We start from the raw sequence: 288,358 nt of genomic DNA on the forward strand, positions 1-288,358 counted from the left end.
TGCAGTTAAAAAAAATGTAAACACAGTGTCAATAGTGAGGTCAGGAGCAGAATATTAACATTAATTGAGTTATTCCAATGTAGAGCGAATGTTATGCAGTATTAGACAAATAGGATAATGCTTGTTGTGTTTCACAATCTTTCATGGTTCCCAATCCATTTGTACATTAAATTACCATATGCCCCTTGGGCATAGCTCCCTTTGACAACTGGTTAAAAATAAAGTAATTAAAACATCCAGATCAAATAGTGTTATTTGACTATGTGCTAGCTGGCAAATAGTAGTGGGAGTATGGGATTCTTTGTAATTCAAAAATACAAAATGTATCCACTCTATAATCATGCAAATGTTTCAGACACAACAGGATGTCCTTTACTGGACTTCCCTATGACGTCCATTATCAGTGTGTGTGCAGGCATCACATCATACTCAACCTCTCACCCCGAGAAGAGATGCACCGATGATGCCGATACCAAGTTCCGATTGATAACAGTGTTTAATTTATAAGCTGCATGCCTCACCATGTGGAGGTGACTGGGATAATTATTGTATGTGTAATGCAGAGAATCAGGCCAAATTAAACTTTCAGAACTCTCTGAAACTAAATGTAACACATAATTATATAGATATGAATGTACTGAATCGTTATCTATTAAAATAATTGTATCTAATACGAGATGGGTCTATTGTCATCGATACCCGATCTAGCTAGTTGAATCAATATCCAATATCGAAACCGGTATTGATATATATATATATTGATATTGGTGTATCTCTAATTTCAAGTGAGCATAGAGAAAATTTCCCCTTTCATAAATCATTCTGCTCATTAAATGGGGGGTGATCAGCTCTAGTCAGATAACATATTTGCAGCCCAGTAACCCCCACGATGGGTTGCGACACGGTCGTTGAGAATCACTACCCTACAGCACACCATCATGCTCTTCATATGCTGGTGATGCCGTCAGCATTGATCAGCACCTCGAAATTACCCTGTGCACTGTTCTACTGTCCCTTTGTCTTTGAAGTATGAGTTAAGATGTGGTATCTCAATTACCTGGTGCAGTATTAACCTTATGCAGGAGGCAGGATCCAGTTAAAAATGCAAAAGACTGTTTTCTAAAGCCCTGACTGTGGAAGAGGCAGCTTACTGACCTTGAGGGTTCATCAGTATGTAGTTTTTCACTTGTAATCGCAGGGGGGTTTCAAGACAGTGACTGTCTGAAGGAGAATATCTTTTCTGCATGGCTACGTACACTGAGACAGTCCCTCATTGGATTCTGTTTGATGTTAGAATAGCAGACTGCTCAGATGGATGTTTGTGTGAGATACATTTTTCTTGCCTTGAAGAGTGTGTGTTGATGTTTTTTGGTTATTTATGAGACTGTTATTAATGAATCCTGCTTTTCTGTTTATAGATGAGCATACATGTGTATCTCTATACATTCATGGATTACACTCTCCTACTAAAGATATAGTCCTGATAGTACAGTGTTGTAAGTAGTCTTCCTCTTTCCCTCCTTTAGCAAGCAGTAATTTACTTTCATAAGGTGTGACCTCATCATCCTGCCTCTATGATACCCCCTCCCCCTGGAGCCCTGTTATATCACACACACACACACACACTAACACTAACAGGGCCACACTGAACAGCAGCAGAGGGGACTGGGCAGGGCTTGGGAGATTTTATTATTTTATTTCATGAGTATATATGTATATTTGTCAGTGTGAGTGTGTGTGTGTGTGTGTGTGTGTGTGTGTGTGTGTGTGTGTGTGTGTGTCTGCAGAAGAGAGACAAGCAGAGGAGAGAGAGAGAAAGCGAAAAACAGGGGAGACGAAGGGGAGGGAGTGTGGATCATGCATGTGCATTAACTCGGCTCCAGCGGCACAGCAGCAGCAGCAAACAGAAACAGCAGCAGCACAGGAGGGAAAGAGTGTGTATGTGTGTGTGAGAGAGAGAGATAGAGAGAGAGAGAGAGAGAGAGAGAGAGAGGGAGAGGGAGAGGGAGAGGGAGAGGGAGAGTTGGAGGGAGGGTAGTAATCTCAGGCACAGGAACAAAAGCTGCGGAGGACTGCTTTCCATCTCCTCTAAAAGAACAACGGAGGAGAAACAGAAGGAGGAGGGGGTGGACATGATAGTAGTGAGACAATAACGGAAGAGAAGAGGCACATTATAGTAAGTGAGGACTGAAATCCAGGCGCTCCTCATCTCTGCTCTCCATGTTTTTGGGGACTCAACGTACCATTGCCTTCGTCTCCAACCCAGAGGAGGATGTCTGTGTCGGGGAAGAAGGAATTTGACGTGAAGCAGATCCTCAGGCTCCGCTGGCGCTGGTTCAGCCATTCATCCCAAGGTTCGGCTGGTGGTGGAGGAGGTGGTGGTGGCGGGGTGGGAGGCTACATCCAGCAGGATGGCCTGGATCACAGAGGAACAGCTGTCCAGGGCCGGCTGAAGAGTCACTCACGGGAAAGAGGTGTTGGAGGACTACGGAAGACTAACAGCCCGGTCCACAGCATCTTGGCCCCGACGCCAGGGCCCACACCTGTTTATGTCAGAGCAGGTCAACAATCATGGCACCATCCGCAGAACACCATTCAGGGTCTCCAGGTCAACCAGGAATCTTCAAAGAGCAGCTCCTCACCCAGCACCCCAAGGAAAGAGGACGCCATTACTGGCCAGGAAGATGTAAAGAACAGCACAGTGGAACCTGCAGAGATGGAGGCAAGAGAGAGGTATGACTGTTAGGAGACATTCTTAGGAAACACAGATTTAATATGTGGTGCCGCAACAGTCACCTTGCCATGCATGCTCAGTTAGCAGAAACCAGACTATGGGATGCTATTTTGGGAAGACATGGTTCCCTCACATTTCACAGTGAAAGTATAGCTTCTCGATCAAATGAATCTAATTGAGCAAGTCTGATGACTGAGGCAACACCTCAGGTTTAAAAAGTAAGACTGTTGTAATCAGAAAAAACAGCTACACTTAAAATTAGTTTTCAACATACGTATATAAAGCATTTATCTACAGTCTTTTAAGTTCAATACCTGCACTTCCGGATCCTCTATTAGGCTTAATTTAAATGATCTACACAGATGTAATGTTCCAGTTTACTGTGGCTCAGCCACCATGGCTCACCTGGGGATGAAACGCTCTCCTTGTCCACAGCATGTTAGGCAGGATAAACCAATAAAGCATCCTTTTAATTATTCATTGGTCCAAAAGCCAAGGCTGTCTCTGCTGCCTTGTGTGTGTTGTATTCCAGATCACATGCATTGTATGACTTTGGCTGATTCCTCCAGAGTATTTATTTTTTACACGTTACACTATTACATTCTTCCATAGAGTTTAAAGTGTATTGCGGGAAGGAGCCATTACATCATACTAGTCCTATAAAAAGAGGAAGAAGCAGTGCAATCACATGAATTATCTAGACTGCCAAGACAACCACTTTATAAGTCAAAAGCTATCATAGCTAGAGGCTAGCACATGCTATTTAATTTATTTTCTACTTCTTTTCAAAAAACCCTGTTGCCAAACTCTTGGGGTCATACATGTTTTTCTAGCTATAAATCCCACCACCTGCATTTCCAGGTTGTTTTTTTTCCCCCACCTTCCCTGTAATGCTACATCTTCTTCCAGGAAGTTAACAGGTTAGATATATGTGTGTATGTATGTGTGTGTGTGTATGTGTGTGTTTGTGTGTGTCTGTGTGTGTGTTTGTGTGTGTGCTGTCTAGCAGAACACTAAAAGCACCTCACATGAAGGATGAAAGGACCAAGTCTCCCTTTTATCTTGTCTGTGACATTCTAAGGTGATTTGTTCTTAAGCATTCCTGCGTGCTTTTGTTCCATGCACCTGGTGATGAAATGAACAATGGAAGTGAACCCGTCCCTTTGTTTTATAAAGCTCACCGTGATGAGACAGGTAATTCTAAATACACACTCTCTGTCTGCAGCCAAAAATTTGTCAATGTGGATTAAATGAATTCCACGGGCAGTGGACTGTCGAGTTCCCTGAACAGAACATGAATTATTCTGAGTTAAGATCCAGATTTGGAATCAGCTCAACGTTCTGCTCTTCGTGTTGGTATAATTGGCAGATGTTCATGTTTTGGGATCCCTGTATGTAAAAAAGTACATGCATAAAAGATGTGCCTCCCAGTTAAAATGTGTAACTCTCCGACTCTCAAGAGGGACCTTGACTTCATGTTGGCCATGTAAACTTATACCCATTATATTTTGACAATGATAGTGAAATATTAAATGGTCTTGCTCTGGTATTATGATATCTACATATATATACTGCCTACAAGTACATGATATCTTTGGTTCAGCTGTACTTGGTTGTTGTGATAGTGATTTGTTTTCAACCCAAACTGTTAACAATGTACAAAGACATTAAATCACCCATTCTTCTAAATATCAGTATATCTCAAAGAATATTGACACTTTTTATGTATGTAAATAAATGTATCTCAATGTCTGCACCTCTTCTCTCTCATCTTGCATCGGCTTAAATAGCAAGCCTGCAGAAATGAGTTTGGCTTGAGATAAATATATTTTGTCTGTGGCATGGTGTCACTTTTCCAATCAAGTTTATGATAATGGATATGTAGTCACTCTATATCTGTGAAGGATTAGTTCCTGGGACGTGCTGCATCTGTACAGTAGTCAGTAGACCAGTGACTGCATGACACATCATGGCTTGCATGTTCTTTGGCGGCTATGCAGATGTGTGGATGTCACTGCGATATGCACATTCATTTACTCCACCAGCTGGGTGGCCCTATTATGTCTCACATCATAAATCCTTGACAAATAATTTGTCACAATCCCTCAGGCTTAATTAGTTCTGCTGGCTGTGAAAAGTACAAACGTTTTAGTCGTTCTTCTGTAGTTGTAAAATAAGTCAATGAAAACAGCTACTCCTGACTTGCAATATGCAATGTGAGCATATATTTAGAATTCTGCTTAAATTATGTTAAATGTTAACATGCTTAAAGATAAATCAAAATGTTCTCATTGGTTCACGGGTATTTATGTGGCATGAATGTTCTTGGAAACATTAACATTGAGCTAATGAAACAGTTTTCTTTTTGTATTTAATGCAGCTAATTAGGTTTTGTAGCACATTCTACAAATCTGCCTGAATGCCATAGATTACTGAAGATAAATAAAAAAGTCAGTGACACATTTATGTTGTGGACTATGCCGGTATAATTATTCTCATTAGAGTTAGAGTTGTTAAATCAAACGTAGTAAAATAATAATATAATACCACCTTGTTTTCAACCTTTGCTCCTAACGCCCTATAGTAATCTGTGTACTATATATTTGTTGTGTCCTCATGACTCTCATCCAAATAACCTTTCCCCATCATTGGCAGAGAATATATGACAGGCATTAACCTGAATGGAATGGAAACCCTGACCTCCCACATGAACACTAACAGAGGCTTGAGTCAGCGGGCTGTTAGTTTGAATGATATCTCAATTCCCTCTCAACCGCCTTGGAGAAGAAATACCACCACCTCTCACCCTGTCAACAGCAGTAATTCAGATATTTGCTGGATGTCTCATAACACCACAAGGCTCATAGGGTCTTGGTCTGGTTGTGACACTTCCAGCGGAGGTGTCTTTAAGAGCCTGTAAATTGCAAAATACAGTATATCTGTTATAATCTCAAAATAACATCCTCAGAGGTGTAAAAGATTTCGTATTTCTCAAATGATTGATTGTGAGCATTCTTTAACTCCGCCACATCAGCATTCTGTACGCAACAAGGCCACCTCTGAGCTTTCGTAGCCTCTTCTTATGCTTTTGCAGGAGGCAGTGAACCGAGATACAGCAGCATTATATGCTGGACACATTCATCATTTCTGTTCAATTTGCGGATCAGTAATTTTTCTCCCCAAATGGACCTAATTAAAAGGAAATAATCCCTGACACAGCTTTCTATGATTTTTACATGGACACTATTAGTAGGGGCCATGACTTCCTTCAACAGTTTCTGAGGCACTCTGTAATTTGCACTGAAAAATAATCACGGAGTCATGGACAACTGTAATCAAGCTGACATGATGAACTACACTAATTTAACTAATTCGCCCTGTTTTAGGGTATCACCAATTAACATACATATTTTATGTTATAGGTTAGAATCTAAAGGTTTAAGCCCACCAAGCTAAATTGCAAATGCACAAAGGATCTAAAGATCTGGATCTATACAAATCTAATATACACAGTAGACCATGTACAACCCAGGACCCACTGCTTTAATTATGTGGAATAATTTGTTTACCCAGTAAAATTAGATGCTGAGAAATTACAGGCAATCCAACAAGGATGACAGTGTCATACACTCTGCGAGTTGACCTGCCATCAGCAAGGCAGTGACGAGCATTCTGCTAAGATCTGCACATCTTTCCCTACAGGGCACTATCACACAAACACACACACACACACACACACACACACACACTCAGTATTGTAATCACAGTTAATCTATGGACAAGGACCAAAAATCGCAATATGGAATTAAGATTTACCATGTCAATACCATTCAAATGTAACTCATATTTTCAAGGCAGTTCCAGTATTAATATGCTGTGCGTATGAACAGGAATTGATATTTTGCAATTCATTCATCTCCTGTACATTATTCCTCAGTGGCTTCAAGCAGATATTTCACTTAAGTGCGCAAGTCAGTTATGGAGATTTTCATTATTAAACAAACAGATATTTTAACTGCTGTTTTTTAAATTTTCCTGTGCATGATTTCTCATCTAGATGCAGTTTCTTAATATTCAAAACAGGAATTGGTATGCCACCTGAGATGTTCATTAGCTGTTCGTAGACATTCTGCTGACATGACTACACTATCACTTCTTCTTTACAAGGTGCACGGTTTTGGAAAAGCTATAAGGAAGCAATTTTTCATTTCTGAATGTGACAAGTTTTCACTGCACTCTCTAACATAGAGAACTTGCTGGCCACATTCAGAGCAGATTTCAAAAGACATGGTTGTGGTATGCGGCTCTATTTCATCCATCATTATCAACATTAAGGATGTCCAGTATAACAATGGTATCAGTAGAAGAATGTCTGCTGCAAAGCCTCGGTGAGAGTAAAGAGCAGAAAGGAAAATCTATTTCTGCACAGAGTTATCATCCCAGCCTCACTGCTGGGATCAAGTTATTACAGTCAGTGTGTATATTTCTCTCTAGACAAAGCGGAATGACAGCAATACCAACTGTCAAACCACAGCGGCATAAAGATCTCATGGAATAGACTTGGCACATGCTGCACGAGGCTTCGGAGGAGTTGTTGGATTCTCAACCCAACTCAAGCTACTCAGCAGCCTTCTGGGGCAAATGGCTGTTATAATCCATTTTGAAAGAGACATTTCCCATTTGGCCCAGGCAGGCACGACTTTCCCATTTGTAGAGGGATGAGTTGACACTAGTTGGAATAAGACTGAGATTCTCAGCAACATGTCTGACTCATAACCTTTATAGCTAGGGGCTAATCCTGGCTGACGAAAGCACATCTTGAATTATCCGACCATTCACTTAGGAAGGCAGTTTCATCACAATGACAAGTCAGACTGATTACAGCGGGCGGAAGGGATATTACATTGGACATGTTAATATTCAAAATAACTCCTCTGTATTATTGTCAATGATTGTCTTCTTTTTGTATCAGCACTGAATCTTGTGCTCAAAATATAGCATATGGAGATTCCATAGCCCAGCCCTGAAACAGGCTCATAACCACACAGTTTCTGCTTTGCCTGAACAGCTTGTTAGCAATTATTCCCATTGTGTTGTGATATCTTTGGGAATCTCTGAATTACTGCTGTTGACAGGGTGAGAGGTGGTGGTATTTCTTCTCCAAGGCGGTTGAGAGAAAAAAATAAAAAGACTTTGCTCACTGAAGTAAACGTCATGTGTATTGTACGATAAGGGGGATTGTTTTCTTTCATTTTACCTTCTCATTGTTCTAGGAATGCAAGTAAGTTCATTGAAATAGTTTGAAGAGCCAAAAAAGAAATATATAGCTTGTTAGAGTCTGTGACTCTTTAAATTGCTTAGTAATATGCAATGTACAGCAATGTCCCGACAGCAGTTTCTCTGGAGCAAGGTGTTCTGGGGCTTTAGTGCCTCAATAAAATTGGGCTATACTTCTGATGATCCAAGCCTCTACTATAAGCGAAATATACCCCACAGAGAAATTTACTGCTCCCTAGAATGTGATACCAAAGCAATTAGTGTCGGAGAGATTGGTAGGCATGAAAAATCCTTACAGCATGCCTTGGAGCCAATACAAAGGCAATGCATCTCAGTTTTACGGCCGTATTGCTTATTCAGTCTTGTTTGGTGTTCCTCTCCAAGACTCCAGAGTCAGTGGGGAATAATCGTGACAGGGCAATAAATTACTCTCACATTAGCATAAAGTCTCCCCATAAAGATTAGACTATAGGATACTGCAGTGACTAGAGGCGAAATAAACAATTCCCAGAAGGAAAATGTTGTTGTTTTGGTAATCTAAAAGGAGAAAGTCAGACACTCTGCTAAAAACTTTTCACTAGTGTTTAATCAGGACATCGATAAGACCCCCTCCTGTGTTATCAATCTTGCTATGTGCCAGTAGTATGCTGCCAAGCATTACAGGTTTTCTGTTCCTTTGTATTGACAAATCTGTAACTTTACCAGTTTATGCAGCTCTTATATATCGTATGTCTGGTAATGAGTGGGGACATAAAGTGTTGACTTAAATAGCTGTGACTTTTTTTTTCTTGAGCACAATCAGTCTTTACACAGCCGCAGGACCGTGAGATGACAGCAAATTCCCGCTGAGAGGAGGCTTGGGTCTGTTTATGTAGCGTAACAAACATCCCTAAATGTCAATGAGTGGACTTTCTCTGTGAAGGGCACAAGATAGTTTGGACTGCATTATTTGCCACGAGTCTGAGGGATTACTTGTGTGCCTGTAGAACAACATGTAATCTAGCAGCCCATGGGGACAGGGACTCAGCCTCACCACAAATTCTGCAAGGAACAGGCTTGTTCACTTGTTAAGTCCCTGTCTTTGGAAAACCCACATGCGCACACAGATTATGCAGATGCAGAAAAGACACAAAGACATACACACATACAGACATGGGGAAATTCTGTCTGGAAAGCTGTTGCATAGATTGTGGTGCTTGCTTGTCCACTTAGACTGCATCACTTAGTTATCGACTTACGTACGGATTTAGTCCATGACAGTTTTAATTTCAGCGTAGAGCTGGCAGAAAAGATGCAGATACACCGCAGGAATAAAGGATTCAGGAGTGCCATGTGTCCGAATAAGCTCTTTTGTGTCCAAATCATTTGTTTTTTATCTCGCTGTGTACAGCATTTACATTTTTTTTTTGTATACTTATGATAGTAGACAGGGAGAGGTACAGTGGGAAAAATCTATTAATTGGCTTAAATAATTAGTTTCCGCTCAATACAATGTCTGTTCATTTAACCTGAAGGTATAATGTTGTTGTTGTTGTTGTTGTTGTTTTTTGTCTGCATTCTGTGAAGTTGCCATGAGGAAAGTTATTTGTTACAGTTCACTTTTTCTTACACATGTCAATAATCCAAAAACAAACAATGACGAAACCTTCACTGGTTATTGAGAGAAGACTTCATGCAATGTTCCAAGGCTCACACGGCTCCAAGGTCACACAGCTCAAGGTCACACAGCTCCAAGGTCACACGGCTCCTAGTACAATAGCCAAATGTTCAGATGTACAGAATGCAAAGATGCTGCAGACACACAGACCGAGTCTATTGCTTTTGTCTATACATCTCTCCTCTCCTCTACAGGTTGGCTCTGAGCACCTTCTCCAGAATGAACACCAACTCCTCTGATGAATTTTTTCCAGGCCACAAATCCATGCGGAACAGACTTTCCGGAAGATGGAGACTTACCTCCAGCACAAGCAGCTGTGTGATGTCCTCTTGATAGCAGGGGATCATAAGATACCCGCCTCACAGGTTGGTATTTGTGTCCTCCTTGATTCCATTAATTACACCTGCATTGGTTTGATTTAAGAGATACAGAAGCTCATCCAGATTCCCTTCATTAAGTTATCGATGCAAGTGTTTCAGGCTCTGGTCAAGACCACAGTTCACTTATTAAATACATTGTTGTCAGTCGCAATGCATCTGAGGAATAATCAAATATCGTTGAAATGTAAAGCAAGATTGTTCTGATTTTCAGGTGACAGAAAAAGATATGCGAACTCCATCTTCACTGGTTTGCAACTACTGTAAATAATGCACATTGCTGTTATCTAATTACACCTCTGCCCTTCCTCATTTCCACATTACATTTTCAACGAGGAAGAGCACAGTGATCCAATACCTGGTGGTGTCAATATTTGGGCATCCAGCCCTCGGCTTAATGGCATGACATGAAATCTCCTGAATGCAGAGCGTGCTTGTTTATGTCTGCCTGCCAGCATATTTGTTAGTTCAACCAGTCACAAGCTCTTTGACGGCCTGTTTCAATGTGGCTTTCTATTTGTTCATAGAACACAACCAAGTAAATCAGGGACGGTGTGAAAAAAATTAACGAGACACAGGATAATAAGTATATACATCTGAGAATTATGTAAATAAGGGACTAGACTGTTGTGACTGTGTCACTCAATCTCAAATCCTTGTTGTCACCATATGATCTCTCCTTTCCAACATGAATCAAACCCCGGGTTGTGTCAGCTAGACAAATGATCGCACACAAGTACAAGTTCCCGACCAGTGTAGCTCTTCGCAACATGGGGTAATTTAATTTATCATACACTGACAAAGTGGAATGATAACGAATGTGTGGGAACTGTACCTAGATTGGTGTAAAAAGCTTCTGTTAGAAACAATACCATTTAAATTATTACACCGATAGTACAATGTGATACAATATACTGTGAAGATAGGCTCTTTGTTATTATGATGCAAAACTACATTGAGGGAGACACAGACTAAGGATTTATTCACTAAACACTCGAAATAATGAGCATATAGACTTTGCGTAGACATGCAAACTCATGTGTGGTACAAGAGCATTAATTCACTGTGTTTTCTTGATGGCAGACTGGTCCCTGAGTGCCGTGTCGGACTACTTTTGCTGCTATGTTCACCAGCGACGTGAGAGAGGCAAAGCAGGAGGAGATCAAGATGGAGGGAGTCGATCCAGAGGCCCTCAGATCCCTGGTTCATTTCGCCTACACCGGTGAGTGCTCGTAAAGATATTCACTAGCTCTTGTAAGTAGTTTAGAGATTTCTGAAACCAGCATAATTAAAATGAATCAATAAGGCAATACATCACTGGGCTGACTCACTGGGCAACACTTAAACATGCCCGTTGCTTTATTCTGCAACACAAATCCCTTTGAGAAGCGCTGTTGGGAAAATCCATATCCACAGTAAATCACATTTTATAATAGGATCAAATTATGGAATGATGATTATCCAGTTTGTTCGATTGCAATAATTCTTCAGCTCCAGTTGTGACAAAAATATGTTTTGGGTTGTCCTGACATTGCAGGCGTCCTTGAGCTGAAAGAGGAGACCATTGAGAGTTTATTGGCGGCGTGCTTGCCCTCCTCCAGCTTTCACAAGTCATCAGGTTTGCTGTAACTTCCTGATGAAACAGCTGCATCCTTCCAATGGCCTGGGAATACGCTCCTTTGCAGACGCCCAAGGCCTGCGTGGACCTGCTCAATGTGGCCTCATAACTACACCATGGTAGGAGGGCGATTGGAGCTATACCACAATTTACATGGTCGGGGTGGGCTAAATTAATTCACTTTGGAAGAAGGGATCACACTCTCAAGTGACTCTTCCATTGCATGAATACACAAGGGGAGCTGTGTTAATGACACAGTAACAAGAGTATTTTAAAATGTTGTCTAATTAACACTATATGTACTGAAAGGCAGCCCAGTGAATCAAATGTACTCTGCTGCATTTTTTCAGTGCACATCTGATGTGTATTTTTAATATAACATGTTTAATAACCAATGTTTTGGTGAATGCAGTATACTATGCATGCACACACACACACACACACACACACGCACACACACACACACACACACACGCACAACACGCACACGCACACACACTTAGTATACCCTACATTATACATTGAAAGATGTATGGCTGTCCTCTGTTTTGAGGCTATTTAATTTCAATAACCTGTAAAAGGTGTGAAATGTCGGTGTCTTGGTTATTTATATTATCTAATTCAGCAAGAAATGGTGACGTCCTCATTTGAATAGAAATTGAATAGTTTCATGCTCTCACTTTATCTAATTTGGTTTTGTGGCTGTCAGTACGAGATACCACGTTGCTTCACATTGATTAGTGCACTGCCAGACATGTGAAAATGTGGCCTTCTATATATTTCTGGAAGAAATATTTGCATTCGATTAAGATTCATGCACACATTTGTGCGATAACGTCTTGTTTGGTCATGCCAGGAGTGACAGCATGAGGCAGACTTTATCTCCGAGAAGAACATCTGCTTAGTCTGTTTACGTAGATCCATCCAGGGCCAGTAGGCCTAATCTAATCATCAAACTGCACAAGAGGTTCAACTTCCTGGTTCAATCACTCCAGTAATGAGCAGCGAGAGCTGTGGGCTTCCACGAAGTCCATCCTCTGGTTTGTGAGTGGAGCAAGTTGTTGTTTTGATAAGCTTGTTTTCCCCTGTTTGAGCAAGGCCTGAGATCCGCCCCCACATCCTTTTCCTTTATGTTGCCCTCTTTTGTTGCAGTAGATGAAAAAGATGTATTGTTTTCTTGTTTGGGATGACAGCATTCTTTACAGAAATACAACTATATTTTAGTTACAGTATCAATCAGAAATGGCAAAACATAGCACTCTGTCTTTGCCAGCCTCTCCAAATACATGGTAATCAACATGTTCTTAAAAAGTAATTCTCTCAGCTTCACTCCCATTAAACGTCAGTGTTCCTCCTCCTCAGAAACACTGTTATTATGCAATTACTCTTTTGCAGCAGTTAAATCAATTAGTATCCTCTCCTGCTGATCTTGTTTTCCAAGCAGTTTACCCACCAATGAGTTTTGCCAGCATCTAAAAAACCCATCCTTTTAAATGCTTATGAACCAAACTCAGTTGAGCTTTCAATTTTCTTGTGTAATTAACAAATAATTGGCCTAAAGCAACATCAAAGATTTGGATGGCAATTCTCCATCAGTGTTACCACAACAGATCAATAGATGTCCCTCATTTCATTAAGGATGCCTGTGTCAAGCTCTGAAAAACTCACACTCATAATAGATTGGACAGAGACTTGTAATTTGTGGCAAGTTTGATGATCAATAGCCTCCTTGTTTTTCTAATTGTTGAGCAATCCAATCCAGTTATTTAAAGCAGTTAATAATTAATGCTCAGCGGTCTATTTGATGAAGTATTCAGGGCGTGATTATCACCAAGGAGTGCTCCGTATGTCTTTTGTGTGTTTTAATGTTGAATATAATTGACTGTAGAGGCCAGAGGGTGTTTTATACCACCTTGTTTCTAATGGAACAGCCCAGAGACAATGTCCTTCAAGAGGTAGCCATGCAAGCGCTGTAATATCACCTGGGCTTCTGGCCAGTAAATGGAAGATCAATCTTAAGAAAGGTAATAGTGAAATGCTTCCACAAGAACATAGAGCTGGACACTGTATTGGTGTGATGGTATTGTTGGTGTGCAGTGCTTTTCTGTTCCTCATTAGGCATTTTATATTAGTTTAATGGTGTCAAATCAGAAGCAAGAGAGATGCTTTATGCCAGATTGATTTGTAGCCTGCTGTTTCATGCATGTTAAGTGAAACCATTTCATCTGTTCATTCAAAATGTGTGAGAGAGTATTTTTTACCATTAGTTATATCCTACATTGTCAATGAAGACCTCTAAATTGGCATTCTCTATCTATTCGCACTCCTTTTTCTTTACCTCCTTGTGCCATCCTCATAGGTGTAGAAACACAACCACACACACACGCAACGCTGCACCAAGCGTACTCCTCGGCTAATGACTGATGATTATCTGCCTCCTACCCGTCTCCTCTGCGTTCCAGGAACACTTCCTGGAGGTCATTCAGAACCAGGAGTTCATGTTGCTCCCCACGGCTGAGATTGTTAAGTTGCTCTCCAGCGATGAGATCAATGTCCCCGATGAGGAGACCATCTTCAAGGCTTTGATGATGTGGGTGCGGCACGATGTCCAGCACCGACAACAGGACCTTGGGGTGCTTCTCGCCTTCATCCGCCTGCCTCTTCTTCCTCCACAGGTGAGATAGTGGGTGAAGGGGTAGAGATGGTAAGAAAACAGTATGATCAGGATCATATCCTGCGCTTTTGCCTAGTTAAGATTCTGGACATAAAATGCACCTTTTTTTTTTTCTTAAATGTTTTTTTCAAATATTTTTTACAGGTTTTCAGACGTATTATGGTAAAAAGAAATTCCATAATAACTTTTCAGAGCCTAAAATTAAATATTTAAATGCCTTTGTCTTAGTAATAGTTTTAAATTAAAATATAATAAATGTACTACCATAAAAGCAAAAGGAAAGCAGCCATTACTGGAGTCTTAGCGATGACAAGGAATATTTAGCATTTTAGCTTGAAAGACGATCCAATCAATGAATCAACAACATAAGCATATAGTTTCAGCATAAGTACCAGACATTTACTGCAAGAGAACCATCTAGTTCAACCTCAGTCTTTCAATTGAGCACTGAAAGGCGATGAACTACTGCATTGTCAATAATCACTTTGTTTATGCTGAAGAAAAACAATCTCCCATATGAGCGTTAAATCAAACTGAAAGCATGACAGATGCAAATTACTTTTATATCATTGTCAGACTATGCTTGCTTATGTTTGAATTATTATTGTTTAAAATACTGCACTGCAACTCATGTTTTATGAATGCTGTATTTACAACTGTGTGATGTCTACCTACATTACATAACATATCCAGATCAGGCAGATCTAAAGTATGAGAATATCTCTGAGCACCTTCTCATTTACAGCTTACATTTAAGTATAATTCTACATGAGACTAACTTGGCTTTAGATTAACAGCCATTTAATTATATGTCTTTAAAGGTCTTTCTACACATAATATCTTGAATACATTATTTCTTACAATGCAGCCTATTAAAGTGATCTCTTGAAATGCAGCTCCTTGCCGATCTGGAAAACAACAAGATGTTCTCCGATGATCTGGAATGCCAAAAGCTGCTGATGGAGGCCATGAAGTACCATCTTCTGCCTGAGAGACGTCCCATGTTTCAGAGCCCAAGAACCAAACCTAGAAAGTCCACTGTGGGCGCACTTTATGCTGTAGGAGGGATGGATGCTACCAAAGGTTTGGCCCACACGCATATACACAGGTTATTAATTAACTGCAAGACAGTATAATTCAATTGTAACACTTTGTGCGTCTGTGGCTTTAGGCTCCACCACTGTAGAGAAGTACGACCTGCGGACTAACACTTGGGTCCAGGTTGGAGCCATGAACGGACGCCGGCTGCAGTTTGGTGTCGCCGTAATAGACAACAAGCTGTATGTGGTCGGAGGGAGGGATGGACTCAAGACATCCAACATGGTGGAGTGCTATAATCCGATCAATAAAGTGTGGTCGACCATGCCTCCCATGTCTACACACAGACATGGCCTTGGTGAGTGTGTCTCGTGAGGCCAATGCAGCTCCACTTATTTGACGAAAAAGAAGGTTACGCACTTTTTCTTGTAACACGATACCATGTCGATAATATAATAATTACTGACATAAAAACAATGCTTTGATTTTTCCATTCCATATTATCGAAACACTTTTTAAACTCAACATTTCTTTCATTTACAAAGAAATGTGGACATTCTCGAATGACAAATGTCAGGTGGGCTGCAACTTACAATTAGCTAGTCTCCCAATCATTTTCACAATTAACTGAATAATAATAGTGTCTATATAGTGTTACAATTTTTTTTCTTTCTAAAACCCAAAGATATCTTGTTTACTATCATATCGATGGCCAAAATGCAAAAACTCCTATCTGCCAATTGATCCAGGAAAAGTGAGGTGATCCTCCTATCTGCACTTTGTGTATTATTCTTTTTGTATTTTTTTGTATTTTTTATTATGCATTGGGTATCCTTAACAAATATCATTCAGCAAGAAAGTTTTTTTTTGTATTCTCAAAAGTGAATCTTTCAGATAGGAGGTTTCACTCATCATCTCATTTGAGAAACCAGTGGATATTTAGTGTTTCTTCTTGATAAAAGACTGATTAATCAAATTAAAGATGAATCAGTGCCTAATTGTTTTTCACATGTCATCAAGAAAACTACTTCAAAACTTCTCAATCTCATAGTATCTCTGTTCATATTTGATATTTGTTTTAGTAAATTAGTGTTTCTCTCAGGATTTTGTGAGACTATGACCGGTGGACCTCAGACCCTCATGAGGGTTCTGGGAGGCAGGCTCCCCTGGAAGAAAGTTATGTACATTTTAAAGTTAAAGGCAACAATCTTGTGCTTTTTTTTCTAGAAATGGTCAAATGTAACTAATCCCAATTAGGCTACTCAAGTACTGTACTTAAGTACAGTTTGAGGTACTTGTGCTTTACTTGAGTATTTGAATGTTATGTAACTTTGTTTTTCTAGTCCACTTCATCTCAGAGGGAAATATACTTTCAACTTCACTTTCGTGTATTATTTAGGCTACTTTTCAGATTCTAAAATAAAAATTATAAACCAACTTTAAATTATGAATCGTAAAAAGTAGTTCAATTGAGCTCCGCTTCTACCAGCTGCAACATTAAAGTGATGAACACATTAATACATAAACAATTATAACTAATGATATATGCTTTTTAAAGTAACCTTTTAAACACAGGACTTTGCCAGAGTATTATTTAATCTGTGCTCTAGTAAATAATTGCATCATAAACACATTGGTTGTATGAATATGAATGTGATGACAGCACGAAAGTCACACTCCCTAAACATGGTGAATGAGACAGGCGTCAGATTGTGAACTTAAGGCAGTTCGCCCTGGTCAACACGCCGCAGGGAGAGAGGACACAGCGAGCATCGAGTTCACGGTCCCCAGAAGCAGCGAAGTCCAGACGAGGGGTGCTTTAAAGCTGATCCGGAAAGAGCTACTTTGACTTTTTGAGCTAAAATAGAGCCGGCCGCTGCACATCGCTGTGGAGGAAATGCGCCAAGAGAGGGCCAGACGGACAGAATATTTTTGATTAATTATAAAAATGTGGTGGCAGGACAACTGAGACTTTGTCGGGCTGCCACGGCCTCGGTAATTAATGGGAAACACCATACATTCCTTGTACCTTGTATTAACACGATGTCAGTGGATGCGTGAAAACACATTCTAACAACAATTTCAAGGTTTGAGGTTCTAGCTCAGGCTAGCTGGTGGGATGAAACACCAAACACCGCAGGATTCATGCTCAGGAGGGTAACAGCTAAAGTGATGGGAAGAAAAAAATCATACATTTCTTTTTGAGGTATACCTTTGATATTTTCCCATTCCCCTATCAAAGCTCGGCAGGTGGTGCTGGCCCTGCTCTTCCTTACCCTTCCCTGCCCAATAAATCTCATATCAGAAGCATTTTGATTCACTGTTGAAACAGGTCTGAGTAACAGAACCGGGAGATCTTGTCAAAGCGTTCAGCTCGCTCACCCAGTGTGGTCGGAGGAATCAGCCAGCCCAGGAGATCACACTGTACAGATTACCGCTGTTGTCTTTGATCTTTCCTGGAGAAAATATCTCTTGCTGCTGTGGCGTGCATATTTTGAGTCTGAATATATTTGAGCTTAGTGTCTATCAACACCCCTGCCCAACCATTTCCTGCTGCGTGCATTAGGGGTGAAGACAAGAAAAAAAATATTGTTTCACTCCAAAGCCACCAGTCGGTAATAAAAAGAAGTCTCACGACGAGAATTGTTTCTATCGGACGGTGTTTATGTCATTCAAGGTTCTCTGAATGCGATCTCGCCCTCATGTGTCCTCCAAATAATTAAACTCTCACCAAAGGAAACAAGGGTGGTAATATTTGCATCCATTGTGGTAAAAAATCCTCTGCGATGTTGCTAAGGGAAAACTGCTTTCCTCTGTGACTTGGGAATGAGGAAAAACAACGCAGCTTTATAGTCTTCCTGTTTTCTGGATAGATTTGGTCAGCTGTATGACTCACCCTGCCCAGTTCCAGCACGAAAAACATACCTCTGCATCAGCTCTCTCTAAGAACTGTTTCAAGAAAACAAGGGTTTGATTTGGAAATGTCATTCAGTTTCCTTGATGGTTCATGATCCACTTAAACAAATACATAAAAATAATACACAAGTATGAAGCACAGGGACTAATGTCACTGTGCAGGGAGCTGAACAGGCAGGAAGGACCCAAATGCAGATTTGGTGGAATCTAGCCGTGTGTTTGCAGATTGCATCCAGATAAATACCTCCCCGCTCACCTCCTCCCTTTCAAAGCATTGGAGAACTACGGCTGCCGTCAGGTGACCTAAAACGCAAAAGACCATCTTATAGCCAGAGTGTTTGGTGTGTCTGTTCTGGGCTTCTGGAGAAACAGGGCAGTGCAACACAGCGGACTCTGTGAAGAGGACATGCTGCCTATCTAAATACGATGGCCAATAATTACTGCCAATAACTCCCACCTAAATCTCTGGTTTCCATTTGTGTAGGTATTGCTGTGCTGGAGGGCCCAATGTATGCTGTGGGAGGCCACGACGGCTGGAGCTACCTCAACACAGTGGAGCGCTGGGACCCGCAGGCCAGACAGTGGAACTATGTGGCCAGTATGTCGACACCACGGAGCACCATGGGAGTCACAGCACTCAATGGAAAGTAAGTTGCTTTATCTACAGACTTATTGACACTATCATTTTTAGAAGTTGAGGCAAAATATATTGTTGCCCTTTTGCTACTTTGAAATAACATGGAGCCTGAGGTTGAGGACACTGGCTAGAGACGGAGGAGGCAGATACAGGCAGTTTACACTAAAACAAACAATGTAGAAGAGTTGAATATCACAGTGTTAAAATGGCCTTTCAGTACAACAAGTCTTTGCATTGTTGGGCATCAGCCCATCTGTTACAAAACAGAAATAATGTAATATGCAACTTGGAATAGAGCATGCAATAACACAGTTAACTCACAGTGCACAAGTCCGGAAAAGCTGATGTGCAGCATTGGTGCAGTAATAGTTTTACAATGTTATGCTCCTTGAATGCAGAATCAACCGTTGTGGTCTGTGTGAGATAAACTACACGGTGGCTGCTGTAGTCAGCAGCTCAAGGCAAAGGCTGTTCTGATCAGTGTGGTAATTTATTCAGGGCAATTTAGACTCTATAAAAGCAAGACACTTTGTATATTTGTATGTATTAAATGCCTAATACCACTATTTGGTAGTAAATTAAGCAAAAAACAGACTGGCTTTCAGCCTCATTTAAATATGTTTGTGTGCCGAAGGAAGAACAAGCTTGCTGCTTGGCTACTTCCACGATTCAGTGTTAAAGTCAAAAGTTATTTCGGCATCTAGGTCAAAAATAGACAACAAGGAAACTGTTTCCCTTGTAACTACTTTCTGTCGGGCCTGTGAGCTACAAGCATTTAAAACACCAATGTGATTTTTCTGAGAGAGAACGCTCACAAGGTAAGGGCCTTTTAGAAATGCTATCCACTGCTCACTGCTGTATCTTCAAACTCTGTCACATTGTCTCTGTTCTATCATAATTGTTTACAACCATAACTGGTGTGAGCTGCTCCCTCCAGGCCCACTAGCACTGTATGATGTCAGAGATTTTTAACCCATTTTGTTTCTTTTCTTAGACTGTTTGCAGTAGGCGGTCGAGACGGCAGCTCATGTCTGAGGTCAATGGAGTGCTTCGATCCGCACACCAACAAGTGGAGCATGTGTACTCCCATGGCCAAGAGGCGAGGAGGAGTGGGTGTGGCCACGTACAACAACTTCCTGTATGCTGTAGGCGGCCACGATGCCCCAGCATCCAACCACTGTTCTAGACTCTCCGATTGTGTTGAAAGGTCGGTAAAAGCCTCTTCTCTGGATAAACCACACACAATGCTTCATAAGGTGGAGACGAGGCCGTAACAACAAAAGGGAGACAAACTCATGTTCCCCACCCTGTTCCTGCATTTGGAGACATGTCTGCATTGTACCACAATACTTAATTGAAGAGATCATAGTTTCCACAGATGTTTATTATTTCATAGTATCTGGCACCATCTGGTGGCCGTCATGTCCTGAATCTGAATCTGATGTGACTCCCAGTAGAGCATCTCAAGTAATAATTCACTGCTCAGAATACCTTCTGGCTTTATGTTTTTTTTCACAATGTTACGTTTTATTTTAACATCCATTAACTTTTTGTTATCAAATAATAGTAATTATCCTTCAGCATTTAGTCAATGAGACAGAAATAAAGTGATAATAAAAGTTATGAAGGGTTAAGTGTCTTGCTCAAGGACACATCGACTAGGCCGGGGATTGAGCTGCCAACCCCCTGACTGAAAGACGGACATGCTAACCACTGACCCACAGTCTCCCCGATCTGATCTTTAAAACAATGATTTTACTCACAAAAAAATGTTGAATCATTTATATTTAGCATTTCATAGTCAATTATAATAATGGAGCAGTCTCCAATATCAGAGACTATTTCAGTTTTCAAATGATTATTTTTTGAAGTATTTTACACACCGTAAACTTATTTGCTTTTTTAAAACCGCATGAGGCAGCGTAAACATAACATGACCACATGACTAAATTTATGAACATTTAAATGACTTCATTATCCAGAAATCACTGAAAGAAAATCATAAAGTGTGTCTTCATTGTCCTCATCTTAGCGGTCAACATGGTGAAACAAATAAATCAACCACATCTTCCTTCCCTCTCGAGTCCGGCTCTCAGCGGATCCAGGAGCCGCCAGCTGCCGGCCAGGAACAAATTTTTGCTTTTAGTTTCAATCTGGCTCTCTGTGTGCTGAAAGAAGATACCATGCAGACATCTGTGATTAAAGAGGGGAGACATCAGGGTGTCTCATTAAGTTGAGATGGGACACGGCTGTCCTCTCGAGATTCATGTTGATTAAAATGTATTCTAAACATAAAATCCATAATCCGTGAACAGTCCAACTATTGTATTACAGGTATGACCCAAAGACGGACACATGGACCACTGTGTCCTCCCTCAGTGTTCCCCGGGACGCAGTGGGTGTTTGCCTGCTGGGGGACCGGCTTTATGCTGTGGGTGGATACGATGGTCAGTCATATCTGAACACTGTCGAGTCCTACGATGCGCAGAACAATGAGTGGACTGAGGTAATCACATCGACCAATAATTGATCAGAGTGACTATTATCGTTTTTAGATATAAATAAAAAAGGGGAACTTTTGACATTCGTAATGGTTAAACTGTTTAATGGAATTGTAGCTTGTTTTTGCCAAAAACTGGTTTTAACATCAGGGTTAACACCCTTTGGGAGGATAAATCTGCTGAACTCACCCAATCCTATCAATATTTTATTGCTTGCTATGTTTTTTCAATCTTGCCTCTGTAACCCTCTTATCTGCATGAAGTACAATGGGATTCTTTTTGAAGAGAGCCTCAGATGGGAGGCTGCACGTTAACCCCTCTGTCATCCTGCAGGAGGTCCCTCTCAACATTGGCAGGGCAGGCGCCTGCGTGGTGGTGGTGAAATTGCCTTGAGCGCTTTGTCTCACGACAGCGGCGAAGAAGAGCGGACAAACAAAACAACGGATCAAGGACGCATCCTTCGGGAGTCATGTTTTCTTTTTTCGTCTTTAACTCGGCTTTCCATATTTTTTTTCCGAAGGAGACACAGACAGAGCCTTGCCCATAAGCCATTGTTTCTATCATTAGTGGACATGCCTTCCCACTGGGGAGGACTTGCACTGCACATTCTCCACATTCTTAACCGATCAAGAATTTTCATAGACTTGGCTGAGCTGTAGCAAGTGCCGAGCCTTTTGTTGTACCGCTTTTGTTATACTAGTTTTTTGAAAACGTTCTGTGTATGTCTGTAAGATTAAATGTAAAAGCAACATTTCGAGCAAATAAGCCTGCAGGTTAGTTTACATCTATACAGAGACTTTTCTTATCAGTGTCATCACATACAGTACAGTATATTTTGGGGTTTATATTTCACTTTATAGACACTCAAATGAAAGTTATTACGATACATACATGTAACCTTGTTCCTGTGTCTTTTCTTAGTGGGTGGTCTTACAATATTCGTACACTTTAGGGAAGAAGACCATTGTGAACGTGAGTTTGAAGTACAGGAAAGAAATCCAACTTTGTGGCGAATAATATATTTGGACACTTTCTTTTTTTATTGAGCCTGTAGCTACGGAACACCAAAGTAATTTGCTTGTTTTAGAAGTCGTGTTGCACATTATATGAAAGTTTTACAAAATTGTGAATTACAAAAAATATATCATATTGATATTTCATATTGCTGTAGATTTTTGTGAACTTTCCCAAAACTATATTTGTGTTGCTAGAATCATGCCTAAACCAGTGCACCCTGGTGACTACAGTTATTATTTTTATTTTGTCTTTATTTCTGTGCATGCTGACTGAGCGAATGTTTTATTTGATTTATACAATAATATATATCAACATCACTGTCTGTTCTGTATGTTCTAGGATAGGATGCCTTTTGGGTCATGTAGATGATCTTAACATTCACAACACTACCATTAGATTAACACAGCAGCGACACTCGGGTCACCCAAACCAGCATTCTGAGTCGCATGTGCAACATTCGAGAAACTTGATTTCAACAGAACTTCACTAATGTGACTTTGGTTACAATTTTTAGGTTCATAGTTGGTTGTTCTGCCCAAACCAGTTGAAACATTACTAACTTTATCACAATTACAACAATTTGTAATTGTAATTATAACATGTTTTTGGGGCCAAATGTTAGTTTTTATCTTAATTTTGTACAGCATGCAAAACTATAAATAAAATGACTTCAGTCATCTCTGCATGTTCAAATCCATGTGTAGAGCTGAATGTGGTCCCTCAGTTGCCGGGTTTTGATTTCTCTTGTTCTGCTTTGAGTTAACTAAACAGATTTGGAAACCTCTTTGAAGTCGTCATTAACCTCAGTGTTCTTCTTATTGCTGCAGTGACTTTTTAAATCAAGCGCATGTTTGCAGATATCACTCGACAGACTGAGGACCAACTGTCTTTGCTTGCCTTTGTTTTTTCATTGTTTACCCTCAAAATAGTTTCAAGGTCCCCCCAACCTTCTCTCTCTTGTTTGGTATGATTTTGATGTGTACAAAAAACTGGCTTATGTGGTCACGTGAAGAGTTGTAGTTATTTTCAGAATATACAACATATTACTCACCCATTATCTTTTTTATTTGAGGCATATTTATTTTTATGTTGGATTGTGTGAAGATTAATCTCCTTCTCTAACTCTCTGTTTCTGTTTATCTGCCCCTGTCAGATCGTATAATGGAGATCAATAAATGATAATTGCTTTCCCCTTAAGTTCACCTGTTCAGAGTATAATATTACTGAACAACCTAGCACATATAATTTACATACATATCTCACTTTATATCTGTCCTATTAATTCAAAAGCTTAGTTTAATGGCTGTGGAAACATGAGCCAAAGCCATGAATAGTGATACAAATAAGTATTGCCCAATCTTAAACTCTATATCTATATAGTTTAACCACAGTTTAAAAACACAGCGTGATCTAAACACTGGAGCAACTCAATGTCACATGATACGTGCATACAACAAAGCCATAAGGTATCCAAGCCTCATCTGGATGAAAGGGCCAAAGGAAAAGTGCTTTATGTTACCATACAACTTACCAATGGTAAAGGTTACACTACTCACAAGAGTAGTTTGACTAAATAATACAATTCAAGTAAGGTGGAGCAGCACTGACTTCACTCTTTACACTTTTAGGTATTTAACATTACCTAAATATAATAAGACATATCACTTAAAGACAATCTTAATTTCTTCTTTAAATTGAATCCCAAGAAATATGTTAATCTATATTAAAACAGTTTCCTTCTGGGTTTTTGTTTTGTTTTTAAATCACACCAGAAAGAAAAGTGTTAAACCCCTTTTAAACCCAGTCACATTACAAAAGAGGAGATAGAGACAAAGATAAACAGATGATTTAAGATAATGGGTTAATAATGGTGATTGAGATGTGGATATTGTGCATTCAGTACAGCGCAGTACAAAATAACACCGGAAGTGGGAACAGAATAAATTTACATTGTCAACTCATTGTCATGCAGGAATTTAGTAATACAAGTATTTAGATTTGCATTTATCCATTTTGGTTATGTTGGTGAGACCTCAGCTTAGTTAATTTGAGCAGTTTTGAGTTGTCGTATATACTGTATTTCACCAGTATCCCACACTTTAATACAGCATGCTCCTCCATGATGATGTAATCATATCATAAATTATCAAGAGAGGGAGCTGTTGCACTGCAGAGAACACACCAAACCACACTTACCACCGCAAACGGCAAATCAAAGATCTCTAATGCCATTACTGTTCATAATAAATGTCAACCGGCATTAAGAATGCCAAGGACAAATACTTGAGCTAATAACCCTGCATAATTATTGAGACACGATGATGAAATGTTGGGAAATTGGATGTTAAGGCGTCTCCTTCTTTTACTTTCAAATGAGCGTCTTGCTGAGATTTAAGGGAAGCACAGAACCTACGAGGAAGGCCCGACTTGAAAGATGATTGTCAGTTTTGACATTTTGGCGTCACGAAAGTTTGAACAATCTCTCATAATTCTGTGACAAATGATTGTTCTATTTTTGAGCTCTGCGCCTAGTTTTTTGTCTTTTTTTTTGAGGGAGGAAACAGCTCTCCCTCATATTATATTTATTATCCTTTCTTTGTGTGACAGTGAACAGAGATGAGAAGCGATGAGAGAAAGACGCAACAGCACAGTGTAAATTGCAAACAATGTACCATATTGATATTACCATATATACCATATTGATTGGTTTTGATATATACCAAACCAGGTTGCTTTCTTCCATAATATATACTAAATAAAGGTTACAAGTTTAAATCAATTACAAATCATTGCATAGCAAAGATGTTACAGGCACAGATTTTGGGATTCCAGCCAACACATCTTCTTCTGCCAAATAAATGATAACGCTGCATAATAGTTTGCTGTCAAATTACAGTCTGAAATGTCAACGCAGATCAGCTGGCCTAATGCTCACTGAAGAAAGCCTGTAAAAAATGGATTTTGGTGGTTTATTTGTCAAAACACTGAATTGTATGAAAGACTGAGAATTAAAAAAAACAGCATGCGAGGGATAATCTTCACCACGGGGACAAAAGACAAGCTGGATCCCTCTACAAGGGCCACAACAAACTGTCAACTTAGAGTAAGATTGTCTCGTCAAGCCTGCTTAAATAAGCCCTTTAACAGGGCAACTTTTTTTTGCAATGGATTGCCATGTCAGACAAAATGTTGTGTCCTCTCTTCATAGGTGATGGTAATGTTACACTGCAAGTGTGTGTTTTTTTTCTTCAAGCAACTAAATTCAGAGAGTGACGAATATTAAACATATCACGCGGGCAGCAGGACAGTAACCATACCGACGTGTGTTCCTGTTCGGCTAACAATCCGGGTTCGCTTGAGAAATCACTTCCTTGAGGAGCTACAGTGTTTCAGTTCCAGCGATAAAGTAGTTGGCTGCACTTTCACGAGTCCAGCACTGATACAAAGAATGACAGTTGCTTTACTCGTCTGATCAAAGGCTGCAGACAAGTGCTGTAGAATGTGCCCCCCCACCCCCAAACCCTGTCTCTATCTAATGATAGTTGAATACATTGTCATCTCATTATCTTTGAAGAGGGGAAAGATTCCTCCCGTATGAGTGGGCACCGTGTCTCTTGCCATCAGACGGGCACTAAGATTGGTGAAGCGCATTCCCGTCTCATTATGTTGAGTGAGAGATATCAGACATTTCCCATCTGCCTAACGCCTTCCACACACGTGCCGCCATGCTTGAGCCATGCAAGCTGGTGCAGGAAAACTGCGAATAGTTTATCTGTAATTCTATAACTCAGCTATGAGACTTGTATTTTAAGCCGATCCAGACAATGCCATTAATGAAATCACTGCATGGTTAAATATCACTGACAGAATTAGGAGAATTAGAGAAGAGCGTTTCTTTTGTTTCGTGCTCCCGACTCTTTAGACATGTGTCTAGCCTCTACCTTATATCATCATCATCATCATCATCATCATCATCATCATCATCATCATCATCATCAATATTGCAGAGTCATGTCGTTTATTTATTAATGGTTTTAAACTAGTACACAAAACCTCCGGCAACTAGCTGCAAGGATTTTTTTGCTGGTTCCTTCAGACAAATAAAATGAGAACAAAATCTGCAGTCCCACCCAATTTTCCAATTTGCAAACCCTCTTCGGGGCAAAGAAACTGCAGCGATAGGAAGAAAGAAAAGCAGAACACATAACAGAATCAGACAATCTGATACAACGGCCACCATAAATTGCAACCTCAAAAATGATCAAGAATGAATATGATTGGCTTCGTATATATGCTTTTAAATTAACATTTTCAATTTAGACATACAGTGCAATCACATTCAGGAATAGTTTGGGTACTTGTGGGACTATTCTAATAAGAAAGAAAAGTGCTTAAAGCCAAAAGCAAACAATAACTTGTGACAAAAGAGCCAAATTGGTCCCAGTTTCGCTTGACTGGCTTTAACAGATGCCATGGTCCGATTGCCAAAACTTCTTATCGTGGACACAGTACAGTGAAACCACAACACTGATCTACATGATGGATGTCAGATCAAAATGAATCCAGCCGTGGTTTTACCAGCTTTGAATTCATGCATGGGGAAGCCTGTCAGGGGCGAGAGATGATGTGGACACTGGCTCTCACTGTTTGTCAAGATTTTACATCCCTCCCCCTCGCTACTCGTTTGAAGCTAGTCATCTGCTGTCTAGCAGCTTGCTGCCAATACGCCTGAGCATCTAGATTCAACATTTGTGGGCTTCTTACAGGAATGCATGCAATTAGACTGTTTTGTGGGTGTAAAGCGTCCCCTTGCACACGCCATGCAATCTATCATTTTAATGGGCCTCAACTTTCACAGGGACCACACTTTAATTTGGTAACAACACTTGTCTTTTTCTTATTTTACATGTCTAATACTGACAGTAAGCTTTTTCACAGCAGCTTTTTCCCCTTTGAAAGAAACACAGAGCTAAAAGCAGACTTTTGAAAGTTCAGTATCAAATGATGTTTTGACATCAAATGGGATAATGAGGGGCCTCAAAACCAGAAGATCACCTACAGTCCAATGCTTTCAATGAGATGTGTTGTTTGTTTACTGAATGACACGCCATGATGGTAAAGTTTCTCTTGTCCAACTCACTGTCTAAGCCATTGCAGCATCCATAATTCAGAGAGCATCATGTCCACTTCAATAACACAAGGTCTAGCTCCCCTGAAGGACACACACAATATACATTTTACTGCCTCTTTTTTTACTTTTTAGATAAATCTTTGCAATAGGAAGATGAAAAAAAATCTAGTGTTGCTTATGTTCCACCATTGTGTCTGCTACGCCTCTTACCCCATATGATCTTTCTCTTGGCACATTACTGCTGCCCCAGCAACGCCCGCTTATGAATCGCCTCCAGAACTAAATCACTTCCTTTGTCAGACACGACTGCCTTTCTTTCCCAGACCCATTGCTTACTGCTATTGTTAGTGAAGATGAACAGCCCGCGACAATTAAAGGTGTGGACCATTACTTCTCCTGTGAGGTCGGTTAGGCTTCATGCTTTACAGCCGGAGGGAGAACACCGCCGTTTCTAAATCTTTCATCTAGAGCCATAATGGAGAGCCCTGAATGGATGAAGAACCCTCAAATGTCCACCACTCTGCAAGTACTGGGTCAGGTATTCGTAGCCATGTCGGATGTCTGAAGGATGCTTTGAATATTATGGAAACATAGTGAAACTAAGTAAGAGAAAGGAAGCCTACTACAAATACAGAAAACAAATACTGTTGGAATAACATAACATAACTGTGTTAAGTGTAACCACAACAGACCACAATGCATTTGTGATGAACATGACGCTAGACCTTGTTGGGTTGTAGTGGATTTTATATATATTTGCACATGTAGATAAGAGAAGTTTATGTTTTAAAGTAATACATAAAGAAAGATATGATAATTAATTTGGGATATTATGAGGAATATTCTGGAGAAATGTATTATGAAACATAAGAGAGGATCACTGTTTTATTATTCTGAATATTGTTAAACTTTAACTCATTGAATCCTGAATTTCCTGCGGCCACGGGACCCAGAGCTTTGAACACAAATCTTACAACCTATAAGGTGAAGACGTGAAACGTTAAATGCTTCCCCTGCATTTCTGCATCAAAATGATTATATTCTTTGTGCTTGTGATGATGTATGTGTATCTGTGTTGGGATGGAGAAAGGCCAGCAGAGGGCCTTCTTAGTTGAACTATTGATGTAAATCGCCTAAAATAATCACGGTCCTTTTCACTGTTAAGAGAGACAGAAAGTTGAGTAAACACTGTGGCGATAATATGAAAACAAATTTCTGACTGTTTATTTAAAATGTTATGCACAGATCTGCTATGTTGATCAAATACAGTATACACTTTTGTAAACACTACAAACATGCTTTGGTTGCAAATAATATTGTGAATCAGAGTTTTCATGCAAGGCTGGGATATGTGTATATGTGCTGGAAGGACAGACAATTAGGATCTTTGCAGATGATGTGGTTCTGTTCTGCTCCAGCGGACCATGACCTTCAGCACGCACTGGGGCAGGTTTGCAACAGAGTGTGAAAAGGTTGGGATGAGAGACGGTACCTCCAAGTCTGAGGCTATCGTTCTCTGCAGGAAAGCAGTGGATTGCCTCTCGGTTGAGAATGAGCCACTGCCCCAAGTTAGGGAGTTCAAGTAACTCTGGCTCTATTTTTTAATTATGTCTCATACTATTGCACTGCGTTTATTGTCATGCACCATTCACCTCGCGAAATTCAACAGCAAAAAAACATAAGCAGTTCGGATTCACGAGTTCGCGTAAAGTGGAGCGTGAGATGGTCAGGCAGTGCGGCGACAGCAGTGATGCGGCCGTTGTACCGGACCATGACTGGGAGCTGAGCTGGAAGGCAAAGCTATAGATTTACCAGTCCAGCTACGTTCCGACCCTCACCTATGGTCATGAGCTTTGGGTAGTGAATGAAATATATGATATGATTAAAATATGATATCGCAAGCGGCCAACATGAGCTTCCTTCTTACGGTGGCTGGGCAATATAACATTTTTATAGCACAATTATTGACAGAGGAAATATCACGGTTTCACAGTTTTCACATTTATTATTAAGAATATTTCTAATACAGCTAATTAACAAAAATATCTATTATCATCATCAACTATATCCTTCTACTTTAAAGTCATATATAGTGGTTACTTAAAAAAAAAAAAGGGTTGTATTTTCTATCCAATAGAAAATGTTTGCATTGGAAGTTTTGATGATGTATTATAAGCTGCTTAGAGCTATTGTTAGGAAGATAAACGGGTCATCATTTTCCTCGCTAATATCTATTCAATATTGCTGTATAAACTTCTCTGTAAAAAAAATGTATTAATTAAAGTTTATCACCAAAACTATATTTTACATAATTACATTTGAACACATCTTGATAACGATATAATTTACCAGCGTATAATACATATTTTGACTGAATGGGCCATGAACACACCATAATGTTTCCAAATGGTATCTCCATATGATATAACCGCATCTGTTAGATTTTGCTGCCAATGTTACTGGCTCTCCTGCCGAATTCAACACAATGTGGAATTTTCAGGGATCGGGGACTTGAACACTTTAATGCCAATCTCCAGATCACATATCTTTACTGAATTAAGGCATATAGAGATCGGCAGTAAAACTTTAATGCTTGGTTAACATAACTACCTGGTAATTTTCTGTATCCAATAAACTGCCGCACAAGACGAGGATTTCATTGCACACACAAACAACCCGTCATACAAGAAGTGTTTTCACAGGGCAACAACGCAGAAATCAGGACACCGTAGATATTGTTCCTTCTTCAATTCTTACGTTATCCAACCACGGTTATGGCAAAATGGTCTAATTCCGATATCCCAAGGTCAGACAAGGAAGCACAGAGTATGGCTGCTGCTTCTTTCTGTGCAAAGGGGCAAGCTGTGGGGGAATCTGATCATGATGCTTCCTGGACGCCTCCTGGACGCCTCCCTCTAGACATGTTCAGGTCCAATTGGTAAGAGGCCCCGAGGTTGACCCAGAACACGCTGTAGAGATATATATCTCGTACGGCCAGAGATCGCCTATGGGTTCCCCAGGAAGAACTGTAAAACATAGCTTGGGAGAGGGACAACTGGAGTACCCTGCTAAGCCTGCTGCCCCTGCGACCTGGCCCTGGATAACTATACAATGATTGATTGATTAATTGATTGAATGACAGATCTATCCATCAATGATTTGAACCATGCAGCTTTGTCATGGGGATGGAATTTCTAGTGCTGTTAAGCTAGCTGTTGATGATCTGTAAATACCTCCTAACTAGAGATGCACCAATTAATAGATCTAAGCACAAAGCAGCACAGACAGTAATGTCCCAGACACACTCATATAACATTTGTCAGCAAGTGAAGAAGACATAGAGCTCACAATTTGTTGCAACCGCAAGTTCAAAATAAGCAGTGAGGGAACCTTAAAACAACTAACTTAATCAGACACATATTATTTTGTATTTCATAACCTTGTGACCGGATCGTCTGCGGACAGCGGGGTCATATTGACTTGCATTATGGTGCACTTAAGCTCTACTTAGTCAAATTAGTTTAACGCTGTCATGATGTGTCCGAATGAACAATTTATTGTGGCAAATCTTTGTCTTGAAATGTACTGCAGTTTAGTTGCTGTTTTCCTGGCGTTATATTTGCTACAAGCATGTTGTGTTTTGTGCATCACTTCCAAGAGACTCTGCTTTAGATGATGAGATGAGTGTTGCATTAGGTGTAAAATCTGTTGTTGTTTTTGTGTTTTTCTTTCAGCTGAAGTGTCTAAAACTGCTTTTGTGTTACCCGATCCTTTCCACCTTCTGTTTACAGCTAAAAATATTCAAAAAAATGTAATTCATTACTTCCTGTGCATCAAGATAATTTCTCCAGGAAAGTCCTGCTAGACATGAGGGATTAGAGTAACTGAAATGAATTGTATTCATGTAAAAAGTGATTACTTTCATCTTTAAATCCCTTTATAAATCCTTCATATGTAGCTTGCAGTGTGTTCTTAATTCAAAAGCTCAAGGAGAAAGACAGGTTAGGTCAAACCTAGTTTAAATCAGTGAAGACAATACAGTGACACTACACATGGTTGAAATGACAGTTATGTGACCACGACAAGGAAAAAAAAGTTCTGAAGAAATAATAATGGCCAAGTATAATTGTGTGATAAACTGCAAACCGCTTCTTCTACAGTGTTTCAGCTGTAGGCAATAGTCTGTGACTACCTACAGATGGGATCTGAACAGAGGCACACCAGGGTTGATTTAATACATTTTTAGAACATTTTGTTTCTTGCTTAACCCCAGGCAATATGCATCACACAGGCAAAACCCACACGGCAGCCATATTGCCAGGAGGATTGCCCACGGTGGACAAAAGCTGAACCTTTTTTATCCTTCTATAGCCTGGTATCTGAATCCCGTAGCATATGCATGCAGATAACAACTTCAAAAGATTAATTCTCATCTTACTACACATCTTTTTGCAGGAAAATCTCTTGTACCCAAAATCTTTTGTTATATAGCCTTTAGCTTGGTAGAGAACTTTCCCTTTCATTTCATCCTGAGGTTCATGCCCGATACCCCTCTTTGACGTGCAGTGGTGGTAAATAATTTAAGCTAAATCTGTGTTTTGTTATTGAATGGAGTTAGATGGAATACTAAAAGTTTCCAGCTCTGAAGGCTGCTTTGGATCAATTAAACAGAAGATGTCGACCTTGTAAATAGTGGGTTTCTACAACTGATCATTTTATAACATAAGTTTTACCTTAAATTGAGGGAACGCCTCCACACGGCTCTCAACATGGCGACGGCTGAGTCAGTGCATATCAACAAGAACAGTGCAACGTCAACAGTGCTGACCTAGCATAAACAGTGTCAGGACAAATAGTGTACATGACATTTAGATGCATTGAGTATCCACATTCTCTTGCACGGTCCTATAAGCTGTATGTCCTTCACAGCGTAGGAAACCATACATAGTAGCCTGAGGCTTTCCAACATAGTTGCCAGCAGGATGCAACACTGGGAAAGGTGCTGCCTCTTTAAGTCTCCTGTATGGCATGTTAAGCAATGGTAATCTGCCGCAGTGCAGACAATAAATTCCACTGCATAACTAAGCGTGGCCATGACATCGTACCTGGATGGAATATCATATGGGCAGATGAAGGGATAGAAGGAGGCCATGCCCCTTGCAGAATAAATATTTATCACCAATGTTGACACAAAAGGAACAAAATCTGACAACGAGTCGCGGTGTCACAACTTGTCCATGCGCTGTATTAGGAAAAGAAGAAAGAGCACTGTGCATTAATTATTTCCCCTAGCTTAGTGCTTGTTTGGTCAGCATGCGATTCATCTGTTCAGTGCAACAATGGAGCTCAATGCTTTGACAAATCTGAAGGCTTGGGCTGTCTTCCCAGTTCCCAAAAGCTTAATAGTGTGCCATGTGGAATGATGTAATGCTAAAATACTGCAAAACTTGAGGGCTCACCAGCTTTAGTGAGGGCAGGGGAAAGAGGGAGAGACAGCCTGGAGAGAGAGGGAGAGAGACGGAGAGACAGAAGGAGACTCAAAGGGCCTGATTACTGCATATCATCCAGAATACAACTTGTACCACACAAATCTCCAGTGAGATCCCCATACTGTTGGAGTATGATAACAGAAATGAAAGCTAGTTTGTGTTGGGGCTCTCTTAACGCAGTCGCCTCGCAGTGTTGAGTTGAGGAAAGCGATCTTCGAATGTTCACTGCATGACTTAGACAGCAATTCTGCAGTTATTTGACAAACTAAAAATATTTGGAACACCCTGTAGTAAGGACCTATAATCCCCCACAAAGAAATGTTATTATTCACAACAGTGTGAAAAGAGACACACCAAAGCTGCGCTGCACTAAGTGTGGGTTTTGCTACAGGGTTTTGCTATTTTTTTATGAAGGATATTAGACATTTTTCTTCTTCTTCTTCTTTTCACTTCTTTTAACTACAGAAGATTAAAGGATGGTACTCTATAGCAGGCCCAGTAACACTTGATAAAACAGCTCTTTGCATAGATATTGCTTCTTACATAAAAGAAACCAGCCAATGCAATTTTTGCATGTGACAGCATGCTGTCAAATGTAATGAGAAATTCTAAATCAGAGGCAATGAAATATAGATTACTGCTCAATTGTTCTAATCCATTTGTATGATCTTCTTTATAATTGTGAATAACAGACCTCAGCATGCAGTGATAATTATTGTTTTGTTTGATTGTTTAGAGGATACACTACACGAATTGCATGAAAGTATACTTTTTTTGGGACAAACAGTACATTCAAGATATTATAACATAATGAGTTACTGATCTCTGCTTTGAACTTTGAGTTTTGTTGAAATTGAGGCCAAATATCCATATCAGGTTAATGCATTTCTATGAACAATGGTAAGGTATTACAATAATAACATTTTGTCCCAGAAGTTCATGTAACCCACATCACGGTGGCATTTAAATAACTTGAAATGAAAATCTGATATGATTATTTTCATCTACCATTTCAGTCTGTGAGGATTTCTTATCTCACACTGAGCAACAATATGCAGAAGGGATACATATCAGATCTTGATCAGACATTTTTTTTAGATTTACTGTAAACTGCAGTTTTCATTACATTAACAAACAAATTACATTATATCACTAAGCAACATAATAGCATTTTGTATTTTAAATAATTATTTAGAGAAACACATTTGAGCCAAGGTATAATGAGATCTGATTCTTAAAAGGTCTCGTAAGAGTAGTTTCCTAATGGCAAGTCTTTATTATTGTGTGGTACAGAAATCAATTACAGTTTTATAGAGAATCTTGATCCCTTTATGAGGAATTCAGCCAGGAACACTTTGCATTTTTACAAGTCTTCAGGATTTAGACAGCAACGAAATTAGTGTCATGTTCAGGTGTTCTGAAGCCTAATGGATGCTGGCTAAAGTATAGTACCAATAATAATAATAATAATAATAATAATAATACAAACCTACTCTAATTCCTGCTTCAAATCAATAAAAAAATCTTTTTGTGGCTTTTTGGTCACTTTTTGGTCACATAGTATCCTCAGATTCACGATCAATATTCTATTTCAATTCAGATCCCCCCCCCCCCCGCTGAAACACAGTCTTTACTATGCATGGCGTTCTCATACCTTTGGCCATTTTTGAACAAAAGGCAGAGCAAAGAGCCAGGGGCATTTCATTTCATGCTCTGCCACCTCAACCCCAGATGTTCACCTCGAAAACATCTCCGCTGATACAGGTAGAAGCTTAATGGCCTGCAAATTGCCCCGAGCTCAGGTAATGAAATGCAACCTCTGTATAATTCTAATTGAGAACTCTGGATGGAAATCAAATGATAATGTGCTCCATGCATGGAAAGTTTTCAAGTAACAGTGACATTTGTGTCTGCTGTGTAAGTGCAGCTTGGGCTAAGGTAAATGGCATTTTCCTTGTGAGCCTCTCTCTATTTTAATTGTGGATTGCATGGTGTAATAAATGGGTTGGTCATGACTTAGCATCTGGTAAATGAAGCAGAGGATGTACACACCTCTGAATGCAGAATGGTGCTCCATATTTACAATTCAATCCGACAGGGTGCCTATTAGAAGCCATAAAGCTGCTCAACTGTTAGATAAGACACCCTCAATAACCCCACCCTTCCCCCTGGTCACCCACCTCCCCATCTGCACAGACACACACACACACACGCACACACACGTGCACACACACACACACACACGCACACACACGTGCACACACACGCACACACACACACACACACACACACACACACACACACACACACACACACACACACACACACACAGTTCCAGCACTTAACAATGTTCAGTCAATCATCATATTACATGTTATGTTATGTTGGATATTGTTGGTGTCTGCTGTACTTGATAAAGACCTTCACAAAGCAGTGCATGTATTTGTGATCACCTGTTCTTTTTACAACAGGGTTTTGCAAGGATAAAGCTTTTCAGCGTCATTTAATATAACCAAAGACTGTGTGTCCTTGTGTGAGAGCCAATCACTAGCATGTTGGAAGAAGTTCTCAACAATGTTAACTGTTACTTAACCTTGCATTAATCAATATTTATTTTGGCAAACAGTTTCCTATTCACACAGCCAGTTAACACAAAGCATTCATTATTTTTCAGATGACCTGTCCAATATTCTGTTATATTATATTTAGCGGCTGAATGCTTCACTGTGTTCACCAGTTAGTCCCTAACTTTCTCTATCTGGCATCCACTGCTGGGGAGGTAGCATACTACGGGTTTATCACAGCTTTTTCCCGTCGGTGACAATGACATGATTAAAAAAAGTGTGGCTGTTGAGATAGAGCTCAAGTGTTCAAGATACTAGAGAGGCTTGTGAAAAGTTCCCTAAAAAAGCAATTTATATGAAGCAAATAATATGTCTTTTTGACTGTGTCATTTGACACGAGGAGCAGAAGTGACACCTAACTGAAGTGCTGGTTTCATCTCCAGCCACTGCTGCTTATTTGTCACCTGTCTCACTTCTTCCAGATGTTCACGAGAGTCCTAATGACTTGCTCTCTCTCTGTCTTCTCAAGGAAGAGGATGTGTTCAGCCTGAAATTGACTCTCAAGAATGTTGCACATAGACACAAACACACACATACGCATACATAGAGACTGAACTTAGGGCATGGACGGACCATATTTGAAAGACTGCTGTCAGGCAGCAGGTGATGGCGCCAAGGCCAGCTGCTCTTGCCCCACCTCTGCTCAGCTGTCCGAGCCCAGAGCAGCCTTTGAACAGCCTATTACCCCGACACAGCACCGGGGGAAAGCAATCAGCTCCAGAGGTAGACCGCTCTCTCACCAGATGGTGTGGGAGATGAATCGAGCCATTATATTAGTGCTGGATAATTCCTCAAATGAAGCTAATTAAAAAGAAAAATAAGTGTTATCCTCCCTCTTCTTGCCTCCTTTACAATCTGAATGAAAACTCCACTGACACTATTTCTCTTGATGCAAAAAAGAGAGAAATAGACTTTTATCCCCTCCGATTCTTTCCTCCAAACATCAAGAAATGCAAAGTTCCTTTTATCAAATGTAGATTGCAAGCATTTGAAAAACACCTGTTCTTAACAAAAATAATTGACAGCACAATCTGATGCTGTCTTTTCAGATGATAAAGACTGCTGTTGACAAAGTAGACACGCTTTACAGGCTGGAACCTGTGTATTTGAAATTATCATATCTGATGAGATCATCAGTTCATTATTATTTTGTTTACCCAATATGTTTATAACGGTTGGATTTAACACTCTATCTGTATGAGCAGTTACAATATATTGAGACAGTTTAATGAAGATATTAAGCACAATAGGAAATTTGAAAATAGGGCATCTTTTTTTAGCCTCTTAACAGCACGGATTGTACACTTTAAAAAGGTTTTCATCCACACTGAATGTAGAAATCATTCATTGAAGTAAATATGGATCTTTCTTATTCCTTAAATTCACATGACCAGCTGTGAAATTAACTGTGTCCCTGCTATTGTTTGTAGTCGCACCTTTAAAAATGCAGCTGAAAAAGTATGCCAAAGAGCTCTGTAAATATGGTACCCTATTGGCTTAAGCCCGAGCAGACAGAGACAAGCAACACCAGAATGTAAATCTCAGTTAGCTTTAAAGGATTTAGGTAAACTTTGAAACAGTGCTTATTGCTCTCTTATCCCCATTTGTGTTAATGAAAATCATGTCCTGAATCTGTCAAAGGAGATTAGGGGAATATCATTACTATTGTCCTTTTGCCAATGTAGATTCACTGTATCCACAGGGATTATAGTCCAACCCATCCCAACGTGTATTACCTCTCTCTGCCAAGGAAACTTAAGAAAGGTTGAGCTGATGATAAGGACTAGAAATCATGTGTCACAGGGAATTCAAACTGTATCAAATTCTGAGGTGTATCCTGTATTTGACTACACCAAAGCCATTCATTGTCCCCGAATAACGTACTGAACAGAAGGAAGACAGGGCGTTTTGAACACAGCCATCTCTGAAAGTTAGATTTTGAATTAGATTTTTGAATTACATCACAACATCAACCACAGAGAAGCAAAACACACATTTATCATGACTTGAAAACAATAGATAAGTGATCAAAGACAATCGAGCACACGTCTAGACCCCCAATCAGGGCTGTAATCATCAGACCACAAAGCAGATTTCTAAAAAAAATGTCTTTAATTCTAAACTATATTATTTGAGAACACTTTTTCTTCCTTAAGATCATAACTGTTAATGTATATTGTTCAAGCAAAAAGGATCAGAAGTTGATTTAATTTGAAAAACAATAGCATACACTTTCAGATTGATTTTCCCACTCTGGTGCCAGGCATCAGTTCAACAATACTCACTATCTCAGTGTGCTGAAATTCCTTTTGTAAGTCTTTGCTTTAAGATAAATATTTTAATGGCAGCTCCCAAAAATATGAGGCATTTCAAAATTCTGTCTTTCGGCTACTCATGAAGTTCTTCTCTAGCTCTCAGTGGCACCACCAAACAGACTTCCTGTTTTGATGTTTCCTTTAAATGCCACACAATTCCATATCAAGGCAAAATTATTCGTAATCAGAGCCGAGCTGTGATGTAGTTTACCTCTCAACTTGGGCACACCATCAGACAACTTGGGCACACCATCAGAAATAGTTGAACCACTCATCTCTAAATCCTGCCCCATAGCTTTTGAAATCAAGGGCAAAATGCTCTTGGCCTTAATTCCAAGAAAATGTACAGGTTCACCTGCCAAGGCCTGGAGATAGCTCGAGGGTTTTACATTAAAAAATGGCAGCAATGGAATTATTTATTTGAATTAACTAATTAAATCAACTATATTTTTGAATTTAAAATTGACATGAACTTCTTGAGTGAAAGACACATCTTGACTACACATTCAATCCATTTCTGGTTTAATAATGTGATGTGTTTGACAGTGTCCACTACTGAAACATGTTGCAACAATTTCCTTTTGTTAAAGATTCTGATTCTACCCAAATTGAAAGATTGAACTGAATTGAACTGAACTTTATTCACAACGGCAGTAAATTATGGCACGATACATTTAGTTCAGAACTGGTTAATCCCAGTTATCAAAGGTCATATTGCTCAATTGAACACGTCCACTGCAGCCTCTGCAATGTTTAGAGTGGAGAGCGATGTTCTACGCACATGTTCGGCATCTTAAAAGAATCAACAACAAAAAAGAAAACTGAGGATGTCAGCTCAAAATAGAAAAAAGTCGAACACATCCAGAAAATGCAAAGCAGCCAATTATGTAGTCTGTCTAAGTTGGTGTTAGTTCCAAATACATCACAAACAAGCCAGCAGCTGTCTTTGAACTGTTACACCACATACACTTTATTTTAGGCTCACGTGGGGGTGGTCAGCAACAACAAGCATTCAAAAGAAAAGTCTGTTGTTAAAATCTGAAAATCTGAAAAGTTTAAACCTAGAATGTATTACTGTTTACTTCGAATATAAGTAAAATGAATGTAAAAGCAAATCCAGCCCTCTGCTCCTCCATTTTTTGTATTACTGACAGAGGAGCTGGGCCTTCTTTACAGATCCATCACTGGCACTGAAGTATTAGTCTGAACACAGCACAGAGCTGAGGCAATTTAAACGTATTGCTTCGATCTACATAATTTGGCATTTGTTTTAAACCAGAAATTAAGTCAGGAGAAAGCATTTTCTTGTAAAATAACATGTTTAAGAATATGAATGTTGTTTCACATTATAATTCTGACGTAACTGGGTGCACCACCTGCCTTTTCGTCAAGATAAGTTTGGTACTTTAAACTTAGCTCAGAGCATTGAGGAGGACTGAAGGCACAAATGAGATTGTCAGAGCCACGGGTTCCAGGCTATCCCTGAAGCTAAGCTTAAAAATTCATAGAGTATCGATCCTTACACTGGAGCAAAGTAAAATAGCACATATAAAGGTAATATTGATTTATACAGTACTTGAAGTATTATGTTTAAGATTAAGTTCATCTGACCACATATTGTAGGTCCAGGAGAGGAGGTCTGCTTAGGTCTAAGCTATTAGTCATGTGTTATGTAAGTCCTCGAATCTTTGTGTGGCTCTTCAAGACAAAGAACAGAGATGAGGTGCAGTATAAGGGGGAGTTTGAGGAATATTGAAGTGGCTCTCGATAAGAAAAAAACAATAACAACCACAACAACCAAGCCCTTCTGAAGAGGCACAGATATTACAGGTTTAGGCGTTTCCAAAAATACATGTTGTGTTATTAACACATTTTTTTTTTTGTGTTAAAAAGAATCCATCATTCTATTAATTTGCTTCTTTCTGTGCAACTGTAAATCCAGGCCGGTGTTTATCAATAACAGCTAATCATGCAAATGGCATCAAGAGTGCCGCTTTTTCTCACTTCCACAGGTGTGCCCACAAATCACAGGCCTTCACAGAAGCACACACGTCTATATAAAACCAACTCAAGCTTACACTCAAAATACAAACTGCAGACAAAAATGATGACATTTCCATACAGTTGTCGTTAAAAGCAATTCCATCAAGCAAAAGCTGTCGTAGTACACAAGTGGTATACAATCAGTGGCAAAAGTAACCCATAAAATAGGCATGCACTTGTCCAAGGTGTAATTTCCATTTCAAGATGTGATTGCATGCAGTTGCTGAGTGAAATGAATTGGAATACTGTTTATGTCTTTTCTCGATTTTCTTTTCTTATAACAATCTGGATACGGCATGATTTGGAATGTTTTTCTTGCATCTTACCACACAGATTATGGCAAGTTATGGACTGGTTCTGTCACGAATTTACAGCAGTGTTTGTTTATTTCTCAGACTCAAAACAGATTGTATTGCTATTTAATAACCGGGTAATTACATGCCTAAAATCTCAACGCTTTGGATTTGGCCAGAGAACTAAGCAGTCATATAACGATGAATTAAGAACACACAAAAATAGTATATGTAAAATAGATATAAACATGGTGTAAATTTAACCTTGAAATGCTAATATTTTGCAAGTCTCAAGAGTTTCCCTGACAGATACTCTGAATAATAGTTTGATGTTTATGTAAATCATATCTTGCTGACAGATGTAATGCTGTCTTTGGAAGTGCAAACAAAGACAAAGGGAAAGGGAAAGTAAGCACTGAAGAGCATGTCTATTGTTTCGACAGCTTGTGTCCCCAGCATCTGGCATCAAGCAGGAACAGCATGTCAAGATTAATGAAATGTTGCTTTTATTGATCTACAGCATGCAGTATATAAATATATACTTCTTTAGAAACTGCAGGCACTCATATAGTACCCAACAGCGAGTGCAAGCTCAGTTTTGCAAAGTTTCTGAAGTTTTAGTGCTGCAAACTCAAAAGACAAGGTTTCAGCCAAACTGTACCGCAATTTAAAAACAAATGTTCGGTGCAGGGTTTAAGGAATAGATAATCTTAATGTCTTCCTTGCTATATTCCAGGGCTTTAAATTCCAATCAATGAAGTAAAATTAAAGACCATGTGAATGACTTTCAGCGTGAGGCGACCGAGCGGACTTGTTAGTGGGAGCAGGGGCACAGTGACAAGAGCGTGGCAGAGACTGCTCCCTCACTCTCCTCTCCCCATTTAATTTTCCAACCCACTTCCTCCACATAGTTAGGAGAAGTGAGTTTTGTTCTGGTTTGATACACCATCTAATGAGAGCTACTAAGAGCCTGTTGAAATCATTCCCTAATAACACATTCTGAAGGCTGCAAACGCGGAATATTTCCCCTCCATCTCTCCATTCAGAGCTTAATATATTCTCTCACTCACCTCTGTTCCATTTCCCTTCCTCCACTGTTTTTTTCCCACTTTCATTAAATGTATTTCAGGGAGAAAAAAAGATCTCAAACAATCATTACACTTTGATTTAATATGATTTTAACAAGCGCTGCATTTTAGTTTTACAGTATGCGGTCACTGGCGGCTGATATATTCCAAAAAAAAACTAGAAAGACGTCTTTGAAACAGCAGAAGACCACAAAACGAGCAGCAAAGGGATTGATATTTTCTATGCAGAGATTCACAGATACAAGTGTTGATGTGAGCATAACGTCTTATCTCAATAAGCCATAGGCTTTCCCAAGTAACCTTGATTTAAAAAAAAAAATTGGCAGATTGGTAGATACCATACAAATGTGTTATGATCCTGTTTAACAGGCATGCATTTGAGGCATTTGATGCATTCTACCAATAATTCATTATTCAACAATACACAAACAGAAGCCCCCTTGAACTGAATGGTACATGACAGCATAACCTCCCCACTGTTAATCCATTCTATTTGCTTGACACACTCCGGCTGTAACACAACCGAGTGACCTGACCTGTGCTGCTATGCCGTCTGCTTAAAACTCCTGTGTGGTTCAAATGTTATCTGTTCCAAAGATAAAGCCAGCCTCCCCTCCACTTCCTTGGGCTGTGCGTATTAGTTACAGATGAAACACTGGCTGCCATTCAGCTTTGAATCCTGGAATTGTGTCTGCACCTTGACGTTTGATTGGATCTGTGCAAATGCATGTATATGCAAATTTGCCAGATATGGCTTCTTGCTCGGGGTGAAAAAGGAAACAGTGGTTGCATTCCGACGAGCCTCCTGCATGGACCTTCCCTCTCTTTCTCCTTAGAGAGCAGCATGGGGCGGTGATCTATAAATTCCCAGTAAATCTCAAAGCCTGGGTGCCTTCCCTGACATTTCCACGCTCCCACATAGCATATTTTTAAGAAGGTAAAATCCATAATCTGTGTCAATGGTATCACACAGTGTATTTGCAGGGGGCCCTGTATGCACTAAACTGGCCAAGGATGCAGTGCCGAGGCTCAGAGGAGGTAAAAATGTTTGTTCTTACCTCTGTTGTCATTCTCGTGCCTTAGGGCCTACACCAGGGTTACTCATACCTCTGCAGAGACAATCCAATATTATGCTTAGTATTCTGCAAAGACCAAATGTAACCGTATTTATAGAAACTATGCAATTATGTGTACACTGAATAGAAATAGTGCAGTTGCTAATGCTACAGAATAATAACATAAAGGTCAACATATGATACAAATGTAGTACATTATACATTCTTATTTTGAACATTGAGTTACGCACTAAATGTTTAAAATATTAGATGCATTGCGTCTGTGTTGAGTTAAGGCAAAGTGGGCAATCCAGATCCTGGTTTCAAATTCCCTCTATTGCATTTCTTTACATTTCTTACATAAACTATACTATACTTTATGTACCAATTGATGATGCATCACATCACCCACGACCCATGATGTGTGTGCTCCAAAGGGAAGGTATAGTCGTGTATTTCAGTTTGAGTAACTCAGTTGTTTATAAAGAAACACATCCCCTTCAGTGTCCCATTATTTTGTAATGACGGCTCAAAATCTTCATGTTCTAATCATTTGTGGTATTTGGATTTAGATGCGTTGCTACTTTGACATTCATTCTTGCGGAGACGAACAGATAATTGTATATGATGCCCACTAGAAAGCGGTTACTCTGCTGTGTCTGCGCATCTATGCATTCTGACAGTGGTAATCATTAGTCTTTCAGCGGTCTTTGCAATTAATCTATCTTGACATGATAATTTGCGTCAGTTCTATTTGAGGTGTTTTTGTGAACCTTTGCTCGGCAGGGTGGCACGGCGGTGTGCCGGCGTAGAAGAAACGAGAGGCAGATGCATTCAGTGTTCCAGTCTGTCAACACGACACATTAACAGCCCAGATCAGAACAGGCCGACCAGATTTTGTTCATTGTGTCACCAAATTACACATGACAAGTGGAGAGAAAAATTGCTTGATTGATGAACAAAGTCATTCTCTACATGTAATTAATACGCTACTAATGGATATCCATTTGTCTTTCACTCTGCGCTGTAAAACCCAGAGGAAGGCGGGCGAACAGCTTGTAATGGAGGCTCCGAACTGACCGATGTGAGGAGACTGGGTTTCCATTGAGAGATTTTGTTACCTAATGGCTTGTCGGGAAACCGTAGGGACAATGTAATGGAACATGTAATGGATAAAGGATTGTGTCGATGGGCATGTGTTGACTTAACAATATTGATCTGGAGAATTTATATTGATAAATGCAAAAAAAGATTCCAGTGAAACTCTCATGCATTCTTGAATACCAGAAATAGCTCAAAGCTTTTGCGTCCACATTAAGTATTAATCTGCTGACATTTTCATAAAAAACGAATGTGTCGTTGGATACCCGTTATCAGAAAATAGTATTAGATCATGTGAAAGCTTTTACCCGTTCTGTTCTAAACACAATGTCTTCTCCAAGACAAAAAAAAAAGAAGACAAATGGAACAGAAGAAGAACTACATTGCTATAATGAGCGGAGATGCCCACTTGACGTTGAGCAGGCAAAACAAAGAACACCAAATACAGCAACTCTAACTGTAAAAATGGGAAATCAAAGTATAAAGATGTAACATTGCTTAACACAGTGTTTGACTGAGAGGATATCTCTAGGGAGCTTAGTTCAACAACACCACAGCAAAGAGCACTTGGCACCAACGACAGCAGCAAAGTAAAACAACAAAAACAGTTTATGGGCAAAGTCTTTAATTTAAACCTCAACAGGAGTGGGATTACTTCATCAATTAAAAGTTGATAGATGAGACGGTCAGTTTGACAGATAGAGAGCACCTAATCAAACCGTGAGCATGGCGTGGTGGTACGAGGGAGAGAGAGAGAGCGAGAGAGAGAGAGAGAGAGAGAGAGAGAGAGAGAGAGAAAGAAGGGGGGAGGGAAGTAAAAGAAAACGGAAGAGATTGTGATGGATGACAACATCCACCATAGTATCATATCTCTCTGGATTAAATGCTCTGGGAAGCTGGCCCCCGAGTGTGCTTGTGCATATCATTAAGCCCCATGAGGAGGAGGTGGGGGCACGTTGGAGCTGCTGCCAAGCCAAGTGCACTGATAGGCCACGTCTCACAGCTGGTGCTTGCTGGACTCCAACGGCAACAGTTTCGAAGAAGGATTGGGTTTTATAACTTATATATATATATTTTTCACACAATATTGGAGGCGATAAACATTTCATCTGGACAGAGGTATAAACAAATCAAAGTAGCCTTGCAGGACCCAGTGGTTGTGCATGCCCAAGTGTGTGTGTTTTTGTGTCTGCAATGTTTTGCACATGTATGCACATCCTTGTATCCTTGTTCAGCTTGTGTGCGCTTCCAAAGTGTATTTACCTGTGTGCGTTGGTGTGTGTGTGCACGGTGGGGGTCATTCGTCCGGAAGGCGGTTTTAAAACACACTATGTCAGATATTGGATGGCTACTGTATAATTTGACGGGTCTGTGCACAGAGGCCAGCTGTGGTATGAGTCATTGATTACACATCAGCTTAGTATGCTGCAGTGCAGACCCCTACATTGGAGGAGAGGCAACCTGAAGCCCCCAATCAATAGCTGCAGGCCTGTGAAGCTTCCGTTAGGTCTGGAGTGAAGGACTCCCAACCTCTCCTATGGGCCCAGGCCTAACCTTTTCCAAAGAGAGGTGAGGAAGAAGCTCATCATTTCTAATGAGGAATTAGTGATCGGTCCAGAAGAAATGACTGTCAGCACCACATTGAGGATTCAGAAAGGTCCCATAGAATGGGAAGTGCCAAATGGTATTCATTAGGGACCTGGAGATTTTCTTGATTTGCTTTGAGCCACAGACAGCAGGATTTAACGGTCGGGCCGGGAAGTCCAATGATTAGTGATATCTGTGTTCCTGTCCTTACATGTTGTATGAATATTGCGTTAAGATGATGCACTTGTCGCCTCACACGACAAGGAGAACAAAGTGGCTGTAGCTCATGGGGATGAGTGGTTGTCATGAGACCACAAGGTACCCGGTTCGACCCCCGTTCTCCCCATAGTTGCATGTCGAAGGGTCCTTGAGCAAGACACTGAATGGCCAGTTGCTCCCCGGGTGCTTCACTGCAGCCCACTGCTCCTGAGCATGGGTTAAATTCAGAGAACACATTTCACGTGTGTCCTTAAAATATGTAATATGACCAATAAAATCTGGAATGTATTATTTTGTATCAAGACATTTTAGAGCTTTTTTTCAGTGACTTATATTTGTAAGATTCGTGTTCAAAGCTCCGGGTCCCGTGGCCGCAGGAAATTCAGGATTCGAGTTAAAGTTTAACAATATTTAATGGCAAAGATAATACTCATGTAGCGTTCACGATCGTGGGGCCAGAAAGGAGGAATTCTCCACAGACGGAGTGCAGCTCCCAGGGAGCCACAGACCGGGGCTGTCTCGAGTCTCCAGACCAGTAGAACCATGTCCCCAGAACAAATGCTCGGCTATTAGTATGGTCATGCAAATGAATTCACACCTAAAGGTTAGTTCCATTGGTCAGTTCAAAGGATGCCGCCATTCTGTTCGCTACGCCAATTAGTAAACAGGCGAGGTCAAAGCTCACTCTTCCGGTCAAGGACAGGAAGTTCCCCTTCACAATAAAACCCTATTATCCTGCCTTCCGAATAAAAGCAACACATTAGGTTTCAATCGGCATCCATTTTAACTATTGTCTAAACAATAAAACATTCATTCATTCTCATGCATCATACAGTTAATCATTACATTTGTCATTAAAACAGAATAATAAAACAGTGATCCTCTCTTATGTTTCACAATACATTCCTCCAGAATATTCCTCATAATATCCCAAATTAATTATCATATCTTTCTTTATGTATTAATTTAAAACATAAACTTCTCTTATCTACATGTGCAAATATATAAAATCCACTACAACCTAACATATTCTAATGACAGACTTTTTAAACCAAACGACGTACAGTTGTTCTAAAATCAGAACAAATACAACCCTTTCTGAAAACGTGATACATTTCATGTTTAGGAGATGAATCACTCCAACTGACAGAAACATATTCACAGCTAATTAAAAACGTAATTGCGTGCACTTTAGCCATTTAGAGGAAGATGAATGTGAAATCATTAGGCATCCTCAGAAAACCAGATGTTCATTAAATTATGTCTATACAAATGCCATTGTTCAATAGATTGCCAGAATATATGCTTAGAGTAAAATGCTGGATAATTCATCCCTCAAAGCGCTTTAATTGATTTAAGCCTTCAAAAAGACCCCATGACTGCAGCAGAACATTCAAAACCAGAAATCAGCATGATAATTAAATGTTATTTTCTCCCTTTCTTTCTGTTGCTCTATAGCTCATCTATTATTAAGATCCATTTTAGAAACTGAAATGAAATTTAAATGAAAAAGAAGTCTGATTAATCTTAAGAGAGTTATCCAGTTGCCAAGCAATGTTGCTTTATAATAAATACCGTCTATAACCTAGTAATATGTATAAGTGTAATTTTCTTTGGACGCTTGGTAATCAATGCAGAGACAAGGCGACATTCCTGTTCGCCGGGCCTTAGAAAAAAAAACATCTCTAGAGAATGTAACAATAATGCCTCGGTCTCTCTCTCTCAATGCACCCCTGCTGTGCAATTCATTGGGTTTGCTGTAACAGTCGTTTAACAATATTTACCCAGGCTACTCATTACTCAGTTATACAAGATAGTGACCACTTTCTTCATATTTGGGACATATAATATACAGCAAGTGATCCAAATCCAATGGCTCCTGATTATGAATACGAGATACGAAATTATCCAAATTCATTAAAACTATCTCAAAACCGTTTCATTTCTTGTTGAAGCCACCTACATATTACTTATTTCTCTTAGCTCTTGTCAAAATAAGCTCAAATGTTGGCCGAAAAAAAATGAATGATATCTGTTGAAACTGCCAAGTGGCAGTGACAGGCTGGAAACAACAATCCTCACAATGTCTTGCTTGTATTTCTTTTGCATTTTGATTTTCTGGCTTTTTCGAATATAAAAAAAAAGTTGGACTTATGAACTTAGTTTGTACAAAGTGTATATGCACGTTCTGTTCTGAGGCAGGATCTCAAGGCTCTGCTTCAGTGGAGGGGTAACCATTGTTTCAATGGTAGACAAAGAGTCACTGACCTTTCTGATATTATCCCTCTTTTCTGCTCATGTACATTTCCCTCCTTTTTGTCTTTTGACAAGCATTGTGAGACTCCGTCAGGCGCACCAGTGCCAACTCACTGTGGTTTATGTACCTAATAAAAGCTGAGTAATTTCAATTTCTATGAAGCCACTGCCTCTGCCTTTTCCATTAGACAACTCTTCCACTGGCTGTGGATTGGACTAATAGAAAGTGTACTTTTTTCTTTTTCTAAGAAGGATGCGGAGGAAGAAGGATTGAAAAAGTAGGAAGAGAGTGTTAGATGTTGAGTATGACAGATGGGTAGAGTGCAGTTCTAATTGGTGTTAAAACAGCATCTTGTTTATCAAACACAGATTTATGCATCTTTAGCTTACATTACGATTAGTTTCAAATGACGGACACATCTTCCACTTTAACGAAAACAGTTTCCAGTTACATGTTCTTTTACAATATCTAAAATGTCTAACAAGTGAAACACGCCAAGTGAAACATGTGATTCATTAGTGATGTTTTACAAACATACTATACATTTTTTATGTTACCGTTGGCAACAGCCTTAATGTGTTGCCATCAAAAGGGTCTGCTTAGACACCTCGCTCAAAGCAGCTGCATCTGTCAGTCTCTTCTCATGTGGAAACCAGAGGGGGAGCTTTGAAGAGCATTCACTAGGTGGCAGTCTAGCAACATAAAACCTATTGGCTGATATAAGCCTGCACGCATACATTAATACAGAGAGATGAGCCGATAACGTGGATTAACAAGATTTGGCTCTTTATCAGAATATATCATTTGATGCTTGGTTTAAAAAAAAAAAGAGAAACAATTTAAAAAAAGTTTCATACATCAACATTGCTACTGGCTATGGTAATCAATGTTTTTTTTCCTCTTTTCAGTAGATCACTGGGTTTGTCAATGCAGTTGTAAAGGATGGAGCTTGGGCTGCGCTGGGTGGTGGGGGGACGAGGTGGTCTTTTTACTTTAAGGATCTGTAAATTGTCCAAGCTGTGTTCTTTCCTGTGATACCTACCCACCTGGAACTGCTGTTCCTACACTTCACTGAAGCAATTACAGAGAAGGACTTTGACAGATCAATGAAATCCCCTTTAGATGAGAGGAGCCGTATGGGATTTTTGATCAATTCCAGATCAATTCTACTGTTTTTTGCCCAAAACTTGGTCAAATAAAAGTGGAACTTTTGGTTGAGGAGTAGCACTCGCCAATAATGATAACAACCTCTCTGTCGATGGCAGCCTGTATCCGTTTTCTGGCTTCTGTCTGGCTACAGTATATTGTCCACACTGCTAGGCTTAGCACACACCTGCTGGTCTCTCTTTTTCTGTACATCGCTCCATCCCCCCCTTCGAATGTGGAAAAGTGACAGGCGCTTGAATGCAAGTTGAGTTGGCAACTCACATCAAAGCTCTCCGTAAATTCTAAAGAGGAGCTGAGAGTTGTCATTAAAGAGACTCTGCATGGCTAAATCTGACAAGACTAAGTACTGAGTGTAATTGAGATGGCAGGAGATTGAGTGATAGTACGCTGTAATTCTTCTGAAATTCATTGTCACTATGTTCATTGTCAAAAAATGGTCAGTAGAGTTTTTATGGATTGTCATGATGCAACTCAATGGTCTTGATTTATGGTGCCAAATGTCCATTGTAAGAGTAAAAGCTTCACTCTATTTCTCGATGGCTCCTGATTGCAGCTGTTGATAAAGTTCCTTTCCAAAATCTGTAAAATGACATCAGTAAACCACAAAAAGATGTTTATCAATACACTAGCTTTATAGAATAGACACACAAAGAGAAACAAGGATATACTGTTAGCTAGTCTATCTTTCTCTGCACAGAGGTATGGTTACTAAGAAATATTGACAACAGCATCAGAATTTCATCTGAGCAAATATAGGCCGAATAGATGTATTTTCAATTAGTAAGGGAAGGATCTGTCTTCACTAATGCAGCCTCACTTTGTGATGAGCATGATAGAATGAGTATCTCTTTACAGAAAGAAATGCATTATGCAGCATCAAAAATATCGACAATTAGTGCAGGACATTTTTAGCCATCGAAAAGCTGCTTTGTTGACTGGCAAAATGTATTAGTTCAATTCTCATTTCACTACTATTGTTAGACGTATATTTTTTCAACGTTCCCTTATATTTTAACCCTCTGGTCATACGAAGCTCTGTACAGAGTTAACATTACAAGTGCGAATGATGATTTCATACTCTTGAAATGTAAACTCTGCTCTGATCACCACACAGACACACAAGCTTCGCCTCTTCTCCTGTATACACGGGGAGCACAGGCAATATTTGTAGAGTCAAGCATACTCATCCTGTACTTTGCACCAGAGCAAGTTAGGAGCTGTTAATACATTTCGGTGCGGCTCCAGCTCTCCACAGCTTCATGATAATATATTTCCATCAGCTGAAAACAAGAAAAACACATCTGAGGCCTTTAATAATGTAGACAAGAGAGCCACTTTGCCCCACCCGCACAATGCATCCAAAAATTAGTGTCAAACGCATGCATCTTCTGAAATAGCTTGGCAGCCAAAGCAGACTGAAAAATAAATATGTCAAATGTATTGGCGTACTGTATGAATAATGGATATTCTAATACATCAGTGCGTTGTATTGTATTGCAAAAGAGCCATATGAAATATACATCATCTAATTAGACGATGTTCTCGGACGTGGCGCAGCCTGTTTTTGATCAATATGTAATAAGATCTAGTATCAATTAGTGATGGTTGAGGGTAGAGATTTAGCAGCAGAAAAGTGGCAACTCTAAAAGTAAGTCAATTACAGTAAAATCATTGCAACAGCAGGGATAAACAAATCACACAATAAGGGTTTAAAAGTTCCATTTTGAAAGCAGAATATTGGAATATCTAGATGTACTGCATCATTATGCTGTGGCACAGCTATAAGCACTCTATTGATCAAAGGAATTATGTCTGACGGGTTTTCTACAGTGCATCAAGACTTGTCCATCTCTGAAAAGGTGACAAAATAATTGTTGGCACAGCAATACATCCAGTAATTATAATTATTGGGTTTATTCACAGTCGTGTGAGTTTTGCGTGCACAAACAGTGTTTTTTGATAGGAAACAAGGTGTCACTGGACAACAAAATGATCATCTCGGGAGGAATTGGAACACCACTAAATGTACAGTGTTATGGGTTATATACTCAATCAATTTATTGAAGTCAATATTCTGCCTTGTACTCAAACCAAGAGATTAGTCCTGAGTTATATGCACATCGATCACTCATAACTGCAAGTCAGCCTCGCACAAGGAACCTAAACAGGGAGGGATAGTAAAGGAAGATTGTGATCTGACCTGTTCTCCAACCTGGTGGTGGCATGCAGCCTATCTATAACACATGGGCAGTGTGTGTGTGTGTGCCAGTGTGCCTGTGTGTGTGTTGCGGGAAGTCACTGAAGCAAAGACAGAGCATGCACTTGAATGATTGAGGTTACACCGGTGACCTCATAAACCAAAACCCGTGGCAGTCTCCCAAGGTGAAAGCTGAATTATGCTGTCATTAAAGGACAGGCCCAGTCGCCAAGGTTAGTATGTAAAGTATAATCATCTTCCTCCCCCTTCTTCCAGTCACTCATTAGTCCACTCATGGGCCAACAGAGATTATACCTTGAACTTGCTTGACTATCGCATTCTGCCCGCTGGGAATGGATCCGCTATGGGCCATTTATATCCCCTCCCACTATCACCGGCTAGCTCGGCCTAGAATTCTGCAGGTGTAGTGTCTTTTTGTGCCTGAGAGAGTCGGAGTGTACTTGCATGCATGCATGCGTGCGTGTGTGTGTGTGTGTGTGTGTGTGTGTGTGTGTCTTCTAGCCCACACTTGGCACATACAGATCATCGAGTTTGTCCCATAATAAATGTGGGGTGCTTTGACTTACTGCCGCATTATGTCCCAATTTATAAAAGAACCGCTGGGAAGAAGCCCACTGGCGTTGCAACAATTTGTTAGAATTAAGACCATTTGTTTTGTTTCCCTAGGCACTCTGTGCTGAATCAAATCCTTTGCATCCAAAATGGCCTCAGTACCAGTGTAAGTGCAAACATCACATAAATATGTGTCAAACAAAACTCCACTCTTCAATTGTAAAAGACTATCTGTTGAGGATAATGACAATCAAAATACATATTGCAATCAAGCCTGGACACTTAAAAGCACTTCATCACATTAGTATGGATACAGGTCAGACAAGTTTAATCAAATCCTGGAGAGCAACCAAAGGTTTCGTTTTGAGAGGATGTTGTGTGCTGCGAAAACTAACCATTAATTTCCTTTTTGTTTAACTAACATTTCCCACTCTGAAACAAGTGACATTCAAAGTCACAGCAATAGCGAGAAAGAACACTTTGATTTAAACTATTAAGTGTTGTTTTGTCTGGTGGTGCCTCTTTTGAATTTCAAAAGGTATTACTTAGAGGTGAGCTGTAATCTTGTTAAATATTTTATCAGTAATGTGAACAGACTGTTTATGTTTGTATAAAGTGATAAATAATGTTTATCCACTTTCTGATTTACTCTCGCCAATTGCCTGCTAATGTTGGTATCGGACACGGAGAGGGTATTCATTTCAGAATTGGCAGCGACACTAAGCACACTTCAAGCTACAAGTGTTTCTAGTTGGATGTACAGCTGCTAAAACGTAACACATTCTGACTCAATTGATGTGTCTCCTTTGAGTTAGGCTTACGTTGCCATTCCATTTAGTGAGAATCATTTCCGCCGCTTTGTGTGAATGGTTTTACAACAATAGAGCTTGTGCATCAGGTAACCATTATATTGGAGGTTTATAGCATCAGAGTCACTGACGGCGCATCTCAATCCCCTTAAGAGAATAAAACAGTGCTTTGTTCTGAAAAGTTCAGAAAAAGAGAGTATGATCAAGTTAACTGAGTTTTTGCTGGACAATGATAGAGAACTAAAAGGGAAGAAAGGGTACGGTGCGTCACACACTTTAAAGAATACAAAGCTTCATTATCATAAAGTAGACTTTGTATTGGCAACTAAAGCTTTCTTCGTGCCTTTAGAAAAATACTGTCTAGTGATGTACAATTCTTTCAAATGCATTAAAGCCAACTGACATGCGCTGTAAGGCAGAGACTAGCCTTTTTAAGGTTCCAACAGGCTTTGATGTACCCACGTTGAATGTATTGTACAGTAGTAGACAAATATATACAGCACTACAGTATGTGGTCCTGAGGAGAGATCATCAGGATGCAACAGATAACTTTTTCTTCATCAGCTTTCCCAGTTTTATATAATGACAGAAACATGACACATTTGCACTTCAATGATTGTAATGATTTGTACTTTAAAAGTACTAATACCACATTATATAAATACTCTGTTACAAGTAAAAGTCCTGCATTGAGAATTTCACTTCAAAAACTTAAATCAAAATTATGGATGTATGATGAGGAAAATATACCTAAAGTATTAAGAATAAATGTTCTTAATGCCCAAAAGTGGCCCCATGTGCATGTTACACTATTCATATACAGTATGATATCAATATATTTTTGCATGCATTACTGAAAAAGCAAATGTTTACTGTTGTTGTAGGTTGAGATGAGGCTATTTTTTTTTACTATTACTATATACTATATCAGGTTGAAATCATTATTATTCATTATGGATTGATGTGAAGATTATTTCTGATTAATACATTTTATCATTTTAGCTGTATTTGTGTATACAAAATCTTATTTTTTGTTATAACTTTATACATTTTTAACTGAACCATAATACATTGGAGTCATACAACCTTGGGATGAGTCTCATATTGAAACAACGTCAACTTGAATGCATATGTCTTTGTCCCAATGCACCCAGACAAAATATGTGTCCGTTTGCTTTTTGGAAGCGCTACTGGGTCTTTGTGGTAATCACATACAGGTGCTCTTTGAATATGTGTCCGATGGTTCATTTGTGGCTTTGAATTAACTTTATATCAAATTGAGAAAGAAACTTTGCATTCTGTCTGAACACATCTTTAAAACTTTAGCCTCTAATAAGACCAAGTCAACCTATCCAATCCTGTCAACGTGCATCAAATCCTGATTGACACTTGGTTGGCCAGTAATGATGTGTCACACCTACCCTATCCTCAGCAGAAGGTGGACAACAACAACAACAACAACACCCTATACTGAACACACAGTTCACTGCACTGAACTCAACAACACGTTGAGCTCTTAAAAGTGTATTAGCGCTGCATTGCTCTCACACTAGCGTCTCACTCAAGCCTTTGATTCTAAGCACAGCTCTGAAGAAATACCCCAATACATCCAGCAGGTATACATCTGATTAATGTACAGGGGAATTAGCTACAAATCTCCACATAATTTGTACTGAACAGGGCTTGATGCCTGAACATTTTTTGAGGAGTGCGCACAAACCATCCCACTTTGGTATGCCATTTTTCTCTGACAAATTATGCAACCTCTCTCTCACTGTCCATGTCATCCTTACGGGTGGGAGGATTGAGTGCATTGTGCTGATGTGTTAAAGCTAAATGTTCTCAGACAAGAAGGATGGAGTCTGTTTGACTCACAACTCAGAGCTGCTCTTTTAAATGTACAGCTCAGGCAGGGCCTCAGACTAACTCTTCTAATGGTAGCTTCTCAGTTGGTCGCACCAGCGCATGATTTGGTCACACCCCTTTTAATGTGACGGCATGGTATTAAATAGGGCTGTGTATTGGCAAGCACTTCACGATACAATATGTATCACAATACACGTTTCACAATTATGACATATTGCGATACGATACGATACAAACTCACCCGGTCTCTCATAACATGTTGTTCCTAACATGCTACATGTTTGTACACAACGTAAAAAGTCAAATTATTAAATAAAAAAACTTAGTTAAAATGCTTTGTGTTTGAGTAGTTAGAGGAGGGCCACAACAACGCAACAGTGGGTGCATCCCAAGTCTCTCAATTGAATCCCTGTTTCCCTCACTTTTCCTTGTGTCTTATTCCCTCCCACCAGGGATGCATGGAGAGACGCAAGGAAACCATGCAAGGAGAGAGGAAACGAGGAAATATGTTTTAAGAAAAATGATGTGTCCTTTCCTCAAAAGCGTCACTTAAAGCGACGTTGGTTTCTGATGAATGTGGCCGCTGATCACAGCTGGATCAGCTGTCAGTCGGCTTTAACAACTGGAGAGACTTATGACGGAGTTTGTGTCTGAACACATGATCAGTATAACAGACTTGTTTCCTGGTCCGGACAGTTTTTTAGCAAACATTCTAATAAAAATCCACTTACAATATTGATACAAATTGTCGTATAATGTTTTTAGTTGAATTAATGGTGTTCAGTTTCAGTTCATTTCAGTTTATTTTGTATAGCCCAATATCACAAATTACAAATTTGCCTCAGAGCGCTTTACAATCTGTACACATACGACATCCCTGTCCCAGGACCTCACATCGGATCAGGAAAAAGGAGGATCCCTCTCCCCGGATGGACAGACGCAATAGATGAATTAACAACATTACAGAGTTACATAAACACATGAATAGGACAATGTATGAATGGACCTCCAATCCATGAAACAGAAGGAGGTAGAGAGGAGGGGGGGCAGGGCATCAGCAGGGCCAATGCGGGAGGCCGGCTCACCAGGCATCAGACATCTCCAGGTCCAATGGACCCTATGAGACGTGAAGTCACAAAGACTCCGGGGAGGAAGCAGAGTTAATAAGGTGCAATGGAGAGACGTCAATTCATCCATAAGGAGAGAGAGAAGAGGAGATAGGTGCTCAGTGTATCCTAAAACATCCCCCAGCAGCCTATAAGCCTATAGCAGCATATCAAGGGGCTCGACCAGGGCAAACCTGATTCAGCCCTAACTATAAGCACTATTAAAGAGGAAAGTCTTAAGTCTACTCTTAAATGAGGTGACTGCCGGGGATTATCAATACTCCAATAATTTAGTACCCAGGCCCATTTAATACTGGGTTTCGGAACGCATCCCTAGCTTCAGTTAACCTAAAACATGAATGGCTCTCTCCAGAGCCAGGGTCCGTTCTGGAATATGGCCGTGCAAGAGGGCGAACTCTGTGGGAGAGGGAGACGACCAACTCCCTCAGTAGATATAAATGTCTTTCTCTAAGCTAACAAAAACACAACCTAAAATAGAGTTATGAATAATACAATAATAATAATAATAATAATGCATTTAATTTATATAGCGCTTTTCATAATACTCAAAAAGACTTCACATAATTAAAACATCCTAAAAGCTAAAAATAAATAAATAAGAATAGCTAAAATACAGGTAAAACAAATAAAACAAATAAATAGGGACTTTGAGTCGCTCGGACCCTGATAAGAAAACAAAAACAAAAAACAAACAATCACACATTAAAAGCAGTTCTGAACAGGTGGGTTTTGATTTGCGATTTGAATGAGGAAAGATCAGTGCAGTCTCGGATGAGTTTGGGGAGAGAGTTCCAGAGGGAGGGGGCAGATATGGAGAAGGCTCTGTCACCCCACGTCCGGTGCTTGGTCCTATGTGGGATGGACAGGAGATTGGCATCAGAGGAGCGGAGCTGACGGGATGGAGTGTGGTGGTGGAGCAGGTCGGTGAGGTAGGAGGGGGCCTGATTATGGAGGGCTTTGTGAGTGAGGAGAAGGATTTTGTATTGGATCCGTTGTGGGACGGGGAGCCAGTGGAGGTTCTGGAGAACAGGGGTGATGTGATCACGGAAACGGGAGTGGGTGAGCAGGCGAGCAGCAGAGTTCTGGATGTATTGGAGTTTGTTTAGGATTTTGGAAGATGGAGACAATGCACTTTTCTTTTGTCCTTCACAAACAACAATATAACCTTTCCTAATAAGAAGTAAGAGAGTGCTGCTCACACCCTCATGCTCCACGGTTCAGTATAGCTGGGTGTGGATTTACCACAGAAAAAGCTCTGCTTGCTGGGCCAAGCTCAGTAGCCGGTTCTTTCCTGCTCAGCAGCTTAACCATAAGAGCAATGGGAATAGGTTTACTGTGAAAGGTCACTGCACCATAGGCCAATGGAGAGAAATCTAAGAAGGGCACTTAACCCACTGCTCATGTTTTGACATGAGAAACAGAGGAAGATGTGCAATATTTTAAGGGTTATTTCAGTTGTTTGTGTTTCCAGAGATATCATCTCATCATCAGCAGAGCTCAGCTGTCAGTGTACTGTCACAGCGTAGCTTGATCCATGTTCTTTTTTTTGGCATAGGATGCTCGACTGAGGTTTGGCCATGAAGACAAAGTTATGGCATGTGCTGAACAGCAGTCCCATAGGTCCTTCCTGATTGAATCAGCACACATTAAAATTTAAGCAAGCAGTGATGAGTGGGTAGGTCTACCAGAAGGCAGGAGCCCATTTTACATTTAATTAGGCCCCCTACAATGTCCTCAATATAATAAAAGAGATGCTAAGCCCCCCAGAAAGGGCGCTGGGCTTCAAGGCAAATTTGCCGTAGTAAACTGTATCATTACAACTTCCAGGTGCGTCATATGATGCCATTGGGCCCAATAAGACTTCCCATATAATAGACTTTCATCGTGAAAGAGCCATCTGTAAATCAGCGAATACATTTACAAATACTTAAATAGCCCTTATTTAAGATCATTACGTCTCAAAAGTTATAAAGATACAAATCCAGAGTTCTTTTTCTAGACATATTGAATGCGCTGACAAGTGTGGATTTGTTTACATTTATGTGTGGAGTTTTGAGACTATTCTATATTCATTGTGTGCTTGTCATGTGGTTGAAAACATTTCAATCCATTAAAGCAGAACTCCAGAACTGCATCAGGTGTACAGTGCACTGGACTGTCAGGTTTAGAGATAAAGAGAATAGGTTTTATATGCTGTCAGACACTGACTCATCCTAACATCTAATGTTGTTTTTTAACAATATTTCATTAATAACCTCTAATGAGCAGTTTTAATTGTTATGCCTATACTCAAGTTGGCAGGTATTTTTATGAATAAATAACATAAAAGATAGAACATAGCCTATTTAAAAATTGGTTGGATATTTATATATCTTGATTTTATTTGTGTATCACACCCTCCCTCCCTCCCTCCTTCTCTCTCTCTCTCTCTCTCTCTCTCTCTCTCTCTCTCTCTCGCTCACGACCAAGAGTTCAAGTATTGACCACAAAGGTATTAGAATTCAACATTTTTGCGTTGACTGTTAGCTGACTGATGGCATTATTTTATTAATGATTTAGTACTGAACTTTGCATTGTGCTGACACCAGAGATTGGGTAGCTAAGCTGTGAATTAAGCCCCAAATCCCTTCGATTCCCCATGGCTGGCAGTCTGCTCATCACCATTACTCATTCACCAGAAATAAAAAAAGGGACTTCCAGTGTGGTAGCAGCCCTCTACATACACTATATCCTCCAAGTCCTACCTGCCTGTTATAATCCTGCATAATGGAAAAGTGGAATGTCACCTTGTGTGAGAGGCAGCTGATATCTCTCAGCGAGCAGGAAAAAAAAGTATTTTAGCACAAGTGCAGATCACATTTAATTAGACGAGAGGATTTAAATTGCCATGCATCAAACACTGTGGATGACCAAAACGGAAAGAACTTGGGCCCCGGGCCAGATTCCATGAGCTCTTCCATAACCCATCAAAATCCCTTGAGCTACGGGGGTCAATAAGTCAGAACACAGCCGCCTTAATTAACGATGACCATAGCTGGGAGGTGCCCAGAATTTCAATGCCTGCCACCTGCATTCCGGTTTTTGCAAATGAGCAACTTTAGTTACAAAATTGCCATTATTGTTTTATTCAGTGCAAGACTTATTTTGAATATCTGTCCAGGAATGTTCCATTAAAAATCCTCCTGCATGGGCAAGATCACCCAGTGGATTATACGACAGTAACTCATTACATGTGCCAGATAGGTATCTCCATGAAGCGTCTCTGAAAAATAATAGTTTGATGTTTCTAGTTCACTAATTACTCTAGACTAGCTATGGCGGGGTCAATTTGTTATACATGTTAACCTGTCAGAGTGGGCGAATATTTCCACTATTTAGCTGCTACCTATTGTTGAGGAATGATTTCACTTTCATTATGCTTCGCAGGGATATACATAATAGCCACACAGCTGTCAGAGTCCATTAAGACACATCTACATAAGGATGGGAGCAAAATATTCATAGGCATTTCAGTTTTCTGGGAGAAGCTTGGTGAGATGGATGGGAATGACACAAAGATGAACTCCCTTTGAATCCATTGAGAGACGAGAACTGCCACATTGGCTGAAGGTAAAATATCACCCACACATGCACACACATTAAATGGCACACACACGATTCACAATACACATTCTATAGAGACGCATTTCTATACTTCATGGGGCAGCCTTGCTTTTACAGTTATTGTCTACGCACTTACGTATCTTTCAAATACGCCATGACAGAGAAACTTCACAGGCTGAACATATGAATTCACTGATTATGTATGCTTATCCTTTATTAAACTTAAATATTTTTAGCGACATTTAAAGAAAAGAAAATGAGCATACATATTTAGCTGGTGAACTGTACACAAATATGAAATTCCAAACTGACCAATATCAGATGATGAAATGAATAATAATTGAATGAATACAGTACAAAATGTAACTCAACAGGTCAATTGTACATCTTTTTACTCAGCAGGCACAGCAACTGCCAGTTCACTCCAGCAACAAAAGGAGAGACACCAATATTTTTGGCTCAGGTAAATCCATAAAGAGGTGAGTCTTTTACCTTACAGGAAACATATCTGACCACACCAACGCCATTCTGAATTTACCGGCAATTGCCGCTGTTAGCTCCGCTCTGACAAAACATCTAAAGTCACACACTTAGCTAGCTAGCTGTTTATGATAGGGTAGCATCTCCAAAACTATGTGAGCTAAATGAAACAAGATAGTACTTATATATGTGCACTAGCTTAATTTGGAGCAGTGGCTAGTTATGTATAAATCATACACATATCTGGCTAATTTATCATTTATTTGGCATTGCTAGTTTAGTTATTTGCATTTTCTAGTCGGTCATCAACATTGTTGTGAGAGTACTAGTCCCAATGAAAAAATACTAATATGCATTTAAAAAGGAAAAAAGGAAAACTGACTCATGCAATTGCAACTCAAGTACAAATCAAGCCTTTTTCATCAGGAGTAAAACACTTTGTACAAATAACAACTTGTGTCTTTATTCTTGATTCACAAGTGTAACATACAGAGCTAAACGGCCAAAACATCACCTTGATAGATTTATCGACCGTAGCAGTCTCCACATAGCCAGAACAATATGATTAATGGTCTAATGATTACTGAATATTGCACTGTAAGCCTATGTGTAGGTCGACATGCGTTGTTCTTACATTAAAATTCAATGGCCTACTGCTCTTGTCTGACGTCAGCAAATACAAAATAAAAAAAGAACAAGAAATTAATGCCCCGCTCGAGTATTGCACAACTCCCAAATGGAGCAGTATTGTTACAATGACCAAATATCCCAGCCCACATCCAGGTGTCCCTGGAAGCACCGATGTTGACCATCACAACAGTGCCGCAGTGAGAACAAGCTTCCCTAGAGGGCCAAGATGAGTAAGGAGCTGTCAAGCTCGGCTCCCCTAAGCGTTAATAGACCCCCTGCCTGCACTTATCTCCTGGTCTGCATCTAGTCTTCAGCTGAGTTCTTCAAAGCTCTAGCTGTGGAAACGTGTTTATATATCTACATCTCATAAATGAAGACATGGATGAAGTTACCACACAGAAGATAGAGTGGATGGCAACATTTAAGCAGCTGTAACAGAATCACATTATTATTATTAGGAATTAGCAGCAAGCCAGTTAAAAAGTCTAAAAGACTATAATAGACTAAATTTGACCTTCAGCACTGCATAATAAAGTTGTGTTGAAACTGAAAGGGAAAAGTTTGAAGTTAAAATCTTATTTCTAAAGATCCTTGGAATAAAAGTATTTTGTGAGATTTACTATTATATATAAGCATTTGAATAGTGTTATAGGAGCATTGTCTATTACTTTTATTTCTGATATGTCCTGACCTGGTTTATCACTTTAGTTCGATGTTAGCCGACCATTATTTTCATCTTACAGTTTTTCACAATGTGTTTTCAGTTCATGACAGTTAACGATAACCTTTAGTTACCTAAACAAATCTTTTTTCGTTTTTTACCCGCTGTGTCACTTCGGGTTGCAAAAAGCCAAGATGGCCCAAAACCAGATTAAAACCGGCAAGGTGACATCACTCTGATTACATTCACTTCTTATATAGTCTATGATTCCAGAATAACAATCCGTTTATTGTTTCTGACGTTCAGTCCATTTTTCAGTTTATATTAACGCAACTTGCAGAATGAGGGTCTAAAACCCTTTGCACTTCCATGGTACCTGACAACAACAGTGACTATCCTCGGACTCACAAGTGTTTGAGGGCTCTCTTGTAGACATTTTGAGCCCTTAATGAACACTTTTCATAATCCGCATTTCTGCAGACTTTGGCTCAGGGAATTACCCACAATTCATAGCAAAGTGATGTTTAACATGGGGTTACCAGTGGAAGCCGGAGACATAAGAAAAAAAAAGGTAAACAAATAGAACGGTACATAGGGATCTGGCATGTTACATTTACTCAAAAACATTAAAGATTAAAGATGTATATTAATGCGTGGAGAGACTTTAGATTAAATAGAGTAAGTAGATTATTTGACAAATAACGCATCTCGTGAGGCAAAAGCCTGGAAGTCAAAGTATAAAATAAATACTCACAATTGTTCATAACATTTTATGACGTTGTCATGGTAATGTGATATGTCTCAGCAAAGTGCCGTCCCATTCTTATTTAAACCATTTCAAGCCCTTACAGTCACTTTCACTCAACTATCTAACACGTGAGGTCAGATAAATCCCTGAGGGTTCAAGGTTTAAGGCTTAAGAGGGGACATTGGGATTGAGCCTCTGATCCTACCTATATATCTGAGCCCTAGATGGTAGCACAGCGATACCCAATGTACGCGCAGTAAATGACAATTACATTCTGGTCATTATGACAACATAGCTCTTACATTCAGCTCATGCACTTCTTAAACCGAAAAACAATTATGCCGCGCCGCTATTTGCAAAGTGCCATAAACCATCAATCACACCCACACATAATACAATACACAGCAACCGTGAGTGTGCTCACATTGACCCTACAAATAACGCACCAAAAAGGTCTGCATAATAATTCCTATAACCTGTTTTCAAATTGTTTACACCAGAGTCACGATAACATCATGTATTTTCTAAATAATCCAATTTCAGATCCTCAAAATAATAATAAATATTACCAGTGCAAATACACCACTGCAGTAACTTAAATGACAAAGTCTGACACCTGGCATTCCCAAACGCCTATTTCTAACAATTCAACATTTGGAACGCTGCAACTCGCATAGCATGTCATGTGACCAGGAACTAGCTTTTCTTTCTTTCTTCTGTAATTATCAGTTTACAGTAAATATATGGAAAAGTTTATAATTTTCGTGCAGGGCTACACAGAGCTTTAAAATGACAGACTGACAGTGTGCATGTTTTGGCTGTTTAGTGAAGGCAAGCGGTGCCACAGGAGCGCAACATCCCAAGAATTTGGGTTGAAAGGAAGAAAGCAGCACGGCTGGTGTTTTCCACACAAATTTGGAGATTGGAATCAGTTTCTTTGTTCAATGAAGAAACCCATTGTATGGTGTAGTATGGTTGATGTTGAGATGAAGTTAAGCACTTTTAGTAAGTAAGTTAGGTCTGAGACTCGGTTTCTCATCCAGAGATTCAGGCTTTTCATCCTTAAACACTCTTCATTCTTTAATTCTTGTCCTTGACTTCCTTTCCCTGCCATGCCCTAATTTTATCTTCCCTAAATCCAGATATCACTTTAAACAAGGGATTGCAGCTCTGATTGGGAGGACAGTAATTATTGAGGCCTCTGAACTGTGAAAATCGTACAATTCCACTGCATATTTTCTGCAAACTAATTTGACATCCACATTAATATGAGCACACCCAAATTGCCTTTTTGAGTTGATCAAGAGGTGACAAGTCCTTTGAGAGCTTGTAGGCTAAAGTGTCTGCCCATCATTTGTATTAATTGTCAAACAGAGTTGAAAGCTGCAACTTCCTATTGAAATGTTGATTCTCAGTGGAAAAAGGCGCAGCAGCCATGTCACGTGATTTTGTGTTCACTGATGCATTTCATTTTTTCTTAATGTGGCTTTAAGGCACAATGGAATTATAGATATGATCATTGGAATCGTTTGGAAAAAATCAGATCCACGTCTGTAAGAGCTCTCTAATAAATTCTTTCAATGTCTAAACCTGACAGATTTGTACATTCAGGACTATCACATGTGTAAATGTTTCATCTCTGTTGATCCAAACTCTACACATTTGGTGATGGCAGTCAATGGCTTGGGGATGTTTTGTATTTGGCCCTTATTTCATCAATGTAATCATTTCTCAAAGCAATTAATTGTATCATACAATCATTGTGAGATATTGGCTCAGAGCATGCCGTAAATCATGATAAGAGCTTATTGCAACAAATATTTCATACTTGGTATATTTATCTGTTGCCTAAATTATTGTAAAAATGTTCTTTTAAAGTTGAGAGTTGTTATTGTTTCTTTCTTAGATAGATAGATAAATGCAGACACACGCACACCGATACTTCCAAATTTGATGGCCAATTTTCAACAAAACAATGAGTCACTCAGTAATCATCTTGAAAAGTTCTGCTGAAAGGGGCTAAATGATACCCTTCCCTGTTGTCTCTGTGATTGAGAAGCATGTCACAATGATTGACAAATGCTGACGTTTAAGAGCTATACAAATAATATACAGTAAATAGATAGAATATTATAGAACATCATAAAAAAAAGCACAATGGATCAATTTTTCTGTCCTATGCCTATAGGTTCTGTTTGTGCATGTGTGTATTTCGGGGTATCTGTGTGTATGTGTATGTAAATAACAACAGAGTGAAAAATAATTGATTGAATGAGTGAATTTTTCTTTTTCTCGATAAGGAATTCAAAAAAGTATGCTTTCTTCTTTTTCATGTCCTTCTCCTTCTTCTTCTTCTTCTTCTTCTTCTTCTTCTTCTTCTTCTTCTTCTTCTTCTTCTTCTTCTTCTTCTTCTTCTTCTCACACCACCGCCCAGTTTAACAAAAGAAGCTCTATTCAATCAAATTAAACCAAATTAAGTTAAATTAAAATGTAAACTGTATATACTGTGGCGTGCATGAGTGGAGAATGTGTATGCACAGGTGTTGTAAAGGTGCAAACAAGTTCAAAAAACAAAACCATTATTACTTACAAATCATAGCAAATGGGAGATTAAAGCTGCAGCAAACACAGCAGAGTGGAGAGTCAGCCAGAGCAATGCTGCTGCTGAAACCACTTCAATAACCTTGGAACACCTATTGCTTCAACGATCACCTGCAGAGAGCACACAGACAGGTAAATCATGAGCAAACTACATGACACCAGAGGGGCCGTCACATACCATAATGTGAGAGCGGCCAATGTTGTGGGGGATAGAAGTGTGCAAACTGTCCATCGAAAGTTACACGGAGTTCATTGTTATTGCATCCGCAATCTTCATTATTCAAAACAGGAGTTGTGTCACCCATAAACATGATTTATCTTCTGATGAAATGATCAACAAATTGGGACAGGTTCCATTAAACTGCCAATCGTAGCCACTATAGGTCCCAAAGGAGTCTTTTGGAGGGATTTGTGGACAGATTGGAGGTTTATTACAAAGGAAATATTTTTGTCTTTCTGTAATCCAACATCCTTTGAAAGCACTGTCAATACAATCTCTATTTTGACATCATCTGCTGGGTCATTGTCATGTGATTTATAACAACAGGTGTCAGACTCTTCTTGCAGTCATGAGGCACCGCCATGGGAAGCTGGATGGATCTTCTCCTTCAGGCCTTTATCGGTGTGGTCACTGCTCTAACTCATCTAATACAAAGGAGTTTGTGCAACTATGCACATGGGAAGATATTCTAAATCCAGTGGTTTATAAACTGCAGTAGTACTCAAGGTATTCATGTATAGAAATGTCCATGCAGTCTGGTGTATGTTGGCTGCACAAGCCATACATCGTAGAATTGCAGAACATACGGTTGCTATTTGCACAGAGAATGTCGGGAATACTGAGAATACTAATCATGGATCGGCCTTTACCCATATATTCTGGGTTTTGAAAAGATTTCCTCATCCACTAGAGGAGGGGACGTTGTAAACAAACTGTAACACAGAGAAAGCTACTGGATATATATTGTATACGGCGAACACAATTGAGCCATATGTATTAAATGAGGGCAGACATTTTTCTTGTTGTCAAGAATTTTCTGAGAAATAAGTCCATTGTGGGTTTTATGATTGCTCTATCATGTTTCCTTAAAGGTTTGATAGTTTTTTTTGATATTTAGATAGTCTTTTTTATATATGCTGTTCTATAAATATAGCATTAGCTGAACATAAGCAATTTCCAGAGCCTGTCTTATGAGACAGGTGGGCGCATGCGTTTTAAATGTCTACATCACCACTATTATACCTCTGATGAATACATGCATTATGTCGAAACATTAGTTGCTGGTCCTTATTACAAGGTCTTACTATAACCAGATCACATCTCTCCAGATCCAAGTTCTGTTTTCCTGAATGTGTATTCCTTTACGACTATTCTATTGAATTTCCCTTTGAATAAAGGTTTATTTCCCCAAGCCAAAGTCCCACGATGGCTTACTTGACGTGTGTCTCGGAGTTCATTAGCTGATACAACCCTGTTGTAAGTGTCTCATGGTGAATACCATCAGAACCCTGTCTCATTGAGATGGACAAGCACAAAAAACTCAAGTGACAATAGGAAATGTAAAGGGCAAAATGTTTCCATGGCAACAAAGGGAAAGGCTTTGATACCTCTGGGCATGGAATGATGAAGACAGAGAAAGACTGCATGGATTTGTGTCTCAGCCCTGCACCTTGTGAATAGTGTTGCCATTAACATGCTTGTTGTGCCATGAGGAAACTTTCAAACCTATTGAATATAAACTCTAACACTACTTTTCCATCCGTTCAGTTATGTGCAAGTTTATGCTCGAGAGTGGACAGCCCAGTCCCTAGGAACAATGTTGGCATTGTACATTGCTGCAAAGCAAGGATATATAGAATATGGACTCTTTCTTTTTTTTATGTGGACGTTTTTGCATGCGGGCAGGACAAGTAATGCATTACAATGATGAGCAGAGTGACACAGTGTGTGGGCGGCCTGTTATTGAAAGAGCGAGAAGGTTTACAAAGGGCGGGTGATGGGTCAAACAACACATGACTATTACCAAGGGGACCGCTGTTCGTGTTCAATTATAAACCGGAACTAAATGTCCATGTTTGTTATGTATAACATTGTTAAGCTTGTTAAGAAATATTTAGATTTGTGGGAAAGATTTAGATTTGTGGGAAAATAATGACATAAGAACGTAACCTAACACAACAACTACCGCAAATATATTACAACAGCCCTTAGCTGAGTTTTTAATGTAATATTACGTTGTTATGTTATTATTTTCCCACAAATCTAAATATTTCTTTAGAACTTCAACTAAGTATTTATGTTGTCTAAACCTAACCAATCATTTCAAAATGTTAACCACGTCACATTGTTTGTTAAACCATGATGCAAGGCTGATATGACACCAATTCATGAAAATGTGTTTTGGTTTATAATGTCGACATTCAACATATCCCGTAGTTGTAACCTACAATGCCGACATTTCTTCTTGCGTTAGAAAATGGAATGTATGAGCTGCAAAGTCCTGCTGGAGTCTTCACCACTGGCCTTATCTGTAGTGTGAAATCCACTATTGGACCCACGGCGCCTGTGTAGTACTGCAAATAATTATGTCTGATTAACATACTTCTAACATAAAGTAACCGCATGATACTTATTTATTACCAAATAATAATTAATTTAACAGTTAGGTCATGTTATCTGAAGTCAATAAAATCAGCAATTTGTTTCATTTTTGGAAAAAGAAAACATGGTGTGCCACGCTATTATGTAAGTGTCTGCCCCATTTTATAGCCAGCCTGTCACAGTACATACAAGCCTTATTGGTTCCCTGATTTTCATTTAATCTGCCTCCAAGATGCATTATCGCTCACTCTTTATGATCTCATATTGTTTTATTGAACATGCATTGTGCTTCTCTGGTAGTGCTGGCTTTTATGGCAATGCAATAAACTCCACTCTTTTTAGATGAAATCTTGAATTACTTTAAAAAGTTGGTGCTGGGTCGCACAGAGGGCACAGACTGAGTTTGGAAGATACAGTGTGGTGAGGTTTAAGGTCGAGATCACAATAAGAGACAACTGTGTCGGAGAGGAATTTATTGAACTGATTAACTCCTTTAACTTCAAAACAAGATCCAGGCAGCTCAATAATGAAACTGATGCTGATAAAAAGTAGCATTCATTGGTTGCTTTGGCTTGAAACATCCTAGAGCGCTCACACATGAAGTATAAAGGTGACGATGATGTGCCTCAGGATTTAAATGACTGATGAGCGCTGATGACATTTCACCTGATGGTGTCATAAATGGACCCATTGCTAATGATGATGCCAGTTTTATAAAGGACAGCAGTTAATACGTGAGAGGGCATTGGTAACAATGATTATGGGTTTGTATTGGCATCACGTCATGCCTACAGCATCATTAAATTAGCCGTAATTATGAGTTTTACATTGTGCATTAGACACTAAACTGAGAGGTCACATGATAAAAACATTATCACCTCCCGACAAAACGGGAAGAATGTAGCAGCCTGTCTCTATATGAACAATCTCAGGAGAAATATGTATTTGTCCAATTAGGTCATTTGAATGAACATTTCAACTCTGAATATTATTTTGTTAATAATTCAGTAACTGTTTTAGCTATTGTTGCATGCATTCTTTTGTATCTTGTTGCATACTGCTCTCCTTTTACATGGTGGATGATCTTATTTGAATTTAAAAGCATCTAATTGTCCCTGTATGTGTCAACCATGCACTGTGCATTCAACATTTATGTTATTATGTGCAGAACTAAAAACGAGCAATTGCCTGTTAGCTCCAGATAGCATATTTAACAAGGCAGCGGTTTAATCATAGGCTAATTATTTTCTCAACTTCGAACTAGGTCTCACAATACCCATGACAATTTGCACTGTGGCCTGCTTTTACAGTCATTACTGCTTTACACACATTATTCTGTAATATAAAGTATAACATTATTAATAATAGTAAACAGTATTAATTATTATTTCATTGTTTATTAAAATAACTTTTCACTAAAATGGTATTAACTCAGTGAATTAAACCAGTTTATCATGTATTGCTATTGATCTGGCTGCATATTTCCATATCTATCTTTTTTCTTCTGTAACCACCAACCCCTTTTGTTAACCTTGTCTATAGCCATTCATATTATTGCATGCAATGGCAATAAGAAGGGTGCCTCTCACAAATAACTCACAGTTAACACAATGAAATGCATGTACTTGAGAGAAGTCAACTTGCATGTGTTGTCCTGAAATACAGCTGGTGAGTTTGTGTGCATTATTTTAATTTAAAATGTGTTATTTATTTGAAAACTGCTCTATAAGCATTTTCACACATTTGGAATAAAGGAGCATCTTCTGTATCACACCCAAGCCTGAATACAGCCACAGGCAACACCATATTGGTTACATGTCCGGCAAAGAAACTGCCCTTCCCTGATAATGCCAGCATAATGGCTATAAATACATAGCTAATGACTATTATTCAATATAATTATCTATATGTTTTGTGACTTTGATATGTTGGTTCCAAACACATGTTCCAAGGAAAGGCTGGCTTTGAAGGAGGCAGAGCACACATACATAATATACGAGGGGTGCACAAAATATTACTAACAAGCTCCCCGGTTTCCACAAAAATTGGCATGGCAACCAATAAAGCATGGCTAGTTGTGCTTTATGGGAATCATCGGCTCTGTTAGAGCAGATCTTTGACCAAATTACTTGGCTGAAACGACACAATATATAACCGCATATTAACCACAAACTATGAGTCAGCTAAATGTAGGATACATTAAAGTTGAGGCAGGCACTATACTTTAGGAACTATTGGGCAAACATTCCATACTAAACCTTGAACACAGTGTAATTCACATGGCTGGGGGGGGGGGGAATTCATATTTGCTATTCCCAAAAAATACATACATTTAAATATTATTTTTTTAATTATAAAAACAGATTTTCAAAATGTCATGAATCAAATCTTAAATATAAGTTATGGCATTTCCAAATAGAACAGGATGGTAATTCCCTGGATCATGATCAAGATGGGGATGAATGTCTCCTCGTACAGGTTACTGTATGAAGCATGTGTATTTGCCCATGCTCGTCTGGTGGCTTTATTTAACTGAACGTGTAGTGAGATTATTAAGGATGCTTTGGTGCATTTAGGAATGGAGATCAGTGTAAAACTGGGATTAATGCATTCTAAGACATCGTGGAGTTCATCGACATAACACCTACAACAAAGGTGGTTCTGAAATAACTTTACTGGAAGTGCTACAATGTTGTACTGGAATCTTCTGTCAACCTTGAGATGCCTTCTCTAAATGTAAATCTAAGTAATATGCATATGTTTCCATTTCAGAGCCTCTAAAACCCCATAGTTTTCTCTGTATAAACTCATCCATATCTTAATCACTTTTACTTTAGTCTGAAAGAAATATTGAGGTAATGCCTGTGACAGATGTTTTGCAGAGACCTCCTGTTGATATTTACTCGATGTCAGTAAGACATATTCATTGCAACTATTTCTCATACTCAGGAGCTGCATGTAGGGGGTATTCTTCATAGTGAGAATGATATGGAGGTATAAATCAAAAAGTGCATTCTCAACTGATAAAGAGGAAGATAAATAGGCTCAATCCAATACTGCCTCTGGAAGGAGCTGTGGGTTTGATGCATTCAGAAGCAGCCCACCCTCTTCAATAAGCCATGAGAGATGAATGGACTGTTCTCCCATTCCAGGCTGATTGGTGCTGACAAACTATAGATCACCTGTGAGGGAGCAGCACCCTATTTCACCAGGACTTGTCTCACTCTATTCCTCAGCCACTGGAATCACTCTACTCAAGACAAAACAGGACCCAGGACCATTGTGTGATTTCTTTTCACCCACACAGCCAGTTTAGTTCTATGGAACTAGGGATGTTTTTTCTTCTTCTTCTTTTATTTAATACAGCACAGGTATTGGGATCTTGAGTTGGAACATCTCTCCCCCTTCTAGTTAATTGCTAGACATGCTATTCTGCTTTTGCTTCCATAAGTTAGCTTAGCAGATAGCTAACAGCAGATCCATGAAATAAAGGAATCCGGAGTAGAGAGTAGGGTTTTTCGTGCGAATCTTTCTTGATTTTGTAAAACTGTGGAAACATAACATGACATGACCTTACAAACTCTCCACATACATATACATGAATATAAAACTATGATTTAGCATAAAGCCATCATGCCAGAAATGACTAGTATCCATGACTCCCCTGACTAGTTAAGAGTCTAAGCTAATTGTAACATAATGATGAAATGCTAATCGCGATTAGCGTTTATTGCTACAACACAAAGGTCATACTAAAACACTAAATACACAGATAATATATCTTAGTAGATATGTACATGCTACATACATAAATACTTACAGACTTAGACCGTCAAAGGCTTCCAAGCAGTAAAGGGGAAACGTAGCTGCAGCATGTCCTATTTTATTTATACAGCCAGAATTACAAATTTGCCTGAAGAGGATCCAATCTGTAGAGTTTGCGACACCCTTTGTCCTATGATCCTCACTTTGGATAAGGAAAAAACTATCCCTTGCCCTGGATGGGCAGATGCCGTATGTATAGAATATCAAACATAATGAAATTACAGTATAGACAATCCAAATTACAGAAATTATAGGCCTACATTGATTTTTAATATATATGAAGGAAATCTTCCAGGAGGATGTCAAGGAGCTTTTAGGTGTCGCCAAGCAAGAGCCTGAGCCTCACAGGCTCCTCTCCATCAAGTAACCTTGGAAAGAGGACGGGCACGGGAGAAGCAAAACTGAAGCACGTCATTCACACAGGTCGGAGAATGAACCGGGCACACAGAGGAAGAGAGAAACAAGAGGCAAGGCTCAACCATCTGGAGGACCAAGATCCAGATCCAACATGTGGAATGAGGCACCAACAGAGAGAGAAGGAGAGAGGGGTCCCACAACGGCCTCTCCTTATTTGAGAGAAGTTTTATCTGACATCCCTCTTTGTCCGTGCGGGTGATGAAACATCAGATAAAAAAAATCACAAAATGCACAGATTGTAGCCAAATCATGTTCACATACAGTAGGCCTATATATGAGTCCCACGTGTATCATCCAGTTGAGAACACATGAGGAGCCCTTGCACATGTTTTGAAAAACAGCTCATTAGAGACGGAGAAAAGTATATGTTTTTCGTCCTAACAAAGAACAGTTGGTTTAGTAGTTACCGAAGCAGTTTTATTTGTGAATGATGAAAATAGTCTGTGAACTAGAGGCGATGCTGAACTTATCAATTGAATAAATTGCAGGATTTTTATCCTGTTAATATATCCTTCAAACTCATATTTAATAGATCTTTTATCGCCTTGGGCAAAACTCTGTTTCTTTGATCCTCTGCAAGTCTGTGCATAAAGGATCATAAGGAATTGTGCCATTAGGATTAGGGGAACAGCTTCTTTTATCAATTACATCAAAGTTTCAGCTGGTGCCCATTAAATACATGCTCACACAGACACACCAACAGTCAAATACACATGCACACCATTTAATTCTCTGGACATCCAAAATATTGTTGGTAAAAATAAGGAGCACATTTTTGTTCTCGGCTTGACTCGATGTCTGTTTAGTAATCAGCTTGTAAATTTGGGTTGAATCACAAGTCAATCCTCAAAGCATCATGCTTGTTAGACCCGTAGGCTGGAGGCTAGGAGCTTGGAAGAAAGCCAGGGGCATTTAAAAACAGTCTTCTATCCAAAGGGATGAAAGCTGACTTTTAACTCCTGCTCTGTTGACAGTGTTGAAAGTGCACTATTGCTGAGCTCTGTGCAAACATGCTGGAATGTACACCATCTATAAATGACACTAATGATAATAAGCAGCAGGGAATAGTTTGATATCCCCAAACAGTGTTGAGACTTTCTTATTAGAAACAGAAAATACAGCATCTATTTACAGTACAAATGATTTTACCACAAGTAGAGCATTGTTTCTGATCAAGACAGAACATTTACCTTATTTACAGAATTACTGGAAAGCAACCAGTTTGAATTTTGTTGTAGGATGTAAAAAGCAACCCGGACAATGCCCCTGTGAGTCAGTGAATGTGATGATATCCTCCGGGCATTCATTGGATAAAATCCCTCATGACTTGTTATATGACAGCTAAGAGGAGAAGGATCACCCCCTCAAAGCAGCCACACACAAGTCCCTATGAAAACAATGTGATCCTTTAGGACCAACTAAAGCACACACAGAGGCAGACACAAACAAAACACAGACTAACACAAACTAATCTTAATATATTGCATGGTCATGCCCTTTGCTTGTAGGCGACGCAGGCACACACACACACACACACACACACACACACACACACACACACACACACACACATGAATGTACTCCTTTTATATACTTTCATAGCACGCAGACACACACATACAGCCACAGATACACAATGGGATTTTGCTGGCACACAAAAAAGCACAACACCCAAGCTTTATTTGTTTGCGCTTTATCCTCAGAGGCGCTATAGCAGAGCGGACATCACACAGCGAAGAGCTGTCGATAAAACCTGCTCAGCGTGCCCTGTGGTGTTTATTTTAGTATGAAAGGTAAGGTCACACCATTCTTCAGACAGAAAGTTCCTATAGATAAAATAGCATCCTTAACACTGATATCATATATAATTTCGTAGGATGTAACCCAAATTCCTATTCCAAACCAAAGTTTTTATGGATGCGTTTTGTTTGTTTGAAAATGAGGAAAACCAGGAATTTCAAATCATGCATGCATGCTCTAAAAGCTCTGTCAATCGTGTAGCTTCTTCTTAATGAGGAAGCAGCTCATATGGGACCATTTGTATTCCTTTTTGATATCCCTTTTCCGTTTTAGAAATTCAGATGCTTGCATGTTTTGAAAAGTCCCTATTGTCATGGGAATATAAATGGAGTACATACACACAGAAACAAATGTCAACCTGCCTCCCTTGGGTAAATGAATCATATGGCGCTTGGAGACTGAAGAAAGGTGTGTAATAGACCCAAGTTATAAGTTGTTAAAGGCTGGCCTATAAAAATAAAAAGAGTCACACCGTTTTGTCTTGGCGTTCTTTTCGTATTTCCTACAAAAGAAAACTATCTGTCCTAACCTTGGTGTCTCGGCAGCAAATTAATTGAAATTAGGTGAGAAGTGTTTGAACCCACTGGATGAAATCCAACAGACAACTTTTATCTTGCAATCTTAGGTGAAAGTCCATCTGTCCTCAGCAGGAAGGACAATGCTACGAGCTCTGTGTGCAAACTTCCCCATTGTCTCTTTTGTGTGATCTGTAAATGAGAGACAATTTGCATTAAGTGGCATTGGTTAAGGGATTAGGGACATGATTTATGCTCGAAAGACATTTATCGTTCAAAGCAAATGAGTTTCTTTTCTCAGTAGAACAATGGAGGGCTGCCTGACTCCTCCCTTAATCTTTGTGAACAAAAAAGGGCTCACTAAACTGGAACTGAGGGTCCATGTAATTCAGACCCTGATTAAGCCACTTCTCCCTAATTTTACATTAGCCAGGCTTTCTATTCCCCCAGTTATGAGCATTAATCACAGTTACAGAAGCCAATCAGAGGTCAAAACAATCTGATGGGTTGCTTTCCTATTGGTTATTGTTGATGCACACAACCATTGGTTTAAATTAAAGGTCTTTGTGATTAAATTAGTTTTAAAAATTCTGAAAAGCCGAAGTAAAGATAACTTTTTTTGTTTCTTTTGTTCTTTCTTTTTCCTCTTTGTCGGGGGAGCCATTTGTAGACTGTGATCTGAAGGTGCCTTTCATTTTTCTAAAATAGGCAGTTGCACAAAAAAAACTGTTTTCTACTGTCGCTTTTGAAAATGATTTGTCGGAATTGGTCCCTGACAGCTCCGGGATATTTTGTAGTTAACATCCCAGATCCCAAAACATTTTTTTGACCTCCTCCTTCTCCCATTCGCTCTCCAGCACGGCACACTCAGATCCGAAACACACACTGTAACTGCTGTTTGAACCTCGGTCCAGAAATGCCGGGCTAACGGCATTGACTGGAGTGCTTCCTGTTTTTGCTGGATATTATGTGTTCTCCAATGTTATCAGAGGTTTGTCCATAATCACGAAGAGCCCAAGGGGATGTCAGAGTCAAAGGAGTCAATATGATTGGCATGACTTTCAACCTTGGTGTTGGGGCTTGGCAGTGTGTGTGTGTGTGTGGGGGGTGGGGGGGGGTGGGGGGGTGGTGGGGGGGGGGGGGGGGGGGGGTTTGGCTGTTAACACATGGCATGGTACTCTCAGCCAGGGAGATTAATGGTTCTGACTGCATCAGCACAGTGAACAGGATCAGAGGATGTAATTGGGTTGAGCCCAAATATGGGCCTTTTAGACAGCTGCTCATAGCAGGAGCCAATCACAGGCTCCCATCCCTGCCACGCTTCCAGTTGTTCGCCACCTCAGGTCAAGATACTTAAATCTCTTTTGCTCTGGAGAAGCTGCTTTTAGATTTTAATTACTTGTCTGATGTGTGAAGAGATTCTTCACAATATCAAACATTAATTATTTAAGAGACTAAACAGATGAAAAAGAATATGTTATTATTATCCCTCTGAAGATACTTGCAAAATAATATGATTTTATTGAATAGCCATTTTAACATTTTAAATGGTGTTTGTAACATTAATTACATTTTTGTAATTCAAATAGCCATATACTGTATTTTACAGTCTCATCGCCTCCTGATATTTATTACTCATACTGTATGGGAGAAATAAGTGAAGCAGTTTTTATTTTTGTTAAATGTATCAAACAGCTGGGTGCCCTGGGGGTTTAGGATGCATACCATGTATCTGCAATGCTTCTGGTTCTCCTCCCTCTTTCTCCCAAAACTTTCGTACTGTAAAATGATTGCAACGTGTATATTTTTCACTTGAGAAGTACAGTGCATCGAGGTATATGGTATGCTCATGTCTACATATTAACGATTAGATTGTTTTTTAATGTGTACAAATTGTACCTAACTGTATCTAAACGAAGTAATAATCTTTACTTCAAAACTAGCCAACTTGAAACGAGCTGGTCCTGCTCTTTTGACATTGTCACGCTCCCCTAATTCCAGCAAAGTCCCCACTCTGATCCCAGCTGTAGCAGGGAAGAAATCATGTAAATTTATTGGTGACATTGAGATGGTTCTTTGCTATTCAAATGAGGCCGGCCTCGTCAGACGCTAAACGGTACCGCATATTGGCTGGTAGCGGTAACCTCCCCGCAAACAGCTGTGACCCCATGCAGGAAGTCCGACATCCCACTTCCTGTGGCAAGCTGTGCCGCTGGCTCTCTTGGCCGAGGATGGCTTTCTAATTGGTGTCCTCTCACCCCTTTGCTCTGAGATGCTCCTGCCTGACAGGTCTTGGCAGCGGGAGATGTCCTTGGGGAGAAAAAAAAAGTCAGATCTGAGAAAATACCAGAGTACAACATTTTAGAAAACGTCCCTCAAAGTCTTTTCAAAAAGTAAACTGAGGGGGAGTTTTATTAGATAGAAAGAACAATGAAGAAAATAATCCATGTGAGCTGTCATGAGCTGCTGATAAGGGAGAGCAAACTGAACTTCTTCATTGTATCAGCAGAGTGGCTGCTAGAACTGCCATTCAGTCAATCAAATGTTGTCTTTTTATGAGAGGCTGAATAGGTCCGTATGTAATGTCAATTGCTCATTGATAAAACTCATCCAAGGTTTCATCAAGCTGTCCTGAATATCTAAACTAATTTACTGTGATGAAGGTTGAAAATATATTCTCTTTCAGTGCAGTATTGAGTAGCAGTAGTTTTCCAGGCCGATTCAAAATAAAATGCTGAAAAGAATGTACAGCTTTTGTAAAAAAGAACTCAAGGTGTTTTAGTAAACAGGAGAACATACATTGAAGTAAACATTTCTGACGTTACCATTATATCAATACTGATATTTCAAAAGATTTAAGAAAAATACAGCATACTTAGAAATGATAGTTAAGTGAAGCCCGATGCAATACGTTCAGAGCCGTACTCACTGTTCACATGCACAGTGCAATATAATGACAGTATGCTCAAAATATCATTTGCTCTGTAATTGGCTGTTTTTAAATGCGTCTAGCCATTAGATTGCAAATGGATTGCAAAAAGCACACATTACTTACTTCACTACACCAGGGTGCCTTTCCCTCGTAATTCCCACGTTGCACTTTCTACTTCAGGTACAGTTCTGGATCATGCACTCCAATTCTTTCATGATTTCGTTGTAATGGGTGTCTGGTTGAGTAAAGAGAACCATCTGCAGCTAAATGTCAGTAAGATCAAGAGGGCTGGTGGGGAATTTCCTACAGAGCGAGAAGCTACTGACACCTGTCATCATGCGGGGTGAAGAGGTGGAGATGGTGCAGACCTACAAGTACTGCACCTGGGCATGTACATCAATAAGAAATCTGGACAGTCTTGACAACAAATAGACACTGTGCAAGAGAGGGCAGCACAGCATGCTCCTCTAAAGGAGACTTAGGTATAGGCAACAGTCTGCTCTTCATGTTGTTGTTGCTCCTACATCAGAGCTCAGGGCATTGCCGTCTGTGTATGGATATAGAAGTAAGTGTCAAAGGTTTGAATACAGGCTGTACTATTTTGCTTTTATTGCTCTATTGCTTGTATTTTGTGGCACACAGATTCATGCTTATAGTCCTTTAGCTGTACATGTCTATTTTTTCTTTGTGTACGTTTACATACTTTTATTTTGCTCTATCATTTTATATTCTATCCTGAACACATTTTGTTAATTTCTTTCTGTAAATATGTCCTCATGGCATACTATTTACTATTGACAGAACACAATGTTTTCACCTCAAAATATCTGCAATCCATATACAGTAAGTATAATTGTATGGTATAGATGCTGCAGTAAGAGTGAATAGAGTAATTCAGTGCGTGGAACATACTGCATCCTTCATATCCATGGTTCTGATATCGAGTGCACTTGCCGTGCTTTCACACTTTATCTGATGATGCACAGAGGAAAAGAGCACTATCTATATTGTTAAAGCCAAAGCCGGTGGGCATCAAACATCAAAATGTCAGGGTTGGGCCAAATTCAAAGGATAAATTATTCATATGGTCACAGTAAAGGCTGTGTATGAGGTCACCAGCAGCCTCACAAGCAAAGAAGAACTTGACAGGGAGCAGCACACGAAGAGTCTTCCAATCCCTGTTAGGGGGGGGGTCATCACTGAAGCAGCTGTTCAAGCAAGCAGGGAAAGTGACCTGCTCAGTAAACCATAAACAAGTGTGAAGAATATGCAAAAAAGGCTTCTGCGCTGTACACCGAGTTGGATTTGGAAAGATAGCGTGCTCACCTTGGGAAGGTGATGAATGGAGATGAGAGAGGCACGCCAAGTCAAACACACCGATGTCACCACGGATTTTAGAACATGTTTGATCCCGCTGATGTACCCAACATCTTGACAGGAATCTTTGCCATCACCTTTTAGATGACAAGAAACTAATTCTCGGGTCAAATAAAACACAGTTGTTGATTGGGTTGCACTGTGGGTGTGAATGCGTAAAAGAAAACATCACATTTGGTTCTTTTCTCTCAGCTTGATTTAGATAGCACGAAAGCTTCGAGGATTACAGACACATCAGGACAAAAGACAGGTAACAAACAATTTGATCTTACAGTATGTCTGAGGAGGAACTCCAGGTAGCTGATAAAATATTATTTAGACTCAGCCTCGGGGGAAAGACACTTCCTGCTGTTATCCTTATTTGCTGGGACAGTTCAGTCTACATTAGAGACACATTTATATCTCTCACACAGCAAGAGAGGACAGAGTGTTTATCCGCTCCTCAGAATATGGGATCTTGCAGATCATAAATTGAAGTTTTGAAGCTGATGGCTTTGAGTTTTTGAGATAAAAACTTGGTACAAAAATGGCAGTTGACAAATCAATATCCCATTCATTGCAGGAACGCTGTCATGTATTAGATTTCACACATTAGCTAAGAAAGTTTATGAAACGCTGCCGATTGTAAAAAAAAATACTGAGTGGTGGGTTTCTTTCCTTTGTATACAGCAAATTCTTTCTTTCAGTCCACGTGTGTGCATGTGCCGCGGCACACTGTGCGCACATCTGGGACATACTGAAAGCGATGTTGCTCTAAAGAGAAAAGTTGTATTGACCCAATTAATCCCTAAAGACAAAAGCAACCACTTCCCATTTCGCGAGACCTTTTTCTTTCAAAAACACGGATTGCTATATTTCTATTGTGTCTCTCTGTGGCAGTGACAAGGAAACCAATGCTGACCTTCATTTAGACTATAGAATGACAATACCGGAGGGGAATAAGAAAGTGTGGGGGAGGGGGGAAAGGAAAATCAATAGCTCATTTTCTGCTTTTTTGTATAGGGATTCTGATGTTTGCTGAGATAAAGGTCGACAAGCCTGAGAGATCTCTTGCACCGTCTCAACTTGAACAACCCTGAAATTGCTATTGTATCCACGGCAATTTAAAACTGAGGAATCAGGGTTTGCCTATAGACCCTGTTGTGTGCCTTTTTTTCCGCATTGTCTAAATTCACCAGAAAAAATAAATTGTATCACTCCTCAAATGTAGCTTCATTCATACCTAGGAAAACTCAACATTAATCCAGAGGTTAGTCAAAGAATTAAATTCAGCATTGTATACTAATTTTGATGAATTCCAACAGTCATTTGTAAAAGATCAAGAACATTAAAAGATCATGTGTTAATGCCACCCATTTGCATTTTGTAAACACATGAATCACAGCAGCCAATAATAATGTATGGCTGAGAGAAAAACATCCACACAGCTGTCAAGGTGTATAAGCTGTATATTACACATTATACAAGATACTTGAAGATTAACATCAAAAACAACAGATATTGATTTCTGATTTTATGAATTACAATTGATGAGGGGAATTTTTTGAAGTAAAGCTATAGACTAGAGCAATTTGCTTCTCGACTGAAATGTCAGTAAACGATTATAAACAAACACAAATCTAGCCACAGATGTGTCACGTGTCTATACGTGACACAACCATAGCAATTCGTAATCTCATATGGTCAAGGTCTGAAGAACAGACAACTGGGGATGGACACAAATGGAGACAGACAAGGAGAGGAAGAGGATAATTATCAGTGATTTTAATAAGAAACGTCCGAAACAAAGACAAAGAGTCTAAAAGTGAGAAACTGATAAACAAAACAGGCAAAATGATAAACAAAACTGGATTTGGTAAAAATAACAACTGCTCAAGGGATGGATACAAGAAACAAAGCAGATGAACAGGCAAAAGACAAAAGACAAAAGACAGGACTATAAAAACACAAGAAACTAATCGGCCTACAAAACCCAGGTGGACAGACACAAGGCCAGGCCGAAAGCTGATTAGTAGAAGAAACACAAGAAAAAAGGGAACAAGGCTGAGAAGACAAATACAACACAGAAAGAGAAGGGAAGACCAAAAAAGGCAGGAAGTAAAACAAACAGCACACAAGAGGCAGGGAACTTAAAAATGAAACAGAAAAAAACTAAACCAAGATCATGACACATATGGTGGCAGCACAACGTGATAGTAGCTGCCCACTGTTCCTAATACTGATCGGTTAAAAGCAGAGGTTACATTTACTAATATCATAAACTTTTGCTTTACAAATTAATGAAAACTAAGGCAATAAGAAATAACGGAAAATAAACATGAAATATTATTTGAATGTGTTTACCAATTGTACAAGTTACCAAGACAGCTCCTCCTTTATCTTAATCATCAGAGAAAATGTCTAAAAAATCCCATGTAATATGGATGTCAAAATGGATTCCTGCTTCTCATCTCGTCTCTCCCTTATCAGAAGCTCCCTGTTGTGCATTCTCACAATACATTGTAGGTTCTGAAGATGGTGTGATTATGTTCAAAGAAGACTTATCCATCACTTCCATCATTTCTCCCATTTAAAAGGGGACCAGTGTCAAGTTCACAGCCTCTGGTAATTATGATGTCTTCTCTCAGCAGGAGGGATGTGCTGAGATAGGTCCGAAACCACCAAGTGTCAGGGCTACGTTCAACAGAAATAAATGGACAGTATCTTTCACAGAATGAAACAAGAGCCAATAAACATTCAACAGACAGTTTAAAAAAAAATGAAATCTTCTTTTATAACTGTCTGAACGAAAGCTGTTCACTACTCCACAGCAGCGGTCCAACTGAATCATACACATACGTGTTTGTGATGGAGAATAATGGAAAAGAGCTCGTATGATCAGCCAACCCACCCTGTGTATATAAACATCAAATAAATAGCACCATAAACCGCTCTGCTAGCTAGGGTGGGTATGTTGTAGCATGCAGAATTAAACATTATGCGTTCAATCAACACAAGCAAGAGTGCATGTATTGAATTATGCGGTGTAATGAATTATATATTCCGTTTTATTTTTTGAGACAATGTTAAGGATGTGTTGATCCATTTCTTAGGCCATCTGGACTGCTTTTTGCAACTTCAAATTCTAGTTTTTTTTAATGAAAGTGTCCAATCCTATAACCGCAGGTGCGCTTAAATACACCCTCATTGACTTAGATAAACATGAAGGAAATAAGGCAGGCACGATTCTCGGCTCAGTTGGGCACTGTAGTTTATAGCAAATATTACTCAAAATAATTGTAAATAGTCTATTTGTTGGGACCTATTTTTAGCTGCAGAATAATACACATGTGTTACTCCAGTGAAGTCTGTATGTATGACAGCAGGATGGTGTATATTGGACTGAATTTGAAATGAAGAATGCATGTCACAGTGCAACAGTGCAATAGTTTGTGAACAACAAAGGAGCTCTACAGCACAAAGGATTAACATATATCAGGCTTTGGATTGACAGACCATAGTCTACTTATATATAGCATCAATTTATTGTCAGTTTGGGTTTTTCATGGGTTATGTTGGCAAGAAAAATATACAATACATCCAGCCTGATACTTTTAAAGCCTTAAATGACGTGACGTATGATTAACTGGCATGGTCTCCTATAATGATGCATTACTCACTTGTTTGTCAACCTGATGAAGATCCATTGATTGAAACGTCTGTCAATAACAGTTATGGTTGCAAACCATGGGCAGTGTGCTTAGAAATCTATTACGAAATAAACTCAGCTCCAAACTGTAAAACTAAACCCACAAACATTAATACAAATAAAAAATGCACTTTATTCTGAAAATAATCTGATGATGCCCACTTTGTGTATAAATAATTAATAACGCATAATGGAAGGTAATGCAGCAGGCTGGTTGTTAAAGTACCTGTAGCTGTTAAACCACCTGTTGTATGTGATTATTTGTGACATTGATGGCATAAGGAATGTAACCAGATAACAGCTGCTTTCATCTAACCAGTCTGCTGGGCCACTAATGAATCACAAAGCCCTTGAATGCTAAGTGGCATTTGAGAAGTCCCAGAGTGTGCTTGTTTTTGTTTTTTTTAAGTCAGAATGGTTTCCCCGCCTGCACTATGGCAGCGCGATGCCTCTCTTCCAGTACATCATATGGACAGCTTGTCAAGTGTGTGATGAGGGATCGTCCTAATGGGAAGATGTTAACTGTTTAGAAATAGGTTTACGCTAAAGACAAGTAATGTATGCATGGTCATATTTGATTTCCTGTCTATAATGATGCCTACCGATCAGTGTGAGAGTGACTCTTGGCAATGTTACATATCTTTTATCTGAATAAGCATCATCCTTTTGCCCCCTACAATTGACTAGCACACATCAGCTGTTGTCTGCTGTGATCAATTACCTCAGATGAAAGTGACAAGGCTACTGCACCTTTACTGTGCAGCATTCGCTGCACAAGCCTCAGCCGGACGAGTGATGGGATATCTCCGTCAGCAAATCTATCTGTTGAAATGCAGGCCTCTCAGCTGTGACACATGCTCAAACAGCAACAAAGATGTGACTACGGTATGGAAGAGAGGTGTCAGTTATTGAATGACCCCCACATATATTGGTGGAAAAGAATGAGGTGTCAGAACAAAAATGGTAATAGACTGGAATACATTAAATGATGTGGAGTGTCCATTGGACTGGAACCAATTCTGCTCGTTTCTTTAAAGCTCAGTTGCCTGAGAATGAGCAGTGAAGAGTGGACTTGTGTGTGGTTTAGGGGATTATGTGAGGGTTGGGAAATAGAGATGAAAAATGGAATGTAAACAAAGCTGTGTATGCTCAAAACCATCCTTGATTTCCTCTGTATTTGGATGTCGAATGTGGAAAAGTTATTTGTTTTGTGTTTGTGTTTATTTAGTCAAAGATAGTTATTTCAGGAATTATTATTATTATTTTATTTGTTTATAGGGCAAAAAAAGTGACCGAAAAGCAGTGCAATACAAGTGACAAGTGCTAAAACAATCAAATAAAACATATGACACAGTATTAGACAAGCAGGAGAACTAGAGTCAAATTAACAGAAACAAAGCGGCAAGCAACAACAGCAGCAGCAGCAAAAATACCAACAACAACAAGAGTAAAGAAAGCGGAACGTTTGGGCTTAGATTTATTTATTGGACTACACGTTTTGTGTGCGTGTGTATTTGTGTGCGTGTTTATTACTCATGTGGGGCCCCGCCTACCTTTTGGTAGTCCCCATGAAGTATATATTATAACATTTTCAGGTGAAGACTTGGTTTAAGGTTAGGGTAAGATTAGGTTTAGGTTAAAGCAGCTGTGTGTAGGATTTAGTGGCAATTTGTGGCAATTTGCAATTACATCAAACTGAACACCCCTTCCTTTCTAGATGTGTCAGAGATGTACGTTGGCCTTCAGGTAACGTACAAATGGGAAAGGCTGTTAGAGCCAGTGTTTGTCTCCTGTAGAAACATGGCGGTGCAACACTGCAGACTCCGTAGAGAAGAAATAGTTATGAATATTATATTCCATTCCTGACAATAAACCCCCCTACATCCTGCACATTATTTCTCCACCCCTCTATAAGCGGTCTGTTGGTCTGTGTCTGAGGAGCAGCTTTAATAGGAGATGGGCTTCAGAGAGATCTGGTTCTCTGACTTGTCCCAAACAAGTCCGTACCCCCAAAGAATACATAATAAATGCCATTGACAAAATACTTACTTCAAATCCAATTACATATGCACTATTTGCACAATATGTATATGGTTATTTGCTTTTTGAACAGAATTTTAGAACATTAGTTATTTGCTTTGAGTACAAATGTGTTGGTAACTTGCATCAATTCATAAACTTGACACTTCAAAGTGCACTCTGGTGAAGGGGGAAAAAAAAGACTTTCATCCATTTTCTAAGCCTTTCAACATAAAAAAGAAATGTCACCGGTTTATTACCTTAACCATTTGCATGTTGACGCTGCACTTAAGCTTCACCGCATCATCATTATGGAAACATAATGCCTCTTGTGACTCTTATATGTCTGACATTTGAAAATATTTCAAAGTACATCAACTATGTCCCTCCCCTCCCCATCACACACACACACACACACACACACACACACACACACACACACACACACACACACACACACACACCCACACACACACAATCTCCTTTCTAGTCTAGTAAATCTCTTAGCATTGGCTGTGAAGCTGCTGGGATCTGCTATTTTGTTCTCATTGGGATTGCTGCCTCTTCCCACTTGATCCAAACAGTCAGCTTAGGGAGCTTGTAGCACACAGGCGTACACGTTGCCAAGGAGCTGTCACAGAGATGTCCGCACAAAGGATTTCTGTTGCAGACTAGTGGAGTTTGATATACAGAACAGAACTTTCCCTCGGTATTTCAACATACATAGCGGTGGGGGGTGATCCAATTGCAGCCCCAGGAAACGCTGAGTTGTATGCCTCAAACCCAGTTTAGTAACAAAATGACAGCTTGAGAAATAAATGGGTGTTGATGAGGAACAAGATGCAGCTTGACAACGCTTGATGTCTGATGCCATGCAAATGAAAACCAGGCAGAACTAGGGAAGGCAGTTGGGGAAGATAACATGGTTATCATGTATTTTTATATCCGGCGTGCTAGAAAGGGTGATAGTAAGTATATAAAAAGCAAAAAGACAACAACACAGTAAGACAGGATTTGAAAAACACAGAGCGTGTTGTTGTTGTTGCTGTTTTTTTAAAATCTCAATTCAAATAGTTGCCTTCTTTCCTTCTGATTACAAATGATAAGCCTTGATGATTTTTTATATTTTTCCCGTCGGTATGCCCTGATGATCACTGGCAAACCAGTGTCATTCAGTTTGGACAGGTTTGGTCCATCTGTTGAAAAACTCTGGAGTGAATCTTCAGCCGCTGTCCATCTAATGGCATCAGAGGCTGGAGCGAGCCCCCGTACACAGACAGCACTCAATCAGTCTGAGCCTTCAAACTGACCTTGCTCAGCAATCATCTAGCTACAGGGGATTAGGCAATCACTCAAACCACCTGGAAAGGACTGTTTGTTCACATCCAACAACCTCCCATCATATCACAGATATATGTCAAAGTTTATTTTTTTTTTCTTTAAGCCCCAGGATTCATCGATATCGCTCTGATGAGGAAGCAACCCCAGTGTTTCATACAAACTTCACACTGTCAATTGCGGGTTCATCCCTTTCATTTTGTAGATAGAGGCGTGTCTCTTCTAATTGGATATTGTTGCTTGATTATATCTATTATACAATCAGGATAATGAGGGACTGCACAAGTCTGCTTTTAGCAATAACACATACAGAATATCAAGTACGCTCATTACTCTATAAATCTTTACTTTGTTCATAATTATTTGATTTTATAAATGCTGCATTATTCAAAAGCAGTGTTACATTTTGACACTTATTCCCACCAGAATGGGGGTGTCATGGAAGTGTGCCCCGACAGCATCACTAGGTCGCTTTGTGACAACTATTCCCACTTCTCATCCCAACGGCTTTCATAGTTTACAGTTTGCTCTTTAATTGCAAATGAGACGATCAAAGACAAATCATGACATATTGTACTCATGTTGTTCTGTTTTTGTGCCTCTATACTTTTGATTGCTGTCATTTTTGGCCTCATTTCAGTAAAGCCACAGCATGTACAATAGATAAGAAAGTACATCAAAAGTCAGACACAATGATTCCCCTTTACATTTTTTTTAGCTTCCATTTTCCTGAATGTAAATGTTATTTGGAGAGTGAAACAATATTCATGATCACACAGTGTATTAAAATGCTATCTTTCAGTGGAGGCACTCGAGCAATCAGCATTACATTATAACACCAAACACGGTGCGTTATGCTGCGTTCACACCAACACATGTGAAAATATTGTGATTATTCACGTCATTTGCGTCATTCGATTCATTCGCACTAGACGGGCCGGAGAGAAGGAGTGGCTTATATCAATGAAATAAGTTAGCATTTCCGCCGACTTCTACAGGAACTGTTTCCAGCACTAGAGGCTGACCAGCACCCAGTTAGATTTAACAACAGTAGGACGTCAGTGATGACGAGCGTAGCACCTCAACGGCAATTAGCTTTCAGCAACACGTCATGCAAATTTTCCGCGTTGCGTCATTTGCTCAATTCGCGCCATTTGCACCATTCATATGCGTCTGTGCATTGACTTTGTATGTACAAAATGTGCAACGCTTTTGGTGTGAATGCATCATTAGTGCAGCTGTGCCTCTAATTCGTTTCATTACAGCATTTGCTCAGTGGATATAGTGTTAGGCGAGGCGTTGCTGAATAGCTGAATGGAACCACACCTGAGCTAAGCACCATAGCAACGACATCTTGAAGGAGCATCTACAGCAACTGCTTTAGCATTGTGGCATGGACATGAAGGATCTACGCAATATATTCAGAGGTTCCATAGAAAATATTGACTTTTGTTTGTGAAGAGTCAGAATGTATTCACTCAAAACTTTTGTTTGTCAAGCAAAGCCATCACATCGTAACTCTGTGTCCTTGAGAAGATAAAATGAACTCGCAGTTCCAGTCAAAACACTCAATGACAAAAGTACATCATGCCCATTATGTAGAAACATTCAAATATGATGCCAGCTGTTTGAAAGGAGTACATACTCCATACCAAACCTATGTATAAAAGCTAATACCTTTGGAACCTGTGTCTTCATGTGGTACAAATAGAGTAAATTAATAAAATGTGAAAACGCCCGTCCTCGTCTATGTTACAATTTCTGGTTTAAACCTGCTGTCCTAACTTAGTGACATCTGATTAAACAGGAAAATGATTATTTCATGAGGTGTGGGCTCAGCTTAGGAGTGTCTTTTCAACTCCAGACACCAAGCATCAACTCCGCTCATCCGTTGACTTGATGCTAAATGTCAATGTGTTAGTACAAATGAGAAGGATTTGCTGGCAGTCATTTTCAATCATGCTGCAGCATCTCTCTCATCATCACTGTAGTGTTCTCAATAATAGAGCTTTGTTTCAGGAGCAAGAAAGCCCCATCGCATTCTTCCTTTACGTGATACTTCCTGCATCCAAGTACGGGCCACATTAGGGTAATTTTCTCCCAGTGCTGCATTTGCATTCTGTACAAGACAAGAGACAGGGATGCCAGTCATTAATCATGGCCCAATGAGGGCTGTCAGAGCATTGTCATGCTTGTCAAACGTCTGCTAGCTGAACTCACTCCAGTTATCAAATCCAGATCTCTGACCCACCTGTAAAGCTTGACAGAACTGGAGGTGACTGCTTTTGAGCAGGTAAAAGCATGGAGGAGGGGGATGCGTGTGTGTGTGTGTGTGTGTGTGTGTGTGTGTTTGTGTGTGTGTGTGTGAGTGTGTGTGCCTGCACCATCATCTGTCTCCCTGTCCTTCTTTCTCCCGCACCTGCTCTATGTCAATCTCTCTTTGTGTGAGTGCGTGTATGTGTGTGTGTGTGTGTGTGTCTTTTGGTGTCTGAGATCTCAATTAGCTAATCACTGTGTTTGTTGCTTGTGTTTTCAGGGTTTGTGCGGCCGATAAAAACATAATAGCTAACAGCGGTCTAACAGAGGCTGGTGATTGTGTGGGAACATAAAGAAGAACCCAATGATTACATCGTGCTAAACAATGCTAATTCAGCTGTGGCGGTGCAGGAAAACTGCAAAAAAAGCCTGTTGGTTTTCTAGAGCCTGGTGACACTAAATCCATGCCGATAGGGCCAGATGTGAGACAATGAAATGTTTGCACTATTTGAATTGGCTTTATGTCACCTCTTCTTTTCGGTCACTCCAAATAACACCTTGATGTCCATTATCTGCACACATAATTGCTATATTGATTTTCCCTGTTGCTTCTCTCTTTTCATCCCACCATGCCTCCACTTGTTATTGTTCAATAGATGTTCTTGAAAGTAAAGGTTGATTGGGTAGAATAATAATGCTTTAGAAAGGCACACTGATAGTTTCATATCTTTTTTTATTTTGTTTAGGTAACTATTTCTGGTTAGTGTGCATTTCATTACTGCATGGAAATCTGTTTTCTGATATTTAATTAAAGTTGAATTTTAAATTTATGGAAAAGGAATAGAGATCAATGAAAATGTAGGAAATGATGGTAGATAGGTAGATAGATAGATAGATAGATATACAGCATAGTAGGGTATATTAGCACATTCATTATCCATTTAGTAATCTAGCAACAATACAACAACAAATAAAAAAACCCTAACCATGGAAATTGATTATATATTCAAACCACAAACACAACACGCCCTGCGTCAACACTGTTGTTTTGTTTGATCTTCCGGTTTTCAAAGAGGAGGGAGAGGAGTCCTACCATCGAGACTCTGACAATAAACTCCATGGAGGAAGAGCTTCAGGGACTCGGTGCCTTAACTGCAGGAAAGCTGCATGTGTGCTGAACGTGAACAGACTTGTCAGGCACAGGGGCTGCCCTGTGATACTGTCTTTAGATTCGCACAAAGAACTCGCAGTAAAGCAGTTTCTCTGATGTTTACTTCCTTACTGCGAAAGGGGCATGCTATGAACTTAGTTCCTCTCTATCAGGCAAGCCAACAATATACATATATTATCTTTTTATTTTGTACTCAAGCAGGAAAACCCTGAGAGAATTAAAGAGAGTGTTGTTGTTATTGGTGGATTTAAAGTAACCAACCTGCTCAGGTCACCACTTTGGTCCAGGTTGAAATAGCTGGAACACTTTTGGATTAGTTGTCATTAATTTTGATATAGACGTTCATGGTTCTCATGGCATGAATCCTACTGACTAGACATCCCATGACTTTTTATCTAGCGTAACATTTTTGCTTTTGAGTGAAATACCGTAACAACTATTCATGGTTTTGCCATGCAATTTGCTACAGATATTCAAGGTCTCGAGGTTTTTCAACTACTTTAAGGATCCTCAGAACTCTCCCAGTGGGTCAAAAGTTCCCCTGTACCAGTAGTAGACCTTCGAAAAAATCTAGTAAACAAAAAACAAGACATTCCCATCACCCTGAGCTGTACTTTGTTTTTAAAGCTAATAAGCATATACAGCTAAACCTGAAAGGTGATCATATAGTCAAGTGTGTGCTAAACATTAGCATGTCAACAGTGTCACTGAGAGCATGTTAGCATGCGGATGTTGACATTTAGTTCAAAGCACCATTGTTCCAGTACAGCCTTGAAGAGCTGCGATTGTCAAAGTTATTCGCTCTGGGTCTGGTATCATATTCTTGGCTAACAGGAAGTATTTTTAATTTCTGTATGACAAATATTAGTATGAAGTAGACAGAGGACCAAGTTACCATAATGGCTACCAAACTAACAAAAATAGACAGAAAGTGAAACTTCATCTAAAACAAGCCAAGAACAAGACCTCACTGTGGAACGGCAATCCAGAAACATTACAGAAGTATCAATAGAGTGAAAAAAGGAAATCTTTGAAGTACATAATATAAACATGGACATGGCCTTTCATACTTATCTTCTTCTTGAAATAAAGACACATGCAGCTACAGAGATTTTATTTTGCTGTATGCTCTAATGTCTCCTACTTGCTCTCAAATGGCAGCGGGGTATTTTCTGGCACGACTTTGGTTCGCTAATGTCCAAGAGGACAAGGTCAATGTTAATTACTACCAATTATCCAAAATTGTAGCTAATCATTTGGGTCTACTATGATGGCAGTGAAGAGCACTTTCTCTGACCCTCTTTCAAAACCTTCTATAAATACTTAACTGAGATCATACTGAATGAGGCTATTCAGAGGGCCATGCCATATGGTTAACATCATATTAATGGTGCCCAGTCCACTTGTACCTCCATAACAGAGACACTGTCAACTGGGAAGAAGCCAGTCTTGGGAAGAAAAAAAAGAAATATGTTGTGCTCACATTTGCAGCACTGATTTAGCCACATATCACCTAGATGTCTTATCAGGTTAATCTGTTACTTGAGTTCCACACGTTGGTGCAGCTTTGAGGACTGGTTTCCCCACTGTTTATGTATTCATATCTGAGATGTGGAGAACATCTTTCATGGTCCCGGGAGTAATTTCTGCAAAGTGTCCCTGTAGGTTAAACAGAGATGGGAAAGAAACTCTTCCAGACCTCTGCCCTCTCTGTGCAGAATACCCCACAGAAACATTTAAAGCAGGAGGGAGTAGATGCGTAGATAGTGGTTTTTGAAAGTCACCGCAGGAGGATGAATCTGTTGAAATATGTTGCCAATGCTTCGTCTCACTTTCTCTTTTTGCATTTCCTTTTGTCTTTATCTCGTCTCTTTCATGTAACATTAATCATTTCTTCTCCAACAGTTATCCCTATGTTATCCTAAAGATCTTTTTTGACTATCTCAATGGGTTCTCAAATACAGATAAACAAGGATAAATAGAAAATATTATGTATTTTGTTTCTTTATGAAGTTGTTTTTAACATCCTCATGCATGCTACGAGATCTAACTTGAATCAAAATATGGTTTATTTCTTGGTAAATGAGTACAAGGATTTATTTGACATTCAGCAGAGTTGAGTCCAATATAAAGAAGTGTCAACTTGCACAGTCGGATAATATTGCTTCTTAAGCCTCCCTCTGACAAGGCTATCTTCTCTCTCCAAACTCTCTCCAAAATATTTTACATAAACTTTCCATGAGTCAGTCTATTCTCTCGTTGGTAACATTCCTCTTTGTGTCGAGAAAATGTCCGTTTTGTCTTTCAGGGCTTATCACAACCAACTCATTTTTCTCGCACAAAATAAGTTAAATGTTCATCCATCTGCTGACCTCATTTTCGTGGCCAGGCAGAAATCTTTGAGTGGAATTTTCTGTGTGTGTACACTCGGCCGTCCCTTGGATGTCGCTGGCATGTCTCCGAAGCAATTTTCTCAACTATGAATAATTCACAAGATATTATTCCAAAGGTCATCTTATAGTAATTAGTACCCTGCTGTTGACTAAACAGCCGCAAGGTACCTGATGGCCAGTTTAATTACAATTTGAAATGAGTGTACTGTTTGACAATCTCTATATGTTCTCATGACACCAACAGATGACACCTTGAAAACTAAGTAGGTTTACAATAAGTTGGCTTGTTAGCACATGGGGATGGAGGGTGTGTGGGGTGAGAAAAGACACAGGCATTGAGTGCGCTGTTAAGATCACAAAGTTGTTTCTGTTTAAATATGCAGTAATTACTGGAAATGCAGTTGGGCATGTGTTTTGACAGTGTGGACATCTTCTACACTGTCACTGTCTCATTATTAGCCAATTACCATGGAAATGTAATGGGGCAGGTTACAGCCGGGTCTCATGAGGAGATTGGGGACTGAACATATGCTGAAGATGTGGCGAGATGACACAGTCCAGCAAGCCTGTAGCGCGTTACGAGGTAAATGACATGGCTCTTTGTGCTGCGCGAGTTAGGAGTCAGTGCCAGGAGATCCTGTCATGTCCTGTTGTCATGAACATCACCCTCTGCACCAGACTGTAGCAAGCTTGAGGTTTCCTCTCTGAGGGCTTGTATATATTCATAAGATAACTGTGGATAAAGCATTATGGCAGAAGGGCCTCAGGTAGGACATGTAGCCCAAGGGGGTTGTCGAAACTGTTGCAGGGTTTGTCTTTGAGGCATCAAAGCTCATGGATGGATGGATGGATGGATGGACGGACACATGGAGTGATGGATGGGTGGGTTGCATAGATGGATGGATGAATGAAGCTATGGCCAAAAAGGTAAACAAAATAAATAAATGAAAAGCCACATACAAAGCTTTCTATATCTGAGGCCGGATGGCCACATGTAGAGTGGACAGCCTCCAGGTATTACTGACGATGCTGAGAGATGATGATGCACACAGAGTCCAAAGTAAATCAAAGTTGACATTCTTAGCAGCCACAAAGGATGAATGAAAAGATACTTTTTTCTTCTCCTGGCTTGAACTGACATTTACTTATTGGCCCTAGAAAACAAAATGCCAAAGTTTACTGTGTTCTATTGATTTTCCTCTGAAATGTATCAGCTACTGATTAGAGTCTATGATCTACTCTGATATGATAATGGCTGGACTGCCTATCGAGATGCAACCTTGTATATGTATATATACGTATATATATATATATATATATATATATATATACGTATATATATATTCCTAAACAGAAACCCTGAAAAGTGCCCTTTAGATTCTAAAAGTGCCACAAGCTACATTTTAAAGGCCTAATCATTACTTATTTGATCACATATGTACATTTTAGGTATATTTACATAACAGTTGGACTTAGTTTGTGTTTCTTTCTCATCATAACTGCTACAATGTTTGAAACATAACTGAGTTGTCTTAGTCAATAACACATGATGGTATGTAGTGATGGGAACAATATTCGCAATGGATCACATGACTAATTGCATGTGATATGGGTCGAATTCGATCAACCCACAGGAAATCATCATCTGACCTGCAGTTCCTGTCAGCTTCACAGTGCCTTTCAGAGTCTTTCAGTTCATAGTTTGGGTTTTCCTGATCAGGAAATATATATTTAGGTATTTCTCCCATATGTATAACATAGAGGCTAACAGAATTTGTCAACTACTATTTTCATATTCAGAAAACAATACAGAGCAAGGAGATATTCTGTTCAATTTGTTGGATGTGAAAGTAAAACCCCTTTCAGATCCCACTCTCCATGTTGATTGTACTCCTTATCGTGTTTAATAAGGGTTACGTATTTTGTTCTTTTCCTATAAATATACATATATGTCATAGGTTGAGTTGTTTCCCCCGCGGTATTCATTTTCAGAAATGAAGGTGAAATGCCATGTCCAATTTGATGGGTCTTATATCGTGAGCATGTAATTGCCATAATTGGAATACTGTGACAGTCACATCTATCACTGATATGACAATGCTCTCACAACAACCTAATCAAACAACAATGTAAAGTGAAGGACAAGCATGATACGTGCATACTTTGAGGACTCAATATTTAATGGCTTAAGTAAAATTTAATGACAAGAAAAATCATTTCACCATATGGAAGGTCATTTTTTTCATATATTTAAATGGGATATCTTACAAAGGCATGACAACACAGACTGTATAGCTTTAACTGACCAATACAGATTTGCTGGCAAGGATTGAAGCCTTCTCTTAAAGCAAAACTTGACCTGACTCACTGATGACTAATTTACAAGCATATACTTAAGTCTTATATCATATTTTGATACATTTGTATACATAAAATATTCTGGCAAGGTGCATGCCAGTACACACATATGTGCACATACACACGCTCATACATGCAAGGAGACACACACTTTCTCCCTCACACACATACAAGTTCACTTATAAACACATTCAAACACACTCTCACTACTATTATGCATATGTATCCATTTACATTACAAGAGATATTGTCAGCTCATCACTTCTTATGTTTTCCATTTTTCCTTTGAATCAACATAGCGATTTCCAGTATTTAGCCTGTAGCCTTTAGTCTTTACTGTATGTGTCTTTGCCAGTTTGTCATAGTTTAACTGGTTTTTAGGGGTACTGCTATGTACAGTTTAAAATCAAGTTCACCAGACAGAATAGATATTTGTGTGTAGGTAGAGGCAAAAGTGGTACGCACTCTTTACAAAGTTTGAATGTGAACACTGTAACATTTGTTTTGTTCAAAAGACACACAAACAGTTAGAGCAGTAAACACCAATACTGACACTGAATCTAATGATGGATGCATGAACTACATAGTCAAGTGTTGTGGAGGTCCAAACAGTTCATGCAAATTATGACACAAATTGACATGGTAATCATGACACACATTTTGAAAAGAACAATTCAGAAAATAAAAAACAAAGTTTGATCCATACTATCTTCACTTTTAGGGCAGAAATAATTAGGAAAAATAGGAAAATAACAGGAAGAGCAGAATCATGCAAAGTGAGAACCTGCCGTCACCCTACACATTTTGTTTATTTCACTGTGTGTTTTATGAAAGATGACAAAAACAAAAATAAATGCATGTGGTATGCTCTTTGTTTGAGAAATAAAAAAAGTACAAAACCACTACTTTTACCTCTAGAAGGGCAAATGGTAGAACAAAGTGGGACAAGCAGCACACAAAGTCACGTTGGTATCAAAACCAACATCCTACAGATGTACATTCATGCAGTTATTATATTATATCCCCTGTTAAAGTTGTCTTTCAATTAATGTAGCTGCTGCAACATTACATTACACATGAGCTATGTGGGCAGAATAAGTTAACAAAAGTGAGGGTTATAGATAGGTAATATTGTGCTTAATGTACACATGTGATTTGGATAAATTATTTGAAACAATCACAGTTTTACTACAGTGTATTATCCCGTACATATTTCAGGGATATTCTCTCCCTCCATGGTCTGCGGAAGGACACCATTTCCTGTGTCATAACTATAACCACTCCAACAGCAGAATGTATGATCTTATTGTTAGTGAATGGGAACGTTTCTTAAAAACCTAATTGTTTGTTTTTAGAATCTTTTTTTCTTTTAAAAATCCAACCAGGAATTATCTTTGCTCTACTTTTTAAAAATTGTAAACAGATACTGAAAATACCTTTTGGGGCATCAATTGGATAAAAAAAACAATGTTGGATTTGCATTTGTCAGAGTGAAAACATTACATTTTCAGTGACATCAGGATGCATGTTCCCTATGATATGTGGTCATTTTGATTAAGTATGTATTATTTATCCCATTTGGTGATATATGTCTGTACTATAACAATGATTTGAGATTAAAAGCGATAGAGAAAAAAAGAGCAAATAAGATAAAATTGGATCCCCAAACTGGGATATTTTCCTAAAGCAGTGTATAAAGGAGGATTTATTTAAGGTACTTGTTTTGAATTAAACACATTTTTATAATATTGACTGAGTTGAAGTTTAATTGCCCCTTTTCTGTGTCCTTGACACACTGTTCTTCTCAGATAAGTCTTCTTTATAATGATACGAATCCTGACCCGAAGTATGAGAGAGAAAAGGCGTGTTAGCTAAGAGAGCATGCAAACACAATTACACAACTTCTCTTGAGAACGCCCAATTTGCAAGATGGTACGAGAAAATGTATCTCATGAATCATATACCTGATGATGTAGACACCTAGCTTGGATGTTATTAAAAAGAAAAATGGATACCAACAAAGTCACTTATTGCTGTAGCAATATATTATACTGCACTCGGTCTTTTCCAGCAACAAGTTCGTCAGAAGTAGTTATTACTATCAATTTACACACACAGGCAATGATGCAGCGCATGGATGAAGAAACTATGGTGAGGGGCAGGCTTTCAAATGGCGCCAATGCCGATCCTTATGATAACTACAAAAATAGCATTAACATTAATAATTTTGTTAGACTTGTGGTCCAGAGGACATTGTTGCCAACACTGACAATTTGCTGCCGAACTGAGTTGCATAAAAACACATAATGTAATTAATAGCATGAACAAAAGGTGTTATCAACGATAGGGTTGGAAGAGAGGGAGTGTTTAAAGCTGCTATTTCTTAGCGTTCAACACCTTTTCATCGCCTTATGCAGCCCATGTTTATTGCTAGCCAACAATTCCTAACCACAATGAGGGTCGCTGCTGAAATCACACATCAAAGTAATTAGACTGAGAATTTCTAAATTGGCTCCATAGCTGTTATTACTGTATGTGAGTGTTTCTGAGCAAAAAAAATGTGAGAAAAAAAAAACAAGGGAAGGAAATAAAGGGTATTTTTCCAAAGCACTAATATTTCAAGGCTAAGCTGCTGAGATAATTCAAGAAGTGAACATTTTCTTAATGGGGTTGGCAGAGATAGAGCAACCACCATATGGACAACATCTTGGGTAAGTGTGTGCATGTGCAGGAGTTTATTTCTGATATATTTTTTGTGCTGGTCCACAGTGAAAATGTAGGATCCAAAAGTTTGCCTGTGTTGTCTACCATTGGCCTAGTTATGCTTTGTAGACTTTTTTTATCCTTCTGCAGTCCCCTGACCAAAATAGACTTCTGAAACACATTCAGGCAAGACAAAAAAAAAAATCCTCCACCAAAAGAGTTCGTGCTGCGTGTTATACAGAGCAATACTTCACTAGAACTTGAACAGAAACATCATCAACTCAGAGCTCATAATTAACAGTAAGCGCGATTTAGCTCACTCAAGTATTTCTGCGCAAAGAAATGGTCACGCTTCTGAGCCCAGTAAGCTAAGACCGAGGGTCTTGAAGTGTACATTGCTTGTCACAAAGCAAACATCACCGCACTGAAAGCAAAGTTAATTTTTTTGTGATGGAACTACTTTGGTACAGAACTACCTTTATTTATTATACATCAGCCTGCTATGTTAAGACTTATATTACCTTTCAAATACCTTAGCTGTAAGACTGACCCCATATGATTTAGTCTGAACAACATCATCATGATCGAATCCATTCTCAGATGTGTTCATTAGTAAAACTGAGCTGGAGCTAGTCAGTTCAAATGATGCATACCCTCCACACGTACGCATACACACTGATCATAAAGTCAGTGACAACAAGCCGTCTATGGATTGAGTCAAATGTATGTCAGGGGGATGAAGATCTGTCTTTTACTCTTACAACTGGTGCTCATGCAAGAAAGAGCTGCTGCCCCCTCCGGTGGGCGTCTGCTGCCCAGGAGAGGAGAAGCTCGCCAGGGGGATGACCTTGAAGGGGTCCTCTTTCTTACTGCAATGTCTATCCAGGGTGTTGTAGAACTGCGGCCGGTTGATCCCTTTGTCCAGTTCATCTTTTTTGGGCACAGACCTGCCCAGGGTATGGCGGCCATCCATGACCCCCATGCTGACCATGTTAGCTTTGGCTCCCCGGGCGCAGCTCTGCTGGAAGCCAAAAGAGGACATTGTACCGGTGATGGCGGTGGGGATAGGGGTGGAGGTGGGGCTGTTACTGCCAGGACCCTGGAACTGGGCCAGGGCTGGGGGCATCCAGCAGCTGTCGGAGTGGCCCAGTATCAGACACTCCTGGGTGCAGGTCTCAGAGGCCTCAGCCAAGGCTTTCTGAAGGTTCACCTCGATAGCTGTTAAAACATTTTATTTTTTTTTAAAGGAAGAGGAGAAGAAGAAAAGAAAAATTATTAAACGCAGTTAATCCAACAAGTCAGAACATACAGAGAGGGCAGTTGCAATGCAACAATGTTACCATGGTGCTGAGATGCACTGCATGAACTCATGAATCATAATGTAAGTAGAAGAAAGTTGTCATCTTATCAGCAGTTGAACCACAAAATGTCAGCCTTTAAAAGAAATGAAAGTCAGTGATAAATGTTTCATTTCATCTTGTAATGAGAAAAACACCAACAGAGCATTTAATTTCCATTGGTATTCCCATGACTCTGTCTGTTTACCTACAATATGCAAGGAATTCCCTGTAGCTTAATTAGAGTTACAAAAAAATGTCTTGCTGTATGTGTCTTGTATTGGCTTTGCTGTGTTAAATATTTAATGAACACCTTAACAAAGCCTTGTTTATTTTAATCACTGTCAATGTGGCACACCTTAAACCCCTCTGATCTTCCAGAATCCCAAAAAAATCTGGTCAAATAAGAAAACTCATGCAAGGAGAGAATCCCATCACCCCAGGATCCCGTGAGCAACTTGAGCATATTCAGGTACAATTAATATACATGCTTAATGGTGGCAGCATTTAGGTTGCATGCATGGAAGGGAAGACACAAATAAAAAGTGAATGAGGAGGTGACTGAGCAAGGCTAAGCACTCAAATATCTTATCTCATTATCCCGGCACTGACATCACATGTGGAATGAGTCTGGGATGAGGCCTCCGCATTGAGCTTCAGCAATAAAGCCTGTCAAGCCAGATAATTAGAATGTAAAACTGCAGGCACCAAGGCAACCAGGAGCCTGTAGTGTTATGTTTCCTAGGCCATGCAAAAGAGTGAGGGCCCTTCATTCAAACATCGCTCCTCGAGGCCTCCGCTTCAAGCTGTCATATAGAAATTATTTAGTATATTTGCATAAGTAAGGATGCTATAAATAATAAAGTGTTCTTAGACCCCAGTACACAGGGACGGCTATTCCTTTCTGCATGCTCCGTGTAATTCGATTCCACAAACATCTGCAAATCTTCTCGCCACCTTGTTTATTGTTTTATGGCTTTCTACTAAATATAAATGAATATCCTAATTACGTTAGTGATACCAGTTTGGCCTCCCAAAACTATGTTGTATAATGGCCCAGTGCACTATTGCTTCTTCTTTTTTTTTTACACATGGCCGCAGCACAGTGTCAACTTTAATTATAAGAGCAGTGTCTGAAAATGAATCACCTAGTATAAATTGTGAGGATATATTTGGAGTGCTGACATGGAGTCAAATCTGTCCTCTCCATATTGAACTGGAGCCTTGGAGCAGGAGTGTATAAATCCCCTGGGTGGTAAATGTGTCACCTTTCAAAGGGTCACTAACTTCATTAAGGAAAAAATGGATGCTGCCTTCTTATTCTCTGAGCTAGCACAATAGGGCTGAGCCAAGTCTCGGCCGTGCCCTGACTCAATCTCTCTCCGAGTGTTTTCTGCCATTGGTAATGCCTTTTCAGGGTACTGTCATTTTTGATGAGGTAATGCTATTAGCATGAACTTCTTATTCCACAAGCATGCACCCTGACACACCAATAAATGTTCCTTAACAGAAACGCACTAAAGGGCATCTCTGCCAGATGTCCTCCCTCCTCCTCAACTTTAAATGATCAGTGCAGCCAGAGGTGAAGCTGTCTTTAACGTTGCGTACTTTACACATGAAAGGGAAGTCTGTGGATCTGTGACTTCACACAGTTTGAACTCATAGCAGTTCAGTTTCAACAGCCTTCAGTGTCGCCCAATTCTGCATGCAAAATTTCACATCCAGACTTTTAAAAAAAGACATGGGTCTGTACTGTTTTCTATTCCAGCGAGATAGTTTGGATCGGCGGTGGCGGGGTTGGGAGGGTGGGAGCGTGGCGTGAGTGATGTTGCTGACAGCTCTGGCTGCTTTCGTCAGCTAGAGGTATGCCGCAGCCTGCTTGTGATGCCGCTGTCTTTTGTATTCAGGGGAAACAACTGTACCCCGCGGAGCTTTCGGGAGGAATCACACATCACTGACGCCATGGATCCCCTGATGCCGCGAACATTTTTTTCTACATTCCCTTCAAGGAAATTTGAATGGCAGACAAGTGGGGATAATGGCAAACAATTGGTTCTGATAGACGGCATGGCTCGGATCAAACCTACTGTTTTCATTTGAGAAGATTCAGCTTCACAGAGAGGCACTGGTGATATGGTTGGAACACAACTCTGATACCTGTTACTCTACACTAGACTTGACTGAAGATCTAACACAAGTTCACCTGCAATCAACCCGATGAACAGAATGCTGTTGATTCCAGAAATTAAGTGGTATTCAATTCATGTACTGATTTAAAAAAGTCTGCAGGCGAATTACACTGCTCTGTCATAAGGTAAACTATTATAGATGGTCTTGTTGTCTAGATGCCCTACAGTGCCTTTTACAGGCTTTCTTGTTGATCTTGTGGTCATATGCAAGGGCAACACCAGTAGTAGTGTACAGCAGTCTTGTTCTGCAACATCAACACATCCTTTGGCCAGCCACAGCTTGAACACTGCTGCATCCACCTTTAGCTGACCTTCCATCCGTACGGTCAAACATTACAGCTTATATGAACAGTGGACATGCGTAAGAGAGAGGCAGGAGCATGCTGCATAGCATACAAAAGATTACCGGAACATGTTTTTCTGCAGTAAAAGGAAATACACCTTAAAATAGGACTGGACCCAATCTATAATGTGAGCACTCTAATACTAGAGGGTTGGACACACTATTTTAAATGCCTGCAATATTTTGCAATCCGTTTTTTTAGACTTATATTACTTTATTATCTAGTTTAGTTTGTGTTCTTGTAAGCAGGGGGAAAAAAAGAACAGGAGCACAAGTGTGACATAAACCTCTTTCAATCTAATGCAGTCCAGTGCATCACCGCAGCCATGAGCCTACTTAAAGCTGAAGAAAAGCCCTTGTGAACAAGTCTTAACTAAAACTACTCCAAACATCGTACATCTATTGTATTAGCTTATAATATAGTGTACATGTGTTCATATGTTCGTATCCAGCCCCTGTTTAAACACATTTTGTAATAATCCAACCATCTGACGTGCAGGTGTTTCATCAATAATAATGTCCCTTTAAGTGCAGCTCTGATAGTGAACTGTCCCAGAAAACAAATGAATGTTCTAATTTAAAACAATTAACTGCTTTGCACGGCACACCAGCGTCTCAACGACAATATGTTATAACCGTGGTTGTTATAGGATTATTCTGGGAATATTTGCTGTGTGTATGGCCATTCCTGTTTTGGATATTTATGCAGGTTGTAATGCTAAAATAATAAGCAGTACTTCAAATGTTCAGGCCCATGCTGTTGCATGTTATTGAGGTTACTGTACACAGTTGGCAATATAAAGATAAGCGGTTGCTCTTTGGCATCATGGTAATGTAATTATTTGTTTAGCCATGATAAACAGTGTATGGCTCAAACCCATGAGGTTGGTTAGCAACGAGATTTCTGGAATGTTGACATTTTGGTATGCATTATATTTTATATTTTTATTATACTGGTATGCTTTACATCTCACACATGTCTTTCTCTAATGGCCATTAAATCCACGAATGCAAAGACAGGCTCTGATAGGCAGACACACGCACACACACACACACACAGCTAGGATGCACATTGGCCGGCTTTCTAGTATAATAGCATGAGATATTTAACATGACAGCTGATGATATTTACTGACTAAGCTAGTTACATCTTGATGAGCTTCACATTAAGGTCTGCACACATATCACGTTTCGACTTATTATTTCAGCATGCACAAACTCATTATTGCTAATTAAAAGGATAATTGCATGCATCTAGGACATTAAATTCCTCAAACAGCCATCAGGAAGGTGGACTGCGCCTCAGACTCATTCTCTGGTGTTAATTGGTGCAGACTTTTCATTCTTTTAGCCTGAAACTTATATTCATCAAACTCACTCGTATTGTCGAAAAAAAGCTTTATCACATGCGGCAGGCATCCTCCATGTATGCATGTACAGTGCCATATTTAAATTAGATTTGTTTTATGTGTCACGTGTCTGCTACACATTCAAGGATGTTACTATGGCAAGAAAATAAACCTTTCACCACCCAAAGCATCCTCACCTACAGCTCTGCCCCGCTCAGTGTCAATTCAAACAGGTTTAATGGAGCCAGAAAAAAATGTAAAAACAAAGAAGCATATATTCAGCTGAAATAGATATTTTCGAGGGCCAACATGTGTTTCATCAAGAGTAAAATCACCATCCTAGTATACTACAAGTACTGCAGCTATCATGAGTGAAAACATATCATCATTATCATATTATGTGTTGTTATATGATATGGGATAAAATAAGACAGAGAGCGAGGAAACGAGACACAGAGGTGACATGAGCATGTGTCTCATGTCTGGAGGGAGAATAACAGACTGGAAGACAAGAATGTGGAAGATTCCTTCAAACAAATAGAATCACAGTAGAAATAATTGGGTTTGAAATTACAAAGGCTTTATCACTTCAGTCGGCCTTATTCCCACTCCAAACGTACAATCTGGATAAGCAAATGGATGGTCATTAATAATAATAGCACTATTAAAACCTTTTGGTGTTGCATGGAAAGGAGAGATGCCATTACTTTCATCACAGCTCTGGCAATCATCATTTGAAGGAGAGACTAATGTCTCACAGATTTACCAAATACAAAACAGCCAACTTAAATTCAAGATTCTATTCAAGATGGAGTCTGCTTTCTGAAGGAATGAAAACTATATGAAATACTTAGAAGTCCTGCTTATGCATTACTATGAAGTATGACATGAGAAAATACATACTCGTGGAGAAGGTACGTGTCTTCTCTGGAAAAAATCTGTCTCTATGGCAATGATCAATTAAGTTTCATCTGTACGTCAGACTCAAATGCTGTTTTCTTTACTTTTATCAGGAGGAGGTACAGTATAATCCTTGCAAAGGCAACACGAGTTGTCATTGTCACTGCTGACAAGGGCATGGAAGAGGAAGTAAATATTCCATTGTGGCAAAAAAGTTGGCATGATCTTTGGAAGGCAAATATCAACTGGAGCTGCAGAGGTCAGTGGTGCCATGTAGGAGGCTGACATGTATTAAGAGCTATAAGGAGACGTGCTGGAAGAAATATCACTATACGGACGGACGGTCTGCATCTAATTGCCATTCTCCTCAGCTATCGCATGCGCTAAGAATGGTAATGAGTGACCAACGATAATAGTTCAGGAGATTTGTCCGCTGAAACATACATTTCCGATCAATTCTGTGCAGCAGTGATACAAAGTGAGCCATTGCTCCTCTTCTTTTTTTTTTTTTTTTTTACGTTTCAAGACAATACAGTGCCAGATGCAATAAATTGCCTTTTTTAAAGGAGACAATGTGACGCAGATAAGAGGGGAGCAAGGTTGTCCATATATACTCTAGACTAATTAGTTTTGATGCATTAACTGAGACGCGGATGAACACTGCGAGTCTCCGAGCCACATACGTATTTATCACCACTTGTGGGACCTATACAGTTCCTCGCCTGTAATCCATCTAGCCTTGTCTACTCTCGACCCCTTTTGCTTTCCTAGTGTTTGACCCATTGTAACGGAAAGTAATTGCAGGCAGAAAACAACATCTAATGATTACTTTATCTGGGAGTCTGAGAGAGAGTGAAAAGTCACAGACAGGTACTTTCAACAAAAGGAGGAGGCCTTTTTGTTCCCGACACACAATTTCAGACAACAAAGAATATTATTGACTTGGTTGAGATTAGAACACCAAAACAAATAACAAAGCACAGAGAGAGGACAAAGTGCACAAAGAGAGAAAGGATCCCTCGAACAACCCTGTGCAAAACACACGCTTCTTTCTTTGTGTTACCATTGATTACAAGTATGTTGTAGGTTGAAGCACCCATTTCACCACTGAGAATATACAACAGCAACACAATGTTCAGACTTAATTCGATGTTAATTTCTTTGCCACAAAGTCACTTCTGTTGTCAGAGAGAGAAAAAAATACCTCATATGTTCATATTGCCTCAGCATAAAAAGCAAGGCTGGCATCAACAACAGCAATTGTGTGATTTCCAGCAACAGAGAGCACAGTTGGTAAGGTGGAAGACCTGTGGAACACAGCAGCAGCTTTGTTCGTGACACTTGACTTTCTGCGTGTGACATTGGTTGATTACATCTCCTTCGTTATGTGTGGACTACTATTGGGCCTCCCCACCTGAGGACAAGATGCCGGTGTCAACATCAACACAATCAGGCCTGGCCAAATACCCAGCGTGGGCCAGATAGATGAGGGTTGCAAACACCATAACAATCTGCAATCAGCACTCATCACCACAATAACACAGAGAGGGAGGCACAGAGTTTCTATGGGTTGTAGAAACACAAGACATGCTCATGTAGACAAACACACACATCGGTGCTCTCTTGTTTAATAAAATATCACACAAGAGCAGCCATTCATTCTCTTCTTTGTACGTCTGAACCTTGTGCAAACACTGAACGATGCTGTAGATATGCTGTAGGTGTGCTGTCCCTGACAAGGAAGCAATACATAAATGCATATTTATAAGATTATAAATGTGAATCCACCTTAACATTCATTGCACATGGATGAATGTCTGAACATTTCCATATTGTGTAGATAATGTGAGGTCTGGGAAATGAAAAGGAAGTTACATTTCTGTAGGGGTATGGAAAAGGGGAAATAGGCTGATTAAGTGGGACCTGACAAAGTTGTTTGATATTTGCAGACGATTGGATTGTTTCAGCAAAAAATACTATCGAATCAATCATGATTTGTTTTAGATGACTTTGATCTAAAAGTGAAAATGTCACAATACACTTTTTGCTTTCCTTTCAACATCAAATTAAAAGCTGATTTGAAGCATAAGCAGGTCGTCAGAGAAGAGGAAAAACTGTTGCGCGGGAGCCACAAAAAAAATAAATAAATGATAAAAGCTAATAAGAATGAGCCCTTTGCTTCACGTGATGGGGGAGAGACTAGAGAGACAAACTGTACAAGCAGCCACTGTGCAACATCCTGTGTCATGTAACAAGCAAATTCATCACACTGACCCATTGCCCCCAATTATTATGGAAAACAAGAATGAATCAAATTAACATTGAAGAAGCTCCCGGATCTGGCAGCCTGTCTGTAAAGCCGATGGATTCGGCAGGAGGAGAAGAGAGGGTAATAAACAAGGTGCCACCGCATATGCTATATATCTTGGAGTCATTGATGATTAGCTCTGTTTTCCCTTAGCCATACATTACTGTTATTGCCTCCATGGCCCGGCAGATAGGAAGTGGATACAAAGGCACCGTGAAGCCCATCTTTCAACAGATAACAGGCAGCCTGAAAACCACTCAGCACCAGCGGCGGCAAGATTTCAGTGCATGAGTGATCTGGGCATCATGGAAATTGTAATCTCTTCCATGATAGAGCTCAGAAGAGGACCTACAGTACAGTTGGTGTTGTGTTTTTCTAGGGTCTTTGTTTATTGTATAGTGAAGTCAAGTGAAATCTTTCAATGTTGTCACTAAAAAGGACTCACTCTTCAGATGTCAGCAGCTCAAGTTCCAGTGTCTCGTCCTAGCAGGCAATGCCAAAGACTTACTTTTCTTCCTCTTCCTTCAAAATATCATGAGGAGAGCTAAGGCATGAATGCTGTCTGTATACAATATTAGTCACAGTCATTAATGCAGAGCAAACATATATTTGCAATATCAGTGTGTAGTGTTGCATGGTAAAGGTTTTAACATGAGGGGCAGACTCTTTAGAGATCCCCCTGTGCATGTACACTTTAAAGGTTTTCCTTTTCCGGAGCGCCAAAGACCCTCCTCTGGGGACAACTATTAATTTTTCACTGAAACCTCCCCTGAATAATGAATTCTTTCCTATTTATACGCTGTGATAAGACCACTGAATGTCTAAAAAGGGGTTATCATGAAAAGGGTAAGGCTTTCAGAGAGAGACCTCTCCCTGCTTAACATGTTTAATTCATCCGCATCGCCATGTTCTTGAAGGCAGGAGAAAAGTCATATAATGTATCGCTGGAAAACATGAAAGTAGACCCAAGCGGCACATTCAATAAATCAAAGCTTTACTTTTAGTGTTTTGATGTTGACTGTCACAATCCTCCACTCAAACACCAGCTGTTGAAAGTTCAGATATATGCCTTTCACTCCTCCAGGCCCTGCTGACGGATATGTTCTCACTAAAATCACACTGGTACTTAGTGCCTTGTGTTATTATGTCTCTGTCACTACGCACTTCATTTGGGGAGTGTTGAGTGCAAGCATTGTCAACTGACAATTCTAACGGTGAGAGCGGCAGATACAGATGAGAAATGCAGAAATGGCTGCGTTGCAAAACAAAGTTTTTATGTTGAACTCATAACACACTAAAACAGTAACTGTGAACAAGAAAAGGAATTGATTGACATGTTTGATATGTAAAATAGGCTTATCTGTTGCTGTAGTAATGTCAATTTGCTCAAGTATGAAAAAGACACTTTTTTTTCCCTCGGCACTAGGTGAAGCAACCCATTCATTACCATTACACTCTCACACCAAACAACTGGCTGGATCATCATACAATTGTTAGCCTTACATAAACACAATTAATTGACATCACAGCAGTGATATCACATAGTTCTTTTGTCACGCATGTACAAATGCAATTATAAGTGAATATAATTAGTATTCAGTTTGCATTCAGTTTGAATATCTACTTATAGACTGAGAAATTGCAAACGTGGATATCGGATTACTGATAATAATAAAGAATTGTCCATACCAAGTCCTAAAAACAATTAGTTGTATTTCCAAATTAATTAATCACAGGGCAATCAAACCATTTGGCCTCCAAAACCTCCTCTACTGTCTTCAGCACTGCTTTCATATGTTGTGTGGCAAGTCCAACAACTTCACTTTGGTTTCCAAACAGTCTCAACAGAAAAATATATGTAGTTAAAATCAGAAAGAAGGTTTGCTGATTGTGTTCTTCCTGTGATGATGAAGATAATGCCCCGATGGTCTCAACAGTCCACAGAGGAGAAGATGGTGCAAATAGCCACTTCACTCAGTTTGCTCTGGAGACTGCCAGCAACCCATTGAACCTAATGTATTTCATGCTGTTTAGCCCAGAGCGCTAACAATCAGATATTTACACCCTGCGGCTTTGATTTTGGGTGCCTGTCAGGCCCTGAGGTCACTTGTATATATTGTTTGCCCCAGTGTGCCATCCTCTTTGCGTCAGTTGTTTTATCCTCCTCTAACACGACAAACTCCCACAAAGAGTCAGGGGTATGTCACATTTCTCCTGCCGGGAATCGACTCTTATGTTGGCATGTCTTAGCAGAGCCTGGGGAAGGTGTGGGGAAACAGGAAGTTGGCAACAACAAAAAAAAGCCCTGAATGTCACTAACATGCCCGGGTGTTTGTAGAATTGTGGGAGAATTTGCCTGAGCTTCCTGACTTATTACCACCACTAGCACTCTTACAGTGAAATCACGATAGCCAATTTCATCCTGCAGTTTATTTCAAGCTGCTGGGTTTGTGTGTGCATGTGAGTGAGTGCTACGTGCATGGAGAAACCGGCTCGCCCTCTATGTAATTCAGTGTGTGAAGGCACCAATACCCATCTCTATGATAATTTTCTATTCACTATGAGCAAAGACAGCAACACTGATACAATTCATTTCCCCTTTATTAACTAGTGTGGAAATGTTGGACCCAACAGAAGTGACTTCTAAAGTCCATCAGCAGAGCTTGTTTTACGGGTGGGAGGAGGAAGCTACTAGTACAGCGTAGATGATTCTTGGAGCCGTGCATCCATAACAATGTATTTGCAGAGACAAGAGGCTGAACGTTTGGTGACCATTGCATGACACCCTGAGTCAAAGCAGTTCCAATGATACACTTGCCTTCTGTAAGAAAATATAGATGACTCGTCACCCCTCTAAACTTCTGGCAAAGTTTCAGTCGTCATATGTGCCATATATCTTGCTGGCATTACCCGTTTGAGATTCATGTGTGACATGCAGAGTCAAGTCCAGTCAATCACAGTGACATTCAATTCACTAGAAGTGATGACTTGCCACCAGTCTGCCACTTTTATCTAGGGCCGGTGTCCTCTTTATTTTTCGTCATCCCAGACTCTGGCTTTCGCCACTCTGATAATGCTAATTATTTCAAACTATCAGGTAGACAGTTTCAATTTCAATGAAATCTTCTCTGCTGACCTTGGGGTGGGGAGCAGGGTTGCTCTCCCAGCCCTGAACACTTTCATTGGCAGTTATGGGTGCCATTTAAGAAGAAATTTAAACTCAATTTTAGCCTGACTTCAGTGAATACAAGCTGAGTTCACCCTTGTCAAGACAGAAGGGTGCTCAGTATATGTAATCCATAACACACTTCATGTGATAATTAAAAGCGGCCCAATTAAAGCTTCAAGGCATAACTGGCTACTCTGAACCATCCTCGGGTAGCTGTGAAGGACAGATTTACAACCATATGCAGCTAATCTTGCTTTCTAGGATGGGTTATGAATCTTAATACACTGATGTTACAATTACATATTGGGCGGCGGTAGTGCACAAAATCTATCTTTTGCTCACAGTATCAACAAGCGGGTAAATGGAGCCATAAAATCACAGTATGGGCAGCAAATGTGTGCACTTCATAATAATGGATCAAAAAGAAGTTCTGCACAATAGCATAATGGCATATGGAATAGCAGAGCCTGCTGCAAAAGAGGGCACCATGTATGTAAGAAAAACAATTACGTGATATTGACAGCTAGTGCAATCAAAGGCTCCCCTGCCAGACTCAATGAGGTGCCAATCAACTGAGTGTCTCTGCCTCACATTGCCGCTGCTGCCTTTCATTTTAGAGTCAGAGGAGATTCTACCGTGGTGAATCATCAGTCAATACCTCAGAGCTGATGGTTAATGCTGATTGATGACACATCACACACGCACACACACTTCATCTGCACTGAAAAGGGGAAATGAAGAGGACACAAGCAAGCTAGATCTACATTTCAAATTATTATCATTGTCATTATTAGGGTTTGCTGTAAAGCCGTTGTAGTAGCAGTAGTGAGAGTTTTGTGGTAGTAGTAGTCGTCAAAGTCTTGTTTTGATTAGTATTGTTCCAAAGTAGCTTAAAAGTCTCTGTCGCCATGTTTTGATGGCTTTATTGTTTCCCTTTGCAAGAAACCGGCTGCTCATCGAATGTTACTAAAGGTCGTCCATGATTGATTCATGCTATAATTAAAATAAATGATGAAGCACCAGATACTTTCTCTTCAGTCTTTGCTGAAATAATGTGAGAATTAGAATGTCATTCAAAGCATGGCATTAGCGAACACAATGTGCAGGCATCGAAGAACAATTTAATGTGACATTTTTATCAACACAATACTCTGCCTTGCTCTTCCTTCCTCTCACCTGGTGGCTTGCTCACGATCTGAATAATAGAGCAAGATCGCTCCTCGACAGCGAGAAAGATCATTTCTGTGGAAATATCTTTATGTGAATTTATGTGAAACACAGCAATGGTGAGCTGTAATAGGCACTTTCTAACCCAGAAATGTCAAGCAGGAGGAGGATCAGAGCAACAAAACATAGGTATGATATTGAAGTGTCATCCCTAAAGAAATGAAAATGATTTTCTCCCCCTCCTGTCTTTGTCGCCTCCCTCTCTCTCTCCTTCTGTCTCCATCTCTTGTTATCCTCTCTCGAACACACTGACTTCTTGCTGTTTATTTCTCCAGATTTCATTCTCTTCTTGAGGGTACGACTTCAGGTATTATGCTTTGTTATTAAAGCATGCACCGGATCAGGCAACTTCCTCTGCAGATTGTCAATACAACCAGAGAAAAAGGCAGACTTTACTGTATGTTGGACATCATCTGGCGATGGTTTCCTGTATTCAGCAGGGTTCGTAGCATTTCCTTCATTATCCCTCTTCCACTCCACACCCACTCTATTTATTTACAGGGGCTCTTAGGGAGTCAACACATTGAAGTCAGACTGAAGGAAGGCTGGATGTTAACCATCCATCTCTTTGACAAGCAGAAAAAAAAGATTTTCTAATTTACAACAAACAATGTGACCTAAGTCATTTCTATTCATAATTCATCAGGGAAATACAATAAGACATCATACCTCACCTTAAGACAACATTGAGATGTTGAAAAGCACTGTATGAGGGAACTTTAAACAAACTAGCTGAACATCCGAAACTATCTCAACAATGTGCTCTGTACTTAGAGACTATGAGGAAGGCATCTGGCGGCCCCTATATTTAAATTGCTCTTTGATTCGCATAGGTCTTCGAAGAGCAAGGTGGGACAATTACCATTTTGAGTGGTTAACATGCCCCCACTGTTATTTCCTTCCATTTCCATTTAAAATATTACAAACATTCAATATTAAACATGTTGAGGGCACTTCTGTGTGTTTGCCAGGCTAGAATACATCTTAGCCACCAGTAAACAGACAGAAAGGTCCCAAAACCAAGTTCCAGGAGGGGAATAATCGTTAAGAAACAGCTTCCTGGAGACGCTATTCCGTCAAAAACAATTATCAAGAATTGAAATGCTACAAGGAATAAATCACAATGATATTCCATATATAAGACACTTAACTCCCCGTCTATTCCGCGTACAGTCCACACTTCACAGAGCACACAACAAAGAATTGTAAACTCTACTGGCAGAAGAAGAAAGGGTATTCATTTTCCAACCTGTAAACTGTAAACTGAAAATACCTGTGAAGTGGATAATTCTGTCAGGGAGAGACATGCATTTTTCCCTTCCTTGTGTCAACACAACTTCTTTTGAGGTGTGCAGCGATGTCTGTATGGACCTGATAAGTCTCTTATTCTTAGCAAAGAGTAATTTGCAAAATGCAGACGGCTGTACACAGACTCTCCACATTGTTAATTAAATCATCCTGCCTTTGATGTTTTCTCAGGTTTTAATGGGAAAATAACATTAATAAATAGGATGCTCGGTTCCCTCCTTGTGAAAAGAACGATCCATGGAAGGTGCATCGATGATTGAAGCTGAAATTCTGTAAATACATTAAATTAACCATGCATGAATCTGCATGACTTCTTACTGAAAGCAAAGTGTTGTTTATCTTGAAAGATGTCAAGGCATTGGCATGTGAAAGCAGGCATATATTATTCACAGTTATTTGCACCTCATACCTGTTGCCAAATGAACATTGACAATATGGTCAGGAAACAACCAAAGGGTGTGTCAATTGTACCTCTCTTTGTCACTTTACTATCTTAAATCAAAGAATGTGAATGTTTGACAGACTTTGTATGGTTTCCCCGATTTATTTGTTAGTGTCTTCAGAAATTAACATGTATCCATCCATGGAATGTTGGACCTATCCGGTAAAGCTAATTCTGAAAGAAATATTAAAAAAATACACCTGTCATCCCTTTTTCCCCTCCTGCAACCTGCCTTTTAATTTGATCAATAAAGATGAGTTTCTCTCCATTATGAAATTCATATTCCATCACAAGTCCGTCAATGGCTGCCATTAGAAAGGTCAGGCAATAAAATGAGATTTTGTTTCCTAGTTAGTTGACTCTGCTCAGCATGGGGCTGCTAAACAACAGTCTTGCTGAAAAGTACGAGACCAACCATTTTGTTTAGTCAATAACTTCCTGGACTACAGATATGCTGGGCGTATTACATGGTGACCTTTGCACTAATCAATCCAACGTGTTGTGTCTAAAGAGTGAAGCAGAATCAGGCAGGGAAAGTCAATCTTCCAAGTAGGGTCAAGCTGATAACAGAAACTAGCCCCTAAAGTGTTAATGGCAGGCTGATTATCTGAATAGTTAGTGTTTTGTACTGCGACCTTTAATGACTACCAAGGCTAGTCTTTGAAAAAGCAATTATGGGCTGGGCAAAACTGTACATCTCACTTTAACGCTTCAATTCTTTTATAATTAATTTGTTTCAATTTGCAAATATCAGCAATAGGTAGATGAAAAAAAGCAAAAAAATACATTAGACTTTCCTTATTCATTGAACAATGTGCCTCAATCTCCGCATTCCAGTCACAATCAAATATGTGTATTATAATTCAACTTGGGACATAATTAAATCTGCTTAACCCACAACACATTCCTGTAACCTGTAATCTCTGCAAATATATAATTAATATCTCTGAAGGTCAAGCCTAAACAAGATGAATTATGTATGTATTATGTACCTTTGTCATACACATTAAAGCATTAGTATTAGGCACAATATGTCAAGTGAACAAATGAGAAGGAACACAACTGCTCAATTCTTTTCTTTAATCCGCCAGTAGAGGGCATATCGTCTCCCTCAGTGTCTCTCTTAAATGTCTTGATTTAAAAGTTACCTCACTAATACTGCAGCTAAACCCATGATGTGCCATTTGGTCTGAGGTACATCTGCAGGGCTCTCAGTTGCAGTGTGCCCAGCAACACATCCATCCTACAACACATGTAGCATTGCACAAGGGAGAACAACAGACATAAACCCCACCATCAAGAAATGTGCAATGGCTTTCTATGAGCTCATTTTTTTTTATTTCTTGTGGTCGTCCTAGAACAGTCAAGTGGCTACAAAAGAAAAAAAAGAAGAAAAAAAATAGAAAAAGGTCCAATATTGTGTGTTTTACATATATACATGTATTTAACATACATCAATGTATGTGATAAGAGGTGTCGGTGAGGTTAAATTATTTTAAGCTGAGATTTCAAAGGTGCGAGGCAACCGCTTCAATGACGTGTCCTGCTTCTGTCTAGCCACAGATATCCAGAAGCAACTCGACAGTGTGGCCCAAGATTAATGATTTGTGACGGCTTCAACGAGCCAGGATATGAACAGTCCTCCTGCAGCCATTACATAAGTAGAAACAGCTGTTGTTTCAGCAGAGGCTTTTGATTTCTTACCGTAACAGTCTTAATAGAAGCGTGGCTGGAGAGGGGACCTCCGATCACATTTAAATAGGCTAAACTATTCTGTGGTGCAGCAGGTTTTGTACTGGGCGAGTGAGTGGCTGCAGCACTGTTTGCAATTTCAATAAAGCTGGAAAAAGTGACACTCCATTGTTCAGTTTTCCTTGTAGCCCTCACATATTGAGACATCAATGAAAACAACTAACTGTATCTATGTAGTTTATATTGATGGTTTCAGAGGCTGCTGCCAACGCCTGTTGTGTAGTTATAACAGCCTGAATTATGTTTGGCAGTAATTCTGCAGCACAGACTAAATTGTGATTACAACGGGCATGAATTGAGCTAGATTAAACCCAGTTGGCGAATATAGTGAAGGTACTGCAATTAGATACAACATTATTCCTTTTCTATTTGATTCTGAGAACATTGCCTTGTTCTGCCACAATAGGATTTAAAAGCCTATTTTGAAAACCTGGTGAATGTACAGAACATGACGAACCACTTTGTTTGAACTGGACAAAAGACAGGCTTTGCATGTGTTTTCTGACAATTGCCTTTGCTTCTTTTCTTCCTAGATCACCCCAAAGAGCCATACAGAGGGGCTTTGAATAGACGTCCTGGAAACAGTCAAGAGATTGCTTTGTATTGAAGGTACAAATGCCAGGTTGATTCCTTTTGAATGGCCATACCACATCATTTGTTACATCATCATCACTCCTTTATTTTCAGCTTTTATTCAGTTGTTGTGATAAATTTCTGCACAATTCTTAATGTTATTTTGTTCCATTATGACGTGCTGCACAACACAAATACATATTTTCCAGGAGCGCTACATAACACACCCTAAAAACAATAAATAATTCTTCCGGATTCACCTTTTGTACAATTCTTAATCAGGCTTGCAAGATTTCAGTGTCTGTGTTTGCATGTCTGCATGCACTGTCGTTGCTTAGAATTCAGCAGATGGAACCATGGGATTGAGGTTCTCAGCCATCCCTTTCCCCTCTGGACTGTAATTCGTTGTCGACAATGTGCTATGGACCCTTAAGGCCTGCCATCTGTTTACTTTCACTCCTTCCAAAGGTGCGAGATTTCAAATCACCACCAGGTTGATGTTTTAGCCACGCGTGCCACGAAGTCTACTCGTAACACGTAAGTACATATTGTGTAAAAATAGAATGTGTTTACGCAATGAAAAAAGTCAATAACGAAAATAAGATTAGCTGTGTAAAAATATGTGTATTGTTGATAGTGAAAGGGTAGTGTTAAAAAAAAAAACCTTTTCAGGTTGAGTTAATATTTCACATTGAGAGAAAGTCATACATCGCAATACCAGTCTAATAGTCTATACAATGATTGATGTTGTGAAACAAAATGAGCATGATATAAATTAGCCAAGTGGCCAAATAAAACCGCCTCACTCATTCATGATGTGTCCAGTCACCCATGTGTTGCTCTTCCTCTGTGGTCACAGACCTCCTCACAGAGAAGAAGTCATTTTCTGGCTCTGAACGGACGTCTTGTTGCTTATGGATCAACACTGTTCAGAGATTGCGTTTTGACAAGCAAGCCATCCTTAATCCTCGATCACATCCAGTTGCCAAGTCAATGTGACAAAATGTTCTCTCTGTGTATGTTTGTGTAAGCACATCTTGGGGTGGGCAACGGGGTTTACACACAATATAATAATCTGAACTGTCTGGTAAATGCTGGATGTTGTACATCCGGTACAACAAAGTTTCACAATTTATAGTGCAGCGAATTTAGTGAAGATTTTTTAAGACCAACTGGTTGGGAACAGAATGCAAGAACACATTTAAAAACACTTTTTAAAAAATGTGCATATTACAGTTGTTTATTCAGCTGGTGGACTAAATGACAACATAAAAACAGAACGAGCATTACTGGATTACTACCGGTATATCTCAGCAATCTCAGTGGAAATTTAAATAATTCAGAATTTCCCTGAATTAAGCAATAAGCACCTCTGTAGCACCAGTCCGCTCACATCTTTTGGGTTATCTTTTGAATTTAAGCAGCTAATTCTAGCTGCCAATTCTGAATGCTTCTCATTAAGCAAATAATGTATTAGGATGTAGGATGATCACAACACTGCACATTTATCACAAAGTATGTGTATTTCCCAGTACTGCACAATATGTGATTTTGCTGAATTGCGCGGGTGTGTAGAATGCGTAGAAAACAGAGGTGATTTAACAGATACACGGTGTCCCATGTGTGTCTTTATACTTAGATATTGAGCTCTTATCCCAAGCTTCTAGCTAACCCTCAATACATCATCAAATTGATCTTGTCACAAAGATTTAAGCCTGAGCGCAGAGACAGACATCTTGTTCCAAGGTCAGGTAGTGGGAGGCAAAGGTCATGGGTCACCTGTCCCCTCACACCTGCCCTTGATGTATCCCAAGCCCAACTCCCAGAGGACCAGGGAGATCCCTATTCTGTTGATGAGTTAAACCTGCTTGAGCCACAGAAATCCACAGGATTTCTTTTGGCCTTGTCTGCTTCTGTGTATGACAGCAATCGCACTACTTAGCTACATCAATCAATACCCAGCATGTAGCAGCTGATGTAGCCAATGCATGACGTCCAAAGATTGCCCAGAAAACCAAAGTTCATCCCAAAAAACCTCAAGGCAATTCATCATGAGATGGATTATTGCAAGAAACTTTGACTCTGCATGGCCACATGGATTCCTCAGGATGCATAATCTCATTACACTAAATCACTCATTCCCTTGATGCATGGAGCAGAAAAGTGGTACACTGTGTTGCCATACAGTAAGATTCTGGTTTTCTAAGTATAGTGCATGCAGCCCATAGAAGCTGTGGACAGAAGGTATCCTCTGGGCGCTCAGAGAAATATACGCATTAAATGGAGCGGCAAACTTTCTCTTTTTTGAAATGGGGCATTATGTATGCATGTGGGGATGTTTGTTAAAAACCCTTGTCTGCTGTCAGGCTTCACCTCCTTTCCCCTAAGCGAGGAGAAGGAAACGTAAGCTGTTTACAAATACAGTATGACAGGTTGGATACTGCTAACTTAAGTTTTCATGTCAAAACCTGTCAGTGACATTTAACAAGAAGAGAAAGCATGTCAGATCTAAAATGATTCCAGAAAGAAAAGACCAAAACAACTGGCATGTTGATGAAAATAACACTTAACCTGGGATGCACTATATCGCACATTTGTTGTAATAAAAAAGCTTATTTCAATATACATGCCGATATACATACATCTACACTGATGAGGTACCGTAATCTTACATTTACTCAAGGAAAAAGGAAATCACAATCAACATTTTCTGTTTTGAGTAAAATCCTGCTATACATGTTCTACTGTAATTCAGTGCCACAAATACTGCTGATTCTGTTTGTTTATGTTTCATGTCCATCTATAGCAGAATGTATACAGGAAAAAATATTGAGTTTGGTTAGAAAAGGCTTCGGGCTGTTTTGAGTTCAACTGGGAATATATTTTTTTCAAGGGCAGTGTGCAATCATGCTGTGTTATTCCCAATGATTGCCAGACCACTGGCAAAATGCACACGTACACACACACACCTAAACTACACGTGTGCACGTGGCGAAGTTGTGCGAAAATGTGACTTCACAACATCAACAACATATTCAAAGGGAAGATCAGAGTGAAGAGACATCAGACACTCCAGTCCAGGTGATATCACCATTTCTCTGCATCAGGGCTGCCCTTTTCTGTGGCCCGGCAGTTGTGCGCCTTGAACTACGGTTTAGCCATTTCGGCTGTCAGGGCAACATGATGAGCATATACAAATAGAAATTAAGATGCTTTTACAGTAACGACAACTTCTCAAAATGATGCTGTAGCAAAACAGGTCACTCAATAAAAGCAAACAGAGCAACTAAAGAAAGGGGACAGAATAAAAGGATTCAGTGTGCAGTTTCTAAATAAGATAGATGGGCTGCAGCTGTCCACGTTTTTGACAATTCAAATACATAGGTAAATGTATGTCACACTGTGAATATGATTGCCACGTTCAGCCTCAATCACATATGATTTTTCTTTTTTTGGGGGGGAAATAGTCAAAATATCTGAACAAAAAGGATCAAGGGCGTCCCATCCTCAAAACAAGCATTATTCTTTACTGTGTACGGGGATGTTTTGTGCTTATATAAGAGTAACACAGCTACGTTGATACCAAAGATCTCTGCACTAAAATGTCAACAATAATTTACAATTTGACCATTTTTCATTTGTATTATCTTATAAACAGACTGCATATTGCTCGGTTGTTCTTAGTCAGATTAATTCACAATGTGGGATTAATTAAGGTACAATTTTTCTGAATTTTTATTTTCCCAACTTTGTGATTTGTGTGTGTGTATATATATTTTTGCCTGCCTGCCGTGCTTTGGGTTTTTCGTAAGGAAAGGGAAACAATTTCCCAAAGAGATTAACTCTTCAGCTGCAGATAGTAATGAAACAATGTCTCATTTTCTCCTCCTGTTGCAGCCACTGTATTAGAAATCAGGAACGAATATGATGTGTAATTTGATTACATTTTCTCTCTCTATCTCCCTTTGTTTATTTTCTTTTCCGGCTTTTGTTCGAAGGAACAACTCTAGGGCAAGGACAGTATAATGGCTACCAGCCAATGAATTAAACCGTGGTTTTAGGAAACCATAATTGAGCCCGAGATCAGAAGCCACTGTTCTTCCATCACGGCAAGCAGCAGTGAGAAGTCAGGGAACAAGTCAGGGCAGAACAGGAACTCAACTGCTGGGAGATATATTTGTTTTCCATTATAACTTATAGTAGCAGCCAAGTTAGTTATTCAGGAACTCAGCGAGCAACTTATCAGGGCAAAGTACAACAAAAGGATACAAATGTGAAGCCTGGCCTGTGGGTGGAGAATGGCTTCGATCTTGTTAAAAGGGCCCGGTGAAGTTATGTTGGAATTTACCAGCCATTCTTACAGATGAACCTCTCCGGCATTCCAAAGGCCCTTAAAGCTCGGTTCAGCACTCTTTCGCTTGCAGAGGGCACTCAAAAGGCAGGGAAAGAGCAGCGCTAAGGTATGCTAAAGTCCCCCATGATGGAATCTGTCAACTCTGCAAATGGCTCCCTTTTGCCCTCCTGCCTTGTGCATTTTATAAGCTGAAGGAGTCGATGACAGAAAGTCTATTGAACTCTGACTCTCTCTCCATACAAATTATTTCTTTCCATTGAGCAGCATATGTGTTAGGACAGAGCTTGATTGTTAGTCAAATTTGGGTTTGGCTTGACAGTAAGAGGAAGACCTAAGGAGGTGGTACTTGTCAAAAGTGCTCAGCCCCCTAGTTTGCTGAGAGCTTCCCTATTTGCAGTTCTGCTTTTTCACCTTCCCTCGAGTAATCATAATTATATTGGGAAACTCTATTTTGTTGCACGGCTGCTGACAACCCTTGAGAATTAAAAATACAATTAAATAATTTGCTGCTGCCGACACATCTTCAAGCACAGCAGCATTTGGGGGCAAAAAACTACAGGTGGGCTTCAGCGGCATTATGAATGCTATTGGATCGTTTTTTTGATTGACAGATACCTCAGAGGCCCAATGAAGTTTTCCCCAGATGGATATGCTCAACGATAGTTAACAGACCTGTTCATTCTTATCATTAAAACACATTATCTCCCGGCTGTAAACGTGAAAGATTGACACAGTGACTTTATTACCAATACAGTTTGGTTTTGATTTATCAATAACTGGGCTTTGCATATGTTTTTAAATATGTATGATACATTAATCATTCACTCTGTCTCTTAAAAGCCGTTCTGTTTTGTTCCGAGATTTACTCTGCAGATGCTCTGATAAAGTTACGTATGCTGTTGACAACAAGGAAAATCCTCAAAAGGTAGTAGCCTAAGGATTTCTTTCTTTTCCTCCAGAAACTCACCCCTTTGTTGCTGTGGTGGAAAATAGTGTTGGATTTGCTGGAGGGTTGAGTGTTGGATTTGGGCATACTGAGTGCTAGGCAGCGTTCTTACATTTTGTTTCCTTCCACTCGTCCAATTTCATATTGATGAGCTCTGCAGCAATTCAAATTGCTTGTCTTCTTTAAACATTTAACTAGCAAAGAGAGCAATCACAGTTTTTGCTCAAATCCTGCCTCTGTTGAAAAATGCAAATGTATTGCTGTGAAAGGAAAACCTGAGAGAGGTACCTGAAGAAGGTCAGATTTCGCAGCTAATAAGAACCGGCTTTGTCTTACGGTTATGACACAGACACAGAGGGTTGGAAATGCAACCACTCCGCATGATAGATCCTTTGTAGTTCAGCTTCCACCGAGGATCAATAGTAATACTGAATTGTAATTTCACCATCTGTTTCAATATGATATTGCAACTTCCTCTCAAGGATTTGCCGTGCTGCATATGTATTTCTCAACTGCATAAAACAATAATGTGGGATGCCTCTCTGATATTTGCTATGAGGTCCATGGAGAGACCACTGATACACGTTTCCAAAAAAGAGGTCTCAGTCAAAATTGAAGTTTATATGAATTATTTAAGAAAATGAAATGCATCAGCACTGGGTATGGAATTGCTGTTATTCCTTCATCAATAATAACAAATGAGCTTCTAAATGCATTATTCTGATGACAGCTTTGGCCCAGTCCTTGCTCACTCAAAATGATGGATATGACAGCAAAATGCAGAGGCTGAATGTGTCAGCTTCAGTAGTAGCTGGCCCAACAGAGCAAAGCTCACAATGCCTTTGGAACTGGCATAGAAGGGTGGGCAGTATATATTTTGTATATATAGGTAAATAAAGTAAATTGGTGAAATAACTAAATTGGTATAGTCTATTTTGTATAATGCTCATTCTGGATCGTCCCAAGGAAGCTGCTTAAAAATGATAATCCAGTAGAGGAAGGGCGAATCCCCATAGACCTGCCTCAAGCTCGCTTTCAACCCTATTAAGAAATATTATGCAGCCATCTGACGAAACCTAAACTCAAGCCTTAAACTCTGCTGCCTGCAAGGCCTGGCCTCATCCTCTGTCGCTGAAATGAAAATCTGGTCAAGTACTGGTCAAATAACAAATTCGTAATGAATAGTTATCTATGACGGATGTCCAGGCAGAAAGTACATTAAACATTACAATATACAAAAAAAAGTCTAGAATAAAATAAAAAGACACACAATGGCTCCTTATCCCAAGTTATATGCCAACAAAGCTAACTTAGCAGATGTACTTTAATCACTTTAGTGATTAAAAAGAAGGTTAATCAGAAGAAGGTTCACGTCTCAATCGAGCTTACTGACACAAGGAAAGAGCGGCATGCTTTTTAAAACACAAAAAGGCCCATGAGTGAAACCCACAATGCATTATGAGCCGATATGCTTTTGCTACATGTAATGAAGAGTCCCATAATTTGCCCGAGGCGGCCTCACGTATATAGCTGGAAGCCAGGCAGAGCACTCTTCTATGCAGCACTTTGGGGATTTGGTTTGGGAGTGTGAGAAAGCTGAAATCTATATTTTTCACCTTGTTGGAGGCACATCCAGGACCTGAACAACTTTTGGCCATTTTGTTGTACATTTTGCCTGGTTGAGCTAAGGGTTAAATCACATATGTGTACATAACAGGGGTTAGGAGTCTACTATTTAGTTTCCTCTGTAAGGTTGTGCAAGTACCGCAGATTTGTCAGCACTGAACTGAAGCTAAAGGCTGTCTCTACTGCTGCGAGCCAACACTGCAGGTTTACTGGGTATAAAACATGAAAATATGTCATGATATAACATCCGTGCCCATCAGAAGCCTATTTTAACTAGCATGCACCTCTCTGACAGGGTGGAGGCAGACAGAGTTCAAACCTGAAGGATGTAGCTTCTCTGCTAACTGAAGTATACTGGAATATTTTTAATTTGTTTTACGTTACACTCAATTGGCCTGGACAGCAAGAGACCTCCGAACAAGGAGTGGTGCTAAGGCGCCGTCCAGCTCCATATGGTCAGTGACATTTTGTGGAATTATTGGATCAGTGTGGGCCTTTGGTTTTGGTTTAAACTCAGTGCTTCGTCAATATCCATCACGGCTGAAAATCCTATAGTCCATGCAGTGTTCAACGACTCCTTTAAAGACGGTCTCTCTTGTGGCACATATGTCAATTTGTCCGGTGATTTATTTGTTGGCTAACTGAGCTGGTATCACCTAACTCATTCAGATAGACAGCATGTTGACTTATTTGTGTGTGTGTGTGTGAGTCACAGAGAGAGAGAGCGAGCGAGAGAGAGAACGAGAGAGAGACTATGCAATGCAATCATACTTGGCCTGCATCCACTCACACTGGAAAAAAGCAGCGTGCAGGCATAACTCTCATGAGAAAACAGGGAAAGATGAGATAATAAGTGGGTCAAGCACTAGTCGTGAGGGGCAGGACCAGCAAAGAGGACCCCACAGAAATCAATGCACTTCTCAAGGCTTGCTTTGGTGGGATATCGAACACCAGAAAAGTGTACAGTGGTCGTAAATGACGGCCTAAAAGCTGGAGGTGCCCTTTCAGAGTTTTATTATATCATTCCCAAGGCATTCGTCATTGGATCGTGTGAGTAACGTATCATAACAGTTGTGTATTTTTGCTCTTACAGTAAATGTAACCCCAATCGTCAACCATTATAACGCTCGTCTCCCAAGATAGAAGAAATGATACATCCCTGGTCTTGTGTAAAATAAGCTAATTGCTCTGTCAATCCCTGTGCAAGTGTAAACTGGATTCCAAGGCAATTACCAAGGGTATTAAATGGCAATAGCAAATAAACAACACTCACAGAAAACAATATAATTTAAACTTTTCAGTCTAACCTTCATTTACTGCCAGTTGTATATTCTGATGCAGCATTGTTGTGGTTTGCCTTGACCCGTGAGAAAAAAAACTCACTGTTCGTTAACACAGTTGGATGAGGAAATATACTCAACGCACCTTTAAAAGATAATTGACCAGGTTTAATATGTTATTTTCATCCTCACACTTCCTAAATGTATTTTAACAGTCATCATATCATTTCCTTTCTCACCCCAATCTGTCAAATGCTTCAGTGCTAATGAGCTTCAAACTACAACTCAAAACAAACTTCCGCCTTCACAGGAAATTAGGTCTAGGAAACAACTACACTGCGTCCGTTAATCTGAGCGTGGACAAGGAAGCAGGAGTGTTTACATTAGAATCAGTAAGCCGGGTGCGTCGTGTACAGACACTGAACAGTGTGCAGTATATGACACACTGGAGAGAGAGTGGGCTGCCTATCCAAAATTGGTATTAAATAAAAATATATCACATCATGTCTGAACTCCATACATAATCAGTTAATTAAAAAAAACAATGTCCATGGGATTCTTTTGGGGTTCAGAAGACAGCATTTAACAAATACTATAAGTCAAATTAATAAACAAATTATAGAGGTTTAAGATTTAAAAGTCTTAAATTGTGAATAAATAAGACATTTAAATGTGTTAACTGTTAAACATTATATGCTGCATTTATCTAAATGCTTTTTATTCACCAAAAAACTGTAGGTCTGATAATTGCTCTAAATTTGCCAACACTGCAGTCCTCTATAAATGTTTACATAACCTGGCTGCTAAGATTCTTAGTGACATGCTGAAACCTTTTTGGGCTTTTGGCTCAATTACCAGGGGCGCCGCTGTGGGAAATTGCAAAGTGCTCCGTCACAAAACAAAAACCTTCTTTAGATGGGCTTTTTTTTTTTTCTATAAAAAGGGGATGAACATATGGAATCCCTTACACACACATCACAAAATTGACCATAATTGGCACCACTTTAAATACAAAATGGAACACTTTGTGAAGAGCAACCAGACATGAAGGAATCATGGGTGACCTCAACTCTGCCGGCTGCATCTCTCATGTCTTTCTATACTACGTTGCACTCTATAGCCTACACTTACATTTTTTAGAAGGGAATCAACATCACAATTTAGCTTATTGAATATATGATTTTCACTATATTATAGATTCAATATTTATTTTGATTCAAATATATGTTTGAATCAGACTATTAAATGGAGTTTGGGTTACTGTGAGCCGTTTATATAGACTTAAATAATTTAAAATCGAGGCTTATTCAGTGTTTTCTTCCACCAGACACATTTAGCCATTTATCAGGGAAACATAAAAGAACTTCTCCAGAGTCCTCAGGGAAGAATCCAACAATTCAATGTCATATCTACTTTATATCGTGTCTGATTTTGGTCAGCGCTTTAATGTGATATAAAACACCATGGGTCCAGTTCAGGGGGAAGAGAAATCCCATTTACAAATTGTGTCCTCGTTTGTTAGTGCCACAGCACCTCAATTACCCAGTGAGCAGGTTTTTATTTATTCATGCAGACAAAGTCACGTATTCATGAGGATTAACCCGAAACTCGCTCATAGACTGGCAGGCACAGATTGCATATTTTACCATATGAGGAATAGCTGACGCGTTTACCCTCAGAAGATTGAGAGAAAGCAAGATGAGAGGAGGAGGAACGGCTGCGTGAGCTTTTGGGTCACTGTATGGTCAGTTTCACTAACTTTATTCTGATTTGTGTTTTCAAGAATATATAAGAGGGTATTATGAATAATATGTGTGCAGTGAAGAGTGTTCTTGTTTGGGAGCAGGGAAAGAGCAAAATGGCACTATGACACACGATGGGGAATAGTGTAACACTTTGCATTTGTAACCCTGGTCTATAATATTTCCAGTGGAATATGGGCTTCGTATCTGAAACTGCAAAAACTACTTGAAAAGGAAATATTGCCTGAACAAATCTAAATACAACATCCACATTCACAAACGAGCCTAAAAACAACACAGACAGTATATGCTTTGATTCCCGTAACTAAAATATACATACAGTGTTACACCGAATGCCGACAAAATACATTCCCTTCAGCTCAAATGTTGTCTCTCTGGAAAATATCAAATCATCCTAATAGCTAAAGTTCTCTTCAGAAATTGTTAGGGAAATCCTCTGTCCCCTGTCATATTACCACATTTATCAGGATGCAGCTTAGCCATTACATCTGGGGGTTTATCAAATTATCTGCTTGCAGAATGGCCGAAAAGGGACACATTACAAACAGCAGCTCTTTGTCTGAGCTGCTGCAAAGCAATATTCCGGGATGCTGCAGCAACCAAAAGCAAATTATGGTGAACATAACACAGAGTTCAGTGGAGCGTTAACAGAATGGATGGCCCTATCCTGATTTTCTATCTGTTGGGACAGATGTCCCTACGTCTCTGTGACTCGTGAGGTGGACGGCCCTGTAAGCGATGGCAGATGCTCCAAAGGTAAGACAGATGGATTTTGCCAGTGTTCTGTAAAAGTATGCACATTTTTCACTTTGGAAAAATGTATATTAATCATTTGCAACACAACAATAAAAACTGTAATGCCTACCTTGAAATAAAGAAAACAAAACAAAAAATAAAGGTCCTCCGTGTCAGATGTTTCGCAACAATGAACACGATTTAGCTTTACAAAAGATGGGACATTTTATATTCCAGGATATACAGCACACTTTCAATGCCTTTTATCTTTAGATCAACCAGAGGCTAAGACACCTTTGCATTCTTGACCTTAACGACAAAACAACACTGAACTGCAGTATATACTGTAGATGGACAGGAGGAGTCTGTCCCGAATGTATGGCTTATTTTGTCCAGAACCAGGAAGACGATACACAATAAAAAAGTCTGGTGTCTGCATTTATGTGCTGTGGGAGTAGCAGACGAGTGGGTTTATTAAAACGTATATTAAAGTAAATGAGCGCCTGGTTGAGAGCACAAAGGCGTCTGCTGCACATGTGTATTTGTATCCACGTATGACTCTTATTCAAATCCCAGCAGCTGGTGACAAGCCCAAACTCAGTGTTTCACAAACACCATGCCTGCACTGTGATATCGAGCTCTCATTGTTGGGTAATTCCCACTGATAGAGAAAAAACATATTTCATTCAACACAATCTGTGGTAAACTGAAATCAATGAGGCTGAATAGTGTGATTAAAATTTGATCGGATCACTGACGACCAACAATGACAACAAACATGGAACGGAGCTCCTTTTTTTTTTGAACACACAAAGCCGCTCAGTGGTTTAAATGTTGTTCAGTGTGGCCCGGATAATGGCAGCCTATTGATCCTTTTGGAATTTATTCTGAAACCCCCAACTTTTTCAGTACTTCACATTAATTTTGAATAGAGGCAGTGGCGCTGTGTGAGACCTGGTTATTGAGACACACGGGGAGACTTTCTGTTTGAGTCCTGAGTAGTTGGGCTGCTGTGTTTCTGTTTGATATCTTGCAGCAGGAGAACCACACTGAAGAAGGATCAGCGAGAGGAGGCTTTCAAAGACCCTTAGGTTGTCAATGGTAGTGTTTTGTGCTCCTTTGTTATGCTAAGGTTTGTTCTGCTAGATTCAGATCAAGGTGTATGTGTATATATGCGCCTCTGTATGCCTGCATGTTTTCTTTGTGTGCCTTGTATTTGAAGTCTTTGCAAGCGCTGTGCATCTGTGAAAGTAACGGTGATTAATCAAGTAACCAAATAGGATTCTATTTTTTTGTTGTAATAGAACAAGAGCAGATATACAGAAGAGGGGAAGAAAGTAGGTCAGGTTTTAAGCTTAACGTAGGATGAAGTTGGACTTTAAAGATGAAGATAAACATTCCCTCCCAAAACCCTCTCTATTATTCTCTACAGATTCATTGAAAAACTAAATTAAGAACACACATTCATGTGTGGTACATTCAGTTTCATACTATACTGAACTTAATTTATTTTACATTTAAGACTAAAATGGTCTCTGTTCGACATGTTCTGCATTGAGACTGGCATAACAACAATGAGAGCATTAATAATCAAATGTATTATCTTTCTTCGGGGGTGATTTCAGGCGTGAATTCATCATGTATAAGAAGTTAAGTTGCAAGAGATGGTTTTATATGGTGTGTTATATGGCCCTGTGTTCCCTCAATCATCCTTTATACCACATGAAATACAAGCCAGCATGACACCCTGTGGCACCTCTGGCCACACCACCATGTGTTGCATTAAGGGTGTATTATGTCATGGACCAGTGACTCCCAGATGCGACAGCAGGGCTGATCATCAATTATTATACCTCAGTGGATCAAAATGAGCATATCCGCTCATTTCAACATCCCCAGAGCTTGCCTGTGGCGGCTGAGCGACGGCTTAGTGCACCTGTAAGCTCAGCGACACCAGCCGGAGCCCTTGCTGAGGCAGTGGGACATGCCTCGAGACAACATCTGCCTCCCCTTGGTGACCTGCCGAGTTAAGCCAACTGCGGAATCAAGGGCATGCTCGCAGAGGTCCCTGATTTTATCATAACAAAGACTTTGCTGCCGCTGCTGCCTGTAACTGGCTTCAGGAAATGTTCTGCTAACACTGTGAACTCACTCTGTCTTCTTTCCCTCTGTGTTTCTGTCCTTTTCTTGCCATTTGATCGAAAATGAACATTAAGGAATATATCCAAGAAAACCAGATTCATGTCTGTAAAGACATCAGCCACTACTTTTAACAAAAAGAAGATGTGTTTTAGAAACTTTAGGGAAAACATTATTTACTCACAAAATATTGGAAATATACTATGTTCTTTCTGTTAATCCAATTATTGTTGCATACCCACACTCGTGTATGTGAGGGTTAAGCTCTTCTGAGAGTGAGGCATTAGTCGGCATGAGGGAGCCTCTGTATGACAGATGTTTGACACTTGGGTGGGACCGCTGGCTAAATGGAATCAGGACAAATCAATGCAATCATGCAGGTGTCTGGGGGAAATGGGGACAAAGGGACAGAGTCTGCCTGCCGGCTCACAAGAGCTCCTGGCGAGGATTAAGCACCAGGTCTGCTTCTGTTTCTGCATGGAGTGGCAGACAGCTGACTGACCTCACGAGTGCTACATTGCCTTGAGTCCCTCACAAAGAGCCCGAGCAGAAGTGCATCGCAAACTTGACCACGGTGTGTGTGATGAATATCTCAGCTCACTTGCTGAGGACGCCACAAAACAAGTGGGTTTATGTGTTCAGTGTCAAGACCCTCAAAGCCCCCTGTCATTTTCTGTTAGGCCAAACATGTCCTACAGGGCCTACCTGGATAAATCTACTCCCTCAGCATATCCCATTTGAACAACCACATCCTCCTCTTTCTACCTTCCTGCGCTCATTCAGCACAACTCTTTCTTTCTCTCCTTGCCACACTTTCACTCCATTTGTCAGAGTTACCGGCCTGCGAGTGGTTTCTGAAATGTTCCATTTGTCCATGAATACCAATTTATCAACCAGTCAGTGCATAGGTTGATCGGTACACTGCACGTACAATACAGCACGTGGGAGTAATTCCGTTGATGGGTGTGCATTCAACACCTGGATTAAATCACGCAGATTAAAAAGCGTACTTGAACCTGCATGTTTTATTATATTCCAACCGACCGAATTAACTGCTGTTAACTTCATCAGAATTCCAGTCTGTGTGTGTGTGCGTGCGTGTGTGAACTGTTATTCATGAGGTGTATTGCAATTCCATACGCGTGCTTGTGAAATTAATGATTTCACAGGAAAATATTGCATTCTTTGTGAATGACACATTTTACTTGAAATATGCTAAAAAGTGTAATATAGACAGATGGCATCATATCATTGATGTCATTGCAGCAATACTGCAGCTATCACTGTACATTTAATCTCATCAAAACTGCAATTTATCTCATAGTGATTTCTTATTGAAAAATAAGGCAAAGAAAAGCAGCAATATCATTTTACATTGGTCACATCATGGCGTTCTCCAAGCAAATTTTCCCTTTTTTTGTTCCTCTTTTTCATCTGTCAGCATACTTGTACCATTCATTTTGCTCTGATACATCCACAAATGTGCTCTTTTTAGGACAATGAAGCTTTAAAACGTCTCTGCCATGAAGTAAGTTTCCAGCCTGCCATGCTGTTTTGCAGCATATCAAGAAAACCCAGCTCAATAACATTAGAGGCTGAAAGAGTTGGTAAAAAATACACCCCCTGTGATGCTGTGGTCCGCTCAGCCTTCAGGAGACATATTGATGCACAGTTATTTTGGTCAATAAGTCCTTCTGAGCAGAGGCCATCCTTATCCTTGAGACCGACTCCATGTGAAAAATGAGAACGGGATGAGACCATGCATTTTAATCTGTCTATGCCTCTATATCTTAAAGGGGGGAGGGGAGATGGAGCATGTGGGGGGGGGGGAGATGCACTTCCTCTAACCCCGTCTCTGCCTCACTAATGCAGCTGTTAACAATAAACTATACCATCGGTTGTATAAAAACACAACACCTCTAGGCCGGAGCATAGTAGGTTTATTGAAGTAGGAAGCAGGCTGACCTCTCACCTCATGAAAGAATTTATAGAACATACATTCTCAAATTAGGAGATTTTTGTGTTCACACATTTTCATAATCACGTGTCACATTTTTTTTTCTGTTTGAGAGCAAAAGAAAGACCAGTCCCCCATTGCATACAGTAATATAATGCACTGGGTTCAAGTTTGAACTGGGAAGTGGCAGGTGTGCACTTTGTGCATCCAGTGTTGGTGTGTGTGTACATGTTGTGTGAGACGGGTGGGGATGCTGAGAGGGACAGCAGCAGTTCAATTTGCAGGGGAAACTATTACTGCAAACACAAGCTTGCAAACTAAAAATGAAAAGCAGCAGGTTTTTTTTGTAAAAAGCTATCTATAACAAATGGCCTTGAATAAAACATTAGCACATCTATATTTTATAGCTTCCCATGTTTCCCACTGCTTCTGAAGGGAGTGAAAGTTTCTGCTCTTTCAGACAGGTATGACCTCAGCTCATCACACTGAAAGGACAGCATGGTTATTGAAAAATGTTGCCAGGTTTGTGGTGTCCAGATCTGCGGTGAGATTTCATCAACGTTTTAAAGTTCAAGGAAGTTAAACGTGATCTGACATAATCGTTTTTTTAATGACTGGCAATAAAACGAATATGTGATGCATTGCCTTTTGCATCATGTGCCAAAGACACTACGAGCATCCAATAAATGGCTTGCCCAATCTTTTTCCTTTCAGGTGTGTTGCTGTTGTTTTTAATGATTTGTCTTGGATGTTACCGAGATCCTATCAGCTACATGGAATCAAGGACTAAAGTAGTTCACCTCTCTAGATCCCAGCATTTCACAGGTTTAATATGCAGCCCAAGCCATATTCCAGTTTAGGCATCACAGAGTCAGTGAAATGGAAGAAAGTGAATTGCTGGCTGGGGCCTTTGAGCCTCCATTCTTGTTTGAAGTCTCTCTCTATTTCTGCCCAGTTCAGAATACATTGTCCAGAGACAAGATCAAAGTTGGCAGCTATTGATCCCTTCCCAAACCAGACACAAGACTTACTGAACATGTTAACAACTTCGGAATGAATATTTTAATTGTACAGGTCTTTAAAAGCCCACTCAAGTCACAGTGCTGCAGAGCGAATTTGAAGCAGCAATTTTTGGACAGTCAAACGTGGCGTATCCAGCCAACTTTCTTGTTTTTCTCCTTGAGCTGAACTCTTTGAATATTCAAATCACATCTCTCAGGGCATGCCAGAGCATAATATTAAAATAAAGAAGACAATGTATTAGAGAGATGCATCAGCAACAAACTAAATATGTTCTTCATTAAAAACATTATTTAATCCCCTTAAATATAGTTTAATAAAATAACTAGATAATATAATTAAGAAGGTACATTTGTAGATGGCTTGTGAAAAAACTAAAAACAAGCTAAAAACAATCCAAAATAAGTTTCAAAATAAATACTAAGTATGTGTTGCTCAATCTGCAGTTGACTTAAAGTTCTGTTTTCAGTCATAACTGCTTGTCTGTTTCAATTAGTTTATAAGTCAGCCCATAACATTGTGATAATGTGTTGATGTTTCATATTATGTGTTTATTCTTCTGGTCGTGACATTATTGAAGGCCTGCTAATGGTATGGAAAGTGTAAATAACATGCTCTGATTGTTACAAAATCTTTCAATAGCCTTTATTTCCCCAGGTTGTTCTGTATGGATTTTTATGTTTGTACCAGAAAGTCCCCGTCTCAACTTCACAGAAGACTATGGCACGGCAACAAAGAAGGGGCCTAATACTCTGGAAAAGGAGGTTTCTAACATGACACTTCTCAGTCGTTTGAAATAGGGTGGAGAGAGATTTCTGTGAGCTGAGTTGACTCCTCCAGATCAATAGCCTGTCTCTCTCTCTCTCTCTCTATCTCTGAGACGACTGTTGTGGCATTTGAACCAGATAAAATAAGGGTTCCCCTCCACCTCACCTCTGAGAACCGAGCACTTCCACCAAATCCCAATCGGTTGAGAAGGATACAGATGAGTCCATCTAAATCCCCTCCTGACTCAGCTCTAGACCCCCAGCGGTCAAAAAAAGGAGAAAGGAAATAAGAAAAGAAAAAAACCTCAAATCATCTTACAAGGAAAGGTCCAATCTATGTAGGTTAATACTCACTGTTGCTTCATTTAGCTCTGTTGCAGGCCCACTGGGGCAGCTGCAAAAAGTTCTGGTAGCCAGAAGGCACAAAAGCTTTTATTTATTTATATGAGGGAGAATATATAGCAAGAAGCAAACTGGTGCAAATGATGTGGAAAAAAAGGAGTTTGAAGAAGTTATCTTGTACCTTGTGGAATATCTGCAAGAAAAGGAATAGGCTGCATTACCATTTTATGTGCGGCATGAATTAAATATACACACCGCAGACAGAATATCACTGATAACATGACAATTTGTAAGGTCATGGTGTGAAATGAATTAGAAATGCGTCCTCCCATCTTTTAACAACCACCAGCAATGTACCCCTAAGCAAGGCACTTCATTCTCAATTACTCTATTGAAGCTGCTCATTTGTCAGCAGCAGATGACGAGATGGGCAGGCAGGAGTAAAAGGTTGCACTAAGTGTTAATGTGGAGAAGGGCATTACTATCAAAGAAAGTGCCTGCTCAGCCATTTACATGAATCAAAGTTGGGGGTGGGGGGGAAGACACACCAAGCCTCAGAGTCTTACAACAGTTCATCATCTTTCTAACCTGTCAGCCAATTATCTGGATCTTGCAACAACGTTGGACTTTAAACTCTGGGAACAAGGGTCCTCTTCTCCTTTGCATGTCAGCTTAGTCTTTCCCCCTGGTCGCTGATGACATTGAAACACTAATTACGGCTAATTGTTCTATGCTGAATGGATTTAGTCACATTGCAAATGATATACCATTGGTCAGTGTCACAATGTTTCCACAGAAAAATTCAATGGGGAATGGAAATTTGCACAAATGAATGTAATTAAGAAGCACATTCATTACTTCTAATTGCATTTGAGAACCCTCAAAGTGAAACTGAGATTGGACTCATATGAATAATTAATGTAGCTTACTCAACTGAACGCTTTGGCGTTGTTGCCGTCACATAATGATGTGCTAAACTATCGACATGTATGACAAAATGCAGTTCCACAGTTTTAGTTTTAGCTCTAATCACAACCAACTGACTTTTTCTTTTTTCCTGCGTCCTCTTGAAATCCCTTTATTTCTGGGCACATTGGGTCTAGACAGTTGAATTCCAATATTAGCACAAGCTTGGCATTGGCGGCCAGACACACTGGGTTAAGTTAGAGGTTTGAAAAGTGTTTTAGTTCAAGTGGTCCCTGCACACTATGTTTTTCCAAAAAACTAACTCAGTCAACTTGAAACTCTGAAGGCTATTATGCAAATGATTGGACCTACAGAAATCAAAGAGTTGGTAACGTAACCCACACAAAGAATGAACCCAGTAAGCCTTTAATCTGATTATTTGTCTACTGGCATCAGGATCTTTAATAATGAAATATAAAAGCCTTGGATACAATATGACACGAAAAAAATAAAAAAATGTAAATATCAAACAAAATCATTGATTGAAATCTTTTATTTGATGAAGCAATTCCCTTTCGTAAAAAGTCTGTATTTGTTTAATACACTAGCAGCACGTGCTGTTTAAAACTATAATCTTATTATACTTGCAGTGTTTAAAAAGGATTGGCTTATTTTAATAGCAGATTTAGATCTTAGACAGACAAGGTGTAAGCTGGTCATTTGAAAGCCATATGCCGCAGATTAAGATACGGCACTATATTGTACAGCTTTTTCATGTTTCTTCCAGAGACTAATGCACTGCTTCAAAACTGGCTGTAGTGAGCTGCTTGTAAGTGGGCAAAAAGCACAAGCTCTTAAATCCCTCAGCTCCAACAACAGGGGAAAGAAATAAGTATATTACAAATCGTCCAGAGAACAAAATTGTGTATTGTTTGAAAAATGAAGGATTTAGACTCAGGGATTTGCTCCCACTTTGCTGCTCTTTGTCTGGAGGCTTAGAACTGTGTGCTGTTCAAGACATGATGATTCCCATCATTCAGAAAAAGAAAAACTTTTTAGGACATCATCGAGTCAACAACAGACTGTCCAAAATTAATACATTTAATAATTCAGTGTCAAGTGCATTCAAGTCACTCAAACAACAACAACAACAACAACAACAACAACAGAATCCCACGTCCTTTGTGAATCCAGGAAGTCAGTCACTTCTGATGCCTGGAAGGGGAACCTCTGTAAACCGGCATCGAGGATGCAACAGCACTGAGCCACCATATGAGAGAACGTCAACTGAAACGCTGCATATTTCTTATTTGAGGGAAGAGATGCATCGCATATCATTATGCTTTCTTCTTTCTGATGTTTTGATGAAATGCGGCAATGTGGCCTAAAGGGACAGGTACGATTCATCATGCCTAATTGTTGTGGATGTGTAGTTCTGTAAAAGCCAGCTGTCAGTAGTATGGGGGTTGGACCTAAAAACACACATGCTAATGCTATTAATTTGCAGCTTTTATCTATTTGTCGAGGAAGAGGAGGAAATATCAAAAGATTTTGGAACAATGTGTGACAAAAGTGGCGACAGCACCGAGACTGATGGCGGGTGGGGAAGTAAGCCTGGAGGGGAAAGCAAGAGCCTATAAAATGAACAGCCGCCTAACTCATAAATAATAGAAACATAAAATGTCATATGAACTTTATTTCAAGAGTGGGTGGCCTAATAAAGATGCAGGTTTAAAGAGGAGTTGAGAAATTCATTGTCATTAGAAGGCCACATGGCTTGCCTTTGGCACGGACAATTATTCAGTGCAAGCTGACATTCGGGTCCAAGCTGAAGCACCTTTACGAAACAATACCGCATTTGACTCCTGAAATCCTCTTTCTAGCAACTCAACGCTTGAGTCATTCAGTCTCTCGGCTCGATTTCCTCTTCTACACTTGGAGTCATTCCATCTCTTCTCCCCACTTTCCACTTGTCCTTGTTCTCTCTGCTTTACAAATTCAGTCGACATAATGCAAGATTGCCACCGCCATGCCAGCCTGGTGCTCATTGATAAACCCATATCAAATCCATCTGAGACCCTCTGTCACCAACGCACTCATCTCTGAGACGGTCAACATGCACAGGATCCATCTCTCCTTTTGAAGAGAGCAGTACAGAATCAGAGTTTATCTTTAAACCTCTGGAAGGACAAAATGGAGTCAGCGTCTCTCACTCTGTCTTCAAGTGATGTATGAACGGGTGTGCAAGTGTGCGTTAAATCAGCAGCATCTGAAAGCAAATGAAAGAGCTTTCTTGAATATTTGGGGTGTAAAGTGTATTCATTTAAATTATAGTAATATTAAATAAGAACTTCCTACATTTATCATCAGCCTGGAAAGGCAAACAATACATATGTGAAAGCTGCATAGTTCTACATATATTTCATATGGAATTATATACTGTATATGTATGTACAATTGATCAATTCCCTTCTTATATTGTGTTTATACAAGCCTCAACTATGAGCTGCTCCCTTTTTAACATCAGAAAAAATTATATTGACTTTACTATCGTTTGGCATGATAAGGTTACAACAGAGTAGGAGCTTTGTGGTTAAATAAGTAAAATTACTTTTCTAATATAAAACTACTAATATTAGACTCCAATATTACACTTTTGGTTAGTCTGTTAACACTCTCAATTCGATTTTTAATGCAGCAATTTGTAAACGTACACATGCATATACCACATTAGCATGGTCTTCTATCTAAAACTAATCCACTTCAACAAATATTACCCTAGAGTGAAAGTGGGTAATAAGTGCAGTATTTGAGTACGTTTATGAGGTATGAGCTGTTTATGTCACTGAATATTAATGAGATGATGAGCAATTGCTTCTGTATGTGAATGAATCCCATATATGAATCACTGCTGTCACCATGGTGAATATATTAAAGTGAACAGCTGGGAAGGAGAGGTTTGATCATTAGATGCTTATGTTTGGATGTGTGTTCGATATGCGTGTGTAGGTGTGTGTGTGTTTGTGGGGGTTTGTGTGTGGGTGGGTGTGTGGGTATGGAGGTCAGCTGGTTGTGGGTAGCTATCTTGTAAAAAAAAAAAATTCTTACTGTTAGTTGCAATATCCTCTGATCAAAAATAGAAAAATCACATATGGGACGGACCTTTGCATGTAAATGAACCGGAAGCCATCACCAGGATGTCACCCATCGTGTCTAATGTCTAACAAACGCATTCACACTCACACTGACACCCGAGCCCCGGACCTGTCAGCACAGCTGCCGGGGAGGCAGATGCCCCAATGACTGTTGTCTCACTTACACACAATGACACAAAGGCGATACTGCACGTAGTCGTAGGTGCATGCAAACCAATCTATTTCTCCCTATCCTGTAGATTTTCTCTGCTGGATATAGAATAAAAAAAACAAGACTCATTATTTTGACAAGTAACTCTGTGGAATGGCTAAAGCATTTCTAGCAATGATACACACGGGCCACAGGAGGAGTGAAGGTCTGCTCCGATGTGAGACTCGATCCAGCCTGGAATATATGATGCAGGGTTACCTCCAGAAAATAACATCCAATCCACTAGGACTGGAATATCCAGCTTGAAGTGGAGGGGGTTGGTATGTGACAAGGACAGGGATATGGGACTCAGAATAGCCTTGTTCATGTTAAGGTGGAGCAAAATCATTGTAGCAGCATCATTGGCATGCTGCTGGTGCTCCGGCTTTGGATCTACACTACCAATGGTGGAAAAAAACAGGATCCTCTGTGGTGTGTCTTAAGCACATTTCTTTTCCCTCAGCCAGTTATTTGAGCAATGGGTTTAAAAAAAATAAAATCTGTTGTATATGTATGAGGAATGAGTGTTGCTTTGCTGCATTCAATGGGGCATTTTATGGAGAACATCATTGGGCAGTAAGCCAGGCAGCTGTCTTGTGAATCATTTGAATATGATGATTCCTTTACCTACAGCTTCGCACTCGACAACATTTACAAAATTCAGCCTTACAAAATTAATTGTCAATAATATATATTTTTTGCACTCCCACGACAACAGATCCACTGCTTGTTTTGATCAAATCCAATTAATTTGCTTTTCTATTATGACTGACATGTTTTGGGGTTTTAAATCTCAACACATAACATTTACAGGGATTTATTTCTCTCTCAGAAATGCAGCCCCCTGTTTGGCATATTTATTGTGCAACAAAACTGTGAAACCTTTTCTGTATAACTGTATGTTTGTTACTCATTTTTATTTTACCAGAACACAGTTAAAGGTTAGCAAGGATGTCTTGTTTCTATGACAATCACAGCTGTAATCTCAGTGAATTATGTTACCGTCTAAAAACACAGATGGTCACTTGTGAATTACATTATGGAGATTCAGCCTAAAAAAATCACAACAATTTTGATAAAAGTAAAAAAAAACATTAAAATAACAGATTTGCCTGCTGCCTTGGCAAAATGGAGTACTCACTTGATTCAGGGTCTGAGTTTCCATCTCCCTCAGTGCGGCTGTTTGGTGATGTTTGCTCATAGTACTCCTCCTGGGGGAAGTTGAGGGGAAGAGGTTGGGTGGTGCTGGCTGTGCTGCTCGGCTCCGGGTCTCCCAGCCCGCTGTCACTGCAACTCTCCTGGGAACCATCTGGAAGATGGAACGTCACGCGGCGCTGGGTCTGAAGCACACCAACAAACAAGGAATGTTGTGTTAGAAATCCTGTCCCGTTTAAAATGCCCCAAAAGAAAAAGAAAAGATAGGAAATAAAGTGTAGTGTGGGGGAGATTGTGAGTGCAAGTTGTCTTGTATGTCACAGCTAAAGACTGAGGTGAAGAAGCAACCTAAAAGGGACAAATACCAGTAAGATGAGTCATGCTTCAATCCTTTTAAAGCCCTAAAATGTGTAGCTACTCAAGATTTTTACTGTAAAATATGGGGATACAAATAAATGAAAATGTCTAAGTTACGAAATATCCAATTCTCCAAGTACAATGGAGATGGATGGATGAATGAAAACACTCACAACATCGAAAAACTACATTTACAAAATCAACAGTAATGTTTCTTCATAGAAATAGCGAAGTCGAGTCGGTTAAGACCAAATAGCATTGTTGGCTACGGATCTCTGGGAATAAATATTAGAGGCTCAGATTAAGTGCACTGGATGTCAGGTGACAAAGTGTAAAGATCAAAAAAGTCTGCAGAGAGAAAATGTAGATGAATGGGTCAACCCAAAACGTGACTGTTACCCAGGAGGCCGTTTGTTCGTGTCCTGTGTGAAAAGTGAACCTACGTAATACTAACAAACCTTGTAAAAATCCAATGTCATAATCAATTGAATGTTTGACCCTTCACCACAGTTATTGCTACACTGTCTTTCTATCAAAATTGACCGCCAGAGAAAGGTATCTAAAATCAAATTGTCATTCCAGGGATGAATGCACCTTGGTAGTATCCTCTTCTTTTATCCAATTCTTTCTGCTCCTATAGAGAGTCTTGGCACACCAGCACTGACAAACAAAGACTACTATCAATATGAGTGGTGACAACAATGATCATTTATGCATGAATGAGCAGAGTTGGCGTTTACAAGGAAAATCCTTGCCTGATTGCATCAAGTGGTGTTGCCGAGCACTGCTTTCGTACTCTTTGCCTGATTTTAATTGGAAAATATGCCAGAATTGCGTCCTGTTACCAGGAGGACTAATTGAAACAAACTTCATAACCCAAAAATAATTTCTGCTCTGTTGAGTTTAGTGAATTACTTGACTAAAATATTTATAATTGAAACGGCTTGTCCTGTGAACAGATGGGATGTGTATGCACAGGTTGAACTATGTCCTAGTTTTCTATCTTACCCAGTTTAGACATAAAAGAAGTGGAAATGTGTGTGGAGGCTGAGATTTTGATTTGTAAAGTCTTGGGGATCACAGGAGTGTGGGCATTTTCGTCTGAAAGGTGCAGGCTTCTTTTATTTCTCTGGTGGTTTACAGAAGTTTCATGTTGCAATATTTCTTTGGAGCAAAGAAATAAAACACATCCTGCTTGTGTGTGTAATGATGTCTGCTAACAAGCAATTCCTATAGAAAACGCACCACAAACTTACACTAATGTTCATTGTGAGGCACAGTGGGTAATCTGTACTGGACATAGCACTGATTTCATTTTTTACTTAAAAAAAACAATTGAGTGAGGAGTGAGGCAATCCGACTTGGCTTTGAGGTAGCATCTGTAAAATTGTCAAAATGAAATATACTTTAGCTTGAATTCATGTCTTCTCATGACTCCCCTGAGCAGCATCCTACTGCGTCACAATGTATAGGACAATAAAACACATGAAATATAATTACACCCTCAGCTACGGTTATTGCTGTGAATTTCCTTCATCCCATTATTCAAGCTGATAAGAGATTCATTCTTTTCAAGAGCAAATACAACTGGAGCGCAGATTACTATCTTGATTTTCTTCATCACTGTAGCAGCAAGAGCAATATGCGAGTCCTGAATTAAAAACATCATAAACACATGCTCCCTGAAGCTCAGGAGGAGGTGATGTCTCTGTGTGAACATATTTTTTTCTTTGCCACTATAGTGCGTAGATAAGTTCTTATTGTTCTTAGATAAGACTGAATCAGGCTTGGAAAATAAGAGAGAGGGAGAGTGAAATAAAGTCTGGCACTAATGAATGAAACACTGCCAAAAACCAAGTGCACAAAAAGCTTCATTTAAAAACTATCAGCAAGGGTTGACTAACCTAAATACACACAATTAGTACCCTGAAAGCAACACTGAGTGGTTTTCAATGCTGTGATGTTGAAACAGCTAGCTAAATATTCTATTTACTTGATTCATCTATCTAGATCCGGAGGCAACACATCGCTGTGCGTGTGTGTGTGTGTGTGTGTGTGCGTGTGTGTGTGTGTCTGTGTGTTAGTAAAGTATAAGACAGATACAAAATAAGAGTGTAAGAGGGGCGTGGAGTCAAAGACAAACAGAAAGAACACACAACCTTCAACACTTCAACACAACTCTAAAACAGAAGCTTTTGTTGCGGTTGTTTGTATTAGGACAATAAGAAAGAAAACATCCACTGTCTGAAAAACATAAAAGTATATGACGCAGGACTGCTTGAAATGTATCTTGTTTTTATTGCATGTGTAGTGATGCCTTCTGCTGCCAAATGATGAGGTATATTTCTATGGTTCTGTATAGAGAGGAAGTTTTCCCCCCCGGTTTTATTCATTTTCTAAGACAGAGATAAATACCTTGCTGGCAAAATCATATAATGTGTGCCATGTTTGCCCACGCTTTCAAGTAGTCTAAATATCTACTTCTTCTCAAACAGCGTTGGCAGCTGTTTCTCAAATTACTGGAGGATATAGGCAAAAAGCAGTGTCCAGGTTCCAGCAAAAGAAAGAGCCCACTTATGAAAGGTTGGCAGCTCTACAAAAAGCCTGCTTCCTCTCTACATGACTCTAATTATTGTAAACAATGGCATCCAAAATCTATTAGAACAAACAGCTGTCCGTGACAATTAGGACTTAATAATTTTGCATAATGTCTTCGTTTTCAGACCGCTGTTTATTCAAACCCATTGAAGTTGCTGCCAGGTGTCAAGAAAAGTCTAATTTAAAGTCATACAGAGCTCAAATGTTAATTACAATTAAATACCAATTATTGGTCTTAAATAAATAAAGGTTTGTAATGACTAATGTAAATTTAACATTATGTTGAAAGATAAACATGACAAATCAAAACAAACATTCACAGAGGAGTAAAGGGGAGTGTTTTGCTAAGCATTATCACTTATTTGAAGAAGCTGCCAGAAATCCATAAAGCAAAGACAAGCTGCGGTAAGAGATATCAAGACCAAACAAAGCCTGTTCAGCCAGATAAAACACTGCCTTGAGAAGTATGTACACAGCGATAAAATGAACAGGAGAGATGCATGCCAAGTTCTACAATACAACATGCAAGCCAATCCAAAACCCTCCCTCTGGGAACCTCCCAGACAATAGGCAGATAGGTCCGGATGAGAAGTCCGTCTTGTTTAGATGTAGAGGGAGGAGAGGACAGGTGGCCACAACCTCTTTCTTTGGTAGGCCACAGCTCTTTCAGTTGTATTATTATATATAGGCTCCCTCCAACTAAAACTCTCTAGAAATAGTCGGTGCTGCACAGAGAGGGACTTGGCTGACAACCACCTCACTTTGAGTGATAAACAGGGACCACTTAGGAGTGAATCAGGGGAGATTGGCTCTGCCATTTCAGATAAAGATCAGCTTGCGGGCACACCCAGACCTGCATAAATCTGTTCAGAGGAGATGGGGATTTTTCATGTTGCACGTGTCGGAAAAATTAAATAAAAACAACAATGGCAAGGTACCGGTATTCATCTAAACAAATTCCCTCTTCTGCATATTGCCAAGATTGTGCAACATCTACTCAACTGTTAGTGATTTTACTTTGTGAGAGCGTCCTTTGTTTTTGTACATGCTGTTCCAGCGCAGCCTATTTTGTGTGATGTGATATGCCACTCTGTGTGAAATGGTGAGTTAGCAGGAACATGCAAGAAGGAGGTGATTGTAGCATGTGGGTTGAGAGATTAATGGGTGATTTTTGACAAATCAAATGTTAACATTTTCCACCATTATTGAGTCATATGCTCATGATGATCTTCTCAGTATTCGTACAAATGTTCAGTCCTAGCAAAGCCTGCAGGGTCTTACACTGAACTGTAATGTTCCTCTGGTTACTAAAACACTTTAATAATTTCTAGTAATATGTACATATGATGGCTAGAAGATATACAAAAACAACATATATATTTGCCAATTGATTTATAAATACACATCAAATAATATTAGAAATATGTAACACTATTAGACAACTAATAGGACTGCCCTCCAAAAATTACAGCAAGGTCAAAACACACATGCCGTGGTGTGCAGCAACGGTCTCTGTTGAAATTGAGAAAGTTTGAAGAGCATGTTATTGTGCAAAGAGCCGGAGGAACTCTCCTTCACCAAAGACTAGTGAATGCTGTGGCCGCGTGCCGAACATGAGCTGCAGGTTAAAGAGAGTTGGAACACTGAACAGAAAAAAGATGATGTGACGGTCACATATGCCAAAACACAAATGAGTTTAATATTAATGGCATCTTACAAGGAAGTATGAAATGCCCTCTAGAGCTGAGTTGAATATTTTACGTAAGCAAGCAACAATACAGACAATTGAAAGTGAGACATTTTTCGCTTGCAGCAAAACCGACGAGTAGAGAGTTATGAATGTATGGACACAAGGGAGAGCTGTGTCGAAATTGGTGCACTTTGGTCACATGACATGTTTACTATTAATACACTTTGAATAAACAAGTGAACGGAGCTCACTGACTGCAGTTCGATCCACAACCAAACTCTTCCTCACTTCTCTGGAGTCAATATGTGCGGATTGCCAACTGGAAGGAGAATCGAACCAGAGTGTTTGACCGGTGTTTCTGACCAACTTGGTTGTGTGTTTCCCTCGTGAGTAGGACTAGATTTCCCTGGCGTAAGACAGTAATAAAGTTACCACCACCAAAATACCCTCTGCTAATTAAATCCATGCTCTACTTTATAACCGCGATGATTATGTCAAAGCAAGCGAACATCCACCAAGTGTATATCAGCTATGTATGTTTCTGGCTATACTTTTCTCCATTTCTCTAACTGGGAATGTTTTTTAATAATGCATTATATTTTTAAATTGTTATATTTTCTGGAGTAACATGTAAAGTACAGTAAGAAGGGTTACGCCCTCTTAGTCGATTAGTCAACTTTCTGTTGTTTTGGTCTCAGTCAACAAAGATTTCTTAAGTCAATATGTCATTTTTTGTAATGCTTTTCAATCCTGATTGAACAAGTCTATCACATCTTAGCACATATCTGCTAAACACAAGATTTAAAGTGTTGCTTTTGTGGGATTTTTTTGTGGAGATGTTTTACAGGTCTGTTTTCTGATTAAATCAACTCATCAATGAATCAACAAAATCGCATGAGTGTCTTGGACAGCCCTAACTGTAAATAATATACAGTTGAGTTGCCTATATTCTGAGGGTTTGTTGGGCCTTTTGTAAGTTATTTTGGGGTACAATGACTTAATATTTTTAATATTTAAAGATCATAATAAATCTATATATGTTTGGGGTCTTTTTAGTTGTGACCCGAGGCAGTTGCCTAACGGTAACGGTTGCCTCTGGAGTTTTTTCCCGTGAATGTGAGTGCATTTCTCTGTTGTTTCTCACCTGTGCCTTGGGTGTGTGGCACAACTATGATTGACAGGTGTATTGCACAGATAAATTGTTTGTATGAGCAGTTTTTAAGAAAACTGCTATAAGCTACACCACAGGCGAAGCATTCAGCCAGTTCTGAACAGGCATGTTTTAAATGGGCACTGCACGAGTTCCCATAAAAAACTACACAGATGGAAGAAGCCATGCAAATATATGGTCATCACAGTGACATAGCAACTTTACAGAAAGATATTAAAAAAAGACATGAAGAACTATCGCTATTGGATGAAAACCTTGTATCTATAAGATATTCTATTGTTAGGACATATAAATATAGTTTTCATGGTTTCTTAATGTTTACCGAACATTAATATATGTGTAACTTGTGTAGAATATAGTAATAGACCATATGCCTATGGTAATATACATGCAAGAAGGAGCAGAGAACAGATTTACATTAACATTAACGTAGGTGTGACTTGTGTAAAATATAGTAATAGACCTTATGCTTATGGAAATATACATGCAAGAAGAAGCAGAAAATAGACTTACATTCACAGAGGTTATCTTGCCAAGTTGACAGGTCTCCTGCAAAGACAGAAGAACATTTCACATCACTATCTGACCGGCACTTTATAGAGCATTTACAATGGAAATGTGTCTGTGGAGCCAACAAAGGAAACTGCACTGGGAACTTTCCAGTCATCTTAAAGTCAGTCAGAGTTTACAATTGACAACCTCATATATTTTGTGAGTCTTTTTTTTAAAGTTTGTATTGAGATTCAGGATACATATTGATTTCTTCTGCAGAACCAGAGTTTGTGAAGCACATTTCCGTGCTGCAGAGTACACAGCAATGTAAAGCGTAGGGCAAACCTGACATCCTGACAACACAAGCCATATAACTGACACTTTGATGAAGATGTTTTCTCTGCATGTCAGGCAGGAAAGAGAAAAGAATATCAAATGAAGCATCAAAAATTAACAATAAACAGCGACAAGCTTCTAAATTGGGAACAAAAGACAACTGCAAGCCTGCAAAATAGCATCTGATCTCTGGGGACTGCGATAACTCACAGAGAGATAAGAGTATTTAATTTTTAATCACCCATTTTGTTTTCTTTGTACTGTGTATAATAATCTGAGTACATGACTTGATTTTCAAAGAAAATAAAAGAAATCTGGCAGTGAGGAGCCACTTAGAAAGGGAGAATCATAGAGGACTGCTGGGGTAGAATGGTGGAACAATGAACAGGAAACTCATTCATGTCAACAGATTATCCCACTAATTGTTCACCAAGGAATGCTGCTGCTAACTGAGCTATAGAGCACTGCACCAAAAGCTATTCATCAAAAGAAAATGGAGCTCCATGCTGGACCACTAAACTAAACTAAACTGTCTCCAAACCTCTGACAAAAAACTGCCTGGCACAGTAAATTCATTGTATTGTATATTATTTATATAGAGTAATGTTTCGAGGTGGAGATGGGCATATATACTGTGTATATATATATAATAGTGTTGACTAGACTAACAATGCTTTTTGTGAATAATATTAAGATTATTATTATTATCATTATTATTATTATTATATTGACACATGTCATACATGTTTTCAACATTTTTTCTCTACTTCAACAGTTTCAAGATTCAGATTTTGACATTTGTATTTTGTAATACGGTGGTTATCATGTCATTATGGGACTATCTGATTCCATACAAACATCCTAATTTTTTTGTTCTGTTCTGAAACATATGAGTTGTGTGTGTGGCTGTTACTTAATAACAATAAATAATGTCACATTAGAGGGGCTGCAAAATAACTCTGATTAACCCCCTTCATGAGTACCTCATTGAAAAAAAGTCAGCGACCAACTGGTGAACATAGTGGAGCATTTAGCAGCTGAAGACCAAAACCGAGCTAACATTGGCGTAAACAATGGACTTGCTTTTGTCAGGTGGAGAGAAACGTGACTCCTAAAGAATGACATTGTTGCATTGCATATGCTGGATGTGAAAATAGGCAACTGTTTCCTCACATGTTTGCAATAACAACTTCATTACCAGTCAATATTGAGTTTACAGCTTGCTGTGCTGTGCCCATGTTGAAAAAACACAAATGAATACAGGGTTATTGTCTAAAATAGGTGATCTTGAACAATATTATATAAGTTAACTATTTTTGTCGTGGGATGAACTGCCCTACTTTGAGGCCCCAGCATATGTTTGATGGTCTATTCGTAAAATAAATACTAAAACGATGAGTTATGATCTCAAAAGTACAATTACTGCAGTCTGGATTATTTTCTATTAAATATGAGGCATGCAAGTAGACAATGCAACAATTATAATACAATACAGACATTATCTAACACAGAACTGCTTATGGAAATATATATAGGTTATATCTAAAAGAGATCTTTATCATTGTTATAAGCTGGTGAGTATATTTTTGCTGCACCTACTGTATACACCAGTCTGACATTATGGCTGGAACATGTTACAGCACTAACCCCTATAATAAATTGAAAGGGAAAACAAATGTAACATATTTCAGGTTTATTTCTTAAATTAATGAAATAAATAATAATCTCTTCTTTTCCTTTTTTGCATAAATGAGCACACCAACATTTGTCAGGACTTATTTGCATCCACTGACTGGTCATTTAAGACAGGTTTTTACTTGAGGCTGCCATCAAGCAGTTGTTTCTTCTCCATGTAATGTTTTATTCAGCATCTCGTGACACACACTTCAAGTCAGAGACCTGGCAAACCAATTAAATATATGATAATGTACATGAGGGATCTGAGAAGGTGACCTGTGCTTGTCTCATAGTTAGATGGCATTCAAAATAGTAGTTGTACATCTGATTGCTGGAGACCATCAATTTGTTTTCTCTTTTCTTTTTCCTCAGTATGGATTGGTCAATGACCTTCTCTCTTTATGGACGCCGCTCAAACTAGTGGTTTCAAAGCCCCCATATGCATGCCTGGGAGAGAGAGAGTTATGCTCAAGATAAGTGCATTTGTTGGTGAACCACATCAAAGTAGAGAGTGATGACTTAGTGAGCAAAGGCACTGGAGCTTGAACCGAGCCTTTGATCACCCCAGGCACTCTGATCATTAAAATATTGGATAAATAATTGATTAAAAACACCAAAGCCTTATTGTGCTATGTTTCTGCATCCAAATGAATCCTAATTTTGAGACACAGTGGCTGCACAATGCATGCATGTATGTAGGTAGCAGCATAATAGAATACTGTGACTTTCACACAATGTGCAAATATTGTTCATATTTTGTAACACTGCCTATCTGTTCACCAGCACTGAGTTACAGTATCAACTGGAGACAGGTTGAAGGGCTGCAATAACCTTCTCCAGTGAGGATCTGAACTGTGGCACAGAGGTAAAAGGAAAGGGTTATAGTCAAAAGGAAGGTGGGAGTGCATTCCAGCTGTGCATAGGTTGCTGGAGTGTAGCTAATATTATATCTATGGCGAAGCCTGCAGTGTGCAAAAGAAAGACAATGAGCCCACTGTGTGCATACCAGGGATATTAAAAAGAGAATTTTCCATCAGCTTTTGTAAATACGCTAGTAAATCTCCCTCAGTACATTTAGACTATGAAAATGAATCTATATTCATCCTGATTTCAAACTTAAAACAACAGGCCAAAGCGTTCTGTATTTATTACATTGCATGCCTCTAAGCATTAAAGCTAAACAAATATATTGTACACTATTGGGTTGCCAACATAAGCACAGTTAGTAGATATTAATTTCATTAGTAGGGCTGTGTTTCATTAAAAAAAATCCTGTACTGTGATATAGGAGCAATAAAAGATAGTGCCAACAGGAAAGCTTGGACAATTCTTGGAGAGCTGTCTCAGCTAATGTTGAGTGTACAGCATGATGCTCTTATTTCATCAATATCTGGAGTCAAGAACAATTAAACAGCAAGAAACACAGTTGGCAGCCTCTGTACTGTTCGTCAAACTAATATAACTTATTTGTACCCAAGTAAAAATAGCCAGAGATGCTGCTTCAATAACTGCATGTCTATTTCTAAGGTCTCGTTATTTCCACTTTGATATGATTTTCCCCATGACCTCTGTGAGCTTGATGACACGGAGCCCTGTCAACTCCAGATAACTAAGGAATAACAATCAACTTCATATCCCTTGTGCTCATTTTCAGCAATTACTATGACAGGTGTCCAAATGATCAGTTGACTTCACAAGGAAGGACGTATTCCACTATATTAATATCATATAGGAAATGAAACCTGTCGCTTGAACATTTTGATATGCCCCAACTAAATTGGCTGACCTCATCAATCTGTCAAGAATAGGACAGCGTCACAGTACAACGTTGTGTTGAGTTAAATTCATTGGCAGTACGGTCAAGGTCTAAAAAAATGGTACCTGTAGACGCTTTGCTGCAGTTTGTGAAAAAAATATTTTTAAAGAATGTATGAATTGATAACTTCAAGCTAGAGTGAAAGTCAAAAAAAATTAAAACAATTATCCCAGGGGTCCCCATGCTCCTAATAGTTTAACACTAATGAGATCTGCTGTGCCCATCTCTACAGCCTCCCACATTACAGTATACTTCGTAATGTAAATACCTTTGACGGTGGGGAGGAGCACAGAGCGAGGCAAAGAGACAGGAAGGAAGCATGCAAGCTAGCCATGGTCTCTTGAGCTGCCAGAGCCCACCCTTGCGTATTTCACATTAGTTTTGACTCCGACTCAGGGGTTCCTTGGTGAGGCTCACTACATTGTGCTGCTGTTCCGTTCAGCCAGGACTTGTCAGGTCAACTCTGTGTACCAGAAATGTCTGGGCGGTGCCACAGTCTACGACTTCAGCTGTTCAGAGAAGGTGGGAGAAATGTGGCCTGCTATCAAGTGATTATCCCCACGGGTGAGATGGATGTGGCTGAATTCATCAATAGAAGAAAAATGAGAGCTTTGTCAGGTAGCTGTGTCACGGTCACACACATTCAAACATATGCACGCATAATACAAATATTCAGAGTGGAAAACTTGGACGTGTATGCCATCTGCTCGGGTGTGCATGCACACGAAACGTGGATGTCTCCGCCAAGGAACAGTGGGCAGAGTTCAAGTTTGCATCCCTTCTATTTCTGGCGAACGCAGCATGTCTTAGACAGCGTGATAAAACTGTTGCAAACAAAACACCTCCTCATCAAAAGGGGCTAATAAAGTCTTCAATATACTTAAGTGTAGCCTTAGATAAATACAATCCCCATTTCCCCCTGCATTGGTGTTCAGTTGTCCAGAGTGTATTGATGTACTTATTGACATTCAATAAAGGGAAACCCTCTCAGCAAACCACACACAGTGGTGTAAATCCTGTACACCTCTTGAGTGTGCACAAGGAGCAGCTTTCCTTTAACACAATTACTAGACAGCAATAATGTCACAGTGTGTTTGAACCAATTTTGATTTACAAGTGGACAACATGTTGCCGTTTCATCAGCTTATTATTATTAAGTGGTCTGTATATGTGTGTTTCCCCGAGACAATACCCCTCTTGCTCCACTCTTAGTGAGGTATTGATCCTTCCAGTCTACCGCCCCCTCCTGATTTCATTAGGCGAGCTGCTGTTAATTACTCCACACTCTAACCTTTTGCTGTTTCATTTGGGCCGACAAATTGGGTGAATTAAAAAAGGGGAGGTAGGAAGAGGAAAAGAGAGAAAAAAAGAGAAGAAAAGCTCCCTGGCAGCTGTAGTGGTGGACCCCCTCCTCTCTCTGAGGCCCTTGTGTCGGAATCCCAAGCGGCGTAATAATTAAAAAAAGTTCATCAATTTTCTCTTTGCGCATCAAATTATGCAGAAGGAGGCTACTCCGGTAATTGTTGCAGAGGATTCATTTACGAAAACCATACCAGCTAGATCTGGTATGGTTGTCTGGGGAGTTGGAGCATTTTGCCTTTTTTAACTGTTTTTAACATGTATTTGTAAAAGGTGTCTCAGCTTCAAGCAGGCTGATCATTAATACACACTTTATTCATGTGTGCATATTGATTTAAAAGGATCATGTGAGAGACATAACTAAGGACACATTTTTGTTTCACAGCCCTATTTACTAACAAACCAATTTGCCTACTTAAGGGAGGTATTATGAGAGTATGATGTGACACATAGCTGCAAAGTTATAATTAGACTTGATTTAATACCTTATGTCATGAGATTACATGCGTGGTGCATGGCATCTAAAGCATACTTAAATCGCAGGGTAATGTAATTGATTAACCATTCGAGACTGGGAATCAGATGATGAGGACGATGCTCTTAATTAATAATCAATATAGTCACTCCTACACATCAAGGGATTATTGAGAGAAATTACTACCAGCTGTAATTGCTGATTTACAACACATCAGATCATTTCTGCCTTGGTGCATCAATGTGTAAATGCGTACAAGTGAGTCAAAAACATGTCACTAGGAGCGCTTTAATCACCTGCTTTAAAGTGGGACACTGTTTCAACATGGATACATTTCCCACTAAGTGAGTGACATTTATAGGATCTTCTGGATCCTTAATATGAGAGATGTCCTTTCCTCAAGGTTGAGTGCAGTCTAGTTGAAAGGATTCTACATGATGCAGAAGGAGCAATTCAGAGTACTCCCTTTGGCTGAGATAATAACTTCATCATAATTAGCTTGTGGTGCTCGGGAGTGTTGAATTGTCAGTTGCAGTGGGATCTGGGCTGATTTATTGCTTGATTTAATTACGTATCAAAATTCAATTAGACATGCTTTCAACCAAATTCAAAGTGAGTTTTGTCAAGCTGTCCCTTGAAATCAGGCGCGGCTTGAAGGACATTCTTCATAATGCAGTGACATCTAACTTAATAATTATCGCTTACCAAAAATCACTCATGTGCTAAAAGATGAAGATAGAAAAATGTTTTAATAAAAAATAGATAAATGAGGCTCTGCCAGTTTTACTTGTTTCACATCTCAACATCGACATCAAACAGCATCAAATAGTTAGAAATAACCCTTGATTCAGTGGTGATGTGAAGAGGGTTGCAGGTACTTTACCAAAAGAAGATACATGACAAAATGCTCTTTGAGGTTGACTCCGACTGAGGAAGTTTCTGGCTTTCTTTACCCACATCACTCACTGCCTGCTCACCCCCTTTCGCTCCAGACTACACTAGGGGGAAAAGGGGAGCTGTTTTGAATAAGTGTCACACCAGCCTCCAAGAGCTACATTGATCTTTACTACTATGCAAATGCTGGATGTCATGGTGTCTATGCTAAGAAAGCAAAGGAAGGGAAGGAATATTCCAGCCGGAGGTCTTTGACTGAAGTGTAGTCCTTTACCAGTGTTGTAAATACACTCATTGACCATTTTACTATGTACACCTTGGTATTACGGTATGCGGCACTTCTCGACCCTCAGAACAACCATATTTCTTTGAGCCATTGTTTCAACAAGGTGCCAGAATTGTTCAATATGTATGATGTATACTGACTTGACAGCGTAGTTTTTGTAGTTTTTCAGTGGGGTGCATTCTGTGAACATCACACTTCACCTCATTCCAAAAGTGTTTTATTAGGCTGTGATCTGGGGACTGTGCAGTAAAGTAAAGTAATTTCCTGGAAGCTTCTTCAGACAACGACACATTATCTTGCTAGAAAATACACATGATAAAAAACAGTACCCTGTCAATATGAAGGGTTGCACCTGGTCAGCGACAATGTTGACTGTGTTTATAGAAGCAAAACTATCATAAGCACACCAAGTAATGGCAGACATGAGGCCTTTTTCTGCTTTCATTCAAGCTCCTATTTGTTTCCTACAATATATATTAATTGTATTGTAGAGATGAACACCTTGCCCTTCACTACCACCACCAATTCATACAATTACACCCTAGTTATGGTCAGCTTGGCTAATGTTTTAGCATGCTTGCTTTTCACTTTCTGTATGTGTATCTTATGTGTATCAATATTGCATTTACAGTTACAATACACAACAACTAAAAAGCCATTGTACTTGTGTGCAACATCCCCATATCACAGTTCCCATCCACTCTAAAAGTAATTCACTGTAATTCAAATATAACCCATGTAATTATGAGCTAGGATGGCTGCCACTAAGGAAGCCAGGTGACGTAATATAGAGAGTCCACTTGGGGACAAAGTTGTGGTGGACGGATGGGTCAAACAAACCCCAATTTTCATCCGTGAGACCGCTGTCAAGTCGACGTTGAATTATATAGCCTTATTTGTGTTATTTACTAAACTAACGCCATCTATGTAAGTTACATAACAAGCCTAATTATTTTAGTTTTTTTTAAACTTATTTAGACCCAAACCATGATCTTTTCCTAAATCTAACCAAGTACTTTTATTGCCTCAACAAAAGGTTCTGCACTGTTCCGGGGAATAGTCTTTTTAAGTTACCTATTTAGTTTGTTTTTGTTTAATTAGCTTTTTGTTTTTTCCATTATTGTTTAGTTTTTTTTCACAACCTAATCAAAACCTGCCTGACCTGCTTGTGTGTGTTACATACACTTCAAATTAAATATACACTGGACAAAGATTAATCCAGCATCCATTTGCTAAGAGAATAATCTGCTTTGGCTTGAAGAATACTTGATATGTATGGGCCCAATTGTGCAAAGAAAACATTCCCTGCCACAGTTAATTAAACCTAACAACGCCCTCTGATGTTGATACAAGATAGGAGAGATCCATAGAGTGTAACTTAGATTTTGAGAATCTGCATGTTAAGGTTTCTCCACTCTTCAGAGATTGAGTTTTAATGACCATGTGTCTACACCAAAAAGAAATGTCACATTTATCCAGTTCAATGGTCCTCCATCTGTCATAGTATGTAGATTTTCACACCACCTCATCACTGCAGCATTTCTTTCGCTAAATAGGGCACTTTGTATCAGAATGAATAAAGAAAATAGAAAAGTGTACTGAGCAGAGTGCAGATCGCTGCCAGGTGTGTCCGCATTGGCCACTGCTGTAATGTTTGATTGAATGAATACAAACCACAATTGTCTAACCCCCTGTCTAGACTACAAGTGTATTAGTAGCGTTTTTCACTTGCCCGTCTCAAATAACAGATAGGCTCTCATATCAGCTACGCAGCTGCCTCTGTTCAGCTAAACTGCAGCTCACTGTGTAACGCTTCATATTTACATTTACACTTCATCGGACCAGAAATTGTCAGTAGTGCTGTGCTGTTAGCTCTGTTAGCCAAACACGCTGTAGGACTCCCACCAGCTGCTAACAGCTCTTCCTACCAACGTAACAAGTAGCGTTTCACTGTAGTCAGTGCTCGGTTTAGGTTGTCATTTGCTCAGCGATAGTTATACATACGTACATGCAAATGTATGATCTAAATCGGGCAAATTGAGGGAGGAACAATTCGTAATCCGTAGCGGAAACAAGAGTGCAAACTGAAGCAGTTGTTGCGACCCCTACCGGCTGGTTACGAGTAGCGTGGAGTCTGCAGTCAATGACGGGATCAAACAGAGATGCTCACTTACCCATGCACGCAAGCACACACACGCGGAAATTAAAAGTTGGTGCATTCAAATTAAATTAAACTACATATACTGTACATGTCGGTAATACATGGTGGCGCCCACAGGTTTAGCTGGACACTAAGTGAACCTCTCCAGCTCGTCTGCAATTGCTGTCTCCTGCATAGTGAGTCAATAAAGCTTGACGCGGTGGAGCGAGCCGCATTAATGGGGAGGTATACGTGTAAATAAAGTGGCCACTAAGTGTATTGTCAAAGATGAAACATGGTGGAAAAGAGAATGGAAAGCCCCTTGAGGTGTCAAAACTTCAGTTTATCAAGATCTGCTAGTAACGTGAATTGTTGATCCGTTTGATCTCTCCCATTGAAATATCTGACAGTTTTTTTTAATTGAGACAGGCAGAGGCATTGAACATAGATTGTAATGTGCAATGCCATACTGTATTACAGGCTCATGTTTGAAGCAAAGACAGAATGATTGTCACTCATTGACAAACATGAGGCACAATGATGATACTGATTAATAATTTTTTTAGAACGTTCATGGAAATGATCTCCTGAAAACTGGGCGTTGCTTCTGACTTTAATTTAAAAACACAATTTATAGCCAAATGGTTAGCTATAATGGCTTTTAGCTAATTTTATCTGGGTTTTAAAAAGTATTTAATGCCATTCTTCACATATCTACACAAGCATAAGGATTTCACAAAGAAGGTTGTTAAACATGAAATATTCCAATGACTAGGAACAAGCGGTACTACTACTTTATCAATGTCTCAAAGAATAATTGCCTTCTCTAAGCTGAATTGTTGATGGGTCTCACTTAAAAAAAGACTGCGTTTGTTGCTATTTCGAGTTATATGTAACTTGAATATTGCACTGAGATCAATTTTATCCTAAGAGGTTAGATTCATCATCAAGAAACTTGCGTTATATGTGTATCTGGAACCCACTTATTACCATTTATTGTGGGTGGTAAGTCAGAACATCACTGCTGTTATATATGTACTGTATCTCAGTATAAATTATCTTTGAAATCTCCAATTATACTGGCCCTTATTATGTAATTCTACTGTTCAAATAGCAGTCATAGCCTTCCTTATTATGATTAAATGAAGTGATACACTAAACCAACTATACAACTTATATGTATGTGTGAAATTGATTTTTTTTGGTGCCTTTATTATTCCGGTATTAACAGGCTAATCCTAACCACTCGGCTATGGGGTAGCCAAAGATTACACAAATTTAATTTACCTGAGAGACTACCCAGCTAGACTAACGATCACTGTTGCATGTGGAGGTGGTCATGGTTGGCATTCAGCTGCGAGACAGAGGGGTTTTTGAGTGAGGCTCCTGAGAGCTTTGCCTGGTGAGTTGATTGGCACAGCTGGTGCTCCTTGTCTACTCCCTCTAAGTGCAGGAAGGTGCTGCCCCGGCAGGTATTATGGACTAGAAACATTGTTTGGTTGAACTGTGAATTTAGAGGCGACTGGCCAACATGCGCCAGAAAACCAGGCAACCAGTTGTATATTTGTGTTCAAAATGTGTATGATCAGTCGAAAGAATAAAGTGCCGTTGTTAGCAGCAGTCTGTCAAGTCTGTGTTTGAGTACTCACGGTGGCAGCAGTCTTGCTCCATTTAATTTTAGCATCAGCAACGTAATTTTTCTTTGTATTTTTAACACCTCATAAGTGCATTTTGAGTGTTGCACAATGCTGTTTAGTGGAAACATGATATTTAGGAGTTTGTAAAAAATAATGTTTGGGCAGTAATCATTTGCTCTTAACTCTGGACAAACAAGATGTTGCACAACACCAAGGAAATGTCTATATATCTATCTAAAAGTGAAATGTAAGATGGTAAAATTGGCAAATAGAAGATATGATTAGTAAAAAAAAAGCAGGCAACTGCCTATACAGGGAACACAGGTTGTTGTTCTAATAACAGCAACATTGAATGCACCCAGCACACAATAACTGGTTTGACTTTCCTGCTACTGATAAAATATTTACAGTCAATATACTAAACATTTCGGAAGAGACATCGTCTTCCACAGTCTCGGGTGAGACAAATGCCAAGTTGATGAATAGTTTCTCAGGTAATCTAAATACAATACAATAAAGTAAGAGATCTCCGTATGCTTGTGTCTGTGTGTCCTCATATCTCAAGAACCGTTCACCCAATTTACTTCACACTTGGGTGTATATTGCTAGAATCCAACATGTCGTATGCGGGCACAAGGGAGGAGATTTAGAATAACCTAAACCACAAACCTAACCAAGTAGCTTTGTTGCCTAAATTCAAGCAGATTTCTGGAAGAAAGGGTTCTCTGGCAGAAAGCCCTTGAAGGCCCACTTCTCACATATGCCATCCGGAGTGGGCTCTCCACAGTGGGCCTCTACAGGCTGCAGCTTAATGACTGCACTACACGTTGCAGTTGTGAACTGGATGTTGAATATACTAATGTTACAACTACACTTTTCTTCACTTTTCCTGGAGTCGATGAGTAATGAGCGGTTCTTGAAAACTTTCGGTGGCCAAGCTATCGGCACAGGCTCCGAACAGTCATTGCACTAGTTCATATGAATGTGAAAGCAAAGCAAGACGATTACTTGCTTGCTGTGAATCCTTGTCTGCACACGCTCTCCAAATCTACATATTGTTGGCAGTTGTTGGAAGTTCCGCATTTCTAAGCACACAGTAAAAAGGCAGTTAAACTGCATAATTTTCCCTTCTACATTCACTAATGGTGACTTATATGAACAGCATGCATTTAATAGAATATTTTTCTGACAACTTTGTTCCAATATGTACTGTAACTGTCAACTCTTGCGTGGGAACATAGACAACCCTTCTTGCAAAGCCAGTGGCACAGACTTGGTAAAACATTGATAAAGCACAGAGACAAAGCTCACAGTCATATCCCCATTTGCTCCGTGCATATCTTTCTCAAATATGTTGATGTCAGTTTTTCTGGCAGTGCAGTCAGTTAAAAGTGTGCCACTGATGTAATTCAAAAGCCACAGAGTACAGAGCTGTCTCTCTTCCTCAGCCTGCTTCACCCAATTGGGGTCCATCACCAAAACAAACGGTGCCTTACTGCCAGGGTAATTTTTGATCCTCTTTTACCCCTGAGCACCAGTCATTTTTTGGAGAAGGCAAATGTGTGCTCCAGGAGGCCAGTCCCGTGTGCTTTTTTCCCCGAACCTCTTGCTGTTTCTCTGGCCACAGCCAAGTGCATTAACATATGTTCTAACAGTGCACAGTGCTACTCTGCATTGGTAAATGCCTTATTACAGCAAGATCCGCTCTGTGCTTGTCCACTGAATATCCATAAGTAGTAAAACATAGCCATATCTGCCCACTCAGAACAGTAGGGATGTGTCTCACATGACAGGGGGCTCCTTAAAATTTAGTCAGAGGCCATCTTTGTCAAATTGATATTCCTCCCACTCACAGTAATGGCGGGTGGTAATAATGACAAATAAAGGCAATATAGCTACATCATGGTACACACTGAGCGTAATAAGGTCATCTGCTGGTTATGTTTCCTTTTTGCTCTCGTATTTATGCCTTTTTAGCATGCAGAGTCACATTTTCTCAGTATGACTTACATCTCCAAAGACTACGCCAGTGTGAAATATGCAAAGGCTGAGGGTGAGAAAAATATCCTGAGCAATGCAGCATGTTCTTACCTAGAGAGCTTGCACGCTTGTAATCATTTTCAAACATCAATTTCCTCTTATTATCACGTTTGTTTTATTTTTCTTATTTTTTTCCTTACTGTCTGTAGTAATACGAGGCCTTTCAGAGATCATGAAATCTGTGTCGAGGAATAAAAGCATAAGAACAGTATCCTTAACAATTGGTGCGAAATTTGTAGATGCTAACTATTATCTAAACAGTCTCTTGGCAATGATGCACTAAGTACAGAATAAAGCAAACTAAAAAATAATGAGGCACAAGGAGTCACCTCTTGTAGCAGAAATTTGTGACAAGACATCTAATGTTTGCAGTTAATTTAATTGATGCGTAGGCACAGATTAGTTATTTTAAAAACATCAACAACCTCTTTAGTTGATACAACTTAGAGGTGATGACATTCAGGAGGAAGCTTGACGTATTAACATTAATTAGAAATGCAGCTTGATTAACACAAAATGTGTTGCTCGTATGACGACTATAAATTGTGAAATTGGAGAACCGAAGACAGACCCACGCATTCTGCAAATGCAGCTTGCTGATGATTATGTTGATTGCTACTAAAATATGGCTTTGGGTAGAATGTGTCTGCAGATATCAACCGGCCATTGAGGTAGTTTCACTTGGTATGCTTGGCGGTCATCTCCGTCTTTTCATTTCTAATTTGGGCAATCTTTGTTCCGTCTGCCAGAGACACAGTTGTGCTGTGTTGATCTGAAGACATATTCTAAAAGAATGTGTTTCAAGCACTACAGAGAACTTGTCTGATTCTTGCACAAAGAACGGAGGGCTGGCATCCATGTCATCCCACAGCACTGCACTGATTTATAATGGTAGGGAGGGAAAAAGAAGAGGCCATGATACATCACTGAAACATGAAGGTATTGAATAATACTTTGTTCATGAATAAAATCATTAAAGTAAGCTCTTTTATGACTTGGACCATAACCATGAATCTTGAGCATTTTATGATTTAATGCTTCATCTATAAATTAAAGGTTTTAGATTTTAAAGGTTTGTATTTATATATTTATTTTTTATTGCATTTCCTTTTTGACGGGGCAGATCACCTGAGGACACCAGTTTTGTTTGCTTTAACTTTATCTCTTTCTTAGACAATCTAGTTTGGGTTGCACCACTGTGCAAACTAATGAAGCCTCAGAGGCTTTGCTTAAGTCATTAACCATGGAAATCTAACTACACAGTTTTCTGCTAATGGTAAACAATTGCATGATAACCACTTGGCCAAGAAAATCAATGTCAGTGAAAACTAATGTAGTTTAATTGTCAATGTTTTAGCCAGGAGGATTTCACAAGTATACATATAACCTCTGTAACCCTGTTATAGTACATATATTAGGTAGGTATGGTTCTTCTTCATTAATTAAAAAAAAAAAATAAAAAAAAAAATATATATATATATATATATATATTTATTTATTTATTTATTTTATTTTATTTATTTTTTTCCACAACATGTCATTTTGGCAAAGTTTAGCCGGGCAAAAGATAATGTAGAACAGGCCCTGCTCCACTGACTGACCTAAAGAAGTAACTTAATAGTAAGTTTATTCACAAAAAAGTAGCATCAGCCCATGTGGGAAATAGGACCATCTGTATGTTGCATGCATCAAAATAACAACAACCCATTAAGAATTACACGTACAAGGCCTATGTTCCATGTATGTATTAGTTACTCAAACTATATAAACAGCGTTTACGTGTAATATTCCATCTACTACACAACACTACACAAACAGTGGCAAATTGCTTTTCTCCTAAGCCTGTTTAATGAATGAACCAATCACGCATTAATGGCACAATCTACGGAGGAGTGCTCCATGTTTGGAGACTTTCTCCATACCAGACGCAGTTTGCGAGTGCAGAATTATCTGTTGACATTGTGAAAATATAAATACATTTGGTTTATGGATTCCAACACATGTAACATATACAGCTTCAAGTTAAAGCTGTACATCCTTTAACTATTCCTTACTTGGATCACAGTGCATTATTATTTCTCATGTACTTTTCGACTACTATAGGACATTTTGTCACAGTAGGTCAAATGTGATAATACTGCACACCTTGGTACTCGTTCTGCAGCTTTTGCTCAGTCCATATGAACACCTCAATTAGGATCTCTGAAAGTCAAGTTTAGCCTGCCTTAAAAATAGTCCAAATCATTATTATAGACCCTGGGACTTAGTATTATCCACTGGTCGGGCTAAGATGCTTATACATTAGCAATCTAGGGAACCAGGCAGCTGGACAGCAGTGCTGGAACACACAATGACTTCCCATTAATGGGCTGCGGTGCATTGGGAGAGCCAACCCCGAGCAGAGATTTCCATGTGGATGTGACCTATGGCACAGGGGTACCTGCCCCTAGCCATCTGCACTGATTTGACAAATTATTCTATATCAAAGGCCTCGGCACTGATTTGGGTGGTAATTGATTGGAAGTGAGGCTCTCAAATCCCTGATTGGTTTAGCTGGATGTTGGGGATAGAAGAGAGTAAGAAAGAGAGAGTGCAGCGCAGGAGATCTGGGAATTATAAAGCGCTTTGCCTCATTTGCACTAACAAAATGTTGTGCAATATGCAATTTCTACACAAATATGTATGGCATATACTTTTTTTTTGACAGCACCACCCATGACATCTGTTTCTTTTTCCAATGCAACCATCAGTATATCCAATTTGTTAGTGTGTCCATGAAGATGGGATTTCACCATTCAAAAAGAGGAATCTGGTTAGAAGTGGAATATCATTGATTTGTTCCACATGAAGGTGTGGTCTGATGCAGATATACGAGCACGACATGCTGGCTGAGAGGGAGGCACGGATTATATATATTCCTTCATCAATTTCCCCTGAATTTCTGACGCTATTAACTCTTGTTGTGGAAATTGTGTAACAAGAGAGATAATATCAAGCATGCAGGCTGGTCATTGTTAGTGAGGATTACCTCATAAATCAGAAGAGCACTGCATGAGAGCACACACATACATGAATGAATGATATACTGAATACGTACCATACATGAAATGTAATCTGCTTTATGTTAGGCATACATCTGAAGGTTTGAATATCTCATTAAAGTTAATTGCAGTTAAACATGGTCTTTAATAACATTTATAATTTAGAGATTTTTCACAAATTACCACTATAAATGTGAATCCAATAATATTTAGCTATAGGGTGTTCCACATGTGACCTTAAATTCTGTTTTAAAATAGAAAGCTTGTACAATTTACCAGCTGTGACCAGTCCTTCAAGTTGGTCATGTTAGTCATACAGTATGTTGGATGCTTTGTAGATAAGCCAGGAGACTGCAGTGCCCTGTTAATGCAACTGTGACAGCGATGCTACATACATATGGGCCTACCATCTTTATTACAATGCGGGCTGGCTGCACCGCATACCTTTTGCCATTTGACACAGACATGAGGTGCTTGCTAGTGACAGATTCTGCACAGTACTGGTCCCAGAGGTCACAAATGACCTTTGGATTGTCTTTTTTTTCAGTCACAAAGAATTATTTGTTTGACGATGGCCACCAATGCAACCCCGGGCACTCTGATGGAGCCGTGGGTTGTCGCGGCTTGTCTTTTGAGATCACATTTGCCTCGTATGAATTGTGCGCGTGTGTGTGCGTGGGACGGGTTGAGCGAGTGAATGTGTGTGTGTCTGTGTGTTTGCAGGACATGCATGTGGACGTACGTATTCAGGAAGATGCTTCACCAGCCACCCATAGTCAGCTTGATGCCTTGAACTAAGCTTAATTGCTGCATGACTAGCCTCTTGTTTGGATGCCAGAGGGATTTTCTTTTATTATACAGAATGAATCATCATTAAGATGTGCTTCTTCAGTGGCCTTTCCTTGGCTCAAAAATGCTGCTGCCCACAGGATCTTTTCAGCATTTTATCTGTGGCAATCAGCGTGTTTGCATTTGCACCCTAATCAGACCTCATAGGATAAAGTCTGCTTCAAGAAGCAGCGTGTCTGTCTCGCATGTTTGTCACTCAACTTCTACATTGTTAGGTGACATTTCACAGGAGCGGTTCTCCTCTTGTGCGCTCAGTTTAACTGTGAAATGGCTTGGAGCTGAATGGCTTTAGTTTACCTTAGCAATTTCAGAGCTGGCAGGAACAGGGTGCAGTGCAGGCCCCATACTGTCAGAGGTGCTTGATCCCCACCCCCATCCTCGCCCTCTCCATCTGTCACCCAACTAGACTACACGGTTCACATCGACACATTACATCTATTCACGCATGCATGCACGCACACACACTTTCTTACGCAAATACGTAACAATATTACAATAATATCAGCCAGAACACTGCCCTCCAATATCATACCAACTAAATATTACGTTTTGACGAACACAGAAATAGACAATTGTCTTATTTCCGAAGTTTCAGTTTACCATCTCTGCTACAAATGTGGCTGTACATCAATGTGTATGCATGTGCACATCCCTCTTTAAAATGCTTTGCTATCCTATTGTGCTGTAATGAGAAACTGTTATTCACGCCGTAGATTCAGAAGAAAACCTTGTGAAAAACTGACACAATTTTCTACTGCCTGAAGCCTAATGTCAGAAATATGATCTTACCCTCACCTCTTACCCTGACTGCCGTACTGTAATGCTCTGAGGTGAGGCCACTCATCAATTATTCACAGAATGCAAGATGTTCACTCTTTATCTTCTCGCCAGCTAGAGGAGACCATTTAAGAAAAATAAAGGAGGAAATAAAGGAAAAAAGGGAGAGAGAGAGAGAGAAAGAGAGAGAGAGAGCAAAAGCAGCAAGCCGCTTGGCGGAAGAATTAGAGCGCTTGCTGTGGACAGACAATGCTCTTGATGTGAGTTATAATTGTAGTTTAACAACGTGTGGACCTCTGGGATTTCCAGTATGCAATATATGGCCTTTAGACTTGGATCGCTATGGAAACCAAAGGACCTGAAAGACCTGCAGTGCCCACCCACTCGGACAGCCGTTAATCATCTTCACTCAGATCCTGGCACTGCAGAATTTGGCCAATGTGTCAAGAAGCAATTATATATACTTAGTGCTCGGGCACCCGATCTCCTCCCTCCCCTGTCTTTCCTCGCTCTCACACTCTTAATATAATCACAGAGTAGTCAGTTTAAAAGCCCTCTGTTCATTCCACTATCTATCTGGGGGATGCACACACAATGCAGATGAAGAGAAGTGTAAAAAGACAGAGGATATTCTATTCTGAGAGCCATTATAATCAGAATTTTTATATAAATCATATCCAGCCATTTACTCGTTTTAGCAGCCTCCAGAGCTGACTGACATACTAAATTAGCCCAGCTGGCCCATTGCATTCACTGCACATATTGGGTTGGTGCGGATCATGGAGACTAATGTGAGCTGACTAGAGGGAGATTATGTTCCGCTGCTAACAGCTAAAAAGTGAATAACACGATCCGCAAACCCACGGTGTTCCCCCATTACATCAGTCCTGATCAGCTGTGTGAGAATGGAACCACAGTAAATGAGAGAAAGAGATGGAGAGGGGGAGATGTGGCGGCCAGAAATAACGGGACGAACACAAACCCGTCCTACACTAGACTACGTCAGACTGAGGCAACCTAAATATGAAAAGTAGGCTACAGGTGATATGTGAAGGACATGCAGTGTTGACAGACTTCCAGACATAAGTTGATTGCCTTCTCTGTGATTTACCAATAACAGACATGGGGGAGGCGTATCGTATTTTATTATTATTTACTGTCCGACTACCATCTAAAGCTTTCAATACCAGCAAAGTCATTTTCGACAGCTAGCTGTGCATTAGCGATGTAGAGGAGTGTTATGCTTTGAACAGTTGATGACAGGCTGTCAGACGGCTCCCCTCTATTGGGCTCCTTTTACCAAGGTCCACTCTTGCAACAAGCCACTCTCCACCATAGCAGCCATTCATCCAGAAAAGGACACAGGCATTTTTGACACATTTGGTGCTAAGTGAACTGAAATCGTGTGAATTTCACTACATAGCACATTATCACATTTGCAAGAGGCATGCGCCAGGAGCAGGAACTGAAGGGGAAAAGTTACTTCAATGTGTTGAAATGACTTGAGACCATCAGAGTGAAGTGATGACTTTGACTGTGCATGTACAGGACTAATTATCATTGAATAAATCAGCCGTTCTCGCCTCTTGTCAAATACATGTTATATCATAATGAAATGCAGAGACGAAAATAGCAAGGACAGATATAAAATATGGCTTTTTTAGAATAATTGATAAGCAAATTAATTTGCACATTGTTTTTGCGAAAGGGTGGTGCATGGAACATCAAATATGTGAAAACATGAGAATGGTCTTGACATGATATAAAGCTAATCTACTAATGTGAGTTGGCACACAGACAAAACCTAATGAGAACATTAAATGCTTAAAATAATTGTTACTTTACATAATGTTACTGGTCCCTTGTCTGAAAGCAAAGCTTACCTTATGAGGACAAATGGGGAGCGGTGAGTTGAAAGACTTCTCCAGTGTCTGGCTCAGGTTCTACAAGAAAAACACATTATCAGGGACATGTTTTCTGTGGAGGGCATCACCGAGGCGAATCTTCAGTGACAGAAGTTGCAGCTTATTCCCCAGTCCTTACCATTAGCATTTTTGCAATATATTTTAGAGGGGTTAAGCGACTCGCAATCTTTGCAGTCCACTAATCCAAAACCGCAGCTTTTGTTGACAGTTGTATTTTAAATCTTTATCTTGACAATATCATCTTATCGTCCACCATGTGACTGGGTATAGTGATGTGTTTTTGTTTGGCTTTCCAGTTTCCCCTTCCTCCTTTCCCTCCATGAAGATTTTTTAAATCCTCCTTTGTTAGACGGTTTCACTGAACATATGTTCAGACTCTTGCACACAGCTCATTTTTTGAGGTTAAATGATTATCACATTGTTAATACACCAATACATCACTCGGATACAAGAAAACACCATTAAAAAGCTGACGCAAGGTAAGTCAACAAGCCAACAACAGATGGCCCTGCTGCTTGTGATTATGCAAAGATTCTAAGTATTTGCATACTCACAATGCCATCATAAAAAAGAGAAAACAAGAAGCCATCTTGAGTTGACCTCAGTGAGAAATGAAAAGAGAGATGAGCGAGGCAAACCCAGCGGGGATGTGGATGAGCTCTGCAAACCTTTTTGGGGATCTACCAAGGGCCTGCCTCCCGGGAAGGCCCTGTTGATTTCCAAGCAGGTGCTTTCAGTTATGTCCTCATATCCAATTATGTGCCTGTGGTATGTCTGATGTTCCCTGACACTATTAATGGCTGCCTTATGGTATCACCAGGACAGATGACACACTCAACTCTCCAGACTCTTAACATCTATATTTTATTGCAACATAGAAGGAGAACACCTCTCTGGCCGAGGCAACTCGGAGAGTAAAAAAAGAAAAAGAAAAAAGAAACAGCCAGGCTTTCACTGCAGCATAAACACTGCATCATTAAATATAAATGAATAAATGGGCCTTGCTGGGATGATGGAATTAGTAGACAAAATTTTCCCTACAGATTGAGTAGTCTACATGACCATGATATCTTAATTGATGTGACAAATAAACATGACTTATTTTCTTTGGGGATGCGAGCAATAAATGGAATTTGCTTTTGAGTGTGTTGCATGTGTGAGGATGGTATGAATTACAGTGGGGAAAACGGAATGACCTTGATTCCAAGCAGTCTCCAACATTGTGACTTCTATCTTTTATATTGCATATTTAAATGGAGATGAAAAAAAACCTGAGGAGCATCCAATGACCTGAACCCCAGCTTTTACAATATGCAGATGGTTCTGGCCTGTGCCACTATTGACAATCATTGGTAACAATATAACCATATAACTCTCATTCATTCTAGAATGGTCGGTCTCATGCGCTACTAAAAAAAAGAAAAGGTCTAAGTCTTTTATGTAATCAGTGTCAGAAATCAGAATTGCTGAATTCACTAAGCAGCAAATGTTGGAATATCATTTTGTGCCTGTATAAATTTGAAGCAAAAATAGGGTTTCTATTTCATTAAAATTAAATTTGAAGGCACAAATGACGTAGAAGAAGCAATATTTACAAATACAAATATAATGTGTTGCTGCTTGGATTCAGTGCTTTATTTCATATAACAAAATGATTCTGTGCAAGCATGATGCCAACCATAGATAATCCATTTTTTTCCCTTTCTTGGACACAAACACAATCACATAGAAAGATCTCCCAAGGCTATAATCAGTGTTTTATTTTTTACTGATTTTCCCTCCCCATTACAATCTCATTTTATTCTTTGAGCAGAGGAAAACATCACTTTTCATTGAGGCCATGTTCCTTTCTTACACAGCTCCAGTGTAAAAAAAGTAATTATTAATCATTAATTTTTTTATCAATACGGAAAGCACGCAGCTTTGTGAGCAATAAGTCATAGTCCCTGTTTTTTTTTACAGGAAACACACATGCAATGATGTTTATGTTATCAGGTGATAAATCATGAATATAAAAGGAATGGAAGCACATTTTTCAACTCACCTTTGGTCTGGAACATTTTGCATCTGATAGGCAAACATTATTGACAAGGCTTGCAACTGAGGGCTTTGGATTACACCATATATTGACATTTTAGTCTTTTCGGAGCACTTGAGGTGGTTATTGTAATTTGATGAGGCCCAGAGAGCACAAGGCTATGATGCACAACAACATATATTTTCTGAGGAAACGGAAAGATAACTGAAACATGATGTTTCTTTGTCTGATTTCTTCGATACGTGCTGATTTAGCAAGGATCCAAGTTTGTTTTCATTATTCTTACCCTTAAACTAACTTAACCTACAAACTAGCAAAGTCTTAATTATGTACTTTTTTTAAACATATAACAGTATTGTAGTGGCAGTATAACGGTATAACAGAACTATCCAACTCAAGCTTTTTCAAAAGGAATATGAGACCAAACCTTGCATAACTTCCTTTCTGTTTCTATGTGCCAGATGTAGTATATAGTAGTCTGGTCACATTCAACAAGCCAACTTCCCTTACAAGTCCCCTGAAAAACAAGAGCACTATTCAGTACTGAGTGGACAGGGACTTGTGGCACATTTGTGTTTCTAGCTCCATCAGCTCAGCCTCCACTCTCCACACACACAAGGAGGCTTTATTCTGTCGTCCTCCCCGGCTACATCAAAAGTCGAGCTACATTTAGTAAACTGCGTTTCCAGCAGCTAGTTACTGCTTTTCTTACTCTGTTGCCACCCAGACAATGTCCCCCCAGACCCCCAACACCACACCCCAATAAAATATAGTACTCTCACTAGGATTAAAGGAGCAATATAGTTCAAGGATTATCAAATGCATTTGATCATGTGACTGCCATGTTTTTGATCTGCAGCACACAGCACCAAATATATTCTCTTTTTCTTGCTTTCTGTCTCTCGCCCTCTCCACGGATTTCCCTTTGCATGATGGTTCTCTGCAGTGTGAGAAAACCTCTTGACAAGCACTGAAAGTAGAGAGTGTAACATGCGTAAAAAACACAAGTGTTATGCAAGGAAAAGCTATCTTGTGTTGAAGTTTGATTAGCACATTGATAACGTGCAAAGAGAATAAGATGCATAGCCAAGAATTGTTTTCATACAGTCCTTTATCGCCATCTGAGTCCATATTGAATTTATGGTTTTCCCCCATTCGATGCAGTGACACATGTTTTGAATATAAAAGAAAGCGACTATAGATTATTGGTCTTTGAAACAGGAAGTAAGGTCTCAGATGCCTCAACCCCCCACCGTACCCCCAACTGCACCCTGCTGCTGTTCATTAGCAATTTCTGAGCCTTGGGCTATTTCGCAGTGTTTCAATCCCTTATCCCTTAGCATTATTATTATTTACTGGCTGACTTGGACATGCACTCAAAGGGGCACGCAATATGTGCAACACTTGTATCGCAAAGTAAAAGCCTTTTCCACGATGCCCAGACTAAAACCGTATAACTGCGAGCCAGGGGATTACGTGGCTCAAATTTAGTCAACATACCTCAAATGTTCTTTATCCTCATTGTACGATCACCCCCTATTAATGTCATTGCCAAGAAAGAAACGGGACATATCAAAACAATTATTTTGATGTGGCTTCAAGCAACCCAACATTTCAATGTGAATGACACTCGAACCTTGAATCATTATAAGGCGTGGTTTCGGGCAAAAGAAGCCCATCAAAAAATTATTGAATATCATTTTAATGGGTAGAAATCTACAAGGCTTTCATACTGTCTACCTGCCATGTTATTAGATATACCCTGTCAGTCAAGCTGAGGCACACAGCAACAACATACAGACAGGCTAACTAGACATAAGCATGCTGCCTTCCATCTCCGTCCCTGCTTGTCATGTTTATCTAGTCTTCAGTGTGAGCTTAGTGCAGTACTGTGCATATGCATACAGAATGATGAAGGTTCAGAAACTAGTGCCTGAAGAAAGCTGCACATATAGCACAAGCCCTTTGAAATTGTGCCAGGGTGAGCCTCATTTGCAAAGCAATTTGACAACAAAAGTAAAATACTCTACAACTTCAAACCAAATTCTGGAGATGCCAACTGGTGCGGCTCTGCCGTTTGCTCAGAGGGAACTCAAGGGGGTTACACCCGGTCCCGTGTCTTGTGTGTGTGCTTCTGACATGGCTTATGTGCAGACCTAGCATTGCACCAGTGCAATGTCATGATTGCTTTGGCAAGGAAAGAGGCCCTAATTTACATGAGAGAGAGTCCTAGAAGCACACGGGAGCTTGCCTTTGACCAAGGTGCCAACAAGCCTGCAGAAAAACAATGTAATTACAACCTACAAAGCTAATGTGTTTAGGACTAACTCACTCTTAACACATCCTTGTAAATGGGTCATTACAATAGACAGAATGTGGTATAATACAATATTTTATATAATGGTGGGATCTCATTCATTAGTATATACACTCAAATCAAAGTTAAGCTTTCAAGGCCACTTTGGATTCATTGTTTCATTCATGAATGTATGTTATGCAAAATGTCGTCGAATACACACGTTATTCTCCTCAAGTCGACTGGAATCCAATACATCTCCAACATTAAGCTGTCGGTCATGATCCACTCGATCACCAGTGGAGATTTAGTGTTTTTTAACAGTCTTCGGTGCCATGGATTGTTTTGACAAGTGCAATATTGCTGTGGATTAACTAGAACAGGATTTCATAGCATGTGGGTTTATGATAATCTAAATTGTGTCGGGAAAGCTTAATATTGTTTTTACTGCCTTTACAACTGCTATGACATTTCATTGGGACATTGAGTTTTCAGAAATCTGATACCTACAGAAAAGGCACAGGCCGATAAGTTTTTTTATATTAAGCAATAGAAATGTTGTGTACTACAATACATGCGGGGCATATTTAAGTGGCTCAACAAAGTACAAGTGCTGAGCATATGACATCTTTTAAAAAATCAGGTCACACGGTTTCTATCTTCTTTAATTTCAAGCCTTCATATTTCAACTCGATGCTGTCAGCTACAGTGCATAACCTCCAGGTGAAAGAGGAGGCGACTTTATTTATATATATATATATATATATATATATATATATATATATATATGCCGTGTATGTGCCTGTACTGAAGATGAAGCTCAATACTAAATACAAAACAACATTTATTACAAATTTTATTTAGTTTTTTTAGGCTGTATTTGCTGCCAGATCACGATGGGGAAAATGTTTTAGTAAGTATCAAGAAAAACATTCTGAATCAATGAGAATCATATTTACATGATATCAAATTGAAACAACATTTTTTTTTGCTGAATATCTCTGTAATTGTCTTGAGTGAGTTGTGCACATGTCCTGGTTTATAAGGGGATAGGGCTCCTTGGATTAAGTTGGATGTAACAACATGTGTGTTTAGAAATGTGTGAATATTAAGCCACTGACCTAACAGGCAAACACTACAAAATGGTCATCGCTCAGAGAGTTTGGAGAGGATACAAATTGAGGCCACGAGAAGAGAGACTATGTGCTGAAAAGCTCTCTAATCCAGTAATATTTTGGGTGACTCTCTAAGATAACTACTCTGGCATTGTCTTGATGAGAAAGCCTTCCCTCATTTAAGTGTCTTTGGTATCTGGATCAATCCACATGGCGGGAGTCTGACGTGTACACTTGACCATATAATGTGGCATGCTTGTCACAACCCGGAATGCATTTCTCTCTTCAAAGTATATTTCTTGGCCTGCTCTCGTCACTCACTCCCTCTAACCAATTTGTCATTCTAAGCCTAGCCTCTTTGCTGCCAGCGCCTAGATGATAGCAGCGGGCCTCTCTGATCCAGGCAGTGGCGAGGGAGCAGGCCAAGTGTTACGCGAGCCACCCTGGGACACCAAGCAGGCGCTTCTGCCGGCTGATGCACGCCTCCGCGGCCGAGAGAAACTGGCTTTGCAGATGCTTTCAATTCGACACAGAGTGGAGCTCATCTACGTTGTGGGGACATTTGCTTTGTGTTTGTGCACTGCATTTGTGCTTGTGTGTATTTTGTGTGCATGAACGTGCACGTGCGTGTGTGTCGGAGAGATTAAGAGGGGTCTGCGTGTATGTACGCATTTGTATGTGCGTGTTTGTGCATGACTGAATATATGTGTGAGAGTGTGTGAAGCTGCTTTTTTATATAAAGACACAATTATCCTGAAATGAAGCTGAGCTTTTTTTTCTCTTTTTCTGTTTTGGGTTCACAATTATGCTATTCGCGAAGTTCTGATGACCTCCTACTTTTCTGCTGAGGTCCTTTAGAAGTCACTCTTGTCACCATGTTCCTCTATTGGCAGACCTTCATCTCAAGAGCAAAAGGCAACACAACACTGTCGTTCATCACTTCATTATTCTTGTTTTAAACAACCGTTAATGCCCTCATTCAAATGCTTGGAGGCCACTTTGCTGTTAAGCTTATCAGCAACAGTCCACCAATTTACTAGTGCAGTTCTCTCTCTAGTCGGGTGAGCAGTGCATTAAGTGTGTTCAAAATTATATTAGCTGTACATTGTTATTGACTGCTTCTCACGGTCAGGCACAACTTTAATGTTGATAAATGAAAATAAATGCCACCTCATCAAGTCAAATTACCAAGTGCATGTTTATGCATTTGCAAATCCACTCTCCTCAGCATGCCTTTTTTGAGGAAAGGAATGATTAAAAAACCTCAGTAGCATTTGATTGAGGTGATACAAAACGGTGCATTTGAGGAACAAAAGTACTCAACACTATTTGAAAGTACATTTGGCAAACGTATGCTTAAACATCTTCTGTGTGTCAAATTACAGAGAAGCCGCTCTGTTTTGATGAGCAGTCTACTCACCTCTCTGCAGAGGTGCTTGACGTCGACCTTTCGGGACCCCTGTGTCTTTTATGTTGTAGCCCTTTGGAATAGTGTTTAGGATTACATTATGCATGGAGAATGCATTTTCAAAGGAGTAGAGGTATTTATCTTAGCTACCCACCATTCCAAACCCAACAATCGGCCGCCTTAAAGACCCCTTCCTTCATCTGCATGACAATTGAGACTTGAAGTAGCTCGTGGAATGCTTAGCCCAAGCTTGCTCGTTAGACTTTGATACCCATCTTGCAAAGGAACACCAGTATTTGATTGGAAATGAATCTTGAAGGCTCCAATCAGTTTCCTTTGTATGGGCACAGTTAACATGTGTGTGACTGCTCCTTGAGCACTGATGGCAGAGACATGGGCGATTAAGGCCAGAGCCTCAATCAAACCAGCTGTGAGGCATTCCCCCAATGGTACTGGTTGTGCCAGGCATGTGTTCCACACTACTAGCAGGCAGTATGCCTGGACCAACCCCGAAGTCTGGGGAGTCACGGCCACACATGAACCAGGACATGTAGGCAGATTGGGGTTTAAGCAACACAAACATTTGTCAGAGACAGAGCAGCTATGCAAGCAGAAATAATCTCATTGGTTGCGTGAAACCTCAGTGGAGGGTTTTTCTGTCCAAGCAGCAGGCTGCTGAAGCCCGGTGCAAAAGGCATGGGGTAAGACGGTAGGTAGCTAATATTAAGAATCCAAGTGCTCTCCCTGGGTCAAAGAATGCAATTAGGGCTGGGCGACAATAATTTATCGCCATTGATTGGAATCATATTGTCATACATTAATAATCCCCAAATCAGATTTTTGTTTTGCACTAAAATGCTTAATTAAATGAGAAAATAATCACTAGTTTTCCTTTGTCAATAATTCAATTCACACGAGTAATCAAAACCCTGTAGTGATTTCATGTAGTTTTAGAAAACATTCTATATTGTGATACATATCGTTATCGAGAAAAGGATTTGACTTATATGGTGATGGAAGTTTTTTTCCTTTATAGCCCGGTCCTAAATGCCAATCAGTCTTACATAAAACAAGTAATCCGGGTAAGATGGATACCATCTGCAAAATTCACCATTTGTACTTTGTATCTATATTTTTCAGAGTATTGCAGTTAGATAGCCTTTTCTTTAAAAAAACAATGATTATAAACTTTCTAAACATCAGGTCAGGTCAGGTATGGGGGCATGCGCCAAGGCAGCGCGTTGCTACATCATATTTAAGTACTAATCAAATAAATCAATAGAAAAATAAACTTCATAAACCATCACATTTTTCATTTCAATAAGAAAAACATTACAAACTGTAGCATGAGCCTATGTATCCTAATAATAATATTAATAATTACATCTTACCATCTCGTATTGAATACGCATTCACCATTTGATCCTCCCTTTTGCTGAAGGGTACTCGCCACAGTGGGAGTGTCTACTTTTGTGAATACTCTTCTAGTTTTGACATAATATGACCCTCACTTTTAAATTTACGTTCCACAAACAAATGTCACCTTTTATCCATTCCACAGCCAGACATTGATATCTAACAAATAATCGTTAATACGAGCCATTTAAACTGAGGAAAGTATTACCCAACCAAGACTAAACCTCACATTCACAGTAATTCTATAGATAGCAGTTTAAAATAAATTGGTGGCGTATTTGTTAAATTAATATAGCGACATTTTTTTGATTAAAGTGTTTTGTTTTAGACATCAGCTTGGTCTAACTGCGATACGTCAGAATTCTTGAGAAATAACCTGCAGTTATAAGAAGGGAATACTGTCGTAAAGACGTGGTCAATAGTGTTATGGGATCAATCATAATGTCACCGATAGCCCTTCATACTGCCCTGACATGTCCCACATGTGCTTCTAACATATTAACTGGAGTGTTATGACTACGAATGGAATTGCAAATCTCTTTTTTTTTTCCGGTTTCAGCTAGACATACATGAATTATACAAATCTACGGTGTTACAAATTTAAAAAGAGATTGGTTTTGAATAGGTGTTCTCATTCTGCAGTTCAGACCTCAGCGGACCTCACTAAAAAATTATTGTCTGGCTTCCGCCCCGCCCCCTCAACACAAACCGTTTTCTCTGAGTGACATCCCGAACCATCTGCCGGCTCTCAAAAGGAGGGAAATAGAAGGCCTTCTAAACACCTATTAGAGCTATTGATGGCAGAGGCAGAGGTTATGGCCATAGAATGAGCGGATATTTGTGTCTCTCACTCCGCATTACCAGCATCTTTGGAAAACGCTCTATAGATTCGGACAGAGGGAAAAGGAGGCTCTATCAGCACCAACACAGAGAAACACATTAAGGGATCAGAACCCCAAAGGTCAATTGTGGCTGTGGGCAGTGCTTTGTTATGGTGTCCTCTCTGTTTAGAGTGCCCTGAAGCCAAAGGGACTCATGTGAAAAGTAGAAATGATACCAATTCTCTGGACATTTTTGAAGTTTTAAGTCCTCAATTTAATATTGCATAAATCATATTGAGTGTTAACAACATATTTCTCTTTTCTGTGTTCGGCATTCTGTGTCCTTTATCACAAGTAACAATGGGATAAAAGGTGCTGGCGTGTCATATATTGAAAAAAAGGATGATAGTGGAAACAATGTCAGAAAGCTTTTTGCAAACCAGATTGAAACTTGTATTCATCTTCTAACTCATATGTGACAGAAGTAGCAAACTTGAGCCCAAACGCAGTTTTGTAATTTCAATATCTTTTTTAGAAAACTGTTACTGGAACGGTAGCTGAACTCTGCCGCAAACATCATTCTTTTTTTAAACTCAATTATGTGACATGCTGTTATTAAAAGAGCACATTGCCCTTCTTCAGAGAATGAAAAACGTCTCCTTTTCAGGATTTAATGTTTTTTTTATATATATATTCATGATCTGAACAAAAGACGTGACACAGTGTTTTTGTATTTTGCAGTGCAACACTCACTGGTTGAGACAAATCCTTAATCCCTCTCAAGATGATAAAAAACACAACAATAATAATAATAACAATGATAATAATAATAGTAGTAGTAGTGTAATCCTTATTCCCAGATGGAACCATTTCCTGAAATAAGTTGTTGGGCCTGCAGAGGTTCTATTCAACAAGAAGACCAATGGGAAGTGATTTGAAATACACAGCAATTAAAACAAGACACACATCCAATCCTACCCAGCATGCTAATCCTCTCTGATAAAGATGTAGCTATTGTAGTGCAAACACTTTCCCATTTTACTATATCTATTGTGTATCAGGTTATAATATTGCACTCTCACTCCATTGCCAAGTGTATTTCTTCAGAAAATGGAAAACATATTATCAGATGCCGGAATGTGCGACGGTGGTCTGACTTTTGAAGAAGCACACAATTCTAGTTTCAAAATACCGAGTGTACAACACTTTGGGGGGTTAAAAAAAGACAGAAAATATGTCTGCAACAGCTGCCGCAGTGCTACTGTAGAATAAATGCAGCACAGATGAAAGATGATGAGTGCCTTTTTACTCCTGGACTTCACAAGACACACACATGCGCAGGCGTTCACACACACAAACGCATCCACAAATGCAAAAAAAGCGAATAAACATACGACTGAAGACGACCGCTTTTATGTTTTTCCCTTTCTAATGCAAAAAGACAACCAAAGCTAGAAACAGATGGAATCATTTCTAACCCAGAAAATTGTTCATGACCACAATTAATGATGGTGAATAATCCTAATGAATGCTACACTGTGTGTGATTGCCATATTGCTATCTGCATACTGGCTTGTGGAAAATGTTAATTGTTATGCTAATCTTCCGAAACGAGATAAATGTACACAAACAAAAGCACACGTATGAGGCATTTCTAGATTATCATTAAACAGTATATATTATATTGTCTGTATACATACATTATTTAAATGAATGTATCCTATATTTTCTGTATTTATTTCGTTTTTCCAATTCTTTTTGTCTTTCATTCTCCTCCTTTTTTCTTCTTTTTGAAAGGCAGTCTCTCTAAATCCAACAGAGTTTCTCTCAGCGTGAGGGCAGCTTCAAAGCCCTGCTCTGTGGTCAGGCCCGTCGATCCTCTCACCACCTCCTGGTTGTTTAAGAGCGCAAAAGCACAGCGGTGCAGTTTCATGAACACGCAGATCCAACCCAGCACCAACAGAGAGGCCGCTGTTTGGCAAAAGAGTCTCTCTCCCTCCGTCCCTCTCTCTCTCCGTCTCTCTCTCTCCCGCTATCTTTCCTCACCTTGGACTCTGACTCTCCCCCTTCTCATTACCCTCCCTCCTCCATAGACCTCATTATACCCACATTCTCTCTCTCTCACACTCATTCCATCTGTCAGTTACCTCACCCTCTCCACTCCGTGACCATCATTTACCTTTTTCCCATCCCCGGCCACTTCAGCTATCCTCACTTTTCAGCCGGCACTCCGTCCCAGTGCCCCGTGCCTCCCCTCTCTCTATCTCTGCTACAGCTTCATCCCTATCAGCGCCTCTCGCCTCACTCTCGATGTAAAGTGATTGATGCCAAGCCTGGGCTGCGGGCCATCCCTCCTACCACACGCGCAGGGACATCACACTGAACCCAGAGGGGATGCTGTTACCTTGCAAAAGGAGTTGAAGTGGAGCGTGGCTGTGGGAGGTTTTGCCGAACAAGCCGTACCCACCCATGTCGGAGGGGAGCCGGTCTTTGGTGGTGCCTTTGGTGTGGGGGCACAAATCGGTACACTGGAGTGCTCATTACGGCTCTGTAGGGACTGTCCTGCGGGCCAGCCACTGAGTTGCTCTGGAGCTCATTACACCAGGCAGCCACGGAGCTCGAGGCAACCACAGGCAACAGGACTCATTGCGGAGACAAGCGAGGGGAGGGCTGCCCAGATTACCCTTAATCAGAGGCACCTGTAGACAGTCTGCGCCTCCCTCCTCGTTGCCTTCCGTTAAGCCCCCACCCCTCCCAGCGCGCACGCACACTCTCTTTCTTGCTGCTGTAATTATTGCAATTGCTTCACTTGACTGTCATTCCTGGGCACGAAGTTGCACAGCTTGCCTTCTAATGAGAAACCCAGCTATGATCCGTAGGTGTTATTTATTTATTTCATTATTTATTCAACACAGCATGTATAATGTCAATTATTCAAATTAGTGTGATTTTTAGCACGCCGTGCTCTGCAAAGTTCTCCCTCCTGTGCGTTATCGGCATTCGACCCACATCACTCACCATCCACCACATAGAGGTGGATGGTGAGTTAATTAAGTTTTAATGTGACATGTGCACCAAACTGAAGGGATATGATTCAAACCAGCTATTATTGAAATATGAGGCGACACAGAGAGTTCAATTATAAGAACATTTCCCCTCTGCAGTATCTAGTAAAATGAAAGGTAAAATGGTTTAGGACAGTGCCCAAAACAATACACACTGTGTTATAAGCAAATCGTGAATGGATTAATGTGCCTGGTTCAATATCATTCAGATGCAATCATAGTTTAGCTGATATAAATGAGTTGTACTGGAGCCCAGATGTCAGCGCTTTAAACTGACTGAGGGCCAACTCCTTCAAATTACATCATTTCAGTTTTTAGGTCAGCAGGAACCGTGGAAATCAAATTCGGGAAGTGATAATCTCATTCACCCAGTACATCACTTTTCCTCCACCTGTAATCTGAAGTGAAACCAGTACTTCCCGACGCTGAGCACAACACAAACTCCAACGTGCCAATTTGCATAATAAGAAGCGTGACTGTCAGTTGTTTGGGCAAATGTCTATTTCTAAGGATGACAGAACAAACCAGTGCTGACTTTGATGCAAGTTAGAGGGTGCGAGCTAAAGTCTGTTTTAAGTGTTAAGGAGATGTACAGTAGGGATTAATAAAACAAGAACCATGTGATGTGCGTGACGGAACCACTTTTGTTATTCTCTCTCCTCCTTGCACACCTCCCTTTAGGTGTTGAGACATTCTTTGAAACCAACTGTCAAGCTGTTGTCTGTGCAAGCAGCAAAGAGTTCATCCCAAACCTGCACTTTACTTTTTGAAACGCTTGAATGGATGTGTGGTTTGGCTTTTCTTATCGCACTGTTTGCGATATGTTCGAGACAAAACTAACCAATGTTTATCCCTGTTGTCTCATTCCTAGCAGCTTAATATGAACCACGGTGCTCAGTGTGATTAGCTATATGCTTATTACTGCTATTCATACAAACATTATACGCCGTAATCACAACATGGGCAAAGTAAGACTCAATATTAGAATACTTAAATTGTTTTTCCTCTGGAAAATCACATTATTTCATGTCACTTAATGGGTATTAGGAATTATAAAACCCCAAAAAGCATAACATTTAACTCTTTAGCAGCTAAAACTCCCTACCCACATCCCTCTATCATGTCACCCAACAGATTCTGCCTCAATTAAATCCAAACGCCCACTTTTAAACTGGTTTGCTGAATCTATTATTTTAATGTTCAGTTCATATGTTTAGTTTTGCCTTTCATTTTTATTTCACTATTTTAAAGCCTATGTAAGTGCTGTATTGTGGTTCACTACAATATAATCTGCATTATTGGTGTAAACAACCAAGAAAATAGTAAATAAAAAAAGGATCTTTGGTAAATAGTCACAAGAACCAACTATTTGGAACGGTTTAAAGAAACAGTTTATAATCACATAAATATCTAAAGAGTGTTGTCACAAATCATGGAACATGGCCTCATTATTTCAGCTTGATGAGCTGCCACACCTGACAGAAATATGACGTGAATAACAAAAACAAAAGGTTTGTGTTGAGAGCCTGATCAGCTCATTCCCTCGGTGCCCAGTAAGAATACGCACTTCATGGGCTACAGTAGCTGCACCATGGGGGGAAAATCAAGTTCAAAGAAGTTGTCGTCTCTCAAACTGAAATAAAGTGGTAAAACATTCACAAAACATCCAGTTTTATCTCAGAGTTTAGTTGATGAAATGGAACTGCCACACATTTTGTTTTGCCTGCAGTGAGAAGGCAAAAGGTGATCCAAAGAAACAAAACGTGAGAAATAGAAAAAAAAGGACACTTTCAACATAGAAAGATGTATTTTCAATCTCTGTCATGGTCACAAATCAAAATCCCTCAAGTTCTCTGAAAGAAGCAGCCCCACAAGCCTTCACTTGTACTCCGTTAGTCTGTTTGTAGTTATGCAAATCTGAAAAGTAAAAGCTAAGGGCTTATGACAGAGTTACTGAAACTAAATTGTCATGAATTTCCATTACTTACAAGATGATGGATTACATTCATCAGTCGAGGCCTCTAATCTAATCGGGAGCTGCACTCATCAAAGTCCTCTCAGTGGAGGTGTGCTGATTCGGGATCACAAAATATGTCCTGGTTTTTCTTCCATTTTCAGCGTGATCCAAGGCTATAACTGTTGTCAGCATGGTCACTTTGGAAATGATAGTCCTGATCTCATTTGTGCTTTTGATGAAAGAGCTATAAAAGAAACTATCGTCGAAACATCTCACCATGATATCTAGAATGTTTAATGCTGTAACATAATGAGATTTCTGCAATTCACACAGCGAGATAGATGGATGGATAGATTTGCTTGTTAATTGTAATAAATGTGTTCTGTACTGCAGTTACATGTCTATGAAATAACTGCAATCTGGTTTTTAGTTTCAGCAGCGGCTTGCTATTAGGACACTTTTGGCTTTCCTGCTCCCTGCCCACACATAATGACACACTTGAGTTGTTAAGCCTGATGTTCTGCATAGGCCTGGGCCACAGTGCTCATACCAAATGACACTGGAACGTGAACTGTGGTGTAGTGTATTTCTTTTCTTCAGCCTGCCAGTACATTTGTTTTCATTAGATGGGATTGGTCAGCAGTCTAGGCCCTTGTGTCCAGTAATGGAGCGTACAATTGTGGGCCCATTATAGACTCGCACTGAAATAAATGATATATTGATCTTAAATATTTCACACTCTTGTGTCTCTCTGAACAGCTGTTACTGTCGCCACACGGAAATCTCATTACGCAGCTCCTTAAGGGAATATTCAGTGCACTTCATGCATCTCACTCATTGGGTGTAACGCCAGTAAATGTGACTCTCCAGGTACATGTGGTATACTGTGTGCAACATGTATTATATAGATATTAAGACCTTGAACAATAAAGCAACAGACTTGGGAAAGCAATTGCAGCTAATGTAAAGCTGTAATGAAAACAAACTATACGCAGAGGTGCGACACTGAGCATTAATGAAATTACAGAGCTGGAACTCAGTCGACTTCTCTGTGTATTGTGCAACGAAACAGAACAGGACAGGAAAGCAACTGATGCATGCAAGTCACAGTCACAATTACTATTTCATTAAGGAGCTGCTACCATTGGCAGGCGTTCTCTGGCATTGTTGTGGAGAGGCTGGCACGGCACCGGAAGGGGGGTGGGGGATGAGGGTTTGGGGGCGCCGGCGGGAGGGGGGATCTGAGGAGGAAGGGGGAGCAGTGGGTGGGGAGGAAGCATGCTTTAATTTGGGTCATCTCCCAGTCTGCACGAGGTCGGGTGACAGAGCCTCCCCTGCACCTAATCTGAAAACGCATATGTTGTACTGGGTATCCACCTGAATTAATTGACCTAATTATTCCTGATACAAGACAGAGGGAGGAGTTCAAGACAGGAAAAAAAAAATCATTTTTCTAAAATGGTATGGCATGTCCTCGATGGACTGGCGGCCTGTCCAGGGTGTCCCCTGCCTTCGCCCTATGTCAGCTGGGATAGGCTCCAGCGCCCCCGCGACCCTAATGAGGATAAGCGGTATTGAAAATGGATGGATGGATGGATGGTATGGCATGTGTGACCCACACGCATGCATTGAGAGAGATGGAGGCTACCTGTCAAGATGACAGCATAGCCCCTAATTGCTTCAAAAGGAAGAGGATGTGCACGCTTTATGCTGAAGAGGGGAGTGCGGTTGTTGGGGGAGGGGGGTCATCCGTCTTCCCACAAACACCCACATGCAATACGCTGAAGAAGACAGGCGCCACGGGTTAAGCTGCTCCCTCGGATGCCACATTGCTAAACAGTTCTATAATATTGTATATATTATTCAGTTACCGTAGACTGTATACTTTTTTTTTTTATTGACTGTCTATTGTTATATTTGATCTTACTATGTCTTATGTGCACTTTACCCCTTTGCGGCTGTAATCCTGTCCATTCCCCCACTGTGGGACTAATAAAGGATTATCTTATTTTATCTTATCTTTATGTGTCTCTCATGACAACTTTTCATACGGGACCAAAAGGACAAGCAAAAACTAATAAACAACAATTCAATTGAAACACAGAGGAAGAGGTGAAAACAATACACGTGGTAGAAATGAACATTTGCTAATGCGACAGATTTTAACTGACATTGGAACATTCGGTCTTGTTATAAATCGAAAGAAATGGCCAAAACCAGATCTCTCTGAGGCTAAGGATTACAAAGGGATTTAGGGTGTTTGATATACAGATGGGCTGTGTATGACAGCATTTCAAACCCACACGACTATGTGTTGTGGAAAAAGAAAGAGCTACTCCTAAAATGCAATGAAAGAAAACAAATTGTGAGAAGGGAGCAACCCATTGCACGGATAACTGCAACTATAGTTCATTACTGTTCATTTCTAAATTGCCTTGAGTTAGTCTGACTACTTCAACCATCACAAAACTGTGGCTGATGGGGGCTAATTTTTGCAGGTGTTATACTGCACTTTATTCATCTCACTTTATGTTTAACTGGTTATGTTAATAGGATTTCAACTCAATTTATTCAAGTGCTGATCAATGGCATGCAATCTCGGTACTTCATGCATTATGTATTTTAATGGAACTCACTTGCTTTATAGCTGAATGGCTAAAGGTTAACAGTCCCAATAGGTGGGACTCCCTGAAGACTAATCTGAACTTCAAAGACAGCTTTTATTTTTTCACAGGCAAGGCAAAACTGCACAACAGAAAAGTTGTTTTTATCACCACTTCTTATGGCTCATTGGGAGAAAGAAAGCGATTTATTACCCCACATCCTTTACTCATATTAATGTGACTATAAATGCCATAGACATTTTACTCGCTGTAGGAAGTAAGGCAGAAAAAAGGAGGAGTTAGAGGTTGGGGAATTAGTAAGAGGGATACTGGGAGGGAGCAGGGGGAAAGAGGCAGGGTGGAGGAGGAAGAGAGGAATGTGTAGGTGGGGTAGAAGTGAAATGAGAGGAGGGGTGGAAGTCGGATAGCAAAAGTGGGATGAAATGTCACACCAACAACGGATAGATATGTCACAGTCTCGATAATTTATGCTTACTTTACCTGGCATTTTTTAGTAGAAAATGAAAGTCATTCCACCAGTGAGATCTTAAGCGCCCTCTTCTCTCTCTCTCTCTCTCTTCTCTCATCTCTCTCTCTCTCTCTCTCTCTCACTCTCTCTCTCTCTCCTCTCTCTCTCTCTCTCTCTCTCTCTCTCCAGTTTAATATGGAAAACATCCAGGCGTCTCTGAGGGCCATCGTTCTCTCTCCACTGCCACTCCCCTCCTGCTCAATAAAACTGGCATGCTATTCCCAAGATGAGAGTCCCACTGGACCTACGTGAGCACTGTGAGGTAAAAACCCCTCCAGTCCTACTAAATCTAGAAGTGGGAGACAGAAGGTGCTAGAGACAAATCCTGTGAGGGTCACTTGGCAGTTTCCATCTTATTGTATTCTCAGTCATCAAGATTTGCCTTTGGCTTTTGGAAAATTATGTTGAGCCGCCCATGAGATTGACTTTTTGGTTTCCTGAAGAAACTGTACATTTTTGTCACCTTGGCAAAGAAGAGCTATATGGAGATGTCAGTCTATTAAGCAGATAATATTAGCAATATAATAAATAAGATTTAATCAATGGTAATTTTAAATGGCTCGAATAAGGAAAAATGAAAAAAAAAGCTTATGGATGAGGACTGCAGTGAGCCTCACAGCTGGCCTGCTTGAATATGGATTGCTGTGCTGAGACACTTTACACTATTGCTAGGTAAACAAATATGAATGTATGAATCAATTCAAAACAAGTTAATAAGTATGAATCTTTACTTGTGCATTCATAATTGGGTTGCATTAACTGCCATTATCATTCTGTCACTGTCTTCATTTCACATGGATAAAAGTGGATTATTGGTAAGATGTACAATTACTGAGAGAGTAGGGGTATTTGGTGTGACGAGTGGAAGCTTAAAGCTGTCAGAAAATCCCTTAGTCGACAAATGATTCCAGTCAGAAACATGACGTATGAATGAACCTGTAAAGAAGCACTTGCCTTCAACACAGCCTGAGCTGGGGCCAGCCGTTTTAACTGGCGCCATCAGTCTCCTCCAGGTAATGCAATTAGATGCCACTAATATCTTGGGATGCTCTTCAAACTGCAAATGCACTTTTGCTAAACAGCACACACTGTAATCACTAGTGACAGCACTCAGGGAGCCAGATTGAAAACGCTTTTGCATGTGATTGGTTCAAGTAATTGCACATACAGAATGCTCCCACTGATATAATTCATGAACTGCAACCAGATGTTGTCCAAATCTATGCTGTCTTGTTTGCTTTGTTGCCATGCAACGCAACTCACCTTGTGTTAGAATATGCATGGTCAATTTGTAAGACGGTCTTGGGCGGTCTGAAGGTGCAATTACAACTCTGCGGTCTGTTTGCTGGAGTTCTGGCTATAGATCAAATCAAACGCTTCACCAGCCAGACCACAGAAAAACTAATCCACTCACGACTTGGTCACTGGCCTGAACCTGTAATTAGTGCTCCGTTCCATCTGAACAGGAAATCAGGTGTCTGGGATCACATTTTTCTTTGACTGCGAGCATGTAGATGTTTTTTTTCTTACTTAAAACAAAATTTAATAAAACTCAAGCTTTCCCGGATTATTTCTGTGTTTTGTCAAACACATTTCGAATACAAAAAGCCCTACAGTAGCCTCCTGAGTATCTTAAGGAAAGCTGAGGGGCTGCCAGACCATCGATGGCAATGGCCTCAACTATCTGTAACAGTCAAAGCTGCCCACATGAGAGATGAAGACCTTACTAAACACACACACACACATACAAGTGCACAAAATGTGCATCGTGGAAATGCCTTAGGGCTACAGACATGAGTAGTATATCATTAGAAGTTCATTGGATCACTGTAATCTTGGGCTAAATCTCTTCACTTCACGGATTAACTGGAATATCAAAGAACACAATGCAATATAACTAAACAGGGCTGATCAGAAGCTGTGATAGTGACTGTGAATCCAGAGAAAGAGAGATAGAGAGACAGAAGGCGGGAATGGGATCTGCTTCTTGCTCCCACTATTCCCCTCAAGGCAACGTCAGGATAAATCTTCTAAGGGATTATCCCAGCTACACAATGTTCTCTGTTCTGCCCATTGTATGGCTCTTTAAGCACAATTGATAAATTAGTTATTTATATTGTGGAAGGAGTCAAACACTGGATTTCCTTTTTGATTTGGCTGGTTTTGGAAGCATTACGAGCTGTGTGTGTTCTCCCTGTGCCAGATTCCACTGAGTAGACGTTCATGAATTTATAAGCGTATACGAATTGAAGCAGGGGAAACTTTAGCATGGCAGAAGTTTTTGCTTTTTTATTACCAACGTGTACCTTACAGGTATGGTTTTCAAGTAAAGAACCATCGGCTGTGTTTCCAAGCTAAAGAAATGGCCCTCGGACAGCAGGAGTTAGACAATGTAGTTGAGATGCACTGCTTCACTTTAACACATTTCCCCCTGGGGATGAATAAAGTATGTATATCTATCTATCTATCTATCTAATTTCAGTTTGCCTGCCAGCTCAATAGGGGGCCAAATCAGTCTTAAATGAGTTACACATGGAATCAGATATCTCTGTGGGAACCCTCCTGCTTTTAATTTAAGGTAAACTAATAGCTTAATTTATTTGTAATTACAAAAAAATAATATCCTGCTTTAAAACTGTATCATGCTATCCACTTTCAACTGGCAGCTCAGTCTTCAATAGTCCATGAATTTTAATTCATTTCAGTGTCTAGGCCAATCTCCCAGTTGTATGAAACGACAGAGAGTTTTAGTTATATTGAATTACCCTCTCTGTGTTTCACTGGTCTCACCCCCGACCGTCCTCATTTCCCTCATCATTCTACTCCTCCTCCTCCGCCTTCCTTCATTTTCTCTTTCCTTTCATTTTACCCCTGCTAGTTTTTCTTATTTTACCCATCCCTATAACTGCCTTATTTTCCTCATAGGCTGCCTCGAGACAGCAGTAAGTTGTATGTCTGTGTTTTAACTCTGGTTTGCCCCTAGCACATGTAAATGACTTTGTACTTGATGTTTGAAGAGAAAAGATGAAGAAAAGGATCCCTAAGTGCAAAATCAAACAGATAAGAGGCAGGAATTTTCACTTTGCTGGGGAATGTGTGTCTTGACATGTGCTGCCTTTTATGTCTCTCTTTTAAAGTAGTCAAGGGCAGTAACTTTTGGAGGCATTCTAATCCTGAATGTTAAAGATGCATTCATGGGTTTCTATTACTGTGACATTAAGTCTTTTTTATGAGACATCCTGTAGAAGTAGAACAGACATTGCTATAACTTTCACACTAAACCAAGCTGATGTGTACATGTTGGCCCTTGTGTTATCACCTAGTCCCATATGTGGGACTTTGCACTCTGGAAATAGTCCACGGAGTGATCATATACCAGACACAGTTATATAATACAAACCTGGTAGAGAGGAAATATCTCACATGCCAGGCAGTTGGTTGCTCTGTGCTTTTAAGGCCATATGACCCAAATTACACAGAGTCATTCAAATGACCTCTGAGGTGTTATCTCCAAAAGGCAAACATGGCAGCATTACTTCCCTCTCCTCCTTGCCAAGGATGCCAGAAAATATCTGACTTTGCAAAGATCCAGTCTCGCTGCATCTGCAAATTCATATTTTCAAGGTTAAATGTTGTATCGAGAATATGTGGGAGATAATGGTGTTACAATAAATTATGGGAATGCATCTCTTACACAGTTCCAGACGAATAAATAAATGGTTGAGCAGTCCTGAGTGAAAAAAGGAGGGACAACCAAGCATGTCCTGGTGCGGACAGTAACAACCTTGAGATTCAGAAAGAGCATCATGCACTAAAGGGAAATTATTAAGTGGCAGTTAAGGCTAAAGATGCAGTGAGCATAATATTAGTGTTTACACTATGAAATCTACAAGGTTGAGAGGTTAGGGTCTGTCTTGTGATCCTTCTAAAGAATCTGTTTTTAACTTCTGCTGTGGACTACTTTGTCCTTCTCTGACCTGGATCATCAGCAGCAAACCCATTAGAAAGAGAACACCAGATGACAAATGCCCCAGGATCATGCTGAGTATTCATCTGCCACATTGGTCTGAGTGACAAAGCATTTCCTGCTGGCAAGGAGGGTAATCTTACAGGGTTACCATGAGGCCAATGGATACCTTCTGTGCGTTTGAAAATCAACTCATTGACAATGTCCATCATCTATTAGTGTGGACAGAATGTCCATCCATGGACACATCCATCAAGTGAAGTCCACAGAGGCTTAATTTACATTGTCTTCCCAGCGTTGTCTAAGCCCTTAGACAAGTGGCCGCACATTGACAAGTGGATACAACTCCATAACTTAATGGGAGAGACTGGACACCTCTGGCAATCTTATTGTTGTGTCTAAAAATAGTGTGTCCCAACGGTCTCTCTTGAAAAAAAGCAGGTCCGCTTCATTATTTCATTATATCCCCCCACTCTGATTTACATGCACACCAGAGGAATGCGTCATTTCTATCTGAGCGTCATAGTTCTGGCAAGGAGTTGTGTACTGATCCCCAGCAGAATAGCAGGTTACAAAAACAAGCCAGAGATCCTCTCGGTGCATTCCACCCGGAGAAGGCACACATGATCTCATGTTATCCATGTTTCCCCCAAAGCATGGCGGCATATATGCATCATGTCAATGAGACCTGGTCTAGGAAACTCAGCCTTTTCAGTCATGTTAAATGATGTATAAAGGAGCCAAATGGAGTTTAATTAGAGACAAATCCAGGATTCAATGTTGCATCATCTGATGTACTTCATTCACTTTATGTTTTATTTTGCCTGTATGTGATCCATACTTAAGTACTGAGATGTATTTGAATATTCCCTAAGAAACTATGAATACGTCTTTATTCATCTTATTGCATTGACTCACTGGCATGGATCTGCATTACAGTGCACTTTCACTGATAGTTGCCTTTGAACTATTTGTGACCTCAGTGACTCTCCCTCTGTGCAGTCAGCACCCATAGTGAGTACATAGCAGTATTGGACACATGAGTAGCAGCATGCTGAGCACCTTTCATCGATTACACCATATATCATATTGTTGCCCGGTCGGAAACAAATGAGGCCAACTGAAGCGTAAAAATATGAGTCTTGTGGTTCTTATCTGCAAAAGCTGGTTGCATCCAGAAAAGGATGTGTTGGAAGACTTACGCCTGGCTACTTGTGGAGGGGAACTGTTTTTCAGATTTGTCACAAGAAATCTAAAGACCGTATGTCAAGTAAGGAGGGGACAACATGCTTTCTTGCAACCTCCCAGGACATCAGGGAACTTAAAGAAAAAGCAGGGTCTGTTCTCACAGGTGTTTTTAATCATTCTGACACTCTTCCCGACATTTTTTGTCAAATGGGCAATGTTTGCATTGAGGAGGAATCCCAGAAAAGACTCCCAAAGGATTTGCAGACGTTGGACGATGTGAGTCACGGGTGGGGGTGGGGGTGGGGTCAAACAAATGTGGTGTGCCTGGGTGACCTTAATCACTTCAAGGTTCATCCAGGCTCGGATTTCACTTGTGTGCCTTATTTCAGGTCACTGCCTCAAAGTCAAAGTAAGGCACAGTCATTATCTGAGGGAGCATAACACAATCATCCACACAATACAATAAGGTCGGCACAATTCACTGAAGTGTTGTCCATTACCTCTGGGCTTGAACATGTGTGCTCCATCACAAGCAGCGCCTGTCTATATGTGTGGAGCATTGGTAATATATGTAGTGAATTTGTCTGTAATACATGTGCAATTATCCTGGATGCCTGGGTCTTTCTCTTTTGCGGAAAACAGAGAGTGTATCCTCAATCGCAGCGAACCACAAGCAGAGGAAAACTGATTTGGAGAAAACATAGTGGTTGTACATGGGATCTTAGAAATAGAAAAAGATGAAGTGAAATTGAAATTGAAAATACGGTGATGAAATGGGTTAATGGAGTTTCTGATTTAACTATTGTAATCACATTGGATTGGCTACATATGTACAGTATTTATTAGAGAGGAAGACCATAAACCATAAGGATTGTGAATGTGTCCAGATTCCTGTTTCATTGGTTTAACTTGTAAAAGATAGTACAGAAACTGCAATATCCTCACCCGGGAGGAACTGTAAATGAAGTCAGTTCTTTAAAAAAAGGTTACAGTTCTAACCAAGACATAACTGTGAAAAAGGCATCTCAAGGGCTGTGTGGGAAGCACCAATTTCCCTGAAAATTCAGGGCGCAGCATGACGTGAAGCCATTTCACTTCATAATGACTATCTGGCCAAGCAACAAAGACCTCTGCAACAAAAAAACTGTCAAAATAACATGTAATCTGTCCGATTGATCTTAGGAATGAGTTGCTGCTCTTTTTGAAGACTTCATGCACATACATTCTTTATGAGCATCAGTGAATATCACACACATTATTTAAGAAAAAATATCTCTGATTCTGGGATGCTTTCATGTTCCAAGCGCTGGCTGTCCTTCTACTTTATTGTGGAAAAATGATCCCAGGCATTGACACTATATATTTTCCATTACTAGATATTGTATATTAAAAGCTACATTCTATTCAGTAACACAATGTGGAGCTGCTTCTGATAGAGAAAAGTGATTTGATCAAAACTTAACATCTTGTCAAAGAGATGTTTGTTTTGTTGTGTTTTGGTTTCCACTCAATGAGCCAACAGTGTCCTAAGCCATTAGAATGAGCTGTATAATGTGTGTTACCACTGACTAGCATTAGCTCTTTTTGTTGATCACCATCCATCATTTTCTGCTAATGGCTCTTTGCATACCTCCAAGCTGATGTGCAGTTTGCATACACATCTCAAGCACATGACATGCAGTGTGTTTATATTATGAAGAAGCACTTTCAAATCAAAGCACTGATGACAAGGAAAAAAAATGTAATTACGACATTAATCATAGCAACCATGACACAAAGATATCACGCTGTGGTTGTAGTTGCAATTATAACGTGTACCGTTCGTGGGTCTTGTACAAACTGCTTTGAATGTAATCAGATATTCACATTAGAGTGCTTTTCAAGCATTCACTTTGAACCATTTTGCTTGTCACTGGATGAAGTGAGAGCACAGAATGAAATTGTGTATCTCTGGATTAACTTGCACTGTGTGGATGTTTGAGCGGGATGCATTTGGGGCCTCTGCTTGTCTTTTGTGTTTCTGCCCCAGATTGAGCCTGACAGCCATGTAGCATATCCTGTTATAGAACACAACTGCACAAAGGACGAAGGAAAAGCATCAAATGCTTCGGTTAAACAGTCCTTCTGTACGTGCAAACCTTTCCACAGTCATCCTACTTATGGCATGGGAAGCTCTAATTAGTTAATGTGCTGATCTTGTCAGACAAATTATTTTGTTGCAAATTATATTAAGTGTCCAGTCCAAGCTGAGAAGATAGCCAGATGCATAAGGTTTGAGATGTGGGCTTAGCAACCCAATATAAACAACTGAATAGCTTATATGTAGTCATCCTTACAGATTGCATGTGATCAGAAGTATTGCATTTCCACAATTACTAAAAAGACTGCATCTTGTCGTTGTCACAGTAAAATGATATGCAGTGAACTCTAATAAGAGTTGTCCTGACATCTATTTTGTCTTTCTTTTTACTGCACAACATAGAAGAGAAAGGGCTTGCCTCAATCTGTAGTTAAAAGAAGTCAGCACACTCCCTGTTCAGTCCTGAAGTGTTAGTTACCCTGGAGTAGATTTCTGGATTTATAGTGCGAGTGTCATCACATTGAGCAACAAGCAGCTTCAAACGTGAGTGCTTATGGGGATATGACTCATGCCATGTCTTCTCGTGCCTGGATATGACAGGTCCACTGCACCAGAACAGGGGGTGTTTAAAATGCAGTGATTAGCGCAGTGTCCAGTTAATTTTAACAGGGTTTGCAATGGGACTAATCAGGAATTAAGAGTCGGCATCAACTTTAAATCGCCTTCTTTACGCATTCGTGGGGGGATACTGTCAGGATAGAAAAAGGCAATTGTCTGCGGTCTCTCGATTATCCCCTGTAAAAGCCTATAATCTGGCTGAAAGTACTTAAAGAGTCAAGCAGCAAAATAAACAACATTGATTATCATTCCACTGTTCTTTTTTTCTTCTTTTTTTTCAAAGAGGACCATGCAGAAAAGGGAGGGGGTTTGGGACTAAGGTTGCACCTTCCCCCTTCAACGCCATCTGCTTTGGCAAATGTTAAGGCAGGCTAAATACCCCTGAGTCCTCTGTTCAAACCAGATTATCAGCTATTCTAAGGAGGCGGACGAGCATCTTAATCATCTCCCAATCTCTTTTACAAAAGCAAATCAAGAATTCTGCACAAGGATTACCAGGATTAAGGAGGAAACAGACATAGCTCTCCTTGGACAATGTCTTAAGTTGCAGCCTCTCAGTCTGGCTCCCTTCAGCATGCAAGCATGCAACTACTGCATCCTGTCATGACATTGTCCTTAAGATTGGTTTAATCTCTCGAGCTAAAACATCACTTTCAGGAATGGTTGTTTTTGTGATGAATGGTATAACGTTAGCATTTTGCGGCACACCACAACTAGTGCAGCACTACAGCGTTCAATTGCATTCATTAATTTGAGACTGTTGGAACTCATTTAGTTATACAGCTCAATTACACTTCAGAAAAGAGCTTTTGCTTTACAATATTGACAGCACCACAGAGTATTGAACAATGACCCTAAGTGGGACGTGGCTAGGTTTGGAAACTGCATTTATTAGCCCCAACAGCATGATTGATTGAAGCATACAGTGGAAAACCCGTCGAACAAAGTGGATACAATGAGGGCAAATTTCAATGCAAATCATCTCTATGTGGCTGTCGCAGAAGTCCACAGAATGCTGATACACCTGGTAGCTGAAAATAGGAATACATTTAGCCTTTTATTTACTGTTTTTTGCTTGTGTGCATGGGGGGGGATTAGTGTTAAATCTGCTTGGGCAAAACTATGGTTGAAACCTTGTGATCAAAGAGGGGTGGAGTGAGGGAAATGGGGGGGGGGGGGGGTCTCCTAAAGAGTGCTTGTAAAGCTCACTTATCCCTACTGTAAAAGCTGGAGTAACATCTACTCAACAAAACAATCAAGCACTAACAAAACCATGTCAAAAAGACCAAACATTTCAAATACCGGTCAATCATGAGGGCATTGCTAATCCTACACGAAAGATCACAGTAGATTTCTCTACCTACTGTCTTGCATGCACACCAGCAAACCATATGCTCCTTGCACACTATCACCAACTACTGTTTTAGATCACACTTTTAACAAGGAACAAACAATTGTACAAGCAATCGATGTTCCTCTGATCCCCGCTCCACAGTCACACCTCGTTTAATCAACAGAATTGTTTTCAATGAAAACAATCTCCGGGCTGTAGAGCTACTCAGTGTCTCAGAAAGAACCACTCGGCGGGCTTCCACACTGATTTGATTGTTGCACACACAAAGGTAGCTAGACTACCGCAGCTATGGGGGATGATTGAATTATTCAGTTTGGCAGAGATTTGGCAGCAATTGGGTGGAGTGTTGCCTTGAGTGGAGTGCAACAGAAAGACAGCGTCTTCTTGTTTCCTGCTCCACTGCACAGCACATGCATAAATAGCCCCTGCTTAAACAGTCAGTATTGCTTCAGGACAACTTCACATCATACTTTGGAACATGCTTGCTGCTGGGCTAATCGACCTAGACCTCTCCATGGACACACGGAGCATTAAATGATCAATTTAAAGCATTTATCATATTCATACTTTAACACTTAAACGAGAGGCATTGCTTTTAGTAGAAATACAAAACGGCAAAATACCACTTCCTTGAATAAAGGAAATTCGATAATCAGAACATTATAATAGCAGCATAATGCTATTATTTTCTATGTTAAGATATAGTGGAGTAAAGGCACATGTAATTATGTCAATCTCCCTCTATAGGGGTAGTTTCTCTTTGCTTTGTTTACATAGCAGGGCTGGCAGCGCTGGCTTTTAGTGTATGTTTGTCCTTGTGAGTGCCCCATTAGCTAGCACATGACCATTACTGCGCTCATACGGCGTTAACGTCTAATAACAGCGTTGGCGTGGAAGCGGCCATTGTCCGATTCCACCTCGGGTTAGCCCTTTCATTACTTTTGCCGTTCTTTGTGTTGTTAGCACTTTTAGCACTGTTAGCACTATTAGCACCGTTTGCTGGATTTGGTTCCATTTAGTGCCGCCTTACGATGCTGGTATTGGCTAGTACTATTGTGTTGTGATTGGCAGATTATCGTGCAATAGCCATGTGCTGTTTTTATGGTACACTAGTTACAGGAAATGAGCCAAACAAAGTTGTCACTCATCTGGTGATAGCAATGTTTTTTCCTCTGCTGTGAAGAGTGTGTGAATTAATCATCAAGTTGCAACATTTTTTTTACTCATTAAACTGCTGGCCAGTTCGTGAGCTAATTTGCTCATTCCACCTGCGACACAGATTACAGAAGTTTAACGCACATACACATAATAATTTTCATCTGTCAGAGATACCCTTCGTTAAAGACAAACTACTTGGTTAAGTTTAGGAAAATATCAGGATTTAGGTTGAAATAAACCCATTCTAGCAGAAAACCTTGAGAGCAAAATGAGCCCGGCACTCTTGCAACATGGACTAGCCCTGCACAGTATTAGTCGTCCCTCACAGCACAGTGGGGACTTGGCAGAACACTCTTGGGGAATAACATAACGCCCACGAGTCATGATGAGAGAGCAATAGAAATGCTCCCAATCTTGTATTCAGCACTTTTAGGGAAATGTAAAACATTCGTTGAAATGAGGACCATTCACTTTGACAAGTTCATTTCTGTAATTTCAGAAGTCAAAGAGTGTAACCCTCTTAAAATAAAAAAATATTCAGAGGTGAAGGAGAAAAGCCACATATTGCTGCCCAATATGAATCAACATACCACAACCTGAGGGACAGTGAATGGCCGAGACACACACACAAAACACAGTGTGATGGGATCTGTTGAAATGCAATTGGAGAGATGATTACTTAATGAATTATTCTGTTCCATAAGTATGATCGATAACATTACTCTTAGCTGGAGATATGATCAAGATGTTATACCCTTCCCCTTCATGCTTCCGTGAACATAAACCATTCATCAGCACACATCCTAAACACACATAGGATATCAATGTTGTTTCAATGTTCATATTTTATGATGGTGTATTGTCCAAATATTTAGACAAATTGTATTTTGATTCTTTTGGAACAATGTTATTGAAATGTTTTATGAATGTGTGAGTAGCTGCCAACATCATCACATTCATAATTGACCTTCAATCACTGATTTCATACAAGTTTAGAGAAATGTTGTAAAAATATAAAAAAACATAAAACCTTAGTGGTGCTCAGATTACTCAATGCACATTGATTTTTAAAAAAAAGTTAGCTGATGCAGCAACTGCTGCAATCTGTAATCTTGAATTGTCATTCGATACCATCTGCAGCAGATGACTGATCTCAGCGGACAATGTGAGTGACTTTTAAAATCAATGTAATGTGAGGGGAAAATAGGGTTTTACCATCTTCATAGCTTCTTTGCAATGTTATCCACGGAATAACAAATAGGTTCTGGTTTTATGTTACATTTATCAGAGGGGAATAATTGGTAACAGGAGTGAGGTACTGATTGTACTGATTGCATTCTCAAGGTTGTGTAAGGTTAGTCGGCTTTTACCACTTCTATTTTTTTTCCAAACTGTATATGTGGTTTCGGATTCATCTTAAAACACATTTTTCACAACTGATCATACACATGTATGCCCGATAATTGTAGTGCCTTTGAATATTTTATAACAGGAAACTACTGTCTCACAAGTTTCACTGAAAAAGCCTGGTAGCAATACTGAAAAAAATCGAAAAAAACAATGAAACAATTAATGAAGACCATATGGATAGCCTCACCACCGCAGCACAATGAATTACTGTGTGTCTATGTGAGCTCTTCTGTTCGGGTCTGTACATGGTTCTCCATCTGCAGACATATCATTGCATTAAATGTAATCAAACATAATCCAAATAACTAGCATCCTTGCCTGTTCGATAAAATGTAATACTGCTTCTTCGTAAATCATGAATCAATGTCATGAAGCAACTCTGGAATTATTTCCCTCAGTGGCATACTGTAATAGAACCACGGTCCAAGCTTTAAAAATAATGTTATAGATGGTAAAACACTGGAAGTGCACTTAATGTGAGCTGACCAAAATCACAAGTGCCTGCTGAGACCTGTAACTACTGCACATTATGTGGGTACAGAGGAGCAACAACAAAATGGTCCAAGGACAAAGACATTTTCTGTTCTAAACTAGAACAGCAACTGCTGCTTCCACTAAATCCTTTTCCTCTTTCTCACCTTTGACTCTGCACTGAAGCAGAAGAAGAATGCATTTATCGCCTACTCTATCTTCACGCACACGTTAAGACTCATTAACGCCGTGGCTTTGATGGAGTTTTTTATTTATTTATTTTTGGCTCATTTGAAAACATTTCATTACTTAATTATGAAGAACAAGAAAAATGTAATCATAATTTATCTAGTTCAAAGAGATACAACTAACTTGTGATCAGCTCGAGCTCTGTTTAAAAAAAAGAAGAATGAAAGAACGAGGCATTTAGCAGGTTTACATTTATCTATTAATAGAAGGCTGACATTTATGCACTCTCCATAAGAGAATGCTCAACTCGACGCTGCATCATTTTCTCAAATCACCAAGGACACTTTCCCTGAGGGAACTGATTATCTCTTTCTCAGTTTTAAAATATGAGGTAACTTTGATAAGCAATTAAACATTTTCTGTTGTCTCCTCTCTGGCTTTGTTTTATGCCTTTCAAGTCTGTATTTTTGGATCAAATCCGCATAAACACTGCATAACACAATGTTAGAGCAGCGGTTATTGCATCCTCCAGCATCAATCTTCCTCTCAGATGTGTAAAACCCTGTGTTTGTGTACTACTGTACATCACAATAGCAGGGTTATCATTATCAAATGATCATAATCAGCTCTCATGGAGGAGAAACCAAAGAATATTGTGTGGTTCCAAAAAAAAGCTTTTCTTCTGCTGTTTTCTGTCTGTGGACTTCAAAAGGATGTGCTCCAACCAAATTTCCATAACTTTTTTATTTGTAATCTGTTCCTAATGAGAGATGTATATCTACACCATCCCTCCATTCCAGTCTCCTTGTTAAGTACGCTGCAAAATGTAAAAGAAAAGGAGGAATGGGCAGCTTTTCTAATGCTGAAATGGGCCAATTAATGGTGTCCAAACCAACACAGCTACACATATGTCTCCAGGCCACAGCCTGTTTGACACATACTATATGCTCCTGGCTAACTGTTTATGAGAAAAACAAATTATTGTTCTATTACGTGTGTTGTGCCTCATTTTAGTCGTACTGTTCTCATAAAGCAGATACAGTCAAATGTGCAGAAAACTGAACTGACTAGTAATGCAGACTAATATTGGATGCTCAAAGCAATGAATAAGAAGAGTCGTCAAAATATGCAATACAATGCAAAAGACTTTAATAAATTTCAGAAGCGCACACATACATAAACAAAACATTTACAGTTTTCTCCACACTGGCAAATCAAATTCAATTACAAAGATCATGTAAGGTGCATATTGTACTTCACATTGAATACAAGTGAGGTTGTCTGTCTCCCTCACAAGGACAAAAGCTCTCCCCATGAGTGAGTATTTTTTATTTTTTTTCCCAAAAGATCAGGCAAATCTAATCATTACACAGTGCTAGGATGCTATGTATATTTCATACTGTGTCTCCTACGCAGTAGTGAATACATTTGATACCATAATTACATGAATATACCTCCTTCAACAAGAACAACTTGCCTCAAAAAGAGGCAACTCATAAAATGAAAAGCTTTAAAATAGACATAGTCTGTAGAACCATGACATATTAAGTCCGGAACAAAATCAAAAAGGCAGTCCGTGCAGGAATTAAATTTAACTATATATAGTCTCTCACAAGAGGGGGAACGGCCTCGGGTGCAGTCCATCTGTACATTTCCAATTGAATACACAGGCTATGTCTATTTTAATGGCTCTAATTCTATGGTTATATGCATGTGCTGTAGGTGTCTTTTATGCCTTACCTATCGAAGCAGTCTTTAGCTTACCAATTAACAGGACTATTGAACAACAATGCTGCTAAACCATCAAGCCATTTATTGGTGTATACTGTAGAAATTATTCTAGGCAGGACAAACTGTACCATAATGATTTTATAGGTGAAGAAACAGTGGAAGCAAAATAATGCTCTGAACAAAATGGCCCAGAAGTAGTAAGTGCACCATAGTGGATTTTCTGTCAAATGTTTACTTATTGCTGTTTTTAAACAAAAGCCTGCATTTCCTTTTCAGTTTGGTGTTCGATGTTCTTCTCGTCAGAAAATATATTGTGTCAAAGTAAATAAGTGCATAAAGTCAAGTAATTTTTTCTTAAGCCCAACAACTCATTTTAAAGACTGCCCGAGGATTATTATTATTCTCACAGGTTAAATCACATCCGAATTTAAAGCAAAAAACAAAAGGTCAGGCTTAGTCGTCTTCAAATCTGCCCTACATAAACAGCTTTTGATTATAACCCCAGCAGTTAGTCCCTTGTGATTGTGGCTTAGCTCAAAGTATTAAACTTGTCCGACCAGTCGTCCCACTCCAACAACAGCATGGCGATCGGTAGCATGGTTGTAAATCACTACGCATGTGGTGGTATTGTGGGGCCAGGCCTTGTTCTGTAACGTTAGCCACACGCTTCACTACAAATGCTACCAGTGGCATCAAACGTGGGACAGAAAGAGGCCAAAGTTGACAGAAACACTGTGGTGTGGGCTCAGTACTAATGTTAGCCTACAGGTTGGAGACCTTGCAGCATAAATACACTATAAGTCATTACTTCCATGAGCAAGCTCAGAAAGAGCAACGTCAAAAGACACAAGAATCAGAAAGTAAGAAAATAAAATGGCCACCAGGCAGTTTTGAAAACAAAGCAAAGAAATGGAATCAATAAATATAAACACCATCAACTCTGTGACATACATAAATATAAACATAATTTACAGATCTATTGACTGTATTTAACAGCTATTTTACAGAGTGAGTGCTGGAGAGGGACATTTCGTGAGGAGGGTTCAGGGCATACAGTATCGTCCTCACTGACACAGGTAAGTAATAGCATACGACTCAATAAAGCATTTCAAACTTCTGACAGATTCACAGGAGGAGCTTTGTCAAGTTTCAGCCAGGCAACATGAAGCGTCTCTCTTTTTCTGAGATGCCCCCCCCCCCCCCCCCCCCGCCCCTCCAAGTTCATCTTTTCTCTTGATTGTATGAAGAGATGGGGTTTGAGGCTGTAGCGACAGTAAAGTACTTGTTTCACCTCTTCAGTTCTCTTCTTCCTTCCTTTCTCCCTCTGCCCTCTCTCTCTCTCTTTTCTCTCTTTTTCTGGCTTTAGGTAGTGGGAGCTAGAGATTGATTTTAATCCTGTGGGAGCGAGCTGTACCTGTGCCACAGAGTGTGCCATAGTGTGGTGGTTTCAGTGCCGTCTCCTGAAATATAGAGAGACAGACAGATATAGGGAGATTGTAGTTACAATATCATTGAGCTCTGAGCAGCCTAAGCTGTAGCCTTATCAGTGTGAGGCTACACTGAACAAAAAAAAAAGAAGCATTCTTCAAGGCACGGCTGGCAATTAAGTTATTATCTTGTCAGGTTTCCTTGAAGAATGCTACACGCGTCACATGCTTGTGCATTTTCCTGTACTTATCAGAGCATGCAATCCAATTATCACTCCCAATTTGTCTTTTTGTCTCCCACCACACTAGTGCAGCACTCTTCATTCCCCCTCAAAAAGCCATTTAGATGAATTTAGACCCACTCTTTCTTTCGGACCCTTGCCAGTGGGTCCTCTGATATGTACAGAATATGACATTTTGCTGTTCCAAAGAAGTTTAGCAACACATCTGCCAATCTCTGACCTGATGGTGCTTACACAAAAGGCACAGTGAGTAACAGATGCAATGACTCAACAGAAAAAAAAAAAAAAAAAGATAATAAAATAAAATAAAGCCATAATCTGTAGCGAAGATTTAATACTGTCATCAGATTTGATTAACAAGCCCAGTTAGCCTTTTAAAATGGTGGCTTCTACCCCTGGCGATGCACCCATTATGAGTCAGCACAAGCGCTTTGTCATCAGACCACAGGTGGCTCACGTGAAAGGCCCACCATACCTTCGCCCACACAAATACATGACGGGATGCAAAGGTTGAGTTCAATGCTGCCAATCCTTTTATAATGTCATCTTTTTTTCAAGAAGATAATATCATAAATTGCATTCTAAAAGATGGCATAACTCTTATTGTCTAAGCTGAAACTGCCGTGCATGTGTGCGCGCGTGTGTGTGTGTATGTGTGTGTGTGTGTTACTACAAACACCAGCAGCAGCTTTCCTTACATTGAGTCACAGGAGGAGTTTTGTTAAGCAGTGACCCTTATGTGCTTCGTGTGCCCAGAATTATGTGCCAAACAAAAGAATGTATTAGCCTTTTTATGCCCTGCATATTCATGGTGATGTCTGAGATCACTCAGGCAGGGTGGTACCCATTTGATCTCCCTCTGCTTAGGCACATACACTCAGAAGAGCTCCTCATCACTCGGGGCAGATTGACCTCTAATATCATGGGGTAGGGGTTAAAAGAAAACGATGAGATGCGTAAAAACTGAGCAGAGTGGGGAGGGGAGGGCGGAGGTTTGCATTTGCAAGTACCACTCTCGCTGAATAATGAAGGCATATGGTGACACAAATCTGTGGTCTCTGAAGTATTTTACCCTTTATCAGCTACATCTGTAAAGTCTGTGAAAACATGTTGGTGACCTTCAACCATAATCATCTCCTACTTTGTGCCCTCCGCATCGTTATTCCATGGGTAGGCTTTTAGTCTTTGCTTTATTTCCAGCTGCTTTAGGTGCGTAGGAGGGTGTGGGGCAAAGAGAGATCACTGTAAAGGCCCTAAAGAACCATCTGTCACTCTGACGAACAAAAAAGAAAACAAAGATGTGATCTTTAGTCTTACAGAAAGACTGAATAGCTGATATTGACAAACCAAATGTAGCTTTTTTTTTAATAGCCACATTTGAAAAAATCTACTCAGATAAAAGCCCCAACCACACTTTTTGAAGGAGTGTTGTTTTTTTAAGTGTTCTTCTTTAGACTTTGAAAATAGATTTTCTTTAAAGGATTACAAAGATGAAATTATAATAGCTTTGACAAACAGGACAGCTGGTCATCTATTGTGACATTACTTTGGATCCTGAGAACGTGACTCAACCGGAGATAGTACGTGGCATCACTGATGATCTTAAAGGATGGCTGCCCTTTTTCTTCTTATCAGCCTCATTCAAAACCTAATTACGGTGATTTTAATCATACTGTACTACGAGTGATTAACCCTTTAGTGTATTTAATTAACCTTTGCAGCCACCGATTCTCATCAAGTAAAGCTTTATGCTATTTTTTTTCTCCATGACACAGGCTTTAAATAAGCACACTTAAAACTGGTGGGAAATCTAATGTCTAAAGTGGGAGGCTTCACTTTTCAATTGCTCAAGGGGACAGAAAAAAAAAAAAGATGTATTATCAGCTTAACATCACTGATGATATGGTTGGTGAGTAGAACCAATGAGGCTATATTTTTCTTGATAATATTAAAATTATGGGAGCATGTGGCACCAAAATATGAGAATATTAAACCTGACCTCTCTTTGAGATATGAATAAGTATACAGTACCTTAGAAATAAGTGGATTTAAATAGAGCCTGAATATTTGGTAGGATGTTTACTAATCATATATTCATTGATTTTAACAAAAATACTCCACTCTGATCAGCAACATAAGTGAAAATCAATTTAAGTCCTTGATGCATAAAATTCATGACGGAAACTAATTCAGAATTGTAGAACACATACAGAATATGTCTGCATATTTCAGGGCAGTCACTACCAGTAAGAGAGTAAAATCATCCTGACAACTCGTCAGTGTGTCATATAAACACATTATGAATTTAATCTTTGGTACCAAGGGCATGTAGCTGGCTTATGTATAATGTACCATGGCAAATAGCTTTTAACCAGGATTTCAAATAAAAGGTGGATGAAGGGAATGACTATCAACTCTGTGTGGGTGTCTTCATAAATTATTCTAAACACAATACTTCACAGGATCAACCATCATTCATCAAAACTATGCCATAAGGAATTTGAATGCTTATTGATGTCACACACAAGCGTACTGGGAGCAAAAAGACAGACATGAACCAAATATCTGAAAACTGTGTGCAATATGAGACTAGACACAAACAAAAGCAAGCACCTCATCAAACAAAATCAATTATTGATGCAATATCATGAAATTGACCCAGAATTGGATGAATGACAGTTGGGATAATTATGATCAAAACAGTAACAAAAACGAAAGCCAATGCAACAACATTCAAACCCTAAACAAAATAAAAATAAAAAATGAAAATGGTTGAAAATGTCAACACAAATTTAACTGGAAGTTTGACACTGAGGGGAAATATGGATAGAGACATATCCATATGAATACATTGCTACCCCGTGCACATCTTTGATTAGGTCCATTGTGCCGATGAGAACAGGTCAAATATCAATTTGTACATACTCTGCCATGTATTAGGGATATAACAATCTTCAGTATCTTCTCTAACACAAACTACAACAGAAAACATTTGTTGTGATGTCATTACAGCCTCTGTGAGGAAATTTAAAGAATGTAAAGAAGGTGTACCTACATACACCGTTTATACCAATAATTGGGGGTAATTAAAGTAGAGCATTTATGGGCTGAATGCAACGTCTGCGTAGCAGGCTTTTTATGGACTACTGCTCCCTTGGTGTTTAAGTATATTGGTCTCAAGGCTCTGCGTCACCTTGATCTCTGTGACCCCCTCCCCCTGCCCCAAGAAGTGCTCAGTCTTCCCCACAGTGCTCTGCTCTGGCTGTCAGCACTGAGCAAGGCCACTTCTCCTTAGCTCTGATTTACATTTATTTCCATCGCCAGCTTTTATTTATTGGGGCACTTCGCATTTGGCACATATCTCTTACAGAATCATAAGCCCTTTGCTGTACCGTGGAATTCAAATGAGCATTCTCTCCCACACAACCTCACTGGCAAAGGCTAAGACGGCACCTAATATATTTTACAAATCCACAACAAGTGGGACTATTTAACAAGTTGTTTTAGGACGCCAAGATCACTTTTTAGGTTTGGTGTTTTGTCAGACTTTTTCCACTGTCATTTTTATTTTTTGCTATGATATTAAACATGTCAATCCAATATATTAGCACCCAGCAACATTCACCACTGACCTCAAATACATCATTAGAAAGTTCAATCACTGTCGCCTAACCCATGCTCTTCTAAATCAGACTACATTGCCACAAACTCAGACTGATTTAAAATAACTAGCCATCATAATTGTACTGCTGCCATTACTCAAGCTTTTGAATATGAAATTAACCTGTACATTTTTGTAAATGATTATGCAATTATGAGTGCATTTGAAGGAGGGTGAAAACATGAATTAATAGCGGTAAAGTGACAACTTTGCTGCATTAATTGCGACAAATTGTGTTTTATTCTTTACATTTTTAAGTGCAAATGACATTCATGTAGACATGGTCATGGTCTGTGTGGGAAAATCCCTTGGCTCCAAGCTGCCACCCTCCCCCTTTCACATCACCTACCATGGGACAGCAAGGGGAGTGTGAGTGGGGACTAGTGTGGGTGGGTTTAAAAAGGAAGTCATGAATTACCTGTCGGGTGGTGATTTGCCCCGCAGTCTTGAATCCCCCCTGACAGCTGCACTCTGAGACACTGTACGGGTCGGAGCTAGTCGATGAGCACTTGGAGAGTGAGTCACAGCCCACCACGAACGTGTTGTCCAAGGGGAGTTCCTGGATCACATGGTGTTTCTTTGGAGCCACTGGAGTCTCCGGTTTGATTTGAAATGTAGGCTGAGGGGACGCAGACTTGTAATGCTTGGCTAAATCGGGGCTGTCAGGTTTGAAGGTGGTGGGCGTTGTGGCCCAGTTGTACTTCCCCATGGTTTGCTCCTCTAACTCCACAGGGAGATCCAGTGTGCCATTAACATGCTCATGGGTGGGGTCGTCAGGCTTGGATTCATCGATGGTCACAAAGTTCAAGAGGAGGCTCTTGGGGGATCGCTTCTTTCTCTTCTTTTTCTTCTTGATCTGACGGTTGTCTTGGTTGGGTGACACCCACTCGCCACTCTGCTTGCCCTTCTGTACCACTTTGTGTCTGGGTGTCTGTCGGCAGCGCACCAAGGCAGTCACAAATATCACCAAGATGACAGTCATGGTCCCTGCTATGATTGCTATGACAACAATCACATATCCATTGGCTTGAGGTGTTACCTCACTGTCCCCTATGTTACGATCCAAGGGTGTCTCCATACTTTTTCGCAGCTGCTCTTGGATAAAGGTAGCGTTTGACACAGTGTCATTGACAAACAAGTGAATAAGTGCGATAGCTTGTAATGACTCGGGCTGACCCAGATCTTTGACTTTGACTACCAGCCTATGCAACCCCTGATCAGCTGCCACTACTTTCTCCTGCAGTGTTATGTTACCCGTTGTCTTGTCGATGGCAAAGAGACCTCTGGGGGAGACCCTAGATGTGATGATGATGCTGCTGATAATGCTGTACTGCAGCTCAGCATTCATACCTGTGTCATTGTCAATGGCAAACACTCTGGTGACCACAGCACCAGGGGTGGTGGTGGTTCGCACTAGGTCATATGAGTAATTGGAGGATGGGATGACGAACACAGGGCGATTGTCGTTCACATCTACCACATTGATTGTGACCTTGGCATAGGAGGAGCTCGGAGGTTGCCCTCCATCAACTGCCTTGACCATAAAGGTGTAAGAGCTTTGCTGCTCCCTATCAAAGGTGATATTGGGTTTGATCACACCGGTTTGGGGGTCGATGATGAAATTATCTTTCCCGTTCAAAACGGACAGTGTTATAATCGCATTATCTCCCGCATCTGTGTCCGTCACTGTGATTAAGCCCACAGTCCCATAGAGAGGCAGGTTCTCAGGCACATAAAAGTTGTACTCAGGGTGTGTGAAAGCTGGGCTGTTGTCATTAAGGTCCTGGACGATTAGCCTGACAGTGACATTGCTCTGCAGGGACGCAGAGCCATTGTCCCTCGCTATGACAGTGAATGAGTACCTCTCTTGCTTCTCTCTGTCCAGTCGTTTGCCAACGGAGAGAATTCCTGACCGTCTGTCTATGTTAAACCCGTCAGGCGCATCAGGGCCAAGAGTATAAATAATCTCAGCATTACGTCCACTGTCAGCGTCAGTGGCGCTGATTTTTATTAACTGCGTAGAAGGGTCATTGTTCTCCGGTATGGAAAGTTGGATTTCCGGCTGGGGGAAGATGGGTGCATTGTCGTTCTCATCCTTGATTTTAATTAAAACCATAGCTGAAGTGTTCAAAGGAGGCGTCCCCCTATCCGAGGCCACTATCTTAATTGCATATTCTCGAGTCGTCTCATAATCTAGGGGGGCAGCTGTCTCTAGTAAAAATTGGTCATTAAAGACAGGCTTCAATCGAAAAGGAACATCATGGTCAGTGTAGCAAGCTACTTTACCAAAAAGATCTGCATCCTTGTCAGTAACAGTGATGAGAGCTATTTTGGTGTTGAGAGGAGCATTCTCAGACAGCAGAACAGTCCCATTAACCAGGTTGATAATGTAGCGAGTGTCTATGGAGGGAACATTGTCATTAATGTCTGTTACATTAACAATCACTGTGGCTCTGGAGGGGGTGGAGCTGCCGTCACTGGCAAGGACGATGAGTTTGTGAACTGGAGTTACCTCCCTGTCCAGTGGCTGCTTCACCGTGATCAGTCCTGTAGAGCTGTCAATGGCAAAGTGACGTTTGGTTGAGGCAGAGATCTGGTTGCTGAAGGCAAAGTGGATCAGTGCGTTGGAACCCAGGTCTGCGTCCGAGGCATGAAGCTGAGCAACCGATGTCCCCACGGGGGCATTCTCCGGCACTGTGACCTCCAGCTCACTGTCCTTGAAGACGGGACGGTTGTCATTGACATCGGAAATGGTGACTTGGAGGATGGCGGTGCTGGACTTGGGAGGGTTGCCACCATCTTCTACCTTTATCTTCATCACAAAGGTGTCCTTCTGCTCGCGATCCAGGTTCTGCTGAACGATAAGCTGCGGCCACTTGTCCCCTTCAGGAGTCTCTATGATGTCTAAGCCAAACTCGCTGACACTCTGCAAAGACAAGACAACATTTTGTGTTACGTTTCTTTCTGATTAGTACTCATAATATTCAAATGTGAACACCACTGAGAAAATTCTACCCACATTTTCACTTTGTTAATGACAGAAAGGTACTTTCGCTATTGCAATGTATAATATATTCTCAGGTATTCTTCCTCCTGCTTTTTACTTGTAAATTGTCTTAGAAAGCCAAACGGCTTGTGTAGGTATTTTCTTAGGTTTCTCAGGTTCGTTTGTAACCCTTGTTGAGATCCAGTTTGGAGGCAGTGATGACTATAAAGAGCAAATTAAATGACCCAGGATATTTTTAAACAAGGCAGCTGATTTTTGACTCACTGCACTGCTCATCTCAGTATGGCACCTGCTAATCAAAAGCTTTTTCAAACATGCTAATCATCAGATTGTTTTACTAATTTCCCACCTAAACCTACAATACATGCCCCAAAAACCTAGCAATTGGCACATTATTCATGATTTTACAAATGTGACCAACCATTGTAGTATATCAAGTCCTTCCACCCTCCTGTGCAACTACTGCTTGAAGGGATCCATTTATGTCTTTAGTCTCCTTTCCTATATTGTTCTGTCTTCACTAAAATGAGATTTCACCCTGCCTTCCTATCTTGTGTCAAGTTAGAATAGAGCAGGCAGCCCTGCAACATTTTACTTTATAATGGGAGAGAGAACGTTGGAAATGGAGACACAACAGTGAGCGCTCCCATTTTAAATACACTGCAACACCAGATCACCACAGATTAAGAGAAGGGAGTGAAAAACCCTGCATATTAGAAAGGCTTTTTGCTCAAGAACGGCTAAATCTGGGCAAAAGTAAAGCCGGAGGAAATTGAAAACAAATGCATAAGTAATCCCCATGAGAAACCGGAGGAACTGGCACCGGCTGTTAAGAGTAATTGCCTTCCTCCCAAAAAACTAGCACTAATATTTACAATTTCAGATGGGGTACGGTATGGATCCATAAATGTTTTTCAAATTAGACAAGAGAGGAAGGAAAGGAAGGAAAGGAAGGACGAAAGTGGGAGAGGGAGACAAGTGAAAGAAAAGGAGAAAAAGAGAGAGCAGGGGGAGGAAAGAAGAAGAAGATCAAGCCCATGAATGAGCTGCATGCACATTATGAAACAAAGAAGCCCTTTGAAGCTCTTTCAGTCAGAAGTAGTTTCATGGTAAAACAAGAAAAAGCATCCTCTTTAAAGAGATAAGCTTCATGCTGCACATAATGTTGGAAGAGATTACTCTGTCTAGGCACAGCTATCAAATGAGATTAAGATATATACATTCTCTTCGTTCAAGGAAGTAACATTTCAACCAAATTGTAAGTCCTTAGTAGGTTTTAAAATCTAGAACCGCCCTCTTGCCGACGTAGTGTTGTAGCCGACACGAGGAAACGTGCAGCTGCAGCATGTAAATTATTATGTACTTTGAAAAACTGCTTGCCAAGGGAACGTTGTCAACATGTCAGTGATTGACAGAACTACTTTAACCAGCCAACACTGCAGCAATGATCTTTCAGACCGTATTTTATGATCCTTCTGGCGAGCTAGAGTCATTTAGGGATACGCAGTATATAAAATATGTGTGAAAAAGTAGTGTTTTGTGCATGAACCGTGGAGAATTTTCATGCACTTCGCAGAACTATTTCTGACATCACCGAAAGGTCCAAGGTAACATTCTGGGGGCTCTATTGCTAAGCACTACTTCATCCACACAGAGCTCCTCAATCCCCAGTTGTTTGAATAGTTCACAGATTCGGCACCGTATCTGAGTATCTGCTGCACTGATATTTGGCAAAGCCTGATTTAATAGTGGGATGTTGAGTTAGAATGTGTCAAAGAGAATGCTGCACAATGATTTATGAGCCAGCATTTCCTCTATGCTTTTGTCTTGGTTTCACACAATTTTACAACTGACATGACGGCACTCAGCGCATTTCAATAAGTTGAAGGGAGCTATCTTTCAGGCGGTGCATCATCCTGAATGCAGAATTAGCCTAGTGGATTGTGATAAGATCTAGGGCAGGCTAAGAAAAGGCCAAATACTAGCATGAATCACTCACTGGAAACCCTAAGGCTGAGCGAGAAGGACGCAGCTCTCTAAACGGCTAAGTATGCCCATTATTCGGTTTTCTCTTCCACCACACATGTACTGTACAGGTACATGTCTTCTTGAACTTTAAAGACTTGCCATTCATTCCACATTACTGGTATCGGCAGCGATGAGAGAGAGACAATCACACTGTATATGTGGCATGTGTGTGGTACACAATCTATGTACAGATGGCTAATTTAAATAAAAAGGGAAACTGACAGACAGTGGCGGCTGATGATGAGGGAAGGATGACGCCGAACCCCGTTTTGCAGACAGTGCCTGATCAGTGGATACATCTTTCAGTCAAGTTGATGACCTTATTAAAACTAAGAGGGGACTGAGATTGGGCTGTGAATATATCAGGAGGACCCTAGTCACGCTGATGCCTATGGATAGGGCTAACTGGGGAGGGCTATTCATCACAAACTATAGCACCTCTTTATAATGCTGATAGAGATTCACCCTCTCTCTTTCGTCCCTCATTCTTTCTCTCCATCCCTCCAACACGTTTGCCCCTGGCTATGATCTCATGCATATAATTAAGACAAAAGAAGCTGGGAATTGTTTGTCTTCTTTTGTCATCCCTTAGAAAGAGGATGTGTCAAAATAGAATGCTAAACTGGAGAAGCCTGACAGTGAGCTCTCTGCCCATAAACCCTAGTCACTGCCTATAGGCAGCATGCAATGCATTAATCAAAATGGTCTTGCTACTTGGGAATGGAGCTTGAATACATTTAGTATCTTCAAATGCAGAGTTAGCATCAGTTTAGGAATCAAATTATTCAAGCCCAGACTTGGAGTACCAGCAAAAATACCACTCCATTCACTCAAAAATCATAGGCATATTTCAGAATGAAATGATGCAAAGGAAAAGCTAGGTAGGTGGCAAAAGGTTAAAGCTAAAAGCCCTCCAGATTGTCCAGCTGAAAATTGGACACCCACTTCATCAGTAGAATATGGCTCAACATGAAATTACTTGAATATGACACCTGCCTTAAATGTGTCTAAAGATGAGGACATAGCTGCACCTTGGATTAATGTAGTGTGTGTGTGATTATGGTAACTCAAAAACCACTAGAATAAAGAAAGAGGCCAATGTTTGAACAGTCGAAGTCCCTTGCAACGTGAAGAACAGAACCTCCTTTAGTCTTTAGTATGTTTCTGTGTTGGCCTCTAGGTCATCCTGTGAATACATAACGTGATCTAATCTGCTTTCATGCGAGATCCTCTTCCGTCCATGCATGTTATTGTTAACTCTGACCTTGACCATTTCTTGGGACGCTCCTCTGCAGTTCTGGTGACGTAGCACACCACTACACACACTACAATGATGGCAGAGTTTCACTTTAAGTGTGATTACACCATTATGTGTAATGCCAGAGCACTGTGTTGGATGAGATTACCCGTTGTCCCTCTTAACTTTGGCAAAGGACAGTGTTGTACAAAAAAAAGAAGCTTTCATTCCTTCTATATGTTGACAATTCAGGCATGCTACATGTGGAGTAGTGGGCCATTGAGAATGTCTGACTGTGCTACACAATGGTAGCAATGTCAGCACAGTGCCTTGTACAACTAAAGGAAACTGGGCAAACTATCCTTCTGAGGGAGGTTCTGAGACAAATCTCACAGGACCATACAAAGATAGTCCAAGGGTGGCTTAGCGGCCAAGAGCTATTCTAGGAAATGCTTGCACATTCCTTCCTCACTAAACCCTTGGCTTTCTAATGCACTTCTGAAATAAAATATACCAAAGGTTGGACATGTTTCTGGTTCCTTTAAAGCTTCTCCCTGTGTTTTACTTATATGGAACCTGGAACAAAAGGAAATTAATTTTGAGTACAATGGGAATATAATGAGAAGAACTGAATCAGGGACACAGTGCCGAGGATGCTCTAAGAAAAATTCCCTGCATACGGTAATACAACCACAGTCTAGGCGAGGGTTTTAGAAAGCTTTATATTGTGAAAAGGGCAAAGAAAATGATTGCAGATGATCATCATAATGAGCAGAACATTTGGTTGGTGATTTTCCAGGCATGAACAATTCACGACATTGCACTGGAGAGGCCTTGGCAGTGGGACTAAAAATGTAAATTGGTATTCGAAGCAGACACGGAAGGAAACGGTTCTGTTCATGCCAACCCGGTGTTAACTTCAGCCGAGACTCCAAGATGGACATGTCATTTCTGTTTTGCACCGTGGACTCAAAATCTACTAACCTTTCTTTATTTATTATGTTTAGGGTTTCCTCCAGAGTGCTTGCATCTCCCTCTTTAATTACACTTCATTTGTAAGAGCTCATGTCATCTCCGATATCCATCTATCCACAAAGAATCGAGGGTTGTCTAGACTACAAATGAAAAGTGCATGATATCATCCTACATTTCTGGATTTAAGGCTGACTCCATTAGGCAACATGGAACATTGCACTGCAGTTTAATAAAGCATAAATTAGATGATGAAGAAAAGCTTTTCCTAGTTCTGCATGAGACACCTATTAGAAAAATACAATATTCTCCTTCTCACATGCTTAAATCTACTTTGTTCAGCACATGTGACCTGTAGTTGGAAATTGGACATGCAACATATGCTTTGTGTGCACTTTCGAATGCGTGTTCTCAGATATTACTGTACATGGTGAAATGTTCCCCTTCTTTATGGTCTTCTCTCATTAGGAAATAAAGCATATGGAAATATCAATGGCTGGTATAACACATTGTAGGCCTTATGAAATATTCTACCTTTTGAAAAAGTAGGTCATATATTCACCGCGTCAAAATGAATTTCTTTTTTGGAAATACACTACAGCACGACACTGGCAATACAGCAGGTTTACAGGAGAAGCTGTTTTGCAGAATCTGAATCATATTGCATGCAAAACATAAGAAAAATCTGAAGACAGTAAATATCGTATGGACTTAATGATTAAAAATAGTCAACCAATCAGACCCGTGGCATGCTGCAGGCATAGCAGTGTGTCAGAATCAACCATAGTGTGTGCAAACTGCTATTCTAGGGTGTTTTAAATGTTTTAATATCTAAACCCATCCCTGATTAATACCTTTTTTTGTCAAAATTGAGATTGCTAAGGCCAACCTGAAACATAACAAATACCTATTCATTTTAACGTTCTATATGCGAGAGATGAAACAGGGGTGAGCCTCACCTTGACCAGTTCATAATGTTGGATCCCATTGATTCCTACATCAGGGTCAAATGCTGAGGGCACCGGGTATCGAGTGTTGATGGCTGTGTTCTCCGGGATGGAGATGTTTATTACAGTGGACTGGAAAAGGGGCGCGTTGTCGTTTACATCCTCAATCAGGAAGCGGATCTTTACCAATCGGAAGATCTCATCCGGCAGCACGGCCACCTCGATCTCATAATAACAGCGTTTCTCAGCGAAGACCCCGGCGCACAGCTTCTCCCGGTCAATTCTGTGATTGGTGGTAAAGATCTCCCCTGTGTTTGCCTCCACCCTCACCAAAGGCACGTCACCCGTCTTGTACACAGGCTTGAACTGCAGCGGTGAGGACAACCTGATGTTGGGGTCCAGGTTGAGGTCCAGGTCCTTGCGCAGGTTCCCAATGCGGACGTTCTCAGGCTGCTCCTCCTTCACCGTGTAGTCCCTCTCCTGGGCCTGACATAGCAAGACCCCACAGGTGAGCAAGACCACCAGCACAGGAGCCTGACTTAATAAGTCCATACTCAAGAGTGGATGGGAGGTTCACTTCTACGGCAGCAATTCTGCCACAAGAGAGGTGAGACGGAGAGAGAGAGAGAGAGAGAGAGAAAAGAAGGGAGAAAGATAGAACATACAATGTCAGTGCACACAATTATATGGCATTCAAGTTCTGCTGTAATTAGTACTATTTCCCCTCACGGAGAGTTTTCAACATGACCTGTTCATCCTAACTAGTTATACAAAGGATGTGTGCTCATGTCTTTCAGATCAAATTAACAACGGTTTTACACAATTAACCTTTGATGACATCCATTGAGCAAGCAGACACGTAAAGGTTAGTAGTTCACATATTCCATCAATCCATTCCATTGCTGCAATTTTCATATTTGTATTGAGAAGTATGAAAGACGTGGAGTCCAGTGTTGTTATAACATTCTTTGATTTGAAAGCTTGCTCATGAACTACCTGCATGAATAAATGTGATGAAGAGAAAAACTTAACTCATATCTGAGTCAATATGGTGCAGCGGTGTCTTCATAAACTGCACCCTGCATCCAGACTTCAGCTTATTTGGAGGCAGCCAAACTGAGCCTCAAGCATCAGTTCTTCCATGCACACACACACACATTTGCAATAGTACCGCTTGACAGCGGCTGTTAATGGAAAACCTCAAATGCAAACAATTGAGCGCTCAAATATTTCATGAACGCCCATGTGTGTAAACATACACAGAATGATAAGAGCGCTGTTTAGAGTATCTGATGTGGAAGGAGACAACAATGTGTTATTTACTGCGGGTGCAGGCATCAGTCAAATTAGTGAAACTTACTCATAATTTCATTACATCCTGACGAATGGGTTTTTCCAACATCAACTGTGAACGGCTTTCCATTTACTGTTTGAGCTGAATGAATGACGATCCATGCTAAGACGAAATCCTTAGCAGAACATTCAGTGCAGATGGGTTCACCATCACTGAACAATACCAACATATCTACTTGTCTTTGGTTGCCACTTTATTTCATGCTGTTGTTCGACAACACATTTAACTGTTTATGTGCAAATGCTTGCCAAAGGGCAAGAACCCCATTTGCCAAAACCCAAGTAGGTCATTGGAAGACGATGAAGGAGTCACTATGCAATGCCTTCTTGCCAGTATATGCTAGCATTAAATATTGACTACATTTCACCAGTTAGTGACATATTTAGTAAGTTATTAGGGACTCACTTTGTGTAGATTGTTAGCTCATATTTGGATTTGTTCATTCATCAATCAATACATGTTTGGATATATTTAATAAATGAAATTCCATAATTTTCAACACAATCACACAGCACTCTATAAATGCTTGGCCACACACTTTAATTGGCTTTTGGCAATACAGTGGTGGTAATGTAGTGTAATTATTAAAGTATATTCATGTTCAGTGTTTTTTTTAAGTCGAATTACATGACTGGTCTTTAGATTGTTTAAGTGTGCAATGGCGAATCAGGGTAAAGCCACCAAGACACAGCTATGTTTACTTCTCATAATAATCCTGGCTCCCCATGTGTATTCCAGCGCAATATATTTAACGACTAATATAATTTCATTGCTCATATCCCACTGTGTATTTAGGTCCACCAACCCCCCTGAGTGTTTATGAACTGCACTTATTTTTCTCAACATATTGGTTTCTATTCATAAGGCAGCTGCCTTGAAATCAGACGTCCATTTTCTTCAAACTCTGGGAAAAATGTATGACAGCCATTACAGAAACGATGTACAGCTGGTGCTGAAAATGCATACATACCCATACTAACAAGGGACCACAAACAGCTCTTTGGGAATCATAATATATCCTAGTCTATGAAATTCCGAGTAATTTACATGAGTCAAACAATATCCTGTGGAAAAGGTATGACGACTTAAACTGCACAACAGGGGTCTTCTAAATTGCCAAGGCAACAGCGTTCTTATCCATTGAAGCTTTCGGCCTACCGACAAAGGGGAATTGATTAAAAATAAGAATTTAATTAAGCTGGTTTTGAATCCGCAACAATTGCAAGGCAAGCATGCATGCAGCCTGAAAAGAAATATGTTTTTCACACATTTCATAAAGCAGTCACATGAGGCTCATTAAAGAACAATTGGACATGAAAAAAAATGGCTGTGACATTGATCAGGGAGGAGGTTATTCATTCTACACATATAGTAGAGGCAGTGTTGTCCTGTCATGTCAAAATACTGATGAGATATATAACCCATTAGCTACTGTGACACCCTTTACTTTGAAGTGTGCATCTTGCAGCAATTGCTTCACTGTGATGATCGCCGGGCAGTCCGAGGCTGAGCTCCCACAACGCATAATGAAGTTCAAATTACATCCTTAAATGGGATGTGATTCAGCGAAGTGAAAAAAGAAAGGATCAAAGCATGATCTAGATTTCTTCTCCCTTATAACTGACAATAATGTTCCGCAGGATGAAGTGGTGTAGTATGTTTTTGATTACATGCAGGAGTACAAATGTAGTAAATAAATAAATAAAAAAAAGACACCCTGGCAACGCTAATGGGATGTTAAGAAACTTCATGTCTGGTATCGGAGCTATACATATAGAGCCTACATGTGGTGTAGTGTATATAGGAGATTAAAATAAAAATCTTTTAGATATTTTACATGCAAGATGCACATGTTGCCGTGAAACACATTACGGCCAAACTTGTTTACTCCTCTTATTCTATTAACTTAATGCTGTTTTTTTCTCGTAACTACATTTCTCGTAACTACATTTGCATGGCGTTTCACTTGTCACAACTCTTTATACGCCCGTCCATGAGGGATTGGCAAGGTGAGAGAAGGAATTGTGCTGAAAGGGGGGGGGCGGGGGAAGTACGAGGGAGGGAGAAAGAAATCCTAGGTGTCAGTCAGAGTGTCTCCTTTGCTTACATTTCACTAGTCTCCTGAAATGCTATTTTGAGCCCCAGACAGCAGGTTGAATCCAGTAGGCAAACTCAAGTCTCCCCCTTGGGAGACACAGTGAAGAGGAGCAGGCCAGCCCAGGATCACTTTACACAACAGTGTGATGGACAGGCCTTCCTGCTGTTGGCATCCGCTGAAGGTAGCAGTGAGAGGGGAGACATATAGCTCCTGTCAGCCCCTACGTTCACCCCTAAAGATACCCTCAACTGGAAAGTTTCTGTGTAGTTAGTCTGAGGCTGGGAACCAAGACATTTGGAGTCCTTTAACTGTCAAAGGGAGGTTTTCACCACTGTTGTATCTATCAATACTGCCTTTGGATCCAAAGAGATTTTCAAAAGAGGGCATTGGAAGAAGTAATACTTTTGATTATCTTGGGCTTTTTCTCTTTTAACAGCTTTAAGGATCGCTGACAGGCTGACAGACCAGGTTTCTGTCAAGATCAGTCAGTTCTTTTTCAGTCCACAAAGAACATTATTTGAACACGGTGGAGAAATACAAGTAGTTTTCCCTTAGGAAACTTCAGCAATTACTATATTACCTGAGAAATGACTTAAATGACCACATTGACAGTGTTAACTGTGTGTTAAAATATAGATATATCTATATATATCTATATATCTATATAGATATATTTAGATATATATATATATGAGTTCAAATATCACTGGGATTTGCACATCACACTATCTTGGATCAATGAAACGGGAAATAGCTGATATATCAAAATGTTGACGTAATTTGTCGCACAATTTTTGCATAAAGTCTGCCAATGCTGTTAAGCTGCATAACCCAGTGGCTTTTCACATTTCAATCAGTTTTTTTCATTCTTGGATAGACTTGGATTATGAAGAGTTGTACTACTTGGGTAATAAAATGGTCGCTAAGTAATACTTCTGACCCTCCTGCATTAGCAAAATGACGAACTAATTTACAACGCTGTAATCATGGACCTCAAGAGGGCAGTCCATACATGCAAGTGTAATCCTAATGCTAAATATAACTGATCATTTTGGTGTAGTGGTACATCATATTTAATGTTTACTTGGCTTTAAAATCCATTTTCTTTAATTAAAATGTGACACATTTCTAAATGATAGACAATTAAATGATCAGAGAAACCACGCAATTAATTAAAATAAAGTTTAAAAAAAGTAAAAGTTATTATCTATTATCAATAATTGCTCAAATATACATTTATTGTTAATGATACTGGAAAATAATTTTCACATATCAATGTGATCATATTTCAGGTGAATTTTTGCTCAAGGCACCATCATGAATTCTGACATATAGGTTTAATCCAATGTGTGAAGTCATATTCAATATATTATCCTCTATGGAAAATAAAAAGGACCTTTCAAATACACACATTATATATATATATATATATATATATATATATATATATATATACAGCTCTAAAACTAAAGATGGGCTTAAATGATTGGCAAACTCAAGTTTTTTATATAAACTATATGCGACTGTGAAGGCAGAATTTTGAAGGAGCTTGAATGTGAACAACCAAACATACACTCACTGTAAGATGAAAACTAAAAGCAAAAACAACATCGTCAACACCTGTGAAGCGTCTCTGAGACAACAAGTCAGTTACTCCATGAACTCTTTACAACACACACAGTTTTCTGACAAGTTATTGATCCCCACACTCATAACTATGCAGTCAATTTATCACAGGCATAAAAATAACTGCCGATTTGGTTGGTACACATATGTATCACGATATTTCAGATTATGATCAATTGCTTTGTACCTACTTGAAATGCGGATGTGCACATCTTTATTGCACACTTCAAATCAAAACACATACTTATCCATTTAGCCACTGGCTCTTCTTTCAATATAGACGCCTCAGCCTAAAGCCAAAATATACTGCTCGCCTTGGGATGGTTCACATTACCATTTGATTTAATTCTCCAGCAAACCTAGAGCTCAGCAGGCCTTGTGGGACTCTTTAAAAGCAGGCCCAGTAATAATCTATTGCATTCTGAGCAGGTATACCGTATTAGGAACTCAAACAACCAACTGTGGCGGTTAATCTGAAACCCAACGGGGATTTACATCGTGACTATTTCCGCTAGAAAACAATAATACATTTATGTATTTTCCTTCCTAGAGTGTGAGCGTGAACAGCCTGAGCCCCTGAGGTCACGGTCTGTGACAGCCGAACCGCCTGACCAAGGAGAGCGCTGTTACCGCGCACCCACGCACGGAGCCCAGCGGCCAAGGTGCTGAGAAACCGACTGACAAGTCCCCGCAGTTGGATGCTCTTGGAAAAAGTCGGCCTATCTATCCGGCGATCAGTGTTGAGCCAAACTAAATAACGGCCGAAGTCGTGACCAAACGGCGCGTCACGCACACTCATAATGCGACAACTCCGCTTCGATTCTCCTGAGCAGCGTGTCCGTGGATGGTTTATATTGGAATCAGGTGCGCGGGGACGCTTGCTATATATCTTTGGAGCAGCTCGAGGAAAATCCACGGAACCTCAAGACATGACCCACTACTCGCGACACAGTGATTTATCCAAGTGCCGTAGACGAGCACTACATTTCGCCCCCACGGCTCATGCTGCTCTCAGTGATTGTAAATATAACACCGATATTAAGACGTCAATTTGATTTTTATCGGGACCACATAGACGAGGCTGCTGGGCGCAGATCGACTCCGAAATGCGCTCAGGATACAAACCAGCCATGTGCATACATGCACATGCTCCGAGACCACTAAAGTGAAAACAACAACAACATTGTGGCCAGTAAAGTCGTGATTCAGAGCAAAGCTTACCTTTTTATCCCGCTCGATATAATGATGCTGAAATCAACCGTGAGTACCGTCGCGTGGAGACATCACTGGTTTACAAAAAGAGAAGTGCCTGGAATTAAACTGAAGTGGGAGAGGATCCTCATCGGAAGCGGCAGCAAAACGCAATGCAAGTAGAACAAAAATGTTATCCACTACAAAAACTTATCCATGCCGCTAAAACAAAACGGTGGTCCTCATGTGCAAGAGAAGAAGATGAAGAAAAAATCATGCACAGCGATCAACTTTGATTGAAAAGGACGCTGTAATTCCTCTTCTGGTGTCTTGGGCTCGCAATCCCACCGCCGACGATACGCACCGATCCCGGCTTGTTTTACATTAACTTTGTATCCCTAGCCTACGTTTGCTTTAAACAAATTCCTACTATTTTTTTTTTTTGCTTTACCAGTTTACAAACGCTGGCACCAAACTTGCACGTGTGCGTTAAATGCTTCTTGACCCGCGCGTAAAACTTCAATCCAAGAGCGCAAAAAAAAAGGACTTCTGATGAAAAACTGAAAGCTTAACCCTAATTTATTTTATAACCACTTGTTTTTGACTGATTTCGAGGTTGTGCACGCTCCCAAAAAAACTCTTGAAGGAGGGATGCAGAGAGCGCATCGCCCCCCAATGGAGTTGGATCAAAGTGTGCTTCAGCGCAGCATCATTTACAGGAGCCGGGAGAGGCGGTTCACCGTATCTGTCTGCTAAGCTGTAGATGTCTCAGTAGTATTGTATGAACTCAGTTCCTCAATACTGCCCACCTCTCTCCCTCTCGCTCTCCCTCCGACTGACATCACGGAGGAAGGAGGAGCCAACTGCAGATTTAAGAGCCCCGGTCCTCTTAAAGCCGCACTGCGTTGGAGAGCTGCTTGCATTGAGATGTAGGTGGATGGCGGGGTGTGTGAGGACCACAGATGCCTCTGCTGTTTGCAGTCGCCACAGTGCTCCAGAAATCCGCCTGAAAGCAAGATGGGGGCACTGTTCACTTTTATACCGAGCTCTGTCTCTGCTTTTCATTTCCAATTAGTTCTACTGTATCATTGCCACCTCTGAATAATGATGAGGTTCAATTTCTTTTCAGACAATCCCCAGAGTGTCAACAGGCTGTGGCAGAGCTCTTATCGTGGATCAGAAGAGAAATTAGCCAGATAATGGGTTTGCTCACAGTTTCTATGTATTAAATGGTGTCAAATAGCCTAATTCCTGTGGTCTATGTGCCTATTACAGTTCAGCGTATGAACCGTGAACATTTGAAATGCACGGAATGATGAAATGGCAACAAGAAATTACCTGGAAAATTGAGGTGAATGTCATTGTTTAAAAATTGACAATGTAACTCAAATGTCTCATTAAAATGATACTGAAGTATGAATCATATATTCGGCAAACTGCTTAACGTTGTTTAACAGCGTGTCATTTGGACTATAAAACGTATTGCGGTAAAACATCAACAAGTCTGCTTGCAGCTGAAGGGCACAATGTTATACAGGCATCAATGGAACATATCGATCCGCTGAAAAATCCCAGATCACAAACCATCAAGCTGTCACTTTTCTCTTTAATTGAATGGGTGTAAAGTAGATTCTAACAGGTGCTTTTACGGGGGTCATTAACGGCTTTGGTCACACAAAGGTCACAACGTCACCACCACCATGCTACAGCTGATTTCCTTTTGCCATCAACTCATACAAAGAAGTTGTTTCGCCCCCGGCAAGGTTTCATTAGCAGGATTCCTCGCCTGTTCACCATTTCCTACATCATTTCATGCCAAAACACTCATCCCTGTAGACAAGGGGACTGGGGTAGGGCCAGATGACTGTTTTGTTTAGGCCAAAGAATATTTTAATCTAAAAAAAGACTGCTGGGAAATTGCAGAGCCATCTTTATTTATCCAGTGAGAAAACACAGCATACAACAAACAATATGGGTTTACTTAATGTTACTGTTAGTTTCTGAATATGTTTCACATACCTCTTTTTAACAGCCCAAACGTAGTATTAACTGTCAGATGGCTCACAATTCCTCATGCATGATGCATGATGGCTATTTTGATATTTTAAGAAATACCTTTCAGAAGAAACATTTGGCATTTCTAATAAACTGGAAAGAAAATGTACATGCCCTGTACATAGGATAGGATGCATCAGTGGGCTGTTATAATTCACCAGACTGAAATATAGCTACTTATGTGTAAAACCTGTCTAACACTGGTGGAGATTACGGTTTTACCGTTGTTTGATTATTCATGGTAAGAAATCCTTGGTTATGATGTTGTATTCTGCTTGTACCAAAGCAGAAATTGAGTTAAAAAGTCCACTGCCTGACTTTAACCACAGATTATTGTTCTCGTCAATAGTTCCAACTCGACATGTCCCCCAGCTAATTCTTTAGTTTCTGAAACATAAAACAGTTCATGATTGAGTTTGAAAACATCAACAGTTAGTTGGGAATTATCGGAATATGAAAGGGCTATAGCACATCTCCTGCTACAGCAGAATCAGGGGACATACTGTTCTCTTTTAAAAGGGATAATCATCATGAGCCTGAAATGCAAACTTAAGACATTAAGACTTATCACTTGTGATATGTCTTCTGTCCAAACAGTCAAATATAACAACTGTACACTGTTAAATCCAAGTTGTTCCCTGCTTAGGGACTCAGTGGTTGAAATGTAGAGAAGTAACACTTCCGTTTGTTTTTTTAAGATATGATCAAATAAACTTGTTTTTGTCTTGCCCATTGAGGTTGGGTTCGTATCCATGGCAACTTTCAACAACCACTGAGATTTACCACGGGTTGAAACTATTCTTATTGTGCCATTTATTTCTCTATGTTTCTTTTTTCTTCCACTTTCTCAAGGATCTCTGGAGAAAGAAAAGATTTGAGACGATGGAGTTGACAGAGCGAGGACAATTCAATATTTGCTTTTGCCTTATTTGCAACAGAGGTAGAATTTCAGAGAAAATATGTAGAAACCAAAGATAGACAGAAAAAAGATACCCTGATTGAAATAATATTTGAACTTTTTTAATACAGTATGAATATGCAGCATGCATGACAGTGGTTTTGTCGAGAGCAGTATAGTGAAGACGATTACAGTCTATCATGTCAGAGGCAAAATAGCTAAAGACAGAGATACAAATCCCAGGGCATCTGTATCAGACTATTTGCTTTGAGTTATCCATCACTTGAAATATGTAAAAGCTCCACACGCGAAGATAGAGATTTCTAGTTTTGTTTTAGCTTTTTAATAATCTCTGCTTGAGTGGAAAAAAACCCCATCATTTACTGTATGCTTTGTCTCTACTTTACATTATGTACATGGTAGAAATCACTTCCTAGTGGGCATTCAATTCAGGGGAAATTCTAGACTTTGACATTTGACCATGCTATTTTAACACATTTCCCAGAAACAGCATTGTAAGAGTTTTTTCATTTACTTAAAAGATGGTGCTGAGAAGGGTATGGTTGCCTTTCTAATATATATTATTAGCAGAGAACTGCACATGATCTTTAACTGTCCGCACAATTTTAATTGTGTGAACATCTCCTCGTCTCAATCAACCTCAAGTTGACATAAAACATTTGTGCTGAGAAGACCATGTCAACAATATACTGTCAGAAGTTGAAGCATGGCCAAAGCGGAATGAGGCAGAATTCCTTAAAAGGCACACAACTCTTGAGGCTAATGAGTCTTGCATTGAGTGACATGTATTCACAAAACACCAATTAGACTTCAGCCAGCACTGAACCTCCATTATGGTCCGTTGACATGTCCTCGCCTAAGGTTCTATTGTCAAATTAATGTGTGTGTGCGTGCGTGTGTGTGTGTGTGCGTAATGTACAGGTAATTGTTAAATGAGAGTTGATTCAAATGTGTGTTCATGTCTGAGAAATACTAATTGCATGTACAAGCATTGACTTCAGTTTGGCTTTGTCATGTCATGTTCGTCTGTGACACATAAACTTTGACTTATTTCATATTCACTTTTTTTTGTAAACAATTGCACCATCAGTTAAAGTGTTTTACAATAGGTACAGCACTGACACAATAGGGGCTTTGTGCTAAAATGTGTTCCATGTTGTGTTACAAACTAAATCATTGAACGATAAAGCGGCAGCTAATGACAACACATGTACATGAATAATGAAACAATAGTATTTTGATGCTGTTCTGCTCTTTTTCTTGTACATCTAACATCTCTTTCCTGTAGCAGTACAGTGCAAGATCAATTTGTAGAGCAAAGGAAGAACAAATGTGTCACCTATTCACTTTTATCTGTCACATTTTGCTCAAAATAAACACAAACATTACAAATGCTCCAAAATACATGCAGAACAACAACAGATATCAACTTGACAGGTTTGTCCTTTTGAAGATGGATGCCTAAATCATAATTCTGCTTTCTTGGAAATCATTCTCTTTCTGAAGAAGTAACTGTTAAAACAGCCTTTGTGTGTTGTTTGATGAAGGCGATTGTACATGCTGTGGTGATGTTTCCTCCCATCTGTCGACTGTGAAACAGAGCCTGGGGCAACACTGTCAGACGAGAATGGTTTCCTTGGCTGTATCCTGTACATTCAGCTGAATAAAGTCCTACATTGTATTCATGTGCATTTGTGCAGTCATACATTCCCACAATAGTTGGGGAAAACATAAAAACCCTCACGAAAAGCTACTTGGATTGCTTAAATTATTCACTGGCAAATAACATAAAAATGATCTTTTACAAAGGGCTGCTGTCTTTAATTATTTTATTGCAGTTATATTTTGGGTTGCATGCATTCTATCTCCATATTTGTTATTTTCTTTTGCATGTCATCATATTTATTTAGATTCAACTTTGTCATGGTTTGCTTCGTTTTGCATGTATTTGTGTTGAATTCTAGTGTAGTAGCTTCGGTTTGAGTCTGGCTTGGCCACAGTCAGCCACTAAATCGAACACACCTGTGGAGACAATTGACGGGAGCACAGTGAGAGGGTATGACTGCTGGCCCAAACCAAGCCCCAGAGGACAGAGAACAGAGAGAACAGAGACACAGCGAGACTGAGCAGCCGCTGAGCCGAACCTGATGGTGGTCCAAGGAAGCGGGGCCAGAAGTTGTAGGCCCACTCACCCGGGCGAGCAGCTGGGACACATCCTCCAGACGGAGGGTGAGTGCGGCAAAGTGAGAAGATGGGTGAGAAAGTACTACTGTTGTCTCCCAACTAATGGCTCTTTCCTTCCTTTTGGGCCACGGCAGTGGCGCAAGGGCGTAACGGAGCAGCAGAAAGGATAAAGCTCGCTGGCAGTTCGGTTAGCTTTCAAAGCAGGAACTGAACTGAGGTACGAGCGGCCTGTCAACTGAGGGGAGGGGCTGGTCCAAAACTACTTAACTCTGTATCATCCAAACAATACATAGATATTTGAATGTTTTAATACAAAGCCTGTTTTTTATGCTAGTCTTTCTAATCCTGATTGGTGCCTATTCTATTGAGTCATTTATTTAAAAAGATCATTCAACTGTCTCCTTTTGGCTATTTATACTGCTCACCCTTGTTGATGGAGTTGTCACAACTAAGAACCTCTCAGTTCACACATATCATATATATATGAAAAAAAAAACCAACATGATGACGTTTTAACCTCCTCAGAATCACTCACGGAGGACTTATTAAGCTAGATATGAAACACTCGTTTAACACAGTGGCTCAAATCGGGACGGGTTTGACAATGCCTTTGCATGGTGAAGGTCACTGAATTGATTTCAAATAAAATTTTATGTGGTGAAGATTTAAATCTTAATGAGGAGGCTTTTGTGAGGTCTGGAATTGGTCCTGGTGGTAACAAAAGCAAGTTGAAAATAAATTTCATGGAAGTGAGTTAAGGTTGGGTGGAGGGGTTTGAAATCAATCAACGTCTTTGAAATTAAAAGCCCTTTTTTTTACCCTCTGCGTTAACATTTTAATGTTGCTTTTTTTCCCTTTTCACCCAGGAAAAGAGAAACAAACCAATGTCACAGGAACACATGGTAAGATCAATGCTCACACATTTCTCCTTCATTAACAATTCTTAGGGGTGTGACAGGAGGGGAAAAGAATAGTGCTTCCATATTCACTAAGGTGTCATTATTTGGCACTCTTCATCCCCAGATGGCCGAATGCTTGATGTTCATGTCACGTTGTGTTGCCTTTTCCCTTCCTTGAATGGGCTGTGTACACACCCATTGTTTGATGAGTAAAATTGAAGGCAAGCCTTGTTAACTGTGGATGCCCGTTTGCCAAAGACATAGCACTGCAAAGACAATGTGTGCAGACATCTCTTTCACACTCTTGAGACTTCATGCTCCTTAGCTTGAGGCTAGAGAGAGGAAGCAGACTGTATTATGTAGGGGGGAAAATGAGAACTTTTACATGCTTTAAAGCTTGAAAGCTATTATAGTTGAAGAAAAATTACCATTTACCATGGCTTTATGTTAAACTACCATGAGCCTCAGTTTAGATTTTATTTTATTTCATGGCTAACTCGTTGCAGTGCACAAATTGTCCTCTGGCTTGACAGAGAACAGACTTCCAACTAACTAATAAATCAACTCATCCAACCATTTATCCATCTATTCATCTGGTTATGCATCAGTTTTTCTTGTCTCGGGCAAGATCCCAATGTCAACACAGCAAGTAATAATTCAAGCATCAGAAAGCCAACTTTTTCCCCATTGAGGTGCCTGTTAATACATTACATGAATACCTTTGATTGATGGCGACAACATGACAGTGCCCCGGTCTGCAAAGTAAAGTTCAGCGAGGTCTCATCTGGTCTGCTCAGAATCCTGATCTTAACCCTACTGAATACCTTTGAGATAAAGTGGAAATCGTTTGCTAGCAATGCCTTTTAAATGCCCAACATCAGTGCTAATGCCCGAATACCTGAATAGAAGCAGTCACCTGCAGCTCAATTTCCAGAACAGTGGATGCTGTTATAGCAGCATATCCAACCTGATCTCACAGAACTATGTGAAATGACCAAAACCTCTGAATAGCGCATTACATGGTGGTGGCATGTAAAGTGTTAGGGGTTGCCCTGGATGTGCATGCACACAACAAGTTATGCACATGCACCTAATGATTTGTATTGTATACATCTGACAGCTCTTACGTTGTTCATTTTCAATAGTAAAAATCTGAAACAATAAATAAAATACAGCACTGCAGCATAGTGGCTCTCAAGCAAGGTTAGGTAGCATTATTGCAACAACAGACCACCAGACTGGCCAAACTAAATATAAGGCAGTACTAACAAATGCAAACGTTATTACCAAGTTTTTTGCAGACAACCTAATGCAGGATAATCGGTGGTGTACATTTGAAGCTCCATTGACAAACTGTTACAAAGCATTTGTCCTTGGTCGTGATGATTGTTCCTCAGTCATTCAAATAAAAGTTCAAGCATCAGCCAAAAAAGCCTAAAAACTCTGAGGTTGACATATTTTCATGTTCAAATCAGGACTAACGAATGCAAACTATATTACTATGTTTCATAAACACACATTTACTGCAGGATAATCCCATCCGTGATGTACATTTGAAGCTCTGTTAACAGTCTGCTTAAAACCATATCAATAAATGGCGTCAGAATTGTCCTTGGTACTGAAGATTTACCCTCAGTTATTCAAGAAATAAATGACGCCTTTGCTTCAGAACTATCAGATCGTCCTCTTTCCACACATGAAGCATGAAGCAGTACTAACTACGGCTGTACTTTCTGTTTGTTGTTTTTTACATTTGAACCTTCTATTGAGGTTTAAGTGAAGATAATCTGTGATGTGTTCTCATATTTTAACAGTTTTTGACTGCAGAGAAAATGTTGATTTTCTATCTCCTGTATGAATTCATGTCCCATTAATGCACATTACTGACTTTGCTTCTTCCCCGGAGACCTTGTGCTTTCTCGCCTCTCAGGTTTCCATGGATCACGGTTCTATCTGTATTGTGGTCCTGCCCGACTCCCACTGCTATTATCATTATTATTAGTATTAGTTGCATTGCTAATACTATTGCCGATAACATTTCTGCTTTTGTTATTCTACCACAGCCACTGCCGCTATTATTATTAGTCATCGTAACTTTTTCATCATGCCTGTTCTCATATGAATTGTTCTGTCATATTAATTGAATGTGTTGTAACTCTGTTATGTTTTTCATTCTATACACATGACATCTATTGTTCTGCCCATCCGGGGAGAGGGATCCTCCTCTGTTTCTCTCTCTCAGGTTTCTTCCTGTTTTCTCCCCTTTTAAAATGTTTTTTGAGGGAGTTTTTCGTGAACTGACGTGAGGGTCCCAGGACAGAAGATGTCTTTTGTGTACAGATTTTAAAACCCTGTGAGGCAAATTTGTAATTTTGGGCTACACAAAATATATTGAATTTAATTGAAAGGCTAAACGGTAACAAATATATATTGAAGCAAATGGAAATGATTAAATCTATCTTTTTCAATACATTTTGACTTTAGTACATGGATCTCACAAATCCTATACAGATATTGTTTTCCTAAAGTTTTTTTGTTGGCGATAGACCTACATTCAGTCAGCACCACTTCAGAATTTCTTTATTTCCACTGCATTAATATATATTTGGCGACACGCCCTTTCACGTACACATAAACACATTGAGACGCATCGCTAGAATGTCGCCCACTAAACCATTGGTTTCCGTGCGTTTCTCTCTTGTACCGCACGCTTAAAGGTTTAAAGATTCTCAACTTTTCAGCATCAGGCATGTAGAGTTGTAATGTTTTTTATATATACTTGCACATGTAAATAAGAAAGTCTATGTTTTAAATGAATACATAAGAAAGATATGTTCCAAGCACGGGCAGCTCGAGATTCTTTTGAACCTTAATAGGCGCAAAGTCGAAACCGCTTGGCAATCTCACAATTGACTGTGGCAGCCAATCAAATCAAACAAGAAGCGGGCATTACTACTTCCCCGCTGACTTCCTGTTTTGATGCCGGTAAATGTGGTAGGAACGGACATTGATATTACCGATAGTTAATTACGATGAACTATATAATTCTCCCCTCATCCTCATTCAACAGCAGAGCAACAGCAAGAGCTTGATATCTGCATTGAATACATTTTGCCCTGATATTTACATTTGATCGCCTGGTAGTGGACCCACCCCTGCTCCACAGACACATCAGCTATTTTTCCCCAACTCGCTTTGCTAAGAGGCGTTTTTGAAGCGGCCACACCTGCCACGCGTCTCTGTTATCCAGTGAGAGCAGCAGCAAAGAGCCCCCCAGGGTACAGAACAGAGCCGGCGTCAACGACAACATAAATGACATTAAGTCAGACACAGCATCAAGAGGAGGAGCCGGGGTGGAGACGGGGTGGAGACGGGTTGCAAGCGCCTTGCAGAGGAAGCAACAAGGGTAGGCAGGCTAAAGCAGCTTAAATGAATGTCCTGAAAGGGATTTTCCAATTGAACGCATTGTTTGGAATCAGCTGATTCATTGGCAGATTGGGATGGCTTGAGATGCTATCAGCTGATAGAGCTGCATGTGAGCTGAGCTTGACTATAAGCTCTGACCAAACTAACGCCATGTTCAATTTTATATACTTATACTAAGCCCATTCATGATGTTTTTCCTAAACCTATTGCTAGCTTTGCTGCCTAAAACTGGGCTTATCAATTCACGTAGTATTGTGATTTTTCTTCAACAATCACATATGGGTATAATGTTCTGGTGTATACAAAATGTGATTAGTTAGTGCATCAGTACAAACTCTGGTGATATCAGAAAGATCGCATCATCTGCAAAAGGCAGACATATTGATTCAAATATTATCAACGTAAAGACTCCGTTGTACTTCGATATTCTGCCCATGAGTATCCCACCCTGAAGCAGTGAGAGGATTCTCATCAGTCTAACTACTTCTGGAGACTATGGTTTCAAATGCTTGGATTTGATCATTAGCCCGATATCAGGTAGTAATTAACAGATACTATAAATAACTATATAGATTTTCTGAAATCTATCTTTATTTTCTCTACGGTTTCAGACCGCTTTAGCTAATCTTCCCTTTGGAGCTATAGCTCGCTCTCCCACTCGATGTATGTTTGTAGAGGCCTACCTAATCTAATGTATGAACGCTACGAATAAAAAGTTCATAATGGTTACCAAGATGAGATACAGTGCACAAGCTATTTTTTAAAGGTGACTGGTGAAGCAGAAGTGACAGAAAGTAGGTTTGAAGAAGTCTAGCTTGACGATGAGTGTGGTTACGAGGGAATCAGCATGTTTAACCCAACATTTAAAAAATAAATTGGGTGGACAGGTGTCATCTTACCAATATAACACAGTTAACTTGAACTTTAACACTTCTTTATTGTTTCACTTGCTACAATGCAGTTGTTAAAACCATGGGTGCAGAAGGAGAGCAGCTAAAATGTGCAGAATGATTATCCAATTAATCCTTAACTTCAAGGTGGAGTGTAATGATGGGAGCAAATGTGGCTTCAGTGCTCGCATATTGATGTAGTGTATCCGTGTTTAACAAGAACTGAGATTGTAAAATGCTCCTAATTGTCTGTAAAATGTCTATGAAAAATAACATAAATTCTAGTACATTAAATTCACTCATACAGTAAAGGTATTTACTCTTTCTGATTGTGAATGAGTCATCCACAGTATAATTTAAAGTAAAATGTGAAAATAACCTCTCTTGACCGGTGATGTCCACAGTGATGCTGATAGACATTGTTCACATGTTTTCCCCTAACCCTGTCCACTGAGTGGTCACAACAATACAACAAATATATACATTTTCTGTCTTTATGCAGTTGGCAAAGACGAAAGTGGTGTGTACCACTTAGAGTAGATAGACGTGTGGCAGTGTTACACATTGTAACACTAGTTCTCTGAGCACAAGACGAGACCACACATACATAAGTCCTCTGTTGTGACACTAGGTACTATACTGTACATATACTAGTGTATATCACTGGTGAATGTGCTCTTAGATCAGGTAACAATGGGTAACCTTTGTTTTATTTCACAGGCTAAATAAAGTCTGCGAAGGGAGACTGATATTTGGCACCTCTAGCTGTGACATCAACATGACATATTAATGTATTTATGGAAAAGCTTCTACACAAAGTTGATAAAGATGAAAGGAGAAAAAGGTTACCGGCAAATCAAAAATCAGTAAGCAGTTCAGATTCTTGGCCTCGAAAAACACGTTTTAGCGAAATAAAGAGAAGCAAGAGGGGGTTGCTGAACAGAGAGCCCAAAAAGGATTTAACAGTGTGCACAATGAAGGAACTTGCCACTAGTACTCAGAGGAAAACCTTCCAAGGATAAGAAAAACAGAGCCAGAAGAAGTTGCCAAACTAAGTTGAAGCCTGGTACAGTGTAGGACACACACACTGTCTATGCTAAATTATATTCTGACAACTGATGGCTGCAAATAGGTAGTGCTGCAAAAAAAAAAAAAACATTTTGGAACCAGTAGTCTCCCTTTGTGAAACAAGCCAGTGGGGTGTCGCTCTGCAGTCCAGAGATTCTCCTGGGAAGAATACAAGTATGTTTGTTTCACATGTCCCTGTGCATTACCACTCTGCCTTTGCTGGAGAAATTTGTCATAAGAAGAGGGTTCCAACAAAATGCCTGAGTTCACCTGCTCCAGCTCTGACTGATGGTAGTACGGAGTGAGGGAGAAGAGCTGCTTTCCCCAGACTAAATGCTTATTGCTGCTCAGCAGGTGTGCAAAACAGAAATAGCAAATACAAGATACAGTAATAGAAGGACCTGTAATCTCCCAGCTGAAAGAGCAAAACATTCTACTAAAGTGGAAGCTTGTCTGTGGGAGGAAGGGATAGCAATCATCTTCCTCCACCCACGTATAATCTCCCTGACAATAGCTTAAGTGTGAGATGGAGTTGTTGGCAGGGACAATGGAGTCTTGAGTGTCAACATGCCCCTGAAAGCTTCACCACCCCACTTGGATCCTAAGGTGATGTACAAGACTAGGGATCCAAACAACGCTAATGGCCTTGGACACAAGTAGCTGAGCTCGGATGAGCAGATGTTGAAGGCTAAATGAAGATGACCTGGACAGGAAGGGAGGCTTCAAATAGGGGGAGACGAGGTCATCCGCGACTGTATAAGTAATCTGAAGATACTGTTGCTATTTCAGTTGCAAAATCAGAGAGAATGTCTATTGGTTCAGAGTACACTTCAGGACCTTGAGAAAAGACAATAACTTGATTAGTGGTCAAGGACATTGAGCCTCGAAGAAGACAAAGAAAGAACGGAGCTGCATTTTCTGTTTGTCCTTGCAGTGTTTACTTCCATTCTGGCATTTCTGCGTCTTTGTCATTGTCTTGTTGTGTTTTTCAAAGAGCCTCCATTATCATTGGCAAAGATGGCAAAATGATGGGAAACATTTTTGATATTTGAAATATCTGTCATGTAAAATATATGTTTTCCTTGACAAATCTTTCTTTTGGAATGTAACTACAATATAAGTATGAATTAATAGGTTGGGTTATAGCATGCTGCCTGCTAATCAAGGCAAACGGTTATTCCTGAGTGTTACGACCTTGGATCAAATCACTGTTGTATGATGCCAGCCTAGTGCAGCGCCATGGCCAAACAGAAAGGAAAAAAAGAAACATTTTCAAAACTACCCACCTTGGTTTGACATGGTCTAATAGCAGGATGGTGACAGAAGAGTGGGAGAGGAATGGTAGCAGAATGGAGGGAGGGCAGCAGGCCGAATCCCATTGCCAGGACAATGATGATCAAATGAATGAAATGTGTCCACATCAACGGCATTTAGAAAATGTTGTTGCGGTAGACAGCAACTTGCTTCAGGGACACAATCTGTGTTGCTTTCCTTCATAGAAATTGAAAGTATGCATTCTTATTAAAATCTAAGAGACAACTGAGAAGGTTATTGCTGTATGTTCTAAATAAATGTATGGAAATATTTCTCTGAACCAAATGACAGAATTCTAACACAGTTATACTAGATCGGCACACATTCACATACAAATCCAAGAAACAAGACTGAACTATAATACTGTTACTTTGTAAAATATTCAGTGTACTTCTTCAACACAGATCTTTACATAATACATTGATTCTATCTGCCCAAATAATGCAGCGCACCCTAACAGAATGGGGGCTCCGCTCCCATCTGTGTTTACGTTGGTCCACACCAGGTTGACCATTTGATATTAGGGTAAGGAGTAGATTTTTGGTTAAACTAGCAGACTGTAGGACTTTGTGGTGAGCTTGCAGATTGCATCCACCTGAACACCCCTCTGCTTACCCCTCCCTTTCTAAGCGTGGAGAAGTACATTGGCTTTCAATGTAGTAACGTAAAGAAGCAAAAGTTCCTACCGAGATGTTTGGTTTATCCATTCTGGGCAAGTGTAGAAACATGGTGGAGCAACAAAGTGGACTCTATGAAGATATAAACGACTCATTCTTAACTAACGAAAACACAATTATTCTCAGTTTCAGGCAATATGGTAAAGAAAACTTAGTTGTGAATATTATATTATATTTCTGCCATCAAATCCTGTTCAATTTTCCACGGAATTACTGTCAGTCAGTCCACTCAAAAGTGCTACATTTGAAATCCAGAGCATTAACAAAGCAGCAAACAACTATATGCTATGCAAAGATATAATGGAATAATGTCCACCTAAGCAAGGAATGAAGTCTCTTTGCCTCTTTGTGTGTTGAAATTCGAGCTTCTGTGCTTTGTTTATGTAGCCAGTCTGGCTACGTGTACGTGCATATAAGTGCATTTGAGTTCCAGTGTTTGTGCTCCACTGGCTAGCTAATGGTCGCCACTCTGCACTGCACTTATAGGGGGATTACAGCTAATAATGCCGTCCTGACCCACCCGTCCCGACCCACGCCGTGATCGCTGGAGCGTTGCACCCATTTTCCGGTTCTCTTTCAGGTTAACACTGGTGAGGTTCAACCTCTTATGTCAGCTACTGTTGACAAACTTTTTAAAACTAAACAAAAAACTGACATTTAAAGTACAGTGTTTCAGACTGAAGCACTCAAAACGTTATATCATAACACAAGGAAATACATTTCTTCAGTTATGCAAACGTTTCCAAATGTGTTACAGTCGAGATATAAATACGAAGCCATGCATGTAAATGAGATGAGTCTCAACTGGCAGCTATGTGACCTTTCATATGACGTTCATTGTAAGATTAAATCACAGCATTTCCAAGTGGGTGAAATGGATAAATGGCTCCAAAGCTACACAGGATATTCAATAGCTTTAAATGTACTTATAAATAGCCTGTGAACAGGGATGGGGAAAAGCATTGGTATATACTGTTTGAATCAGAAACAAAAACATCATGTGATTTTAATCATGGGTTCTTTTTTCTCCAAAGACCTATTTTGGGGATGGACAAATACAGCCTGGACAGGTCGTCAGCCAATCACAGAGCTGGTTAACACTCAGGACAGAATAGAAAGTACACCCCACTGATAGTCAGTTTCCTGATTAATGAGTTTTGCTACTTCCCTGACCTTTTAGAAGACTGGCAGGTCCTGATTTGATTAACTCCAATGTGAGAATGGATTAAACTGTATAAGAAGTGGACATAGTCGTCATGATGCCAACTATTGGTTTGTGGACGGACGTTTTGAAGCATTAAGTTCAGAGTTTTAGATGTAGCCATCTTGGATTACAGCGGTGGCCACCTTAGCAACCAGTGAACGGAAGTGAACATATTTGGACTGCTGAGGAGTGACGTAGAGACACCGTATACGGCTTTAGTAGAAGTAGTGATCTGTCAATAACAAGGTAGCTCCGCCCTAAAGCATACTCTGCTTTATGGTCTATTTTACTCTAAATGGGACCATCATTTACTAAATCAACATCATACTGTATTGAAGACGACTTGAAACTAGTGATTGAGACAATATACTGTTGTTTACAATGTATCCTGAGGTAATAAATCAAGTGAGAAGTAGGATTATGTTCTCATAGACTTCCATATAATCTGATTTATTTTTGCAACCAGATTAGTCGACCCCTGATGGCCATTTGAAAGAATGCAAGTTTAAGACACTTCCATAACGGCTTCACTCTTCAGAACCGAAGGTTGCCGCCTGGTTAAATCCAATTTCATGCATCTATTTTATGAATAGGACAAATGTAATGACAAAGTGTAAGTTCAGTAAAACTTCCAAACACCGGTGGGGGAATGGGGGAGAGACGTGAAGATGCATTGACCACGCCCACTTCGGAGACAGGAAGTGTATAACATTTCAAACCATTGGCGAACCGGTAATATGGCATTTTTGCTACGGAGCAACTTTTTTTAAAACCCAAAGATAATTTCTTAGACTGTATTTGCACACATCATATATATCTAAATATTGATGTACATAATCCTTTTGCCTAGGGGGCCCAAACTGTATTCCATTTTTGCACAAACAAAACCCAATTCCCAGATTGATACATACAAAAAAAGCAAAGCTAATTGCGAAATTTAGAATTTTCTAAAAAAGTGTTTGCATGTCAGTGTTTTCTGCAAGTAACTTAACGACACAATGCGGACCTCATATCACACTGCCAGATTTTGTAGTTAATGAAAGTCTCAAACATTGGATTATACTCTGCAGTTGATTCTCTTCTCTTCACTTGAGATGAAGAGCTGCATTTTTTCATGCTTTTGTGTGCAGTTAGAGTGTTTGGATTAATGAGAGTCTCTTCAACACAATCAACGGTAAAAACCACAAATACAGCGTTGGTTGTGTGACCAGATTTTTTACCTTTAATGTGGATTCCTTGTTAATGTGGACCTTGGAAAAGGAAGTAATGGGAAGGACAAAAACAAAGAGCATTCAGCAGCTGAAGACAACAGCACAGACTCATTCAAATACACTTCCTTGCTGTCAGCGAGAGATCGTCACAATAGATCACGCAGTAACTTCCTGTAGAGCTGTCTGTCAGTCCATCAGTCACATTAGCAATCTAAATGGGGCTCAATCAAGTGTGGTCTCGGTGAGGGGAATCTGTCTGTCCCCTGTATGTGTCCATCAGAGGGAAAATGTTGAGTATTGATTTCATGTCTGGAGAGCCTATAGACTGCAGCTGGACGTGACAATCGGTGACTCAGCTCTGTTTTGGTGACAAGACAAAAGCTGAAAGAGAAACAGCTCTGAAGTTGCATTGAGAAACTATCAAGCAGATGTCTACTGTAAAGACAGAAAGTAATTTCTTGTTGACAATGTCATACGAACACTGGGTGCCAACTAGTTAACGTAGCATCGCTGAACTATGTTCAAGCTTATTTCTGTTGAGAAGAATGACAGCAGTATGCCTGGTTTATGGCAGTGTGCCAGTCCATGAATGCCAAGACAACAGCTCAGTGTAAATTCGCATTCATCTTCTTGCCAAGAAATAAAATAAAAAATTCCGAAGAATAATGAAAATGATGATATCACTTTTGTCCTGTTTTCATGTTTGGTACACTGCCATCTCTGTTGTTTATTGACTGTTGATGTTTATCTGTTATTGTTTTCGTGTGTTGGCAGCCAGGTCAGACTTTTATAATGAGGGCAAATTGAGAGGCCAGGCCGTGTAAACACAGAGCCAAGTTTGTGTTCCAGAGATAAATGCTAAACATATGCTGCCGAATAGGAGTGATAAACGAAGCTTTCTTGAAGTGTAGAATTAATTTGTGCCATTTTGCTGTTTGTTTTTTGGAAGTAACATGATCTTTATTTCTTTTATCCTTTTTTTATCCCAGAAATACATCTCCGATTTCAGTCTTCTTCTTTACTCATGAATAGTGGTTACACACAATCCAGGGGCTCAATAAAAAATACAGTGTATTTGGAGATTGACCCAGACTAAAAACCAAAAGTCAAGATGCCTCGTCCATTTCGGCCATTGTTTGTTCCCATACTTTATGGGAGTTGATAATAAAATGCTGGCATACCCCATTAAAGACCGTTTCAAAATAACTCTTTTTACCCTCACAGTATGTTTGTGAAAGAACATCTTCATATCAGCAAACGTACGACGTGGGTGAATATCTTTATCAACTGTGAGAAGTTTCTTCCCTGAAGAGCTGCGGGGATGAGACGGACACATTTCCCTGTTGTCTTGTCTTGGGATTATTTTCTGTATCATCAAGAAGCAAAGATTTTGTTTAGGAATATCTAAGCACCAAAGCACAAAAATAAAAAATAGTATAAGAAAACACATGACACAAGCTCAAATTCTTCAAACATGTTAATGCTTGAAAAATAAATAGTTGTATTCTATTTTGAAGCAGGATAAAGACATTTTTCACTCGCTTGTATTCAATGTTTAATAACAAGCTCTTGAAGTCCCTCCCTCTACTTTGTCAAAGCAACAATAAAATCCCTCTTCAATTTTGTTATTTGGAGACTAAAACCATTCTCTTTGAAGTGTCCCCCCCCCTTCTTTTTTCATGGATGCAGATTTGGCTTGTAACCATGGCTTCCTTTTTTGTGCCACACGATTTACATAAAAGCCTGCAGTCTGGAAAGTTTAGAACAGATTCTGACGAAAAGTAAACTAAGGACGTGCGACAAAATAAAAGCCTCAAGGACCGGCGGATGGGTGTGTGGGGGTGATGGTGGCGAGGGCAGAGGGAGGGACACTGGAGGGGGTTGCTGGTTAGCTGAGCTTTACCCCGGCTCCGAATGAGAGCAGCAAATCCGACTTGGTTGGTAAACAGAGGCTCCAGGGAGACTTCCTTTGCATGCAGGCTGCTGCGGACGAGATGGAAGAGCTCTGTGATTCTAATAGAGTAAGCTCATAGAAATCACCGTAGAAAATGCCAATAAGGCTGTCAGCCACCACTACAGCACAACACAGACTCTCACTCAAACACATCAGCTCTGACAATTATACAAGGCACAGACACGCAAAAGCAGACAAATAAGGATTTATCTGTGAGCTTTCATGGGTATACACATCCCTTTCTGAAGAATAACCAAGTCTTAGCTTAAAGTATCATATGGTGCATCATCTCTCTTTAATTTAACCCCCATTGACTTGGACTGGGCTAGTTCAAAAGAAGCGTATTCCTTTTCAACTGTACACAACAGCTAGCAAACTCATTTTATGGTCGGGGTTTTCAAAGTGGAATGTCACACATTTAAGAAATTTCCAAACTGCATGTTATTTGTTTGCCCTTGGACCGTTGAGGTAAAAGCTGACTTTAAATGGCATGCGGACTTTGTGCAGTCATAAGAATGTTGTCCCCAAATGAGGGTCATATTCTACTTCACGGAGCTCGAATTTGATCAATTTAGTATGTCTGCACGCAGTCAGCGCCCACAAATCAGCAGCCCCTGATTTTACACCCCGGTGACATCACAACTTCAAGGGCTCTGCAGCTGATTTCTAGCTTTGGGAAAGACTGATGCAAGTTCACCGACATCGACCGAACCGTCCTGGGACACCAACATAATCTATGAAGATTTTAAATGTCCATCTACATCACCCTTTAATAAGCCTTTCTCCTGATCTATTCATTCTGTTATGGAATAATGCTCTCTGTACAGTATCTGGACAGTCTTCTCTGAATGTATAGGGAGATGAGACCGACGTCCCCTGAGATCTGCTTTCTCCTCCTTTCTTTTCCTTTAGTGGGAAGCACCTGTAATTTATCTTCATCTACTATTATGGACATCCTCTGGAACCAAACGTGGATCAAATCAACAGTACATTTTTCAGAAAATGGCAGATCCAATTTTATACACGTCCCTGAGGCTTCCCTCTAACTGTTGGTGTGCTGATGCTTCACTCATTTGATGCTGCTTCTCGCCACCCAGGTGAAGCTTTTCAAGATTGTTTCTGTCTCCTGCCACCTGTGAGATGGGCCTCAATTGGAGGAACGCTAACAAGATGTCCCAATGTTCAATATAGTGCCCTGAAGACGGCCAAATTGCAAATAATCTACATGAGACAGAAGAGATGGAGTAATGTCTCATTTTGACATCTGGAGATAATGTCACTTAATGTGATGTGTGGTGGGAGTAATAGTCGTCTATCTTCTCTTTACAGCTTTCATTTACCTACTCGTGCTAACAAAGTCTCAAAAGGGGGAGCACTGATCTTAAATCAGAGCTTGTCCTGCAGACGATCACAGACTACATCATTATATACTTGACTTGCCGACCCTTTGTCAGTACATTTAATGTGAAATTATTTTTTTCATTTTCACATTTTCACTCTGCTCAACCACGGCAGCTTTTCATTTGATGTCGATCTACCTGCTGTGTCTTATGAAATACATAATTCAGAGACCCATTTTAGCCTTTCCAATGTCAAACTGAAAGACTTTCTTGTTATTTTGCGATCAATCCTTCACTTTTGTGTATTTGTGCTTTAACTGATAACTTTGACAGCTCGTGAATTGTGAACTATTTTATAGTTTAAAATCCTCGAATTTGTTTTACTTCACCTCACTTTAAATGTATTCTTTATTGATTCTCTGACATTATTCAATTGGACTTCCAGAATTAATTAGAAAAGTCATATAATTGGGGAATGATGAATAACAGCCTTATTACAAGGGATGGATTTGAAGTGAAAATACAAGGAACAACAACCATAGTATCAGTAAGATATATAATTAATGTACATGCAGAGAAAAAGCCTAACTAGATATCAACAGTACTGTTTGTTTGATTTTCTCAGATGCTATTGACAGAATTGTGACAGAATCTGATGAGGCATTGTGTTACAATGAACTATAAATTACACTCAAAATCTGTATCAAATCAGTAATTGGCCTGAATTGCTAAACTAAAGTAAAATACACTAGATGATTATCTTATGTTCTTTAATCAAGGATAGATAATTCTTCAGATAATTCTCATTTCTGTCTCATTGCTTTATATCTTGTAAGTAATTAAATGAAAACAATAATGTAATTATATTTTCTGTTGTTAAGCAGATTTTTCATGTTAGCAGAAATTGATTAGTACTTGGTCAATTGCCTCCCACATTGATATTCTATGTGGATATCTTACAAGTGCATAAACAAACAAGGTTTTCCTTTGACACTAAAATCACAGTCCAGCAACTTTGATTTGAAGAGTTAATGTGTGTGGGCCAAGAGGGGTATCAGACGATATGGATTGGGTCCACTCAACATACTGAAAACTGTCAGCCTCAAATGATAAAACCAGACTGAAATTGGCCTCTGTGCAACGGATTGCTGAGGGCAAGGATTATAAAGGTTTTTCACCCACCACCTTGCCCCCATATTGATTTAAGTATAACCAGGAGATTTATCAATGTTTGACAGGGAGTTCAGTAACACTTAGAATTAAGTTGCAACTACCAATGCTACCACAGCAGAGATTTAAGAGAAGGACAGTTGGGTAATGTGGACCTCGCTACACTGTACATACTGTACATATTTAATACATGTCCAATTTTTCGCTCAAATTTATAGATCGATACACGACCGCTAATACCTCCCAAACTGAACATTTTGATGCAAAAAAAAACATGTTTTTAAATTATGGTAAATACAGATGATCCCCTTGCTTTTTTGGTCAATTCTGGGTTGACAGTGTGTCAGCAATGTAATGTGTAATGTGGATCGAGTGTCACGCTAACAGGGTGTTTTAGAATCTTTGAATATACGTTTTTATTACTGTTGACGAATTCTATAGACTATCTACTGCAACTCCACAGATGCACAGTAAAACTTACGTAAAACATGGCTATTAGCTTTAGAAGAGACACAAACATGACACACTATGTCAGAGGTGTGAGTGTTCCCCTATTAGGAATGTAGGCTTGCATTCATGATGAAAATACTGACATGAAACATGCCGATGCATTCTGCACACGTTCAGACAGCCAACTGTACTCGAGATTTCATATTTTTTGTTGAAGATTCAAGATACTATGAATAATCTTTTCTATCTCTTGGTGTATCTAAGTTAATATTTATCACTGAGAGAACATTTATACCCCATCTGTTTAACTCAGCAATGTTATCTTTATGGAAAGCGGGCTGTGAGCCTTGCGTTGCCTGGAAGCACATGTGGGATGAGATAGGAGACGGATACAAGAAGACGGGAGACAACACGGTGCACAGAGCACTGAAGCAAAAAGGCAGCAAGGGAATATGTCAAGAAATCAAAGCCCAGACAAGTTGAAGTGGATAGGATTCAGATGCACAAACATACACTGTGTTTTTCTCAGACCTGGAGGTGGAAGAGCGCAGCTCAAATCAAAATCCACTTAGCTATTTTAAAACGTGCGTCTGCCCTCAATGTAAAACAATATCAGAGTGGGACTGTAACTGGCCCACCTCTGTACACCTGTGATGTTAATTCCAAATGGCATAATGCATCCGTGTCCCTCTAAAGAACATTTCAGAACACAAGCCACAATTTGATGCTTTTAAGATAAACATTATGATTTTAATGTGCAGCATTTTAAGAACCGTCACAAGAAAAGGATATACCTTTTTCTTATGAGACTTTTTTTGACCCTCACACAATCCCAAAACATACACTGTTTCCCCATTTAAATAAAACGACTGTCTTTTTCACCATGCTTTATCTATATTTTATAACGTGACCCAAACTGTACTTGGTTCTCTGGTTTGGACAGTAGGTGGCAGTTTGATGACTATCTGGAGACATTTCTTCTCTTAATTAATGGTGTTGGGAGAACTGTATGGGAGCTGGAGTTGGTTTATCCTCTTTTATGACATAAAATATTTAGTGCAGTCAGACAAAATCACAAATCTTATTTCCTTTTTTTCTCTGGGTCTCCACCTTTCAGTTATTATCCAATGAAGTGCAACGCATTTGCTCACAGGCTCCTCCTACTCTATTAAGGGAAGAATATTTGAGCTTACTTACCTCTATTGTCTCTCTTTAGTGTCATTGTGGTAAATGCTGCTTTTCCCCAGTGCCCAAGGCTCCCCATGGGGAATCTTTGCATGATTTCAACTAAAGCACTGATGCCAAAGATGTTTGAATTATTTAACTCAAACATCTGCATTGTTGTTTACTTGTTTTGTCTTTCCTGATTGAACCCTCTGTCTGAAAAGCATTGTCTCCTTTTTGCATTTAGTATGAGTTAGTCGTTTTTTCTTGTTGTTGTTTTGTTTTTAAGAATTTCCCAATACCAACTGAGGTCTTGTTTGAAAATATTCATTTGATAACAGAGACAACACACGCATGAACTGAAGAGGGAATCACAAGAAGCCTGCTGGACGTCTGTCTCTAGTCAGCAGAAAAGTTGTTTTTCCTTAAATAAATACTTAATGTATGACTGCAGCAAGCTGGCAGTTCTGGCTATACAATAGTCCACATGTTCATAATGCACACAGTCTAATGATTGCAATTGTATACAATGCTGTGCTATTTGAGCCATTCATAATTTTCACAGCTCTGCTCAAACTCTTACAGTTAGGTGCCGTTTTGAAAATATATCAAAAGAAAATACTAATTTAGGAACAGACTTGACTCAAATGTTATTAGTTGTTCATGCAAACTGCATCATAGTTTTTATGGTTTGATTGTCAGTAAGCAACAAACAAATTGACAAGAACATTTGTTGCAATTACCTGTATTGCACATCACCCACACTTTGTTTCTTGTTCTCTTATATTTATAGAAAGTGATTATAGGCTGTTACTCCTTAATCAATCATTTATCACAATGCTCCTCACAGATATGTAGTTATAATTTGGATGGTTTCACTGATAAACAATAGGGGATGCGAAGGTCAGTGACATTCTGCAGAGTACATATACAATTAAGAACCAGACAAGTATTAGAGCTCGCTTAAATGAATGTTATCTTTGCAATTACTCTGCACTCGCTTATCTCTGATGAAATTGGCACATGGCAGCACAGAATAATGATGAGACAGGATGACATTTGGCTATCCTTGTTTTGTCCTTTGCACACTCCAATAAAAATGTAAACAATGTTTACAGTTTGTCCTTAAAGGCCCAAAACTCCTGACACAACAGTATTATAATTTACATAGATGGATGGCAGGGGACAGCATGCCACGTTTGATTATTGAATTGTCAGAAAAAAGAAGAAAAGAAAAAAGACACACAAAAACATTGTGATAAAATGCACTTTGTTACAAGATAGTTGGCCTCCAGGCACAGCCTGTCAACACAATCACATCTCCATCATCAGCGCCAAAGATTTATTTGTCTCCTTTAATAATACGTTTGCTGCCAAAATAGTTATTGGCTGCTTCAATTCTGACACTTATGCAAACATCTTCCTCTATTCTCTCGCTCTTAACCCAAATGCTTCAGGTGCTTTCCAAACTGAATGTAAATCTCCATTGGGATGCACAAGGACACCAGTTCAAAGGTTGAGCAGCAAAGGACAATCTATCATGGGACTGCAGAGCACCTGCTGGGACCCAGATGTGCTCTGGGACTTTCTTTACAGGGTGGCTGGTGGAGAGCTCCCTAAGGGACTTGGCCTACAGCTGTGACAATGGTTACGGTGCGTCTGGCTGATCTATACACCCGAGCCCTTTCCTGCTGGTTTCCATACAGATGTGCAGAATCCAGTCTGAGGCGCTCATGTCTCAGCTTTATCTAATATACATGAAGGAGGATAGAAATTTGAAGAGCGCGGCAAATAAGAGCGTGCTCATCATCCACACTGCAATATTGGAGCACAGTGTCAGATGCTGAGTAGCAGCTGGCTGCATTCTCTATCCAGCTCCAATAGTGTAGGAAGGAATAGGCGGACTGAGATCGCTCCTCACTTGACTGCTGCCGTTCATCAAGAATGAGTCTGTTTCTCAAGACTTGTATATATGCATTTAAAATCAGCATTTAATGTGCACTTTGCGAGTTTAAATGCACTAACTGGTTATTGTTGGAAATTAGTTTGAGATCATGCTGTAAAAAAAAAAAAAAGTGTCCAAAGAAAATAGCATCGCTTTAAAATTGTTTTAATATATTTGTTTAGTAGAGTCTTCTGTAAGAATGCAGCAATTTGTTTGTAGGAGCTAGTAAACAAAACAGAGTGCTAACTCCTTTTTATCCCTATGTAGATGTACATACTTTTTATGAGTATGGCCAATTACCACAACGCTCACACTATGCTGTTGCAAATACTTCCATGCTGCAGGATGTTGTTTATCCAGTTTATTGCAGACAGCATGGGTGTAAGTGAGTCACTGGAGGGGAGGTATTTGCGGAACCTTTGCCAGGTCATAAAATCTAATGTTTGTCCCCAGAAAGACAGAAGCACAGAGGCAGAAAGAGTTGCTCTGAGGAACAATGCCACGCTGATTCAATTTTTTGCTTGTGGATGGTCACTGTTGCTGCCCACAGTGTCCCATTTAAGAGCCGCTATTGGCTTTCTATGAAGTCGTCGAGTGTTTGGTTTTTTGTGCATGCAGCCTGATGCGTCTTTTGTGGTTCTTCATGGCAACATATGTGAATATTTATGCTGTGTTGGATTTTGTAATGTTTGAAGAAATTATTAAAACATGCCATTTGATGTTTTATCTGATGGTCTTATACGGGCTTCTGCTCTACTCTTTGTGCGATTGGTGATTAAAAATAGGCCTCAAGTGGATGGATTTGTCAAAGGCAAATTAATGGTCCTCTTTAGAATAACACAATTTTCAATCGTGGACTTTTACCAGATGGAAGGTTTGAGTCTCTTTTGTCTTCTTTTGATTGGCACATAAATGTGATCCTCGTGGTTGGACATTTGACAGACTATGAGCTGTACTATGACCATAGGACTTAGAATAAAAGGTTATATCTGTTGTTGACCTTTAGCTAACCTAAATCCAGCAAATAAAAATAAAACTGAAAATAAGGCAAATGCATAACTGCTAAACAAATCTGCCAGTGTGCTATTTAATCCCCTGCTGACTTCAGTTTAAAATAAAAAATAAATAAAGAATGTGGAGATGCATGTCACATGAAGGCAAATGGCCTCAAAGCCAAAAAATAACCAACCAAATGCTGTCATTTGGTGAGTATCTTGCCAGGAGCGGCCCAGAGGCTCAGACTGTGTAAAACAGATATTTGCCCAGAGGCCCTTCTCCTGTTTGTTTCTGTTATTTCTGTTTGTGATATTTTTCTTTTAATTTATCTTCTGGAATCTACCACTACCTACACACCTGGTGTCTTTCAGCAGATTCTGAAGGCCTCTGCTTTCCTTAGAAACCAGGGCAAGATGAGCGGAATGAAAGATGACCTCACATTTGCGTCTGGTTACAGTTTTCCTGCCATCTGCATTTTGCAAGGGAGTTAAAATGTCTAAAAAAAGAATGAAAAAAACAAAACACGAACACACAATAAATAATAAGTAGAAACTGACCTGCATAAACAACATAGAGAGAGTGGAGTCCAAAAATCCCTCTGACTATGAGGCTTGTCACATCTTTGCTGGCAACCTACTTAGTGTGGCACTGGCTACTTTTCTTTCTCTATTAGTGTACATACGATGAACAATAACACATCTGTAAAGCAGTTCAGATAGTACAGCAGATACCAATATATTCCTACGTTTCTTTCTTAAAAATGTCCATAAGAAAGGTCCTAATAAATGTCTATATCAGCTTCATTGTGTATTCATGAACCAGATAATTGTTTGTAATTGTATTCTTATGAGGAATCCAATTATGCTCATCAATTCAAGTTATGTGCGAGTGCTTGGCCTGAAAAGTGTAAACTATCGTTGTCTAATATAAAAAAGATAAATCATTCTTTTTCAGCACGTCATATTCAGGAGATTCTTCCCAGATTTGATAACGCACCAGTCATATAAATTCACGTATCATAGCTAGAGTAGACGAGCAATTCTAGTGCTTTTAAAGTGTATCCGAACAGTCTCTTGTTCTTATAAACAAGTGGCCCTTAAAGGAAAACATCTGTTTGTATTGCTCCAATGAATAGATGATAGAGACTATTTGTATTAAAATAGAGGCAGCACTTAAGAACAGATTTCCAGACTTTTCCTGGATAATCTCTCCTGCTGTTGAAGACCAAGCTTGAATGTGCAGTTACAATTATATGTATACTCTCAGTATCACAATCCACTTTATTTATCTTGGCCACAGTTTTATCCGCAATTTGTTCACTTTTGAGTTTTTGTTTTGCAAACTTTTTGCCTTTTCACTTATTATATTCAGTATCAAGTACTGTTCCATAAAAGTGCCGAAGCAAAGTGCCCTGAAACATGTACTGTAAGTCCATGCTTAAATGTTGAACAAGAAAAGGGACAATTACCCTTGAGCATAATTGCAAGCAGCTTTAATTGGATTATCAAACCAAAGTTTGGGGATTATCCATTTTTAATCAGAGGATCTGAACTTCATTTAATTTAGGCGGAGACATTGACACAGTTCTTTTACCTCTATTTTTACATTTCTTTCTTTTATAAGTATTCGACTCAGTCTAAAAACCAGCAGACTATAATATTTAAAAAAAAATACTGCACAGCTATCTCTCCACCAGGACCTCCGCACCTTAGACTCAAGGTGATATTTTAACTACATCCTACTCTCCGGAAATATAATTACGTTTGGACAAATTGACTCTTCACGTGTTTCTCTTAACTCAAAATGACTGTCACAGTGCTTTTCTGTGGGTCATCTTAAGTAGAAATACGCCACTCTTTTTTGCCGCGCCGATAATAATGCCACATTATCTCTCTGTCCAAATGAGCATATGCTCACCTTAGCAATTATAACGGCTATGAGAGTACCTTGGTTTCTGTCACTGGTGTTAATTACGTGCTGTTTTGTGCCACAGATGTGCCAGACAGAGATCAAGATTTACTGGAAGTTAATTCATCACAGATTTATGTTATACTCTAAGGGCTCAGATGCACCGCTTTTCTTCTTGCAACAAAGAAACAAGAACCGTAAACGTATTTAGAAACATATGCCCAAATGTTTGTTTTTACAGGATATCTCTATAGTTGCTATTTTGTATGTTGAATGGAGCATTTCTTTTTTTTTCTACAAACACTTGGAAGAGAATCCCAATTGGATAGTGAGGAAAAGAGAGAGAAAATAAACAACGTGTGTATTTTAGCAGAAGTAGCAGTGGGTTACTTCACACTAAAACATACCTCAATATCGCATACATTCCTTCATTTCCTTTCCAGGCTCATTCTAACTCAGGGTCTGGCTGCTGAAGGGGTTGAGTTCGGCTGTGAGCATGGGCACAGGGCATGGTAAGGAAACATTCCTGAGATATACTGAACAGGTGGCCAGTCCATCACAGGACGTATACATCAACCGACACATATGGACAACTGGGAGTGCACCTGAGCAGCATGGGAAGAAACCCACCACCGAAACTAGAAAACACAGACAACAACAAAGCTGATGTCTGAACCAAGGAATTTGAGCCTTTTTCTCTATAATTGTGGTGCCGCCCTCATAAGTTCAAAAAGATAATTATTTCTAGCGCTTGTTTGACTTCAGTACTTCTCTACTTTATACGAAAATATTTTGTTTAATATTCTAATCAGACAAGAGGGTTCTGTTCCTTGCACACATTTCTTGTAATGTTGATGTGCCGTTGCTGCTTTTGTGCTCTCAGTAAATATGTCAGTATAAATAAATGCTCGAGAACGGTGCACCTTGCTCAGATAGCCACAATGTATGAATTAGCAATAGGAGATGGCCGAGGTCAATGATAATGGCACTGGAGGAACTTGCCAAGACACAGTGTCCAAAACATTTTTTGGGGCTCAGCTGCTAGAGGTAGTAAACGGGTGATATGCAAGGAATACTGTTCAAAAAGATACAGTGTTAATTTAATATTTGCCATTTATAATGAAGCCCAATACAAGTCAGTAAAACCAAGGCAAACATTCCTGGCAGCTGACTCATTGATTTTCTTTTTTCTCCTTCCAGAAATAATTTAACTGCACTCAGATCAGTTACCACTCCTCCTCTCAAACCTAATCTATTACCACATTGAAAGACACTGCTACATACAGACAGCATTACTGCTGTTAAAGAGCACAAACATCCTGGAGTTTGCTAAGATACCAATTTCTCTTTGGAAAAATTAAGAACAAAACCCTTATAAACAGCTGAACGATTATTCTATATTGTATAAAGCTTGTGCGTAAGCGGTTTGGATAATGGATGGATGTCAGTTTATTTTCTTCTTACTAATTGGACTGTCAGTGAGGCAGTGACTGTAGAATCAGGTTTAGAGGAGAGTTGTCAAAAATATTTGATTCAATGGCTCAAAGGCAGCTAACCATACAGCTGAAGTGTACTTTAATAAGGTCTCCTTACTCCCGGTATTTGAAACGACAAACTTACTCTTACTTTTTTAACAATGTCACTATAGGGCTATTAGTGAGGGAAAAATAAAATGTTGTCAAGAAGTATTTTATTGAGATAATGTGTCATTTGACATGAAACAATATTGTATTAACTGTCAGAAAAAGTTTTGGCATGCCTTGAATAACAAAGGGACACTGACATCAGAGGTGTATCATTCCAGGCCACAGATGATATTTCATCAAACATCATACATAAAGCGGGCAGGCATCTCTAAATGTATCACTTTTCGCACTCTCATGACTTTATCCATTTTAATCACAATGAAACAATAGTGTCTTGTAAGTGTAAACAAGCTGTGCAATAGATCAAGTTTTTTTATGTATAAATATCACGGGAAAAACAGACCTTTAAAGGAAATAAATAAATAATATTATAAAAACGCAGCACTTTCATCCATCCTTGAGCAACAGCAAGGCATATAAAAAGCCATTATACACCAGAACGAAATCTTCAAATGGATTGAGAAGCGCAAAAAAATATTGTTCTTGCCGCCATTTTAATGACAAATTTACTCACAACTTTACCAACAACGACACAGAGAAAAAAAAGGACATAAAAGGGAAAGCTGCTTTGTTTCACAGGCTGCTACTCTCATGGGTTTACTAAGACGTACGGTTACTGATTTTTTGTCTGCTGGAATCTTCTGTCTGGGCCTCCATCATTATAGCTGACATGTGATATGGAACAAGGAAAATGATTTGCACTATTTTTCGTCTAGTGAGTAGAGAATGTAAGATTAAAACAGTATTCAGACACGAATGATGGCAGTTGTGTCCTAATGTTCCTAATTGCTGGTTACATTGAATTGAATACATGTTTGCTGGAGATCAGATTGTACTGTATCATCATATCATACATTGTAAAATCTTACAGTCTGAGTCGGACAATCATCCAACGAAATACTAAATTGCTTTCAATATTTCAGCACTAGAAAATAAAAAAAAAAGCTGGTGAGAGATTAACACTGTCAGAGAAAAGGAGTAATACTTTTCTTGACTTTTTAAATGCAATAGATGCATTATTGCTTGCCTCAGAATAAACCTTGGTGCCACACCTGACCTTAGGACGAACTTTTCACTTACAAATTAAATTTAAATCTATCAGACGGTAGTATCAGAAACCAAGGGAAATATGATCACTGGATCCAGTTATTCTTATAATGCCCAGGATAAAATGTCAATGGGCATTAGCTAATTTCATCAGTGATGCGTTTTATTAAATTCTTTTAAAAGCCATTCCGGTTTCCTTGCCAAAGATGTCATATTAATTTAAGGCTGGAGACCTTGAAAGAAGGATAACCCAATTTGTACATTAATATGGTAAGTCTGTGGTACATTTGGAGGGAATCAAATGCACACACAGCAAAATATTGCCTCTGATACAGACAGTCAATTAGAGGGTAATGCTTTTATGGTCACAACTATCAAAAAACACGCCTATTTTATTTGAGAGCATTTATTTGTCTTGAAAGGCAATTAAACAATAAAAAATACATTGGTTCTATTTGTTTGGTTAGATGAAAATGTGTTTCTTTAGGCTCTACTGGGCTGCAGCACATGACGTAAGGGCTTGTGTCTTCTTGTAATTCTGTGGATCTTCTGACTTCATAATTGTAACTTGTTTTTTCCACTTATTGTACATCCCACATGGTTGATATGTGTCACCAACCCTGTAGAAAAGCCTTGACATCAGTCAGATGCTCTGTAACCTCGAGACGCAGCTTATAGTGTTTTTGGTGCGTGCATCCTTTTACATTGACATTGGTTCCTAAGAAAAGGAAGATGAGATAACACAAGACGTTTGCTTGTTCCCACTCACTTCCTCAGAGCTTCTCTGTTTGCATGGTTTCCGTGGTAACAAGTGTAGAAGTGCTTTCCTCGTCCTGATTTTACTGCCTGAGCTCATGCACCTAACTCGTTGAGACTTTTTGAAGACATATGAAGTCATGTTATTCAGACGAGTGTCACGGCTCGGCCATGACTCATGCCCTTTTTTTGTCTTTTCCCTGTGTCTCGTGTCCCCTGTTCGTTCCCTGTTACGTGTGTGTGTGTGTGTGTGTGTGTGTGTGTGTGTTTGTTTGTGCCGTGGGCGTGGCTTCCGGCACCTGCACCTCATCTCCAGCACCTGTCTTCAATCATATCATCAAATCCTTCCTGTTCAAACACCGCGGCTTCCCTCTCTCCAGTTGCCAGATTATTTCACCAGTTCCAGTGGATTCCCATGCCTGCTTACGCCACCTCACCTCCTGTCCTACCATCTCATCAGTGGTCTGTCAATAAAACCCATTCCCTTCACCCAACCTTGCCGTTCCTGTGCGCGTGGGTCCAGACGAGACCGAACCCTTCCAACGAGTACGCTGTTTGATCAAGCGATTTCCTTGTTATATCATCTTCCAGCAAATACTCACATTTAATTCAATGTCAAGCGGAAACATTTCAACCCACAGCAGCTGATGCAATTATGTAATGGCCTTTTTTAAAACGCCGAAGTATTGTTCGCATTCTTTAGACCTTCAGATACATAAGGTTTACTATGAAGACCAATAATATGTCAACATTTATGCTTTCAGTTACTGAATAATATGCTACAGGAGTAAATGTATTGCAGTAGTATTGCTATGTGTGGCATAGAATGTAAGTATTTACAAATGTAACTAGGTTTGGATGCAATATAATCATTACTCTATTATTTTATACTCCATAGAGTTCCCAAAATACACAGAACAAAAGTCAATTACTGTAAGTGCAGATAACATTTAAGCCACGTGTAATAGCATCAGAATAAGTTTGACTTTAAAAGTAGAGTGATATTATGACTTCCCTGTAGGCCTCTTCCCCCACTGTGAAACACCAGTCATGTCACTGTCATGTCAGCATACTGCAGGTCACACTGTGTGGATGGATAGGGGCTTAAAGGGCATGAACACATCACTGACAAAAGTTGTGATTTGTACGCCAACCCGAAGTCAAACAAGACAGTGCAGTATAATATTACAAAAAGCCAGTAGGCAGTAGTGTGACATTGAAAAACTGCACTGGAAAGTGCAGGAAGTGTATTGAGCAAGGCGAACACAAACAAAGGAGCCAATTTGTGGGTACGTTTGGGGATATATGTTGTGTTCCACAAAATTCAGACGACAATCTAATTAATGCAAAGTGATATTGGCAGACAATTGCCATTTAATCGTACAGAGCACCGACGGGGAAGAGGGGCATCTTCACTTAAATAGTTGATGACTTTATTGCCACTAGGCAAAAACAATTGCTTGACAGCCAGATTGTGACTTTTAATTTAAAAAGAACTGCCAGTAAACAAATTATGGACCTTGCTGGAGCTTGAGGGAATAAAGACAGCAACAAAAAAAACAGACAAAAGAGGAGTAATAAAAACCTTTACTCTTGATTTCAAGGAGGGCAATAAGGAAACTGGTTTCAACATAAAGTCTCCAAAGATTTTTTTAAACGCTTTCAATCAATGCACGAGATTGACTAGTAATATGAATGTGCCTTTATATTTTTGTCTGGTTTTCATCGTCCGGAGTTATGCAAAAGAAGCATATAGTATTAAAACACAGAGCCTGGTATCGATATGTACACTCAAATTGCTTAATTTAATATGAATAATGTGTGTAGCACTTGACCTAAATAATCAAGTGCTGAAATGACAACCGGTTACTGATATGGACATTACAAAAAAGTGTGAGAAAAAAGGAAAACCAACAAATGAACAAAAGCTGTGAAAGAAGGCAAAAGCGCTGAGTATGTTGTTAGAGGATTATCATCTGTGACTAACACTGATTTACAACATTTGACAAATCTGCATATTATTTTCAAAATTGATCGATTAATGGTTTGAAATTTTTTTTTAAATTACTGGTATCAAACCGAGTGTATTTAAATTAAACAAAACTTAAAAAGAGCAGATTTTATTGCTGAAAATATGCTTTTTGTACACATTTTGCTTTGTGGCACTTTGAATGATGGTTTCTGCCTACACACACCTGGTTATTGCCTAAAAGTCATATCCAGAATGCTTAATGACCTCGTTTAGCTGAGGGGAGGTGAAGGTGATCTTAGCTTGCCACATTTTCCTAATTGTTTTTTAATTACACCTCAGATTGTATCACCTGCAGTAATTTGAGACAGCAGGTCAGTTTCCTTATAGTGATACAACATTATTGACAAATGAGGTGCAGTTCTTTGAACGGCTTCAATCTGTTCTAAGTTATATTGATGATTAAACTATTTTGAGCCCAACATTTTTCATATTTTACAGAATCACAGTAAGTGTAAAGTTATGATCATTTTTGCTTGTACAAAATAGAGCAATTGTTACGGCAGCGTATTAGGACCATTGCAAGTAAAAAAAAACACAAGAATAATTAAAGCTGCAAGCTTTGCGCACATCGGGGGTACTGGCTGGACGGCGGGTCACGCGGCCAAGTATGTCCACGACCATCAGACAAAGCGTCCACGAGTGGAGTGTTGTTGGAAATTATGCTTTGCTAACAGTCCACCACTTCCTGTATGGCGCTAGACAACATGCATCAATATGCTTTATACTGCTCTACAACAAGTGTAGACAACATCATGTAAATGTCATGTAAAGTGGATGCTGTTTATCGCAACTCAAGAAAAGGACAAAGTCCAACCCTTCTCCAGGAGCTTGGTTCCAGAGCCAGTGCTGTATGGAGGTGAGCCCAACTATATCTAGCTGGTACCAATCCACCTCCTGCACCAGCTTTGGCTCTTTCCCCGCGAGCGAGGTGACGTTCCACGTCCCTAAAGCCCATAGTGCTGCCGGCGATCGGCTCACCCAGGCCCCCTGCCCGGCCTGCATAGCACCCAACCCCGATGCTTGTTCCTGCAGGTTGGTGAGTCCAAGGGTGGCTGCTCCATGTTCTGTGGGCTGAGTCAGACCGGGCCCCATGGGCAAAGGCCCGGCCACCAGACGCTCACCCGCAAGCTCTCTTCCTGGGTCCAGGAGAGTTCCCCAGTTTCCCTGGTCCGGGCAAGGTAGCTAAAGTCTGTGCGCACTCTTAGTCTGGGTTCCCCGAAACCTTCCCAGGGTTGATGCCCCGGACAACTTAGCTCCCAGGATCACTGAGCCACTCAAACTCCTCCACCATGTTAAGGTGGCGATTCGTGGAGTTTATTATATTTTATATTATTATATTATATCACATTCATTATATTATTACATTACAGTCCACCGGATTCAACCCTGGCTCACACATGGAGAACATGTAAACTCCAAACCAGAGGCTCCGGCATGCAGAAGTAGAGAGAGGGGTATGCGGCAAAGACGTTGGTGTCCAGGCAAACTTGACCACAGCAGCGTCAATATGTTGGTGGGAACCAGATATACTGGTGGCGCCTGGTACCTCTGCCTCTAGTGAAAATCTCTTCTATTTATAAACTCTGATATTTGAATCAAAGAATCAAATAACTGTTACTATGGAAACGGTGACATCGTCTGTGAGGTGTGGGGGAGGAGCTACAGTTTTCTTTGTCACAGAATAAACTGATCAAGAAATTAAAGAATCAAATAACTGTTACCATGGAAACATTGACATTTTTTGTGAGGTGTGGGGTAGGAGTTACATTTAAAATCTGAAGTGTCAATCATTAGTGGTGTAACGCAGTGATTCTCAAATGGGGGTAAGTGAAGGCACTCCAGGGGGTACGGTACGTGAGATTGAACAAATAGATATATATATTTAATTTAAAAAATGTAAGTTCATAAACAGAATTTTATATATTCAATATTAAATCAGACACTGATGGCACAGTGCTGTGCATTACTGACCAAATTTGAATTTGAAGTGGATCGGTGCTTGGGCCCTAATAATAATTCCTTCAATTACAATACAGAAATAATATGAAAAGAAAACGCCTCATTCAGAGGCCAACCATACCATAATAACACTACTTTAGGAGCACGTAATTCAGACGACTAGCTTTACCACGGTTTTCCACTGTAGTATGTTATAGTTTTTTTCACAAACTAACGACTACAATCTTGCAAATGTAATCTTGTAAATATATATTTCTCTGAATGTTACCCCACTCCCATAGCTCCGTAATTATGTTTTTTGTATCCCTACAACTTATATGTTCAATATGGTCTGCCTTGATTCTTATGTAATTAGCCCCCATGTACCATACATTGTTAGTTTAATCACAGAGACGGTTATGGAACCTCTCTTTCATGCAGGCTTCACCCTCCAACAGGCTGCATATCTGCCTGTAGAGTGTTTCTGTAAATTCATCAGATGCAGCCTGAAGTCATGCCGGCACATTGATCTCTGCCAGAACTTGGCCCTGTGTTTCAGACACATTTTTTTAAAATGTTGTGTGTCATGCTCCTTTCACGACCATGTTTTGGCAGTTGGTCAAGTAAGTCTGGAAAACGACTTTGCAGCCTTGTGATTTCAATGGAAATCTGACACATTCCACTCGTGTGTTGGTTATGTGGATATAGACATCTTGTGTATGCTGACCCTACCACCGTTAGCTGGTCAGTGGATGTTCTGCTTCCCCCTCAGTGGAGCAGAGGTGGTATAATATCTGAATAAAATGTACCTCTTCACAGCTAATGCCAGCAGCAACATGACCCTCCTCAGTGTATCTATGGCGGCCTGGCTTATAGCAGCCTGGCTTGCAGGTAAGCAGGTAATACCTACCCCTGAGCAGACGATAACTCATTTCTTATACAGCACAGTATGTGTGGTCAGCTGAACCTGCTTAGTCTCCTGCACAAGGAAGGGTTAGGGTTTTTAAAGAGACCTGTGGTTGACAGAACTGTAACATCTTACTGATAAGATCAGCAAAAATAGATGGCCTCCACTTCGTTGCTAGTCAACATGATTAATAACAACTGCTGGCCATCTTTAAAATGCACCACTCCAAGACAGTAGGTTCCCCAGTACACTAGTGGGTTAGGGTGTAGTCCCAACGGCAACTTCTCCCTTTTTAGAGATAGTAATAGATGGTGGGTCTTGTTAGTGTGACTTTCCCTTTCCCTTCCCATAGTCTCGTGGTGAAATGGGAGAGGCCCGTTGAAGTGCAGCTTCTGTGGATGCTGGTTTTAAGAGTGAAATTATCATTCATAGAAGCAGTACCAGTGCACCTTGGTGGGTCAATCCTGATTAGCAAGTAGGTGAACATATGACAGGAGTCAGTGAGCTGGGTTAGAGCATGTGCACTCTATTTTAAACTATAGTTACAATGATGGTGGACTTTTTTTTAACTACAGTTAATGGTAAATAAATCAAATGTTTGAAAGCCCACAGAAAGCATGTACACCATTCTCCTTATATCACCTCCCCCGCTGCGCTTTCATTGTGTCAATCTCGACTAACTCCACTGAAGTAGAAGCAGTCAATATCACCCTGTTCTATACCATGTGAAGGGTGACTCTAATCGTGGACTGCATTATGGTCCTCTTAGAGATGGCTCGTCTTCCAAAAGAAAATGTGCTAAAGCAGAAAGGATAAGAACCCAGATTGCTTTTAAAATACTCGACAATAGTCTCACTTAATATAGAAGATTTAGGCTCTAAACCATTAGACAATATCTTTACCAGGTAATTGTTTAGTCGAATATTATGCAACAACATTTAAAATGTTTTCATTCCAGCAACATATAACATCCATAAGTCTCCACAAGAAGCAGTACAGCTTGCAGTATTCAGTATGGGGAAACAAAGATGTCAGCAATTGCCTACCCTGATAAGACAGCATACTGTAGCACAGCTACAATGGCAAACCCATTAGACTACATTGTTGAATGTAATAACCAAATGATGGTTGCTGCTGGTGGTAATAGTGCCTTAAGGTTATAGCTGTCAGTGATCATCTCCAGCAATGAGCATTACGGGCTTAGCCCTCCCCACACCCATCCTGCAGGACCCATAAAGGCCACCCTGCGCTTTTGTTCAGGCAATCAAGATATGCATGGGCATTAGTTTCGAAAGCCAAATGGTGCCATTCAACCCTGACCTGCCTTTAGCTTAAAATGAATTGAGACTGAATTATTCTCCCCCAGTTACTTTCCTATGCAGCACCATCATAAAGAGCAGTCGCTCTAATTTCCTTTGACAAATCGTTAAAGAGCCCCGGCACTAATGTGTCAATTTATTTTCACTCGGGCTACTTTAGCAGAGTACGCACACACACTATTCAAAGAAAATATGAGGCGCAGCACAATATAATCTTCTGTTTACACCATATAATTGATATACTATTTATGTGCATATAATATTGCTTTTGAAAAACAAAAGAGCTTCTTTTAAGTTCTAAGTTATTTATCCAGTGTTTTGTTGTGCTGCATTGTTAATCAAAACTAAAGTGCCTTCTTAGTCTTAGTTAGTATAACCAAACCCCTTAAACTGTTAATATGGAGTTCTATCTGAATATCAGTGGGGAAATCTATACTTTTGAATGGGTAGGCCTATAGTTTATTTCTCATACATCCTGCCATTCAGTCTTCTTACTCATGCTCATTCATAATTTCCTCGTTGTCATTGTCTGCAGCTGTCAAATGGGATACCAGCAGTTGTCATCAGCTGGTCACATCTATCCAATAGCACAGCAACACACCTACATTGTTATCCTATCATCTTGCTGCTGTCTCTTTTTAAAAAAGATTTACTTTCTGCCATTAATATGTTCGCGCAAGTATATTGAATGCCTCTCCATCTCCCCATCACCATCAATTCCCAGCAGAACCATCAGCCACCACCATCACCAGTCCCTGGTCTCCATTGGGAGTTTTGTCTCATTGCTCGGAGCAAGGCAATTTTATTTGTATAGCACATTTCAACAACAAGGCAATTCAATGTGCTTCACATGAAACCATTAAAAGCATGAAAACATAATGCAAAAGAAATCAAGATTTCTTGAGCAAAGGCCCCTTGATTACAACTCTCGCTGTAGAGTGTAAAGGCTTCATTCTCATAAAGTTAGAATTTACTATAATTCAATTCAATTCAGTTTATTTTGTATAGCCCAATATCACAAATTACAAATTTGCCTCAGAGGGCTTTACAATCTGTACACATACAACATCCCTGTCCCAGGACCTCACATCGGATCAGGAAAAACTCCCCAAAAATAACCTTTCACAGGGAAAAAAGGGAAGAAACCTTCAGGAGAGCAACAGAGGAGGATCCCTCTCATGACAATAGATGTCATGTGTACAGAATGAACAGCATTTACAAAGTTACATAAACACATTACATGAATATGACAATGTATGAATGGAACTCCAATCCATGAAACAGAAGGAGGTAGAGAGGAGGAGGGGGGGCGCATCAGCAGGGCCAACGCGGGAGGCCGGCTCACCAGGCATCAGACACCTCCAGGTCCAATGGACCCTATGAGACGTGAAGTCACAACGACTCCGGGGAGGAAGCAGAGTTAATAAGGTGCAATGGAGAGAAGTAAATTCATCCATAAGGAGAGAGAGAAGAGGAGATAGGTGCTCAATGTATCCTAAAACATCCCCCAGCAGCCTATAAGCCTATAGCAGCATATCAAGGGGCTCGACCAGGGCAAACCTGATTCAGCCCTAACTATAAGCACTATCAAACAGGAAAGTCTTAAGTCTACTCTTAAATGAGGTGACTGTGTCTGCCTCCCGGACTGAAAGTGGAAGCTGGTTCCATAAAAGAGGAGCTTGATAACTGAAGGCTCTTGCTCCCATCCTACTTTTTAGGACTCTAGGAACCACAAGTAGCCCCGCATTTAATGAGTGCAGCTCTCTAATGGGGCAATATGGTACTACAAGCTCCTTAAGATATGATGGTGCATCACCATTCAAGGCTTTGTAGGTGAGGAGAAGAATTTTAAATGTGATTCTTGATTTTACAGGGAGCCAGTGCAGAGCAGCTAATACAGGAGTAATGGGATCTCTTTTCTTAGTTTTTGTGAGTACACAAGCTGCAGCATTCTGGATCAACTGGACGAATTTAAGAGACTTATTAGAGCAGCCTGATAATAAGGAGTTGCAGTAATCTAGCTTTGCAGTAATCTAGTAAACAAGCTTTTCTGCATCTTTTTGAGACAAGATGTGCCTGATTTTTGAAATGTTACGTAGATGAAAAAATGCAATCCTTGAGATTTGCTTAACGTGGGAGTTAAAGGACAAGTCTCGGTCAAAGATAACGCTGAGATTCTTTACAGTGGTGTTGGATGCCAGGGCAATGCCAGCTACAGAAACCACATCACCAGATAATTGATCTCTGAGGTGTTCAGGGCCTAGTAAAATAACTTCAGTTTTGTCTGAGTTTAAGATCAGGAAGTTGCAGGTCATTCATGTATTTTAGACATTCTTGAATTTTAGCGAGCTGGTTGGTCTCCTCTGGTTTGATCGATAGACATAATTGAGTATCGTCTGCATAGCAATGAAAGTTTATGCAGTGTTTCCTGATAATATTGCCCAAAGGAAGCATAGAACCTTGTGGAACTCCGTGATTAACGTTGGTGGTCATTGAGGCTTCATTGTTTACAAATACAAATTGAGATCGATCTGATAAATAGGATTTAAACCAACTTAGTGCGGTACCTGAAATGCCAATCGACTGATCCAGTCTCTGTAATAGGATGTCATGATCAATGGTGTCGAACGCAGCACTAAGGTCTAATAATACCAGTACGGAGATGAGTCCTTTATCTGATGCAATTAGGAGGTCATTTGTAATTTTCACCAGTGCTGTCTCTGTGCTGTGGTGTTTTCTAAATCCTGACTGAAACTCCTCAAATAAACTATTCTGATGTAGGAAGTCACACAACTGATTTGCGACTACTTTCTCAAGGATCTTAGAGAGGAAGGGAAGGTTAGAGATCGGTCTGTAGTTAGCCAACACCTCTGGATTAAGAGTGGGCTTTTTCAGGAGAGGTTTAATTACAGCTACTTTGAAGGAATGTGGTACATGGCCTGTTAGCAAAGACACATTAACAATATCCAATAGAGAGGTGCCAATTAAAGGCAACACGTCTTTACGCAGTCTTTTTATATGTTTTAAGGCTGTCTCGCCAAACTAAGCGTGATTCTTCCAGATTGGTGGAACGCCATATGCTTTCGAGCTTTCGTGAAGTTTGCTTTAGGTCGCCGGTCCAGTGGCGGATTTAGCAAATTGGGGGCCCAAGGCGAAGTTATGGATGGGGCCCCCCCATCCGATCTTTAAAAGAGAACGAAAAAAGATTTTACCAACTGAATGGTGAATAGGCAGGTAAAGCTAATCTACAGGGAAGTAAAGGTTGGAGAGGAAAAAAAAAACCTTCCCCTTTAAACCCTGCATACACGTCTTTACTCCAAAATGAAGATGGAAAGCAGAGAACACACAAAGTGTAGCACTACAAAAACTAATAGTCACGATGGAACCGAACAGAGAATAACGTTTCAAATAACACCTGTCTTTGCCAAAATGCCAGGAAAACCAGCACTGTTTATTGTGTGTGTGAGTGAGAGAGTGAGTGAGTGAGTGAGTGAATGAGTGAGAGAGAGAGAGATTGTTCTCCACATCACATGCTTCTGACACAGAGTCCTACTTGTTGACATTTGCTTACAGGTCTTCACACCAACATGATGCGCAGATGTAGGAGCTGTACCTGTAAAATAATAATGATAGTAATAATAAAAAACATTGTCACCAACTAACAATATGGTCTATGAACAAAATTAGCTTCTTTCTTCTATCGTGAAGTGAGAGGATAACAAAAAACAACAGCAGTCCATCATTGGGATTAAGAAATATGATTTTTTGCATTGTTAAATGATTACCTTCTCTCTTTTGTGTCTGTCCCTTCCTTTCTCTCCCTCATGTTTCTCTTCCTCCGTATGCCTGTTTTTACTCTCTCTTCCTCTGCTCCTTTTTCTGCTTTTCTGTTCTTCTTTATGACTGTGTTAGAGGGCTGAGTGTTCCATCTGCTTTTGTCTCTGTCCCTTACTCTTGTCCTCCCTCTCTTCCTCCTCATGCATTTGTTTTGTCTTTCTCATCATGTTCATACCAATCTTACTCTAGTTCTGCTAATAGCCCTGGGCTAGGGCTATTAGCAGAACTAGGCAGTTGACTCACCAAAGCCCCATCATCGACATCATCATTGTCAACGTCATCAATAACACTGTGGGTGACGGTGGGCGGTCCTCTTCATCGTCTTGGGTAACGTCGTTATCCTCACCTAGCGCCACTTCACAGCTAGCTGCTGCTGTAGTGGCGTGTTCAACGCTGTGGGCGTTCCTGCCTGTATCCCCAGTAGCCGTAAAAAAGTGTGTCATCTTTGGCAGCATTTCTAAATATTTATCGGCGTCTTTTCTTTTAATTGAGCCGCTTGGATAACTTTGTTTCATTTTTGCTTTTATTCTTGTCTTCTGAATCGCCTCTGTGTAATTTCCAGTCCTCCTGTCACTGTGTTTATCTTTCGCGCCGCGCACCGTTACGGACTAGTCCATTTCATGGTGAAAGTAGGGGGTGTAGGGACATGACAGATAACCATGAACTGGACATTTTAACTACTACTTCAACGTTTCAACGTATTTCTTAAGAATATGAATACAATTGACCATGCTTTTGAAGCGTTCATGATGATAAGGGGCTTTTTCTTTTCTTTTTGTCTTTTTGAGGTTGGTTGGGGGCCCCCCTACTACGACCACTGGTAGGGGGCCCCAAGCAGCCGCCTACCTATGCCTCTATGTTAAGACCGCCTATGCGCGGGTCTGAGGGTTATATATATATATATATATATATATATATATATATATATATATATATATATATATATATATATATATATATATAGTAAACAATTGTCTGCACTTCATTCACTTGTTCCCCCTGATTGAATTAACATGTAAATAAAAGGAATATTTTTTAAATGTAAAGATTGCCCTTGGATTTATACAGCGTGACACCCAAACTGAGAGATTTGTTGAGTATATGTGATAAAAATTATCTTTAATTAAATGTGTTTTCCTTTGTTGTATTGCTGGTTTACATTATAAAGAGCAGCACCTGTGAGTTTGTATTGATTAAACTAAGAGACAGAGAGGGCTACAGCTACTTGAACGCTGTCAAAGAAACCTAATTCTCCCGAACGGCACAGATAGGGACAAGAAAATGACAGACCTTGTATAGCAGTTAAATAAGGATTGCCACTGTGCTTTTGATGCATCCCCTAGTTAAGGGTGTGCTTGGCAAAACAGGTGCCCCTCTGAAACCTTTCAAGGAAAAATATCCCATTGATGACCTTTTTAAATGTATTTTCAAATACGAGCCTGTTTCTGTTCTCTAATGTGCATCATCAAAATCCTAAACCTCTGAAACCTGCTGGACTTCCAGTGTTATCATTGTCTTTAAAGAAGTGTTTTAGAGAAAACATTGCATTTCGAATAATAATAAAGTACTGTCTTTGGTTGCTGCTTGTTACTTTGGAAGGAAAATATAGTTTTTTTTTCAAATGAAATGTACAGGTTAAAATCATGTGTTGGTCCCATCAGCTTGTTGCTGATGTTTCTACAACCTTGGGATGTTAATTTCCTTATCTCTTACCTATGGCTGTATTAACCTGTTAAGCCCGAAGGTCACAGTTGCATGTCAACATTACTTTGATATGAAGTTCCTCTGTGCAGTAAAACAGGCACACTCGGCATGCCTCCCATGTTGTAAACATACAGTGGATTTGTGTCATGCCCCAAATCTCTTTTTAATTGTGGGGGAAGGAAGAGTGATCTTCCTTTTGTGTCTGCTCTCAGTCTAATGCTGCTAAGACTATTAAGATGGAACCATAGCAAAGGCTTTGGGAAGTCTTTTGTTAAGTAGATGTTACTGCATAAGCGATAACAAGATTGAGTGGGTTTTATGGTCCACAACAAAGTTTTGGATAATCCACCGTCAGAGTGGGAGTAATGTGGTGTGGCATCAACAGGAAGGCCTCCAAGCTCATCTTTCTTGTTGGTTCAGCTGATTTAAAAATTCAAATCTTACTCCAGTCTAAACTTAAACGGAGAGGGAATGAAATAGAAGCAGGCACAGATGACTCAATTACCTCTAATCCCTTCTTGAAAATGCTTTTCACTTTCAGGAAAAACATCGTAAATAGGTTCAGCCTGAGCCTCAAACACAATCTATAGTATTATATGAATGGGAGCATGAAAACCAACCAACTCATTTTCAGTTATATTCAGAATGTGGAATGAGTAAAAGTAGGAACGATAAATGAAGAAAATATAAAATCAATACTGGAAGAAGCAAATAACATCCAAAACACTAGACGTAAAACAAGATAAAAGAAGTAGGTGCGATTTAAAAGAAGATACGAAGTTACCAGGTACCAGAAAAAATGACATTGCAGTAGTCAAATCTGGAGGAGAATAAAGCATGACCTTTGCTAGATATGCAGACGAAAAGAATGACCTGATCTTCTTTAACGTGTGTAAGTTGGAGCACGGCTGCAACACTTGACCCGAGCATCAAAAGACAACTCAGAGTCAAAAATATGGCCTATGATATTAACATTATGAGATAAGTCACCCAAACTAGATAGGAGGTCGTTGACACTGCTTGTGCTGGGACCAGAATGAGTAATTATGTATGACTTGGAGTCATTCAACTACAGGAAATTTCAATGATGAAGGGCAATAACAGGGTTTAACATACAATTATGTGCAGTGACATGCGGCCCGGGTACACAAGGTAGGCCAACAGTATCAATCTGCAGCCTATCAATGAAGACCCGCTTCATGATACACACCCTGTTCCAAGGTACCCCCGTTCTTTCTTCAAGATGTATGACCCTTCAAAAACATTATGGCAAACTATTTTTTTTACACAAAAGTTTGTCACAACCTTAAATTGATACATTTACTTCATTTATGGTCAGAGGTGGTAATATATCAATTATTCCAATATAATGTTTTACTACTATGTGCAGTGGTGGAAATTGTTCATCGAATAATTATCTATATAATAATGATTTACATTGTTTATGAAGCAGACTAATCGACTATGCACACACACCATAGTGAGACCAAAACTGTCAAACATGTACTGATAGATTGCAAAAGACTAACCTGTGAATTTGATTGGACCAATGTCATGGGAAGTATCTACAGTCCTTCAATTCATTATTTCCAGGTAAAAAAACAACAAATTACATGATGGCTCATTTGTAGTAAGTTCTCCCACTGTGTTTTCAGTTCAGAAAGCATCTTTGGTTGAAGGATCTACAATAATGCACATTCCTACCCTGCCTCATGTCACTTGACATCCACTCCCTATCACTGCGGCTTGCTAAATTACGAGTCCTGTATAACGCACTACTCTGCTTCTGATTGGCTAGTCCAACAGAGTAGCGAGGGTCTTAGCTTTGCTATAGTCACAATGCTTTGGAGCGAATAACGGCTAGTGCACACAGCTTAAGGGCTACTGCCAGCGTGTTTTTTTTCTTATTTAAGAAACACTGTCTTGTAAAGAAAGAAGAACGGTGGTCTCTAATGGTAAACCCACATGTGAGCAAATGAGCTACACAGACCTTTCAAAGAGAGTGGTTGGAAAAGGCGTCATTTTAAGACAGAGGGCAATTAACGTCAACTCTTAACCACACCGGAGAGAAAAAAATATTCGTTGGAAACTGTCTTGAGTGAAGGTAAGGTTACGTCCTTGTCACTTCAGTCTGTTGGCAATCATAATGCCTGAAAGCTGCTGTGTGTTGGGGTAAACCTCAACGTATTTTTACAGACTGTTAACCAACTTGTGTTAAAGTGGAATGTGGCCACACCAGAAAGCAATGCAGTATTGTTCTCAAGTGCCTTAGCAAACGGCAGGAACTTGCTAAGTCATGTATGGCTAACGTTAGCTCTTTTGTGGATTCCTTTGAGAATATTTTACCATGTAGTTTCACACAAAATCCTCAAAAAGAGGAAGCAAGTGACTTGTAAAATATAATGTGACATGTCTCGTAAAAGTCAATGTAAATGTAATTGCAGATGCAAATATGTATCTGTGCCTCTAATTTATCATTTAACATAATTTGTAAATGACCCCAAACAGTTCTCTGTCGTATCTTTACGAAGACATTCCCCATTTGCATGGCTTGATAACATTTACATTTACATGTATTACATTACATTTATTTGTGAACTATGAAAGTAGGATTTTAAAATGGAAATTTGTTTGTGAATCAACGGATTTGTGTTTCACGCAATATTCACAGATAAAGGGGAGATACATTACTCTCCAGCAGGTAGCAGTAAGGCAACATTTGTAAAACTGATAACATAACAATATTAACTCGATGCGTCGGTGTCATGTTTAGAGTAAACAGCTGACAAATCTGAAATTCTTGTGGAATAAATATTACATAAAATTGTAAAAACATACGGTCAAGTAGGCAACGGGCTGATTTCAGATGTCCATCCTGTTTGTGCTCAGCAGCCAAGCTTTTAGCTGCTCTATTCCCGTGAACCCAACGATTAACTGGCATGCACAGTGCATCTGGAGCATGCCATGATTGACGGTTCAATGGTTTGGGGTCACATGCCACAAAAGCTGGATTTCTTATTCAGTTGTCTGAGAGGACTACTTTATATATATATATATATTTTTATATTTTTTTTTAATAGTCTTTTCATGCTTTTAGGTTGTCAACAGACTCAACATTGAAAGGGCAAAAAGAGACAAAGATCCACATGAGCAAGAGTTGAGTATAATGAACTTTACGTAATTTATATCTTCTTAAACAGTTGATTTTGCCTGGAGCATTCAGTGTCCATGTTACAGGTTGTTATATTTCTCCATGTCCAAGCATTTTAGAGATTCTTTTAGCTCCCTGAAGCAGTTCCTGTCCAGCTGGAGACAGAGCCCAACCTTGCACTCCTCACACATCCAGGGAGTGCTTTCATGGCAGAGAATAAACTGTGTCTTGCCCAGGCTGGCCTTCTGTCTGTTCTTTTCCCAGTGTCCTTCCCTTTGTTTGTTGGGGTGGGGGGGGGGACAGGAAAGTGGCCTTGAGTGGCTTTGGGGGCCAGTCAGTGGCAGAACTCTCAAAACAACACTAATACTATTATTTACAACACCAAAGTATTATCTGCAAAGAAAACGCCACTCAAACACTCTCCCCTGCTGCTCTCCTGCTCTGTTCACTTCCACAAGCAATCTCGCCACTGGTTTTTAACATTAACGTACTGTACCGCATACCAATGGAAAGCTCTGCTTCTTAGCATTCATAATCCTTTGGAATTATGGAAATAGCGCAAAAAGGTTAAAAGATTACGGTAATTTCCCAAAATATATAAGCCAATATGCAAGCACTATTGTGGTTCAATAATGATCTAGGGACACATGTGCGTTGTGGTTCAATAATGATCTAGTGACACATGGGATTTTCTGGAATGAGAAATGTTTTAATAATTTGTTTCACTTATCTTTCTGGCCAAAACTATTTCAAATGTAAATAATACTTTTGGTGTTTGAATTATACTATTTTTGTCTGTGTATTTAATCATTATTGAAGGAAATAACTAAAAAAACGCAAAATAACAAGTGACTCATAGTTGTCAGAGTATTGGTAATAAATTGAGGAGCCTGTCAAAATATGCAGTACTTTTTGATCTGATTAGATTCAAGTCCATAACAAATTTGGTGGTATGAAACATCCACAAACCGTACAAGGAATGTCGCTATTATTCTGCTTACAATGATCTGCTGGAGACTGTCCCTGAGGCAACACAACTTTTTAAGGTGACCTTTACTGTACCTTCTAGCACGTCATCTGTGGAAAGGACCTTTTCAACATTTAAGCACATAAAGACCTACAACATTATCAGAATGGGACAGAAGATGCCTTCATCATTGGCTCATGTTTCCATTGAGAATGAGATGCTTTTGAAACTGCGGAATACACCCAACATGATAACTTTTACAACATCCTTATTGACATCTTTGTCTAGAGGGATAGGATTTTGTCTCCTTTTGGTTGGTTTGATTGGTGATGCACCATCATATCTTAAGGAGCTTGTAGTACCATATTGCCCCATTAGAGAGCTGCACTCATTAAATGCGGGGCTACTTGTGGTTCCTAGAGTCCTAAAAAGTAGGATGGGAGCAAGTGCCTCCTTTTTGTAAAAAAAAATGTAATGTATACAACCACAGTATCATTAAATTAAATTGTTCCCATTTGATTTGGTTGATCATAATATATTACGACATATATATATATATATATATATATATATATATGTTTTATTTAAAAAAAAACTAAAAATCACATTCAGTACAGTATTAATATGTTATTTATGTATTTTATATGTAATGTATTTTATCTTTATTTGGCTTTTTGGTCTGATGTTAGGCTACTGTGTGCTCACACCAATATTTCAGATCTTTTTAATCTTTCTTATGCTGGTGTGCCATCACCAGGCGCTCATTGTGTGTGGTTATTGTTGCACATTTCATCAGAGTTAATACATTGTGTTCTAGTGGTGCGCTGACACCAAGATTTTTTTTTCAATCCTGTGTGCATCATCTTACTGTTTGAATATCATCCAATTTTGCAAACATAATTGATGTTGTGTCTATGCATGCCCCAGGGGTAGGATGTAAATGGTAAATAAGGGGGGACCCAGAACAGACCCCTGTGGGACACATTAAAAGAGAGGACCATCAGTGGAGGAATCTCCAAGCATAACGGAGAAGGACCTGTCTGACAGAAAGAAGGTGAACCAATCCAGAGCCATATTACTGATGCCAGTACCGTTTTTTTGGTTATGCCTACAGTTTATCTAATTGACACTTTACATTAACACATATTACATACATAGCAACAAGGGCTTAGTAATGGTTTAGTGCAGTATGCAAGTATTTGAGTATTAAATTCTACAATATAATAATACATTTTATTTGAATAGCGCCCTAAAAGGTACTCAAGGCACTTTACATGGTAAAGACAAACAATAGAAGCAACAGCAAAACAAGAAAGATGACGGTAGTGAGACAAAAAAGAAAAACTAGTATCACAGGCTAATTGCATATTTAAATAAATGGGTTTTAAGTGTTTTGAAAGTGGCGAGTGACGGAGAATGTCTGAGGTGATGGAGAGAGAGTTCCAGAGGGAGGGGGCAGCAATGGAGAAGGCCCTGTCCCCACAGGTTTGATGCTTGGACTGAGTATGGGGGGTAGGGAGGTTGGCGTCTGCATATCTGAGGTTTTGGGTGGGAGCGTGTCGGTGCAGGAGGTCAGAAAGGTATAAAGGGGTTTAGGGTTGTGATGGGCTTTTCATTTGATGAGGAAAATCTTGAACTGTATTATTTGCTCTATGGTGGGCCAGTTGAGCTTTTGAAGGACTGGGGTGATGTGGTCTCTGATGCGGGAGTGGGAGAAGAGATGAGCAGCTGAATTCTGGATGTATTGTAGTTTGTTAATGATTTTGATGGATGTGCCATAGGATGCTGTTGCAGTAGTCCATCTGTGTTTTTGCGGCTGAAGAGGAGAGGGAGGGGCGTAGACGGGCGATGTTTTAAAAAAACATTTTTGTGATGTGTTTGACGTGGTGTTCAAAGGAGAGGGTTGGATCAAAGATGACACCAAGGTTACAGATGTGTGTGGAAGCAGGAACAGAGGTGCCATCCATGCAGAGGGAGAAGTTATGATGAAATTTGTTTAGTGATTTGGGGCCAATGAGGATTTCAGATTTGTCTCTGTTGAGTTTTAGGAAGTTGGCTTGCATCAAGGTCTTTATATCTGAGAGGCAGTTGCTGATGGTGGATAGAAATAAATAAAAATGTACACTTTTATTTATCCCCATGGGGAAATTCTTCTCTGCATTTGACCCATCCTTAGTTATTAAGGAGCATTAGGCTGCAGTGAAGTGACAGGGGAGCAACTTGGGGTACAGTGTCTTGCTCAAGGACACTTCAACATCCAACACCGTGCGACAGCCGACCCCGTAGTGGGTGTGATGGATTTAGTGGAGATGTAAAGCTATGTGTCGTAGGCGTAGCAGTGAAAGCGGAGACCGTGGTGGCGTATGATGTTGCCAATGGGAAGCAAGTAGAGAATGAGGAGGAGGGGGCCGGGTACAGAACCTTGAGGGAATGGGACTGTGTCAGACTTAGATTTATTGATAATGATCAATTGTTTGCGGTCGGAGAGGTATGACTTGAACCAGGAGAGGGCTGTGCCAGTAATGTGGAGGGAGGGCTGAAGATGGGAGACGAGGATGGAGTCAAAGGCTTCACTGATGTCTAGTAGGATGATGATGTTGAGGGAGTGATCATCAGAGGAGGGGAGGAGGTCATTGGTGACTTTGATTAGGGCAGTTTCTGTGCTGTGGTGAGATCTGAATCTGGATTGAAATGGTTCATACAGTTGGTTGGAGTCCAGGTGGGTTTTGAGTTAGTTGGCAACAGTGTGTTCAAGTATTTTAGACCTAAAAGGGAGATTGGAGATGGGTCGGTAGTTGTTGATGTCAGGATCCAGGCCAGGTTTTTTGAGGATCGGTGTGACTAAGGCAAGTTTGAGAGCAAGGGGGATGGAGCCAGTAGACAGGGAGGAGTTGATGACAGAGAGGAGGAGCGGGTGGAGGGCCGGGAGACAGACCATGACTAAGGTGGAAGGGATGTGTCCAGGTCGCAGGTTGGAGTCTTCATGCCAGATATGGATTTATTAAGATCAGAGAGGGAGATTAGGGAGAAGTGGGAGAGTGACCGGTCATTTAGTGGGGGATTTGCAGATCCAGAGTCAGGGGTGCGGGGCTGGGAGTGGCCTGTTAATTGTAGATGGTTTCAATTTTGTTTTTGTAGAAAGATAGGAAGGAGTTGCATTTCTCAGAGGTGGAGGAGTGTGATCTGATTGTCCATAGGTTTGAGAAGTTTATTTATTGTGGAGAAGAGGACCTTTGGGTTGGAGGAAACGGAGTGCCATAGTAGTAGGTAGAACGTGCAGTATTGAGAGCATTATGTATACACACACACAATATAGATTAAGCTAAGAATGTCTGATTTTTGACTGTGACACCATGATAGTCAGACCCAGGCTAAAAATAGTATATCATGCACTATACTTTGATAGTTAGTTTCCCGTTCTCCTCCGGTTGGTAAACAGTTAAAATCCAATCACTTTCCATAATTTTGCATGAAAGGAATGGTATTTACCTGTGGCTTTGACTAATGGTGATTTTTTCGCGCGACCGGATTCCATGCAAATTTAATTCTCAGACGCGTTTAGACGCGAAATCGCGCCAGGAGGCAATAGACGCGAATCGCGCGGCATGACAAGCCAAGGAGATAAGCCATGCCCCCTTTTCGCATCTAACGCGTCTGTGCATTGAATTTGCATGGGATCCACTCGCGCGTTTGGTGTGAACGCAGGACGCGAATGAACACAACTTGTCGGGCGACTAAACTCACGCGAGTAAAGCGTTGTGAGTAAAGCGATGTGAGTAAAGCGTTGTGAGTAAAGCGATGTGAGTAAAGCGTTGTGAGTAAAGCGTTGTGAGTAAAGCGTTGTGAGTAAAGCGATGTGAGTAAAGCGTTGCGAGTAAAGCGTTGCGAGTAAAGCGTTGCGATGTTGCGTTGTGTGAACGCAGCATAAGGCTCATCTGCATTATTTTAAGTATGCTGTTTTGTTATTTTCTGCTATCTATACCACTGTTTCTAAACCATTGCGCTCTGTGTTACCACACTGTGATAATTTGTTGCCTTTTTTGTAACCGTTCATTAGCCTAGCAAAAGGTTAGTATACCAAAGTGCCCGCACTGACACAGAAGATTTCTTGAAAGGCAATTAACATGGTCCATGTTCAGGATCACAGTCAGCACCAAGCAGGCAGGAAACAAGTCAGAGGATTAGCAGGAAGGTGTGACCGCAGCAATGGGTTATTAGAACAGGAAAGCAAGTAACTGGAAGGCTTCATGAAAATAGAAATAGCTTGAACACTAAAACAGAATGCTCACAGGCAATCTGGCAAACAACACAAACTGCCTCTATTTTCACACACACACCAATTGGAGATTAGGAGCAACCTTAAAGGCAGGCAGCAGATCAACACTGATAAGAAGGGCTGGGTAACGCGACTGATTTACCGAATCAATTATATTCCAATTGACAAGGTCCTGATTAGATTCAGTTCCAATACAAATATTGCTTGGTTATGAAAGAGATTATCAGAAAACTAGAGCTGTAAATTGTACAAGGACCTCTCTAAATCGGTGAATTATTAAAAATATGAAGGTTTACATGAAGAACACACGTTACGTCCCTGTCTCGACTTTGATGCTCCCAGCACTTTGTTGTGAAAATTGCCAAGACCTGATTTAAGTTCAATCCAAATGTTTACATCCTCTTACATAGACTTAGCGATCGAAGCAGAGAAGAAATAAGCCATAAAGTGGTCTTGTGCTTTGAAATCTACAGTGTCACACACACACTTTGCCCTCCGCTTCTGAAATGAACTGGTCCCCGCTGCTAGGTGGTGCCTTCAGGGGAGCAGCTCGCAGCATGTTTAGATTCAAACTGTGTTGGGTTGACAGCAGTAGTGTCTGTGATGCATATCTTAACATCTGACCAAATAATACAAAAACTGAAAGCATAGACACGAAGAGAAGTGATATTATATTGTGTGTGTATTTACATAATTTGGGTAAACTGAATGAAGTCTTGTGCTAAGCAGTTTTGTCAAATTACTATTTTTCTTGTACTTGAATCTATAACATGTGCTTTATATAACACAACTTTAGTAATACAAACACCAAAATGCTACTGCTCTACCAGTTGGCCTCACTTCCTTCTAAATTATTATTATCTATGCAGGTAGGGCTTTTAAAGAGACGCAAGTAAGCTCTTAGCCCCTGTACAGTTTTATTATAGATCAAACAGAGGGCTTGAGGATGCCACATTTACCCTGCTTCATATCTTGTTCAGTCTAATCACCTGAATATAGTACTCAAGCCAAACTTCATTGACTTGTCATCTGCTTTTATAACTACTCAGCCTCACACTATAGCCAGGCGATTCATGGCATACCCCATTAGATCTAGTCAGGGATATGTGCCAAACAGGTGCATGCTTCATTTTGGAAGGAGAATGTATTATTAGTTATTGTCCAATCATTAAAGACTGTGTTGAAAGAGATTAAAGACCACACGCTAGAACAGGTGGAGAACCGCAAATAGTTCTGAACTGACTTGTAAAATCAACTCTAGAAAAGTATCTGTATCTGGCATCACCCGCTGACAGTAACTGTGGCACTTGAACCCTCCCCCCAAGCCTTTCTGACCACTGGGTGAATGCTCAGTCTTGTGTATTCAGAATACATAAAACGGGTCTCAGCCCCCTGCAGTGTAAAGCTTAATTCCCCCAATGTATGCGAGTGCATACGTCTGTTTTTTGATACAGTATCAGTGACATCTTACAGATTGTGTGACTACAGTCCATAACAGTTAAGTTTAGTAGTACATTAAATCTATGTGCCACAAACACATTTATTATTTAGTAAGTAAAGTAATACAATTCACGGTAGAAATAAAATGGTTTAGTTTCTAGTTTCTTTTGCTTGTGTGTTCTCTGTGCACTTTCTCTCTCACTCTGTTTAGCAAACATTGCAACTTTAATTTTTATACCCACAAACACTGCATCTATGTGTCCTTAACTCTTTTTCTAGTGTGCCCTCTGTTATATATGGGTTGTAGAGACATCCAAGGTTAAGACATATCCAAGAACATATCACAAATGTCCAGTAGGTTAGTCTTTTGCAGAAAAGTTACTGATGAAGTTACTACCCTCAGGACAATTTTTGATAGGGGTGATCTGTGTCAAATCAAATAATGTATAATGCACACCCTTACACATATAGAACATATAGCTTTCCAGGGAATACACAACTAGATATTAGATCAGCATGACTCTGTATGATTAAATCAGGCACTTTACTGTACTTTCTATTTTCTGTATTTTCTATAATGGCACTTTAAAACTTAAAAACCCAAGAACATGCACAGAGCAGATGCTGTAGACAAGAGTGTCAAAACACTAAGTTAAGTAAAGTAATGTTGCATTCAGTTCTTGCACACTGGACCAAGGGAAGTCTGATTTGGTCCACTGGTGAGATTGATCCAGAGCAGGAGTTTGTTCTCCTGCAGACAACACTGAAATAATAGTCCAGGTTATAGACTGGGCCAAGGCGAGATTCACTTCCATAAGCCCTGGAATCTCTGTATCCCTATGTCCTAATTGGCTTTTGTGATTGGCTTGTTAGAAAGCCAGGGTCCTATCCCTGAAATTCCCACTCAACAGTGGGGGGGCTATTAATTTTCACTGTGAGCCACTGAGCCTTAACAAGATGTCCAGTCCTGCAGGCAAGCCACTGTGATCCTCCAGAGGGCAATGAGTAGACTCTCTGACCTCCTGTGTCTTAAAAAGAGAATCCCTCAGGTGATGACTGGGGCCAGGGATCAAGCAGCGTGTCACTACCACACTCTTACTCTTAAACACAAGTTCATTCCTCACCCCCAGTCCATCCTGCTAATTAAACTTGATGCTCAGGAAGAAACTTGACTACAACAATATATGAACCTCTGTTATAACCATAGCCAATGCAGAGCCACCAGAGTTTGGAGAACCAATTTTGCTAGTGTTTTTTTCCTTAAGTATGGCATAATTTCTCCTTCGCTGAAGGACTTGATTGAGGTTGTTGCACTGAATCCCTTAAATGTATTCCTTAGTTAATTAAAAAATATTAAGGTATTTACTGCATTGAAATATTGAGAGATTCTACAGCAGTAAACTTCTTCAGTTTCCATGGAGACCGTTTGTTTCTTGCACTCGCACAGTACTGGGTAACCGGCAACGATAGAGAAGTGCGCCACTATCTCATCCGCCTCTCAGCAAGAAGGGTAAATGCGTTTGAAACTCTGTAAATGAAATACCTTGCCGAAAGATCCTGTAGTATAAAAGCGCAGCGCAGTCTTTAATCACAAATGGTCTGGAAGAGCACAGCTGCGGAAAGTAAAGTTATCCAACTCGAGAAGGTCGGATAAATCATGAATCGACGGCAGGTGAAATCTATAGTGTAAAATAATTTGCTCATCGTCAATTTACTTTGGGTACGTCTGGATAGGTGTTTTTTCATGAATTTTACAGGAATGCTAAGAGGTTGGACTTCAGGAGGAAAGGAACATCTTAATTCATGGTGTTTTGTGCAACCAGCCACCGAATCCTTGTTTGTACACTTGTTTGAAGTTTTGTAGATAAATATTTCAGTAAATTTAACAACGCATCCATGGGGACACCGCTATATTATTAACAGCAACATTTCTACTAATAATATTGACTGTTTGGCATTTTATCTTTCTTAATATCCTGTTTGAAACATTTTCTCCTCATTGATTGTGTAATTGACTTTTAAAATGCAATATTAGGAGGAATCTCACACAGTAACGAGCAGAGTGACTTGACGCAGAATTGATTCATCAAGATGCAATACAGATCTTTACAGATAAATGTTATAACTGAAGAACTTTAACAAGATAATAAATTCACCAGACACTTGATTCGTCTACTCGTGTGAAGATTTTCATTATATTTTGTATTACGATAGCAGCATAACAGACGTCTTCTCTAGTGCCTGAAATAAACTTGGAGTCCCTCTACTCTGAAGGCTGTCCCTTATACAGCATAGATACCATGGACATTGTATCTATCTTACATCTCAATTACAAGAATTGTTATTATTGCACCATAGTAATTTCCGAGAAATCCAGACAAAAGAGCATGTAAATGGTGGTTGTTCAGCGTACACATATCTAAATGTGTCAGTGGCCTCATGGACTTTCTGTTTATCAGATGTTTGGGGAAATTGTGACTTGTTCATTACAAAGGCGATTCACTTTGTTTTGGAAAACAATTTTGTCATCCGGGATAATTGCCTTAAATAGCTGGTTGTTACCGACGAGAGAGAGAGAAATGACTAAACACAAGTGTATGGGGTGAGGCTGGGGTCAGTTAAGATCGGGAGTCTGAGCTCCTGCTGAATTTCAATTTCCAATTCATCAATAGGAAATTTGATTTTCCACAAATGGATCACAAGGAAATTGCTTCTGAAATCTGATTGAAATATAGTTCATTGACAATTCAAAGAAGAAGGCAACTGCCATTGTCACATATGTTATATGTATGTCCCCATTCTCTTAATGCTTGTTCTTTAATGACACACACACACACACAATCACACACAATCACACACACGCATAAGAAGAGTGAGCCTTAAGGAAGGATGGAAGCTGGATAGACTGGTCAACAGTTAGATACTGCAAATAGACAGCATTTTAACAATTAAGAGTTAATAAATTCATGAATTAAAATGAGACAGGTTTTTCTTTTTTTTAGAATTCCATCGTCTTCCTGTTCCAGCTGTGTGTTTTAGGAGGGACTGTTGATCATTAGCACTTCCCCCACATTGTGCAGTCTCTGGCATCACTCCCTGCTCTATCATTGGCACACTCTCCCATCTTGTGTTTTAAATTGTAGGAGGCAAAGAATGGAGCTGTGTGGGGCTTGTTTGTTAGAGACACAATACCCTCACGAGTTTCTGCTGGCAGCGTGCCTAGCCACCAGAACTGTGGCGCTCAACACTGGAAAACTGGAAGTGAACCCACTCTCATTTTTAAACGTTGCATATTTATTTGGGTCTAGTCGTTTACCCAGCAGTCATTAGGGCTATGCGTGCAGCTTTTTCCTGTGATCTACTCACACTAATTATATCAAACTTGCTCATTGGGTTTTAATTTGTTTACATTAGACAATATAAATAAGGCTTTTCCTCCAATGGCTTCACACATGGTTGAAGTGTTGCACTGTAATGCATCACACTGGGTTTACGGCTCGACCAGGGTGTCCCACACCACCAACGCATTTATTGTCCTTTGATTCGACTTATGCTCCAGCTTTACAAACACACACACACACACACGCACACACGTCCCACACCAAGTACTCCCACACAACGTACATAGATAGCGATGATGGACTGAGTATTTACATCATGATCATTAGAATAAGGAATAACGAGGAGAAGAGAGGTCACCATTTAGCCCACAGACTTCAATTTCTCTCTCCTTTGCCTTTCATAACATGAGATGGAAGAAAGACATTTGTGCATACTGTCTCTTTCTCGCTTTTCACAGCACTCGGACATAAAAGATGCACAGATTTCAGCTGGCTGTTGCTCGAGACTTCCACAGAGTCCATTATCAACTTAGTTCAATATTTCACATGCCAGGGGAATCAGGTGGACACCCTATATCTGTGTGGAGTGAGGTTGATAGGCTTGGCTTTATGTTGCTCCCGGGCACTGCTTGAATAATATATGAAAGCTCTTAAGGTGGCCATAGACACAGGCTTATACACTTTTAATAATAAGCACAATGATAGCGTATTACTCTGATGGAATGATATATTAATCATTAGGTCAGTCTTGTACTGAAACCATTCACAGCTAGCTGAGTGTGAGGCTTTCAGTGAAGCAGACTACAGAGCAAGGATGGAGAAGTCTTGTCATGCACGACACAACTTTATTGCCAGAGGCAACAGAAACAATCCTTGATTCTTCTGTAAATTAGGACTGTCAATATACAGTGTGAGCAAGTGTTTTTGCTCTCATAAAGATGAATCAAGCCAGAGACAAAATGCATCAAATTATCCAGATGCTGCCAAGGGTATTCATGTTTGTACAAGGTTTAGCAGTGGGGGTGGAAAACAGTTGTAGGTTGTCAGAAACCTTTGAGGATGAATAAATATGATGAAGGGCCTTAATTATGTGATTGCTGGCTTGGAAACTATATCACTGAAAATAGACAAGAGCTCGGCAGGGAGGGAGAGAACTCCCACACCCTTCACAGAGGAGAATGACAGGTACTTTCTACCGGGTGTTTGAATGGTGCGTTTTTGCATTATGCACCTCTGTGCACTTGAATGATATTTTGATGTGTTGAATAGCAACAAACGCACGTCTCTGCACATTTAAAACGGGTAGAGCTCGAATGAAAGAAGTGTTTTGGATTAAACTGAGGCAACATTTAAAGACGATTCTAGTAGTAGGACTGCTTACATTTCAGATATGAGCTCATTGTTGCTACTGCTGTTCCATCGCTACATTTACATGAAAATTCAGCTCTTAGCCCAGTTACTGAAGTAAGCTGGTCTTGGTCATAACGCAGAATATCTCCTGTTTGAGTATAAAAACCTGGTTAAGATGCTGGTCTCTCCCTGATAAACCGCTTACTGTCTCATTCCTTCCACTTTGTTTTTTGTTGTTGTTCTAAAATCAGATTTGCAAAGCATTATGGGCACAGTTTAATGTCAACAAAAACCCTGCAACAGCAATTCTTACTTTTACTATTGGGATTATGAATGTAATAAACAAACTAAGCTCCTGCTCTAGGAGTCTGGCTTCGAGCTGAACCTTTTCATACTTTTCTGTCGTATACATGTAGGGAGCATCTCTGGGTAGAAATGACTACTCTATTAGTTGGTTTATTCATAGCAACAGTGCAATGTATCACCTGATATAAAAGGCACATGTGTGTAATTAAACTTGAATAAGACTCTAAAGTTTGGCCAATAGCTGACTCTGTGCTTGCAAATGTATCCCCTGGTGCTGTGACTGGTATAATGAAGAAACAATAACCAACAGTAGTCAATTGGCAGGAGTATAACATATTTACTAGCAACAGTTGCCATATTGTAACCCGAGTCCTCTAAGCAAGGCTGGAGGATTCTACTGGACTCTATCACAAGTATAAATTCGCCCATTGAGAATTTGCATAAGCGTAGCTGGCCAATCAGGACGTGCCAACGGGAATACATGCGGAGCCCACAGTATGACAAGCAACATACTTTGTTGTCTGCCAACCTCATCAGCAAGCCGTGTAGGAGCATTAGGGCCCCCTCAATGGAGGGCTCCCCCTTTTTTTTATAGAAGTAGGGTTCAAACAATAGTTAGTATAACTCCCACTAGCTCCGCCCTCTAATGGACTCAATGTTTACAGTGTGTGGAACCCGATGAGTGCAAGCCCTGCCACGACCCAACCACAATGATCTTGACCGGCTAAACCTGGAAGAAGTAGCCTACTCAGATATTTGACTTAACTATAAGTAACACTCTGTTACAAGTAAAACTCTTACATGTTACTTAATTATAAGTACAAAATATTAACATCAAAATATACAGTACCAAAAGTTTAAATACTTATTTTGGTCCACCAGCCAAAGTCGCGCGAAATTCCGTTGTTATCACTACTGCCTTTTATATGCTGTGGGGTCCACACTTATGTAGGCACACCCTGATTAAGTGGTTATGCTTATGCAAATATAAAGTGGGCGGATGCATGCTCATGATTGGAGGGCATTATTACACATCCAGACCAATAGAAGGTGGGGCCTGGTAAGTTACAACCACGTGGCATTGACAAGCCACACTGGTCTTTGACATTGACCTGTGACACATGGCAGATCATACAACGCTGGTTAGGGTGGTGATATTTTGACAAGATATCTATGTCATAGAAACATAAAAAAACAACACTTTGAGCCCTTTTGTTGACACGGTGGACATAGGCCCTTTATGTTACACCGACAACCATCACAAGGCAAACACACGCCTGTTTTCATGCAGGTGAGGCACTGCTTGGGATCACTAATTCAGGGCTATAATCACTCGGTAGTCCTCAGATAGCATTTTCTTACTTACAAAGCTAACGCTGCTTAGCACCTGATGAGATAATGGCAAAAAACACTTGTGGGGGCTTTTTTTCTCTGTAGAAACCAATATGCCTTTTCTAAAGTATGTTCACGCAGAGTTGACTTTACAGGGAGCTCCCAATTGATTCCTTTTCCCTACAGCTCTTTCACACTTTAATCAGACTAACAAAACAAGGGGACAGGTGCTCCTTGAAGATACAGGCAGCACCATTAAGTATTTAACAAAAATGGTTCACCGCAGAGGATGTATTCCTATTCTAGTGTAACCTACTTATCACCACAGTATGAATGCAAACGCTGATGTTTATTAAAGTGTGCCTGCATGTTTAAAACATTAGTCAAATTTCCCACGTCTGTTCCCAGTGCAGATTACTCTTTTGGGGAGGGGCCTGATGAAAAAAAGAAATGGAAGTATGCCTACTGCTGTCTGAGGTATGTGGTGATTGTACGTCTTATGGTTTCCTTCTTCTCTGTGTGCTTCTCACCCACCATATTTACCCTGTACAATACAAACACTGTAGGATACACGTGTGAAAAAAAAAAATGGTTTTCAGATTCACAGATCATTCCACCTCCATTCACCACAAAATATTTCTTTAAAGCAAGTTGTCGCATTGTACAAATGGGTGACTTTGCTTTTTGTGGTCCCATAGCACTCTATTGAGCTTTTTTGTTGGACCACAATACCTCAGGGAAAGACATTGGTCGGGCCCAGTTGACTGTCAATGATGCAGTTAAGCTTTTTTTGTCTCTCCCCAGCCAGAGGAGGAAGTATAATTGAGAAATCAGCAGGGCCCTCTCCTCCTCCTCAAAGTCATTTGCTTACATACTGTGTTACTTCCCACACCAATCATCAGCTTAACGGCTTAGCTGTATTTGTACTTGAAGATTGTATGGATGTTGCCGTCAGCCGTCTTATCCCGGCAGCGGCTGTGAAGGAGAGTAGAAACTTTTGCTCTGGCATGCACGTATCATTGATCTATTTGGTGTATGATTCTCTCAATGAAATTCAGTGATTAAAATCACATGCAAGGCAGCAGCATCTGTGGGTGAATGACCTCAAAAATACAGACACAAAGATGAAATAATTGTGTAGAAGGTGACGCACTGAATGACAATGCTCTCTCTTGAATAATAGTTTTCACCAGAGTAGATTTTGTTAACGATTCTGAATGAGGGATTATCCAAACAAAGCTGAAAATTGACTTGTAAAGCCATCCAGCAGTAATTTCACCCTTATTAGAGAAAGATGGATTTTTGGGGGATAAAGCCCAGCTAATCATCTGTCAGAGAGCACTCCTCTTCCCGTTCCCTAAGGCTTAAAACACATGATACATGATAGGATGGTAAATAGATGGAAAACATTATTAATGGCACAATGAGTAGATATTTAAAGCACTGGACAAGGGATTGTAGGGAAATTTTTGAAAGCCTTTTATTCCTTTTCACATACTATGGTTTCAAAGGCGACCTGTCACCTAAATATTTAAATAAATAAATAAATATTTAATCACAAGTTTGGATGGAAAGGTGTACTTTTCAAAATGACCAGCCTGTTTTTCTTTTCCCTTCATATCTCCATGTCTTAAAGGATCCCTCTATGCTGTATTGTCACACTGTGAAAGGCTACCATCAAATTCAAGTTACACTGAACAGAAAAATGCTGAGGTCTGGGATTTTCCATAGATTACTGTGTCATCTTTTTTGGGGGGTACGTTGAAGAGTCAAGCCCTTGGAGATGTGACCAGTCTCCTCTTTTTAAGGCGAAATTGTCTTGTAAAGCATAGTCTGGCCTGGCCTGGCCTGTCTGGCTGAGAATAAGTTCTGAAAGCATTGTACACTATTCCTCCAGTAATCATAGAGCCAAATAATACACCACCAAAATACTAGATCCTAGATGCCTATCATCATAATAGCTACCCTTTGGTACATAATGGAAGGAAATTCCTTTCATTCAAACGCTGAATTAACATTTCTTAACACTTGACAATATGAATGATATCCCTTTAATAACCGTCTGACGTACTCCCAAGTGAAACATGACTCCCCTGTCAAGACTTTATATGCTGACATTAGAGGAACCTATGTGAATTAATAAAAGAGACATACGGCAATATCAAGGCCGCTCAAACTATGAGAGATGACTAATTAAAATTGGCAAAGGGAATTAATCTTTTGTGTCAGCAGTTGATGAATAAGTATCAAAGACTGGCATGTATAATTGTTACCATGTGTCTCACCCATCATGCAAACTTACACAGGTGCAGTACTCGCAGATCTTGCTAATGTGGAAAAGGGACCAAAGATCCACCATGACCACCTCTATAAGATGTTTTACAGGTTTTACCTCGCGTGAAAATATCATTCTTAAGCAACCTTTATTACTCAGAAAGGGAAGTTAGTTGTATCACAAGTCCTTACAAGCATTTGGAACTAGTGAGCAACGCTGCTGTTTTTCTGGGGACATTTCTCACTTTTAAAAACACATTTCACCTCTGTTACGTCCGCCAATGAACATCATATGAAGCTAAACCAGGTATACTATGTGGACTGTTGATCAAGCTAATTATTACGTTGATTAAACAATATTTGAGTTAACACTGCTGTTCTCAAGGCCGTTCCAAGGACGTTTTTGTGAGTTTGAGTTTTGTGTGAACAGAACCCACCATGACAACGCAGTGCACCATGGTGATGACTCTTAATACAAAGAATCTAATTCATTTGTATTTAGCTAAATGTCATTTGTTGGCTTTCCATCAAATGTGATAATGCAACTGAATGAGTATGTATGCAAATGTCCTTGGAACCTTTCCAATCAATTAAAAAAAAACTGAAACTGTGTTTCTCCGACTGGTGGATAAGTGTAACATGACTTGCCAAGCATAGCTTGGATGCACTGATCTGCAGTTTGAATTGTAATCCATTATCCAAACTTATTTATATAACTCTCTTATATATATATATATACATATGTTTATATATGTATATATATATATATATATATATATATATATATATATATATATATATATATATATAACATATAGTTTTGACAAGCTGTTAAAGCAGTTGATTTAAGAAAATATTTTCCTGACAAAGCAACACAGCCTGCTCCTTCGTAGATCTCTAAATCTCTTGTTGTGTGTTCTTGTTGAAGAGAGGGACACTCGTAGCGTGCAGGTAAATGGCTGCAGACAGAGAACTGCTGATGGAGCATTGACTGTAATCCTCGGGCGTTAACTCACTAATCTTCCCATCTGAAAGGTTTGAAACATGGCAGCAGTGTTTCCTGAAGTTAAAACACAGTAGCTAAAGGCACCAAACAAAAAAGGTGGTTGTACATTAAAAAGGCAACAGTAAAGGTGCTTTGCTTTACAGATTCTTTGGGTGGGTGATAACTAGCCTGAGTAGCCTAAGGCTCTGGCTTGATTTCAATCTCCGGCCAGTCTAAGCTCCGAGGATATTCATATGCCAACATAAATGTAAAAACTACCACTATAACTATATAACAGATGTTTTTTTATGTTATTAATATTAGCTAATGCACCAAATCAATTTTAATGACATATTTATCTTGTTACTTTTTTTTTTTCATTTATAAAGTATCCTTCCTTTTTTTAGCTGTGTTGATTCCTGAATACACCAGTGTTTAAATACCAACATTGGCTTTTCAATAATTAGTCATATTAGGGGTATATCCTAACTCTGGAGAACCAGGTTTCCTCAAGGTTAGATTAAAGCACCCATAACACTTTTCACACACACACACACACACACACACACATAATGATTTTTTACATATACATATATATATATATATATATATATATATATATATATATCTATATATGTGTGTGTGTGTGTCTTCTGCAATGTACAGCTCAAAATTCAGTGGCACTAAACCCAAGAATCACTTTTTGTTGACAAATAACCACAACATATTTTCTTTGGGAGAGTATCTGTATTCAGCTTTCTACCCCTCTGTTAGCTGTGGACCGAGCATGAACCCTGCGGAGTAACTCACAAGAATATTAAATAATCCCCAAATTATATCAAGCGCAATTAGAAACAAAAGAACACAGAATACCCAGCGCACACTCCCACAATTCTCCAGTCATTCTGTGAGAAATAATAGAAAATGTAGTCAGAGGAAAAAAAGGATATGTAGCAGGAATAAAACGTTTGACATGCATTATTTACTCCGGGTTCACCTTGGCAGCTCACTGTTCGAGATTAAAAGAATGATTTCAAAAGGTGTAAATAATCTGTGCAGGCACATATCACATCCTCTAAAGGGCAGTGAATTATTTATTGTAATCTGGCAATGCAAGGTTTTTTATCACATATTAATGTGATACATCAGGGAGTAATTCTCCTCTGGCACACCACAAGCAGTTTCACTCACTTGGCGTCAAGGTACATACTCTATCTATGAGGATTCATGAGGCTGTAATCTGAGTGGGAGCTAATCTACACCTGCAGCACCCTGTCAGGAACCGGTGCTGATTATTTGCAGAGATTTGTGCGACTACCTAAAGATAAATTGCTCAGGTGTCAAAATTCCCAATTCAGACTTTAAAGCTACATTTTACAGAGGAGAATATTCCCTTTGTGCATTGTTCTTGTTTTTGTCAGCAGTATTAGGGAGTATTGCTTGCACCAAAACAATAAGGTACAAGACAATGCGGGATGAAATCATTTTTCAGCATGATATTATAAAGTGACCTTATTCATCTGTGAACGTTTCAAAATGATGCTGTGCACTCATGTCAGTATGCCGAGATGGGCTGTTAAACACTTTGAAAGACAACACACTCACTTTTCTGTCATATTAGAAGTGAGTGTTCAGCAAAAAGTGTTTGTCTGAATTGTTTTCGAACACAAACACTATATATGCCACACTCTTTATATCTATAATAGTAGTAACGCCACTGGCATTGATACTTTTATAGTCGCCGATCTCTAATAATGCTACATTGTTATCAACCAATTTGTGTTTAAATTGACAGGAGAACGAAGGTTCCATTTAATTCCATTATGATGTGTTCAGGCTCTGTGCAGTGAAAATGAATATTGGACGAAGGTAAATTATAACGTTATCATATATTCACATGTAGTCTCCTAAAATGTAGTGTTGCTGATAAACCTGAATGAATAGTAATTTGAAGGAGATGTTTTACATCAATAGATATTAGAAAGGGAATTATGACCCGTTTTCAATAGCTATGAACAGCTTAAAATACATCATTAAAACATTTGTTTAAATCCATAAAAATACAAACTTCTATTTCATTATCATTTGAATTGTGTGTTTTTATGAAGAAGAAAAAAAACACTATGTATGAAGGCAAATCACTGTCAAAATCTGAGAGCGCAAATAAGAGCTGCGCACGCGCAAATCAAGCTGCCACGTGCGTAATTTACTTTGCAGAGCGCTTTTTCATCACTTTGTGAGCAAAAGTCGCCCTTGCGCGAGTAAAAGTCGCTCGCGAAACTTTAACCTGCTCGCTCGTGAGTCTGTATATATAAATATATATATATATATATATATATATATATATATATATATATATATATATATATATATATATATATATATAAATATATATATATATATATATATATATATATATATATATATATATATATATATACACACGTGTATATGTGTGTATATGTATATATACATATGTAAGTATATATATATATATATATATGCACATGTGTATATAATATACATATATGCATGATGGGTTGTAGTCTCTGCTGCAACCACTGGGAGTGGATGTATCTCCATTGATGACACTTCCTCTCATGACATCACAATATGTATATATCTATATATCTATATATACATATATATATATATATATACAGTATATATATATATATATATATATATATATATATATATATATATATATATATATATATATATATATATATATATATATGTAGCAGAGACTACAACCCATCATGGCAACTGGGTAATGAACTCCCATTCCCATAGTCAGCAGGGCAGGCAGAGCCAAGGCTGCTGCCCAGCTGAAAGAGAGCGGGCTGATTACCCTGGGAGGACTGGCATGAGGGAGAACAAAGGAGAGGAACACAGGAGATGAAGAGAGTGTTTTATGTTACGTTAAGACTTATGTTTGTTTTGTGTACGGCTGCCGGAGTTAAGTTTATCTTTTTCTAAATACAGAATTTTGAGTTAGAAACCACTGCTTGTCATCCTGATTTGTGCACCCACACCTCACAAGCCGATCCCAACCTCTCAAGACATCACAATATATATATATAGATAAGAAACTTCATTTTCTAGTGGCTGGTCCTCACTCGGGGCAGACGATATGTCACCAGTTGCACAAGACTTATGGCTAAAAAAGAACGAGAGATTGCCTTTAGTCTCATTAGGAACAACAGCTGGTTGGGTAATGAAGAGGAAACAGCATGTCAAGAGGTTCCCCAAACTTCCCAAGTGATGCATTTCTAGAGTATGCAATTGAAAAGATAGATTAATGTTGATGCATCATCACTTTACCACACTTAAACGACTAAGAGTAGACTGGTCTCTGTTGTTGGATGTCATTACAATGTAAAAGTACAGCACATATTGTTGCTTCTGTATTGTATTCACCAGTTTATGAGTAAATGTTATCCATTACAGATGCAAGTGCACATTCAATTCAATTCAATTCAGTTTATTTTGTATAGCCCAATATCAAAAATTACAAATTTGCCTCAGAGGGCTTTACAATCTGTACACATACGACATCCCTGTCCCAGGACCTCACATCAGATCATTCTTAATCAAGACGCTTCTCTTGCAGTTGCATTAGAACACATTTTTCTAAATCCACTTTGAGTTTGATGATATATTAAATAGTCCATTGGGGATTACACACTTTGTACAGTCAAAAACAACAAATAACATACCTTCCACTGTAATTATGTAAGATGTTTCCACCACTTGATTTATAGATGGTACAACCACTTAGAAGATTCACATCCCATCTCGCCCCCTTCACAGTGTCAGCTGGTTAGGAAATAACCTCCTCATCTTGTCAAAAGGGTTTCACAGGGATGCCCGCCAATGTTGTCAGTGCTTCCCACAGTAGCATCAAGTTGACTGGAAGAAGATCTCTACACCAAATGTTCAATCTCATCCAGCAGATGCTCAATTGGATTGGAATCCTGTGACTGGGCAGTCTGTCGCAGAAAGCTGACTTTACTGTTGTGTTCATGGAGTCGTTCTTGGACCATTCTGTTCATGTGGCATTGGGTACCCTGCTGAAACAATCCTTCCGCTGCACTGCTTCCATGCAGTTAGGCATGCACCTAATTAGCAATAGCACCGCACTATCCTGTGGCATTGAACCAGCACTTTTCTTTTTTATGTGCGTCCAAATATGTGTCGCCGAGAAAAAAGGCCACACATCATCGCGCTTGATGCGCGGAATGATTAAGCATGAACTTGTGTGGATTTCCCTCCATAATCTAGTCTCTTTTATCAGTCTGGAACAGCAGGGACAATGATTCATCTGTGTTTCCAATCATGTGCGTGTTTGTCTTTAACTTTACTGAAACCACAGCAACCTGTTCAGCTGAAATAAGTTGAACCCTGCAAGGTCCCTTGCTGCATGGCGTCATTGGGTGTTATGATTTTGTCAAAGTCTGTTGTATTTCTGGAAAACTAAAACGTCACTTAATATGGTAAATAGCCAATGTTGTTTACTGACTAGAGTTAATCAAGTGTATCCTTAAATATCCATGCCAATAAATAGATATTGTGGTTGATGGTTTATGTTAAACTAAGGAAAAACTGTTTTACAGGCGACAGTTGGCAATCTGTGTTCACTCAGAACTATTTATATGACAAATGCGGCTATCAAATCTGAAATGAATCATATTATTCTTGCCTCTGTATTTGATTCATGTGCCAGTTGGATTTTGCTGCCAAATATCAAAATTATTGCCATAATGGTAAACCATACCACACTCCGACAAAAAATGCAGCACAGTTTGCATCCCATGGATGATTTACAGCTGCAGGTTGATGTGGATATCTATCAGCAGGATATTTGATAAAGCAGAATGTAATCTTACAATGTGAGAAGCGGGAGGCAACAGAAACTTTACAGACCAATTCACATGTGTACCAAGAAGAAAAATGAGGAACATTGGCAGTATAGCTCAGTGTCATTCTTGGTGATTACAGCTAAACGGTTTCCTATGTGGCTTCTATTAATTGTTGGAAAATACTTGTGGCTCATCAATTTCTATTTTATTTCTTATTTTGACCCTCTTCCGTTACAAGAATTTAGAGGTGCCAGTCAGCAAAGTGGCATCCAGTTGTAAGTCTTCAGGCTGACTTCCTTTATGATCATGAAGAAATTATTTCCATTATGTCACCTTAATAGACAAAAAGTGTAAATAGAAAAAAAGTTAATTTGCTTAAAAAACATTATGTAATTGTGAATTGGAAAGTTTTCAGCAGCTTTTTTTACGGTTTAGCGTATAGTTCTTGAAGATGTGCACAAACTCTAATATCCTCATTATGTAACCTAATTTTAGATAAACTAAAGGGTTGTAAAGATTGAGATTAGAAATGTCTCGGACGATTCCGATGTTTCAAAAGTCTGTCCGATTCCGATCTTCTTTCTAAGAACTATAATTGGCCGCAAAAGATACAGGCCAGGTCTCTGTAGGCCAACTGTTTCAATCTCAGACACAGAGGGAGAGAGGGTGTCAAAGGAGAACATCTTTCTTTCGAGCATCAGTCACCTCTCACCCTTCACTCGGACAGTCAGTCAGTAAAAGAAACAAATCTCAACTAGAGATGCAGCTGACCGAACGGGGCATTTCTAGTTGAGATGTGTGATGTGATTTTAGAAGCATCCGGCACCCTTGGACTAAACGTGTCGGGATGTATCCATATTGTTCAACAGATAAGATTGAATTGCTGTTGTGGAAATTGTTAAGCATAGTAAGTCATTGCCATGCTACTTAGCAGAGTTCAGGGAGAGGCTGTAGGGCGAATGAAGGACACTTCTATGCGCATCATAGCAGGGACTTGTCATGTTTTTCTTATGTTGAGGGATGTGCTGCCACTTCCAAATTGTCCCATAATCTGGGACAAAATCTCTTTATGATTACATCATTTTCACTTGGTAAGGTATGCACTGCACTGACGAGCCTACTCAGTCTAACATTCAAAGCGGCCACAGGATAAATGCTACTTCATGCTGCACAAATGACTTAAAAGTGTCTATTTGCATGTCACATGCGCCTGGAATTATGTACTTTATTTCAATGTCAATTTTCTAATTGTGACACTGTCAAGTATTAAATGGCGCAAAGGTACATGTGTTAATGGGTTCCCTGTCAGGAATAAATGATGTGTTCATGTATGGGTGGCCTGGCAGGTACAAATGTCTATACTAACCTTTCTCAGTGGCTGTGGCCGTTGGGTCCGCAATTTAATTTATAATTAACTTGTGAGGAAATGTGGGCATTTTTCTATTAAAAGAGACATCTTGTCAATTACAATCCTCGCAGAGATATTCACTGAACTTCCTGTTGGAATAAAGGTCAATAGCTGTGTGTAATGAGTAATTGACTCAAGGCAGAGAGAGCAGCTCTGGCTCAGACTATGGTTCTGATCAAGTAGCAGAATGTGATTTATTTCCATATCATTTTCTCTCATTTTCTAATGTGTTACAGAAAATCAGACCTGATTGAAGTGCCACTGTTGGGGACAATTCATCACCCAAAAATGACTTGGGGAAAACGAAGCTTAAATGGGCAGAATGATGAAAAGAACATGGCTTTTTGAATATGAGAAATAGCCGACTGAATATTAAACTTAAAGAATGGGCTTGTGTTTGCGGTCCACTGATTATGAAGCGCAAGAGCTAACCAGCAAACAAGTAAATCGTATTCAAAGGTTTAACATATTGTGGAAGGTATTAATGCCAAGCTAAATGACATGAAAATATGTTTCTCTTTGTTTCTACAGAGTAATGGCTGTGTTCAACAGGAAAGAATGGGGAAACATACTCATATCTCCTTCAAAGTTGCATATTCCCTTTCATCCTATTGTAGACCTGTTGCAATAAAACATACACAAATCAAATATTCTTCAATTTATGTGCACTGTTTTGCAAGTAATAGCAGACCATGGTTTCTTGTGTTATAAAGTTCATGTAGACTTCCGGAGCAGCATTTATATTCAAAATGCACACATCTGAATTCATAACCCGAAGCATGCTTAAGATTTGTTTTTTATTTTCCAGGGGTTTACATTTTGGAAAGTAAAACATAAAAAAAAGGAAGGCATTATAGTTGAACAAGAAAAATAATTCATATGAGGGCACCGAAATAAATATTGTAACAGGTGGTGAGATTGTTTTTTTGAAAACTTGACGTTCGGTTGCTAGTCAAGCTGATTGAATATTTATAGAAATGTATGACTAATGACAGAGACAATGTCGTAAACACAAAGAGCGTGATTATGGCTTTTGGGCATATGAGGCATAAGAAAATTGTGTTTGGTTGATACATGCACACACAATGGCGCAACCACACTTATACAAAGCATGCACACACACACACTGCTGACAGGTACAGTCTTCTATGGGTTTTAAACTTGATTACAAGGATATACATTTCACTCTCCAAAAGTAAATTATTCGCTAGTAAAAAGTTTCAAACTTCCATAATTGTAAGATGTTGCCTCGAGGCAAGATCATTCACTTTGGCCACACGTCCCCCAGATAACATGAAAAGAGTGAGGGGGGAGTCCGACCCATGCATTTCGAGAGAAAAATGAAAGAACTGGCAGTTTTTCATCAACCAGCCAAGGAGTTCCCATGATGCCGAGCAATATCACACAGACATCACAAAGTCACACACTGAGACCTTAGCTTAGATGTTCCTTTACCCGCCAAAGGCAAGATATGTAAACATATTTGGCAGTGTTAATCTTGACAACTATTTAACATGGATGTATCAGGTCTGTATGATGTTGAGCCTACACTGTTGAAAACCCCCATGTATAATTCTCTGTGAAGTGTAAAGGCTAAAGCTCTAAATGCTTCTGACAGATCCCAGCAGGTAAAAGTTTGGAGAGCTTTAGGATATGGATTTTAGCTGCTTTATTGAAAGTGGTGGAGCGTTTCCAGACTGTATCATAACGCAGATACTTTCACTCCTGTCAAAGTCCTCTTCATACAGAACTAGCACCGTCCTCTTAATATTCTAAAATCATCAGTAATGAAAACAGGATCTTGAGCTTTTACCAATGGAGACTTTATCAATCCCTTTTCATTATTAAAACTAATGCAAAATGAGTTGTGGATTTTGAATATGATATAACATGTTATCATGTAATCCGAGATTTCTGTTCATCAAATGTCATCTACAGTTATTTGCAATACCGGATCATTTCTAGTGCGAGAACATGTGACCTAGACAACATTTCTTTGTTAGCCATGAGCAATAATGAAACTAATGATTATGAATTAAATTACACATTTTCTCAGGACTTTTATATGGATCATGCCATATGTGGCTCAGATCTCATAGTTTTTTGGCTGGTTTTAGAGGCAGGTTTTCAACAAGAATGGCCCTCAAACTTGTAGTAACATAACAGAAGGTGAACAATGAATTTTGTGGCTATGGAATATTACAATAGAGAAAATGTGAGTGTGTGTCGGATGGGAGGGTCACCTTCGGGTGGCTTAGGGGTCCAGGCCTTCCACTTTCAAAGGAATATGAGATCTGACGAGCATACAATGTAATTGTGTCAGTGATCATTTTGATTATTCTCCAACTATTTTGATTAAATTGAGGTTGTTGAAAGCCAGTGTCATCATCATGTCTGTAAAACGCATAGTGTGGTTGTACCTTACTGAGATTTTGTCACAGAAAATAATGTGTTGCCTTAGATGCTTGATTGCCTTCAAAAAGAAATAAGAGCTATGGAGATTACATTATTTTTACTTTTGTCGGACTTTCTGACGTTTTCTTCCAGCCGCTGTTCATTTGTAATGTCAGTCAGCGGCCTCTCAATCCTCCTCACAGATTTAACTTGTCAGCAGAAAATGTCATGACAGCTCGGCTGACCCGCGATGTCAAAGCTCTGCCTTCCAAGAGGACTTTTAAAATGCCACGCAAGGATCAAATGGACCGAATCTAACGCGAACAAAGTGGAGTTATTTTTTTTTATAAATTATTATAAATTATTATTACCTGAAAGACTTTTCATTTAAGGTTTTCTCTCCCGTGATATAATGTATAACGAAAACAGGATGACACTGAATAATATGTAACTAAAATCACTTTAGCGCGAATCCTTCCTCTATTATTACAGAGTATTTCAAAGTAGCTTTTCATGGTGCAATGCTGCTCCGCAAGTGTCTCTGATCACTGAAATGACTTTCAAATCAATACATTTGTGTGCACTAGGAGCTCAAAAGGCAGACGCAGCCTGCAGTCTCCCTCTCGAACATGCAAATACACTTTGGGTTCCTTGCACTTGCGAGTTGCAGGGTGATTTTTCATGGACTTTTTGCTCTTTGCTGCAACTTTCTGCGGTGCAATTCAATGGAAATACTAAATGACCCTAATGATGGTGCACAAGAATGTGGAGGTATGTGTTTGACATTCTTCCGCCTCCTCTGCAGAACCATCAACGCTGCCTCATTAGAGCCGGAATCCGACTGTAGAAAGGGAATTTTTGCAACATTAACTTTAACATTGCCAATCCAGTAAATAATATCCTAGTTATAGCCTTGGTCACCTGATATAAATGAATGGGGAGAGAGAGAGAGAGAGAGAGAGAGAGAAAGAGAGAGAGAGAGAGAGAGAGAGAGAGAGAGAGAGAGAGAGAGAGAGAGAGAGAGAGAGGCAGGTTACTGAAAATAACTTGTGTGTTTTGCACAAAGCTTGTGTTTTGTTGAGTTGAGAGGCAATTTAAGAGTGTGAAAGTACAGTGATACTGTAATTGCCTTTTAGGTTGAATTGTGCAACGTTTTTCTCCATTACAGAACATTGTGATATATTGACAGTCTGTGCCTTAAAATTCTGTATGTATTGAATGGACGAATAATTCCAGTTTAACTCGGTCTTATGTCAAGTGATAATTTGTCAAAAACTACACACAGAAAGGATCCAGCTTGTAGTGAGTTCAAGCTTTTACATGTGCTGACCTTAGTAGCCAGTGTGAAGGGGCTCTTTCCTTGAAGACATCACATTGATGCATTCGGCATTCATGAATGCATCAATAATAGGTTATTGGGAAACAATTTGTTTTAAAAACAAAAAAGGCAAAATAATGCCTTTCACAACAACTTTGCATCCATTCATATATCTGACTCTTGGTGAATCCAGGAACATCAAAGTGTGTTCAAAATGTAAAACATATCTATTTAAAAAAAGTTGTACAGATTACCACTATAAAGGGGTGTGACTAACTTACTATAACTCTCTGATATATTTATATTATTTATAGAAATGTATTTCGGACAGATAGGCAAACAAATGTATTCAAATGTCCACAGTGACGACGAGTACGAGACAAAGCGATTGGTGTCACAGGCAAATTCCTCTCCACCAACGCGGGTATCTGCACCTTTCGGCTACACTGTGACCTTGATAGTGTTACTTGGGTTCACACAAAATCTAATCAAGTCTGCAAAAGGCCCATCAAATGTAATGGCAAAATAACTGCGTATGAATGTAATTATCAGGGGATTGTTTTGCATGCATGCACCGAGACACATCTCCTGTACGGGGGTGTTGTGGATATTGACAGGAGCTGGACATATTGATATGTAATGTCACTGGATATCAATAGGTCACACAGGATGATGTGGGATTTGACACATCTGGGTGTCCAGCGGCCCACTGGACCTTCACAAGACACTGCAGGAGTGTTACCGTTGCTGCTGCTGTTAATCATACTACCAATAATAAATTAGCACAGCAGTTCGTGTTTTTGTCTCAAAAAGGTGGCTTTAAGTTATCAGAGGAACAAGGTCAACGGGATTTCTAATGAGTTTTTAATTTCAGGAGTCAACACATTCTCAATATACATGCTGTGTTCTTATTTTAACCTTGTCTGAATCAATATTGTAGAGAGGCAATTATAGATATTATTTCAGGACAGCCTGCAACCAGACAGCAAATCCATGGGTCAGTTGTCAAAATAGAGTAGGTTAAGGAATTACTTCCTGGAACAAAATGCAGGCGAGGAAGCCACATCTGTAGCAAGCATGCTCGGACCTAAACGCTTAAAATAGAGCTTCTTTTTCTTCTCGCTGTTTGTCTCTCCCTCTTTTTCCTTTCTATCTATCCTTCGATCTATGTGCTGAGTTGGCTAAAGTGGAGTTAACGAGGATAAGTGGACCACACATGGGCAAAATAGTTCAATAAAGAAAGCTCGAGCAGATGTTAATGATTATGGATTTACAAGGATGGGGTAGAATGTATAATAACTCCTCACCTGGATCTACAGCTTCACTATGCACCTTTACTTTAGCTGAGAAAGTTTGAAAAAGAGAAGAAAAGAAAAACAATTTATTCACATTTTTTAAGGTATTTCTAGAAAATTGATTAACTGGATTCTGTCAAACGGTTTTAGGAGTGGTGAGCTTCATGGCATTTTCTCTTGTGCTAAAAGAAAATGTTCTAAACAATCCACAACTTTCATCACTATGTTTTGTGAACTTTTTTCCCCCTTCCAATCTTGGTGCCAACACATTATAGAATACTATCAGTTCCACTAGCATGCCTCATATTAATTTTTCCCCCGGTTGGTTTTATATCCTTTCTCTCACCCCTAACTCTTAACTCTCCCACATTAGGGCTGCATACCAATCATTCCAGTTTTAATACCCCACTGAGATTAGAAGGTACAATATTATGGAAGACATCCACAGTACTGTTGTACAATGACCAGCAAAGTATCCCAACCTGCAGTTGATAATAGGGAAAATGTTGAAGTTTATACATTAAATAATGGTGTAATCCTGCAATATGGACTACAATTTCGTGTCCTTTTAAAGACTATTGAATAAATACATTAATAAACTGTATTTTTGATGCCACACATCAAAGTTTATATTTCAAGGGGTGGGGCACAAGAATCAGAGAGGTCCAACCTTTCCACAGCTGAGCTACTCATTAAGTAACAAAACAGGTCATTGATTTTACAGCTTTGTCCAGAGATTTTATGGGACATAAGTGACTCTCATAAGATTTCACTATGCATCATTAAATCGGAGATGAAGATGATCCCCCAAACATTTTTCCCTCTGTAGTGAAAATGATCCAAAGTCCTTGACATTGCCACCAAAGTGTTGCAGGCTATAGAGCGGAAAGGTGAACAAAGGTCAGAGTGGTTTTATTTTAATTTCTCAGCTACAACCCAGTTAGTGTATCATTATCGTAATAAAGCTCAATTTTAAAGCTGATTACTTTAATGGTTGTATTATAATAATTGTTTATTTTTTAGTGTAAAAACCAAATAATTGGTGGTAATTCAGCTTCAGCTAATCCAGTGAAGAACACACGTGCGGCCCTCTTTTCAAAAGGAATTTCATAATACATGAAAAGGCTTTTAAAGCCTCACATAACTTAATGGATGACCTTCTTAGGAGCCAGTTGCAGTGAAGTGCAAAATTGTTGCTTGATCCTGAAGAGTGCTGGTAGACATGCAAATGGTGCCATCTGTCCACTTTGGAATTAATATCATAATAGGAGTACAAAATTATTCTTCACACTGTTGATGAGGTGCCCTATTTTTTAATTCCATATTTGCCCCCCTAAATTAGGTAAAATATGTGTAAATGTCTTTTATTTGCAGCTATTAAGTATTATAATTATTTAAAGCCAATACCTATGTTGACAGAGGTTTTGATAATTTTGGCGAAGCCATAAGGATACAAATCTCTTGACTGAGGACTAGAATGTAGACACGAGTAAACGTGTCCTTTATTTTTTAAGGACAACCACTTGTACAAGTTAATGTTGCTCTCCCTGCGAACATGCATGTAAAAACAAATCAGAGCGGTCTTAAAAATCTTTGTTTTGATGATTCTGGTCTTCCCTTTCATCAATTTTAGACCATCAAGTGAAACTTCTGAAACTGGGGCAGATGAGGCAACGGTAGCACATGAGCTTTTTGCAAGGCAAATGCATCAAACTTGCTGCACCAGTGCGCTCACAGAGACAGATATGGGTTGATTGCTTGAGTTGTTAGAGGACATTTACAGTAATGAGGTGAAACATTGCATGAAAGCCACATTGGAGGCAGAGAAACAAGTGAGACTCTCTCCCCCCCACCCTGTGATCTCTACATTTGCTGACAGTGGAAACTTGGATATCTCTTTCAAGGTTACTTTATTTTCTGTCATCATTCCACTTTCCAAGGAAAGGTGCAACCTTCAGGGTATCATTCAAGTCCCACAACCATGTTGCATGCCAAATATAAACATATTGTATAACATTTATTCGGTGAGAATATATTATTTACATGTCTTTTATTCTAATACTGCCATAGGTGTTTTTTGACACGTTTTGACTACCCTTTGCTTAAATAAAGTGATCAGACGCAAATCTAGTTCAGTCTAATTATTATGAGGTTTCTCTAGGAAATAATTGGATAGGTATTTTAAGCCAAATTCTAGCTTTAATGCAATTTCTATTTCATGGGCCGTACTTAATGGCTTGTCTGTTGGCTCAACTGGATTACTATTGAAGGCAAGTGCCAGAGTGACTTTAAATGTAAGGTTCCCTGTGGAGATGTCACCAGCACTGTTTAACAAGCAATGTGTTGGGCTTGACCACAAGGCTGCATGACTGAGGGACTGATGTCATACATTTCTGCTGACTGGAAGATGTCAGTAAAATGGATGGTATATTATTTACTAGTGGTTTATGTACATAAGTACATGTAATTGTATTATTGCATCATACAATAATGGTGTGCATTTCACACAAAATAAAATTAACATAAGGTTTTTTTCTGATATGCTGACATAATACAAACACTGAGTTTGGTGCAGTATAGCTGAACAGTTCTTGTTTGGGGAAAGCGGTTGGTTGATGTAACACCCTGAGAGCTGACTCATTCCACTGTACTGCCGGATGTTCAGTCTACGCACACACTGGATGTTTTGTACAAACTGGGATTGAGAATGGGTTGATCTCTGCATGTCAAGAGAGCATATAGCCACATCTTATATAAAGAGTATTACACACAAATGTATTATGCAACCACACAGAGCCAAACTCTAAGAGAGGTGCCAAAAATAATTTCAAGGAACAAATGGCACTCCAATTACCGAGCCAATGGGCTGCTGTGATGATTGGATCTTTTGCACAATAAGTCAATTTTGCAGGTTGTGACGGACATGAAATATGCAAATCTGTTGTAAAATTGCAGGAAATTGGTTTTAAATGGCCTAAATGTCTCTGGGGCAGGACCCTCAAAAACCCCTTCAATGTTATGCACTTTTTGACCTCATTAAAATTGTGTTTCAGCCTTCCTCACAGACATGGAGAAGGGGGGGGGGGGGGCAGACATGAAAATGGATATGAAGACACGATCAAGCAAGCAACGTAGACTTTGCAGCAGCGGGGATAAAATTGCATCTGTAAATGGGCTGTGTATGTGATGAAGTCTTTGCCCAAATACTGAGTGTCACCCAGAGGGGACATAAATGAGATGAGGAAATATCGTTTGCTTTACTGTGCAACTGTTTGGTACAATGAGGAGTAACAAGCTGACTAAAAGTAAAGAACGCAGTAGAAAAGTCATTTCTGCCTCACACATGTACTTGATTGTTTACATGTATCAGGACTGCAAAACTCTCTGAAAACACTGAAAAGTAATTTACGGTTAAATATGTATATATGTATTTATTTATAACACATAACTGTTTAAATTCATTAAACAGATGAGATCTTTGGCAAATATGAATGGAAAAACACGTTAACTTTTATTTTTTACATCTCTGGCCATGTTAACTTCCTAAATCCCAAATCTCCTTGCTGTTAAGTTGGACAGCACACACAGCTGAAGCCTTTATTCCGATAAAAATGCTTAGTTATCCACTCGTGGTGTATTCATCATTTCCCATTGCTTTTGTCAATTACTTTGATTTAGGCCTGTGCTTGATGAGGTGCTCTCCTGTCCAAAGGGATTACATGTCTGGCTGGTGCTGCCAGTGGCTACACTGGTGTGGGAGAAGTGGCAGCGCAGTAATTCACTGTAACTGGGAGATAGCATCTAAATGTTTGTCAGATCCATTGCCCACTGTTAAAGGCTGCCATTACTTTTATTCTGTCAGGATTGTCACTTCAGATGGGAAACTGCATCAGCTCACTGTTGTCCCCTGAAGCAGAATGAGTATAGGAGGCTGTGTTCGCCACAAAGATACAGATTTCCCCTTCGGAAGCAGCCATGCCTTCAGCTGGGGACTCTGTAATGTAGCTGGATTTGTTAGAATTATAGTGAATGATTAATGATTTGTGACATGAAATGCTTAAGATGAGTTCATTGCCTTTTAGTTTACTGGACAGCACACACTGGAGTGTTACAGAAGAATGGAAAGGAACACTTTGAAGAGGGACTTGATTCAAATTGATATCAGTGCTATTCATAAGACCTAACATGTTTCTGCA

The 288,358-nt window shown here is 39.7% G+C and overlaps 2 protein-coding genes across 3 annotated transcripts; one reads left to right on the forward strand and one right to left on the reverse strand.

Annotated features, from left to right (window-relative positions):
- The first annotated feature begins 1,647 nt into the window (after window positions 1-1,647).
- klhl4 (kelch-like family member 4) lies at window positions 1,648-23,572 on the forward strand. Its single transcript, XM_034544003.1, is given in 16 exon segments — window positions 1,648-2,733; window positions 9,863-9,929; window positions 9,932-10,043; window positions 11,142-11,267; window positions 11,583-11,632; window positions 11,635-11,656; window positions 11,659-11,741; window positions 11,743-11,766; window positions 11,768-11,782; window positions 14,126-14,338; window positions 15,234-15,420; window positions 15,509-15,733; window positions 18,776-18,938; window positions 19,923-20,135; window positions 21,263-21,434; window positions 21,763-23,572. Coding segments are annotated over 16 exon segments (2,193 nt in total). The 5' UTR covers window positions 1,648-2,272; the 3' UTR covers window positions 21,823-23,572.
- Window positions 23,573-96,261: 72,689 nt separating this feature from the next.
- On the reverse strand, window positions 96,262-212,337 carry pcdh11 (protocadherin 11). 2 transcript variants are annotated; one of them, XM_034543615.1, is made up of 7 exons: window positions 211,531-212,337; window positions 205,244-205,824; window positions 197,459-199,966; window positions 160,255-160,314; window positions 141,066-141,101; window positions 134,723-134,921; window positions 96,262-96,722 (listed from the first exon to the last, which is right to left on the reverse strand). In XM_034543615.1, the coding sequence occupies exons 2-7, from the start codon at window positions 205,781-205,783 to the stop codon at window positions 96,262-96,264; spliced, it is 3,804 nt and encodes a 1,267-aa protein (XP_034399506.1). In that variant the 5' UTR covers window positions 205,784-205,824; window positions 211,531-212,337. The 2 variants fall into 2 exon arrangements, with proteins under 2 accessions (XP_034399506.1, XP_034399507.1); XM_034543616.1 differs by lacking the exons at window positions 96,262-96,722; window positions 134,723-134,921; window positions 141,066-141,101; window positions 160,255-160,314 and adding an exon at window positions 193,069-193,170.
- Between the last annotated feature and the right edge of the window lie 76,021 nt (window positions 212,338-288,358).

This window comes from Cyclopterus lumpus, chromosome 10 (assembly GCF_009769545.1).
Source record: "Cyclopterus lumpus isolate fCycLum1 chromosome 10, fCycLum1.pri, whole genome shotgun sequence".
In the NCBI taxonomy this organism is placed as follows: Eukaryota; Metazoa; Chordata; class Actinopteri; order Perciformes; family Cyclopteridae; genus Cyclopterus; species Cyclopterus lumpus.

Bases quoted from the DNA above. Each gene is read 5' to 3' on its own strand.
- pcdh11 (XM_034543615.1), bottom strand. From the start codon at position 205,783: ATGGACTTATTAAGTCAGGCTCCTGTGCTGGTGGTCTTGCTCACCTGT. The intron at 199,967-205,243 runs GTGAGGCTCACC...TTGTCTTTGCAG, and splicing joins AACATTATGAACTGGTCAAG to AGTGTCAGCGAGTTTGGCTT. The intron at 96,723-134,722 runs GTGAGTACTCCA...ATGTTTTAACAG, and splicing joins AAACTCAGACCCTGAATCAA to CTATCGAGGTGAACCTTCAG.